This window comes from Nelusetta ayraudi, unplaced genomic scaffold (assembly GCF_046127955.1).
Source record: "Nelusetta ayraudi isolate G7.1 ecotype Tasmania unplaced genomic scaffold, CSIRO-AGI_Nayr_v1 ptg000005l, whole genome shotgun sequence".
Classification (NCBI taxonomy): domain Eukaryota; kingdom Metazoa; phylum Chordata; class Actinopteri; order Tetraodontiformes; family Monacanthidae; genus Nelusetta; species Nelusetta ayraudi.
Genome location: NW_027466055.1, coordinates 6,511,375 through 6,791,579, shown reverse-complemented (window position 1 = coordinate 6,791,579; position 280,205 = coordinate 6,511,375). Strand labels below are relative to the sequence as shown.

Sequence of the window (280,205 nt, the reverse complement as noted above, 5' to 3'; positions counted from 1 at the left end):
AAGGTTTAAAGTTGCCTTTATGTTTCGTTTTAATGTAATGTAATAGTCTGCCACAACTCAATAAAGTAAAATCATCTTCTGTTGAATTATTTAATCTGACCATTAGGCCTCTTCTGTTCATTATAATCTGTTGTTCTCTAGGAGTTGCTTAGGACCGGTTGCAGGAAAACCTCAACTAAACCGCACAAATCCACAGGCATATGTGGCTCTGACTCATCAGCGGAGCTCCTGTTGGCCCTGAGCCCTCAAGAGAGAGAGCTTCTGGGGGCTGTCACTGCAAGAGGTTACTCCCTTCATACTGCCATTACTGCGTTGCAGAAGACGGGGCAGCAAACACCAGATCAGGTTTGTCAGATACGCCAAACAAGGACAACATGGGGAGACTCTGGTGCTCCAGTGGCCTCCCACTCGTAAGGCTGGGAATTGGCACAAATTAAGTGCATTATGGAAGATTGTGAAATGTCTTTATAATTCATTTAAAACACAGAAAACTTGATATACAAAGTGAGGATTTGGACACAGTAAAGAGCATCCTAAGCCTAATGCTAATCTGCTAGATTGTACACTTTAGCAATGTAAACCAGTGAACAGTGATACTTTACACAACACAACTGCCTCCTATCCCTTGTACTCTTACATGTCTATCACAGCCCAAACACCACCACCATTTTTAACAAACCCAAATAGCCTTCATTTTATACTCCTTGTTAAGTTAACGTACCCACTGGGGAAATTGATTTTTTTTTTTTTTTTGATATTTGAACTTTTTTCCTGGACAACCATTTTATCTCTGTGTGGAAAATTTCTGCGTTTGCCCGCAGCTCCTACATTATCTGGTGGCCTGTGACCATCTCTGCCAGCTGGGGTATGAAACGGCCCTGGTGGAGGAAGCTCTGGAGATGTTTCAAAACTGTGAGGCAAAGGTAAAACACATCAAATCTATGACATTGGGTACCCATAAGCTATTACAGACTGATTCTGTGAGTTGGAATTAGTTGAATTAATGATTCTAAAATTGTGTTCTGATAGGCGGAGGAGTTTCTGCACCTACTTAACCAGTTTAATGAGATGGGCTTCCAACAAAATGCCATCAAAGAAGTGCTGCTCGTCCATGAAAATCATCGGGAACGGGCATTGGAGGAGCTGATGATGCGTGTAGCATGACATCAGACTCACAAACACATGCAGTTACACAAAACAATCTTGCATGCCATTGTTCCCTAACAGGACACCAGACAATGACAAGCATTTGGACTTACCAAAATGTCTGACCAAACTGTCATCTCAACTTTGTTCTTTATTCTCTCTCTCCCTTTTTTTTTTTTTTTTTTAAATTAGCTACAAGTCATGTGCCTGAAATAAGTTATATCTGGGAATTTACTTTGAAACAATGCCTGGGATTTAAATTAGAACAAAAACAGGATAAGAGAGAAGAGGAATCATTGTAATTCCCTTCATCACTGAATGTATTTGAATACAGTTTTATGACAGTATATGTCATGTTTATTTAAATTATCAGACCATTTTATTTGCTTAGGAAATAAACAAATAAATGAAAAGTATTGCTGATTAACTCAGAAACACTTTGACATATTTACTAAAGACCTAATAAATACATATTTTTTGTTTTTGTATCTCACATCCTCTACATTTTGAACTTGGTTTATTGTATGGTTCCATCCATCATCACTTCAAAATGCATTTTGAATAATAAGTTATTTTGATTATGCATTATCAAAATAACTTTATATCAGCAATCTTTATAAACACACACACACACACACACACACACACACACACACACACACACACACACACACACACACACACACGTACACACACATTTTTTTCTTTTAGATTATTTTCTGTTGTATAGAGTTTTTTGTGTTGTTTGTTTGTTTCTTCTCTTTTAAAACTCCTCAATTTAAAATAAAAGAAATGCAGAAACTCCCTTATGTGCATTTTCATGACGGCGAACACGCTAAAACAACTGCTCATACCATTTTTGCCCCTTGGACAAACGTAATCTTCACTACAGCCACCAAATGCATCAACTTCAGATCAGGAGTTTGCATTTTGCAATGATGATCTAGCTATCTATCAGCTTTCATTTGTAAAACACTAACTCACATTCAATAAGTTGTTTTGACTGAGTTAAGGTTAAGGTATGGTGCTGTGTTTTAAAGAAAAAGTTGAATTTTGTTTGGGAAACATCAAAGACAGGAGGACTCGGTAGATCATGAGGTGGAAGTCATAAGAGAGAAAGGTGCTGATACTGATTTAGAGTCATGCTACTCTTCAGGATATCATTAGCATCTATGGGAGGAAACGCGAGAACACGGGGAAACTAAAACATTGATAAGATTTATTCATATAGTTTCAAGTTCGGCAGGCCGGATTAAAAAGGTTAATGGTCCCCGGGCCGTAGTTTGCCCGTGCTTGTTATAGTCTGATCAACACTCCGCAGCGCATGGTGGCGGTAATGCGCCAAAGTTGGATTCCATCCGCCGGTAACCAGAAGAAGAAGAAGAAGGAGAGCGACGAAGAAGACGCTTGTGCTAACAGCTAAACAAGGTCGCCGAGTACTCGTAGCACACGCCCGGCAGCGCGATGATGTCCTTCGCCGCTCGGTCAGGGGCACTTTCCCCCTACATGCAAGCAACAGCCTTTGCAGTGGCCGGACCCCTTAAACCTCTCGTACCTGGCGTTGTTGTCAAGGGGGAGAAGATTTTGCTGAACCCAAAGAAAAAGTTTCTGTGCCGCGAAACGCTGAACGGTCAAAGTCCAAAGACGGGGCCCGCTGTGACAGTTAGCATCAATGGTAAGCTGCTACCGCAGGCTAGCTAAGGCATTTCTTCTTCGGTACCGGTGAAATGAAATCCATTCTTTTTTAATTAGTTTATAGATATTGAATATGTATGTATCATTTTCCTGAAAAGCTGAATTTACGTGTGAATCAATGGGTTGTTTCTATACATAATAACCTTACGTAGAAAGTAAAAGCATACCCTATGACATAACGTATAGCATATGATATTCTTTCATTAAAGGGTACAGTTTAGGTCAGGCAAATAACATTTTGGAGCATAACAAAATCTATTCTGTTATTTATTTATTTTTTTAAAACATGGAAATAAGTGGGATATTCTCTCACCTGTGAGAAAGGAAGCACAGATATCGATGATGATATTGAATATAAGAATAAAATAATTTGTTAGCTACTTTACCATGAATATGAACCGATGCGCTGTCTTAAGCAGCATAATGTCAAGGGCCTGTTCAGAAAATACAATTATTTTGGACAGCACAATAGTTTGTGCACTGTCTCTCAGTGGCATAACAAAATGAAATATACATTTCTTAATAGAAAATTTACCAAGGCAGAAGTGATAAAATGCACTGTTTTATCTTTCAAGTCAGCAATGTGACGGTAATGATTTTAGAAGATTTAGACGTTGTTTGATAAAAACTTCACCACAAGAGACCCCACAACTACAATCGGCGTAAAATTTATGCTTTGTTTGTCCAAAACATTTTAACTATACTACTTGCATATTTCCTGCTTAGATTATTGATCGATTATAACAGTTATCGATGCATCCTTTTTCCCTATGCAGGATTTATTTTTTAATATACTGTACTGCATTTTTTTTTAACTATTGTAAAAGAAAATTGTCAAGCTAGCCTTTAAAGGGTCAGTATGATTCTCGCCAATGTTTCACCAATTCTCTGGTTGCTGCTCAGAATTGTCTAAATTTGTCTAAACCATTGCTTCAAAACTTTTGTAGTTTCAGTTTGTAACAAGTGATTTGCCTTCCTTCTTTTAATTAATCCTCCGCTCTATTTGTCATCATAGCCTTTCAATCCATATAATTATTTTTTTCTTCTCCCCCTCCAATTTCCAGGCATTGCTGGAGTCCGCTTTGCCCACACAGACATTAGGATACCTGACTTCAGTGACTACAGGCGCCCAGAGGTGGTCGACCCCAGCAAGTCCTCTCAGGAAAGTGGGCATTCGCGTAAAACCTTCTCATACCTGGTGACGGGCGCGACAACTGTAGTGGGAGTCTATGCTGCCAAAACGGTGGTCAGTCAGTTTGTCTCCTCAATGAGTGCCTCTGCTGACGTCCTGGCACTCTCCAAAATTGAAATTAAGTTGAGTGATATCCCAGAAGGGAAAAACATGACCTTCAAATGGAGAGGCAAACCCTTGTTTGTCCGTCACCGCACGGAGAAGGAGATTGCGGCCGAGACCGCTGTGAACATTGCCGAGCTGCGAGACCCTCAGCACGACAAGGACAGAGTCATCAATCCCAGCTGGGTCATAGTCCTTGGAGTTTGCACACATTTAGGCTGTGTGCCCATTGCCAATGCTGGCGACTTTGGGGGTTACTACTGTCCCTGCCATGGCTCTCATTACGACGCGTCAGGGCGCATCAGGAAAGGCCCGGCCCCCCTGAACCTGGAGGTCCCCTACTACGAGTTTGCAGATGAGGATAATGTGATTGTTGGCTAAGTGTCACTTCCCAGGCTGAGCCTTTATTGTACGTGGTTATGAGAGAGTGTCAGAATATTTAACTATTATGATGCCATGTTAGTTCCGGGCATTCTGTGCAGAAAACCTATGTTGTCTAAATTTCTGTCACCTAATAAAACAAAAGCTATTTGAGTCCTTCTTGGTCCTTTGAAGCTCAGCTTTTCATTTATAATTTGGTATCTGAAGGCTGACAGGAAAAGTCCTGAATGATACCGTCATCTCTCACCAGCTCAACGTAACTATTTTGAATGTGGACCCAACATGCAAACTATATCAGATGTCTATGTGGAGTAGGCTTTGCCTTGTGAAATAATGTTTTGCTTTCGCAAGGCATCAAGTTCAATGCTGTTCCAATTGTGAGATGTTCTCCTGTACATCAAAGTTTTGACTTGCATACTACGGAACGCTGTATGTTTTGAAGAACCAGGATGAGGACAATGTGGCTGGTCCTTAACTTCTCCCCACAATTTTATAATGAGATTTCAGGGTGAAGGTTTATGTTGAGAGCTAAGGTATGACTTGAGGTTAGGTTAAAGTTTGACGTACTGTTCAGGTTGGAGGTAAAAGTGTGAGTTACGTTGTGCAAAACAATGAAAGAAGTCAATGTAAATCAATATACACCATACTTCTTTAATTAGCTTTCTTGTTTAAAATACATGCATGGTGTGAAATACTGTAATTCCTGTTTGTGTGATTACTAAATCACTGGCACAATCAAATCCAGAATGTATAAAAGTAATCTCAATAATAAATCCTTAAGATTCAGATCGCAGATTCTTACTTTCAAAGTCATATGGGCAATGCTAAAATTAAAAGAATATGAAATAAATAATTTTGCGTCGAGGTGGACCCCAATTTCACTCAAACAAAATTACGAAGTTACGTGTCTACTTCTGTGAATACTACGGTGGCCCATTCGTTCAAATTTAGTTGAAAGAAAAGTTTTTGACTTACGCATTTATGCGGCACATGGAGCATGCGCATTTCCCACCACCATACCTTGTAACTTCCGAGATACATCAGGACGTATTAGCCAATCAGGGCGAGCCGAGACACAATTCGACAGCGACTCCGTGACGTCGCGCTGGGAATAAACAAAGAATTTTGAAAATTGAATTAAGATATAAAATAACACAAGGAAACAAACAAACAAAAACATATACAAATATTTCGTATATACAACCAGGTCAATTAATCAGTATGTCAGTGGATTCGCTGAATTGTATTGCCTGCAATGAAGTTTACCATCCAGCAGGTGTCCGTATTGATTAACAATGATGACAGCGTTACCCTTAGGGTAATGTGCCACAGGTTCATAAGGTCTCATGTACGTACCACTAGGATGTCGTTTTTTCCTATATTCTGACATGTTTACAAATGACATGAAAATGTCATTTGTAAACATGTCAGAATATGTATCACAACAGTCAACAGATAGCTCAGTTGGTAAGTCAACAGTCTCTCAATCCCAAGGTTGGTAGGTCAAGTCTCACGATGGCCAGAGATCCATTTTGAATTTCAATGGCTCGAACATGAAGGATAAATGTGCCTGTCGATGTACTTCAAGAGTCAGCAGACAGCTCAAGGTGTAAGAGTGCTGACAAATAATTCCAGTGTTTGGAGGTTTGAGTCCAACACCACGTAGAGATCCATTTTAAAGTCCAGTGGCCCCTGAAATATACACGTTCCAGTAGAAGTGACGCATGAGTTTTCACGTAGCTCAGCATGAAAAAAAAAAAAAAGAGTCTCAGATTATGGTTCAATTCTTATGACAAACAGGTTCACACCTCTTGAATTACAAACACTTGTGTGCCTGCCCTGGGTCTTGAACCTCCAACCTGGAGATTCAAACATCTTTCTCTTATGCATTGAGCTATGTGGCCACTCTTGAAATCCTTCTGTTGGCACACTTGTCCTTTGGAAGCCTTGGATTCAAGGAGATCTTGCGTTGTCCCACTGGTGTCCCACACCAGAGTCAGCAGTCGAGCCCACTGAGCTAACCTGCCCAGGTTCCTAAAGGACTGTGGATGATGTAATGATTTATATGTCAGGATTGATGTTTGCTAGCTAAACCTCACTAGACTTCAATTTAAAAGTATTGAGAAAACTAAATTGGAAAAAGTTACTTGAACCATAATATATGAATTATATCATGGAGAAGTCTGTTGGCCAAACTAAAACGGCTTCTTGCAGTTTCCATAATCTTGTTTGCTCTGCTACAGAGTAAGTTGGTCCAATACCGCATTTCTTAAAATCACTGTATTGTAGTAAGATTGTGAGTGTAAAGCTTAGGTTTGAAATCTATAAAACTATCGTGATAATTATTAACACAATGACACTGTAATTTATTTACCTGTTTATACCCCTGTTGTTAAAGCAAATGGTTGAGAATCAAACTCAACTCCACCATGTCTGTTTAAGCAAGCAGGTTTGTGACCGATGAGTCACAAGCAGAAAAGACAAGGTTAGTGCAGTGCTGTCTAAACAGTAACCGAGCTTCAGGGTCAAAGACCTGGCATTTAACTGCCTGAACTTTGTTTTAAAGGCTCTCATTTTCTTTGTTAATGTGAATCTCCGTTCAGTACATGGAGACAATACAATTCTGAGTCTGTATCGCTCATGGAGGGCAATAAGACTGCAGGCTCCTCCTCATAAAACTTGGAAAAATACTTTGACTTGTCCTCGGCAAGACCGTCGTACCTAATCGTCGTCCAGCCGCCGCTGCAGGTAAGCACATGAACAAATGTCCTCCAATGTATCCGTGCATTATTGCAGTAGAATACCCATTTATGATCATTATGATTCACAGATAGACTAAAAACACTCTTCACCTTTTACCTCCTTTTCTACAGACATGTTTAGCACCTGTGTCTTACTTTCTGCCTTCATCTTGGGTAAGTCCTTTTTATTTTGTCAAGACTTTAGAACCCAGAGCTACGCATCGGCATGAACTCATTAGTATCTGCCACTCTTTACATCAACTTACAGGGGCAAAAGCGTTCACGATCTACAACACTCAGCACAGCCTGTGTCTTGAAGAAGCAGCTGTTACAGGACAAGTCGTGCTGAAGAGGTGTAATCTTGACTCCGAGTCACAGCAGTGGACATGGACAGATGAGGGAATGCTCATGTGTGTGGCGTCATCCAGATGTTTGTCAGCCTCACAGAACGAGCCTGTCAAGACTCTTTCTTGCGAGGGACTAGGGGCAGATTCAAGCGGGGTAATATGGGACTGCGACAGGAACGGACTGATCAGCAGGAGCACGTCCATGCTGCTTTCCGTGGACGGTCAACGTCTGACTTGGACACATGGTGGAAAAAACTCAAAGTGGAAATCTCTGGAAAAGGCGGACATTTGCCAGGAACAAGTTGAACGTAAGTTCTGGATGATCACAGGGACACGAGTGCTTTGCTTTCAAAATATCACCTTTCGTCGTTAAGAGTATGCGCACTGGCGAAGTGTGAGCGAAGAAAAGTGCAGCAGGTGTTCTTTTTTTCTCCTCCAGGATCGAGAAGGTCGTCTGATTATCCAGAGGAGGAGGACGAGCAGACGGGAAAACTGGCGGGCATGACTGAGGAAGAGAGGGAATACATGCGCTGGTACTACCGCACGGAGGATCGTGAGTCTATCTATCTATCTATCTATCTATCTATCTATCTATCTATATCGTAATTGCCAATGGAAAGACTATTACATAAATTAATTTCATTTTACCAATTAAACAATGGTGAAATGAATGAATAAATGAAGATATACTGTAAATAAATCAGATGAGACGAAACCAGAAGGTTATTGATTGAGCCTCATTTCAAAAACCTTTGCTCGCCAAAGCCACTTGGGGTTCAAGGCCAAAAGAAAAAAGCCTTCAGTGAATTTGTCTTGTAACCTGTAACCTTGCAATCAGCCCTCCTTCCCCTTTATTTGCATCTTGGGCCTTTCAGTGCAATCGCTGAAAACGTTCTACCTCTGTTTGATGCAATTTGTTGGTGGAATCCTCAGATTCACTGAAAATGCTTCACATTTTAGATTGGCAACGTGGATTTTGAAGACTATTGCGGTCCGAGGGTGTCCATTTTATGAAAACAAAGTCGAAAAGCTAAATTTTTTTGGCAAACAAAATGTGTGCACGTAACTAGCGTCGATCAATAACCCTTATTTGCTGTTTTTTTTTTTAACTGTTGGCAATTGTTTTTAATATTTCACATTCTATCGAATTACATTTAGTGATTTTTGTCTTCTTTTTGCGAAAGCTACCATTTGGAAATTTGCGCTGCTGGGCCTGGCATTCGTCTGTCTTCTCACTGGCTTCCTGCTGCTGGGAATGGGAGCCATGGCCAACAAGTATGACCTGTTTTACTTTCATTCAATCGCTGGTGTTGCTGTTTTGAAGAAGTCCTTGGTTTTATAGACGTCCTTGGGAAAGCCTTCATATTTCTACTGCCTCCACAATCAATGGTTAACTTTGGCCTTGTCCGAGTCCACATTGAGATTTTGATATTAGGAGTGATCCTTCGATTCATTTGACAATTTGCCATTTATCAATTGATATACCCTATTACATTAAATATATATTGTTTTAATTTGGCTGTTTTTTAAGACAGCAGCATTACATTACATGAACCATAAAAATGAAAGTAGTACAATTCTTTTGCCAGTTCCTCAATCTCTGTTTTCAGGGTCCCTGAACTAACTGATTTTCTGTATCTCTTTATTCAGGAACAGAAGTGAGATTGCCAAGTATAAAGCAGCTGCAGCGATGGCCCAGAAGAGTGAAGGTGAAGAACTGCTAGTTGTCTCGGCAGCACGAGACGACAGCAACGACAAACCATTGGCATCACTTGACAGCACGCTGCAGGAAGACAAGTCCTCCCCCTCAAACGGGGAGGTGAGTGAGCCCAAAGCAGGAGACATTGTGGTGACATGGAAAGACGGCAATACCTCCTGTTTATTTCAAGAAACGGTAGCTGATGACCACAAACAGGACGAGGCATCAGCAGCAGTGGACGCAGAAATGACCACTGAATAAAGAGTTTTCCTCCTCGTATATTCCCCATGATGGATGGTGTTAATTTATATGACGAACACCAACATTATGCAAGATTTAGAGCGTAAATCTGTTTCATCTGATTTTGCATATTCAAAAAACCCTTTTCGAATATGCAAAAAACAAAAACAGTTGTTTAAATTTAGCATTTGAAACAAAAAAAAAAATCTGTAGTATTTTTTCCTTTTTTTGATGTTTCTGTTTGTACATGAGCCAGCCATCAGAAAAGTTGTGACTTGCTCTCTCCCAATTTTTGCTCATTTTTGACGTGTTCACTGGTGTAGCATTTAGAATTAGATTTCAGATAAACGGAACCAGTGATAAATAAATTTACAGCATTTCATTGTGATTTGGTTCCCGCAGATTTTTTTGTGCTACCTACTGGTCAGCCTCAAAAATAACTATAATGCAAAAAATTTTAAATTAAAGTCTAATAAATAAACAAATTAATAATAAATTATGTTTTTGTGGTGGGTGCAGCACTGAGAAAGTATGAAAGGTGTAACTTTTATGTTGATTAAAATACATGACATAAATACAAGTTAATATTTCTCCAATATGAACTCATACGGCTATGTTTTTTTTTTTAAGGCTATGAAACAGTCCTTAGCATATTTAATACATGTTAATTTGTGGAAGAAGTGGTTGATTGAGAAGCACTGGAGTAACTGAAGATTACTGGAGTGGAGAACAACAGTCAAACCCTGTCAGATAGACTAAAATACTTGAGCGTGGATGTGGGCATGGTGCAGGTGACGCAGCCTCTGTCCTGGGTCACGTTACAGAGAAACACAAATGCGAGCGAACGGCCGCTGTTTGGTGAAACAGACACTAGGGGGCATCACCGATCAGCAGGGTCACAGGGGCTCCTGGCGAAGGGAAGCGGATGCTAGCTTGACTCATAATCCAAGCGCTTGGAAAACGAGCAACAGGTGTCGTCATAGCTGATCTCCACATAATATTTCCACTATTCTCAGGCTGGTTACTCACATTTTGCGAGACTCTAAATGTCTATAAGGTGATATGAATTAAAATTGAGTTAAGTGCAAAAAGGTGCAGCTGAGAGAATGGTGTCCGGCGCCGCGGCCCAGCATGGGCGCTTGAGAGTTAGTTCCATGTGTACGAAAAACATTTGCTCATTAATATTAGTGAGCGAAAGTTAAGATTAAGATTAAGAGTTAAGATTAAGATCAAATATTTTTCTTTATGTTCAGACAATCCACACACACACAACCACACAAACTTTCCTTGGGGAATTTATTTTGCATCGCTATTTCAGACACCAAGGCAAAGTGTCGTCGATTGTCATTATGTCCGTGATAGCAGAAAGTCAGAGAGATTTGGTACTTCCACTGTAATCGACTTTGTGGCGATACATGATATTGGGTTCATGACAATGAGACAAGACAACATCTTTCACAGTGTTGAATAATTTCAACCACCATAGTTGCAAAATCTGCCCAGAATCGCGCTACTGAGGTCAACAGATTTCAGTAGCAGAGAAAGAGAGTGAGATTGTGTTTTAGTTTTGTTTGTTCACACACAGTCACACCAAGTGTGCGTGTGTGTGTGTGTGTGTGTGTGTGTGTGTGTGTGTGTGTCCTCAATCTGTCCATCACTTGTTTCCACATGGAAGCATATGTTCAACTGATTATATTGTGTGTACGGTAATGCATGCACTGTTGGGAGAACTTAAGTCAAATATTCCATTTTACGTTTGACGTTTAAGGAACAGCGTTCGTGTGTCTTCTGTTAAAGTGCTTTCTTTTAAAAAAACAAAAAAAAACAGACATAGGCCTGACTTTGCATGTGCTTGCTGACAGACTTGATCTGAAATACACCGGTCATTACCATTACTCCCTCATGGTGATGGGCATGAACCAGCGCCGCCGCTTTTAACTGATCTGAATGCACACTGAGACGGATAACAAACAAAACCAACCTCAACTTCAAATGTCTATCGGGAACATGGCATTAAAACATGTGAAGGGGAGCGAGTGGGTGTCTGTGCATGTGTGCGTGAGTGTGTCTGCGTGCGCGCGTGTGTAGAGCGTCGAGTTGTTTAATGAGTTGAGAAGCAGGTCACCGCCGCAAGACGGTGATGGTCTCCTGCTGAGGAGTAGTCAGCACTTTGTGATGACCATGCTTCAGGACACACACATACACACACAAGGAAGTTGATGGGGGTCAGGGAGGGGTGTGGAAGGAGGAGGATGGCGTGAGAACAGAAGACAACAAGCGGAGAAGAAGGTCCTCTTACTTTTTTTTTTTTTTCAGCGGCACATTTACATTGCTCGAGTGGACACGGCACCGCCACCACCACCACCACCGCCGCCGCCACCGCCGCTGCTGGTGGGTTCATGCTCGCAGTTTTAGCAACAGGTGGTCAAGTAAACTTGGCTCTGGTCAAAAAGACACACTTGAGCTGAAGTGGAGCCACTGATTAAACTGTTGGGAACGTGATTTACATTATTAGGGTCATTTTTATTTTTTTTAATTATTATTTTTTTTTTAGGAGCGAATCAATCACGCTGAATATGATTTACAGCACATTCAACCTCCAGTTTCATCAACACAGAAATCGCCGGGCAGAAAACACGGTTTCACACGTATTTGTGAGTTTCTGCAACCAAATTAAGATAAGATATTATTATATTATAATGTATATAATATATTATATATATTAAGATATTACTTTGCAATAAGTCACGCGTGATCATCAAACAAACTGAAACTGACAACTTCTGTAAAAACCTTATGGAGAAACGTACACAATTGTGAGAATTTTAAACTTGTGTGGAACAAACGTGTGGAAGAAACTTAATCAGACACTGACAGTACACGTAGTCAAGCTTGTTTTGTCTTCTTGCCAAATAATTGCCACAAAACAGTCAATAAATCAGATCACATCTTTTTTTGATTACGCAAGAATCAGACAGTTAACAGCCTGCATTCATCCATTGCTGCATCATGTCTGTTGGGCTGTCTGCTTGGGGGTCTCGGAACCCCCTTCCACTGAGGCTTGGACAGTATGAAAGCGTGCCACAAGCCGTGGGGCTGCTCTGCCATCATTAGGGCAACTGTCCATTCACGACTATTGTCTGCATGCGTACTACTGTTCGCAGAACAAAAGAAGCACCTGCCTGATCATCCAAAAATACACATTGAGCCGCTGGTCTGCCATGTGTCTGGCACAGGGCCACACTGCGTCCATGACCTCACAACAGGGCAAGTGTGACGTGGTGTCGGACGCGTTGGCGATGATTGTGAGTTTAAAAGGACATTTCTCGCGACGGTGGCACTCAGCTTGAATTATTGCAATGTAAAACTTCATTGCGAAAAGGGTAGGTTCTAACTACTTAGGCCACAAGTACATTTACATCTCTAGACGTGAACATATTAGATCATTTAAAAGTGAAAAGTGAAAATGCTAATGCGGTCTGTTACATATATATTCTTGTCTATTTTTTTGGAACTCCAGAAAATAATAATAGCAAAAAGAAATCTAAAAATTCCTTATGTTTAGTAGTTGTTTTTTTTTGTTGTTGCAGAGAACAGTGTTGCTGGTCACCTATTTTTTGCCAGTGCATCAACGTCTGATTGAGACAGTATGAGGTGTTTAAAAGTTAACTTTGATCTGCTGTGCGCTTTGCAGATGTTCGTAAGGGAGAGCTAACATAAATAGAAGTAGATTTATAGGAAATACAGTGGACAATAGAGTCCAGTCAATCTAGCATCGTGTATGCCAATATCTCAATGTGGCTCAGAGGATCGATGAGCTCCAACTGCAACTCCTCGGCTGCTGTTTCAGAATCTTATGACAGGCAACATGACACCGGCTGAAGCAAATTGCCTTTTTTTTTGTCTTTTCTTTTTTCAAAATCGGGGAACTCGGCAGAATTGTCAGCTTCAATGCTACTGTGAAACTGACATCTGGTGGACAACTGAGGCCACAGCAACCACTCAAGACTCACCGCTGAAGCACTGACACAGGCAATCCCAAGCCAGTGACAAGTTCAGGAAAGACTGTGTGGTTGCTCGTGTTTTCTGTTCATTTGCACAAAATTATTACATCATTGTTACACAATAAATAGAAGTTGAAGTACAGCTAAGTTCTCGTTTGAATAATTAAGATATATATTGTTTAAATCCTAATATAAAAATACAACCATCCACTCTCGATTTAATCAAATAATAAATCTAAATGATAGAATACCAATCAATCAACTTGTATTTATAAAGTGCTAAATCACAGCCGCAGGCGTCTGGAAGCGCTACGCACAATCAAAGAGAAAATGAATTGACCAATTGACCCTGCCATCAAGCACGATGCGACAGCAGCCAGGAAAAAAATTACACATTTTCTGTGTCCACAACTGTGTGTTATCAGTGTGATCATTCAGAGGGTGGGACTTGACTAGGTGGCCTTCGCCTTTGAGACGGAGCTGAAGCCCCCACAGATAGTCCTCCATGAGTCCTTTTGTACAATTGAGTCCCTTTTGCGTGTGTGTGTGTGTGTGTGTGTGCGTGTATAAAAGATGGAGGGTAACCCTGAATATAAAGGTCAGCTGTGTGACAGCCAAGCGTTCCTAGCAACAGAGCTGAGGAATGTTCTCAGAGCCCAGGCCAGGGGAAGTTGGCTGCCCTGGAACAATCACCTAAGAGTTAATATTGGCCTGCCGGGTCAAAGGTTAAATGCCTGTGGGTCACAGAACATAAAGAGGCTGCAAGCAGACACAGAGGAAATGAGTCAAAGATTAGAGGTGTTTTGCTGTGTGTTTCTTGTTCAATAATCGTGTTCTCATCTGTGTTGAGGTGTTGCGTTCAGCCTCGTGGCAAGACCCAGTTTTTAATGAAGACACAACTCGTGGGCTATTTAACCAACAAAGGAATGGCTGACGTGCCACTGAACTGTAACAGTGTTTGTGTTTTACCTGCTCAGCAGTGATGCTTGAACCCTCCCCCAGACAGAGACAGAGTGACAGTCAGGCCATCCAGAGTCAACGTTGTAATGTATAACGCCAATCTGGGTGCTTTACTTTTTCAACGATATCTTGTTTATGATGATGGCTGGTTTTTAAGTCAGCGATATGCACCGTGGAACTCTAGGGGGAGCCCTATAGACCTGAACAGCAACCAACAGCAACAGAGTGACCCACTTGCAAAGTTTCCGCTTAAGTCGGAATACTATGAAGCCGATAACCTATTGGAGTGGAAAAATCCTAAGCTTTTCAGCGACAACTGGATTAGTTAATGACAGTGCGGCTTTACGTGATATTAGCTACTAACACGAGTAATTAGCTCCCACCGCCACTGGAAGACAGAGCAGCTACTTTGGGCTGTCTCATCAATGGCTACCACACCTTTTCTGCAACAGGGGAAATTGTTTGTTATCTGAGGTGGTTCTCCCTCATATTGTCTCTGTGGGCCTGGATAAGCATGTGTCGATAAAGAATTTCAACTTAACTGAGGTGGGACCACAAGAAAAACATGATAACAGTACAAGCATGATGAAGGCAATATTAAAAGCCTCTTCGTTTGAAACAAACACACGTCTGTGTATGTGCATGCACACACGTGTGTTAGAGAGAGAGAGATGGCGTGTATACTCATGAGCAAGTATTATTATCATTATTTATCAAGGGGTTCATTTCATTAGCATTAATAATTACCTAATTTTTTGTATTGTGTGCAAATACGTGTAAGGAAAAATTCAACCATTTGAGTGCATTTTCTATATGATAACAGTTAGAAGGGCAACAGAATATGCACACTTCCGCGCAGCCTTGCAACTACAAAACTATTTTCAAGCAGTGTCTGCATCCTGTTATACAAGATGCATTTCGTTATAGTGACACATCTCAGAATTTCTGTGGCACTGAAATGGACTCTTTGGTGACATATTCTTATAACAGATAAGCAACAGGTGCAACAATCGTAGGTAAAAAAAAAAAAAATACTATCAACATATGGCTACACCTCAGTTCATGGCTGCGACATATCTGCCTGTTCTAAATACTGTGCTGTGATTCAAATTAATATATTGGTTTATATGCATGCAATGAATAGCAATGTAATTAATAGGCTTTAGGCCAAAAAAAAAAAAAATGCATTATGGAAAGTTTTGCTACTAAATTGAATTAAAAGACAAGGCAACGCTGTGTGAACAATATATGCTGTGTATCTATTGTCACTGTACAGAGATAAAGGTGAGCAGGCAGCTGGTAGAGCCCGACAATGTCTGGACACTCCTAGATCTGCTTGGTCTGACCCTTTAGAGTCTTTGCCGCTTGGGGTCAAAGAAGATGGTTGTGTTCTGAAAAGATAAAGGGGTGCACCCCGCCCTTCTCCTAGCCCGCCATGCAATCTTCAAGCCTGGGTGACCTCCAAACTATCAGAATGTCCGAAACAGCCGAGGGGGGCTATTGTTCCTCAAAGTAGGTCAAAGCCCATAGCTCTCACAATCAATTTAGATTGATTGGAGAACAAGAGGAGAGAGAGGAGGAGACACAGGTTACAAGGGTGATCACACTTGTTGATTTAAACTGAAGGAACAGGAACTAATGATAGTATTCTTTCTATTTCACCAACCTCTTTCTCATCCTTACATTGAAGGCCAAGACTTCTCATCCTCTTTAACATTGTTCTGTATTCCTCTCATCCCCGTATTTTTCTTTAGCCTAACATCGCCTCCTCCCTCCTTCTTTTTGTGTCGCCCAATTAGTCATGTGAAACATATGCAGCATCATGTTACATAACCCAACAGCAGCTGCACTCTACAAACTTATTGTAGGGGGGCTAAATAGTTCACGTGGATCAAATCATCACCTTTAATATTATATTTTATGAATTTTTTTTTGGACAGGAGAACAGCAGTTGAGAACTTCTGAGAATAAAGAAAAAGTTTTTAAATATTTTTTCTCTTCCTGATGCTTTTCTCTTAGCGGCCTATTCATACATGAATAAAAATGTGACTTCTTTATCTTCTAATTGCTGCTAGTTGAGTCCCGTTCTTTATTATAACCTCCCATGTGTTGCATCACCGCAACCTTAAATAAGCCACCAAGTCTGGGATTTTAAAATCTACACAATTAAATATACTTTCATCTTAGTTCGATTCCAAGCAGCTCCATGAACCTCTTCCTTATGGTCTTGAAACGGATAAGAACAAAACAAAAAAACCTTTCCAATAGTATTTGCTGTTCATCTTGCTATGTCATATTGTCAACCACCCTCTGAATTTACTAAACATTCGGTCTGTCTGATTCCTCTTCTTGATGCATTTACAGTATGTGTATGTGTATGTGTGTATCTGTGTGTGTATGTGTCTGTGCTAAAGCATTCCAAAGTTCAGTTTACTGCACTTTAATGCGTATGACAGCTGTTGTTAAAGGATTAACCAACTGTTGGGGGTTTACTTAAATAATTACATCACCAGGATCCAGATCATCCACTCACACTTATATCATATTATATTATCATTATTATATTATGAAAAAAAGAATCTGAGGGTTGTCTATTGTGATTATGCATTAAAATAACAACTGTTTATCATTCTTTGACGAGCGAGAAGACAGGAATACGATGGACCGAAACCAGACCAAGGTCATAGAATCTGCAGAGATCTGTGCTTGTTTAGCCACAAAATCACAGACATGAGGCAGAAAGTTAAGAAGAGAAGTGCTGATGGATTGGGTCAAAAATGAATATGGAAAAAATTAAGTAAACGAGAGTGAAGACGCCTGCAAATGCTGGTGCAATTAAGTGTGGAGAAGAGACCATAGAGACAGTAGATTGTTACCTTTCGTTACCTTTGAAGCATAGTTTCAAATTTTGGAGGAACAGAGGAGGCCGTAATGGCCTAGGAGAGAAACGCACGATAAATGTTTTCAATCCTAAGCAGATTCTGGAGATCCAGCAACATTTCCTTGTGGACAAAACCAAAACTAAGGATTTTTAACTCCAGCGTCGAAACTGTTGAAACAGCGTCGAGTGTCCTGTCCAAACTGTAACCATCAAGAGGAAGCTAAGTGGCATCTGCTGGCCAAAGAAAGCCAGCAATGAGGAGCTGTGAAAAATGGCTGAGCAGGAAGAGCTGGAAACAACCATAAAAAGAAGAAAATGGAAGTGGATGGGACATACACCGAGGAACCCGGAAAGCTCATGGGGACGAACCACAAGTGCCGAACTACAGAAGATAAACGCCCGCTGGAGAGAAGCCAAGAGGAAAAGCCAGAATATTGTTGTTCAGATGCTATTTGCTCCATCCGAAGTGAAGAGGATTAAGGCAAGGCAAGGCGTCCAGATGTGCATCAATAGTCCATCAACCTGTGTGTGTCAGAATTTATGCACCTTGTCTTAGATCCTATCTTAATTCTAACCACCTCAGAGTTTCAGTGGTAGAACGCCTTTAAGCTGTTGTTGTGGGTTCCATCACCGCCAAGGTCATACCGCCATAAAAATGATACCCCATGAATGAATGAATTAAACACACTTAGTGGGTATGTATTAGGACTTTAATTGTCCACAGAAAATAATTTTACTCAAATTAGAAAAGGGAGCAGGACATCAACCCACAGTATTCTCTACATACATACATACTACTAGACATGTCCAAAATAAAAAATGGTGTAAAATTTTAAAATGTATCACTACTTAAAGATGAGTAGGTAAGGCAACCGAGTCTTTCAGGACTCGGTTGAAACAATACATGAAAATCAAAAAAAGTCATCTAAGTATTGAAGCAAACAATGAAAAACACAGGCGGGACAACCCACTGGTTAATTACACAAAATCCATACCCACCTCTTGAAAACATGAGCACAAACAGATACACCCACACATGTGGTGAGTCATGATTAGGAATATCCTAATCCTCAGGGATGAGTTTGGCAGCCCATCTGGGACAGATGGGTGATGGTGGCGCGTGTTCTGCATTAGTTTACGCCCTGCTGTATGCCTTGCCATGAAGGTCCTGCTTTTGATCCTATTAAGAGGTGACTAAAGAGATGGACATCAGAATGACAGTCAAGAGCAGCCTTTATTTAACCATCTGACCTGAATATTTATTTGCCCTGAGTGTTCATGTGTCATCAGTAGCATGCGTATGATGTATCTAAATGTAGCTTGCTGTAGTTTTTTTTATTTTTTATTGAGAATTAAAAAAAATAAAAATAAAATAAAATTTAAATATGTTTAAACAGTGCAGGTCGGAATCATTTATGGCTAAACTGCCAAAAAAAATAATGCTAATGTGTTTATGTTAAAGTTCATAAACTGGGGTTAGGAACAAGAAAAATCAATTAACAATTATTTTTTTTTTAAGCTGACAGTGGATGTCCTTGCGTAAACTGATAAATCTGTCAGTAATCAATAGTGCATATTAGCATTATTAAGTTGGGGATTTACGCATTAGAGCATATTAAGTCGATGTGAGAGCAGCTGCCAGGATAAATACAAAGGGTCACACTTACAAGGTTGTGCTGACCAGCTCGGATATTGATATTTGGTTAGACCCCACATAGCTCAATCATACACTGGTTTGCCATGAGGCTGCGGTAAAAAAAAAAGAAAAAGAAAAAGTTTTATTTGCAAGATAATTTCTCTTTATCAACAGAAGGGGTCAAGAATCAATATGTAAAAGGTTTAAAGTGAGCACTCAGTAAGTTTTTGCAGGTCTACTCAGGATAGAAAAGGATACTCAGAAACAGTCTGTATTAATAAAGTACCATGACAATTTAAACAACCCACTCACAACTCACTGCTTTTTCGCGAGCATTTCCCACAAAGGCATAAACTGCAGAGGTAGGAAATTAAATCCCCCGACCCACTATCATGGAAAAATGCTGATCCAAGCCTTGCTTGAGATCATCCTTCCGTCTATGCAAACGTTCTGGTGAGGGTGGGAATAAGCCTCGCAGGCTGTCACATCGTCTGGCTACAGAAGTTTGATTTTTAAGAGTCGGTCCTATAGCAAAGTTGTTCTTTTTGCAATTATTGTCTTGATTGAAAATTAAAAAACACTGAAAACTATATACAATATGATATGATTCACATTTAGCCAGTTTCAGCCTCGCTTCGGCAGCGCGACGACCTCCATTCCCAGATATTTTTCAATGCACCACCTTTCGACTCAAGCTGTGCGTGTCCGATATGGGATGCATGCATTCCTAGCCACCCTGCCCCCATTCCCAAATGCTACTAACTCCATTGTCCTGTTTTTTTTTTTCTCCCTCAACTTATCCTTGCCCTTGGCCCTACATGGCCCCTCAGCACCCACCCATCTAGCCAGCCCAAGAGGTGCTGTTAGGTCAGTTGAGGTGCAGGACACACACAAACACTGGCAGACTGACCCCCTGCCTTTCTGCATTTGCGGATCACTTCACAGGACAATCTTCCTATCCATCTTTGCAAGGTCATTGCAGACCTGCCCTTTGCTGAAAAGGAACTTTATTCACAGAAAAGAAACCTCTCTTCTCTTTTGGTCAGTCCTTCTGATTGTGTGTGTGTGTGTGTGTGTGTGTGTGTGTGTGTGTGTGTGTGTGTGCGTGTCTGTGCGTGCATACTTGCGTGCGTTATTGATCAAAGGTCATATTCAAAAAAACAAAGTTTAAAAGGTTTATAAAAGTGTTCATATATGTGTGGTCTGGGCATAAATCGTTGGTTTTTTTTGGAGGGTTGATCAAGATGGATAGGATCAAGAATGAATGCACCAGAGGCACAGCTCATTAGATGCTTTTGGGACAAGGCCAGAGAGGCCAGGCTGAGATGGTTTGGACATATACAGAGAAGAAGTAATGAACATATGGGTCGAGGGATGCTAGGGTTGGAAGACCAGAGGTTCCCAGAGGAAGACCAAATAGAATATTTACGGGAGGAGTGAATGAGGAAATGAAGTTAGTTGGTGTGAGAGTAGTGAGTGCAGAGGACAGAGGGTTAGATGGAGGCAGGTGATTTGCTGTGGAGATGTCGGCTGTGGACTTGGCCTTGCACATTTATGATATTTCATATTTGTTTACAAGACGGCACCATTTTTGGAATGTCATATCCAGCTTGTAACCATACAATTATTTTTTAACTGCATTGTATTCATCAATTTAATTTGGTTATCTAGGCTAAAATCCATATACCTACATTGCCTTAAAATGAGAAGTACCATAAGAATTTCATGAGACATTTTCAGTAGCTTTTAATATGAGCATTTCTAAAAGTAATACTATTACATGAGTCGCTGGTAATTTGGGATTTGGTCGCTGTCTGTTATAAATGTCACAACATTTCTTAACCTCTAATTCTGCATGTGGTTTGATCTATTAACATTGCCATGATTTTTGAATGTTGGCTTCCCTATTCTTCTTCAATCAATTGAAATCCACAGTAATTAGTTTTCAAATAGTCGTAGGTGGTCTGAGGTGGCCTGCGTCTAACTGGCTTCACTTCAGTTTTTCTGCTGGCCCTTTAAGGGCCTTCCTTTTCCATTACCATAAAGCTGCTAAAAGGACCCCACTGCAAAAGTCACATGTTCAAACTCCCTTTGTTTCCCACAGTCTTTCTGGGCACTTAATGACACCCAACAGATACAATATTGAAGTCATAATACATTTATGATTAGAAGAGGTTTTTTTTTTTCAATAACAAGATTTATTATTTTAAAGTGTATATTTTAAATATGCAATTTTTTAAGAGCTGTACAGTTTATAACAGTTTATTTATTTAGATGATGATGACATACAGAATTTAAATGGTAAAAGGAAAATCAGACTATGCATAATTGTTGGTGTTTAAATGTTAAATGTTATATGAAGTTTGTGTATACATATACACACTAAAAATGTTGAAATCAGATTGAGACCAATACTTCAGACTTTCACATAAGTTGAGTGTAAAAGTGAAAACAAAAGAAACAATAGATAGAATACCTGCCTTTAAAGTAGTATTTCTTTTTAAAATGCAGGGTGAAAACATAATATTTATAATGGAGATGCACACAGATTTTAATACAACAACTGGCTTTAACTTCAGTGATGCAACAGTATTCAAGCATTACGGTAGTACTACCAGTAGCTAGAGAGGAATTCAAAGAATGTAGAAAGTTGTGATTCATATTATAACAAAACCAGAAGTACACAAGTAAGTAAAGTTTTTTTTAAAATGTCCATAATCAGACTAAACGACTACTGGGCAACTGACACCCTGATCAGTATACAAGTTTTAAGCCATCGATGTTAAACTAAACAGCTCCTGCTGAATTTAGTGATATGTTCTGTACTTTATTTAACAGAGAAGTGTTCTGCTGGGTTCAGAAACAGGAAAGCCTTGCTGATTAGTTGAAAGACTATACTGTGTCAAAGGACTTTGATTGGGTTATCAATAACAATGTTAGCTTTTCAGTGCACTGAACTTTTCCCCAGACTAAAAAGACATCTGCCTAGTAACAGCAATTCCACCCATTGGTGCACCTTCAGTCTCCTCCCATGTGTGACTGTGCGTGTGTGTGTGCGTGCGTGCGTGTGTGTGGTTAGAGAAAGAAAGAAAACTTAAAACTTAACTTTCTATAGAGATCCAAATGGAAAAAATATGCTGACCTTATACCATAACACAAACGTTTAAAAGCCTGAATAGAAAGTGCTGGCTTTTCTATCAATAGATAGTAATAATGGTGTTTAATTTGTTTTTTTTATATATAAAAAAGTTATTTAACATGAAAAATGTCTCCTATCAATATACATATATGTTCAAAGAAGCTCAAGATTAGCCTTATATCTTTACTTGATTTTAGGCTATGAGCAGTTGTGCGTCATGTGTATAAAGTCAAGTATTTACAAACAAAAGAATGGGGTGAGTTACTTTAAAATAAAAAATAAATATATATATATATATGTTGATTATCACATTATCACAGAGGCTTATGAGCCTCGTGACTAACTCTATCCAACATTGTTCACTGTGGTTTTTCTTTTCAAGCCCATAATAAACTTGAGAAATTAAATAGACTTGTAGTTGTATTGTTCCAAAGCCATGTCCATGTGCTCACCTCATGTTGAGCAGCGTACAGCAGACAGAGACAAGCCCTGGTGGGCAGACAGAGTGGGGGGTATGTAGGTGGTGGTGGTTGGGGGGGGGCACTATCGCCCCCTATTGACTTGTAGCGTCTGGCCCCCTGGAGGAACAATATCAACGCTGGGCTGGGGGGGGGGGGGTAACCGAGGCCCTCTTTCTCCCACAAAAACGCTACTACACATAGCATTTTTAAAACAACACCTTCCTCCGACGGCTCACGTCACCACCGTGCGCGTCCACGCAGCCACCCCACCCCCCCTCCCCCTCCTCTGCTCCGCTCCGCGGTCCGTGTTCATGTGCAACAAGCCCTCAGACGTGTGCACGTGTGATCAACGCGAGGGAGGGCTCTTTTTTTTTTCTTTTCTTTTCTTCTTCTACTTCTTTTTTTTTTTTGTGTTCGGCAAGAGGAAGCGAACCGTGGCTCAGAGTTGCTCCGCGTTGCTCAGAGGAAGAACAGCCTGCCGCTGCTGCTGCTGCTGCTGCTGCTAACACAACCCCCACCAACACCAGTCCATTTGGAACAACACTGTTGAACAACGTGGTTATATACATTTTTTTTCTCCATTTTTTTTTTTTGAAGACTTTTGAAAGGCGACTCACCACCACCACCAGCAGCAGCAGCACCACACAGAGCCGCTGCCATGGAGGACCAGCTGCTGTGCTGCGAGATGGACTCCATCAGAAGAGCGTACCAGGACGTCAACCTGCTCAACGACCGAGTTCTGCACAATATGCTGAAGACCGAGGAGAACGCTCAGCCGTCTCCCAACTACTTTAAGTGTGTACAAAAAGAGATTGTGCCGAAAATGAGGAGAATAGTTGCCACCTGGATGCTCGAGGTTGGTCGCAACACAAGCAATTTCCATTGCGCTTTTGTAGTTTTCCGCTGGCTGATTAGAGTTTGAGTCGGTCGCCCGGATTGTTACAACTACAATTCGTTGGTCGTTCTTATTTCTTTTATTTCATTTTTATTATTATTTTTTTTAATTTAACATCTACCGTTTTTCTTTTCAAATAAACACGTCTTTGGTTTAAAAAAAAAAAAAAAAAAAAAAAAAAAAAACCTCATGGAAAGCACCTCCTCGAAAGTGCGAGGTGGCTGTCACAGGAAGCAGGATAATGGAGAGTGTTTCTATTTCAGCGCCCTGAAATTCTAGTTTTATAAGGTTCGTTAAACTTTATGGTGATAGGCGTATTAGTCGATAGGTTAACTAGGGCGAAAACATTGCAAAATAAGAGTAACGTACACGTATGCAGTCTGGACCGTGCCAGTATTGCGCGCCATCTTTGTTATAGAATATATAAGGTTTTTTAATATTTTAATAACGTCGTTTTCTTTTTTTCTTCTTCTAACATACTCTAACAGTTACTGACAATAACGTTTAAATACATCTGTTTTACATATAATTCGGGAGACTGTTAAATTGGTTGGGATGCAGTTTATCTGAATGGTATCAACAAGCTTGGTTGCTTTGAATATCACTTCTCTCTAAAGGTTGGAATTGAAAGTGAAAAATGGGGCAATAGGAAGTTCTGATGTGTCGGGTTTTGTGGTTCAGCTCTTTTGTGAAAAAAATGTGCATAAATATTGTTCAAAATTTTGAAGAGTGTGTACATATATGGGTTTGTGTGTGTGTGTATATATGCATACAAATTATCATTATTATTATTGGTAGTAGTCGTAGTATTATTAGTATAATTATAAATAGAATAGAAATAGATTACTCAATGTCGCAGACAAGAGCTTTTAAAAAAAAAACTCAAGTTAATCAATGTTTGTTTGCAAATTCGCAATTTGCAGAAGTCTCTAAATTCGATATTTCTCACCCTGATAGAAATTGACATTTGAGGAGGATTGGTTATATTTAAATTGTGCACTCTCTGGGATTTTTTCTTAAACATTTCTAAATAATTTTTTAAAAGAAATGAGTAAGTTGAAATCATAATGAAACTTGCATTGACGCCACCTTCTTCTAGAACAGTCCGCAAAAGACCACAAACGTGTATATATGTCTGTTACAGACATAAATGTATATATTAGCTGGCAAAGACTTAATTACAAACGTGAATGGTGGAATTTTCTTTCACGGGCCTGCATTCAAGTACTTTCTTTTCTCCCCACCTCCCCCTAGGTCTGCGAGGAACAGAAATGTGAGGAGGAGGTTTTTCCGCTGGCTATGAACTATTTGGACAGATTTTTATCAGTGGAGGCTACAAGAAAAACAAGACTACAGCTTCTGGGAGCTACATGCATGTTTCTCGCATCCAAAATGAAGGAAACTGTTCCCTTGACGGCAGAGAAACTTTGCATCTACACCGACAACTCTGTCCAGCCAGGAGAACTGCTGGTAATTGAGTTCTGCATAAATGCATATAAGGCCTGACCAACATGCTCTAAAGACAATCTTGTAAATGAAAACTACTGTGTTTGCTGTTTATCACAGTTTGTCTAACAGCATGGTTAAGATTCTACAGACATGTCTGAAGACAATCTTTACATTAGTCTTTTCCATGCTGTTTAGAAGACCTCTGATTTCATGAATTGAAAGCATTTTTTACATGGAAACGTTTTCAATGCTTTAGAAACAACACGTTCACCGCACAGACATGTAACACACAGTGAATTAGTTTTAGTGAATACCTCTGGTCTCATCCATTCACAGCAAATGGAGTTGCTGGTTCTCAACAAGCTAAAGTGGGATCTGGCTTCAGTCACACCTCATGATTTCATCGAACACTTCTTGTCCAAGCTGAAGATCCATCCGTCCACCAAGCAGATCCTCAGAAAACATGCTCAGACTTTTGTGGCTCTTTGTGCAACAGGTAGGACAGATGATCACTTCATTACTAACATGTTAAAACAAGTCAATAATTATCGCCTTTTTGCTACAGAGTTTCAACAAAACTTTCATTTTGCAAAGATTATGACCACAAGAGATTAGATGTGTTTGTTTGTTTTAATAATGCAACATAAGAAAGGTCCTCTTGACGCATTCAAGAGGACCTTTCTTTGCTGGGGATGTTCGAGGAAATGACGGCTGTACTCGTACACGTCATGATTTGGCATGCTTTCTTAAAGGCTGGTCTTTTTGATCAATTCAGTATATCAACTCCCCCAATGTAACAAATGGTGCTGTTAGAGATGGTAGTAAATTACACAAATGTCAAAAGATTATTACTTTGATTTGATTAGTTTTGATATCATGTTAATGCTCAATGAATGAGAGTCATAGGTGGGTGGAACTTCTTTTTTTGAACTCCAAATAGCAGAAGACATGGAAAAATTGACTTTTTTTTTCTTTTTTTTTTAATCTCACTGCACTTTGCAGGCTAGGCTAGTCTTAACCAATCCAAGATTGCATTCATTTGTGTGCTGCATTCAGGAACAGCTATCCCTTGCTAAGATGTTTTGGGCCATAGTAATTCATGGATTTTTGGTCTTTTGAACAAAAACCAACATTTCACTTCATTCTGTGTTCAAGTGCAGTGTTCTTTGGGAAGGCCATATTTCAATCTGAGTCATACCTGTTTTCTTTTATTTTTGGCAATTGTATTGGATGATCTCAAACAAAATCCACATAAGGCCATAGGTGTAGGATTGAATGTTTCATTCATTCATTTACAGGAGGTGGAAACAATGTCGTGTTACGATTGTCAAACTACTGTACTGTAGATGTTTCATTCCAGAAAACCATATTTGTCTCTTGCTCAGATGTCAACTTCATTGCGAGTCCCCCGTCTATGGTGGCAGCAGGGAGCGTGGTGGCCGCCGTTCAAGGGCTTTATCTCAAAACCCAAGATGCTTCCTTGTCCTCCCAGAACCTCACCAATTTCTTGTCGCAGGTCATTCGCAGTGACCCGGTATGCAAACACATGCTTTTACCAAACCCCTTTAATACTAGCCATTGAATGCTCCCATGAAGTGTTTGGCAGCAAGTACTGTGTTTACTCAAACCAATTGCATGCTTTCAGGACTGCTTGAGGGCGTGTCAGGAGCAGATTGAGTCTCTGCTAGAACTGAACCTGCGGCAGGCCCAGCAGCACAGCGGCACCACGGAACCCAAACGCGTCGACGGGGAGGTGGACCTGTCGTGCACTCCGACAGATGTGAGGGACGTTAACATCTGAAATGACTGACCGCCGTGCCGCACAATGACTTGATCGCCGAGGAGAAGTTGTGAACGTGGCGCTTGGTGGGAGGGCCGCTGCTGTCATTGAGACGCGTCACACACGGCAGCTGTCCTCTTCGACTGCCAAGCGAACGGACGCTTGCCCTGCAACAAAAACCCAGGTCACATTTCCTGCCAGTGTCCTCTCCCATCATGGGAAAAGAAATAAATGCCACAGAAATGTACAAGAGAGAGAGAGAGAGAGAGAGCGGAATGAGGAATGAATACGGATGACCTGCGTGGGCTTGAATGAAAGCTACAAGACAGACATTGTAGAACTTTTTCTTATTATATTAAATACTAAACTAGGAATCTTAAAATTACCACAAACAACTTGATTGCTCGACTTGATCCTGTCTGTTATAGGACTCCACAAGCAAGCTTAGTCTCTTTCTCTTTATTTTATATAACACCTGTTCAAGCTCCAGACTCCTGTGTTTGTCTTGTTACTATGGACATTTGTAGCTTGGTTGTGTGTAGTCACTTTATTAAGTACAATTTAAAAGTTCTTCATTAGTAAAGTTAAAAGTATTTACATTTATGAATCAAATCAATTGTATTTTCAGACTCTGTGTTACACTAGTGACAATAGAGTGTTGATGTCAATGCTGTTTTTTTTTTGTTTTTTTTTCCCAACGGCCTACTTTGTTCACGGCATCCAGTTTGCATGTGTTTGATCAGATCAAAACCATTTAAAGCTAAAGCAGAGCAGCATACAGTCGTCTTTTTCCCTTCTTACCATCGTTAAAACAAAACCATTCCTACTCTGCTCCTAAAAAGAAGCACTTTTGATCAGCACTGCGGGTTGTTGAAAAAACAGTGATAAAGTTTTTAAAACAACATTAAATGGGAAAGAGTGGATAGGGTTTGAACAGGAGAGGTGACAAAAATCAGTTAGTGCGTCACCTGAAGTTGCATCTCTATCTGCTCGACTAAAGATCCGACGCATAAGGAAGCATTTTGTTGTGATGCTGCTTGACAACTGTGGTGGTCTCTGTCAGCTGCTTGTTGTAACTGCCTTTCAAGTCAGAGTTGGGTTTTTGAACTGGCAAAACGTGTTGTGCATGAAGTGCAAGATCGTTATTAATATTACGTGTCAATTCAGTCTCAGTGTGCAGAGTCAACAAAAAAACAAAAACAACAGCTTATAAAGAAGTCTTAATTTGTGCTTCATGTTTTTGTTGTAGCAGATATTTATTTGTTCAGCCTGCGTCTGTAAGTTTGCTCCACTTAATAATGTAAAGCTGCACGCCTCCAGAACAGGCCCGCCTTTCAGAGTCAGAACCCCTCTCTGCTTTCAAATCAACCCGACAATTTCTCGTCTACTCATCCTCAATCCAATATTGATTGACTCTTTGCTGGAACGAAGGGGCTAATGACACGATTTTGCACAAAACCCCAAACACATGGACTATGTTGCTTATAGACTTGTGTGAAAAACAAACAAAAGACAAGAACTAACGAGTACTAAGGGATGTAAGGTGATTCAGACTAAGACAAGCTCAACAGGGAGGAGGTGATTTAGTTGTTTAGAGTTAAAGTAGGAGATTCAGCTTTTTTTTCTCTCTCCGTAAGAATAAATCTTGGAGTCATTGTCCATTAAGTGGAGTAACCCTAGATGATTATGTTTGCAATTTTACATTAAAGAGTATGAGAGAGAGAGAGAGAGAGAGAGAGACACTCCTTTTATTCAGCTGCTATTGAAAATAAATCCCAGCTACATGTTTAAAACAGTGTCAAAAAGTTTAATGGATTAAAAAGGAACGCTTTTCTATTATTTGCTGCTACATTTTTGCTGATATGTATATAAAGTCAATATAGTGCCATCAGAATTTTCTCATAGAAAATTGTTAATGACATCCTTATTTGTTGTTTTTATGTACATTGTTTGTTACAGTTTTGTTTGTAAAAGTGTATGATGTTCTTTTTTTTTTCCAATTACTCCAAAAATCAAGAAAAATGGAGACTGTGCAGAAGTGCTTTCATCTATAATACCTCATGTGATAGTCAAGTTCTGTCTCTCACTTTAAGTTTCAAGTCTTCTTTTTTGTTTAGTTTTTATTCTATTGTATTTTTTTGGTTCATTGCTATGTTCAATGTTAAACACAGATTGAGTCATCTGTTTTGAACTTGTGCAAGTTTAACGCAAACAGTAACAACAACAATGGTATATGTGTATGTCCTTGAGTGTGAAACTGTCCTGGCAGAAGGGACGTTTCTTTCCTGTCCCTTTAATGAGAAGGGAGGAGCTTTGTCAAGTTTTCAAACTCAGAAAGCCATATAGACTGCTTTGTTTTTCCAAATCATTCCACACAATGATCTAATTAATGCAAGGTTTTAATAAATTGGGCAAGCATTGAGTTCATATTTGTGTTGACTACACAATAAAAACATGCATTAGTCAAGAAAATGTTATTCACCCAAAGGTTGTATATTTTCTATGTCAAACTATAATTTGGAAGTTTGAGGTGGTATAACATTATCATACATTTTTGTTGGTATATTAACATGTTAACATGTTGTACTTATAGCAATAGATTTTACTGGGGCATTGAAAGGACTTTCTATCATACATTGAGTGCATCAGACGGTACATGTTATATGTATACATCTAACAAGCCGAGAGGAAGACCAAAGAAGAAATATATGGATAGAATCAAAGAGCACATGAAGTTAGTTGGCATGGGAAAAGCAGCTGCAGAAGATTGGTTTAGATGGAGGCAAATGTGGGGACCCCTGAAGGGAACATTTATTGCCAAAAATCATCATTACAAAAATAAATAATCTATCACTTGCAAATGTGCAATGTTTAGTCACTTAGCAATGTCACTTATGAAGAAAAAAAATACAATAATACATGGAAGCAAGTGCAATAGTAGCTTGGTGTTAATTTTATGAACAACAGAAATTAAATAAACACACTGCTTACAATATTTAGCCCTCGTAAAAAAAAAACATTTTCTGCCTGAAAACTAAAATTGTTTGGTAATGATTAACAGCAGTGTGTGTGTGTGTGTGTGTGTGTGTGTGTGTGTGTGTGTGTGTGTGTGTGTCTGCGCGAGAGAGAGGGAGAGAGACAGTACTCATTGATTTGTTATGCAAGGAATGTCTTTGATGGGCCTTCAGTGAGGAGGGAAAGGCGTGAAAATCTAATCCTTTCCCACAGGCCTGCCAGCACCAGCTCAACAAGTAGCAGACAAAGACCCTCAGCATACACACAACCACACACCAACATACACTTTGTAACACTTTCCATGTTTTCACTTTTTTCATCACAATATTCTTATATGTTATTACTCTTTATATTTAGAATATTTAGAAAATATTATTGTACTGTGGAGCAGTGAGAAACTTTCAGGGACTTCTATGCCTTCGGAGAAGGTCTAGAAGTGTTCTGGACCCAACAATAAGGCTATTAAATAAAATAGAATTATTAGAATTTGGAATTGGAATTTTTAAAATTCAATTTTATTTAATATAACACATTTAATACATTTTCTCTCATCCACATGAGTCCACTGTCAAGTTCACATCAGTAATGAAAGTGTCACTGTCCTGAAAACACGTCCAATTAGAATGGTCAGAATCTATCAACACCCAGTTAGCTGGCTCATTCATTAGTTTGGACTTTATGAGTCCAGGATAAGGCCAAGCTGTGTCACTTAGTTTTAGAGTGAGAGGTGAATTGACCAATCACGGCTTGATTTTAGGTGGGATGGGGAAAAAATATGTATACTTTTTGTATCCTCAGTAAGCATCAAACTCCCCTAAATGGCCAGAATATTTGGAAGGACTGCCCATTAGTAGATAGGTAGGCCGAAGCCTCCCTCTTTTTTTTTTTGTTTACAAAGATGATTGTTCATATGTACCACTTTGTTTTGCTAGAGAAACATTGAGTGCTATTTCCTGAAGTGTCTTGTGGAATGCGGGATGGCATTGGAGGGAATAACATTATACCACATAATCATGGCCTTTATTCTCCCTACCAGTGATAATAGGTGGGTATTCCAAAATTCAATATTCCGGTTCAGTTGTTTAATCTTTAAATTCCAACTTCCCTCAAGTAGCTGGCCAGGTTTACCGGCGATAAACACCCCTGGGTATGTGTGACAGTCTCTGGTGATTCTAAAGGGAGCTGAATCTAGTTTTGTGCCATCCATCCACACATCGTCTGCCACTTATGCAGAGGTCCCAGCAGAGACACCCTGACCTCCCTGGCCGAGGTCACTTCCTCTAAGTCATCCGATGGGACCTCGAGTCTTTCCCAAGCCAGCCGAGAGACATAGTCCCTGCAGCGTCCTGAGTCTTCCTTGAGGTCTCTTTCCGGTGGGACATGCCCGGAACACCTCTCGAGAGAGATGTCCAGGAGGCATCCGAAACATATGCCCGAGCCACCTCAAATGGCTCCTCTTGGTGTGGAGGAGCAGCAGCTCTACTTCAAGCTCCTCCCAGGTGACCGAGCTCTTCACTGTCCCTAAGGGTGCGTCCAGCGCCTCTACAGAGGAAACTCATTCCTACCGCTTGTCTCCGCAATCTCGTTCTTTTGGTCAGTACCCACAGCTGATGACCATAGGTGAGGGTAGGAACGGGTAAATCGAAAGTTTCGCCTTTCGGCTTAGCTCTTTCTTCACCACAGCAAATCAGTACAGCGACTGCATCACTGCAGACACCTCACCAATCCGCTTGTCGATCTTGCGCTCAATCTTTTCCTCACTCGTGATCAAGAACCTGATATACTTGAACTCCTCCACCTGAGGCAGGATCTCTCCACCCACCCAGAGGGCAAACCACCTTTTTCAGTTTTGCGCTGTTATGGTTTAAATGTACCGGTATGAATATTCACTGTTGTCCCCCAGTTAATTCGAAAGCCTGAAAGGGAGCTGAAATTATAAAATACCATAATTGCCGGAATTAATTATTTTAAGTTGGACACATATAATAGTATGTCATCTGCATACAGCAACAGACAACTGGTTGCTCTAGCCTTTTAGTAAAGACAGGTGATATTCTGGGGTGCTGGCGTATTTTTTGGAGCTAGCGTCTCGGCAAATCGAAAAGGTACGGCGAGCTAGGGTCTCTGTCTTGTTCCAAGAAATAGTGGGAATTCAGAGGAGACATCTTGGTTCATAAAAACAATTGCAGTAGGATAGGCATACAAAATTTGTTTCCAGTCTATAAGTAAGTACCTTCTCAAAGCCAAACGCCTTTATAAGGTCTCATACATGTCCAGCCACTCGACCTGATCCAAGGGCTTTTGAGCATCAACTGACATTAAAAATGTTTATTGTTTAATCCTAAGGAAAAAATACATACTTTTTGACCTATTCAAATAATCATTTAATCAAATCGAACAATATAAATGATTGCAACAACAGCCATGGCTTTACTAAGGACTTTATAGCTTCTTGAGTTATAGGACAATTAAATAGCAAAATGTTATTTTGCTTTCTGTATTCCCATTTCCTCAGTGCATTTGTCAATACTTTATCTAATACTGCCTTATCCTTTTGCTTCATATGTTGTGTTCCTCTACATGAAAAGTCCCTCTTTGTGAAGCTGTTGGTGTACTCAAGGGGAAATTTGATGCCACTATTTAATTTAGAAGGCTTTAGCTACAAGCCGGCTGCATTTGTCACCACCACTTTTCATGTCACCACTCACCACCTGCTCCCTACATTCCTCTACATTCTCTTAAAGACCTTAGCCCAGCCCCCTTCCTCCCTCCCTCCTCACCCCTCTCACTCTGCACCTTCTCTCTTGTTAGCTTTTATTTACATCACTCTCAACTTTTTCTAACTCTTTCATGGCCATTTGATTCATTCGCTTCTCCATTTTTCTTGTGACCTAACTTTGCTGCTCTCTCAAAACTCTTAAACTTTCTTCAAGAAGGCACAAGTTGTACTTTCACACTTGTCTGAATGTAGCCTTTCATTTGCTGATCGCCCGTGTCCCTTTACTCCCCTGGTCACCCTGTCTCTTTTGAGATTGCTTTCAGATGCTGATTGGAAGACAAGCCCTCGCTTGCTGTTGGTAACACTGCACACACCAGTCCCCAATATACCCTGACACACGCAAACCTTTGAAATGTTATGTGATTTTAAGAGAGTCAACCACTGCAGTAACATTTAATCAATCAAACTGTGAAAACTCACAAATGTGCCTAATGAAGAATGTCAGCCAGAGCACAACATTTCTGGGTGTGTAAAAAAAAATAAGGTTAGTTATTTTTTGCTTTTTAGCATGTTGTTTGTCCCAAACAAACTCAAAAGAACATATTAACATTTTAAGTTCATTGTGCGCATTGCTTATTATCAATGGTACTGTTGAGCCATTTTGTCTCTGGACAAAATTAACATGTCTTTTTTTTTCTTTTCCCCAAACTAAACAATATAAAATTTGTATAAGAACCAGTCGGATGGGCTTTCACTGAAGGACAATGTTGCTCTCTAGTGGCCAGACACTGTTTCAGGCCTATGAAGGCATGATAGTCTTTTCATCAGTCACACTCTGACACAGTGGTGCAGTGCTTACCGACGTCACCTCACAGCAAAAAGGTTGCAGGAGGTTCACTACACATAGATCCTAGATTATGTTCTAGGTTGCACATATATGGGTTTTAGGAGGTTTCACTTAACATCATAGTAGTAAAGCAACAATAAGACAACAGAACAAAAGAATGACGGTAAGAAATTTAACCAATTTTCATACTCAAGTTTTAATAATTTAAACACTTAAGTCAGCATCAAAAAAGTTTAATAAAGCTATCTATATACAGTACACCAATGTTTCTCAACCACTGCGCGTGTGTCGTGAAAAATTACCCAGTTTCACTGAATTAGTTTAAAAAAAAAATATATATATACTAATGTCATTGTCGATAGACTGTGCCTTAAAGGGAATGTGACTGTATTTCCCACAATTCCTCCTAGGATATCTGCTTTGTGTGCATCTAAACAGGCCCAGATGTCACACTGAGTGAGGAGAAATAAATTAAGAGACAATATTGTCATTATTAGGCTAAAAAGTGTCATTTTATACGATTTTTGGTTAGTGGTGTGCCATGGGAATTTTATCAGTGTAAAAAATATGCCGTGGCTTAGGAAAGGTTGAAAAACGTGGCACTACACACATGATATTAAAAAATGTAAGGATTCAATGCTTTTTGCCTGTCGACTTTCCGAGTGCAAGAGTGAAACAACAACACTATTATAGCTGATGGATGATACTGACTATTATGTTCAACTTGTTCTACATCTTGATCTACATGATGCACAACTTGAATTTCTGTCAGAAGTTCTTTATGAAAACCAAAATAGTTGATAGATATGTCCAAGAAGTATTTAAAAAAGATAAATAAATAAATACACATACTGTAGTGCCAAAACTTGAAATAACCACAGCAGACAGTGATTCAGCGCCTCCAGGACATCAGCTGTCGTCGAGCCTGTCCTCGAAGTCAATGAGATTTCAACTCCTCTTTGTCTCAAGCAGAGCTTCAGAAAGATGTTCCTTCAGAGATGTGGACGAAATCCTTGAAGTCACTTGGGATACTCAGCATGGAGCACACCTACATGATAAATTAGTTTAGCAAGTTAGTTCAACGGCCGTACATTTAGAGAAGTTGCAAGCAAAAATAGAACTTAATTAGACTTGTTTCCAGAATATCACCGGCATGAAACAACTAGAACACAAAGAAACTAAGGGTATTGTGTTGTGTATTTGCAATATTAAAGAATATCACAGGAAATAAAATATGTGCAGTTATGGTCAATAATTTCAAAAACCTGGAAAAAACAAACAACAAATAAAGAAATTAACGTGAAAAGTAAATTAGATATGATATGCACCGTCGCTAACATGAAACCTAACTACAAGTCATTGCTCTTAAAATTAACAGTCCAATGAGAAGTTGTGAAGTATAACCCAACAACCCAAATTATTGTCTGTTCTTAACGATAGTAGTAAAATACCTGTCTGAACTTGGCGCGGACTTTCTCCATGTCCTCCTGTAGCTTTTCCGATTGCGGGTCATCATGATGCAAGTTTTGGATCAAAACTAAGAGAGACTGTACTGCTTTCAGGCGCTTTCTGATGACACAAACACACAGGAAGAATTGTTTTCCAGGAATTCCCTAAAAACACTATACATATACATTTTATATGTGGCAACAGTAAATGCACAAAAAAAAGAAAAAGATGTCCATACTTTGATTTTACATCTGTATTGTTTTGGAGAAGACATTTCCATGTGAAAGCAAAGCCATCATAGAAAGAAATCTGGAAAAGGTCAATAAATCCGTTATACAGTAGTTGGCAAGTCTTGAGTGCGAAACGGCTTTGGTGACATGTTGACGTTGCGACGGACCTCTGACGACAACCTGGCCCCATGAGAGGCCCCGTGTCTGCGGCCGTCCTGGTGTCCTCGGCGTGTTCCTTTCTCAAACCCATCCCGGTAGCCCTCACCTCGGAACCTGCAGGATAATTACACAACCATCACCTCATCAATACGTAGAGTTAAAGTAACGACTGTATTTACATTCACAGTTAGTTAAAAACAAAACAAAAAAACAACAACAAAGTAATGCCCCTAACCCCCCCTCCCCTCGCCCCCCATCTCATTTTCGTTAGCGTCAGCAACGTCTACCGCGCACAAACGCTAGAATGAGGTCTAAAATGCTACAAAACCGAAACGCCATGTGAATGGCAAGCTGTTGTTCAATAAAGGCGTAAGAGACACACGGAGAGAGAGAAACGGAGATTAAAACAAATTGACTGAAAAAAGACTAACGCGATGTTTTCATCTTTTAATAACAAGCAGAACCTACTAGCAATTGAAGGCAAACAGACACATTTCTTCCAGAACACCCACCTTTCATCTGCCATAGTAATACTATGAAAAATGTCGTCATCACTCAAATTCCCGGCCATATTCACAATCTTTTTAGACTGTGTCCACTCGGTAACAATTCGTTTAAGTTTCTGTTTGGTTCGATAGTTTTTATCTACTACAACTGTACATAGCAAAGGTGCGTCGGTACATACTTCGAGGTTTGAGGCTAACTCCGCCCACTTCCTGGTTACGTCATTTCCCCCTACCTACGGATGCCTGCTGTTTGCAATAATGAAAATTGAAATTTGGAGACTTACTTATTTTTAAATCGCCAATTCATTGCTTGGCCACAAAGACAAATAAAAACAAACATTTGCTCTCACTCCCACCTATGGACAAGTTAGAATGTCCAACTCGCCTCACATGCATGTTTTTGGTCTGTAGGAAGAAGCCGGAGAACCCGGAGAAAACTCACGCACACACTGGGAGAACATGCAAACTCGACACAGAAAGGCCCCCAGGCCCAGAAACGAACACACGACTTGTTGTGAGGCGGCAGCGCTAACTACTGCGCCATCATGTCACCCGATATAAGAAATGATAATATTTAAAAAAACAAAAAAACACAGTACTAGTGGAGGGAGCCTCAATTATCAAAAACAGAAATAACAGGAACACAATAAACACCAAACCATCAATAATATAAAATACTGCAAGAAAAGGCAGTGAGAAGCAGTGCGGACAGCGATAACCAGCAGGTGGCAGCAGTGACTAAGCCCCCCCAACACCTCTGCCACCTCAGTAGCAGGCAGAGGCGCAGTCTCACTGGCAGCAGGGGCATGAGAGACACCGGCATAGCGACCACCCAGAGCTCCAAGCGGGGCAACGCCAAGGAGCAACTGGGTGAGTCAACAGTGGAGTGTGTTGCGGCTACCACGACCATCACCACCACCACGGAGCCCACCAGGAGGAGAGGCAAAATGAAGAGGTGTGGCCATTCACCTGACTAGGCGACAAGGTGAGAGACCCTGGCGCGGTGCCCTACAGGGGCACGGAGGAAGACTACACCTGTCTGCATCTCTCAGTAGATCACTCGCCGGACACTAACTAATTGCACCCACAATCTGTTGGTGTGCAGTATATGCAATCAGTTTTGCTCAGGCCCTTAGCAGATCTGGTGCTAAAATGTATACGATGAAAAACTACAATATCTTAAGTGCATACAACATTCTAATGCTATTCAATAATGTCTTATTTTTATACGTATATTTTTAGTCATGCCACTAGGTGTCAGTGCATCATCTGAATTTAAAGGATACAGACCCTTGGCAGCAATAAAGAGCATATTCTTTTGAAATATGCATCTACAGAGTAATTTATTCACTTTCAAACAGGTGTCTTTCCCACCCCAATATTCGCTCTCACCTGCTTTGCCTTCACTGATTTACTGCTACTTTTAATTCTTCTATATCGCCCTCATCACTCATAGTACTCAACTCTATTAATTGCAACAATCAAATGTTTTTATAGTCAGGTTATCTGTCAAGCATGCACGCGCGCACACTCATGCGCGTGCACACATACACACAATATTGTAGTTATGTGATTAAAAATTGTATTGCATTTTAAAATTGCCAAGACGTTAAAATGTTACTGGACCAGCATTTTTTTAATGTGGCTTGTTAATATGATTTGACATGATCATCTTGTCAGCATCCCTGTATTGCCTGGTATTGTAAATAAATGAGGTTGCATGGTCTCACCACCGAGGGCTACTGGGAGGTCTCTTCAGATTCCTTACTGACAGCGAGGGTCCTCCAGCCTTTCTTGAGAGCCCCTTCACCTCCAGCTACTAAGAGGGTAAGTCTGGGTCCTGGCTGCATCATTTCTACACACACAATCAGTGATTCCAGACAAATTATGGAGACTATGGGGATGCTTTAGCCTCCACATGGATTGGAGAGGGAATGTTTAACTCATTGTTGTCTGTTAATCCTAACCTCCAGTCCTTCCACTGACCTGCACTTCCAGTACCTCAACCCCCATCCTTTGGACGTTTTCAGTTCTTTGCCAATATCTGTGTTTCCATGTGTTTTTTTCACTCTGTTGTTTGAAATTAACATTTATTGCAAATCACTTGGCCTCACTTGGTCTCTGTTCTTTGGCCCTTTGCTTGATTGTGCATTTTGTGTTTTGGACAAGAAAGGAAAAGAGGAAAAAAAGAAAAAAAAAGAAATCTGATGTCGGGACTTAGAGGTCAGAGGTCAGACTGAGCTGAGCGAGGCCTTCCAGTAATGAGTGACTAGCCCTCATCAGATCTAACTCCTTAAGAGACGATAACGAGAGACGATTATAGTTGTAACAAGCAGCACAACAAGACTGGTTTTACTACTGAGACAAAAAAATCATCAACCATCATCAATCAATGCACAATTGAAAATACAATGAACCCATGTGTTATCTTGTGGACAAACATACTCTTGCATTAGCATTTTTAAACATTATTCTTGACACCTGCTGAAAAAAAGGTTATTATTCTTGATTTACGTTTTAATATAAAACAATTTCTCTAAATTCCGTCTTCACAAGGTGGCATCGTTTTTCTGTTTAGATGATCTTTCAATACTTGTCTTTCATTTTTTATTGTTTGTTTTTTTTTAGCAGATAAACGTTTGGTTGAATACAGATACACACACAAACACTCATACGTGTGTGGGTGTGTGAGTATGTGTGTGTGTACTTTTAATTTGGAAACTGCTTTAGTTTAGTTTTGTTTAAAATAGTTCATAATCCAAATAAAGATTTCCATGTTCAAAAAGATGCAGAAAGTAGTTTTAAAAAAAAAAACAACTTCTGTAGTCATACCCTCTTTTTCTATTATGTAATATTGTACCGTAAATTATATATAATATTATAACTTAAAATGATAATATACACCTGTGGCAGGCATAAAAATACATGCTTGAACACATGCATACATGTACAATCATCATGTCGATGGTTCCCATGTGAATCAAATCACACCACACAATAACCCATGTAACGTTCTTAAAAAAGGTCAAAACAAAAAAAATTCTCCTTCATTTCTTGTTATATTCATTAAATATACAAAATTTAAAGAGTCTTAATATTTTTTCCCCTCACATTCACTTCTTTAGTTGTGATTCCATGCTGTTTATTGTTCGTTTAAATATACACGTCCCTCTTAAATCATATTTATCATCTCTCAGTTGGAACAACCCCTGGATAATGTCAGGTAGCTGCTTATTGTTTACTTTGTACGTGATTTCAGCTATTTTAATGTTTATCAGATCTTGAAATTTAAGCGCTTTTGGTTTGACCAACAGTGGATTAGTTGGTGGTCTATTAGCGGCTTTGTTTACAATTCTTATGGCTCTCTTTTGCAGGATGAACATCGGATCAGTGTTCCTTTCGTATGTTTGCCCGCACTTCCACACCGTAAGCAATACATTGCAGTATAAGGGAACAGTACACACAGTGCATAAAGACATCAGTTCCTCTGAACCTGCCGCAAACAACTTACTTGTGACAGGCAGCATTTCATGCTTGGTCGATACAGATTTAAGGCGTGCTTGATTGATGAGTTCTTGCCCAAAAGCTCCGATGGCCTTGCTGCTTTCAAAGGATGGGACTCATTGGTAGGGATCAAGATGTGCGTGTCACTTCAGTCACTTTGTAACACAAACAGTTTGTGACCTCTGGCAACACGATCCAACATTGTGTGGAAAGTGCACATTGATAAACACTTTGTTATAAACCCTGTGGCTGCAAAAAAAAAAGGGTATTACTATAACACAAAGGCAAGGAAAGAAAGGAAAGCAGGAAATGAAAACTCCAGGTTGAACAGAGCGGTAATGGCAGAGGGAGTTCAAGGTACAAAAAAGTTTAGTTGATGCAGAAGCTGAGAGTTGGACTACACTGACTGTGGCATCTAAAGGTTTTTTCTCACACTGAAGTGATGCAGTTTTTTTTTTCCTTTTAAAAAGGGGCTTTCTAAGGTTTCGTTCCCTCTCACCATTTCCCTGTTTGGTGCAATGACCCAGCCAAAGCACAGAGATGCTTATATCACTGAGCCGTGACAACTACACACGTACACAAACATGCAAACACACAGGGTGCTGGCTCCATGGCTTTTGTTACCAGGTCTTGCTCCACTGATCTTCCTCATTGCTGAAGAACAATGAGAGGGCAGTCAGTCAAACAGGCCGTCAGACAGCTACTGTCTGCTTCCCAATAACATAGCAGGCAGTCGCACGGGCAGAACTAATCTGAGTATGTCTCTTCAGAAGTCTCCTGCAGGATAAAAAAAAAAAAAAATCATATATAACAGACTGTTTGAGGAAGCTGAAAATGAAAAACCATCGGGGAAGAAAATGTAGTGTAGTACATTATGTGCAGACTGTGAATGAGAAATATTACAAAGGATGCAGTTTATTTTGTAAATACACTTATATACAGTACATCTAAACAAAACAAAAGTATAAATACATTCAATTTAGTTTTTTGAATGATTTTTGCAAAGAAAACAAAAAAGGTTAGAAGCTAATGATTTCAGAATCTGTGATAAATAGACTTAATCCGTGTGTTAAATAATAGCCGTTTTTTGCTTGACTAGGTAGTAACTGGCCTGGTGAGTCGTTTTAAGAAGAAAGAGCTGGTCTGTCTTTTTTATGCCTCTCTTGATATTGATGTGGGAGCAATTAGCAGGAGGACTTTTGTCTGTTTGGACAGACAGGCAGTCCACTTCACTGATCCCCATCCATATGGGCTGAATTGAGAAAACAGAAGAGCGCATTGCACTGGGATCAAACAGACTTGCCTGTTATGCCTCGGTTATGGCTCTTCAGTTCTCTCTCTTTTCTTGATCTGAAAACAAGGACTAGCATGTGAGAGAGCAAAGAGTGGAAAAAGGTACGGTGTCACTTTTCACATGAGAATTCACACGCACACAAACACCCATCAAGGTCTAACCACGTCTGCAGCAGAATTTGGAAATAACCACATCCAGTATTGTATGCATGGAGTAGATAACATAGGAAATGTCAAGAATTTGCATAAAGGATTTTGTACATATCAGTAATACATTGGGGTCATAGGGTTACAGTACCTGCACTGTGGGGGTGGTCTCTCTGCTCTCTCCTTGTTCTCATCTTCCAGACAGCAGGGCCGTATAGCAGGGTGCCGCCAGCCATCAGTGGAGGTGAAATTATGTGACACCCGCCGCGCGTCTACCAGACCGAGACTCACACCTGTTTTTCCTTTCATTTTGCATTAATATGTAAATATGAAAGGGCCCAAATGTACATAAAGTCAAAGCAGATGGCCGCCCTCCAGAGTCGGGGTCTGCTTGAGGTGCCTTCCCACTGGGCAGTTTAGCCCGGCCGCTGTGGCTTCACGCTTGCTCTCTAGGACTCAGTTGGTCTCTCTTTGACTGTGTTTGGATGTGATTTAGCACTTTATGAATAACTTGATTCATTATTTGATTGATTACCCTAGCATAACAAACGTGACATTTTAAAGTCTAAAATTCTGGATTTTGAAAAAGCTGTATCTAATTATGTTCATTTGAAAAACGTTTTTTTTTTTTTAACTCACAGCTGGCTTATTGATAACGAGTTGAAAAGATGAAACAGTTCCAGGATCCAGGACTGCTCTGATGGGAAACTGTGATGTGCCAGCAGGAGACCTCTCCATCAAACCTCAAGACAGTGATTTGCCACCCATATTACTGGCATTCAGCCCACTTGGACTGAGAGCAAGTCAGGTGAAAATGGACAATTAAAAAGGAGAGGAGGATTTTTTGTAGCAAATAAAGTTTAGAAAAGTCATACCAAGTACTGTGTAGTTGTAGACTGAGTGGTGCTCTAAATTTTAAACTCATACATTCACTTCAGTTCTTTTCTTTCGCAAATAAAACCCTATTGTCTAAAAGGAAAACAAACGGTCTTTCCCCCGTGACTGCAAAACAACCCTCAACCAATTATGAGACATGAATGTTGACTATACATTAAATACATATATATATATATATTAATACAACACAATACATTATAAAACATTATTGCGTCAAAATACAAAAAGTTTATGTTTTATTTGTTCACTGAAGATATTTTATTAGGAGCTTTTTCTCATGTCACTGCAATCAATATCCAGACAACAGACATTAAAGTGGACACAGCTGTTTAATCTGATCATATCAATAAATTGATGCAATTTCATTACAGTGCGTTATGTCCAAGGTGATGTTAACCTTTTCACTCGGTGACCCCTTTTCATTTACTCAGGCTATCCCACAGTCTTATTGTGTATGTGTGTGGTGTGTGTGGTGTGTGTGTGACTGACATAGAAAGAGATGTGGGGGAGGGGGAGGAGGGGACAAAAGAGCGAGAGCCTTGCATCTAGTTACAGGTGGTGGCATCTCAATAGGCCCAAAGAGGAAAGAGCTGCCTTTGAATGCCACATGAAAGGACAGGGAGGGATGGGATATCTGGGGATACCTTCATTTCTCTGACAGCTGTAGTGCATACAAATGGAAAGCTATGTAAGGAATCTCCTCTTCCTCGTGCACTCTTGTGCCTTTGTGCACTATCTCTTTCTCAATGAAGCACGAAGGGCTGTTCTTCTGTGGTCCGATGTGCTCACTCTCCCATGCCACTGGGGTGTTATGAGTCTTGTTGAACAAGAGTGATGACACCAAGAGGAGTGCTTGTGTTTAGGTTCGTGTGTGTGTGTGTGTGTGCGTGTGTGTGTGTGTGTGTGTGTGTGTGTGTGTGTATGTGAGCGCGTGCATGTGTGTGCACATATAGTTCTACATGTGAAGTTCCCTGCAGTAACATTGTTATGATAAGGTGTTGTAAATATCGTGAAACTGAATTGAACTGAATATGAGGTACAGAGAGTAACTCACCTGTTTACATTCTAAGTATACCCCATAGTACTTTGACCTTATCTATACTTTATTATAGTCATCTGACTATTTCCTTAGCATGTTGGTACACTTGTTTTTATATTTGTATGCGTTTTCTGTGTCTTCAGTTTTTTGCTTTCTCCATATCGTGTATTTTTCTTTTTGCAGACACTTTAGCTTCTTTAGCTGTTGGAAGGATCATTTCACCATCATAATGATGCAAAGTTTCTGACAAGGGCTACATGAAGTGACACCCATATAGCATAGAACAAAATGCCAGATGCATCGCGGCATGAGCATGTTTGAAGACTCCATTACCAAAGCCCTTTTAACACTAAACACAACTAACAACTTTCATGTTCCACACCCACTTGTGGCATCATGACTGGCCCTACAATTTCTTTACTGTGGGAATCCACAGCAGGTGGAAAAGCTAAGAACTTTATGACAAACAGAAGATCTTTGAACTTTCAGTGTTGTTGTCCACACGCTTATTCAGAATAGAATGAGGTAAGGGTTAAATATAGGGTAAAATATCTTATGGCAACAATAAATACGTTAAAAAAAAGAAGAAAACTTTGAAAATGTTAACTGTAGATCAAAGCAAAATTAAGAAAACAATTGATTAAATACATAAACAGTATAAATGTACACCACATTGGAATAAAACCTCCATCCATTGACTCTCTGTCACTGCCTATCTTGCACTCAGGGTTGTGGAAGTTCTGGATTCTTAAGTTGAAGTAGCGTACAGCATGGACAGTGGTGAAAAAACAGAGCGCCATCGTCTGGCAGAGTTGAACCAACTGGCAGATCTTGAGGGAGGCGGTGACCAGCGAGGGGGGGGGGGGGGGGGGATGTGTCGGAGGAGCAAGCATTAGCTTTTTTGCGTTATATGGGCAAATGCATTGATGATGCCACAGTCACCAGGAAGATCACCATCCATCCAGAAACCTTGGTTGGAATCTTCTGAAGGAGCAGGATGCACCAGGAGGAATCTGGTGGCAAGAATTGAAAGAGTAGAGGTGGAATAATCGCTGAAGATTCAGGGACATGAAGGGCATTAAGACCATTCCCAGGAACACTGCCAGGGAATCAGATCTACCAGATACCCTAAAAACATTTTTTGCCCACTTTGAGGTCTCCAACAACTCCCGCTCCAGCTTCAGGCTTACTGTCCCACCAGCTGAACTGCCCCTCACTGTGTCCGCTGTGGGTGTAGGGAGGACTCTGCAGTGCATCAACCGACGGAAAGCAGCAGGCTCCGGCCAATCTGCTGGTGCCCGCATGTCACAGCCATATTGTGAAATTTGCTGACGATACAGTAGGGGACTTATATCGCACAATTTCGAGTTGTCATATCGGCAGGAGGTGTAAATGGGTCAGCTATAGGACTTGTAAACAATTTGAAATTTGAAGTTCCTGGGAGTCTACATTTCCAGGGACCTGAAGTGGTCGGTGAACACCTCCTGCAGTCTGAAGAAGACAGGCCAATGCCTATATTTTCTCAGGCAAACTGGCCTCAGTACCTCAGTGCTGGTGGATTTCTACAGGTGAGTGGTTGAGAGTCCATCACCTCCTGGGGCGGGAATTGCTCTGCTGCTGACAGGAACGTGCTGCAGAGATTGGTGAGAACCCCTGAAGTAAGGCAGTAGAATGACAGCTGACCAGAGAGAACCAATCAGAAGCGTCAATGTGTGGCATTGGAGGAAGGACATTGACATGATCAGTTAATATGTACACACACACACACACACGTATATATGGGTATATACGTAGATCAATGAATCTCCTCCAACAGTGACTCTCACTGGCCTGTCTGCCACTTTGTCTCAACCTCTCCATTGTTTTGTATTTCCTATTCACCCCAACCGGTCAAAGCAGTTAACCGCCCTCCAGAGTCAGGCTGGGCTCCAGGTTTCTTCCCACTGGGGAGTCTTTCCCTGCCACAGTTGCTTCGTGCTCGCTCTGGAGGGATCTGTCTGTTTCTCTTTTGATTGTACAAAGTGCTTTAAGATGTCTCTGATTTAGCGCCTTTTAATAAAAATCAATTGATTGAATTTGATTCATTGATTGATTGATTGAAAGAAAGAAAGAATGAAAAAAAAGAAGAAAGAAAGAAAAAAGAAAGAGCAGACACAAAAGCGTCTTCGCCTAGTTCTTTTTTTGGGGGGGGGTTGTTTGGTTTTGTTTTTTCTTGTGTGTTGGTCTGTGCATGTCTGTGCATGTGCATGTCTAATAAAGCGATTGATGACCTCTAGAGTTTCATCCTTTCACAGTCATTTGCATGTTGGAAGTTTCAGTTGCTTTGAATGCATCTGAAACCTGCAGCCAACAATCAAAGGGCTATAGAAGTATAGGATATAGCTATCTGGTTACAGAGGGAGCGTAGGTAAATAGAGACAAAGAGGGACAGAAGGAGAGAGAGAGCGAGAGTGTGCAAGAGGATGGGGGAAAAAATTGCTTTAATTAGTTTTACACGTTAAAATGTCCTTAAAACACGTGAAAGAAGTTTATGGTAACCTATTTATAATACAATGAATACATAAAAAACAAACAAATCTTCTATACAATAAACATAACTGACCTTTGATAGAAGAAGTGTGATAACACCATTCTGATAATGGTGGGAATTATAGATTTATAAATATATATTTTCCTTTTTGTCTTTCCATATATTCTATTTTATAATGTCGGCTTAAATCTTTTTTGTCATTGCTAATACTTACCAGTGACTAACTAGTATGCCAGAAGAGGTATTTGGTACATTGCATGAAAAGAGCCTAAAGAAGCAGCAGCTGAGTGACCAGGTCTTTAGCTGGAAAATTCTTATAAAAAATGACTTTATCGTTGACCATAAAAATCCGATTTCCTACTGGTCAAAGGGCACATATTTCGTGGAGCTCGAAAACTATTAAATGCATGAATAAATCCTCTGAGACATTATCAACCAGCGGTTGTACAACAGTGTATACTGTTGGAGTGACAACGCCAAACCTGTGATATATTTCGACGACTGGCTCAACACATGACCATAAATCATACACAGCATCATCAAGCCAGCTGGAAATGTTCTCTTTGGTGTTTTCACATGGTCAAAAGAAAATGCCACCCGGCAAAAAGGCGAGAACATTTCACCAACTTTCTCACCGAAAACACATTTTAAATGCCTGTAAATGACCTGCTTCTTTACAAAAAGTGGAAACTGGGTTTTGAAAAAAAGTGTGTGCAAGCACGCGCACACACACACACACACACACACACACACACACACACACACACACACACACACACACACACACACACAACTGTGTCTTCAATTTAAATCGCAAAGTAGTGCAGCAAGCAGGATGCCATTATTAAAGACTGAACACGGCTGAACAGAGATAAAAGAAAGGGCAGCAGAATAAAACAGTTGTTGCCAATTTGTTTGCCATGAGCTGGAACTGTACAAGACTTCTTTCTGAAGCGCTTGACAAGCAGGTGAGATCAAAGTCATGGGGACAAAAGAGGCTCAGCAGTGATTTGTCAGGAGACGAGAGGCAGGGGTTCAACCCTCTGATCACGGCCTCACCAAAGAAATCTGGCCATGAGAAAAAGTACAGCAGAAAGGGTTCAAAGGTCATTTTGATTTGCTCTGGATTATTGGTACCTCCTTTTCCTTTGCTAAATGCAGGGGCCAAGAAAAGGAACTGGTTAATAACCTTTGTATTATTGTAGAAAAGAGACCCCTTTGTGGCAGGAGGGGTTTAGGGTGGTAGTGCAAGGAGAATTTAAGGGGGGTTAATTAAACAAGGAGATCCAAAATTCTTGCTTTCAATCATGGCTTGAGCACAGAAAAATGCACAGTTGAAATGCATGTTTTGGATTTTAAGGAAAAACTGTTGGGATTTATGTGTCTGTCTTTTATATTTGTTATTCTGCTTCAACATTTAAAAAAAAACAACAAAAAAAAAAACCCACATGTTATAGGAAATACATATAGTTGTCAGATTTCTGGTATAAATGCATCCTTTGTTCATTACTCCAAACAGATTGTAAATAGTAAATATTGTAAATAGAGCATGCACTGTAACGTTTGGTGGTTGCACAGCCACACTGAAGTAACGACTCTGAAAGTCAACCCAGTATACAGTAAACTGTATTGCGGAAAACAGCCCACATACCCCACAATATTCTGTAACCTACAATCTAGACTGTTTTGATGGAATATGCTTAAACATGCGTGAAACATGAAAAAGATATGTGGAAAAAAACTGTTAAAGATGTAGTGTTCACAGTGCTTCACTTTTCCTACATTTTGTAATGTTACAGCCTTCTTCCAAAATGGTTGAAAATTCTCCCCTCAAAATTCTACACACAACACCTTATAATGACAACACAGAAAACTTTTTTTCTTTTTTTTTTGTTGATAAAAATAAAAACTGAGAAATCATATGTATTCACAGCCTTTGCTCAAGACTTTGTTGATGCACCCTTTGGAGCAATTACAGCTTCAAGTCTTCTTCAATATGAAGCAACAAGCTTGGCACACCTTTCTTCTTGGTTTCACCCATTTCTATTTGCTTCTATTTGCTGCACCACTAAAGCTCCTTCAGGTTGGATGGGAAACATTGGTGCACAGCCATTTTCAGATCTCTCCAGAGATGTTCAATTGGATTCTAGTCTGCCTGGGCCACTCAAAGACATTCACAGAGTTGTTGTGAAGCCACTCCTTTGGTATCTTGGCTGTGTGTGCTTAGGGTTGTTGTCCTACTGAAAGGTGAAATGTCACCCCAGTCTGAGGTCAAGAGCACTCTGGAGGAGGTTTTCATCCAGGATGTCTCTGTACATTGCTGTGTTCATCTGTCCCTCTATCTTGACTAGTCTCCCAGTTCCTGCCGCTGAAAAACATCCTCACAGCATGATGCTGCCAGCACCATACTTCACTGTAGGGATGGTATTGGTATGGTATTGATGAGTGGTGACACACTCCCCCACAAAGAGTTCAATCTTTGTCTCATCAGACCAGAGAGTTTTGTTTCTCGTTGTCTGAGAATCTTTGGGTGTCTTTTAGCAGATTCCAGGTGGGCTGGAACATTGATCGAGACGCTGATGACACGTTGTTGTTCACGTCTCAATGGCCCTTGCCAAAGTATCGTCAAGGAGCAATGTTCAAGTAAGCTTTTGTAGTAATACCACGTTACATTAAATACTACTGGAACTTGCTGGAACTAGCTCTTGTCTAGAAGGCAAGATTTTGGACTAAATCTCAAGGAGGCTGAGTAAAATAGTACATGACCATGTGCTACCTTCTAGTTGGGTAATTGGTGCAGAATCTTTCTGTAAGAAGACAAACGTGATACAAAATTTAAACAACATTAACACAAAGGATTTGAAATACAGTATTTTAAAGCTTTTTCACGTAGCAGGGCCAACTCTCATACCCATATCTCTAATCACGAATAGAAATGTCGCCATCTTTCTAAACTAGACAGGTAAAAGAAATGTCAGAATCATAACCATTTTGCAGTACATTATCCCAAAAATGACACACGTGATAAGGAAATATACCAATATTTTGAAGTATAATATTGCTTTTGACTATATGGGATTATTTAAATGTAACTCCTTTGGGTTATATGTTGTTTATTATTTATGGAGACAGGGCATTGCAAAAACATAAACATATTTTTAAAACTGTGACCCTCATCTTAACCATTGTAACAGGTGAACACCACAAATTACAGGGCTGCATAATTGGTGCTTTTTCTTGATTAAATAGCCAGTATGATACTGAGCATGAGCTCTTATAATATGGCAAAATCTGCACTTGATATAACTCATTGATGCCATCAAAAGTAGTATGTTTTGGACAACAGACTGTGGAAACCACAGCTGTCAACCTTCCAGATTGTTCCTATGTTAGGGAAGAAAGGTCCTGTGTATTTAACTACTGGACTCTGTCAAGGCCAACATTTTATCACAACACACATTGTAAGTGTAGTTTGTAAAAGGAATAATATGTGTTTCGTAAATGTGTACCTAACTTAAATTCTGCTGACTTTTATTTGAGTGTAAAAGATTAACAGCTAAACAATGTTAATAACACAACTTAATATGAGCATGTGTGTGGGTGTGTGTGTGTGTGTGTGTGTGCGTGTGTGCGTTAGTGCATCACAAACTCGGAGATTCAGAGCATTTGCCCTGCTTATTGCCAGGATGCTTTGTGGGCAGCATGTAGGGGAGCATAATTAAAATACTTTCTGAGAGAAACAGCACACCACATCTGAGGTTCCACCCTCTTCCAGCATTTAACCACATCAAAATGTCTCACTCAGAAATGGCCATCAGAACAACTTCTGATACACACCACCCGACTAATGTTCTGGTGTGCTGTCTGACTTGCGCACGGTCTTGAAGTAAAGTGTGCACACATTTGTAATTAACAGAGCTGCCTTTTTTTCTGATGATTGGGTTAAATAAAGTGACAGAGGCTGCTTACTGAGTGATGTATGGGTGGAGAAGACAAATTAAGTGTCGTCGTATGGGGAGAGACTCAGTACAGGCCTTCCTGGGAGCAGTGGAACAGTGCCAAAGGGCAGATTTGTAGATGATGGTGCTAATTACCAAAATGCAAGCCATAATGCGTCCAAGATGGAAGCAATTTACGCAGTAGTCATTTAGCCTGCTGCTCTTCCGCCCACCGGTTGCTGCCAGAGCGAGGGCATTAGGATGGGAAAAGTCTGGGACAGTTCATCGCTTGGGTGAAGGCTAAAGAATAAAGCAAAGTGGTTCTGTGGTTTGAGAAGCACATGCTGAAAACCATCTAACAGGCCATTCATTTGTACTTCTTTCTTGATCTAAATTTAGCTGAATAACACGATCTCCCGACAGTCAGTGTCAGGTGAAGGAAGGTGCGTACGCACACACAACACACTCTAAACTTTAACCTAAATAGATTTGGTTTCATTCTAAAGTCAGCGTGCGCAGTTGTTCTGACACCACATCTAAAAAAACACATCATCGAGGAAGAAGAAGAAAAAAAAAAACCCGGCAAAGTCTTGACCTGACCTCATGGGTTTGCTGTGTTGAAAGCTCCTAATAAACCGTTTCGTGTCACATAAACGTGGACCACCAAGAAGTGGAATGTGTACGTGTATTAGTCATTAAACAGCCAGCAAACCCATTAAAGTGTTGATGTAAAACAACGCAATGTGTCAGTACTGCCACACCAAACTTGTTCTTTTTAATGTTCATGTTTAGAGAAGCATTGTACTCCACTCCGCAAGAATGAATGAGGCGCACACGTGCTCGCGTCGCGCGTTGCGTCTGCAGTTTTCAAAGGGGCTGAATAAAATAATCTGCTCAAGTAAAGTGTCACTGTGGGTTACAGTTGATTTTCACTGTATACATTGCAGCCCAAGCATCCTCGCCTGTCGCAGACCCAGCTCACCACGCCGCTATAATTCAAGACGCATAATTGCTCTTTCAGGATATTATAGAAGAGGACTTCCGAGGGGACGCGACTGTTCCGTGCTCTGCTACCGTGTAATTTTAGCCATGCCGAAGTCTCTCACTTTACACAGGGGTTATACCTTTTGGGCCCAGCCCCTCCCCACTTCCTATCAATTGGTCGGAGTTTAGCCTATTGTTACCGCAAGCTTTTTTATGTCTGCGCTCAGCCGGCGCACAGGCTCCTAGTCAAATCAGCAGGAGGGGTTGGTTTTTTTGGTCCACTGCAGTGTCGGGGGGGGGAAGAGCAGATCCTCAAGTCGGGGCTGCTCGAGGCTTCAGCGGCTGTGTCTCCAAACACTGACGTGCGCCCCCCTCTTCTCTTTAATGGGACCCCAAGAGCCTGGAAGGGCTTCTCCATTTTCCGCGACATTTTTTTGAGGTCTCGACAATGCCACGATGCTCGTAACGCCTCTGCTGTTTTTAAGTCTGCTGAATGTCGCGAGTCCCCGGGCCGGCTGCACCACAACCACCCGCCAGACTTGCGACCCCAGGAAGCGGAGGGAAGCCGGGGGTCGCGGAGGAGTGTACGAACACCTGGGTGGAGCGCCGCGGCGCAGGAAGCTCTACTGCGCGACCAAATATCACTTGCAGATTCACTCCAATGGGAGAATAGATGGATCGCTGGAGGAAAACAACCCGTTCAGTGAGTACCGACACCGAGTGACAGAGTGGGAGAAAGAAAACTAAAACTGAAGATCATAACTGTTGGGGTTTTTTTTCTTAAAAAAAAAAAAAAAAAGAAAAAAAAAGTTATTGAAGTAGTGAAAAGTGTCGTTAAAATTAATTGTAATAATGTAAAACTGAACTTTTCCCATAAAATATCAAGGTATCATGGCGCGAAGTTTTTGGAAGTTCAGACCTCCATACCTGGCAGTGTCTTACACTTATTGCCTCAATGAAAATGGTCGCGTTATCGCGATAGAAATAATAGTCCGTTAGTAAAAAATCTGTTTTTGGTGCAGTACGCGAGTCTGTGTCGTGGTCTCGGCGTGGGTTGTTTTTTTTTTTTTTTTAAATATATATATCGCGTGCACGAATCTATCAAGCGGCAGTCAAAGTAGCCCGTTTGCGTTCTGCTGAGCGATGATTAGGTCTTTCTAACGATGAATAGACAACTGACTAGTAAAACAGTGATACGCACTAACAACAACAACAACAACAACAACAACAATTATGATAAGACAGAATCTAAGCTTCGGGGAATTGAGTATTTATTTTGTTAGTTTAGTTGTGTTTGAGTTTGACTAACTTCATCTATGGTTTCTCAATTGCAATTTGAGTGTTCTTAATTTTCTCATAATATTTTCAGCTGTTTGTTGAAAAAACAAACAACCCAATTTATTATTATTTTTTTTTTTAATGTTGCAGGCATCATGGAAATCACAGCAGTGGATGTAGGTGTCGTAGCGATAAAAGGGATTTTCTCTGGAAGATATCTGGCCATGAATGATAAAGGTCGGCTTTATGCGTCTGTAAGTATTTGTCATCTTGTCATGTTCTTTTCAAAGATATCACATCATAAACATATTCTGTTTTACACTGTTTGAATGTGTCGCATTGCCTTTCTGTAAACTCTCTCTAGAGAAGACAAATGGACAAATGTTGTGTTAGACTTTGACGCAGGACCAAACTGAGGTTTTATTTACTGCAAATATGACCTGCTGCTACTTCCTCGATGATTCAGTGTATGATTCGACAGGCGAGCCTGGTTTTTTGAGAGCTGAACTATGCTTCTGTACTTGCACCTACGCTCCTGCTGTCTCCTGAATGAAAGACTCCTGACGAGCTCTACAACACAAATGAGGCTCACTGTTGCTTTACCTCTCATTACCCAGGAAGTGTTCAGCAGAGAGTGCGAATTTGTGGAGCGCATCCATGAGCTCGGATACAACACCTACGCATCCCGCCACCATTCCACAGAGCAGCCACACTCGCCAAGGGGTGGCAGCAGCGGCGGCGGCGGCGGCGGCAGCAGCAGTGGCAAGCGACGTGCGAGCGCTACCCGGCAGTGGTACGTTTCAATCAACGGGAAAGGCCGGCCACGTCGAGGCTTCAAAACCCGAAGCACGGACAAAGCCTCGCTCTTTCTCCCTCGCGTGCTGGGGAACAAGGACCACGAGATGGTGAGGCAGTGGCGGGACGGTGCCGGTGCTGCGCCACAGCACCCCACACATCAGCACGGGAGCCACCGGGACCGTCGTAGACATCGGCGGCAGAGGGCCAAGAAGGCGCAGAGCCAGCAGCCAAACGGCTGAGCAGCAAACTGCGGCCCTCCAGGTTGTAAAGAGGCAGGTTCCTGATTCACTTGCTCCCAAAAGAATCCGCGATGAAGCCACTGGATTACCAGGAGTTGATGACATGAATGCTCAGAGGGGAAGATCCATGGATGGAAGGCCACGCCCTTGAGGTGGAGGCGGTGGATAGACTGTCGCTCACCCACACACGCCCTTTGGCTCACACATGTCGTCCTCGTAGTGCTGCCGCCTTTTGAACAACTCTGTCAGTTCAATTTGGTGGGCTGTTATAATGGTGCTTCACAATGGACAAGATTCCCCCTCCCATTTAACATCACTGAGATCACTGAGTTTTTTTTTTGTTTTTTTTTAGTAGTTAAACGATTGTAAATATAGTATGTACATGCAGTCACATATGTATTGAGTGTATAGCTTTTTTACAAAAAAAGAAAAAAGGAAGAAAAAAAAAGAAGAAAAAGCTGCCTGATTGGAAAACAGGATGCAATGTTGTGTTGCATTTTTTCATTGCTGACAGATAAAAATCCTGGAGCAAGCACTTTTGTCAGATCACATGAAGACGTTTTGGTGAATTCCAAATGAATCCTGTTTCTATGTTGTAATATTTAAAAAGAAAAACACTAAAGATGAAAGATGTAATTTTATATGGGCCTAAATCTATGAATATTTATTTGGTACCTGTGTTGTAAGTTATTAATAAAACTATTTCTTTAACGTTATTTACACTCACCAGTTGGATTCTACATAAAAACACGTTAGTTCAGACTTTTGGGGTGACATGTCCCTCGAAAATGTGACACATTTTTATGGCAAGGTAAAGAAATGAACAAGATGTGATATGTTATGTTATTATTATTACTATTATTTGTTTTGTTTTTTTTACAACTGCCTTTAAAATTGTGGTCAAGCATGACTTTTGGTTTCAGTCGCTTCTAATCATTTGCAAGTTGTAATTCTCCTCTTCTGTCAGCGATAGCTCTCTGAAGTTACCGCTCTCCCCACTGTGGCATAATCCCTCTGCTTTCCTGCTGCACCTGCTTCTCTAACCTGGGTGGGCACAGTAACAAAGACAACCATGTACGCTACGTTTATTACAAGCATTTATTTGAAATGTTCATGTTATGCCTTGCTTCACTTCAATCTATAGAAAAATGCATATAAAGCCTTGTCATTCTACACCTATTGGCTGCGAAAGCTTCCTGGCCTGGACAATGGCTCCTCCCCAGAGGGGCATGGGAAGCGATACCGCCTGAGACTTTTCAGCTCTCTGTCTCTCTCTCTTACTCTCGTCTTTTTAAGCACTGGCCAAAAGCCACGGTTGATAAACAAAGCGAGTCCATCTGAATAAGAAACCGTCTGTGTGTTCTACATTGCCGCGGCTTTTTATCGTCGCCGGACTCAAACGCAGTCATTCAGAGAAATCAGGCGTCTGTTTTTTCACATTTTTGCCCCGCTCACTACCACTACTACTAGCACTGCTACTAGCAGAATTTAAACTAGCTTCTCTTTTTAAGTGTCTTTAATATCAATTTTCATTCGTATGGCCGAGCCTGCAATGGCAGCTTGTCTCAGAGAACTTTTACAGTCTGTACAGATGCAATACACACTCTTGAACTGGCTGAAGGAAAACTGAAAGCCTCAACAGGTAAAAATAAGGGGGGAAAAAGAAGAAAGAGAACTAGAGAGGAGGGATCCTCTCTCTAAGAAGTCTCTCCTTCTGCTGCTGCAGCTGGATCCTCTTCTGGTACTGCCGCAGTTTATCTCGCTGCTGTTTCAGTTGCTTGTTAATTTCCCTGAGGGAGTCATCCCAAAGGGATCAATAAAGTCTCTATCTATCTATCTCTAAGTTGGGTAGACATGCTCAATGTGGTGTTCGAGGAGTTATTGACGATGGGGATGAATTGCAAACCGCGTGGCAAACTACAGAGGGGAAGGATAAATTCACTGCAAGGTGCAAAAAGTTCTTGAAAATGATGGTATGCGTTTTTAGTCTTCCTCACTTCACTCCAACTCTACATCATCAGTAGGTATTTGTACGGCAATAAAACTTCTATGCCCTATGCTCTACGTCTGTAGCCTCTATGGACTTTTAAAATACCAAGGCTATTATTTTACTTCAGTGTTTTGCAATTAGGTAGTCATTTTTTAAATTACCGGATTACCAACATTTTTTACAAATTACTTTCCAGAGAAACATGAATGTGGTGCTGTGGGTGGTCTGAAGGTTCAGTTAAGTTTAGTTTGATTAGGTTTAATAAATTGTGTTACATAAAATGATGGTTTTTATGAGCCAACAAAGTAGTTTTACTTCCAAATATGTATTTTTTTTTTTTAAATAAAAAAAACTTCAACATGAACTTTTTTTTGTTAAAACATAGTATTTTGTTCACGTGAAAAACCTTAAAAGTGGAGATTAATAACAAACAGTGAACGCAGTGAATTTTCACACTTTAACGAAGTTTAAACCAGAGAAAACCAGATAAAGCAGCTAAATTAACCGGTATGGAGGCGCTGCCGCTGATAACCCAGCAGTTGACTTGTGGCACAACAGTAACTGTGAGGAAGGTGACCCCTGGAGGTACAACTGTCTCTGTGTCTCTGTGAGTTGGTTTCAACATTGCTGTGTGCAACTCAGCGCCCCCTGCTGGCTGTACTCAGTCAAGAAAATACAATCAACATCAAAGGCTTTTAGGTAACTATAGTGAAAACAACAACAACTCATTATGCTTCATTATTTCGGATATCAGCAACATGTCATTGATCTTTGGATGTAGTAAGTATTTCCTGAACATAACTGTCACTGCTACTATTTTTCTAATATTGCTCTCTTGTTATCATCTTTCAAACTGTCTTTCAAACAGATAACCGTCCACTCATTGGATCTCCTCAAAAGTTCTGCTCTCTAAAAGGCATCTTCACATGTTTGTCAAGATGCCAAACATCTTGATAAAATAAATGAATCTAAAATCAGAGACGCAAGACCAAATTAATTCTTGTCAAACACTACACACGTCCACAAAAAACAAAACATAAAAACCCTCCGCACTTGATTTTAGCTGTAGCTGCGACTTGGACCGGAATTTAAATTTGTTAGTCAGTACTGGAGTAAAACTAACTTAAGGGTTACTTAGATCTACTATTTTTTTTTTTTTTAACAAAGCATCCAGAGCCCTTAGGTCATCTGGAACTTGTTTGTTGTGTGTCCCAAGAACAAGACCCAAACAAGAACCAAGCAAGGTGAGGCAGCATTCAGTTATTATGCTCTTCCTCTGTGGAACAAACTTCCTGAAGAGGTGATGAGAGTTTGTTACAGAAGATGAGGTATAATTTGACAGCGCTAAGGAAGTGGAGGAGACGGTGATGAAGATGGAGAGAATCCTTTCTAGAAAGAAACAAGGACCCAAAGGAGTCTCCTGGCTTGGATATACGCTGGCCTGACTGAAAAGTAAATCTTGGTTCACATAAGGGTCACTCGAGAGTAGTCTGAAGCGTAAAGAGGGAGGTGGCGGTGACATGTCAGTTCTGTTAACATGTGTAAGGGGTAAGTTGTCTGAGTTAACTGAATCTTGCTCCTTGTAGCTTTAAATGCATCTGTCTCTCCGGGAACGCCAGGGAAAACGGCACACAATAAAAACACCGCAAACTCCCATGTGCTATTTTGCAATTTAATATGTTCTGACTACAAAAGCACATTTTTCTTCCTCTCTTTTGTAATGGCAATTACCTAGTATACATTAACACAGTCGTGGCAGTAAGTGGTGGAGTATCATATAAACATATGTTATGATTATATATGTTAGGGTTAATATATGTTATAAACAGATAAACGTGTGAAATTCACACACACATGCTCTGTGGAATACAGCCTGTTTTAGGTGACAGAAGCGGTTGTGTGATGTTCATACTGTGATCTGTCTGTCTGCGGTGGTACTATATTTGTATCTTGATTTGTGAAGCAAATGAAAAGCATTGTTTCATTCATTATTTCCACAGTGAAAGTACCTCCATCTATCAGATTTATTTAAAGCAATTATTAACCCAACATTTAGGTCTGCAAATCTCACAGAATCCCAGCACCTGAATTTGTCTCAAGGAACTGGCAGCGCTCACGCGATCATTGTCAGGAGGGCAGTATATTGGTGAGCAGCCGACTGTAAACACAAGAAAACATCTCATGCATGGTCACCAGGAGAAACGACGGAGGCACCCAGGAGATCAAAGGCCCTGGAGAAAGGAACCCTCAGCTGTGCAACAGAGAGACGTGATGAACCACTGCAGCATAGATGGGAAATGTTAATGGTCAACAAAGACTGAACAGATAGTAGCCACAATAGAAAAATGAAGGGAGGCCAACCACATAAGGTTTGGGTGTCTTTTTCAATGGTTGCCCAAGTGATGCATCGGGGAATCTGAAGGACTGCTGAGGATCAATGATCAAAGAATCAATGTGGCCACACCAGCAGGTTCAATCAACAGTTCCTCATAAATATAAGTTATTTGGTGCCAGAGACGCTGTTTAGGGCTTTTATTAAATATACAATGAAACAGATAAACAACAGAATTAAAAAACTGTCGGAACAATTTGTAATATTGGCTGACATTCATTTTAACTGAATAAATGTATGAATGGTCACGACACGCACGATGAAATGAATAATAAGCCACATGTGAGTCTATTGCATACATTTGCTCCAAAAAGCTAAGTAATACTAACTATTTTAACGATTCCCTGACATCCACATTTAACAGTCTTGAGAAATTATTTTACTTTAAATCTGTCGTCAGAACTGTGTAAAAGCCTTTGCAGCGCAGCCCACTTATAGACCCTCCATTGTTTTGTTTTGTTTTTTCTGAGGGCTCCAGACATGATTTCCCTTCTGAAGTGAGCCCTTTTCATTTAGCTGAATTGGACGTGTGTTTTTTTCCTGTTATTGTCCATTTATAGAACTGTCTCCTGTCTCCACATCACGCTCTGTTAACTTTGCCATTTCCTATTTTACATCCTCCCAAACATCATGATATTTGTGGCTGATAGCGGCAGCCACACACAAAGACGGCTCTTTATTATAATAAGGCCTTTTGGTTTGAAAACTCCCACACTCCTCCTCCCAGATAAGAGCCATTATTTCGTGTCGCCCCGTGTTTAAACGTGGAAAAATGTTTCGCAAATTTCTCAGTGAGGCGTCGTGATGTAATGTGCCTGTAGGTATAAATATAGAGGCATGGCTACATTGCGTTCATGCTGATCAATGTTGCTCGGGCGTTAAACCGCGGTGCGCCTATCAGTACCAGGAATGAGCGCCACTTTGACGGGCACCTCTTTGCTGCGCCGCTGCTTCTCGTTACTCTCGTGCCACTGGAAAGCTCTACGGCGGGGGACCGGTGCTCGAGGAGTCGGAGCCGAGATGGGCTCACAACAAGCGGCCCTGCGGAACATCGTGATCCTGGTGCTGGTGACCGGGCTGGCGGGATGCGTCCCCGGGCTGAACGGAACGGAGGAGCGCTTCGAGGCCCTCCTCTCCCGGTCCCTGCTGCACATGTCGGTGGAGAAGCGGGAGGAGATCAGCCGAGACCGTGACTATCTCCTGGGCATCAAGAGGCTGCGTCGCCTCTATTGCAACGTGGGCATCGGCTTCCACATACAGGTGCTGCCGGACGGGAGGATAACGGGGGTGCACAACGAGAATCGGCAGAGTGAGTTGTGTCACACTTTTACGCATTACCGGCGTGCCTCTACGCTTGCGTTAACCCGCGCATGCGTGCATAGCTACGCGTACAGTCGTGTGTTTTAAGTGTTTATTCATTGAAATCAGCTGTTAAGAAATGGACCGCGTCCAGAAGGCGCCGCCAGACTCGCTGACGCAGCAGCTGGCCGCTGACACCTGACACACGCAGGCGCTCCGCGGTCAAACGTGCGCCCGTTGAACATCTGGAGTCCTTCCATAGTGCCGCTGGGCATGTGGGTTACGTGCTCTTGCTTACCGGCTAGTATGTAACGGGAGCCCATCGTGCTCCGGAGCCGGCCAGCGGGGAGCCAGCAGCGGGGAATCAGGGGTCTAAAGTTAGGACGAGACGAGCGCACACTCTTCTGTCGAGCCGCAGTCGGTCACACGTCTCCTCACGTTTCCAGAACTAAAAAAAAAAAACAACAAAAAAACAAAACAAGAAAACAAACTGTCAACCGGACAGCGGTAAATAAAGGTTGGCCCAGTAAAGAGTTGTGGATTTTGAAACAAAGGGCAGAACTTTTCTGACATTCATTATGAATGAATTGTTAGGGAAATTCACTAAAAGTACACTGCAGAAAATCTCTGAGTAGGAGATTTATCACAGGATTGAATTCTGAAATGATCTGTATGCTTAGCTATGGCTTAAACACTTGAAATAATTTATGTGATGGTGAGTGTCAGAACAAGAGGACACGTTAGAATCTCTTCATGAATGGATTTTCACATTGAAGGTCAGGACAAACACCCCTACATACATATATGTAGAACTTATTGGGTTAAAAAAGAAAGAAAGAAAGAAAGAAGCTTTTTGTCTTTAAGATTGTTCAATAATATTGTTCTGCCACCAACTTAAACAGAATTTCTTCATATGTATGTATATATGTATGGAGAGAGAGTGAGAGAGAGAGACAGAGAATTTCTAATTTATTTGAGGAATAACAAAAAAATTCTTACAAACTGAGGCACCATTGGTAACCCATTAAAGAAAAAAAAATCTTATTTTATCTGATGACTCGCGGCATGTTTTTTTTTTTTTTTAAAAATCAAGGTTAAGCACACATTTGAATTTGACAGTGAAAATCTTGAATAGAAAATTGACACCAACTTTTTTTCATCTGTTTGTGAACATATCTCGGTTGCTTGATTCAGTCTATATTCTGTTTTCCTTTTCCGAAGGTATTCTGCAAATCTCTCCGGTAGAGAGAGGCGTGGTGACTCTACTGGGCGTACGCAGTGGACTGTTTGTGGCCATGAGCCGACGAGGAAAGCTGTATGGATCCGTATGTGGCGCGCGCACACACACACACACACACACACACACACACACACACACACACACACACACACACACACACACACAAAAGAAATCTTAATGGACCTTGAGGATTTTTGTCTTGTAAATGTTAATTTCCCTGGAGGGGATCAGACATCTCTAAGCAGTAATTCTACTTGGGTAAAGGAAGACTAATATGTGGCTTATTTCACAACTAATTATGTATGACATATCATATGTCATCACAATGCCCCGTCCTGCTGCTGGTTTGCAGCATCCCTGCAGAGATGTGCTGCTGTTATGTAAATCCATTTCATTGAATGATGACGAGAGCTGGTTGCTATTCATTTTGTTTCAACTAGTAACTCAGGTATTGTTCTAATCAGTGGTAGTCTACATTGAAAATCACATTTGAAGATAAACCTGCCCCTTACGAGACATCTTTAATAGTCAAATGACTTCCATCTCGTCAGTTATTGTAGTGTTTTTCATGTCAATACGGATGCCAGGGGTGACGTGATCTCAAACTACACTTTGTTAAGACATCTCTCTGTGTGAAAACACCAGTGCAGCACTTAGTTTCCATCGTTGGATTAGGTGAGAATAACTGAAGGCGGCTGATGGGTGAATCAACTGGCACACACCATAGACAGCTCTCTGAGCTCTCTTCCCTGAGACTGGTTGCTTTGTGCTTGCTCTGGGGAGATCTGCTGGTTCCTCTGTTTGAGATGCCTCTGGTTGTGGTTATATAAAGTTGATTGATTCGTTGATTGGTAGGTAGGTTGGTTGATAGGTTGATAGGTTGGTTGATTGATAGGTTGGTTGGTTGATAGGTAGGTTGGTTGGTTGGTGAGTTGTTTGGCTGGTAGGTTGGTTGGTAGGTTGGCAGGTTGGTAGGTTGATTGATAGGTTGGTTGATAGATTGGTTGGTAGGTTGGTTGATAGGTTGGTTGAGAGGTGGGTAGGTTGGTTGATTGATAGGTTGGTTGGTTGATTGAGAGGTTTGTTGATTTGTTGGTTGGTTGATTGATTGGTTGGTTAGTAGGTTGGCAGGTTGGTAGGTTGATTGATAGGTTGGTTGATAGGTTGGCTGGTAGGTGGGTAGGTTGGTTGATTGATAGGTTGGTTGGTTGATTGATAGGTTTGTAGGTTGGTTGGTTGGTTGCTTGATTGGTTGGTTGGTTGTTTGGTAGGTTGATTGAAGGGTTGGTAGTTTGGTTGATAGGTTGGTCAGTTAATTGGTTGGTTGGTTTGTTAGTTGTGCATGTTAAAGACTAGCACAACTGTACCCATTGTTCCCCTTCTTCTGGCTTTACTGGTTAACATATTCTTAGGGGCCAAACAGGAAATCTCCTAACACTCCTTTTGGCAAGTGCACCATTGCTGGTACAGGTGTCAACCATTTGTGTACTGATGCATTAAGAGGTTTAGGAATGTTTTTGAATGGTAGGCACATGAAACTGCGTGAGAGTATGAAAAAAGCATGTGGAGATCAAGGGTAGTTTTACGGGTAGTTTTAAGTAAGAGCTACTTAAAACACACACACACACACACACACACACACACACACACACACACACACCATATAATTACTCTAACGCGGCATCTAATTCTTCTAACACTCCTCAGAAGTCCTGCACCAACAATCCCATCGAGATAAGAAAACTACATAGCCTTCAACATTCCCAGTTTCAAGCTATTATTACAACAATATACCGCATTGAGAGAAAATATCACAATGAAGGCTTGATCACTTCATCTTCATTTCTAATTGTTGATGTGTAGCTGAAAGAGCTGCGGCACAATACCCCCGGCAGTTCCACATAAGACAATTGTTTGATTGTAATCACAATGAACAATACTTGCCTGAATGACACAAAAAAAAGGTCAAGGGTTGCTTTGCCTCCTTCTTCAAACAGTCGGAACTCCAAAATAACTCTTATTCATCTGTGTTTCCTTTTCCAGTTACATTTTAACCACGAGTGCAAGTTTAGGGAGAAGCTCCTCGCCAATAACTACAACGCCTACGAGTCGGCGGCCTATCCAAGGATGTACATTGGCTTGAGTAAGAATGGCAAAACAAAAAGAGGAAACCGAGTGTCACCCGCCATGACAGTAACACATTTCTTGCCAAGAATCTAGTCGCCTAATGAAGTGACTTCACCTCCACATGGAGACAGGATGGCAGGGCGGGGCAGGGGCGGGCGTACACCCTAACATGATGCACTTGTCTTAAAGCTTGAAACAACAAATGTAAAAAAAAAATATTTTCTATTTTTTACAAATTTTGTATGTTTTGTATTTTATTTTTTTATAAATGTTTCTATTCGTTGTAAGTGTGTGAAATCTGAGATGATCAACAACATATCATGATGTCGTTTTAGGGTTATTTGGTATTTGCTGCTACTGATAGAATGACAAAAGCTGCTTTTACTTTGACACTATGGGGACACCACCACTTAAAAAAAAAAAAAAAAGAAGGTTCCATCCCAAAAAGTAACATTGCATTGCATGTCTTTCATGTCATACAAATGGTGCTGTGTGAACAGTGGTCAGCTTCTTTTATGTCGCACCGTGGCAACATACAGCGTGGTCTCGCTGCAGTAAACATAGTAAACAGAATGCGAGAGTGTCAGTGGGGGAGGGGCGAGGGAGGGAGAGCTGGAGTCAGAGAGAAGTTGGGAAGAGGAGTCAGGAAAGAAACCCTTGACCTCAGTCTACAGCGATCTGTTTATAACACTGCCCAGAGCGAGTGCAGGCTACACGAGTGTCCGTCACACAAACAGGACTTTTGTTCTTTGTTGTACTAAACACGAAGCTGCTGACTATGAAGTCACACTGGTGAGATATTGACTTGAGACCTAGGAAGTTAATTCAAATTTAAAATTCAAAAGAAACTTCAAGTGATCACATATATTATATACATATATTACGTATGATTTTATGTATAACAAAGGCCACTGTCTTTAAGAGTCGAGTTAATGAGTGATAAACTAACTGTTGCAGTAATCACCCCGAAGAAAAACATTGTACATTTTTCTGTTTCGTGGTGCTGTTTTTCTTATTTTGGTAGTTTTTTTTTTTTTTTGTAGTGTTTGTGTTTTTTAAAAAAAAAGGCATTGTAGTTTGTTATTTAGTTTCAAAAGGAACCTTTCAGGTGATTGATTGTTATTTATTCACAAACTGCTTCTCCTTTCATGTCTCATATCCTGGTGTAGAGATGACAAACAACATACACATAAGTTTGCCTTTAACCTCACAGTGTTTTCTGTACCTGCTTAATTTAGTATTCCCAAACATCTCTCATGGGTCTGAGTCCGTTTTTTTGTGTGTGAGTCTTCCGACCCGATGCCTGCAGTGCAGCTCCAGTGTCCATGTTGTCCTAGTTGTGCCTCGTCACATTCTGGCTATCTTTACCCAGCGATTTACTTTTAGAAAGTAGAATCACGGGTGAAATATTCACGGACAGCTGTGTGACTTTACTCCACGCGGGTGCATGTAACCCTATATATTTCTTTATATATTTGGTAAATATAACCTCTGTGTAACTGAAGGTGTGTAACTTAAACTGCTTTTCCTTCTGGCAGTCCGGCTGGCTGAAAGTTGATGCTCGAGTCCCCCAAGTGCAGGATTTGGTGCAATCCACCAAATCAGTTGTACTTGAACTTGCTATACTAACGTACTGTTTATTTAATTTATTCACGAAATGTATTGATTTCAATGTGTGTGTTACAATGTGTGAAATTTCTGGACATTCCCCTCATGCCATCCATATCTGTGCTAACTCTGCTAGACGAGTTTTATATTCTGTTGAGCAGGTGTCTATTTTGTAGAACTCATGTTACATCAGCTCACCGTTGGCACTCCAGACACTCATTTGAGTCAGTAATTATCAAATAGCTCATGTAAACTTGACAGTAAAGTCAGTAGACAGCAATCTGTCACTGTGAGGCTGGAGATTAGAATTTCATTTTAACCACCATCACCATCACCACTGATGTATCACTGATTGTCTGATCTACGTCTTAATGATAAAGCACAGCTCCATGTGCCAGTCCTATTATATTTCCTTTTTGCAGTTTAATTTAACTTCTCCTCTGCAGGATCTCCACTTGGCAGCTGAGACGTATAGCTGACAGCTGCTCTCCCTGTTTTCCACTATAACTGCTTTCCACGGTGTGCTCAGTGTTGAAGAAGAAATATTTCAGTGGCTCGGCTACTGACCGTCCAAACTTCACACGCACCGAGACGCATCACTGTTGTCATTGTAACCGATAGAATCCCAAACCCCCAATGTCCACTTGTGTCACCAGTGAAAGTTAAACTGACTTCGTACCAGGGAAATGTTGCTTTGTTAAACACTGCAAAAGACACAGGTGGCTTACTCGGTAAGGAGAAGAATCTCCACAAACAGAAGAAACTCCTCGGTTTAGTCAGTATCAGTGTACATTGAGAAAGAATTAAAAAGTAAAATGTAAACTATCACTTGTAAGACGTAAAGAGAAGTAATTGATAATGAATGTCAGAGTCTTACAAAGTGTATTTTTACACAAGTTACACGCTAGGAACACTTGCTTGTGCTGTTTTTGTTCTTGTCTGTGAAGGTTCTCAGTCGTCTAGCTCAAGATGAAGGCAACTGGACTGGTTTTGTTTGTGCCTGTGTTTTTTTTGTGTGTGTTTTTTTTTTTGCCTTTATCTGATGTAGTTCTTTTTAATTCTGCTGCCTGAACATCTGTTTGTTGCGGGTGATGGATTTTCATTCTTAAGTCCTGTGGTCTTGGCAATTGGCACCAATGCTTTTTTTTTTTCTTTTCTTTTATCAGTTGTCTGTAGTTTTATACAGGTCCTAAGAAAAATGACTTGGTATGTGCTGTGCACATAAGTGTATAACAACTAAAGGTTGATAATAAAACCACAATGGAATACATGTTAGGTGTGTTTATTACAGCCTGTAATTTGGATTTGTGTCAGACAAGGAATGCATGTGAAGTGTGGGAGGGGATAAATAGCTGTTTCAATTTATATTGCCATGCACAATGCGCTTGAACTTGTATTGCGTTACACAAACTGGACTGTAGGTACACACACCACTGGTGTTTAAAAATGTGACAACTACTTCCAATAATGTATTTAAAATACACAAACCCTAATTTATTGTTAGCAATAATTTGTATTAAATAACGTTGAATTTTAAAGATCTAATTGAACACCTTGACAGAGTTTTGTAGTTTGTTACTCCATAGACTGTGTCCAGTTTTAGGACACAGCTTTAAACGTAAAAAGTAAAGAAACCAGAAAAGTAAGGAAGCTGATTGGTGTTATAGAAGATGTTGTGCCATCGCATGCAATTGATTCCACAGTGTTTAAAAGGACTTACGAGACAAGACAGACTCACAAAGGCATGACAAAAAATATTTCACATGACCGTCTGGGGAGAAGCACATGTACCAGTCTAGAAAGCCTGTTTATCTCATTGAAGTCTAACCATTCGTTTTTGCAGGTTGCTCAAAGTGCAATGCCTCCACTCAGAGCCCAGTGGTCAGACGCAGTATTACACTCAACTCTTGCCAGCCTTGGCGCTAATGTTTTAGTTTTAAAAGTTGTTTTAAATGAATGAATGAGCAAAAACTATGGAGAAAAAAAATGTAAGTGCAGTCGTCCAAGCAACAACAACGACAACAACAAAACATGGTATACATTGAAACTCTGCTGCTTTCTTGAAAAACGTGATTGTAAAAGTTTTTTTTTTTTCTTCTGTGAGTTGATTGAAGTTGTTCCTCATTGTTGAAACCATTGGGGTCAAAATGTCCAGCTGCTTTCTAGTCGCACACACAAATCCCTCTTTTGTTCTACACCCTGCATTGTACCATACAAGAATGTCATTTTTGTATTTTTGAATGCTATTGTAAATTGCTGCAAGGGGTTTGGATTCAGATCTAAACAGCAGATAAAGGTTTAATTGACTTTTCCCAGTAAACAATTACTGTACCTTTAGTACCACAAAACACCGCAGAACAGTAAAAGAATATGAACAATAATATATTTTCAGTACATTATTTTTTGAGTAATGTTGGATGAACTGTAAATGTCATATTTTCTATGATAGCAAAACATAAAGATATGCTCTTAAATTTCAACTTGATTTTGGAAAGACGCCTTTCTCATTTCAGAATTGACTCAAGGCAGCTTACAAAAAAAAATAATTTAGTTGGTAAAAAAGAATAAAGGTGGAGGAAATGACCTGCTTGATGGAACACAATGCCTGCAACTCAACATGGGTTTTTATCGGCTCAGCTCGGCTGCCAGTGGGACATGCAAACACAGGTTGGCCTGCTGATCTACGCACTCAACTCCTCCTCATGCCAAGTCTTTTATTTCCGTAAGTCTTTCCCACCTTCACCAACATCTGTGACTGGACTCCTGAACACTTCATCTGCTGTATCAAGAAGTTCACCGACGACACCACCTGCACGCGTGCACACACCTGCACACAGGAAAGTGTCTTCGAGGGTCATCACGAGAGCACAGAAGCTCTGATGGTTGACCTCTCCCTTGTGTGTGGATGACCTATGCGGCTCACTCAGTGGCCAAAAAGAATCCTGTGTCATTCTGGAGACTCTCAACCGAAAGGCTTCTTCAGTTGGAACTGAAGAGGCGGAACGTCTTCAAGATCACAAGAAGAGAAAAGAGTTCAGTTGCCTCAACTTGACACTTATACATTTCAGAACCTGTACTTTGTTACTTTAATTTAAGTAAAAGAGCTAAATCAGTACCAGAGTACTCTTTTTTTTTTTTTTTTTTTTTTTTTTACACAAGTATCCATAATTTTACTTAACTACAGAACATGAATACTTTTGATACCTCTGCAAGCTGTAATATGTGTATTTCAAAGATGTTGTCTTAATAACAGATTTATTTATTTATTTATTTATTTATTTATTTATACAATTCCATGAGTGCACAGTTGCAGTCTGGCATCCTGGTGACTGACAGCATTATTCTAACACATTCTGGTGTAGAAATCCTACGATAACAGATTATGCTCGTGATAGAAGTAGCTTCGTTGAGAGACAAACACATCTAGTGAGCTAAACTTTTATCAGATCATTACTGGCTTGAATGAGAGTCTGGAGTGCCAGTGGTGAGGTAATGCAACATGAGTTCTACAAAATAGACTCCGGGTAAACAGAAAATACAACAAGAGTCTAGCTTTTCGTGGACCGGCTAATTGTTCTTTCAGAAAAAAAATAAAGATTTTGAAACAGTTCTTTTGATTGTACGCTGCCATCTAGTGATGAAAGCCGTGTGATTTACTCTTTCTGCAAGATTCTGAGGGCTACAGATTTGAAGTCTAAGCATGATAATCAATAGTCATATTTACTCTTGTGTTACTTTTTAACTGCCTTGTGTGTAAACACAATGCTGAGTAGCGGAAGTACAGAGCTGAACGTGATAAGAGCGGAAAGAAGCCTGTTATTTGAGTATGGTGTGACCCAGTCTCGTAGTTCTGGTTGGAATCAGACCAATGTGTAGACTTTAACCTATCCACAAATAAAAAATGCGGAGTTTCAAAGAGTACACATGGTGTCACTTTATGTAACATGAATGTTGCAATGTGGTCCTTATAAGACACATACGATTGTCGTGATTTGACATGGACTGCAACTGCTCCTTTTAACCCATCTGCTGTTGTAGACATGCACAGGAACTCTGGGTTTCTGCACTTATGACTGTGTGCAAATCTAATGGACCGCTGCAAATAAACAATCGAAAAATAGATCTAGAGTTTGAGATGAAGAGGCTACTAGTGGTCTTGCCCATGGACAGACTTATTCAGACCTGCCCTTGAAGGTCCAGTCTGTAAAATGTGGCTTGATTTAAGATTTTTCTTATTGGTAAAAGCTTAACACGCTGCCCATGAGGATAATAATAAAAGCATACACTCGCAGTACAATGAAAGTCATTTGGTTTTCCTACCCTTAGAACTGTTCTAGTATATATACTGTAAGGATATACATAGAACAATAAGGGTCTTGCTCCTAGTTCGCTGCCATCTTGCGCCGCCATTTCTGAAGGAAGCCAGTCTGGTTTGAGGGCGGCCTCAAAAGAAAACGTGCTTCTTCAAAATGTTTACACACAGGACCCTTAAAAACATGTCAGTGACTATTCGGAAATTGTCAAGTGATGCAAACTGCCTGAATTTGTGAAACATTCCACATGGTCCAAACCCTAACCCTAACCCTAAGGTTACATTTACTACAAACGTACGCACTAGTGGTGCAGCCTTGCATGCAATGCGGTGTTCGGTCTCTTGCGGAGGACGTACAACAGCTGGTGGACTGCAGCGGCCAGGGATCAATCTGGCGGCCTTCACGTCACTGGATGGACTATTCAAATAGGTTCGCCACAGCTGCTTAAATAGAAAATAGGTTTCACGACACAAAACAAGTTTGACAACGTGACGGCCGTTAGAGCCAAGTGCTGATGCTGCTTTTACTGGCTGAGAAGATCAAGGACGTACAACTAACAGCTGTATTTTCTTTTACGTTAGTCACATTTATGGTGAAATTTGATCCCTGCATCACTTGTACGCAAACGTGCTTCGCATTGGACACAGATCAATGGTCGGTTCCGTGTCATCTTCATCGGGTTTATTCCATTTCATTGGATTCTATTCTATTTTCCTCTTTGCAAGTCTAGTCTTCTAAGTTTGGCACGGTGCATTGGTTGTGAGGTGACGGTTCTGCACACCACTATACAAATAATAACCCCAGTATTATTGCCCTGACTTGATCTCATTATCTACCTATTAGTGCTTGTCCATTATCTCCATTTGTTCTTTATTTGTTTATTACTCAGTGAAACAGAGCAAACATTATGTCCGCCTGGACATAATTACTCAACTCACATTTTTACCGAACTAATTAAATAAGAAGCAAAGCTTCATTCATTGATTATGCATTCTAGTATCTATTTGCAGAGATTTGAATGCAGTCTCTAAGATCACAGAGGCCCAGTCTGCAGTGCGGTGCAGAGCAAGGATTCAGTTGGACGGCGTGCAGGGGTGTGTTGTTGTCTGGTTCTGGGAACTGGCTTTTGGAAAAAAGGTTATCTGCAGCTGATAAGGGAAACGTTTAAAAGGCTGAGTTAGGAAGTCGCTGCACACAAGCGAAGGGCAACTGTTGTAGAGTATTTGCAAAGATTTGCATTCTCTCTTTTTTTTTTTTTTACAAATCATGTCACTTTTCACCATGGTTACCGTTTCCCTCGCCCATTTATTTTTCGTGGCCGGAGTTGCTGCAGTGCCGCTACCGGACCAGGGGCCACAAATTGCCAATGGATGGGGGCAGGTGGTCCGACAAAGGCACCTGTACGCTGCCAGAGCAGGACTGCACCTCCTGATCGGTAGGGATGGGCAGATACGAGGCTCTGCAGACCAAACTCCATATAGTAAGTAAAACTGTAAGATGTACGACGGTCGTGGACGTTACCGTTTGGTACGATATTTAACTCCACTGAATCCACTGAACTGCAGGTCTGTTTGAGATCCATCCTGTGAATCCGGGTGGTGTTGTCATCAGAGGGGCAGCGACTGCGCGGTTCCTCTGCATAGAGAGCGATGGAAAACTCTACTCTACGGTGAGAAATGTTCACAATAAAATGGCATTGACTTGGAAATTTGTTTGTGAAATTGTATGGATTTAAAGTGACATGGAGTGATGAGTGATAGATGGAATATTACCATGTTCCTCTGCATGGAGAGTGATGGAAAACTCTGCTCATCAGGAAGAAATTTAAACATTAAAATGGCATTCTCACGACAATTTTTTCATAAATTTAAAGATTTAAATTGATGTATCGAGATAAGTGATAGATGTAATATTACCATATTCTTGAGGCGGACAAATGGCGTAATGTCGAAACTTCCTCATAAAACATCAATCAATTTTGGTCAGATTATGAGCTCTTACAGCTACAAATAAACAGAGAATATGATGCAGTGAAACCAGACTCTTAAAATTTCAAAATGAACACTCAGATAAGATGACATATCAAATAAAGCAGAGAAAGGTTTACTTATTGTGTGATGTAACCGATGGCGTGAGTAAACAATACCGTACGTCTAGTTGTCAATTATCACACTGCTGCAACGGGATTTTTGAGACAGTTTGAATATGTGTGTGATGTAATGAATAATAGTGAATACACCAAAAACTCACTAAACCCTCTACATCTGAATTAAAATGTTAAAATTGTAATGGACAAAACTTTGACTCAACATTGACTGATTCAGTGGACCCGGGATCTTAGATGCTAAAACTGGATCTTTTCTTATTTTTAATGTCATCCTTTAAAAACAATAACAGCTTTTAACATATATTTTTGAAATCTAATCAAGCCAGTACGCTGCCTACCTGTTAGTCACAGCTACAAGGAGTTCCACCCCCCCGGCACCAAAAAAAAGAAAGAAAAGAAAACCCCTGCCCTGCTTGAAGCATACATGTGGTCTGCAAATAAAAAAAAAAGGGAAATATAAATGTAAATATAAACATCAAGGACATATGTCGGAGATTTTTTTCAATGGGAAAAATGTGTTAAGCGTCACTCTAGCGGTAACTCATTCAACATTGTTCTTTACAACATTTAAAAATCTTTTTGGTTCACAGACTCAAATATATCTTCACATCATTCAAAGTCTAAGGACTGTTAATGATATTTCCAAACTAACTTTCCTGATGACTGCCCAATTATGGTGAACATTTGTAAGTCACACTGGAGTTGGTATTGCAGACTATGACATATTTTGAGAATAAATGCAACAAGTGCATTATTATCATTATTATTATTATCATTATTATTATTATTATTATTATTATTATTTGATCGTCAAAATGGGCTGTTTTCAGAAAACAGTGAATCTTATGGTGATATTCATTCAAACAGAAGTACTGGTTCATCAACCTTTGTCCGCTGTTGTTCAGGGTATTGAGTGTTTGCTAAGGTGAAAATCTGAATGAAAGCAGCTGCAACAATAACCTTGGCCTCTGACTGGATTGCAATTGCCAAAATAAACACTCCTTTTAAGAATGACAGGCACCATTGAAGTATATTTTTGCCAAAAAGGGTTGCAGCGAACAGTTTCTTCCTCCAGAGCGAAGTCAGAAGTTAATTTTAGCTTTGTGCAAGAAAGGCTAGAAAGTTTCGAATGGTCACTTTAGTTGCGAAACAAAATATAAGATAGTTTAGCAGAAAAACCCCTTTATGCACACACGTGTAGATTTGATGACCTACAAATACAAGTATACCTCGAACACTACATACAGAAAACAGTAAATCTTACTAAGTTCAGCATCACATTCAAACTACAGTTTAGCAGTATCGAGTAATATGGCCTGGATTGAATAAGAAATTCAATACATATCACAAATACAAACGTATGTGTTTGCATTTACATTTGAGTTTTTTTTTTGACAAAGATTAACCTTTCAACATGCAAACCTCTGTTGTTTCAGCCCGTCTACAGCAGGGACGACTGCACGTTCAGAGAGCAGATCCAGCCCGATGGCTATAACGTCTACAGATCCATCAAACACGGAGCCTTGCTCAGCCTGGGCAGCCATCGGCAGAGGCTGCTGGGCCGAGACCAGGACACGCCGTCGCTCGCACAGTTTCTCCCTCGGATAAGTACACTGGAGCAGGCGCTGCATCTCGGAAACCACGTCTCCTTCCAACCGGCACTGACTTTAGACCAAAAAGAGCAACCCGTGGATTCAGTGGAGTCGTTGGGAAAGCTCTCGCAGATGATCCACAGTCCTAGCTTCCACAAAAGATGAGACGGCTGCTCTCAAATGCAGTGGCTCGATGTGTCTTGGGACATTGAAAGTTGGCAGTCTAGAGTCGTGCACACCTTCTGCAATGTGTGAAGAGGTGAGGGCCGGCCAGCCTGCGCTCTGCAGTCTGCCACGTCCTCATGGAACTCTCACGTCATGTCATGAAGACATAGCAAAGTGTAGTGACCAGAAGAGAAAGGAACTCAACCCAACTACAGGAGAATTCAGCTATATTTTATGTTCCATCCTGTTATCCTTCACAACCAGTGCATTTATCAGACGCACGCCCTGTGTGCTCATTCAATTTTTCAAAGACAAAGGAAAAACATACAAATGAAGAAGGTCTCAGGCCTTCTGGCTCAGTCGGAAGGAGCTGCTAAGTCCGTGAAGGTTCTCAGCCTTCCGGGTCATCTTAAAGTCGAAGGGTTACGTTGTGGTTCTTCAGTTCTGAACTGTGAGGTGAAAGAACCAGTCCAGCTGCTCTAACTGAACCCTTCTACTTTAAGGAGCGGTTAACGGCAGCCATGAACACAAGATCAAGTGCCAGAATCTTGCACATTAGTCACACTGCCTATAGGGTATACATGGGTAAAATGCGACAAGCATGTGATGAAAATGGTGCCCTTTACCAGCTATTTGGAATCCTGATTCTTAAAACAAACAAAAAACACCTAAATGATAGGAAGCACATTTGTCATGTAGATCTCCTGAGCACAGCATGCACTTTAGATGCATTGCTTCAGTAAAATGAGATTTAAAAGGGAGAATCAGGAGTTGATTGAACGAAATGCTTAGTTTGACTTCAGGACGTGACTACATCCTTGTGCCTGACCCAAATGTTCTTGCACAGCTATTTTATTTATTTGCTTATTTAAATGTCCAGTGATTTGTGTCTTCTTGTGCTTTCATAACATGTACACCTGTAATGTTTTCCTGTCAAAACTGACATACTGCTCAATGTTTTTTTTTTTTTAAATAAAGTTTTGATCAAACAGACCAACTGTGGTTGTTGCATCAGATTTGAAAGACGAAAAAGCAGGGTTAGGGTGCACTGCCATCTTTTTCCAAAGGTGATATATGACGCTACAAGAGGGTGCTTGATTAGTGTGTCGGCAAAAAATTAAAACGGACACCCACATACAAATTAGAATCTCCTATCCACAATGTTGTTATGACTGTGCAGAGAAAAAAGGCACTAATTCTTATTCTCACTAGTACAAAACACAAACACTATTATTGTATTTATTTTATGATTTTTATTCTTTTTGAAAACAAAGTGCTGAACCGCCAATGTTTGATTCTTTGGCTTAGCTAAGTGCTAATGCCAATGGCTTTCTATTGCGTTCTATTTCTATTTGCTATTACGAAACGTGCAAAACCATACATTCCTACATTGGTCTAATATGAAGGCATCTCATACAGCATATGTGGAAATCACCTTGGTTTTGCTCCAACAGCCATGACGAGTATTGTGTTGAAAAAATCTTTAATTTCTTCTCATATTATTAATGATAAACAGTAAAACAATCATTAACACATTTTAGATGACTGACAGACAATTAACACAGTCCGGTTTACAGCTTGTTTTTTTTTTTTTCATTTATTAAAAATATCTCTCAATACCACGAAGGAGTTGTTTTTAAAAAAAATAAAATAAAAATAAAAATAGATTCAAACTCAACAGTGAGTTTTGGGTGAGACTAACTTTGGTTTTTGTCCATGGCCGATTTGAGTTAGCACCATTTAGTAAATTAACTCAAAGTGTGAAAGCAAATCTGAAAAAGCCGACAGTAAAAAGGTCCTCATATCACCGTTTGTCAAAAAAAAAAAAAGGTCCTCATACTTCAACCTGCTGGGGAAAAAAAACCCATCCCAATGCACTAACATGGCAAGTTTGAACATTTTCAACAAAAACAAAATGCAGAACAAAGAGCTGGCGGGAGCCAGATACCTGATTAAGGTGGGATCACATATTTAGACCCTCCTGCTAATCATGTGCAAAAACATCCACTGCAGCGGAGGCTTGGTCCAGGGTCATGGTTAGATATTAAGACGGTATAAACTTTAAATATCTTGAAAGACAGCTGAGGTGTAGTTGTCATATTATGATGGAAGTCCTTTGATGAACCGTGTCAACGAGTTCTCTTATAATACACAACTGCCGCCAACACTATCGACGCCAGTATGGTGACCGTCCTCCACCGGGAAAAGCCACTGATGACCCCCGCCTGGAAACATCGGGAGAGCAAAGGTCAGAGTTTTCAAGGCAAAAAAAAAAAAAAAATCCACTACGGCTCTGAAGGATCGCAGTGACCACTCACCCAGCCTCCCTGCTGTAAAAGCCAGGGGTAAAGCTGATCCTTAATGACCTGGAGAACCCAGCTAATGACTGTTCTAATGTTTTCCAAATGATTAGTGGTCACAGCCTGAAAGAACAAGAAAAAGGCGGTTTAATGTGAGCACCTCAAGAGGCACCTCATTGATCACCAGAGGTCATGTTGTGTATTCAAACACATCGCGGATGTGGCGATCGATTATTCTTCCAGCAGCGCATTGAACACTTTCACACATTCAAAGCAACCCAGCAGCACGCAGTGGAAACTTGGTCATTGTTGTTCGTTCCCTAAAAATAAAACATTATTTATGTTACACTTTATGGTGTGTAAAAAGAAAAAGCATTATATATTATTTCCCTGTTTTTGACTGTATATATTTTTACATTGTTTGGGATTTCTATTTTATAGAATGTACTGCTAACAGCGCATATTATTTTAAAATGACCTTAAAGCTGTTCTTATTTACACAAAAGATTATGTTTTGCATTTTCTTTCTCCCCTGTGAAGGACAGAACTGTGACCTGTCCTCCACCTGAGACTTGTGACCGTTACACCACTAGTGAAAAACGCCAACATGACCAGCAACAGTGATGTGTGATACCTTAAGTATAAGTCTGTAGGCGAGATGAAAAAGAGCAACCACTCGGCCCCATGTGATGCCATCAGCAAAGATTGTCCTGGTGACTCTCATGAAGAACTCCTGTGCACAGTTGGCCTGCACTTGGCTGATCAGCCTGAGAAAAATAAATTGACACAACTCAGGAATACGAACATACATAAGAACATATATCAGAAAAATCTATCTATATATAGGCAATAGGGCTGCAACTAACGATTAGTTTTTGATGAGTCACGATTATCTTCTTCATTTTCACCACCTCTGTTTAACCTAACCTGCTTGAATCTTCACACCTGTGTTGTACTGTTGTACTCTGCCAGCATACGTTTTTAAACCGATATAGCAAAAATAGTGACATATAAAGCATTTATCTAGTATTCTATATCTTTATATAGTTCATATCATATTCGTATCATATTAATTCACAATTTAAAGGTTATATGCAATGTGTATCACAGTTAAATACATAAGATATTTCTTACAACTTAAATATCAAATTCATATGCCCTAAACAACACAGTTAATATGTGTCAAGTGAAAGAGCGTTACAGTCCAGTATAAACGCTAAGTATTGACAGGGACAGTAGTTCCGTAAGCTACGTATTTACGTACGTTACGTTCGCTAAGAGAGCTTGCTCCATGATTTTCCGACGTGCGGAAAAACGTATTATGTACTTGCGTCATAGGCTGACGATTAATTAACAAATAGGCATGTCATGGAAAAAAATATATAAAACACAAAACACAGTGACTCCGGGGTGTCGGCGTTTCAGGTGTTCACGTGTCACCGTCGTGCTATCGCGGAATGCTAGGCGAGCTTCACAGAGTTTGCACCCAACGTGTTTTGCTGCTTCATTTTCTATGAGATATTCCTAAACTTTAGAACCTTCGGTTTGGAGTTTTCAAGCCTTTTCAGAGAAGAAGACGCCGTCCTTCTTCTCTGTTTTTTGCAGGATGTAAACCAGGCCCCCAGACTCTATGATGGCACCCCATTAATTTCAATGACGTTGCTCACCCAGCGTGTATGCTGAAAACGTTTTAGACCTCCGAATTAATGGGCCAATAGGGCATGCGCAGGGTTATGGTTAGGGTTAGGGTTAGGGTTCCAATTGGCCAATCAGAACGATTCTGGAGACACAGCACTTACAGACACGTCAGGACGCAGCCAATCAGAACGAGCTGAGACACAGCACTTCCTGCGTTGTGACGTCACGCTGAGAATAAGCTATTTTCTGGTGATTTTCTGGCCTTTATCATTTTTTTTTTTTTAAACGACTAAAAGGCCATGACTGAAAAATCTACAATAGACGGATTTGCTACGAATCGCATTTCCGGTCACAGCCGTCCTGTCAGCCGTTTATTTTTGTGTTGCGGTCTAAGTTAGTTATTTATTTATTTTAAGTTAAGTTTAGTTACGTCTATTAGCGCTACCAAAGCACACGAGAAGGCAAATAATAACAAATGGCTCGACATGTTTTACCGTTGAAGCTCAACATTGTTGTCAATCTCATCTGCAATCTTCAGCAACTGTCCCACCACTTCTTTTATTTTAGGATCCTTTTGTTCATTTGGTCTTCCTCCCAGATCCTCCGAAGAGACGTGTTGACTGGGTTCATCGGCATTCATGCGTTCGATCACATACCTGGAACATAAGACAAACGCAAAAAATAAAAAGAAATAATGACACACAGAGGCAAATGAAATATTTAGTGAACAATCTTAAATGAAAGAACGCAACAACAAAAAACGTGTAAATAATGAATGCAGTGCAGCGGGATGAAGTTATATTCACAACTGTAAAAATAACAGAGCAATGTTTATGAAACTCTCAAGAATTAATTGTGAATAGAGGCGTGTCTCAGTTTAATGGTACGTACAGTCTAACGGTGCGGCTGGCACAAGCATCACTCTTTGAACTCCAGTCATGTGAAAATAGATTAAATGAACCTGTGTGTTTCCTTAAAACACTGCAGTAGGGGAACTTGGTCAACATCCTCTGTCTTGACTATTCATGACTCTCCAGCATACGAGAGCACATTCAGACAAAATGCCAAACAAAGATTTTTGAAAGAAAATAAATATGATCTGACAGTTTACAAGGTTGAGATACTTTTCTGTAATGTTTGCTGACAATGTTCATATTATAATTACAGCTATTAAGGATGATGTTGTTTTTAATGAATAATTAAATATGCACTTACCCTCTAAAGACCACTGCACCCTGCTCCAGAATGGGATCATCAATAACATCTAATGAAAATAAAACACAACCATTTGCAATAAAACATTTTTTAGCAAACCTCTTAATGAAAAATGTATATGATATGTATTATTTAAGGCAGTTCGAATTGCGGGACACATTATTATTATTATTATTTATTTTATTTTGCCGAGTCCAGGAGTCCAGGAGCGACAGGAAATGCATTGTCATGATGGAGTCATTGGGCCCCATGCGAGAACATGGCGGTATTCATGTCACAAGTTCCTCCTACTATTTATTTATTTTTATTTTTTTAATTTACAGAAGATGGGTGCAAACTGTGTCAACATCAGACGTTCCCTTATAAACATGATGAATTCCACCTATGTGTAACTGAGTGCACATTAGAAGAGATTTAAAAATGTGAATAATCGGCGAACCATTATTTCTGTGCATTCCCAACGTCAGCAGCAGAATTAAAGGTGCCCCAAAAAGCCAAGCAGTGTAAAAAAAAAAAAAAAAAAAAAAGGAACGAAAAACACCAAGCACTGTAAATGCGTCGCCTGTCGGCCGCACTGCTGGACGACTGCTTGTAATCAGCATTTCAAAATCTGCTACTATTCAGTCTGCTACATGTACCAAATTAAAAGCAGTCACTGTGTTATTATCACTCCTTTATTTATCGGCATACAGCATCGGCACTAACTAGCTGTTTCTTATACGATCACTTTGAACCAACTACTGCTACATATTGTGACGGGCCTTTTGTTTCCTTCAGATTACCAGTCGTCCTCATTTAATCGCAGCTGTGTGACCTTTGACCTGACAAACAGGGAGCCAGGCGTCACCACAAGTTGTCCTGCGTGTGTAAGTTAGCTCCGTTACAACAGATACACGCCTCAAGGGCAACACTCACACATGTATTGATATGACACTTCAGTAAGTTTGTGTGAACAGCGGTTAGCTACAGAAGCGCATTGCTGCCACCCGCGAAAAAAAACCCAAAAAACAGGGCTCGGTATCACGTGATAATGTGAAACTATCAGGTTTTTCGCACGATTCTTTTCACATTGTAACGTGAAACTATCACTTTTTTTATGTCACAGTTTTCACATTGAAATGCGTAACTATCGCGTCATTTCGTAATAATTTTCACGTTATTTTGTGAAAGTTTCACGTTATAACGTGAAAATTGTCACGTAAAATCCTGAAACTATCACGCTATTTCTTGATATAACATGATACCGGGCCCTGTTTTTTTTTCTAGCGTAGCAGCAATGTGCTTCCGTAGTAGTTAGAGCAGATCACGGGGTAAGTGCTTTATTGTATTTGTACACAGATTATAGATCTAGATTCAACTAGATTTCTTGAATCCCAAGAGTCCTTTGAATCGCTGTCCTATTGTGGGCTCCTTTTCAATCAACTTGAGTTGATGCAAGCGCATTCAGATGAAAATTATCACAAAATAAGAAAAAATGACAAGGCGTTAACCATCTGGGTACATTTCACACTTTTAGGAGAAAGAAAAGAAAGGTTAAAGCACCACCATGGCGATATTTACAAAGAGTAGCAGGAAGCAAGCAGCAAGAAACCAAAAACTACGGCGACAGCAGGCGGCCCACCACGGCAAGCACTCAGAGCAAAGTAACACGCTAAAGACGGCACAAAGGTAAAGGACCATCAAAAATTAAATAGGTTAAATACGTCTTGCAGTGGCAGAGGAATTTAATGCGTTTCATAATTTCATATATTTAATAATCTATCAAAGCAAATTAATTTAATTAATTATCAAATGATTGGAACATTATTTAAACTCATTTATCTATAATGATGTGAAATAAATGCTGACAAATGTTTAAATAATGACAGTGGGTTTGGTTAAATGTGATTAAAATAAAAATGTGTGGTGGGAAGTGGAATAACTATTGGTTTTGGATTATGGTGACTGCTGATTTTGATAAGGAATGCTATTAAATAGATCCTGGAAGTTACCCTGGTCTGGCACAGGCTCACTCCACACAATAAACCTACATGGTAACTTGTACCATAACAAATCCCACTTCCTTCCAGCCCACTTTTGTGCAACTGGATCACAGATAAGTTGAGCCAGGATAGCCAAGTTATCCCGGCTCGATCCTTTATCCTAGTTTTGTGCGACAGGCCCCTGGTCAGGTAAGGTGGCAACAAGTCAAGTCAACCTTTATGTAACACATTTATGTACATCCAGAAATACGTGGGGGAAAAGAATTGGATAACTTTCATGTAATACCCGTGTTAGATTTATGAAATATAAATACTACATAATGCTAACAATGACCTTTTTTTTCTCTCGTTTCCCATTTAGCAAAAAAACTATTTTTGAACGGCAATATCATTTTTGGCTGTCTCGGGTATCCGTACTGTAAAGCCAGGAAGAGATGCGCAACAAAATCCGATCGGCGACCGACTTCGTGAAGATTTTTCAATCGTACCAATGTGACAAAAATGGTTTCATAGTTGTTTTGGATGATTAACATTCACATTATGGCTTTGGCGTACATCTAAACACACCTCACGAAAATATTTGCGGTGTCTGTTCAAATTAAATAGCTGGCATTGTCTTACTGTGCGTGTCTCGACTTACCTTCCCCACCTGTTGCGCCTTGAACCTCTCGGTCATCTTCGTCCTCTTCACGCCTTTTAGACATGACTTTTTTAAGCTTTTTGCGAGTTTCAAGCTAAATACAATGTGTTTAGAGGTTTTGTTGTTGGATTTAAGGCAAGCTATAACGTATAAGAGGCACTTCTTGGAACTTGGCTGCGCCGTGAAAACTTTCTGTCGTCCATTGAAAATCAAGGAAGTAAGAGCAACCGGCAGTAAACAAGCCACCGCCTGCTCCTGCAACCCTTGGCATGAACGGAACGCCTTCCGGAGTGTCCGACTAATTAAATAAATACATTTAAAGAAAGAAAAGAAAAGCAAACACTCACGCCATGCTGACCTGAATGTGATGTGAATGATAGTTTTAAGAGAAAAAAAACCCCACATCCATAGAAGTATTACATTTCATAGGACTGTAGAGATTTTCCAAGAGTTTTCAAACGTAACCAGGAAATGACGTAAAGCTACTGCGCTCGTTGTAATAATATTAATAATGTGTTTGTACATATATTTTTTAAAAGAAGTAACCAAATAAAACGTTTTAGTTTTTTGTTGTTGTTGTTTGTTTTGTTTTTTTTTCAATTGTGCCAAATACCTTTCAGTTTTCTCTCTCTGTTTTGTTTTGTTTTTACTGACAAGTCTTGATGTACACTACCAGTCAAAAGTTTGGACACACCTTCTCATCCAATTATTATTATGCTTTTAATCTTTACAACTTTCTACACTGCAGATAGATACTGAAGACATCAAATATATGAGCAAAATATATGTAATTATGCATCAAATAAACACATGTTAAATATCTCTAGATTGAAGATGTGGCTCTTTTGAAGAATTTAAATATAAAAACGTGTTTGAGTTATTCCGTACGTAGTTTTGGTGCCTTCAGTGAGAAACTGCAACGTCAATAGTCATGAGAATGAAAGAAAAAACAAAGTTTTGGCTGGTAGTGTAGATAATGTCACAAACAACAGTTTGGGATTACCATCCTTGCCAACAGTGCATTTGGGTTAATACTAACCTATTGCGCGTTTTAAGCATCTTTTTTTTCTGTAAAGAAAGCAAGAAAAAGACATTCAGTGTCTAATCTTCATCATATTTGACCAAGTGCGTATCATGATGAAAAATAAATTGAAAAATTATCAAAACATTTTCTGAGAAAATTATACTGCAGTGTGAAATATTAAAATTATATAGTCAATAATAAATATAGAAAGTGTCATTCTTTCAATTCATATCGCTACACGATACAATTGAGTTTAGGACAAAGGATGTGGAAGGCAGTGAAACGCTACTGTATAAATTATTTATTCAATTTACCTTTAGAGGGTGCTAGTTCCATTCATATGCCATGAAGGGTAACAGTCGTTTGCCTTTTGGTTTCATGCTGGATTATACCATTCGTGAATTCCTCATCAGTTAAAGTAGATCTTACATTTGAAACAAAAATACACATCAAATGTTATCATAAATCTGTTAGGAAGTGTCCCAAATATCAGTAAGTTTGGCTCCAAGCATATTTACAGTCTTAGAATTTGTTTATTGTTGGGACAAAATTTAATGTAATTTTGTTTTGTTTTAGCTTGTGAATGTGCTAAATAAATTATAGACTTAGAATTTTATTTGCAATCACTGAAGACAGCATGAGGGAAAAACAATAGCATTGTAATCTGATCTAATCTGGTGAGTTTGTGTCTTTCTGAAGACTTAATGAACATAAGCCAACTATGTAATCAGAGGATTTTTGTTCTGATGCACTTCCCCTTTCGTCACCCACCTTCAGTTTCCACACCAAACAACTAAAACTGGAATGACAGGTTTGTCTTTGGCCACATTTCAGTGGCTGAAGAGTAGAGATATGAGATCCTGTGTGCCCACTGTGGAGTTTGGACACACCCTATGAATTTGATGTCTTTTCTTTCATTCTCATGACTTGCTGCTGACGATAGAACTTTGCTGACATCCACTACACAATCATCAATGATGCAGGTGATGTACACAAAAGTGAACTTACCTCCATAGTTTTGAGGACATTTTGGACCCTGTGTTCGCTTGAAAATGAAAACCTAGCAGTCACATAATCCTTGTTTGTCCATGATCTTATAACAACTGAATTTATCATTCAAAATTACACAACAGTAGCTAACGTCACTTCTCAAGATCTCTACTAGTTGACACTCTGGCCAAATTGGTTGAACTGTTTCTGTAAGTTTCTGCTCCAGCTCATTAAAGGGTCATTTCGACCTTCAGTATTCCTGGAATTGATGAGTTTGTTAATAAAGTCTCAGAAACCCTGGGGTTTTGTGGCCGCGTGATGTAATCTGCAGATTCGAAAACTGAAACTGCTGACATGCAGACCAGAGCAGAAACAGTGGTCAACCAAAAGAGAGGAGTCTGTTGCACGGTGGAGGGTTGCTTTGAATTATACAAAAAGTCCTTTCCTGCTGCCTGAGCCACCCAAGTTCCTGTTCAGTACTGTAGCCATATTGACACAAAATCAGAGTTCTGTTGAACCTAATAAACGTCAGTGATGATTTCATCAACTTCCTAAGATAACTTCTTACTAATAAAATTACATTTCAAAGAGAAAAAAAAAAACAGACTTCTGACTCCAAAGCTGATTCTCTGCTCTTGCAGTTTGTTCTCCGGACTCTTTCGGGGGACTGGACTTTTAGTAACTACCTTTGCTGACTGCCTCATCTAGCTACAGTACTTGGCTTCTTGACCCTATTTACACGAGATTGCTCAAGGAAATCTGACCCCAAGTTAGCACTCTTCTGTTAGATATAATCAACCTTTGTGTACAGGTCATGTACTTCAGTTCTTGAAAAGATATGTTCATCAAGAACCTTCTTGTAAGGCTGATGCTTTTACACAGAGTTTATGGTCAATAATAGGCCAATTTCTAACATCCCCTTTCTTTCAGAAACCTTAATAATGAATCAATTCTGTGATTTTTTTTTTTAAAAGAACAGTTTATTATTTGAGACTTTCCAGTCAGACTTTGGCAAGCATCTCAGTACAATGTCACTGATCAAAGTGACAATACACTTATTAACAGGCAAGACTGATTGATTAGGATTAAAAGAACTGCTTTCCATTGGTTCTGTTTCGATGGTACCAAGGCAGGTTCAAGGGTAAGAGTTGATACTGAAATCAGCCAACTACACAAGTAGCATCAGAGGCATATAAGAGGCGAGTTGTCGTCCCTCACACCTCACTAGGCTGGAGGTGTGAAGATCTGATGACGTTCTATGTGAGCAACCTGCCACCCTGGGAGGATTTAAATGTCAAATGAAGCAGCAGGAAACCAGGAGCGACTTGGGGAAAATGGAGAGACGCTATGGAGTGAGGAAATCTTGAGCTGAGTGAGCTGATTAATACAATACAAGTTTTGTCAAACTGCAGACAGCTCTTCAACTTTGTTGTTTGGACTCGTCTACTAACAAGTTCCTTGAAAACCCATCCATCTGCCTCCTGCTGAATGGACTGAATGGAGAAAGACCTCAATTCAACGACTCAAGCTTTCCTTTCACCCTCCCACTTTTCTCACTTTTCATTATTACATTTTCTGTTATTTCTTCTACATAGGTAAATTCTAGGCAAACCTATTACTTACTTGACTATTTCACCTTGTTCCACACGTTTAGTTTGCATATTCAGAGCCAGCAGTAGTAATTGTAAAGCTTTGTTGCTGCTCTGCCTGCCATTGCCTATGCTAACCAAGTTGGCCTTTGGGCGAAGGCGAAGGTGTGCCTCCCTGTCCATGCTTTCCACACAGGCCAGTGGAAAAACGGAGAGGTTTGGCATCATAAGTTGCTTCAATTACCAGTTTTTTTATTGTGATATTTAGGTTTTGCGCAATTCTAGAGCTAATGTAAATGCACATACTGAAGTACTTTAATTATTGTACTTTTTCAAATTATATGTACTTTGTACAGGCAGGGGGAGGTGTAGTCTCTCGTCCCGTGCTTTCCACACAGTGTGCAGAGACGTCGGGAGATTTGACATAACTGTACTTTACATATATATTTCCAAAACATGTTTCCGCTCTGCCTGCTTAGCTTTCTACGAGGCATAAGCTTGGCCTGGGCTGGTGGTTTTGGGTTCTCTGCTGCTGCTGCTGCTGTAGCTGCTCTCTCTACTTCAGGCTTTCCAGGTTAGCACCGGAAGGGTGGGGAGACAGGATCGTTGTCATTGTAAACAAGAGAAACAAACTTTGGATAATAAGCTAATAATTACAACTTGAAACTGAACATGTCTCTCAAGCACACAAAGACACAACCCCACACACGCAAAACTTTCTAAAGTGACAACTTGCTTTAATTTTAGCCCCGTCAAAATAGGAAGTGTCTGCATATCTGTTCTGTCCAAAAGCAAGATAAAACAGAAGCTTTGAAACAAAGAGACGGGTGTATTGAAAAGAGGAAAATCTATTAATTTTGACTAGTAGGCTGGTGTGAAGTCAGCTTGAACTTGTTTAGGCTACAACAAAATACGGCAGAAATAATAACAATAATAATACTTATTATTATTATTATTATTATTATTATTATTATGTGGTTAGTTGTTAATAATGGTGCAGTGGTTAGTGCTGTTGCCTCACAGCAAGAAGGTTGTGGGTTCGATCCCATGAGTTGTGCAGAGTTTGCATGCTCACCCTGTGCCTCCGTTGGTTCACTACCTTAATAAGGCAAACCGGGTACTCAAAATCGTCCGTTGGTGTGTGTGTGTGTGTGTGTGTGAGGGTGCGTGTCAAAGGGCGTACATTTGTTTGGCTGCAAACAAACTGCAAAGAAGGCACTGCGACTCCTGCCTCACATGTGCAATGTGTTCCTCCACAATGAATAAATGTTGACTGAAAGACTGAACTGGCCCATGCATCATCATTCCACTGGTCCATCCTTTCTGATGTCAGCAGGACAGAGGAGAGAGTGATTTGAACGTCTGCAAGGTAAACTACCCTGAATTACCTTAACGGCAACTTAACGTGGGAGGAGCAGTTAATGTGAATTCCCTCTGTCATGTTCTTGGTGACGAAACAGCATCACGCTAAACTCAAAAGCAAGTGGTTTTGGGTGTGGCATGTAAATCGACACTGGAGGCTACGTCTGGGGTGGGGGCGAGGAACACAATGGGCAGTGGGCTGAATCAAACAGATGGTTTCAGCAGCTCTTACAGACACGACTGGTGTGCCGAGAATTTCCAGTGTCGGCCTGCCACCCATGTCTAAAGTGACACCCATCTGGGAAATAGTTCACAAGCAGCACATGCTGATTTTAAGTTGCCAATGCGGGTGAAGATGCAAGCAGACAGTAAACACAACATAATTCACCGTGTACTGTAGATAGATTCTTTAGAGTGTGCAGCATGTTGACAAAACTCATATCCTTTCAACATAAATTGAATGAAAGATATGAGCTCTGGGTAGCTTGATTTCTTTCCTCCCTGCAAACATTAAAATCAAATAGATTTTGAACCTTTTTTGGGGTTTTTTAAGTACTCTGTTCCATTGACAATATTGACACAACAGGCACACAGTCTGCAGCAAGTTAGACATTGCAGAAATGGAAGAAGAAGTATGAGCATTATAACGATTAGTTGTGTGGAAACAATGGTACTGCACAAATATTATAGATATAAAGAGATATTTATTGGAATTTTAAAAATGATGGCATTTATACTGTGTGATAGGGCGTCCAAATGATAAAATGGAGTGCACTCATATATTTGTTGTCTGCATGACACCGGTGCCCAAAACACTACAAAGGCCTCTCATTCACTAACTCACACACACACACACACACACACACACACATTTACATGCAGCTGCTGCCATTGAAGGCACTGGAAGTCCAGTTTTTTGCAAAATAAAAGCCACATTTCTAAAACTTCAACAAAGTTCAATTGCAGGTGTTTCCATTGAATGGTGTGAAGGTGTAGGTGTTTCCATGACCAGTTTTTTATTGTGACATTTGGGTTTTGCGCAATTCTAGGGGCAATGGAAACACAGCTAGAGTCTTGCCCAAGGACACTTTAACATTGGAACAGCCGCAGCAGGGACTCGAACCGGCAAACCGTCCAATAATTGGTCAGCCAAACAACTCCACCAACTGAACCAACAAATGCAGCAATATCAATACTGTTATTATCTTATATTACTACATTATATTACCATGTATTTTAGTTGATCATAATGAGTCAAGTGTATTTTAAGTTTGGCCAGATTCACGCCACCCCTGCTCTGGAATTCCTTTCTTGTTGATGCAACAGGGTCCTCATTCAGAGATGTGGGTTCATGTGGGAACTCCAACATGTCTGGGCGGTCAGCAACAAGTCATCACATGTATTTGAGAGAGGAATCACCAGAGCTCACCTGGAATTCAGTTGTCCTGATCACTGAAAAAAAAAAAAAAAAAAAAAAAAAACGCACAAAAAAAAAACACGCTCAGGTCATAATAAAAGTGCTACACTCCTACTGGAAATGAAGCCCGTGTGTAGGTCGTCAGCAGTGGCAGCCTGGCAATTCTGGGTTTGTTTCAAACACTTCATTCATTGGCTCCTACCGAGTGAGTGAGTGAGTTGCACAACCCCCATAGTGACTCATCTTCGCTGTTGTGTGGAAGGAGGGACGGTATACCTGAAGAAGACACGGCGAGCACTTCCTCCTCCACCCATTCAGGTGAGGGGGACGATTTACCTGCCTGCTCGATCTACCATTTGTTCATGCTTTGACGACTCATTTCAAACGTCCACTTGTCGCGAAAGAACAGGTAAATACACACATTTACGCCATAAACTGCGCTACCTTTGATAACGTATTTCATCTGTCAGTCCGATAATTAGTCCTGTGTGTGTGTGTGTGTGTGCGTGCGTGTGTGTGTGTGTGTGCGCGCGCGCGCGCGTGTTTGACGCGCGCGTTAAATAGAGCGTTTCAATTACATCGTTGACGGAACTATGTATAAAAAACGAAAAATACTAAATGAAAAAACATAATGGAATAAATATGCTCTTTTACACCTGTATGTCTGTATGACTTGTGTCGGCCAGTAAGATATAATTACACAGTTTATTCTTCAATTGGTTTCCGAATTAGACCCGATTTACCATGAGAATGTGTACATCAGATATCGATTGAGAACTGAAAAGGAGACGACGCACATTCCTACTGTTTTTCCAGTGTGTTTTTATGTAAACACTTAATTGTTATGGTCCCCGGCTGCTGTATTATCAGACGAGTCCGATGATTCTTTGACATTTCGTACCTGGTAAAGTTTAAAAAAACAAAAAAACAAACAAACGAATGAATAGCAGGTGTGATAAGCATTTTATGATTCGACAATAAACTGCGGTTTGTTTATCGGCATCCGCATCCATATACAGTGTAACAGCGCCTTGCTGTGCCGCGGTCTGCCCCACGGTCTAATTCCGTCGCACGAGAGGAGCCCACCACGAGTGGGCGGAACCTGCTCTGCCGTGTAACATTTAGGTTCTGTAGGAAATAAAACATCTGCGTGGACTGTGCCGCTCAATAACACATTTTAATGTGGTGGTAAATGTCATATATAGCCTCGTCGTAAAATCCATCAGCTCGTGTGTGGAAAAACAAAACTGGAAAATGAAAAGCAGGCATTGACGAGAAAGGTTAAACAAGACTAGCAGCTACAAGACAATAATAATAATAATAATAATAATAATAATAATAATAATAATAATAATAATAATAATAATAATAAGCTCTGTGCAGGCAAGAAGGTCTTTTCGGATGAAATAAGGTTTACACCCATTGAATTATAGGTGACGGACATCATATGCAAATGTTGTGTTATGTTTGTATTACACTCAAGAGTGTATTGCACAAACCACAATTGTGATTTGAACAAATGCGATGTTCTTTCAAGCGGTTTGAGTGACATTGCGCGTATGTCTGATGAAAAAACATCAGCGTGGAAACAGAATTGCTTTTTAGCCTGGACTTGAAGGCAACACAATGTGCACGATTTTCACGATGCGTCTGTACGTGTAATCGCGCAGCCGTGTGTGAGCGGATAATATCATTTAGGGAGAGCGCACTGGCATCGCACGACACGAATTTCAGGAATTAATAACCTGATCATTGATGTTTGACATATTAATGTTATGTCAAAACTGAACATTTTTCTGCCTTTATCTTATCAATATTGTCGCATTGGAAACGGAATCATAGAGTGTATTTTTTTTAAACATTTATTCTTCAAATAGCCATCATTTTGGGCAGCAACCTATGTTGCGTGATTTATTCATTTTTTTCTAAAAAAAAAAAAAAAAAAAAAAAAAACAAGAAAAATTACGCATAAGTGATTGGCGTGCGGCGTTTCACTAAGAGCAAAAGACAGGAGGTTGTTGCGTTCAAGCGCCAAACAGGAGCAGATGTTAAGAGCGCTGCCCGACTAGATCTGACCGGCTCGGCGGAGGAGTGCGTTCAATACGGCAGATGGAGCCACAAGTTGATGGAGATGAACCTGTCGGGGGCTTAAATTGTGCGGATGAAACCGGTAAGAACGCTTCGGATTGCGCTTTTTTTTTAAATATATATATTACACTACCTGACCGTCCAACGTTCTCAAGACACATTGGGATGTAATCACAGTGATGCGCGTGCGCGTTGGACGTGTTATAGCGAGGAAACATATTGCTGACGCCGTTTTTGCGCTCGTCAGGTGCCGCGGAGCGATGATCAACGCTCCTAATTGATTTTTGGTGAAGTGCCGCTGCCCCTAAAAGCCACCCAGATGTAGGGAGGAAGACTGACCTCAGATGAATGCGTCTAGATTTGGTGGCGACGGCAACAGTCGTCCGACATCATTTCTGGTTTGGTTCTACCTGAAACAAGTAAAAAAAAAAAAAAAAACAACGCAAAATCAAATTGACGTGAGATTTTATTGTTTTCTGAGATCACGACAATAGTCAGATTTTGTTTTCACCGCCACCATGTGGCCGCGTTGTTTTTCCTCCTCTTGTAAAAGAATGTTGGTAGAGATTTACGGTGAACACGTTGTAATTTGAATGTAATCCAAGAGCCGTGCTGATCGCCACCTGCCGAAGACCTTTGCCAAATATATTGACGCAGATTTTGCGAGCAAGTATGATTATCGAAACAGTGGAGGATTGCAAAGGCAGGCATCAGACATGGATCGGGGGGGGGGAAAAACAAAACATAATACATATCCTAGAATAAGAGAACCATTCCAGATGATGAAACTTCCATTTACATATCAATTAAACAGTAAATTACAAGAATAATATATGGATTATGTATTTGTTTAAATAATGTAGGTTTACATAACACACACATCTGAGAAGGTACACAAGGATAAAACTCTTGGCACTTCTTCTGGACAATCCAAAGAATCATTTTAGAAACTGATATAACATGTCATTCAATTTCATAATAGTTACAATAGAATAAGTGGTTGTAAAACATGAGCGACACGTTATTTGTATAATACCTGTACTATATATCTAAAAAAAGCAAAGACCCCAACAATGCTTTTTCTTTTTTTTTTCTTTTTCTTTTTCTTTTTTTTTTTTTTTTGGATAAACAACAAGTATGGTGCTAAATCTACTAATATAAATATGATTTTAGGGACTTGAGGAACATGTCCACAATTTCTTGTTTAGTGAAACAGCAGGAGCATTATCTCTCTTCCTCTGATGACTGTCGTTCCTTTCTTGTCTGCTCTGTGGATTGAAACAATGTAGGGAAATTTGAATAGGGCTGAGAACAGGAGGAACAACAAAAAGCATGCACTTCATGTCGGAGATGCTTGCTCTCAGTGTCACCTCCTACGCCTTGCTGGCCTACAGTGCAGTCCTCCATGCACTGCCTCAGATGTGAAGAGACCTCTGCTGCCTCTGATCTGTCTGCGAGGTTGAGCCACCAGTGGCACCAGTGCGCCCAAATGGCATGAAAATCTGTGTCACTCTTGTGTTCGAACACACTTCTCACTCCTTTGTAGAGTCCAGAGGTCTGTTTTTTTTTTTTTACATATTTACATACTTGAACTGATCTGGTTTGACACCCCCCCCCCCCCCCCCCTTTGCTGAGAGAGAAACTTACATACTGACTTTTGTTTCCCTAGTTTTTTAACTCAGGTATTATGTGACGGTTGCTTCCTCTAATAGGGCCAGCAGGATGTCTCTAGTTAATTTGCGTTGCACATAGGTTGAGATTATGGTCAGAGAGGCCTAATAGCAGGATACTTTATTTACTCTTATTCTAGCCGACGTCTTTGTGAATGTTAAGCCACGTTCACAGTAGAGGACTTGGGACAAAAGACCTGCGGAGATCTGGCGTAAAAGCTGAGACCAACTCTCACCCTCTGTGAAATTCTGAATTCACTGACACATGCTGGGGGGAAGTCCAAGCTTGAGGCGTTCACTAACTAGTTTGAAAGCAAAAGTGAAATCTATGAAGTGCAGTTTTACTTAGCACTCCTGGGGCCAAATCCACAAAGTGGTGCGGAATCCAGAAAACCTGCACAATTGGGACAATAAAAATTGCATCCTATCAACAGAATTCAGACAAAACTGCACTCAGGTGTTGGTACCAGTGTCACCTGCGTGACTGACATGCCTGGACTTCCTTTGGCTCGTGGCATCAGCCGCAGTAGAAAGACGGAGGCACCGTAACGTTGACGGCGCACAATCGCACACACATCAGAGCAGAGGTTCCCTTTTTGACATCAGATAAATGGAAATTATTCGAAGGTGCAGGTTGCCGGGATCGTTCTCGGCACACAGCCAACCACACGCCTACTCTTAGCCGCACATTGCAGCCAGGCTACCAGACCGCGATTCGCATAGCTGACGCAGTTGTCGGATTCGTGGCAGTTTTTGCGCAGACATACCAATACATAAAAATCTCTTTGTAGATTTGCTGCGAAACTTTTTGATTTTGGGTGGGACCTCTCTGTAAAAAACAAACCAAACAAAAACACTATTTTCCACTATGGTTAATTCTTCGAGGATCTGCCCTCCTGGTGTTCAAGGCAAGTGAGTGCTGTTTAGAGAGCTTTGATGATGGTGTCCTCAGTAGACAGAGACAGTTGGTAGTTATAACTCCTGTTAGCTGGTCGCCACATTCCCTCAGCACTCTGAGCGGCACTGTCAAGTCTGTTGGCTTTCCCAATATCCACTCCCCTCAGTATGGTCCTCACCTCATGTTCCTCCACAGTGAGGGTGCCAATGTTGTGGGCAGGGGGGTGGGGGGGGGGTGGGGGTGGAAAAGCAGTTCAATCCTTTTGCTAATGCAGTGTGAACATTAGCAGGTTGGTGGATTTATAATTAGTGGCTTCAGGTGCTGGATTTCTTGCTATACCTGTCTTGAATTGCTGTTCATGTAATGAATATGAATAATGAATGTGTCTCTCAGTAAGGGGCCTTTCTTTTTCATCCATGGCTTTTGATTGGGGTCGATTCGACTGTACTAATCCACGTACAGCGTAGTTCTCCAAGTCCTGATGTTTCAAGATGTCTCCGTCAGAGTACTCCTGTAGCTGGCCAAAAGAAACTTCAATCAATCAATTAATCAATCAACTTTTAGATCAGCGTGGTTGAAGTCATTATAATGTCAGCAGTCTCAGGACAGGCGACTTTCTGGTTTTCTCGTGTTTATTTTTTGCCGAATATAATAATACCCTTTTGTAGGACTCAAGACAGGCACAGAGAGTGTTGTGGGCCCCATCACACATCCTCTATACTGAGTTCGAGCTCCTACATTCTGGCTCCTACATCGGTGGGTGTGTGCTATAACTCTCAGTGCTTCACTTGTTTCTTAGCTGGTGTCTTTTCAGTGTTTGAAGATGGTGTTTATTCTAGTGGGTTTGCCCCTGGTGGGCTTTGTGTACGTTGTCGTGTGAGTGACAGGTGTGCTGTTTGTCATGGATTTCGGTGAGATCGTTGTTTTCATTTTTCAGGTGTGTACGTAGTCTGTTAAAGGATCTTTATGTTGCGATCCTAACCAACTGCATTCTTTTCTGTCTCAGGTTCTCCTCCTTCTGCTTATGCCAACTCAGGCAGCCAGCTGCAGGAGAAGCACACAACGATGACACGAAGAACTGACAGCTATCTTCCAGTCCCAGGGGAAGAAAAAAACCTGGATTTGGATTTCATCTCCAAAGCCAAGAGCGGAGAGTCCATGGTGAGAAATTGTGTCCTTGTTATTTTCCGAAAAATGCAATGATGCAAGCGAAGTATTGGATTTTTTTTTTTTTTTTTCTATTTCCAATTTATTTATGTTTGAGAAAGTCTCTACAGTGCTCTTTGAACCCTCCCCAGAGGATGTTTAGCATTTTGGACTTGGACGTATCAGTCAATATTCATTGCTGTGTTGTTCATTATTTTCCACTTTATCCCAATTTATTCAACTATGTGTTAGGCATTCAGTCAAACAGATGCACACATGTTTTGACATTTGGCAACCTAAATAAAATGACCCAACAGGCTTTTAGTTTGAAATGTATAATGTATAGGTATTGGTCAGTGTAGAGTCATCTTATCACAATTACAATATGAATCAATAAAACATGTATAGTGGCCCTATAGAGGGAGACATCACCATCTAAATCTCAACTGTCTGTAGAACATACATACATGCTGCATATCAGTAAAACATTCCCCCTTTTAGACCAGCCATGCCATTTCATATCATTGCCACATTAAATGTTTGATGCAAAGCAGCAGGGTTGGTTGAGAGAGCTTCGCTCTCGTTAGTGGGACTCAACGGTGGCTGAGCTTCAGGCATTTCTGTTGTACAGCATTCAGACTCATACTGGAACTCCACGACTCCACACAGGGGAGATGATCACTCATCACTCACTGCTCAGTACTCTGAGCTGCACTATATGGAAACATATGGCCCATCACTTTGTCGACTGTTGCACCTTTATGTTCCATTTTTTCCTTCAGTTATTCAGCGCACAATTAATTAAGATTGCATGGCTTTTTATTTCAGTGCATGCATCTCCTAATTGTATCTTAGCTCACTTTTAACTGTGGGTGCTGGTGGGAAATGTGAATTTCCCCTCCAGGTATTAAGTATCTATCTATCTGATCACATACCAGTGGAAAATTGCGACACTGAGAGATAATACAATTTAATAAAAGCAAAATTTCATGGAAGAATGTTAGCGGGCAAGCAGGCAGGCACACGCACAGACACACACATTGACACACAATGACACACAATTCTAGTCCGATCCTGGTATCAACTTCGTGGGTGCAAAACAGTTCTGGCGGAATTGTACTCTTCTGGACAAGCAAAGCAAAGTTTGCTGCTAAACATGGAACTGACTGGACCTGGGAAATCAATGAGTCTCCACATTGAAATGGGGCCGCTGAAGCCACAGTACAGATCACTCAGTGGGTGCTATAGAGTTTTGGGAAAGGAACAGACCTCAGCGTCAGAGAATTCCTGACAGTCCTCCAATTAGCAGCCAACCTCGCCAATGAACGCCCCATCATTGTTCAGAGTGTGGAGGACAAACTGGAGTAAATCACACCAAACTCTCTGGCCTGGTGGTGGAGCTTTGCAGAGCTGGGATTTGGGAGCGCAAGAACAAGAGTAAATACAATCCAAAGTCGCCACGCTTCTGGAAGTCATGGAGACAGCTTGCTAGTACGGACTTGTTAGTGCGAAACATGTGGCACACAACATAAAGAAAGGTCACTGTTGGAGACTTGTTCCAGCTGCGAGGGTCGTCAGTGTTCAAGTCTCTCCATGCGTGTTTCAGCTAACAATTCAAATCAAACTGTCAAACTCCAAAGGCTCCAAAGGCTCAGCATAAGAAGCAGTGAAGTGCAAAGTGACATCAGACGCCTCGTTGTCCTCCATCCAATAGAAGAGCAGGGCCAGAGGCACCACTAGGGAGATGGGGGTGTTTGGGGGACAGCTTAGGGAACCTTGGGGGATACTTAGATTCAAGGTCATACCCTAAGGCCATAGCATCCCTCTGAGGCTGTGCAATCTTCCCTGGGACCCACAGAAAGATGGAGTTGACGAAGATGGGTTCACTACGGCAATGCGCGAACACCTGAAACGCAGACACCCCGGAGCCGCTGCGTCATCACGCACCATACAGAGGAGTTCACAAATAACGTTGAGTATAGTGATAACGATAATCAATCATCAGCCTATGACACAAGTACATAACAGGTTTTGTTGCACGTCGGAAAATCATGGTAGAAGCTTGCTTAGCAAACGATGGTTCACCGAGATTAGTCGACAACAAAAATAATTGCTAGTTGCAGCTCTACACGCCTCCTCAGCCAGACGCTGATTGTGCCACTGCCGGCACAGGAAACCATGTACACAGGCACCAGCGACCGCTCAGCTCGCCCACGCGGGGCCTTTCCGCTGTTCTCGAGCTTCCACCCTTGAGGAGGATTAGTAACCACCTGAGCTGGGAGGGTCGGCATTGTGTGTGCACACCAGTGAGCCGACAGATGCTTTTCATGGGAGCATTGTGCAAGAAAAAAAAAGGACTTAGAAGACTTTAAAAGGACTGCTGGTAAGCATTCGGGTTGGTGCTTGTCTCTCAGGTTTCAGGATGTCAAGACCTGATGGTGTGAAAGTGAATTGAATTGTTTGTCACTGGATGTCTCAATCATCTGTTGACTTAAAATCTGATTGTATGATTTGTGGAAATTCACTGATAAAATATTTTAATTAAAAAGTTAAGTTGAAAAAAGACTTGATTGATTACAGATGTTTTTTGTCCCATTTATGGTATGTGGGCCTCTGAGAAAACAGTGCAAATACAAGTAAAACCATTAATCTGTGTTCTGTACAATCTGTAAACTCTAAAACATATAATTTAAACACCTAAGGAAGTTAAAAAAAATGAGTAATTGAGACTGAATTTAATATAATTTTATTTGATAAAATAAGTTTGCTTGTGTTAAAGTGGCAGGTGTATCAATTTTGTTGAGTTCTGTTATGTGATATTTATCTGTGTTGTGCAATTGTTGTTACACTACCATTCTAGTTTTGGATGCCGTTTTTTTTTTTCTGATTATCAAAGGTTTTTCACCTGGGCTCGTTGTGCAATAAAGGGTCAGTGGGAAAATTCACACTGACACGACACTTTTACGATAACCATTCAAAAATATTTAACACAATAGTAAAACACAGGGGCCATATGATTCTCTGAAAACACCATACTTTTGTGAGGTTTGGAATCCACGACTTTTACACCGTGAAATTTAATTTAATGTCAATCCATTTGACCTGAAGAAACTAATGTAAAGTGGCTGTGCTACTAAAAGCTGTTGCACAACAGTTATTAAGTGAACACTGTGGCCATGCCTGCATACCTGCATCATTTGAATATTTCTCCTCTTCTCCTCTTGTTTGCCTTATTTGCTCTATTCTTTACCATGTTTATTTATATTTATCAACTATGTCTCCCCAGTCCCCTGCTCCCACAGGCTCCGCATTTCTCCCACTCAGGCGCTGCCTGCGTGCAACACCTAGTCAGCGCGATCGCAGTGGCGCCTGCACAACACAGAGCACAGGGGTGCAAATTCCCCACACAGACACAATGATGTAACACCACTGATTGACACAGCATGCAAATAAACAAGTTTCACAGTGTTGTATAATATACTTATTTATTTATTTATCTGTCAATGCTAACGTGCGAGCTTGCCCATAATGCACAGGTCATAAACCGCCACCGGTGGTCACTATTTGCTAATTTCAGACTAAATTGCAATTGCTTGTCTCTTTTTTTCTGTCTTGTTTCATAGCCCATGAAAACTCTTTCGGGTGACAACTCATTGAAGCAACAGCAAGGCCCATACTTCTCGGACGGACAGCGGCGGGTGGACTATGTGCTGGCGTATCAAATCCGCAAATCCAACAGCGTACGTCCAGAGAAGGACCAGGATGGCAACTTTGTCAGACGTCTTCGGCGGAGTCTCAGCATGAGATCCAGTAGAGCTCCACTTACGCCAAAAGAGGACCCTGAAATTGCCGCTCAAGACCAGCAGGTTGACTACCATGAGGATGATAAGCGCTTCAGGCGTGAAGAGTTCGAGGAAAACCTCCTGGAGATGGGACTAGAGCTGGAAAAGGATGATGAGGTGAGACGGCCCAATCATGCCCTGACATATTGATGATGTGATATTTGGAAATGCCCTCTTAAAATGTTTCAGTTAAAAAGGTTTAGTCAAAAAGACTTATTGATTACTATTGATTTATTAGTTCTTTGTTGAATTGATTTGGGCTCGTTAGCTTGCAGTTGATGAAGGTCACACCGGTTCACAAGCCCATCCACCTCAGATCCGTGGCGGCTGCAATTGGCATTCGATTTTTGGCAGACTGAGTATTACTGTGTCACCTAACTATTGGTCTGCTGGTGCAGTCATGAGTGCAGGGTGTAAAAAGAAAGGTGAACTGACAGAAGCTGAGCCCTGAGGGAGCACTGCATTATTTAAATGTCTTAGCAAAGAGTTAAATAGTTTCATTTCACCAGCCGAGGTCTGTTTAACAAAAAGGAGTGGTGCCAATTGAGATGGAAAGAGTTCATATCCAACTCAGACAGTTACTCAGAGGAGTAAAAAAGTATATTGTATTAACACTATTCCCCAGCTTTCGTGTTCTTGGAAGTCATAGGCTCTTCCTCTGTCTCCTCACTCGGCCATTTCCCTTGCACTAAGAAATTTTCCAAAGTTGTTTGTTTTGACTCATTTTCCTAGCTCGGGGGTTTAATTTTACTGATTACATAACTCGTGACCAAAATGAGCACCTTGAAGATTTGAGCCATTAGACAAATGAAATGGAGAGAATCCAATATTTCTTTCAAAATAAAACATCATTCAGACTCAGATCATAGTTAATTATTCTTTCTGATGTGGCCCTAAAGTAGCCCCTACCTGATCATGCCAATGACAGCATAAGATTTTGCTAAATGGAAGTCAGCGTGAGGTTTCGCACCCTCCGTGCCAAAGTGGGAGAAAAAAACACCGCTGTTATTTCCCTGTGAAGAATGATTCATATTTAAGTGGCTTTTAAACCTAACATTTTCTTCACACAACAGCCGAAAGACATTTATTACAAAGGACAGAGCACCTTAACACACTGACACACCTATTGCAACACCCTCATGAAAGCCCAGAAAACCATAGTAACCACCAAGCAACGAACTAGTAACTATCTGCAACAAGTAGCAACTACCGAGCAATGCCTTAGAAATCACGACTAAAAACTGCTGCCAAGCAATGGACTAGTGACCACCTGCTCCATGTCTGGTGGGGGGGGGTCCTTATCTGTATTTATAAAGCTCTTCTTGGGTTAGTTCCCTCATTTTTCTGTCCTCATCTCCAAAGAACAACAAGTCACGATGTGTTGCACTCTGTTCCTCGTGTCTGCACCGAGCTGAGACACGAGGAACATTTAGTTTCGCTACCCCTTCACCTTGGGACACTTTACAGAGGAACTTGAGACTTTCAGAGCTGAACTTTGGCTCTATTTTAAGTGGCAGAAAAAAAACAAAAAAAAGAAGAGACATTGGATAGAGTCTTTGCTTTTAAATCATTACTTGTACTTACGCACCTTGCTCTATACCACGTTTTACTATTAGTGACCTGCCTGGATAGTTATTATTTTGTGACATGTGTTGCTGATTTCTTGGTCAGTTCACCCTTGTAAAAGAGTTTGCAATCTCAATGGAACATTTTCAGTTTTAATAAAGGTGAATTTTTTTTTATATAACTTTGCTTGAGGAAGTCCAGTAGTTTTCCATGACAGTATAGGCAACCAAGACAAGTCAAAAACTACAAGAAAACTGAAACTAATCTATTTGTGAGCAGTTGGGTGTATTACTCAATCCCCTTCCACCCTTTTTTTTCAGAGTCAGATTCTGGGAATTGGCTTTTTAAAGATCCATGCACCTTGGCAAGTTCTGTGCCGAGAGGCAGAGTTCATGAAGCTCAAGATGCCAACAAAGAAGGTAATGTTAGGGGACAAACGCAAAGCGAAGACCCTATTTTATTTTTTCAGTTTCTTCATCGTTATTATTATTATTATTATTGATGAGGATGATGAGGATGAGGATGATGATGATGTTGAGAATGATGATGATGATGATGATGATTAGAGTGATGATGATGATGATGATGATGAAGATGATGATGATGATGGTGATGATGATGATGATGATGATGATGATGATGAGGATGAGGATGATGATGATGTTGAGAATGATGATGATGATGATGATGATGATGATGATGATGATGATGATGAAGATGATGATGATGATGGTGATGATGATGATGATGATGATGAGGATGATGAGAGTGATGATGATGATGATGAGGAGGAGGAGGAGGATGGTCATGTTGAGTGTTATTGTTGTTTCTCCTCCTCCACCTTCAAAGCCACAGCTACTTTACTTCGCTTCAAAACTCATCAAATTTAGCTTCTATCTCAGGGTCGAAGCAAGATTTGATAGGTGTCTGGGAAATATCCTCTAGCGCAGGGGTCACCAACGTGGTGCCCGCGGGCACCAGGTAGACCCCAAGGACCTCATGAGTAACCTGCAGACCCGTCCAAAAAATTGCACAGCTCGTTGAGCTGCGTCTAAAATTCAATTTTATCCAACCTTGTTATGTCCTTTTTGATAATTATTGAGAACTCATGAGCTTGATAAGTGTCTTCACATAGATAAGTATCATTAATAATAATATATATAACTCAGAGAGTTTGTTATTTCAGGAGAATCTAGCAAACTGGTAGCCCTTCATACGGCTCAGGACCCATGAAGTAGGTCTCAGTGCCAAAAAGCTTGGTGACCCCTGCTCTAGCGCCACCTACTAATCCCACGCCATTTTAGTGGGACAAAAACCCAGAGTTTCTCTCTTGAAGACAGTAGACAATAAATCATGTTGATGATTAAATAAATCTTTTGCCCAAAGTAAATATTGTTATTGTACTACACCACCTGTCCCTTGAGTCATCACACTAGAGTTATTACAGTTGGGTTTATCTTTGTCTTATACAGGTTTACGAGGTTAAACAAGGCAGTAATCTTGTTGAGAAGATCCGACTGTACATCCACAAAATCACAGCTCCTCTCCACCCTAAAGTAGACGCTAACCAAACACAAAACATCAAGTCTCTCTCGCATCCATTTTCTAGAGAGAAAGAGAGTCTGTAAGTAATCTTTGCTCATTTCGTACATTTGACTGCCCATTCATACAATGCATTATTCTGATGTGTGTTACTATCCAACTTCTTTAAGAAAAGCTCAATGTAAATGTCATTTCTGAGATTTTCCTTACATTTTCCCCATCCTTTTAGCTGTGGTATTACCCTCCAAGCTTTGACTTTGGAGACTGATGTTTCGAAATGAAACATCAGTCAACAAGCCCTTCCAGAAGACACATTCACTACATGGCTTTAAAGCTTAAGAAAGGCTTTGTCTTACTTTATCCTATGTTGTAATTTTACCCAGATCACATAAGTATTTCACAGCTACTCATCTCAAAAGAGGAGAATGTTAATGGTTTTCAAGAAAGCTAAGTACAATCAGTGAAAGCTAAGCACTACTGCAAGCAGATGCTTGTCAGAAGCATTGTTTTCCAGTGCCTTCCAACAAGTTGAAATGATCCAGCTGGAATGTATAGAGGAGTGAGTGGGCAGCGGACTGCTATATATATAACTCTTACTGAGAGCTTGAAGATCCCCCTCCGCATTCTATTTCATCTAGCTTTCTGTGATTTGTATAAAACTGTCATTACCAAGAATCAGTATGTTTAGTGTCGCTCCTCCTGCCCATTAGATTAAATTTCCACTGCTTTGGTAAATTCTTTAAGTAAATCTGTATATATAATTATGCTTGAATTAAATGTTGATTAAGATGTTTAATTTTTATTTGTAGCTTATTTTTTTTGTTCCTCATGGATGATGGTCTTTCACCACTAGAAACTGGGGGAATTTAGCCCTGAAAGCCATGGTCATTCGGTTTCAGTGAGGAAGTTTAGCCAAAGAAACAAATTAAATTGCACAATTCTGATGGTGACAGAAGTTAGAAACAGCACATTTTTGGGGCTGTCACATTGTTGCTGCTAGTGGTGTTGAATTGAAGCTTATGATAAATAAACACATACTTTGTTCTCTGTTGTCAGATTCGATCTCTCTGACAGAGACAACTTCTTTGACAGCAAGACAAGGAACTCTATAGTAAGTAGTGAGTTAAAGCAGTGTTAGTTGTCTAGATGTTGTGACAAAATTTAATTTGTGCAATATTAGTTTCGGTATTTGAACTGTGGTTGATCTGTGGCTGTGTTGCCAGGTTTATGAGGTACTAAAGAGGATAAGATGCACCAAAGCCAAGTACTCCATGGGTAAGATCTACACCCTAATCCAAACTTCTTTTTAATGCACTGTACATAAAAACACCCTCCAACATAAAACACATTTGCTCCCCATCTATACATGTGCAAACAAGTACATAAACACCACCACACATTAAAAATGATAACCACCATAAATAAATAGTGCAAACATAAGGACTGGCTCTACACAAGTTATAAATGGAAGAATGCAAATGAAACAAAGATCTTTCTATCGCAAGCATGTCTCCACGCTTCATGTTCAGTGTCAGCATTTACTGTCTGGTAGTGAGGTACTGTACTGTGAGGTTGTCTGTGCAGTTTTTTTAAGTGACATGTGGTTGTAAACACAGAGACTGATCGAATTGTTAAAAAAAAAAAAATCTAATTACTAACGTTTAGAATGTGCTAATATAGTGTCTCAACAGCATATAGGCTATACTATGTTATAACTGGGCCTGAAAATAATAAATAATGCTAATTTTAGCGTTTAATTACGCTCATGAGATGTGTTCAGGAGGAGAATGAGTGAAATTTTAACCACAGAAAGAAAACAGCAGGGTGAATTGTGACACTATTATTGCCTCTGTATATATATATATATACTTGTCTTATTTTTTTGAAAACAAATTATTTTCTTCTTAAAGGGATCACCAGTCTGCTTGCTAACGGTGTCTATACAGCTGCATTTCCTCTTCATGATGTAGGTATCAGATCTCATTTTATAGCCATAAAAATGTATGTTGTTGTCTTGTTAATGATTGATAATGATCTCATCTAATAATGTATATGCATTTATGCAATTTAACTAGTATTCAAGTGAACTATGTGTATTGTCTGTCTGTCTGCAAATGTTACAGGGAGACATTGAAGGCTTGAATGCAACAAATAATGATAGGAAGGTGAGTAAAGTAATTCAACTATCAGCCTTTCCAAATGAGTAACTCATTTTCAGGTGATTATACATTACGGTTTGCAATTTCAGCTGCTGTATGAACAGTGGGCCAGCTACAGTGCGTTCTACAAATACCAACCTATTGGACTTATAAGGTATGAAAGTAAATGTGCTCTTGCCATAAATTATTTGAAACACACATACAACACACTTTTCCTTTTCTTTCTTTCTTTTTTTTACCACTAGAGGGTGGAGCTGAGCACGACATGCAAAACAAAAAGGCTTTGAGCTATTCTCTACGTCCCCAATTCCACCCACTTCCTCCCATCACAATTTTGTATGCAAAGCAACAAACACTCAACAAAGGAAAATGTGTACCCAGAACCCAGAACCCAGGAATAAAACCACTAGAATGTCACATACCATTTTTTTTACTACCTCAAGTCTTACAATCATGAAAATTGCATCTTGCCCCTTTAATAACAGCTGTGACTTATCAAACTTGCCATATGTTTAATACTATAAGCATGTATTCTCACCAACACACCATATATCAAAGGTTATATTGGGCATGATATGGTAAAAGTTGTCTGTGCAAGTAATGGAGACAGTATTTTACCATTTGCAGATATGTTTTACTTAATCACAATTGTATTGAAAATGATGCATGAAGAAAGATTTCACAATGAGACAATATGTTTGCTTCCACAGGAAATATTTTGGCGAGAAGGTGGGACTGTACTTTGCCTGGTTAGGTGTTTATACACAGATGCTTATCCCTGCAGCCATTGTTGGAGTTATAGTCTTCCTCTATGGTTGCGCCACTGTTGATGAAAACATACCAAGGTAAATGGCACCTACATATGTAAACACAACCTTAGACTACATTGTACCCATACAGAAATATAAAACTGAAACTGAAGCTTTAGTTGTATTATCTCCAGTAAGTTCAACCTCTTCTGGCTTGTGAGATGGGCCTCAGTACTTCGCTCTATGGTACTTTGGATTTTTTTTGTGTGTGTTTCCCTGGTTTTCTGCTGCCACTCTGGTGTGACTTTCATCAGAAAGGTACCGCTAGACACCGGACTGTCCATTCTTGCTACCCTTTCACTGATCAGAACAGTTTTGTTGAATTTCTGGTTGGAGACCCAGCAGCTCTCCACAGGGTTTGCCAGAGACATGGGCAAGGGATCAAGATGAGTCAGCTTGCGTTACGTATAATGATCCTGCATATACATCTAGTGAACGTCTGCTCCCTGGAAAATAAGATGAACTGCTCCTTCTTAACTCAAGAAACAAAGACTTTAGTTCATCCACTGCAAACAGCAGAGATGAGAACCTGAACCTGGCCACCCACCCAACAGCGCGTAGATTTCTGTCCACATCAAACTATGAACGGAACCGGTGAAAAAGGACCAACTTCTACTAAAAATAAGTCCTATTTACTGCTGGCCACGTGGACCGGACTCACTCTCACACTCGTACTTTTGGGGTATGCCTTATCCAGATTCACAAAACTCATGTGGATTGGTGAGCATAATCCGATGCACACTCCGACACCAAGAGCTGGTCTGCTGCTCTACAGATAGGACAAAAGTTGCATTTCCCCCCCTCAATCTAAGACTCAACGGTTGACAGAACCATCTTCCTCCGAATCCTGACACAAACTTTATCATGGAGACTGAGGAGTACAATCCATGAGTTGGAAGATACCCTCTGTTACCCCTTCTGAAAGAGGTGAACCACCACCCCCAGTCTGCCAATCCAGGGGTACCACCGCTGATGTCCATGTGTTGTTGCAGAGATGTATCAACGAGGACAGGCCTAAAACATCCAGAGCCTTGGGGTGCCCAGGATTTTCCACCACCCGATGAAGTCCTCAGTTGAGGTTTGCAGCCAAAGAATTCCCACTTTGTAGATTGGTTCTATGTATTTTGTCTTCCACTCACTTGGCAAAAGAAAAAAACAGCTTACAAAACAATTGTCCAGTTCTCTACCAAAAGCTATCCAAGCTGACTGACATCTTTCACATCCTGTCAATGGATCACCAGGTTCCTGACAGACTTGAGGTAGCAGGTGAGGCTGAGAAATCTTACCTCTAGTACTTAGATCATCAGCACTGCCCCCTCCAAACACCACCCCCACCCCCACCTCTCACCACCACCATCCCAGTATGTGGACCAAGTGGTCCAAGTTCAGCACCTAGAACTTTGCCTGCACAAGACTGTGGCACTTCAACCCCTCACTATCGGCAGCAACAAAGTGTCTATTGTGGACATCTTCGTGTTTCAAAACTCATGTGGATTGTGGATCCACAATTTCTAGTGACCTGAAGTGACCCACAACATAGACCCATGTCCAGACGAAGGCTCAGCAGAGATTGTACTTCCTGCGACAGGTAAGGATGTTTAACCGGCCGTAGTTGCTGCTGATCACCTTTACACCGCCATCATCTGTGTGTCCACTGCACTTCCATCACCCTCTGGTTTGGATGAACGACTAAAGAGGACCAACACAGACTACAGAGAACAATCGGGTCTGCAAAGAAGATAATTGGGACCGACTCACTTTCCACACAAGATTCGTACCCATCCAGGGTCAGGAAACGCAGAACCCCCGACACTGTGCTCACAATTTCTTTCCAACTCCTCCCGTCTGGCAGGACATACAAGGCACTGTATGCCAAAATTATGAACCACAGAGACAACTTCTTGTCCATGGCTGTTACCCCAATGAACTCTTGGTCGTCACAGAGCACCCACTCGTCCACCTCTTGCTAGTGTCTTGCACTTTCTGTAAAGCCATACTTGCACATTTAAAAGCAACTGCATGCTCGACTGCAACGTTTCTCAACTGGTGGGTCGCGACCTACTAGTGGGTTGTGGAGCTGTTTCGATTGTGTCATGGCCCTTTGATTTTAATACACATTTTTTTGCAGGACACTCAATTAAACTCAATAATTTCAATAATTTATTTTACCAGACATGATAGATAGTGAGGTAGCGTTTTTGTTTTTGTGGAATAAATTTGGGTGGTGACTTAGCGATAAGTAAAAAGTTAAAAAAAAAAAAAAATGTGGGTCTTGAGACTCCACCAGTTGAGAACCACTGCTCTACTGGACGTCATATTTGTCTCATAGTTGATAAATGTAGTGAGATTCTCAAAGACGAGCTGAGCCAGCAAACAAATTCAAACCGCAATGGCTGTAAAATGCACTTGTGTTTTGGTTGTAAAACAATCTTCCTAACTAGTAAGCATTCTAACTCATTGAATATAACCAAAAATTTGCAGAAAATTGTTACAACCAAATGATCATTATTAAAAAAGTAACAAATATGACCGTTTTGTCATATTATTGTTTGGGTTTGGCTCCTCTCCACGTCTGAATATTATCTTTTCTTGTTTTGCCAGCATGGAAATCTGTGATCCGAGGAACAACATCACCATGTGCCCGCTATGTGACCATGCCTGTAGCTACTGGAAGCTGGTGACAGCGTGTGGTACTGCTCGAGCCAGCCACTTGTTTGACAACCCAGCCACTGTCTTTTTCTCCATCTTTATGGCTCTATGGGGTGTGGATGCATTTGTATTCATCAGTCAAATACTGGCATATTGTCTTGCTGAGGCATTTTTAGTTTTGGTTTTGGTTTTCCTGGGTCATTATTTTCATGCCCCTCTACACTCCAAAATTCCGTTTGTTGTTTTACGTTTGACTCCACATTACATGATTTCGTGCTCGTTACATGATTTACCTCACTTTGTGACGCTGTACACAGCAAGTCTCTGGTAAGGGTTTCCATCAAACCTGCTTTTTGGAATGGTGCAGAGGTCCACTGTATTCATTAAATATGATCTCCTTTGAAATTTCAACTGACAACAAACAAACACATTTTGTGATTATTTCATGAACACTCAGTAATAAATGAAAACGAGATTTGTGCTTATATGGTAGAATTTTGAGCATGCATCATCGCTTTGACATCAGTGGCTAATTGTTGACTGCTGGGCCACAGGTTCAGTCACTAGCAACATATTTTATTATTAAATAATAATAAAAATACATCATAAGCCAGCGTCTAAGCCTGTGCCAATGCTGTTTGCCTCTGCAGCGGTTCTCTTCATGGAGCATTGGAAGAGACGGCAGATGCGTCTGAACTATGTCTGGGACCTGACAGGCTTTGGAGAAGAGGAAGAGGTGGGTTGAACCCATAAACATTTATGACTTTGTGTATAATATTAAAAACAGCCTTTTTTCAGCCTGCCTGCAAAGAGGATAATTCACTTTCAGGTCAAGAGTGAAAAGAACTAGAGCTTTTGAAGAGCTATTCACCTCTGTGTTTTATTTAAATTTGCTTCGGAGAAATGCCTTTTATCGGTTTCTGCACTGAAACACTGCAATGTTAGCGTTAAATTGTTTCTTTGTATATCAAAATTGTAAATCAAAAAGCTGTTGCTAGGAGTTACCTTGTTTATATTGTCTTCACAACAATGAAAAATAAATATCTATATATCTATATTTTTATTTTTTATTTTTCATTCATCCACTTTGGAATGATATTTATTTTTCCCTATGTGTTTGTTTTGTATTTTACAGGAGGAACATAAGGTTTGGAATCAACTCGGTTTCTCCAATCTGTCAAATAACATAAATGTGTTGTGTAGCACTAACTCCAAGCTTTTCTTTTCAAGGTGTTTCAATCTGGGCATTAACTCTTGGCTTTGCTAACCTTTTTCTACCTATCCTTCTATACCTTTCAGCTTGATTGTGACAGTGACCCTTTCTTTGCCAAAATGTTGGCTCATTTTGTCTTGCATCTTTCATTTCTTGAAGCATTTTTCTTTATAAAAAAAAACTTTATCACTGAATAATTATTTTATTGAATAATATAGACAATAGCCGCAGAGTTAAGTAATATACCACTTCAATGAGGTGAAAATGTGTTTGAATGGTCAGTTATGGCTTAGCCTGCTGTAACATGTAACGTTACATGTGTCCTTTAGGATCACCACCGAGCGGACTATGAATTCCTGGTCATGCAAAAGACAATGAAAAAAGAACATTCCACACCTAAGGTAAAGTTATTGTCTTGATTTTTGAACAAAAGTGATTGCAATATTACGACATAGATGATGTGACACATCAGACATGACATGTTGCTGGCTGACCTTGCCGACAGGATTTAGATTGGCTTTTATCTCTTCCTGAGGCCAAGTCTCCTCGTTAATGAAATACACAACATATTCAAGCAGCGCTCAGAGTTCTCTTGCCCAGTTTTCAAGGATGACTTGATAGCCTGTGGTAGCCCACAGCAGAATGAGCTGTTGTCCACAGCAGCAGAACTGTGTTTGAAATGTGTGCATTGGCTTGCCCTTAATAACTTAATATGCTGTGTGCGTGGGTGCGTGCGTATGTGTTTTTCCTCTATAGGGCGAAAAGATAAAGCTAACTTGTACAGACAGACTGCCAGCCTACCTTACCATTGTAGTCATGATGAGTTTCATGGTAAGTCTACCTTCCATTTTCCCGCCAATTTCTATAATTTATTGTGATTACAGTGATGAGTTAATAGAATTTTGTACATGTTTAAGATAAGTAACAAGTTGTCAGAGCTAATCTGGCGTTGGTTAAATATCAGCAAATGAATGTGCTCAGCTAGTTAACGGCAGCATGGTTGGCTTACTCCCCATCCTTGGTTCAACTTCAAGAGTCTTTTCAGATTGGTTGTGTTTTTCCTACTGATTGAATAGCTACAGCAAGAGGCCACGCCATCTCCATCTAACATCATCATAAATGTTGTCATAACTCTACGATTGCACACTTGACCTCATCACGATGTATTGTTCGATCTCAGACCTACAATGTATCCTCAAAGTTCTCAGAGGTTAATCTGTGCTCCAATGTCAAGTTAGACCTCTGTTTGTGTCTCTTAGTATAATTCACTATCTGTCTTACTTTTAGATTGCCGTGACATTTGCAATAGTCTTTGGAGTGATCCTGTACCGGATTAGCATTAAGGCAGCCCTGCACATGAGCTCATACCCTGCAGCACGTTCCAACATCCGAGCCACTGTCAAAACCACCGCCGCAATCATCAACCTCATAATTATCATCATCTTAGATGAAATCTATGGTGCCATTGCCCGATGGCTGACCACACTTGGTAAGGTGCTTTGATGTGTATTTTTTTTTTTTTAACGTAAAATGAGCTGAGCTGATTCTATTAACAGCAGCAGTTAATAGCATGTCTTTTTTTATTGTTGTCAGTTAAATTTTAATTAGTTTATGACACAATTAAGCCTGTTTTTATGATTTCTCTTTTTAGAGGTTCCAAAGACTGACAAGAGCTTTGAACAGAGGCTTATCTTCAAGACTTTCATCTTGAAATTCGTCAATGCTTTCACACCCATTGTGTATCTCGCCTTTTTCAGGGGCAGGTAAAGCAGTGATATGCAGTATTTTACTTCTTGATGTTATTTGCTTATGAGGCAATGTATGCTTAGTGTACAAATTGGAGTACGGACTCAAAAACACTGAACTCACAACAGTGGTTCAGGAGATTAAATAATTTTTCAGCAAACAAACCCAAGAGTCCTCAGAGGCAGGGTCATGAAGAGGCAGGATCCAACACTAACAAAACATTAGAACAGAGGAGACTCGAGGGCTGTCACAGGGAGCAACACAGCTTATATAAGGATGAGGGTGGGTAATACAATCACGCAAGTAAGGAGAAATTTGACAGGAACACGGATGAAACCCAAATTCAAAATAAAAGCGGGCTCTCGGTCAGAAACCTCACCACAACCCAACAAGCAGACCCTGAACTCTAATTGGCAATTACAGTACTCCCCCTCCTATGGTCGTGTCCTGATGGCCCAGGTTCCTCAGGGTGCAATCCACCGTAAGCTGCTGGCCTCCACCTCTTTTTCTGCACAGCCAAACAGTTTCTTCCCAGTGTAAACCAAACATCCGTCAATAAATCAAGGGGGTGGAGATGTAGCCAGAGCCATGGAGCTGGGCCATAGAGGCTTGAGACTACTCCCACGAAAGGTTTGATGGATCTGCATGACCTAATTTTGGTTTGGATTGCCACATAGCCTGCACACACAGAGGCAAAAGACCTGTATAAGGCTCGCATGAGAGGCCGCATATACTGAAGGTTTGTTCATCCTCAGGAAATGTCCCTAAAAGTCCACTTGTCACAGATGTCCAAAGCAATTCTTCCCCCCGACATGTGTCAGGAGAAAAGGATACATGAGGCCAGTAGATGACCAATGACCTGAGCTATGATTGGGATAAGCTGGTAGTTTTGTGGACACCCCACCGGAGCAGTGGTGTTACTGTTATTCTAAACCTGGACCAAACAACAGAACTCATCCTGGATATCATGGAGAAAGCCTCCTCAGGAGCACTCTCATCATCAAGGGGACTGCGTTGAGTGGACTGAGAGCCTCAGCTGGGCCGAACACACTGCTGCAACAGTGACAAATGCTCGGCACCATTCAAAATTGCTGCACTCACGATGTTGGTTTAGGAGATGTAATCATATCAGGCAAGCAAATGTAAAAGTTGCCTGCTAGAGTCAGTATTGGAAACGAGCAGGACCAAACAACAAACACATAAATATAACCATGAGAGGACATTGCTGGAACACTAACTGACACTGACAATGTGTGCTGCTTATTTTATTGTGTATAGTATACAAGGACTTTTGTTAGATTGCTTTGTCAGCCAAATTAAAACGACTTTCTGTTTATTTCTCAGGCTTGTTGGGCGACCTGGAAAGTACCTTTATGTTGTTGGATCATATAGAATGGAAGAGGTAATGCACACAAAGAAAAACCAGTTACAGAAAATTATTTGTATATAGTAATAAAGGTAATAAAAAAAAAGGTAATTCACACCATATTTCAGGAGGATTTTAAAATGATATTTTATCTTGAACTTAACTTAACCTTAATTCCCACGCACTGAATTGCTTTGTCATGTTACTAACTGAGATTTACCTTAGAACAGAGATGTGAAAAGCTAAGGGTTAAGGATAAAGGGTTTGAGGTCTTAAACTATTCAAAGAAAAGACAGTTCAGTCAGAAAGTTGATATTTTTAATATACATAACAAATGTTTAAATGACAAAAGATTTTGAATTCTGAGACTTGCCCTCTCTCCACTCCTGAAGTGTGCCCATGCAGGCTGCCTCATGGAGCTCTGTATCCAACTTTGCATTACAATGCTCGGCAAGCAGCTTATCCAGAACAACCTGTTTGAGATCGGCATACCGTAAGTGCATTACCACACATGCTGTACAAAATGTTTCAATAGTTAGAGAGTAGTAGAGTCAGAGCACGACTGGACCTTCTTGAGCATATATTTGTATAAAGCTGGTTAATATTGTAGAGGCAAGAATTCACACTCAAACTCAGAAATGAGTGGTTAAAAATACAACACATATTTTGGTTCCAACAGCTAGATGCAATTGCCAGACAGATAGATCTGATGGAACTCTTTCCCTCACTAAAGTATATTAGTGACGTGTATCCCTCAATTGTTCACTACTGAGACAATATCAAAGTGACCCTGTTGACATTTGTAGGAAGTTGAAAAAAATGCTACGACGGAGAAAGTCAGAGTTGGACTCAAAACAAGAGGAGGAGCTGAACAAAACCCTAAAGTCCTATGAGAAGGACCACATTTTGGGTCCTTTTGTGGGCCTTAATCCAGAATATATGGAAATGAGTGAGTTTGGTTTTTATGATTATTATGATTCCAATGATATGATTTTATGCTAATATTTACTTTTGTCTCTTTCAGTCATCCAGTTTGGGATGGTGACTCTCTTTGTGGCCTCTTTTCCTCTGGCGCCCCTTTTTGCTCTGCTGAACAACATCATCGAGATTCGCCTAGACGCTAAAAAGTATGTCACAGAGGTGCGAAGGCCAATTGCAGCTAAAGCCAAAGATATTGGTAGGTGTCCAATGCCCTGGTTGAAACATTTCATTCTAAACAATGTAAATATAAAGTATGAAATAGTTTTTACTTCAAACAATGCCATGCATTATGAATGTTAATATTTCAATCAAATCATTATTAGAAATGTATATTCAACTGTAGTCTCCATTTCAAGATGTGTTTCTTATTCAATGGTAAATTGTGTATGTATAGGACTATTTTTCTAGCTAAAACCAACCATTTTAAATACACTGAGAGGTTACAAAGTCATTTAAAAAATAGGAATAATAATTACATGTTCAACCAGCTCTTTTCACCCCAAAAAAACAGTTGTTCTATCATTCTGCAGGTATATGGTACAACCTCTTGAGAGGCCTCAGCAAGGTGGCAGTCATCCTTAATGTAAGTCTTGTTTTGTCTTGTTGTGTATTTCCTATTGGAAAATGGAAATGTGCATTCCTAAAACGCACCCTGTTAAAAAAAATGATGAATTCCAGCAAAACTGTCTCGTTAAGACAACATTAATCTAGGCAGAACATTTCATAAACACAGTGATCTACAAGTGCTGCTTTGTCTCTTAGGCGTTTGTCATCGCTTTTACCTCCGACTTCATCCCACGACTCGTCTACCAGTACACGTACAGCCCCGATGGAACAATGCATGGCTTTGTCAATCACACGCTCTCCTACTTTAATGTCAGTCACTTTGAGCCAGGCACAGATCCACGTGAGCCAAAACATTTGGGCTTCACAGTAAACGTGTGCAGGTATGGTTTCACTTCCCAGTTAAGCACTTCACTTTGGAGCTGTATGTGCTAGAGTCAATAATCTCTGTGTGTTATTGTGGAAAATGAAAGATCTGCTATCTCTTGGATACTTAAATTGACTTCACATCTTGTTACCTTTGTTTTTCTGATTCCAGATATAAGGACTACAGAGAGCCTCCATGGTCCCGAACTCCATATGACTTCTCAAAGCAGTTCTGGGTTGTCCTGGCAGCCCGTCTTGCCTTTGTCATCGTCTTTCAGGTTTGCAACAAGACTTAAACACGAAAATGTTTACGCTAATTGTCTTCTGCAACATGCTTCTTATATTATTGGCAAACTTAAAGCAGCTCTAGGTAACTTGAGCTTGCTACGAGTTTGCTACGACAATAACGTCGTAGCAAACGTTCAACACTTTTATTACTTCGTCTTTCACTGAGGTTACTTATTGGCTTCCATTCCGTCATTTTACAATCTTATGTATTTGTAATAGTAGTATGTAAGACTGCCTCTAAGTAAACGTGTGACGTTGAGGTAAAATGGTTCGTCCGGCGTGTCGGGTCGCGCTTGAAAGTTACGCAGTGCAGTTACAGCCGGCACAAACCCCCTCTCGCTGCCGATCCTTGATCCTATTAACGGTTTATCTACCGCTTTACTGAGTTTGGAATCATACTTTTATGGTCGAAAAGTTACCTAGAGCTGCTTTAAAGGTGAAGCGTGTCATATTTGGAGATTTGGAGAAGAAGCAACATCTAGTGGTTACATTTTAGATTGCAGCACTCACCCTCTCATCCTCCCTCTGCCGAGCTTGCCAGTCTACCACGGCGGCCTGCGCACACAAACCTGGATACCTGACTACCTTCTTCTTTGTTGCTTTATTAAAAATGCGAAACACGCTGTCAGACGGGCTTCATTGTCCACACCAGGCTTCCTTAGAAATATGGCAGCTAACTGGGCAATACCCTTGCTCTATGTATATTATTATATGTAAATGAGAACCGTTCTATGGGCAGGAAAACCACATTACTTTTGATTGTACTGCGAGTATACACTTTTAATGTATTCATGGGCAGTATATTAAGCTTTTACAGATATAAAAATCGTAAATCAGGCCAAATATTACACACTGGACATTTGAATCACATGTTTTCACTGAATCTAAATTTCAACAATAATTATTAATAGTCATAATCTTATCAAGTCTCATGAAGAAGTATATGACGGGTTTTATTTTTTTCACTTGTGTAGAATGTGGTGATGCTCATGAGTGACTTTGTGGACTGGCTCATCCCCGACATCCCCAAGGACATTAGCCTCCAGATGCACAAGGAAAAGATTCTGATGGTGGAGCTCTTCATGAAAGAAGAGCATGGCAAGAGGCTTGCAGCAAAGGAAAACCACAACAGGGACAGCTGCATCTCTCACTCATCTCCAAAGACACGCTCACGACCTGTCTCACATGCAAACTGCTGATGAAGCGCCGGCACAGTCGAGGGAAACGAGCACAAACATGCCAACGCAGATTATGTGAACAAACTGTAAATAAGCTCAACACGCTGAGGAAATAGCACGTAAAGGTTATGCGAGTTACTCCAAAAACAATATGTTTTATTTGTCAAATAGGACTTAAATGCATTTACATTGTTGCTGCAAAATTGTAGCCTGTATCCTGAGTAACCCTCCAATGGATTTGAATGACTATTATGTCTTATACTCTTGATGTCACTTTTTATTAGCTAGGTATTAAACTGTCATTAACAAAACTTCATGAAGTAGCTTTACAATATTCCATAATTTGCAACATAATATTTGTTGAATGTCTTTATGAAAAATAAGCCATTATCCTTGCCGGTGGCTTTGTGACAGGAAATGTGTCAATGACTGAAGTTCAAGGATCTTTAAGAGAGCAGTGGCAAACATTGAGCTGTATGCAACAGGAGTGCAATGCAAGTTGTGTTGTTTAGAATGTCTCTATTAATTCTTCCAAATAGCCTGTCAAGAGTCCCCTGGTAGATCATCGGCAGGAGACTCTCTGCCACATTATTATGTCAAACTCGCATGGGAATTGAATTTCTTTACATAGCACAACTATAGAAAAAAAAATTGTATTTGAATGATGCCTTGACTTTTTTCAGAATTTTTTTTTTTTTTACATTTTTTTATCAATATGCAGCAAAAGCTCGTCAGATTGTGAGGATGAATTGCATGCTTTTTGATAACCTCTTCTATTAAGTAAAACATATTTTTACGCAACTGGCCAGAGAAGCACAATTGGTCTATTTAAATTCAATGTAATTTCTAAACTTTAATTTGGCAAGAGAAGCACATCAATCCATATTACCTTACTGTTTTTGTATTCATTATTTTATTTCAGTAAGTCACTTTGTAAATTCATTCTCAAATCTTGTGGTGTCGTCACCAAACGTCAACTTCAATGTCACAATATCAAATCTGACATTTCTAATGAGGGGTCAAGCCGTAAAGAAGCTAATAACATGGTCCTCTGTTGAGGAGTTTATTTTGATTGGCTCTTGTTACCATCAGTTGAAGAAATACTCCCTGAGACTTGTCATTCAGTGAGGGATGAGCTCTGGTTGCCATTGGCCAACTCCCAATCCCAAAATAATATAATATGTACCAAAATTTCATGAAAATATCTGGATGTGATAAGCACATTTTGCAGAACACGTGATGATTGTGAACTGTTGGCCCCATCGTGATTTTTTTTAAGTGTAATTTACAAGAAAACAAAAAAAACAAAAGCTGTGGAAATACCACAGCCAAGGGCTTGATTACAAACTAATTACCTGCTCACCAAGTGCTGGTCAACATTACATTCATATTATATTTGCTGAGACTGCCGTTCGGCATGCAGAAAAAATGTTGTGGAATAAATGCAGTCCAAAAATATGACAGCACACACTTTTAACAGTGAGACATTTTTTGTGACTTGATTTGTAAGCACATGTATTATTATTATTATTATTATTATGATTATTCAATTCAAACCAAATCAGAAACACAAAAAAGAGAAATCAATCCTTAATTAATAAACCTTTGTTTATAAATTAATTACAAGTGTGCACTCATGTAGGAACACTCATTTGTTTAATAATCAAATATTTACTAAATCTTTTATTAATTTTAAAAGTGTCTACTTCTTACGTGTTACAATTTTTTTTTTTTCTGCGACACAGTACGTAGTAATTCCAGTAAACTGGAAAAATGAGCTTTTCCCTTCCACAAAGCATTCCAGATTCTAATTCTTTCATTGTACCTGAACTGCTCAAGCTAGTCTACTGTAGAGTACAATCCGTCCATCTCTTTCACTGCTTCTGCTGCAGTGCAGGGTTTTTGCTGGAGCCAATCCCAGCTGTCATCAGAAGGCAGGGTTACACGCTGGGCAAGTTGGGGACTGCAACCGTAGAAAACTCGTTACAATTTACAGATTGTGTATAATTTATATTCTTTTGTTTGTTTTGCATTATTTTTTTATTTCAAATTCCACCCATTTGCTGTATTTTAAAAGCAGCATTCTCGTGTGTTGTGCTCTTGGTCTTAAAATGAAAATGTTGAGTGATCATCTTGTTTAAACGTCAAATTGCCTTTTGAAATGCCAATTCATTTTCATAAAAAGAAACTTTATTGAGCGGTAAGGGGAATAGAAAATGTGATAATGACGAATGCAAGTATTGTAACGCTGTTATAGACTGCTTCAGTTATGTATTTGCATTATAGAAAATACTTCTTTTTTTCAATTAAATGGGTAAATGGGTGAAAATGACTTCTTCAAACTCACAAAGAACATTAATTGTATAACGGTTGAAAAGCGCTGCGTCGTAAATTGATCTATGTTGTCTTATTCATATATTGTGCATTCAAAAAGTATGTCTCAGTAAATGACTGCTGTATTGATTCAACAGTGACGTACATTTTAACATGGTACATCTGAATTTAATGTTCCTCAAATCATTTTAAAACATTATTCAATTTACATTAGGGAAGCAATAAGAACCTTTTTGCCATATTCTGCTTGGGAAAACTTTCATAGGCTACCAAAGCAGTCTCTGAAGGTCTTTTATGGCAAAAGATTGTTCTAGCCTTAAGACTAGCTGTTGAAAAAAAACAACCACATTTTCCGCTGTCGTAATCTATCTTAATATTGATAGATTTGTAAAAGTTTGCTGTGGAGCCTGTTTTATTTATTTATTTATTTTCAAATGAATGCAAATTGCCATTTAGTAAATTCACTTTTTTTATATTTTCACCGTGCGTTTCACATGTATTTACTCTTCAGCACTTGGTACACTAACATACAAACTCAAGTGTACAAACTGGTGATAGGGGCTATCATTATAATATACTCTAATTACAATCTGCTTGAAATAACTACTGATTGTGATGTAAAAGCATTTCCACAATAGCGTAAATGAAAAAAAAAAATGCTGCCAGTGACATTTTCTATTATAATGTTGGTGAACTTTCACATTTTTCAAGTGTATTTCATGTGTTCCTTTTTGCATTAAGTGTGAATAAAAAATATGTGAACTGTTTGGAGTGTAGATATTTTTCAAAACCTGAACTGATGGTATGTTTGTACCATACATGTCCTCAAAGGCACAGTCAAGCTCTTAATTCAACAGCGCACAATTAACAATAACAACATCGTTTAACAGCCAGAGTTTGCTGTAGATTATTTTCCACGGAAAAGTTTTGCATTACTATTGATGTATCTGATATTTCCTTGTTCTTTTTTAAATTGAAATTTCCTTGTGCCTGTTTAAATTGGGGTCATTTAGAATGTAGATAATCGCTTAAACTTTGTAGTGATAGCTGCTCTCCCACAGTAAATTGATAACATAACTTTATTTCACAACTCCTCAATCATTTCAATTGTACCTATTTTATCCATCATTTATCAGCTGCTTACAGCAATTTAAATTTGGAAATTTGCAACATGTTTAATCTTATGTCCCTGAACACCCAAATGTGTGTGCGTGAAGAAAGTGATTTATAATTCAATATTTTTGATTATAGGCCAGACCACCCATAGAGAGCACAAAAACCTCTCCGCTTTCTCCCCTGTGTGCACTGAAGAAAGTGTGCTGGTTCATGTAGGTTTCTCCTCTGGATAAAGCAGCAGAAACCCAGTCAAACAGGTTGAAGAGATGTTTCATACCTGCCTGGCAGTTTCAACTGCCACGCCATTCTGCTTGACGTGTCATTTATCGGCTGGCCGGCTTCTACTCGTCTTAAAAAAGATTCTTTATGTTCTCTGCGTCGCCATCCATCACATTAATTAGGAAGCTCACCTCCACAATCCAGAGGCACACATGAGGTTTGGCTCTACAGTAGATGGAGGTGCTGGGTGCATTTGGGGCCCAAACGGTGTCAATCATTGATCATGAAAAAATACAAAATTGAATTAATATTTGAAATAATGACACAATTACAAGTACAATTCAAAGAGAATGACCACATTCTATTTCATTTATTTGACACACAAAGACAAATAATTCTGAGAAGGAAATAGATATATAAATATATATCTATATAATGTTTTTTTTCTCCACAAATTTGGTGTTGCTGGTTTGTCAGTTCAGAAAAATGAATCTTAACAAACAAAATAGTAGTAATTTGTTGTATCTCTGTGATTGATAGCAACATCTGATTGAGAGTTACATGAGAGTACAATAAAACATATGTTCAACAGATGGAAGTGATAAATGATCCAAATGTGAAACACTTGTTAGTGTTGTGCCCAGCAGATAAAGAAAAAAGAAAAGATGGTAGGGCTTAAAAAAAAAAAAAAAAGTTGATGTATGGAAAAGTTTAAGATTTGATATTTGCCTTTATGAAGAATATCTAGCGATCCAAATATATGCAGCAAAACACTGAGATAAAGACATCATCAAAATCATGAAAAGGACTGATATTACTTGATGAAAAGTAGAACAATTTAATTGTCAAATGATCTCAAATACATGTTTTATTGAAGAAGTCAATTATTGGTCAGCATCATTGCATCTAAGTCCCTTTCTAAAAAATGTACTTAAATCATAACGTATTTGGACAGCAACTACTGATCTTTAAGTTTTTCTTCCACTTTGTCAGCCGTCAAATTTAAATCGCAGTCCCGCAATGCTTTAATAAGCTCGTTTTCCCCTTCCTCTGGTTTAATCTTCCTCCACATTTTTAGCACTTCTACCACAGTCTCCATCAGATCCGTGGGATGCTTCTTGGCAATGGACTCCAGATGGACTTCGGTTAAACCCAGCTTGCGGCCAAACTTGCGCCACGACTTTCCAACATTGTTGACAATCACATCGCTGGCAATGTTCAGTTTGGCTAAAGCAGGGGGAGAGAGTACAAATTAATTTTTTCTTTTATTTAGTCGGAAAACGTTGAGAAACATTCACACGTACACATATTGATTCAACAGTTGATACTGAGTGATAGACAGGCTGAGACAGGAAAGCATAATAATAATAATAATAATAATAATAATAATAATAATAATAATAATAACAATAATAATAATAATAATAATAATAAAGGATAATTCTTGCTTTGAGGTGCCTTCCAAACGTTACCATCTTGAAAAGTTAAGTTTAAGGCACCTGGATTGTTTGACGGTTTAAACAACTTTCAGCGCTTAACAGCCCCCACGACGGGGCAAGTTAGGAGAATAACATCAGAACATCAACCTAAATAGGTTTCACTCGCTGTATCGACAATATCAAATCTCCCCGCCTCCAGGCTAACAAAGTAACCTCCCCCTCCCTCTTCCTAAGGGAAGTTCTGCCCAAACCTGTGTAAACATGGCATGTACGGCTTCATGGTTTTGGATGAAGAGCTCGGCACTCCCTGCTGCAAAGTCTGTCTGAAGGCCGTGTGAACTAAAGACAGCTGCACGACAAACTTATTCCAACACCTGGGGAACGACCATACGCCAGAGTGAGAGCAGTACGCTGCTTTGTGGGCAGCTAAAGAGAGCGAGCTAAAACACCACTACCACCATGCTTGATTTATAAGGGATCATTTTGTTTCTGATTTATTTGATTACTAATGGCAATCTTCATAGTTATGGAAAAAATATATTAAAACGTAGTGGTTTCAAGTCAAAAGCAAAAGGCCATTCAAGTGTCACTGAACTTATGAAAAGACTGAGGTTGAAACAGATTCTGTTGCGATGAGAGGGATTGATATACTCCATAGAAAATGTACAAATAAACATGTTAGGAATACACTTCATAGACACAACAAGATCTCTCCGAAGGAAAGTTCTTCCAGAATTCACAATTAAGTGATAAAAATAGGCGTAAAACATGTCGTGCCCTTTCCAGTTCTGCATTTCAAATAAAATAAATTGAGTCAAAAAATACTACACAACATTTATCCTCTTATTAACACAATTTACATGTTCACTGACTTGGATGATGAATGCACCTTTTGTGGGACTTTTGAAAAATGTATTTATGGAGTGGGGGGGCAGAACATCAATATCACTCTGGCAGATATCATTTCAGGTTCTGTATGTCATAATAAATATGCATCTGTCTTTTGTAATTATCTCATGTTACTAATTGGCAACTAAATTAGAATCTCCTAATTGCTCCCAAATTTCCAAAAATATTTCTAGGTGAAATGAATTTGTGCAGAAGTACTTTGAAACTAACACATAAGAAGAGTGACTATATGCTACAATACCTTGATGACTTATGACACGACCTCTGATAAGAGTTTATTGTTCCTTAGCCACTATACTTCTCTTTTTTTTTTGTTTTGTTTTGTGTCAGCTGTCACTGAACATACTTGGTGTACCCTACATTATAAAAGATGTATGAGGTTGTATTTATGTGTCAAATGTCTGCATTTTACATTCTGTGTATGTCGAATTTCAGATAAAGATTTGAAACAAACACAACATAGGCCAGCCAACAGTTTCTGTCCTTGCCCTGGAGTTAGCAACTCTGTTCAAACGCAGTTCACACCAACGCAGAAAACTTCACAAATCTTTCAAATCCACGTTTTGGACGTGTCAAACTTTCAAACACGGTGTTTAGGCGTTGAGACAAATGTGACAAAACGAGGTGTACTGCTGTCGTACATCACGTGCGCGCTAAAAACTCCTAAAACCCCACTCTTTTGATTAGTTCCGTACTTAGAGCCCTACTGGTTCCCAAGCCGTTCGGAACTTACCGTTTTCACCGTGGCATTGTTCTGCGGAAGGATGAATCTTCGCAGCAAGATCTGGTCGATGAATTTGTTCGAGCTTCTCGCACAAAAAGTCCGTGTTGTCGACCCCCAGTTTCGCTCTTTCCATCAGTAACGTGAACAGTTTCAACCCTGTGTCGATCTTTTCCGAGTCTTTTTTGGTGATAATGCCTTTGCAAAGAAACACCATGCTTTGTAACTGCTCTTTAGACAGCTGTTCTGAAATACTCAGCAGGACGGCATTAAATTCAGAGGAGTCCATGGTTCGGCCGTCTTCAGGTGGAACGACTGTCACAAGAATTCTTTTTTTTTACTTTCATTTCCGTGTGCAGTTTTTCGACTTCCCTTCTACTTCGGAAAGACGTCCAGAGTTTCGAACTTCCGGGATTAATCATTTATGAGAGAAACGCTTTAAATATGCAACTAAGCGCCTCGCCCTAGCCGCAGTAAAGTAGACAGCAACGCTTTAAATTAACTTGTATGTAAAGAAATTGTCTTCAGAGCTTGTCAATCTATATCGGCGGTGACGAGCAGCCGAGTGTCCGCCGATCACCCAGGGACCGTGTGCAAAGTGCAAAACCGAAAAGAGATATTAACAAATAAATAAATTAAAAAACCATTGAATAACTGCGCCATAACAACCCAGACGCTAAATTTATTTAAACACCGCAAGCATCCTCTCCTGTTGACCACGTTTGGTGGACTTTTTCGACGTATGCGTTGGCTGAGCAACTCCATTGAAATGAATGGGCCGCCATGTTGTGTCGTGAACCTGGCTCCAACATCTCCTCTACCCCACACACACAAACCAACACCAACACACCTCACCCTTCATTCCTCATTCTGTCTAGAATAATCAGGCAGCAGTCCGTTTTCGATGCTTTCAGAGATATTCAGGTTTATTTTAAGAGAACAATCTTAACAAACACTGTCTTGATGCAAAGCCCTTCTCTCCATCAGCAGGCTTCTCCCAGTAGCTCGAGGGCCAGGGGTTACTCTATACTTCTGCAAATAAAATTAGTGCCATTAGTGTGTGTGTGTGTGGGGGGGGGGGGGGGGGGGGGGGGGGGAGAATTGTGGAATTGCAATATAAATGTTATTGGTAGAATAGGTTAGGTCTATACTTTAGTCGTTACAAGAGAGTTGTCATAGCAGTTGTGTCTAACGTTTAAATCAAAAAGAAAAGGAGGCTCTTCATCATGATGACAGGCTAAGCTGTCAGAAGTAGTCAAGTGTCAGGAATGGATTATTTATCCATGGGACTTTGCATTGAAAATTGACCCTTTTTTTGTATGTAATTCTTTTTGCTGTGAATACTTTACCATGACAATATTTTGAAAGAAATAATTACTAGTCAATTTTGACTTAAGAGGGCTGTTTAAGACTGGAACACTGCAGACCAGTGATTCATTCTTTCATTCATCTTCTATACCCGCTTATTCCTATTCAGGGTCACGGGGGTCTGCTGGAGCCTATCCCAGCTGTCTTAGGGTGAAGGCAGGGTACACCCTGGACAAGTCGCCAGTTCATCGCAGGGCCCAGACCAGTGATCTTACACTCAATTCATCAGTACTTACAACATTTGTACAGTCTGTTCAGTCTGTCAATGTCATTTTGGCTCATCTTGGTGGCCTGGCCAAAGGCAACGTTGCTGTTGGGATAGGGCAACATCGTAGGCTGGTTGTTCATGGAGAATGCATACCTGGAAAGTAAAACAGTGCTGCTTGTTCTTTGTGTCTGTAGAGCTTCATTATATAATTCACAATTGTCAATGTATTTTTCTAATCCTAATTATTCCACACAGCAAATACATTCTGAATATGTGTTTTGATTTCTCTGTGTAGCTTTTGCTTGTATATGATCCATGAAACAGAAGCATATTCTCTCGCTACTAACTGCTCAAATAGACCATGGACCACAGTGACGACAATACATCAAGCAATCAAAACCGACTGTGCATACTTGTGATATTGCATGACAGAGTTGTAGTCATAAGAAGTTCCCTGGTTCAGAGTGTTGATTTTGTCAAAATTGTACTTCATGTCTGAGGAGAAAACAGAAAAAAACAATTTCCAAAAAGCATTATATGATGTTGCATACTATACTCATCATTTTCCCGTTCACGTTTGTTATGAAAATGAAAAATAACATCAACTAACCCTGACTAATGTTCTCCCACAAGACTCTGATGTGGTTGTCCCTGTCAGAGCGTGTCTGCTCATGATTGAAGCCGAGGGCATGGAGCAGCTCGTGCTGGACAGTGTTGTGGTAGAGACAACCCGAACGACTCAGGGACACAACTTGACTACCACCCTGACGACCCACCCAGGAATAGCAACTGCAAATAAGAAGAAGAACAAAAAAATATCATGTTAAAAATAAATAATGATAATTAAATAAATCATACATTTGAAAAGATTGCTATTAAACACATTAAAAATCATTAAAGAAAATCTTTTCAAAGAAAAGAAAATATTTCAAGTCAGAGGTTGAAATATCAAGGTTGATGGGGCAAAGAAATAATGAACAGATGGGAATGTGGAGCAGCTAACACAGAATTTATGGGAAAGAGTGAACGTAAAATACACTTAGAGTTATAGGGAACTTTTCCAAGGAGTAGTATGGGAGTAGATAGAGCACTACAAATGCCTTGATAGAAAAGTACAGACAATGTCAGAGGTGCTGCATTGCCTCTTTTCAGATCTGGAGAAAGCATAAGTCTGTCGGCTTTCTCTTACCCTTCACGAGACTCAATGCTCAGCCATTCATAATCTCCATTCTGATAGGGTCTGAAACGGATGCAGGAAACCCCAGAGAAAGACTCCAGACCACGAACAATAATGGATCTCTCGCGGGATGCTGCAAAAACAGAATATATTATTCTTCATTCATGTCAACTATTAAGTTGCAAGGTAACTAGCAGGTCTTTTTTTTTTATTTTATTTTTTTTTTACAAATATTGGGCCCTGATGGGTATAGGTACATTTAAAATTGATTACTTCAATTAATTATTTGGCAATAAGAAGTGAATTAACCATATTTTACATGCACATTATCAATGTCCACAATTGTAAAAACATCTAAACAGAAGTTAATAAATACAAACGGCAGACAAATTAGTACATGAATAGATAAATGGCAATTGTCTAGAATTTTTTCTTAAACCAGCGTTTTAAAATCTAGACAAAAAAAAAAAAATGCTTACAAAAGTGGTTGGCAATGTAGTAAGGGATGTAAACTTTTCCATCAGACCACTTGCTCCACAGGCAGCCGCGGCTGGTGCATGGGTCAGCATTTTTGTTGCCATCTGCCCTGATAGCAATGTCTCCTTGAGCCAGCTGGGGCTCATCAAAGTCTGGGTCTGCAAGACCAACACATGATGCAATGAAAATGATTGCTGGCAAGTCTTTGTTTCATGGCAGTGAAGAATTGTGAATGAAGAATACCACAATATTGTCATTTGTTTATTTGCTCTGCTATAGTCATCAACTTTCTAACTTTCTAACTACTCAATAGTAACATTGCATCTGACGCACACATACATACAAAAAAAAAAGCCATTTTCACATGCAGCTGCTCACGATGAGTCGTACAAGTTGCCAAGTCATGACTACTAATGAGAGACATTCATATTGTTTAAAGTGAATGTCATTAATGATTAAGCTAGTGTCATATTACAGGGGCAAATATTGCTTAAATGGTTGGTTGATAAATACTACTGCAGTCTGCCTCCCCTTCTCCTACTTCTTTAATGTTCACCATTGTTTTTCCTCTTTTTTCAGAGCAAAATGAGAAGATGGTGTCGCAGGTTGTTAATCTTTAGACAAGCAAAGTGGAGTTGTTTCGTATGTCGAGTACTTTAAGTCTGCTTACTCCTCCAAACTCTTTAAAATCGTTGTCATAAAGTTCTACAATCTAGTGGAATCTAAGAAGAAAAAGTAGCCTCCAGTTTACATAAACATTGACTCCAAAAATACTGGAGAGTCGGTGTGCGTCACGCTGAAGAACACTGATGTGACGTGATGATTGAACATGTCAATGAATTAACCATTAGTCCAGGGATTAGAGTACTGAGTACTGTATCCTCACTGGCTTTAGCCATTCACAGTTCTACTCACGGCGGTCTCTGTTGGCCCTCTCCAACAGTTCTCCAACAGACAGACCCTTGGTTGCGTTCTCCTCAAGGGTGGAAACCTCTGCAGAAATTTGTCCACATAAGAGTTCTGAATTGTTTTTCTAAATGGTATTTTTATTGTTATTACTTTTGAAGTATTGTCTGTAGTTGCTCTTGATTTCATCGAAACATTTTTTTTTAAAAATTGCAGACAGAAAGATACATAGATAGATATTTTTCTTACCTTCCTGTTGATGTTAAGGAAAATGTGAAAGAAAAATAAATATCAAGAATGTTAATTACAAAGGTATATACATATATATATATATATATACATATATATATATATATACATATATATATATATATATATATATATATATATATATATATATATATATATATATATATATATATATATATATATATTTAAAGGCAGAATTACAGAATTTAATGAATGGAAACAGAATTGTATTTTGTTACTGCAAATATTGAATCAATAAGAAAATAACATTTGTGGGTTTATTAAACTGAACCTTATGTTGCCTGGAAGAATGTCTCTTAATTTTTAATCACATGCTCTAAACTGAGATGGTAGGTGTACTTGATTACCTCAGCCAAGGAAGAGGACACCAGCAACAGGGCGAACAGGGACCACGAGAAAACCAACATGGCTACAGCTCTCTGAAGGGCAGGAGAAAATCATCAATATTTGTGACCTACAGTCATTTTAAAAGTTGTCCAAATAAAAATGCAAAGTGTGTAATTTCAGAGGAGTGAGGAATTTACAGAGGGGCTCTTACCTGAAAGCAGAAAGTGTCTCACTCGATCACTCACAGGGTTTTTATACAGTTCACACTTACCATAGCTTAAAAAAAACACACACATTTTATCTCTTCAGATGTTCTGTGAAAGGTTTGAGCAAATGCAACATGTGTGAAACCTTGCATCTGCTTCAGTTTATCAGTAGTGATGTTAATGTTTTGAGCTACTGGCAAACCTTTCCCCTTAGTGAAGCTATATATTTTGTATTTATTTATTTATTTATTTACTTTTGTATCACAGATGCTACATAAAGACCCAAAAATATTGAATGGCAAACTAAATTGCTGCTGTTGATTAACAGCAGCTGTTGTTGATTAAGTTATGTATATACAGTATATATATATATATATATAAATATATATATATATATACATATATACTTATATATATATGTACATATATGCGCTCACACACAAATACTACTACAGATTTATTCCATCATACAGTATAAGCTTAAGTGATTCCAGTGATTCCCATATAGCACTTCCTCTTATATTGAGACGTTGTCGTGTTAGAACAGAGAAAATAATTTCCTCATTCAGATTCATGGGAGCAGTTAAACATTTTATGTGTTGTAAACTGTGTGTGTAAACTGACTGATATCTGCAATATTTGTGACTGGATGTTGGAGGAGAGAGTGTTTTTTTTTTTTTTTCTTCAATCAGTGTGGGACATTCAACAGATTTTTACATTCAACCCCTGTCTCTCCTTGTGGGCACTGCAACAGGCCTGGAGAGGGCTGACATTGGTCCATAAACAAGTGCAAAATGATCAAAGTGCTTTACACACTGCAACGTGGATGCATCGTGAACCCCCCTGCACAGGGCCCCCTTACTAGCTGCTGCTGGCTAGTGCGGCTGATATTGATCCATATGTTATGTTTGTCCCATTTTCACATTGTTTTCTTAGGTGGATGGTAGATTTTCTATCGATGCTGTTTTCAGGATTGTTTTTCAATGATGACAACAAAAAGTGAGGGGGGTGGGGGGTCTAATATTGTATGAATTACATCTTTGCAATTACCTTTTTACCACTGGCAAAGATGTTGTAAGACATTTCAACATTGTGTGTAAAATGAACACATATTGCAAAGGCACACACACTTGCACCCACAAAGCTGTAGAAACTTAGACAAGCACCTTGAGCAATTTTTCCTGTCTTGGTTTCCACAGTGCCGTGTGGTTGTGCAAGTGTAACAGCAGCTCTGAAAACAAAACAGAAATAGAAGGACGTAATTGTGATGTTATTCATTCTAATATTATCAATAATTAAATCATTAGTCCCATCAAATCAACAGTCTGCTGACATTTTTTAAGACCCAAGTAACTCCTGCACATCAACTTCTGTGAAACTGGATTACAGATTACACATAATTATTAGCCCAGTTATTTAATTTAAAAAAACATATATATATATATATATATATATATATATATATATATATATATATATATATATATATATATATATATATATATATATATATATATATATACATACATATGTGTGTGATTGTGATGTAGTTTTGGTGCTACTACTGCAATTGGAGTGTTTGACAAATTTATTAGGCCACCTTTCGTAATATTCAAACATTTTTTGCCAAATGACAAAATGAATCCACTTTTTACACCTGCATTTGAGCAGGTTCACTGAACTTTTCTGAGATGGAAAGTAACAACATTTTTCTGTTCAGGAAGGCAAGTAAGTAACTCTAAAGAAAGGATTATATACTTTACAGTTTTTTGTAGACTTTCTAAACACAGCTGTACCATTACAGAAACCAAAAAAAAAATATTTTGGTACCTCCCAATGCTGTTAATTTTCAGAAATGTGTATTTGAGACTTTGAGCCTCCATCACTAAAAACACAATTCAAAGTCCTAACACATTTCTAACACTGTTTAACACAGCTGAGGTCTAAACCTTGTATTAAGAAATGGTCTAAAGAATTTGTTACATACTGTGTACATATATATATATATAGCGACCATTGCTATTTCTACATAACAGAAAATGTCATCACAAATCACAGAGCCCCAGTTGAGTCACAACTGCCACTGCTGTTGTAATAGGACTTTGCCAACCAGCACACTATATAAGTAAATACAGCAAAATCATTGCCGACCATTTTTGCCTGCTGCCACCACTGTTTCAAACCCAGCCATGATCCTCCAGGCTGCGATACTCAGTCTTCTCTTCAGCTCCATCTGTTGCTTTACTATACAGGTGAGCATCCACTGTCTCTCTTTAGTAATAATAATAATAATAATAATAATAATAATAATAATAATAATAATAATAATAATAATATGCACATACACACGTTTATAATTGTGTGTGCATAATTCCATCACTAGGCTCCTCCTGAAAAGACTGAGGACCCTTCTGGTAGGACATTTCAACCTTTTAGACTAACAAATGTATTCAGCTATTAATATGTTTAATTGTAGATGAAGGTGTTCAAAAATGTAATTTTAGGCACGATATTTTTAATTTTGTTCTGCTGAATAAACTCTTGTCATGTACTGAATTGTGAAGTTTTCTTTTTCTTCACACACTTTAAAATGTTTCAATAGATTGATGATTGGTCATCTTGTGCTGGATTTTGCAGGAAACACCATTGAGGATGACAAGTTCAGTGTTTCTACACTGATAGAAAAAGCCAATAGGAATGTCGGTATGTATGTTCCTCATGGTTTGTTTGTTTTATCAGGGAGTAATGTTACCATTTCTATTCTTTTAAATCAAGTCAATGATGATTATGCATATGCCATTTTGCAGGAAAGAACGTTAACGAACCTTTGGTGTTGTTTGGAGACATCGCAATGCCAGACGGATTTCAAAACGCTGATCCCTGCACAAGGCGAGGATGCCTTTGGCCGAAAGCCACGGATGGCAATGTCTATGTTGCCTACAGCATTTCTAGGCAGTATTGTAAGCCTCTGCCATAAAGTCTTTTTATGAGACAACTTCTCTTCTCCCAGTATATTTGCTAAGGTGTCACATTTTATTGAAATGGTTCGCATTAACAAATTACAACATTTTTTTCGTTATGTAACTAGCGAGAATGAGATGGTAGCCTTTTAACCGTCACCTTTAGATAGAATGAAATTGTACTCTTTTTAAGCAGAGGTGGAAATGGCATAAGGTTTATTTGTATTTATGATGAATTATAATTAATGATAACGTAAGTAAATGATAATTCAATTGAATCATCATGATTGCAAAAAAAAAACAACAACTCACAAATGACAATTATCTTATCATCTTGTCGCCATTGTCTTATCATCAAGCACGTAGAGAGAGAGAGAGGATTCTCCAAGCATTACGTTCATTTTCACCTGTTACCTGCATCCGCTTCACTCCCTTAAATGGCCAAAGCGACTTTCTGAACATCCAGCCAATGTCAGGGTAATGTAGTCCCAAATTTACATGTTGGCAAAAAAGCATCAGAAATAAGTCTTTCATTGCTGGCTGATGATGTGGGGTTTTTTTTTATGTTTTTCCCTTTTAGGTGCTTCTCTTTTGTCGGTCGTCGTGGTCGAGGTCAAACAGTGTCTTTGAGTCGCCCGGGGTGTGTTTTCCGCCAGGTCATCCAGCATGAGCTTCTGCATGCGTTGGGATTCAACCATGAACAGACCCGGTCTGACAGGGACCAACATGTTCAAATCCTTTTGCAAAATGTCATGGAAGGTGAGTTAAGATGAATATAATTTTTATTCTCAGTTGAAATAATACATACATATGTACACTACAACTCAAAAGTCTGGACACACCTTCTCATGCGATTGTTATTTTATATATATATATATATATATATATATATATATATATATATATATATATATATATATATATATATCACAACTTTCTGCAATGCAGACCGAAAAGACATCAAATATATGAGAAAGATATACAGTATGTAATTATGCAGCAAAGAAAAACACGTTCAATAACTCTAAATATTATTTTTATGAAAGGTGGCTGTTTTAAAGAATTTAAATATAAAACGTGTTTTTTTGTTGTTTCCTACATAATTCCATGTGTGCTCTTACATAGTTTTAATGCCTTCACTGAGAAACTGCAATGTCAATAGTCATTAGAATGAAAGAAAAGACATTAAATTCTTAGGGTGTGTCCAATCTTTTGACTGGCAGTGTAGCATATAGATATAACTATATTAAAAACTATATAAAACTATATAACTATATTAAAAACTATATAAAACTATATATACAAAACAAAAAAACATACTAGAAATAACAAGCTGCCTATGACAGTGTATTGATAATTAATTGACTTGTACTGGTCCTCTAGGACTGGAGTATAATTTCAGGACGATTAACACAGTAAACCTTGGCACTCCCTATGACTATAATTCTGTGATGCACTATGGAAGGTAGGAAGCACTTCACCTTTCACTTTTCTTACTTATCTGATGTTTAGTGTAAACAGAAAAGTTGTTTTCATGACTATGTGTGTGAACCACAGGTATGCCTTCTCAAAGAACGGTCAGCCCACCATCCTTCCCATCCCTAATCCCAACGTGTCCATTGGTCGGGCAAACCAAATGAACCCTACGGACATCCGTCGTGTGAACATTCTCTACCGTTGCAGTATGCACAGTGTCTCTTAATAATACACATAATACAACTTATTTTAAACAGGCATTATTGCACACCTAAAAAGAAATAATAATATGAATAATTGCCGGCTCTATGGGCTTTTTGTTTTCAACGATTGAAAGACTTTTATGAAGTGTTGTGTATGTGTATGCAAATATATGACAATTTTCTAACAAATCCTTTTTTTTTTTTTTTTGTTTTGACAGGAAATGTCACGTCTCATCCAACCAATGTTTGACTGAGAAAAAGCAAAACTGGCTTCCGCTAGGCAATAAATGGATGTTTTCTGAAAAAGAGTCAGAGATTAAGCAAATTAGCTTTTGCTATATGTGAAATTGAATGGGATCATCCACGACTTGCACTTATATTTCCCTTAATAGGAATTGCTTGCAATCTTAATCAAATTCCAATGATTAATAAATATCGATGTTGGAGAGCTGCAGCTAGTGTTTATCAGTTTCTGGCTACACAAACCTGTTTCAATTTTAAAATGTGTACAAAAGCATCGTCTCAGTACTCATGGTGACAAAAGTCATGTTAGCTTATTTTAGCACAATCTTAAATTGTGTGTGTAACAACGCAGGCAATCAGAAATATTCACAGTAGAACAGGCCACACAAAAAAGCTGACTGAGAAAAGCACAGGTGAACAAACATGCAACTGATAAGTTTTTTTTTTTTTTTTTTCTTGGGGTGGGGGGGTTTCTGTCCTTGGACAAAATGACAAACCCAGTATATACCAAATGTCCTCTCTCACACAACCACATAGATAAGAGTCTTATTTCTATTTCCATAAGGATGGATACATTATTAAAAATTGGATATCACTCACTCTGCTGTGTGTATGACTTTACACATATCGCTGAGGTCAAATGAACACATTTCTGTATTTTTAGTTAGAAAAATCTTAAATTGAACTACAGTGCAGACTGAACAATTTGTGCAAACTGAATGGAATTCAGGGCCAAGATGGAAAACAATGACAGAATGTATAGTCAGTGGAGACAAGTCAATATGTGATCAAATGTAAACTACTGCAAAATAAACACAACAAAACCCCAGGTGCAACGCCCCGACCTGAAGCCAAACAGTGGCAAGACAATAAAATCTGTATCATCAGGGATCAGTGCCCCTTTCCCATTTTCCTCAGGAGCTTATCGTTCATGAGTTTTAATGTTGTTGTTGCTGCTGCTGCTGCTGCTGCTGCAGCAGCAGCTGCTTTGGTATATGGGAAAGCAGTTTTATTAACATGTCACCACATTTCAAGACCTGAGGCTCTGAATCCCTGCCAGTTACTGACAGTAGATGACAAATAATGGAGCAATAATCCAGTTTGAAAGCTTCAGACAATCTCAGCTTCATAAACTTTGCATTTATTTTATTTTGTACATTTATGCTAAACCATAAAGTTCTGTGTAGACTTCTGCTACTTTAAGAAACACCCTACTCATTGCAACATCACTTGTTTCCTATTCAGAATTTCCGCACACAGTTGTTACTGGTGGATACTCACTAAGTAAGGCAGAGAAAGATTCACGCTCTTGCGCGATTGCGCTCTGGAACAAAATCACGTGAAAGCGCCATACTGTCTTCCATGAGGTGCGCTGACCAACTATTCAAAAAAACAGGAAGTACCTGTCAAGTTCCTTCCCTTAAAGATCCAGGCAGAAATTTAAACGCTAATACACCCAAACAACAATATTCAATGCAAAATGCTATGTTGAATGTTAGCCAGCAGGTGTCGCCATATTACAAAGTATCAAAACGCTTCCGTACCACGAGTAAAATCAACACAGTTGCTTCGTAATGAGTGAGCGGTCCAGAGAGAAAGCGTTCGGTGACCTTCACGGACCTGCTCGATTGTGTCTCTGCCGGGTTGTTCTTTTTTATTTTTATTTTTATTTACTTTATTTTATTATTATTATTTATTATTATAATTATTTTTTTTTTAAAATCATCATCATCATCATCATCATCATCATCATCGTCATCATCATCATCATCATCATCATCACTATTTTTTCCAAAAAAAACTTTATTTATCATTTTAAAAATTTACAGAAATGCGAATATTCAATAATGTGCGAAGGTTGAAAAATTGTAGGTCTTCAACATAAAACAGAAGAATCACACATGACATAACTTGCCAGGGGAGGTAGGGGTTTACAAGAAAATGCCAAAATGTTTATAAATATTCACGGTTTTTGTCGTCTTTTGATAAAGACAAAAACTTAATTGAGTCGATGTGCTGCTTGACCTCACTGTGAAAAGCAATAAAATTAAGTTTTTCTATGTGTGAACTTAGATTTCTGAACGTGGAATTTTGCCAAAAGAATGCGATTAGTGTCTCTGCAGCGTTAGCTTGCTAGCAGATAGCGATAGATGACGTCACCACTAGTAGTTCGGCTGCCTTTTTGATATTTTGGAGCAGCCCTACAGCGAGGCAGGAAGTAATGAGAGCAATGGCCTAACCACACACACACACACACACACACACACACACACACACACACACACACACACACACACACTGCAAAAAAAAAGTTGTTCATTATTGTTATTTTTTGTCTTGTTTTGTATAGTTTGTTTTTGGGACGTGGATGCAGCCGCTGGTTGTCGCCTGTTTCTCAACCCCAACCAGTAGCAACTACTATATGGAAAATACGCTGAGTGTGAAGTGGATGGTACACCACACAGACACGCACCCTTTCTCTCTCTTTCTATTGTTGTTATTTGTTGACACCTTTTACGCGACTTTGACCGGAAACCAAACTTTTTGGGGGTTTTTTCTCCCTCCCGCTGTGGCAACAAGTTCATAGAAGAAAAAAAAAAAAAGAAAAAGAAAAAAAAAAAAAAGGTAACCGCGAGTGTGATGCACGCCCGGTTCCTATTTTCTCTCTGACATTTGCTGTCGGAAATGTGTCAGATGCAGACCAACAGGGGTGAAGCATCCAGTTTGAGGCGGAATTAAGAAGACGACATTTCTTGATCAACAGCGAGTTTGCCTCTCGTATAGCGGATTGTCATGGAAGATGTGAGTAGGAGCCTAAATCGCGTGCGCTTTCGCTTTGGTGCTGCGTGACACCGCTTAATTGTAAGATTTGGTGGGGATCTTGAGGAGATTCGGCTTTAGTCGAGAGTCACAGTGATGTTCACAACTTCGATAAGGACGCCCTGCAAAGCTCTTGCAGCTCACACATCACAGGCGATGTTCTCTGTCAGCTACTGGGGGGGTGGATAAGCGTCATCGAAGAACGAAGAAAGCCAACTATAGTCGTCGCTATAAGATCCAATCCGTGGCATAAAGCACCTGTTGTCACTATAAAACTCTAGTTTAATAGTCGGCCTACATTGGCACTAAGTTGTCGTGTAAAGTTCCTGGTTAAACGTATGCCAAGACTCCCATCTCACCAGAGGCTACTTGTGCTTGTTGTTGTGTTTTTAAGTCATTCTGTAGTTGTTTAATGAGCGTTAACTACATTAAACTGCCAAATGTTGTGTGTTTGATAAATAAGTTGAATACAAATATATTAATAATGGTGCCTTACATGCTACTATTGACTTAGTAATATTTGTTGTTAAATATATGACTGGTGTTCAAATGTTGTGCTACACTAATAAGAACTTAGGAAGAGAATTTGTTAGAAAAGGGAAGTCGAGACACTGTTAGTAAGTAAACGGGGAAGTAAGTCATCTTTTTTTGGTCATGCAAAACCCCACCCTAGAATGCAACTCTGATTTAAAAAAAAAAAAAGAAAGAAAAAATAATACGTATGTAGCTATATTCTCTTTCTAGTCACATATTCATTACATTGTCTTTGCTCACATTGGTCCAGGCTCACTGAAAGCTTGAACCTGCTTCGAAATGTCCTACATTGCCCTTTTGATTATTTGTTGCACCTTTTACTCTCCAATGGTTTTTGTGAATGATTGAGAATTACCAATTTGTCTGTGTCATAAGCATATGACTTAGCAGGAGAAACAGTCATGGGGGGTGTGAGTGTTGTTTCATTACAGCTGGTTTAGATTACACCTGTTCCGAACGAGATATCATTTTTATTTTATTACAAGGAATCGAAATTCACTGCAGGCCGAGTGGAAGCCAGATAGAATCATTTGACATGAAAGACCAATGATATGTGCTGTTTTACAAAGAAAAAAAAATCTCCCTATTTATATAAGAGTCACCTGATGAAAAGAGGACTCACCAAGTGCAATGTGTTGGAATTATGAGACAATTCTGTTCATCGCCGTCATCATCATCATTATTACTATTATTATTGTGTTGTTAGGGTTGTTGGCTTTTGAGTCCAACATTTACATCAATCTAATTGCATACAAGCTATCTACCTACATTCAGCACTGACTCCATGCGTTAACATCATAACATTTATTGTTAATATAATGGACAACTTCAACTGACTTATTTTGCACTGCAACATCATGCCGTTGCTTGACATTTAACAGCTTTGTCGCTTGAGTTGTGTTTTTGGATTTTGGTTCTGGTTGTGTTTTCATTTCCTCTGTCGTCTTGGACCACATGTGCTTTTTCTCATTGCATCTTCCCTTTCTGAACACCATCACACTGGGATGAGAAAGTCGTACCGAGAGCAAAAGTTGACAGACGGTCACAAACAAGAAAAGGTTACAAAGTTTTTTCTCAAGCTCAATGCAATACAACAACTTTATAAACTAGAACAAAACACTCATAGGTTCCTTCAAGCTTCCGAATGTGTGGTTACTTGGCAGCTCCACTGCCTCTACTAGGCCTTATAAGTTGTGAAACTTGGTTCATATAATTATACCAATTTGAACCCCCATGCAGAACAACACCCAAAAGCTTGGTATGTGGCACTAGAGAAATTTCTGTTCCATTATTCAATATTTTTGGCTGCTTCTGGGAGTTATATTTTATTGTGTTTTATGTTGAGAGTTATCTCATTAATATGAAACCAATTAAAAACAGTTGGTAATTCCCCATTCAACCATGTAATCAGAGACTAGAACTCGTCACGAACAACTGTAAGACTGGTATAGTCAGCAAATAACAAGGGTGCTGCTCTCTATTATACAGGTACCTGATCAACCACCTGAGGGCAACATCCTGGACTCCATATCTACTTAGCTTTGAAATGAGGATTTTATGGTTGATACAATCAAATGCTTTATTTACTTAAATAATCAAAACAATAAAAGTGTTTTAAAATTGTTGTTGTTGTTGTGCATCTTTGCTATTACAGGGTGTAAAAGAGGGGTGTAAAGAGCCAGCGCACTCGTACAAGGCTGGCTGGCTGAAGAAAGACACTGGCAGACTGTTGCCAAACTATAAAGACTGTTACGTCCATGTGGAGAAAACAGAGCTTGTGGTGTATGAAAATGAGGTACACTCGCTGTGTTTCACTGCTTATGCAGCACCTTTTGTCTCGTGATATAGTTATTTATTATCTGTCTTCCAGATCAAAAGTCATGAACTGCCCTCAAATAAATAATCATTAAAATGTTTTCATTTGTACTTTTTACTCTTTTTTTGTAGTTTTGGTGGTGCAAAATACATCTAAAATGACATCAATTGTACCCTTGTTTTATTGTAGGAGATACAGACCTGCTTGGAGAGATTTGATTTGGAAAACTATGACAAATGCCGTGAATTAAAAAGCCCTTTCACAAGGAAGCAGAGACTGATACTAATTAAATCACAGAAACCTGGGAATAAGGTAAGCACAGAGTGATTAGATGGTTGAAATGGACTGTGTTGGTAAAATGCAATAGAGTTAATTCTGGCATAGATTTCACTAGGCAGGATTTTGCATTGAAAAGGCAAATGTTAACGTTACACTTACAAAAAAGAGATGTCTCCTTAAATAAACACTATAGCAAGATAAATACATGGTTTTAAATTAGTATTGACTTTTCCTATTATTCAGCTTCTCAAAAAAGCTTATGTACCTAATTTGTAATCTACTTTACCTCACTGCCCTCACCAACAGGTCCATGATGTGAAATTCCAAGCTCAGAATGCAGAGGAGAAAGAAACTTGGATCAAAGCTCTGATTGATGCCATTAACCGTGCAAAGAACAAATACTTAGATGAGGTAAATACTTATTTAACATATATTGACATATAGAAATATATATGTCTCACTTTGCAAAGACCTTAATTAGCACCATGATTTACCATGTATGTTATCATTGCTTTTTTTATTTCTTCAAGTACAAATATTATATATAAAATACATACATAATATATAGTATAAATGTTGTATTACAAACAAATGTTTCTTTTTAAGTTGGCCTGGTTTTACTAGGCCAATTTAAGATTATATCTGGGTTCTACAATAATCACAGTTTTAAACCAGCACTTGCTGAAATGGCTCTCTCGGACAAGATCAAAATCTTCTCAAATTTATCTTCTTTGTCCAAGTCTTCTGAAATAATCTCATGCCTTGATGGAAGACTAGAACTAGTTTTTGACTGAATGATGACTTGTTGGTGACAGTCTGCCACTGTAGTGTAAGTGTATTTATATATATTTAACATATACCCAAAGGAAACACCATCTGTGTTGATGGGCAGCTTGGACTCATCATCTGTGATGAGCCCGGGGTCATCGGGTGTTCCGGGTCTTTGATCTTCAGACACCCGGGCTGTTGCTTTGGCTCTTTGGTTTGTGTGAAGTCAAACCTCTGTACCAATGCTAACAGTCAGGATGCTTACTAGTGGGAATAGCTGGCCCACTCCTTCAAGCGCTGAATCAACGTCCTCATCAAACTGTAGCTCACTGATGGCACACTGCCACCTAGGTATCTGACATACGAACTACACATCGTAACCGACTCATATAAAGGTTAACCAAAAAAAGACACTCACGTGACTTGAGGTGACTTGTGTAAAGGCAGCATTAATTCCAAATTCCAGTCATACATCCACACAAACGCTGTTGAAACATGATATGACTTGTCTTTGATAATGACCTCAGTCTGACAATGCAGTTTGGAACTAGTAATCTGAAGTACAGTAACAACATCTCAGAATGCCACTGGATTGGTGTAAGTTCATTTAAAGTAGAGTTGTGGTTTCATTTGAGTCTTGAACGTGAAATTGGCCCATTGAGTTGAACCTAAACCTGAACCTGAATGCATTGTTATAGCCCTTATTTGTCAGTACACTTCCAATTAAATGCAGTAAAATGATACTTCATAAGGTGATTCTTGGCCCACAGGTGAAGACTGACAAAAGCCGTAATTTGGAGCACATCACTAGAACAAGGCCAAAAGGGAATAATAATCGTCGGCCACCAACTAGGATACACATGAAAGAGGTTGGTGTGATGCAATGTCAGTGTAAGACTTTGTGAACATTTGGTTGTTATTATGTCTTTCCAATTGATGGTTACTCATTAAAATGAGTAAATGTGTCATGTGTTATATGTCATACACAAAACCACCATTTCTCTGTATTTCAGCGTTTTAATGATCACCACATTCAAATTGAAGACTGTAAATTTAAATCGAAAACTATTGGTGTCTGCTAGTAATATGTTTTTTTTTTTCTTTCTTTCTTCTTTTTTTTTTTAACAAAACTGTATTTTTTTGGCTTTCAAGGTTTATTCTCATTTCACTTTTATCTCTCCCTCATACTGTGGTTCAAGTACAAACACAAGCTTATGTGTTTAATGAAAACATTATGGATAGGATAGGATAAATTATTTTTCCCCTACATTTCTCTTTTAATACAAACAAGAAGCAATTTATATGTTATTAACAAATACAACTCATTGATTACAATAATGAGAAATCAAACTAATAAAGACGAGACTGAGCTTTAGATGGTCATGAAGTTTTCAAATAATTCCTATTCCTAATAATGCAGCAGCCAACAGTGTGAACAGTATTTGCACATTTTCTGAATGATGTTGTTTCTCTCCATACTTTAGGTGGCGATGGTGTCAGAAGATGGTACAATGTATTTGGATCTTGACCGTGTGGAGGCTGTGTCTTCAAATGGAACTCATCCTGACTATGCCAATATTGAGAGTTCAGTTGAAGCCATCAAGAGTCCAACGTCTTCTACTAATGTAAAGGATTCTCCAGAGAATCAAGTGGGACCATGTTCTGAAGAAGCAGAGACTGAGCAAGACATCAGTTTAGTGAAAAAGAAGTTCAAACCTCCGATGCCTCCCACTAAAGAAGCAAGACCCAGTGCAACACCTGTGAAAAATGATCAGGTAATAGATAAGGTCTGCAATATGTTCTTTCATCCATCGAAGCCATTTATTCAGTCACAGCTGGTCATCGTTGAAGTTGGTTGGCCAAATTTCAGTTCCTAAATTCTTCTCAAAGCTTGGACTGAGATTGATGTTGCTCTACACTGACTTAAGTGCTAGAGATAATTCAGTCACCACAAATAAACAGTCTTTTCTGCCCTGAAACCAGTGGCCATGAAAAAGTAATAGTTAAGCCTAGAGACAAAAAGCATTTTAATTGTCTTATTGAAGAAATTTGCAAGAAATAGAGGGCAAGAGTAAAAAAAAAAAAAAAAAAAATCTGAAACAGGGGGCCTCACAGCAAGTATGGGTTCAATCTCTGGCTTCCTCCATGTATGTGTGCATAACAGCCTCCAACAAAATTCAGCACAACAAACAAGCTGTAATGGTGAACAATACCTGTTGTATTATTAGGTAATAATCGTAATCATGTATTTGTCTATGTTTCTGTTTTAATAACAAGATATATGATTTGTGAATATATGTTTATAGGACCTGGAGACATCTATGTCTAAATCTCCAGAAATCCAGCCGCGTGTTTCCACTGATGAGGCGACAGAGAAGGATGAAACTCTCAAGATATCTGAAGCAAGTCTTGATCTCAAGTCAAAGACTGATCGGCCGACAACTCCTACCATTCCACCCAAAAACGAAACCTCAAGTCCCGAAGAGACATCACAAACTAGGCAGAGTGACAAACCACCTGCCGTTCCATGCAAAGGAAAGAAACCCATCCTTTGGATTGTGAAGCCAGATCAAGAGGTTCACAAAACAACGGATGAAATGAAAAATCTGACCAATTCCAAAACCGGATCAGAAAGTTCTGGTGCACAAGAACATGCTTCTGAAGAAGTGTCAGAGGAAACAGTCGGCATCACCATAGCCCCACTCATACCCCCACTCATACCCCCAAAGAAAACGCAAGACAAAGTTACTGAGCTCAGCGTGCAACCTATAGTAGATCGGACAAGTGCAATGCTCTCTAGCAAAGTTGATGACCCTTGTACAGTGCTGACAGGAGCACGAGATACCACAGATATTTTCGTATCAGAAAAAGAGGTAGTAACTAAAAATGAGGTGAGGTCAGAATGTGTCTTTTTGGATGATGCAATACCTGATAACTTCAACCGTAGTACTGTGTTAAGTAATTTCCCCGAGAACAGCAAGGAAGGAGAAGAAAAACCGGCAGATAGTGGGCAGCATTCAGACGATGGCACTGTAGGCTCTGGGAGTAAAGATACTTTGGCAGCAACAATGAAAAAAAGTCAGCTCGGTCTGGATGTTTCAGATGGAAATGAAGATGATATCCAGATCTCAGATCATATGGGGAGTACACAGGCTGAAATGAATCCTCGGGTGGGTATGGAAGAATTTCTTTGTCAGGTGTCAGTCCCAAATCCGCCAATCAAACCTCTGGTGATGGCCAGGTCAGCGTCTCATGGAGATTTGCTGCTTCCATCTTCAGTAAACGATACTAGTGCTGTGACTGGAGGCACCGGCACTCCAACAGATGATGTTGCAAAGCTCAAATTGGAAGTGTCAATGCAGGTGGAAAAGACAAATGAGCTCCTTTCCAGACTGTCCAAACTCCCAAACATGGGCGCTGAAGAGGACAGGTCTGTGAACCTGCTGGCAGAGACCATGGAGAAACTGAAGAGGGCTGACCTTGTTCTCACAGAGGGCAACGAGATCAGTCCCTCAAAGACTGAAATTAACAGAAAAAGCTGGTGAAAGTTAAATATGGACATTGTTTTGAGAAACAGTGTTTGTCTACTGTAGTAACAGCAATTTACAGTGGACATGCAAGTGCTAATAAATAGCTTCAACAACATGTTTTTTGCTTAGACAAACATAAGACATTGACATATGAAAGTATTATATACTTGGTGCCTGCAAACGCTTAGAAATAGGAAGCTGCTTGTCCTCATTTCTCCCTAAATTAAAGAATCATTGTCCACAATTAATTTGGCAAAACTGACCTCTCTATAAACCCTCCCGAGAACAGGCACAGTTGAATACAGCATTATCATCAGTAATTGGGCCTGGAGTCTGTTAAAACTGCAGACGGCAAATATGTTCATACAGATAGCTGTACAGCCAGTGTCTTGCAACTCTTAATCAGTGAGAACGACAATCAGACATATTCAATGCAGTGTGTATCAATGTCTTGTCCGAACAAGCAATGTTCTGAGGGGAGCGTTTACAGAGATGCACACATGTACTTTTTGAAAGAAAAATGCATTTATATGGTTAATTATTTAGGTTTTTTGTGGTAAATAAACTGACAGAAAAATGTGAATAGGACACTGTGCAAGACCTCAATCACAATTGATGGAAACAAAATAAAAAATCCTTCTAGGTTAAGCTTTGAAAAACAATAATTACAATATTTTATGTTTTTGCATTTTTGCCAGGCAAAGTTTTCTCTGAGTATACCAATGCCTATGGCTGCACAGGTGGAAAAGTGACCAGGGAGAATGTAGTTTAGCAAAGGAGTATGTCATGCTTTGCTTAAGTATAGAAATTCTAACTGTAGCAAAATCTTTTCATTTTATTTCTTTAATTTTTATTTTTGTCATTATGTATTATAAGCAAGAAGGCGGTGGGTCGGACGGCTGGGTCAGTATGAAGTTTGCATGTTCATTTTTGTGTCTGCTGGGTTTTCTCCAGGTACTGCGGCTTCCTCCTCCCACAGTCTAAAAATGTGCATGTGAGGTGAATTGCGAACTTCAAATTGTTAGATCAAGTGTGAATGTTTTCTTTTTATGTTGGACTGCCATAAAGACTGGGGAGCAGTGATTGAAGAGAAGCGGCAATAGAAAATGAATGGATGGATGTACTGTATTACATGCAGTTGTTTCTTTGAGGTAAATAAGTTCACTTTCTGCTTGATCCCTGCCTCTCAAAATCAAGATCAGCGTTAATATATGTATTGTTTTTGGTGTTTTCTGAATATATTAAACAAAGTATTTTCAAAAAGAATTATGGTTGTTGTTGTTGTTGTTGTTGTTTTGTTTTTTAACTCTCAGCTTAACTCATAAATTGATTGAATAAAATGTCTAAGTTTTGATTTCTCTATGTGTTTTGCAAATATATCATAGTGGCACTGGGTGTGTAGTTACCCTCACTCAAATAGCATCACCTTGGGAACAAATGCAGCAGCTCATGACAGTCTTTTCAATTCCTGATACCTTAACAAGGCATCATATCAAATAAACTCTCCATGCGATCGATTGAATTTTAAACCCATGGAACTGGAAGAGTTGACTTAACGTGTGTGTGTGTGTGTGTGTGTGTGTGTGTGTGTGTGTGCCTGCCTAACTATCACCCTGTTAAATTTTATGCCATAACATTTACATCCGGAACTCCCTCAGCTTCATAAGATTGTGATTAATGTACTTTTGCTCACATCAGGAAATGGGTGGTGTACCTGAGCCTCGTGCAAACAAAATACTGTAAATACTGTAAAAGCCAAAATGTTGACCTTGTGAAATGTTTTGATCCTACATAAAAAAAAATAAAGGAATTTGCCTCACTGTTCCAACAGTTTTGTGTTCTATTTGTTTGTTTGTTTGTTTGTTGTCTTGCACGTATCACTTGCATGGATTAATGTGGGGGTGTTATCCACGCTACACTTCATCATACTCCATACCATTGGTGGCAGTAATGAGCCAAATCGATGTTCAGTCATTGTCCAAAAAAGGACACATAGAAGAAGAAGAAGAAGAAGAAGAAGAAGAAGAAGAAGCAAGCAAGAAAGATAATAATAAGGAAAAGAACAATCTTCATCAGTAAGCGTTTTTTTTTTCCTGATTCCATGATGATCACAGACAGCACACTGTCGGAGCCATGCGCAAACGAAACCGAAGGTTTGAAAAGTGGTGAGTGCAAAAATACGCCAACTCAGCTTCGGCTTTTAATTTTGGTTTTCAGCTACCGCGATTAGCTTTGTCGATTATTGACTATAACGTGATAGCACATGGTACAGATTCGACATGTCACTGTACTGAGATAGACGGGCATTATTGAGTCCTTTTTTTTTTTTTTTTTTTTTTTTTTGCCTTCTTGTTACAGGAAATAACCGGACATCGTGTCCGGTTTACGGCTGTAAGCGAACCTACACAGCCATGGCAGCTTTAGACGACCACGTCAAGGACCATGAGAACCCGGCTCAGTCTCTTCCAGGTGAGAAGTGCAGTCACACGGTGGGCAGTTGCCCGGTTCGGTTCTTCTACCGAAGTGGTGTGAATTAGGGCAGGGGTGGGCAAACTACGGCCCGGGGGCCATATGCGGCCGGTTAAACTTTCTAATCCGGCCCCCCGAATTTAAAGAAATTGTGTAAATAGTCAGTAATAAAATAGCTGCATTTAATCAATTTTCTCAGTGTTTTAAGAGTCGTTTCAATAAAGAGCTGTGGGGCTTCAAAGATACAGATTTTATCGTAATACTTCAATTGACATTAAAACATGTTTTCTATATATTCCATTCTATACGCCCCCCCCGCCCCCCCTTTTGAGATGGGTCACCAAAACACTCCATCCATCCGCTCCTGCTCTGACCCCTCTGTCATATTTTACAAGCCATTGTGGCCCACCAGTCAGAAAGTTTGCCCACGATTTATTTACTATTAATGTAATCTCTTCAAGTTTGTTTGGGCCGGATTATAAAGGTTAACGGGCTACATATGGCCCCTGGGCCGTAGTTTGCCCATGCCTGATTTCGGATGTCGCTGACGGCCTTGGTGTGAAATGCACGGCCCACCACGGATTACTTTTGACACAGAGTTTGAATTCTCCTCAGGTAAAATCATGCTGTGTTCAAGTCCCGGCTGCAACTGCTCCTTCCCAAGCATGCAGAAACTCATGGACCATGTGAGGCGTCATTACAAACCAAACATATTTTTTCTGTGAGTTTTTCTGTATTTGTTTCCAAGTTCAGTAAACCCTTTACGTTCATCGGCAAAAAGTTAGCTCATTCATGTGAATGTTTCTTTTCTCACTCACAGGTGTGAGAGCTGTCGCACAAAGTTACGATCGTACCGAGGCCTCTTGACTCACTTGCACACGTGTTCCAAAGTGCAAAGCGGGAAAGCCAAGGCAACAGAACCCGCGCCCCCTCCGACGCCTGCTGGTCAGAACCCCAGTGTGAATCTGGTACCAGATCAGAGAGCCCCACAGTTGGACTCTGCCCCCGAGTCGCAGGAGACACCTTCACAGATCCAGAATCCAGACACTTTGTTCCCGCCTGCGCCTGCACAGACAGATTCTGCTTCCTCATCTGTCATGGCCTCCACGTTACCTTCTCAACAGGGGCCATCACCCGCCTGGGTAACAGCAGAACAACCCGCAGAAGTTGATCTCCGGCCTACCCCCGACTTGCTCCCGTCTCTTAGCGCGGCCGGCTCAGCAGTCAGTCTAGATCTTTCGTATACCCAGGATCAACGTAACACTGTAGGGTCTCCTGCAGCAGCTTCAAACTCCCAACTCGGTTCCGCAGTCGTCTGGAACAAAAATCAAGGTGAGCTCATTAGCACGTGCATTCTAAATCTCTCTCTTTCTCACAAGCTGCGTTTCTATTACCCCAAGAATTGCACAAAACCTAAATATCGCAAAAAAAACCCAAAAAAAAACACGTCACGGAAACACCTTAACTTTGAAAAACCTCTCAAATATTGCCAAAAGGTTTTGACACTCTCATGAGGTGGTTTTTCAGACGTATCGATCTAGAGGTGTATTACCAAAGTGTCATGGAAACAGGGGGGGTCACGTGACCAGTTCACTTCAAATAGGAATGGCGCTCTGTGTTTGGATGGAGGAGGAGACGGAATTTTTTTTTTTACAAGTAATCAAGGAGAAAAATACAACAACCATTCTTGACAGCAATCAACATTGAAATGCAGATTTGTACAAGAAAATTTGTACCTCCGTCCTCCTCAAAGTGGGGTCTCGCAGGGCGAGATTTCACCAGCAGTACTGAAGTCTTCCTCATTTTACCCATAAGATTGATTTGCCGGTTTGATTTGAAATTCAACCCTCGGCATCCGTTCTGCTCGAGAGAAATAATACAACATATAGACCCTTTTTTTTTTAAGTATGTTGAAGCGTATTCATGTGTGTTTTCTCAACAGGTGAAAACCACTTGGAATTTTGCTGCTCATTCTGTTTTGCTCTCAACCTTTGCAGGTGTGGCATGCAACAGAGGCATTATCTGGGAGCCGACAAAAGGACGTTACACGTGCGTGCAGTGCGGCTTCATGGACAGCAGTCGTGAGAAAATGACGAGGCACACCAGCGGTCAACAGAGCCGCGACGTAGCAGCTGAAGACACAGGGGTTGGACCTCAAATACGTAGCGTGGTTTAAGTTTGTCTTTTGAATAAGTTTGGATTTATACGACACTGTCATGCCCGCAGTGATGGCGTCCCAACAACTGCCACTGCATGTGTGACACAGTTTGTTAGTTTGTAGTTTTTAAAGCAAATTGCTTTAAATGACACACATTCCTTCAACATGGCTGGCAGTTAAATGGTCATTTAAAAAATTAATTAATTAATTAATTTAAAAAAAGTCACCTTCTGTTTAGGTCTGAAGCCTGAAGAACAGCCATAACGACATGCTTCACATAAACCAATGACTGTAATGACAATCTGTCACCTCAACATCACTTACTGCATTTTCTTCATATTGTTCTCTCTCTGTCAAAGCAGTAGAGTCGTTTCAGTGGCTACAGACTAATTGATATCAGTAGTTCTGTCTTTATCGAAATCCAACATAAAGTCAATCAATATGTGTAAGTCAAATCTAAGTTGTTCAGCAAACATTTATGACTGTTAAAGAGAGGAGTTGAACTCCAGATATGGAAAGCGATGAGACTGTAGTTTGTTTCTGTACTATTAAAACATACAGTGAAATATGAACACATTAACACTCGGTGGTGTCTTATTCATGTGCACAACTGACTTCCCTCCGACGTGTAGCTCGCTGCTGTTTCGGCTCAATCCACTCTCGGTAATTTGTTCTCTTCCTCTGCAAACGTGGAGCCAGTTGACGGTACAGTCCTTCAAATTGTCCGACGGACATTCTAAAGTATGCCAAAATGTCACTTGGTAAAAATTTGAGCTCCTGGTTCGTGGTGTTGAACTCACCCGTCTCCTCTCTCATGAACAATATTGGCTTTTTAGCTTAGCGAATTTTGTATGCATATTCGCCTCGCGCTCGGTGTGAACAGGAAAAATCAGCTTTTTTTTTGCGTTGTTCATTCGCGTTGCTTTGCCCAGTGTATAAGGACCTTTACACTTTTGAAACCATCATTTGTGTGTGTGGAGGATTCTTTCCTTGTCTCTTTTCACTACCAAATCAATGGCAAAGAAGGCAAAGGCAAATAAAGTTCCAAGGTTTTCTTCCACTCTTTTATTAATTCATAGTGTCTCAGAAAAAAGTTGATTCAAGCACTTGAGCGTCAGCGGTGCCAGAGATGATTCTCAGTACAAGCCACCATGCCTTGCTACATCCATGTAAACTCCTAAAACATCTCTAACTTGGACTCTTAATTTATTTTTCTTTTTTTTTTTTTACAATAATTATCTTTCTCAACAAAAAGCATACATCACAAGCTCAAGTTCCTGTTTCAAAATGATGATTTGACATTACCACATGCAGACTGAAGTGCAGTTACATTAACTTCTCTCATCAATGGAACTAAGAAGACATACAATATCTAACCATGGAGGGGTCGGGGGTCAAACGAAAAGATCTGGTCTTCACAACGTTCTAATGTTACACATATGTAAAGAAGACATACTGTATGCGACGTAAAATTATAATTTCTGTGAATTGAATTAACAGGAAACAAACCCTTTTTATTTTTATCTCAGTGGCAGATTAGAGGAATAAAGTAAATAAATGCATACAAAACAATTAAAAAAAAAAAAAAAAAGATTATGTGAAGAATGTCAAGCCCCCATCTGGCAATTTTTCTTTTCTTTTTTTCATATATTATTACAGTTTTCTGTTGAGACTTTAAAAAAATCTTTTCTGATCCAATGCATACATCTTCCCTGCTGGGAGCTTCCGGAAAAATAAACTATTACCTCTGCTCATGTTGCCCTGAAACAAGCAAAAGACAAAAGTAAACATTAAGACAAAGTGTAAACATGCTGGGGATCACACGGCAAGCGCAAAGAGAAGAGTGGTAATGCCTCTGCATTCTACCGTCGGAGTGAACAACTGAAAATGTTAAGCGACGCTTGCTTACCTCTCTGCTTAGATGCCTCCAGCAGTCCACCCAGGTGGGATATACTGATGCGTAGGGTGGGAGACCTCCCGCAAGCCTGCACGGAAAGGGTTGGCGTCGTAAGTGACATGATGAGCGACGGATTTTAACCACCGTGAACACCCGCGGAGACGCTGCGACGCAATCCCCCCCCAACTCACCCGCAGTTGTTGACGGCCATGATGTTTGACACCAAAACAAACGGGTACGTGAGCATACTGGCAAAAAACTGAGACAAAGAGCAGAGGACAAATATGAGGTAGGTAGGTAGGTAGGAAACAGGCCAATGGGTGTGTAGACGTTCAGTGCTTCACTCACCCCTGTCACAGCCTGGGAGCAGTTTTTGATCTCTCCTGTGTGACTCATCTGTACACAGGTAAGACAAAACTCTTATTGGTGGAGTGCAACCTAAGACACATAGGATCGGATTCCACAGCGACTCAGGGCGCTACCGTTTCGATTATTCACCTATTATTACATCACCACGGATATACGAAAGCGGATTACGGGCCACAAGGAGGAGATTTTTTAATTAAGTTTTCATTTTGAGTTTTAAGTTGAAATTTTGTGAGAGAGGTCTACGTAAAAAAAAAAAAATATAGAGAATAAAGTCGACGCAACTAAAGTGGAAATTGGCGAGTAGACTGGATGGATGGTGGTTTAACCCAGTTACCCACAGTTAAAAGTAAACTGCCGAAAACAGGTGTAGCCCACAAGGTTCACCCACAGTAATCAGGAAACTGGCGTGCAGAGCCTTTAGACTTTATTCTCAACATTTTGACTTACTTCACCTTAACGTTAATAGCGAAATTTAAATTTTATTCACAGAATTCTGTCTTTTTACGCCAATTTTATTCTCAAAATTTCAACTTCACTCTCAAAAATCTATCTTAATTTTTTTGTCTCTTCTTGTGGTACAGATATCATCAGTATGGTTGTCACGGTTATTGCTGCGTTAGCCCTGTTTTTTTTTTTTTCTTCCTCATTCTGGCTGCTTTATTCAAAGCATATCAAATAAAACTAAATTTCCCTAATTTTTTCAGACCACCAAATATTACCCACATATTTTGCACAACAAAAAGCTGCTCTTGTTCCACACAATTATATCACACCGAAAGTGCCTTTTGAGAAAAAAAAAGAACAACGCTTGCAATGCATGCGGGGTTAGAGAGCAGCCACAACACTGAAACCATGTGAAAATCTGTGCACTTAAACTTATTCCTGCCTATTTCATAGAGAAAACATGAACATGTACGACTATCGTAAGTATCTTAGGTTTCTGCCCAGTGTTGGAGGAGGCTTCACACCAACCGTCGTCCACCTTTTCGGTGCAACACAAGTCGAACCTCTTGTCATTTGTGACTAACGGCTGTGTTTGCCTCATTTCTATTGTTAGACACTCAGTGTGCCACAGAGTTAAGAGTTCTTCTGTCTTGTGTTGAAGACCGTTATATATGCAGGCAGCACCAGTACTGGCGGTCAGGGCTAATATAGGCGGTAGGTCGCTGATGCTTTTATAGCTGCTCGGTGCTTTTATAGCCGTCTGACAACGGTGCTTATATATATATGTCGCTTCGCTTTACCTTCCGCATGAGTGTTACTTCATTCTACAAGTGTACACGCAAAGAACTCTCTACACAAACACATCAAATATATATATATATATATATATATATATATATATATATATATATATATATTTTTTTTTTTAACAATTTCTTAAACATGATCAAAGCTTGTACACATAGACTAAACGATGCTAATTGAGCTATAGCAACCAAACGCTACCAGCGTTGGTAAAGCACTGAAAAGAAAAGACGTAATACTGGTCGTCTCCGGTAAAGTTTTGCTTACAAGGCAAACAAATAGCTGGAAGAGGCGTATTCATAGGAAACTCGTAGCTGGAGAACTTGGTGATTTGCAGGTGTCTCCATTGAATGGTGTGAAATGCATAATCCGTAATTCTGGTAAAATCTCGCCCCGCGAGAGCCCACTTTGAGGAGGGTGGAGGCAGTCAAAGGGATTGTCTGCCGGTTTCACTCAACTTTTTTGGTCTCCTGTGTCCCTGTTTTTATATACTATGACTCTGGTGTCCTTTTTGTGTGTTTTTCATGGTTTTTAACATCAGGTCGGAGGACTGCGGTTGAAAATTAGCTTCTGGCTAACACCGGCAAATTGACAGGAATGTGAATTAAGAGGTCAATCCTTTTCAAATAAAAAAATTAAATTAAAATAAATTAAGATGTGTATCCACTGACCCCAACAGGAATAACAAGACACATTTAAATAGGTTTAAAAAAAAAAAAAAGACATCTAAACTGACAGTGTAACTACACACTGCAGCCTGCAGTCAAGACCTCGATGACCTGCACAACTGCGAACCTGCACAGGCAAACACACTGCCACGACCCGCGCAACTTCACGCGTCATCAATGCAGTAGCTGAGGCCTCTCTGCTTGGACCCAATGAAACAGCGTTGTCACGGTAAAGTAAAGAGTTGACTCACCGAGTCATCGATGGCGTACTTGTTCACTAGATAAGCCAAGAGGTTACAGATCCATAGAGAGAAGATGTCGCCGAGCAGACGAGGGATCAAACCGCTGGAGGAAAAAGCAAAAAGCAAATATCTGATTAACAACCCAGCAGTGACGATGATCAACGACCTATGGCCTCTACAGGAACTCAAATGAACCAGGAGAGAAAAAAAAGAATACAAATAAAAAGCTATGGAGACGTTAAAACTTACGCAAAGAAGCCCAGGATGCCTTCCTCTTTGTAGACTGTGATGACTGAGTCAAACACTCCACTGAGAGGAAAAGACAGCCTTTTAGTATTTGAAGAGGGTCACAACCGCACTCGTTTTTGAGTCAAACGTCACATCTTTACCTGTATTTTGTTTCTCTTCCAATAAATTGGATCATGCATCGTAAAGTGATGACTGAAAAAGAAGTTTAAGAAAGTTGACATGTAGCCACACAGACCATAATGACCAAACCAAAACTAAAAATAGCTCAAAATTGAAACCGTTTGATGACTAACTTTGACTATCGCTGCTGTGTCACATGATGAACACTGGGTCGCACATAAAAGCCATTTAAAAATACAAAAATATATATAATTATGCATCACATACCGTGGAAGGGATGTGTGATGATGGTGGCACATGAACGAGCGATCATTTCTTTGGTTGTCTATGGAAATCGCACAAACACACACAAAATAAGTTAGCTGGCAGTGCACTTTCACAGACAGGAAGTACAAAAGGGGTTCTGAAAGCCAACAGCGGGCCTGCGGGATCAGATGACAGCCTCTGTCTTGAGACTTCAGGAATAGTTTAAGCTTGCAGTACAGTGCTGAACTCCATAACTTTACAATACAGAATTGAATTGATCAAATTGACAGCAATCAACCGTACTTTTCCATTGTCCATTTTAACAGAGGTGTCAGTTAAGTGTTACCCCCTTGCTTTAGACACAGAAAGCTGTTTTAAAAAAAAAGCTTTGGAAACAGTATGACTCACATCATTGACAACCCGCTCAAAGGATCCCTCGTCAGCCTTCTCGGGACATCCCAGAATCTAGACAACCAACACAGACACATGGTCATTATAGGCCTTTTAACATCAGACAACCATTACACACCTGCAGCACCACTGAAGGGGGGAGGGGGAGCTTGATAAAAACTGAAGCGGGTGCGCTTTTTGATTTAAATGTTTAATTTTCTACTCCGAACAGCCTTCAGTTCAGTAGCTTGAGTTAACCAATCAGCGGTGAACCTGGCATTCTGCTTCTACAAATCATTCACATTAACATTAACTATTGACTTACTGAAGTCAATGCAACGCCATTAGACAAACTACTGAGCATTTCATCATCTGTCACACAGAAACAAGAATTAAAAAGGTCTTACCTGAAGTGTACCGTGTTCCTGACATTTCTGTGAAAAAAAAATAAACTATGAATCAAGTTGACTGACTGGTAAAAACTTGACAGTGAATGAACTCTTCACCTTCCACCAAAACTTAAAAGGCTACACCGTTAATCAAACTTTTGACTTTTTCACGACTCGATTTCTTTTGCAAAACTGCCAACACAAAGATCTACAAAAAGAGAGAATAATGCTTGCACTTCCGATCATATTTCAGGCCACCTAAACCTATAGAACTACCGGGGGTTAAATCAATTATAGTGCCTGGATATCCTACTTGTACGTGAGGATATAACACTTAAAATGTTCATGCCCACCTGTGCAATTTTGCTGTGGACAACAGTGCCGATGGTGCCGGCACAAAGCCTTGGTCCAAGTCCCTTGAAGAGACCGACTTTTCCATCGATCTTGATTATGTGCTTTGCTGAAAATAATGGCATGTTGTACATTTTATAACAGTGCCACAGATTTTATCAAAAACGGTCAAAAGACAATTTAAAAGAAATCGCAATCCAATTAAGGGGCATTGAATACATAAGACAAAACAACACATCGAGCAGTGCCTTTGTTGGTTGTCATTTTTGAAAATTCATAATTATGAATAAATCACCATCCATCAATATTTCACTCAACACAACATTTTTTGTATATGCATCATACTGTTAACTATTTTTGTAACCTCAGGCATGTTCTTAATGAGAGCCATGGTGCTAGTAGCTTGTGTCTCTTAAACATCATTGGCAGAACATTATCAGAAATTCAGAAAAAAAAATGATATGGGTTTCACTATATAACTAAACTGGTGGAGTTGAAGACGGACATGCAATGGCTTCTATAGCTGAGGAAGTGGTTGACTATTATACTTATTATTCTGTACTCACCATAAGCAAAGAGTCCGGGGAGCTGGTTTACTTGTCTACCAAACAAGTTTCTGCCCAGAGTTGGAGGAAGTGGTTCATGTCCGACCTATGAACGCACACGCACACACATACAAAAATGAAAAATAATTACCAGAATGCATTCTGTAGTCGGCCTGTACGTTAGCAATATCAAATAACTACCTACGCGTGATTTGTCATTTATTTATGTACACTCCCAGTCAAACGTTTGGACACACACCCTTCTCATGCAATTTATTTATTTATTTATTTATTTATTTTTTTTAATCTTTACAACTTTCTACACTGCGGATTGATACTGAAGGCATCAAATATATGAGTAAGATATATGTAATTATTATGCAGCCAAGAAAAACACGTTTAATTACTCCAAATATTCTTTTAATGAAAGGTGGCTATTTTGAAGAATTTCAATATAAAACGTGTTTTACACTTTTGTTTCCTACATAATTCCATGTGTGTTCATACGTAGTTCTGATGCCTTCAGTGAGAAACTGCAACGTCAACAGTCCTGAGAATGAAAGAAAAGACATTACATTCATAGGGTGGGTCCAAACCTTGGCTGGTCGCGTACACACGAACGTGCAGACGTAGTTGTTGAGCAATGTGTGCTACGTTGCGGTTGGTAAACTCCCTACGCTCCCCATATTTCGTTTTCTAGGCTTTTGGTGGACACTGGTTTATCCCTCTTGAACATGTTTGCTCGTGAAGTCATTGCTCCTTTTCCATCTCCACGTCCTTTGCCTTTGTTTTTTTTTTTGATTTGCGAAGGTCTTAACGAACTGAAAGGCAACGGTTCCAGTCCAGGAACCACACTGACTTAAGCTAATTACTGAGCGCTAATGGCTGTTATTGTAGAAGACTGTGTTCCGTTAAGACCCGACATTACACCGCCACTACAACACCACATTCGGTCGCATCTGTGCGCCGTACGCGCTTAAACTCGATTATTCATCAGTTTGGGCGATTAGGAGAATGGAAACAAAAGACACGAAGGCACAGGAGACATTTTGTGCACACCAGTAGCAAGGTACAACTCTTATCGCCATCACAGCTCCTTGAACCTTCCCTTCCCCTCGCCAAGAAGGGACACTACATACATACACACATCGACCCACTTACAAAAAACATGCATACATTTTTCATTTAAAAAACAACAAATTAAACTACAGTTACCACCGCAGATATGACAGCGCACTGTAAACAATTACTTTAATGCACGTGAGGAAACGATCATGGATCCTCTATTCCGCCTACACAGCTGATAACAAACAGAAGGTCACACGTACGACACAAGGAGCAAACGACCCAGCGACAGCAAGTCGCAAGTGGCGAAATGTTTGCTCCTATGTTAACTTCGAGCAAAAATAATCCAGCACAGACGTCCACAAATACGGCCCGATCGGACGATATTCAGACGTCGTTTATTGTTGAAAGCGCTTTCTGTTTGTTTAAACAGCGTTCACCCTCGGACTGTTTGTTGTACTGTACTTTGAACCGAGTGACGCCGACGTTGTGTCGGAGCAGCGCAAACCAACCACGACTTCCGGGTGGCCGCGAGAATCCAGTGTGTTTTACCTGAATCAAGACTTTGATGTACATCAGAGGGTGGGACAGAACCGTCAGCCCCGAGCCCAGCAACACTTGACCACACGTGTCCGCCATCTTTGGAGAGACATAGAAGCCAAGAAGGAAGTTGTTCACCGTGATCTTCCGCCACAGGGCGTCTACGGTGTTCTGTTCCGTCTTTTCATTACCGCCATCTAGTGTCAGTAAATTGTAACACATTTGAAATTGCGCGTTCGTAGACTACGAGGCCGCCCTGTCCGCTTCTTGGATAGTGTTGCCAACTTTCATTCATAAAAATAAAGGAGGCCTCCCGCAGCCCCGAGGCAATGGCCGTCACAGACCAGTGGCTCGCTACTAGTGGTAAATCATAACATAAATTAGAGTTTCAAAAAAGTATATGGTTCACATAGTTTGCACTGCTTTGTTCCCAATAGAATAAGAAGTACGATGAATGTTTAAATTGTATTGAAATCTTTTCATTGAACCTGTTTTTGCATAACAATAAATAAAGTGCATGATGGGTGGCTTTTTCAAAGGAATTAAATAAATAAAGCTGAAAAGAGAAACGATGCTGATTCATAGCCTGCTCTACGCAAACTACGCAGCCTGCGCATCAAGTGAGTGGGTTGCACACTGTATTGACTGTAGCTACGTAGATTAACGTTTTGAACGCAAACTCTTTGGAAACGAACGTGAGTTTGCGTCGAAAATAAATTTACGTTCAAGACAACTCAGAAATACGGGACAAACCTTCAAAACGGGACATCAGATTCCAGTACATTGAAACTTGCTGATGAACTTCATGATCACAGCATAGTAAAACGTAATTATTTGACAGCAAAAAAAAAGGCCCTCACTTTTTCTTTAAAAACAATATATATATATATATATATATATATATATATATATATATATATATATATATATATATATATATATATATATATATATATATATACATATATGGAATACTAAACCAGGAGTCAAAGTGCTGAATGAATGATTTTAAAAACTCATTCATAGAAACATAATAAATTGTTTACTTAAGTTTTTTTTTTTTTTTTTTTTTTGCCTAAATATTCATCATTTCTCTTATTAAAACAATTCTCCTTGTTTTTGAGTATGTCCGACTCACATTTCTATGCACCTTTTGCTTTTCTAACCAATTGAATTGGGAGAGTGTATGAGCGCAGTTCTGAGGACGTTCACCTCTGACGTCATCGTCCTCAGGTGAGACGGCGGGCCAAGCCTTACCTTCACACACGCGATGACAGCACGTCGAGGTGCACAGCTATGCGGAAGTGAAGCGAGGGACCAAGATAATGACATTTCCCCCCCTCAAATCTGTCACGTTTAATCATATGATTTACAGGCAAAAGAAAAGCAGGAAAGTGACTTTCCTTCATGGATGTAACCGCTTCTGACGAGAAGAATCAACGTGACGTCAAGATGGCAGAGGTAAACACTTACAACTGACCGCGTGTTGACTCGTCTTTTTTCGTAACCGGGACTTTTCACCTTTGCCAATATTCTAGTTTCATTTAGTCGGGATTTGTGGTGAAGATACAACGCCACATCCGGTTTGTTTGAATTATGAAAGTTTTTTGTTGTTGTTGTTGTTTGTTAAATGTAAGCTGTAGTGTTATTGTCCTTCAGCACGGTGCAGGGCAACCGGACCTGCGAGTCTGTACTCTAAACCGGGTGTCTGCTGGCTCTTTTCTTGCGTTGCTTCCTTCAAAACAGAAAAATAAAATAAAAAAAATAAGCCACATCACAGCCACCTTATTGCGGGAGCGACAGCTGTGGTTATCACCACTTAAATAAGGTGCTCAAATTCACAGTCTTCTTGACGCTTGAAGGGTTTGTTTGACAACATTGTTATTCACCTTTAAGTTAGAAACTCCAAATTGTTATAACTAATGAACTTAAGATTCAAATTAATTAACCACAAACTTAATGTATTAATTTGAAGTGATGGTATTAACAACCAATAAAGGGTTTAGCACTTCAAAAGGGAAAAAAAAAAAAAAAAATAGAGCAGGAAAACAGGACGTTGAAGAAGAAGTAGGGATAATCAATAGCACTGCAAGCCTGAACGGGCGGGACCTGCCCTTCAGGACCTGCCCTTCAGGACCTCCGCCAACTACCTGCCACTTTAAATGACAAGTCATAATGTTATGACAATTAAAACCATATCAGCATGATAAAAAAATGTAATGTTCTAAACACACACACACACACACACACACACACACACACACACACACACACACACACACAGTTGTAATGATAACAGCAAATGCATGTTGGCTTGACATCAATGGTTCATGTGAATACTGTTTATGTCTCCGGACACTTGGGGGCGTTTGGTGTCTGTGTGTAGATTAACTGAGAGATCTGATATGTTGGAGTCACCCTGCCTGCACATGTGATATCGTGAAGTTCTTCATGAACCTACCTTCTCTTCAAGTAACGGCGTTGTCATTGAGAACCCACAACAACAAACATTACAACAGTCATAATATTCTGTTAAAAGCCACATGCTTTAGAATCACACAGATGCACATTGTGGTGGTGGTGCACCATTGTCCTTCTCTTAAACCTCAGATCACAAGAGTTGGAAATCACACCCCAGCTTTCACAGGTTGTAAAAGTGAAAGCGGGACCATTAATAACATAGTTCAACAATGCTTTTCATCAGTAATGTATCCCTTGTCATATACTTCAATGAAGCTGAAAAATAGATGTGTTTTGCACAATTGTGCAATTTTAAAATGTAAATTTTGTGTTGAGGTCAGGGGTATTGGTGTATGATTTGTAGCTCTCAAAGAGACCAATCCAAAAAACAAAATAAAGAGTTGTTTTTTTTTATTATTAGTTTCTCAATGACTTTCCAATGGGCCACAGTGGCCATTTTAGTGTTTCTAGGTGGCACTGAAGAGTAAATCCTTGCACCAACACTGACCTGAGATGCCTGCCATGAATCTGGTAGATGATGGGCGGGACCTTATCCTCTACTGACACTCATTAACTAATAGTTGAGTTTGTGAGTGAACGTAGTAGTTAATAACTATATAATAATAATAATAAAAAAAAGATTGTGTGTCTGTCTTTGTTTTTGTAATATTGTTTATAAAGCAGCCTTTTGAACTTTGATCAAATCTTATATTGGATATACTAGATTAAATTAAAGTTTTGACTTGAACACAGTAGAAAAATACTTTATTTTTGTCTGGGTTGCTTCTGCTTTGTGTGCAAAGGTGTTTATTAATGTTACCTTTTATGTGTTTGTGTGCTATGAAGGAAGACATCGAGATGTGGAACAACCATGGAAATTCTTATGAGCCCTTACTACCTTCACTGGTAAGAAACTACCTTTCCGTCTGTTGTTTTGAACGCCTTTATTGTCATTGTATCAGATAATAATGAAATTGAAGTGAGCAAAGGTTTTCAGTCACCATGTTACATTTCATGGCATTTTACTGTACAGTTTTTGAATGAGTTTAAGGTAAAGTCTCCCTTATGCATTCCTCATGCGTGCATGAAAAAGAGTAGGACAAAAGTCAACACTTTTTCAATCCTTTATTACTGTTTCTTATGGGTTGTATAAAATATATATTCTGCTTTAACATCTATGCAAATATATTATACTGTAGATGTAGATGTACACTATTAAAAATATAACCCATATAAATATGTTTATATACATATACGTTACAAAATATATAATAAATTAAAAAATACATATACGATAAGTCAGTATCAACATAGACATAATACACATGCACTATATTAATATCTTCATGAATATAATTTGTACCTATGCAACCATACACAAACATACTTACATGTATATACATATTATTTAAATATTTATGTACACATAATATCTACAGTATATCTAACACCTATACAACTGTACAGCAAATATTAATTAATTTCAGCATCGTAATTATTTATTTATTTCCCCATCACTCTTACAGTAATAAGACACTTCTTCTGTACATGTGTCTAAACAGTTGTTTGTTTGTTTGTTTGTTTTTACCTCTGTTTAAACACATTTATATTTTCACTTTGTTTAATCCCTATGATTATTTTGTCCCATAAAGTCACCCCACAGCCTGACACACAGAAGCTTTTCATTGTTTTCAATGTTGTACTTGAAACAGCCCACACCAAGGACCTTTGACTATGTCTTAGTGGCTCCAAAGGTGGAGGAAGACGTTGATCAGAAAGCTCAGAGACAGATTGCTTTCATCCAACAGCTGGAAAAGAAAAATATTTCTATCACTGTAAGTCCGAGCACTGTGACCAAACACACCATTCAAACAGTGGTGACGACTTCTTGTATCTAAAATGTTCCTCTCCTTCTGTTTTGGTCAGAGGCTTGAACATGATGACAAACTGTTTTTTGGTATTCGTGCTCCTGCTGAGATGTTTGAAAACTACAAGTACCTGCTGAAAGTCTCTGACTCCTGTAACAGCTGTGGGAATGAGAAAGGCATTGTCACTCAGGCCACCAGGTAACACAAACATGCATACAAGCACACAGATTAATTCTGTCATTCATTTAATTCATTCATTTGATTTCAAAGACTACTTGGATATCTCATTCACATATGGTGCATATTTTGACAACCTGAAGATGATGAAGATGATGAAGATGACCACTTTATGGTGTCTAATTGCAAACAGTTACTGCGGGAGCCCTTATACCTGTTTCAACTCTCAGTAATCATTTTACAATTTAACAGGATACGTATTGTCAACTTCATTCTTCTTGAGACTTTCATAAACACTGGCGGTAAGTGTACAGTTTTGATTTTTTTTTTTTTTTTTTAAATAGTTTTATACACTGTCAAATGCACAGCAAACAAACGGTTTGAATTGTTTGTGTAAAATTCTCTTATTTTGAATTTCAAGGCAGTTCTAAGCCCATAATGTAAAGTATTTCTTGCCAGAAATTGGCCAGGTGGGCGGACTACGGGTTAGTAAAAGGGACAAAAAGGCTTACATTTGAAATGCAATTAAAAAAAAATAAATTCTATTATTCTTATGCATTAGTCTATTTAACTAATTGCGATTAATGCGTTAACACTGACAGCCCTAATTGTAACATGGCAAATGACAGCCTTTGATGCAAGCGTGTTCCCTGTCATTCTACCAGAGAACCTGAAGGAATTGATGCAAAAGGATGTGTTTGAAACAATGTTCTGCCTGCATGAGGTAGGACAACTGTTGGATGTCTCTTAACTGTATAGGATGTGCAATGCATGTGTAACACAAAGAATGCATAGTTATATGCATATATATGTATATATATATATATATATATATATATATATATATATATATATATATATATAAATATATAATACAATACAATATCATATTCCTACTACTTGAAGGTCAATGTGTCTGTTTCTGTTGGTCTCTCTGTCTGTCTTTTTAGAAGAAGAAGCAGAAAGAGCTGAAGAAGAATTGGGCTCGATGGTCGGGTCTGTTTACAGGCCAGCCAGTCAATGACATCAAGTCAGTATGTGATTGTCTTCTTGGGTGTAACTTACTGAACTGTCTTTTTGTGCTTATATGTTTAGGTCTGTGTTTGGATTGTGTTCATGATTGTATACAAAATTATACAATTATACTATTACTTCTGTTCTACTAATGTAGCGCGCTAATTCTTTTTGTTCTAAAAGATAGAAATACACTTGGAAGGTTGGAAATAATTGGAAAACTTATAGTGTAGTCGATAAAGTTCATTCATTCATTCATTCATTAATTTTCCATAACTGCTTCGTCCTGAGCTCAGGGTCACGGGGGTCTGATTTCTTTAAATAAACAGTTTACTGTTACAGTGAACAGCTGACTTTAGATAAATTAACACATATAACTGTATGATTTCTTCTTGCTTTCTGCCAACAACATCTTTAAGAGAGCAGCTTGAGTATAGAATTAAGAAATAAGACACAATACAAAGACAGTTTTTTTTTTGTCTTTTTAATCACAAAATGTTTGTCTGTGCTTCTTCTTACCGCAGGTCATATTTTGGAGAGAAGGTGGCACTGTACTATCTGTGGCTGGGCTGGTATACTAAGCTGCTGGTTCCAGCCGCTGCTCTTGGTGTCGTGGTCTTTCTTTATGGACTGGCCTTTTTCAACACAAATCCCCTCATGTGAGTTACTCTTTACAAATCTTGTGAGTGGGGAAAAAAAATGTATCCTCAATTAAGGAACCACTGGCTCCTTCACATGCGCAACACAGTGGTGCAGTGGCTAGCACTGTCTTCCCACTGGAGGTCACGAGTTCAATTCCCAGACTTGGTGCCTGTCTGTGTGGAGTTTGCACTTTCTCCACCGTGTCTTTATAGTCACTACTTTTGCACCTCTGGTTAGATTTTGTTGTTTTGCCTTGTCGGCGTGACAATAAAGTTGAATCTAACCGTCTTTCTGCGCAATCCGGCATCCTCCCAGAGTGCAAGAAAGGCTAGCTGGCAACTATAAATATCCTAAAAGTGTGACTGGGGATAGTTGTTTGTCTCTATACGTGACTCTGCAATAAGCCATTGACATGTTCAGAGCCAAATCAGTTTTGAGAATGCTGATGGTTGACTTACGGCAACTGGATCAACCTGCTGCCAAACCACCACAACTTTTTCTCAAGAAAAACTATTCAAAAATGTTTCCTCATAGAATTGCCAAGACCTTGTAGTGAATGAGACACGTGCACATGACTAGTCAGTCAGTTTCAATGACCTTAAAATGTTCTTTTGTTCAGGCATAGAGAAGGCATTTTACCTTGATGTGGTTTCCACTGTCTTCATCAGACGTGTCACTGGTGACCTGTCCTCAGCAATGCCTCAAACAGCTTATCAGGACACATCACAGGAAACACCCAGTGACCTAGTCTGTGAAAAGGCAGCAGTCCCACTGAACCACGTCATTGTGAAAATCCGTCTTTATGTCTGAACAAAAAAAAAAAACATTTTTGAGAAGTGAAGACAGAACGAATCTCATTGAAGTATTACTTAAAATGTTGTTTTCATTGTTTCTTAAGTAAGGAGGTGTGCCAGTCCAAAGTCATCATGTGTCCTCAATGTGACACAGGGTGTAGAGTGTGGGAGCTGGCAGACACGTGCACCTATGCAAAAGTATGTTGTCTTTTGTTTTTTTCATGCATGATGCATTTCCAATGATTTATTATTATTATTATTATTATTATTATTATTATTATTATTATTATTATTATTACTATTATTATTATTATTATTATGTGTTCCGAAAGACTTATGGTTAGCCCTGTCGATTGACAGCAGGAAGGCTGTGGGTTCGATCCCAGGTCTGAGGCCTCTCTGTGTGTAGTTTGCGTGTTCTCTCTGAGTCTGCATGGCTTCTAGCTGGTTTCTTGGCTTCCTCCCACAGTCCAAATGCACGCATACATGTGAGGAGAATTGGCACGACTTGTCCATGGTGTAACCCTGTCTTCACTCAATGAAAACTGGGATTGGCTCCAGCAAACCCCCACGACCCTTAGGGCAGGGGAAAGTGGCTGTAGAAAATGAATGACTGAACATTCCTACAGAGCTGGTTGCAACACGCCTCAGGGTAGCTGTAATTTGGGCCTCTGCTCCAATATATACACTATAGGTGTTACATTATAAAATTGTGTACCACAGTGGTCAAGCACCAGCCAGATTCAACATGTTGCATCATTTAATACAGACTGTGATAGGTTGCAGTGCTTTTGCTTTTACTTTTACTAGACACCATTGGACCAGATTAGTCCTGATACGATGCATTTGTTCATTTTCAAATAGGTCAGCCATCTATTTGACAATGAGGGCACTGTGGCCTTTGCTATGTTCATGGCAATCTGGGGTATGTATCTCAACTTGTTTTCTTCACATCTGTTTAACATTGCTGCATTTTGATTTACACTCTTTGAACTGTCAACTGTGTGGCTTTGTTTTCTGTTTTTTTAGCCACTCTCTTCCTTGAACTGTGGAAGAGACACAAAGCCAAACGTGTTTGTCAGTGGAAGGTGTATGACTGGTGTGAAGAGGAGGTACAGCATTTTGTTTGACAACGTACACAAAAGCCAACACAAAAACTGTTGAACCTGAGTTAATTTTGTATTCACTAGACTTTTATTTTGTTTTTTTGTCTGCTCCATGCTGTGTATTTCTGTCAGAGCTAGGCTTCCATCTCTCTGATGTTAACCTTATGAAATTATAATAATGCTTACTGTTACTGTCCTTGATTTCCAAAGTCATGTTTTTATCATGTGTGTTTTATTTAAATGTTCATCTCTTTTTCCATCAGGAGGAACTGATTTTGGCAATAGTCAACGATCCAAACTGCAACGCAAAACATTTCAGGCACTCCTATCTGCGCAGTACAATAGTATTCATATTGATAATACTAATGGTAAGAGACATACAAAGACACTACTGAAGTACGATGTGACCAACGGACATTGCGTCTTTCACGGAGCAAACAAATAGAAAATAATGATTGGAATAGAAAATATGTACAGAATCTACCTTGAATCTACCAGATTTTTTCCAAAGGATTTAATTTTGAAAGACATCGATCTACTTTGTGTTTTGTCACTCACCAGTATTAATGTAAGATTGTCCATAGGCTACCAATCAAAAGTTTGGCTATATCTATGCAATGTCTTTTTCTTTATCTTTACAACTTTCTACACAGCAGATAGATACTGAAGACTTCAAAAATATGAGCGAGAAACTCTAAATATGATTTTTATGAAAGGCGGCTATTTTGAAGATTTTCAATATAAGACGTGTTTGAGTTATTTTACACTTTCATTGTTTCCTGCATAATTCCATGTGTGTTCATACGTAGTTTTGATGCCTTCAGTGAGAAATTGCAATGTCAATAGTCAGGAGTATGAAAGAAAAGACATTGAATTAATAGGGTGTGTGTCCAAACTTTTGACTGGTAGTGCACATACATGTAATGAAATGTTTCATAATCTAACTCTCAGCAATAGCTATCAGGTTAGCAGTCCCAGCACATAGCATGAAACCTGTCAAGTTGACCTTTTCCTTTGTGTTGCAGTTAAGTTTGATCATCGGTCTGGCCCACGCCCTGGTGGTATTCCGAGTGGTTGCTGCTCCACTGATGTATCAAGGCGAGTGGACTTTTATCAAGGATCATGCCAGGACTGCGGCAGTGACCCTTGGAGCCGTGCTGCACTACTTCACCATTCAGATTATGACCCGAGTATGTGCGTCTTTATCTTTAACATATCGCTTTTGCTTTTGTTAATTATCTTTATTTTCATTCTGTTTTGGACGTCATACTTTATTCTCCAGTAATGAATGTAACAACCGGGTACATACATAACCAGTCATGTGACGTATGTTTTTTTACACATATGTCTGATTTAATGTTTTTTTTTGTCATTTTCATGACTATTTACATGGTAGATTGTCACTCAAGGCATCAAAACTATGAATGAACACATATGGAATATGTAACTCAAACAAGTTTTGTATTTTAGATGATCTTAGCCACCCTTCATATCCATGTAAAAGTTGTTGCAGCTTGTCACACACTAGATGTCACATGTTTGTCTTGTCTAATGATGAATGTTGAGGTTTTTCAACGTTTTAGGCCTTGACTGTCTTATCAGTTGAGGCGATGGGTAAGAAGAACATTGTACTAAGGTTGTGAGAAGATGGTGGGAGTGGAACAGCGTGTAAAAGAATCTAATATAAAAATAATAACAATGAGATATGGGTGATGGTAGAATTATTCCCATATCTAAATGTCTGTGTGTGTTTTCTTCAACTGTAGGTAAACCGGTGGGTCTCCCTGAAGCTGTGTGAGTTAGGTGAGAATTCAATTTTGCATTCTGGATGACACCTGCATACCATCAACAATAAGTGCAATACAAGTGCATTCAGGTAATGTGTGTGTGTGTGTGTGTGTGTGTGTGTGTGTGTGTGTGTGTGTGTGTGTGTGTGTGTGTGTGTGTGTGTGTGTGTGTGTGTGTGTGTGTCTTTTAGAGAAGACAAACTCTTTTGCTGCCACAGAGAGAAGCTTCACTGTCAAGATGTTCACCTTCCAGTTCTTCACTCTCTTCTCCTCACTCTTCTACGTGGCCTTCTTCCTGGGCAGGTACACCGCTCTCACATCAACTACATACCAAGCTTCCATATTTCAGTGTGAGTGGCGCTGAAACAAATTGTGGCGGGCTATCTGGCTGCTGTCCAGAGATACAGAGTGAAGAGCTCTATCGCCAAAACTAAAAATAAAATGGCACACATAAACCGCCAAAACATGCAATAAAATCATGACGCGACTCAATTTACTTCATAAATGGTCGTCTTATCATCTTGTAAAAGTAAATAGCAAATGACATTGGACAGTGCGCAGTGATAGCCCGTGGTAAAACTGCTAACTACAGCGAGTAGCAGCATTAACGAGTGGAAATTCAGTGGAGGGGTGCAAAAGGTTATGGTTAGTTTAGCACTTAGATCACTAGGTTAGTTAGGTCACTCAACCACATGCATCAAATGGTTCAGATTTTTCCCATCAAATCACAGAAAAAGACAAATAAAATGAAAGGAAGTCTAAACGACTACACAGGTGTTGACCACAGAATGTGGCTGATTAAAATGCAAACTGTTTTTGATTACAGAATAAATGGACATCCAGGAAATTATGTGCGAGTCGCTGGATGGAGACTTGAGGAGGTGAGGACAATCAGTCAGCGTTTAGCAATTCCTAAAGAAATGTCTTCTGAACGGGACATATCCAGAAATGTTGAAGTACAGGAGATCTTTGATATGTCAGAGGAGACAGTTTGGGCAGAACAAGCAAACATACCTAAACCAAAAACACAAACAGCCAAAGAAAAACACTCAATACCAACAGCACAAACTACAGCAGAAAACAAGAACAGCAAACCCCCATGAAGTGACGTTAAATCACTTCTAAACCCCATGGCACCGGGGACAAATAAGTTTGTGTGTCTTTGTAGTGTCACCCCAGTGGTTGTTTGACGGACCTCTTCATCCAAATGGCTGTCATCATGCTTCTCAAACAGACGCTCAACAACATCTTTGAGTTCACAATACCGTAAGTGCGCTTCGTTTTTTTTTTATCGGCAATATGTCTTAAAAGTCTTAAACTTATGTTCTAGCCTGTACAAGAACAATTACTGTATATTCAGCATCGGCATACCGTGTGTAAGATATATGAGACTACTTAGGACTCTACTTTGAGCCAAAGCCACTTAAAGAATATTTGTTTCGCAGGTGGTTACGGAACTGTGTAAGCAGAAACACTGCAAAGAAGCTTCAGAGGAAGTGTGGCCACTGCTATAGGAGAGCCTGTCGCGAAGCACAGCAGGGTGTGGAACAGTGTGACATCTGCAAACTCCAGGACTGGCTGCGGAACTACCATCTGGACCACAGTGACGCTTTCAACATTTTCAACGAGTTCCTAGAGATGGGTGAGCAAACACTGCTGTGCCAACTTTTGCGCATGACAGAGAAACTCGTCACTAATTCATTAAGCCTGTCCACACCAAAGCACTGCAGAAACAGTGGAACAAAGTGAAAAAGAAAAATCAACAAGAAAACACACTTGTACATTTAGAATAGTTGTGATCAGTTCGGATCAGTTCGGATCGGCTATTACTGAGTTTGACACCCCTGGTTTATAATATGATTCTGAATCCTGTCCTCAATGTGAGGGGGATTTTTTTTTTTCCCAGTGTTTGATCCCACATGATTTTGTTCTCAACGAATTGAACTCTTTAATAAATAAAGATTAGCAGGAATAATTCATTCTCAAGATGTGAAAAAGGAATAATCTCTTTGTTACTGTCTGTCCTTTCTTCAGTGGTCCAGTTCAGCTTCACCACCATATTTGTGGCAGCGTTCCCCCTTGCGCCCCTATTGGCTCTCATCAACAATATATTTGAGATCCGTCTGGATGCCATCAAAATGGTCCGTCTACAACGTCGCTTGGTTCCCAGGAAGACAAATGATATTGGTGAGCGCAACAAACAAAAGCACAATGAGAGCACTGGCGTGAAGTGTGATTGATGCATCTGACTTTGTCTGGGTTATGTTTGTAGTATTGTTGTATTGTTGTGGCTACGAATCACCCTTGGCAGTACCTTGAGGGCAGTGATTAAAACTAACTTGACATTGTACACGTTACAAGTTGGATTCAGATGTCAAGGATGTGTTTTTTTTAAGCAGACGTTCACAGGAAACTTTCCAAAGACAAGCAACACAGTTTGCAACTATTTTTCATTCTTTTGTCTGCAGGTGTTTGGACGCAGGTGTTGGAGGCTATCGGTGTCTTGGCAGTAATTGCCAATGGTCTGGTCATCGGTGTCTCGTCAGACTTCATCCCACGCCTCGTCTACCGCTACCACTACGGCCCCTGTGCTAATGGCACAAGCACCCAGTCAGTCCCATCTTACAGAAAATAGAACGTCACATTATAATGTGATACTGAGCTCCGTTTTTTTTTTTTCCAAGGTGGCAGCAATGCACTTCCGTTATTATCAGAATGCTCTTTCATTGCCATACAGTTTAGTATATTGCTCATTTATGTTTATCTCTCATCAAACACTGAAGTACTGTGCCGTGTCTCACGTTATTATTATTTTCTTTCTGCTGCAGCTGCATGCAGGGATACATCAATAACACTCTGTCGAGGGCCATGATAATGCACCCAGCAGTCAGCTTGGACTTTTCTGCAGAGCAAATGGTCACAGACAGAGGTTTCAATGTCACACAGTGCAGGTAAAAATAACAAAAAAACCAACACCAACATTTATTCAGCCTAAACAAAACCAAGCTAAGTATGTGCAATACATCCTTTGTGTTTTCAGCTACAGAGACTACAGGAGTAACGAGGACTACACTCTAACTTCCCAGTTCTGGTTGGTCTTAGCCATGCGCTTCGTCTTTGTCATCCTATTTGAGGTTTGGGCTCCAGAGCTGCGTACAGCGCTTTTTTTTTTATCCAAACTATAAGTACACGAGACAATTCAATAATGGGAGTATTTGCCTGTTCCACAGCACGTCGTGGTCGTGTGTAAGTTTGTGGCAGCCTGGTTTGTTCCAAACAGCTCCATTCAAGTGAAGAATGATCGACTACATGACAAATTGGACCGGTTAAAGGATGAGCTGGGGTAAGTAAATAATATGAGAATGGGTTTAAGGTTTAAATTAAAATTGTATCTCCTTTGCACATCATACTATTCAACTATTCAAACCAAAGGTCCACGTTGTTGATGAGCAACAAGCAATACCTCATGCAAATCAATGCATTGAGATCTGCATTGCAAGATGGGAAATGTAGGATTATCGAAAGAGAATGTGACACACAAACACATTCTATTGTGTGCAAACTGCATGTAATTAATGAAAAACTACATTGGTTCTGGAAAGTTTATCAAGTGCTTTGGATGGTAGAACAGTGATCCCACTATAAGACCACATATCTGAAAAATGTGCAATTCATTAATAGATAGAATAGATAGAATAGAATAGAATTAATAGATGTTTCAACCTTTAACTGAGTTTTTGTTTGTTCTAAAATGACATTATTTCTGTAAAACAAAATTCTAAAGTGTACAACAATGTCAATATATCTGAATATACAGAACTGTAGCTGCAGTATGATGTTTACACTACATGTCATTTTTCTTTTGTTGAATATTTTTAACCTTCATTTCAGGGCTGTAAAGCGCAGAAAATCAACAGAGGTCTGACCTCCCCCAACATATCATATACTTCCTCTGATAAGTCTTCCATAAATATCAGTATCTCATCAAGAAAATATGTCTTCATTCAAAGCTTCTGGTGCTCAACCCTGTAAAGTCTGAACCATCAAAAATAGCACGAAAATTCTGTCTTTTTGGGGGGAATTGATACGTCTAACTGTTCTAATAAAATCATCTTTAAAATACATTTCATATCATATTTGGTGTTTATCCAAATATAAATCATTTAGTCCTGCAGTTTGATGGAAAAGGCCACAACAGACACATCAATGTCACTAATTCTTTGTTTTAACTCGTTTACATGTTGAGCTGAGGTGCAGAAATTAAGGAGTAAGTCTCAAACGGCTTAAAGTATGCACAAATTGATACAAGATTTTTTTTTTTTATAGCTTCTTAACTACCATAAAGTGTATTGTCTCACATTTGAAAGTATTACTGCCTGTTGTTGAATGTAGATGAGAATGTAAATTTATATCATTTCACAAGACACAAATAAAATCTAATCTGTGTCTGAATGTATTGCTCGAGACTGTAAATATATATCTTGTCAAAATACAATGAAATGAAAACAAAATAACATCCCTACACTCAGCATTACTCCGAATTTGAGTTCACCAAATTTTCCTACAATCTAACAGGAAGTGAGCCGTCGTCTTGAATGCGCTGGTTCCATTGGGACACTCTCAAGCTCCAAGTTTCATAGCTAGCACTGCTGCACTCATTGAACGTAGCTACAGTGAATATAAAGACCAAAATTGGAACCGGAAACCTGACATTCGTTTGTATTTCTCAATAGCAACTACAGCAGCCTGTTTCAAGTATTCAGAGCACACAATGATAAATTGGCCAATAATTGCCAAATTGTAAATACAATTGTAGTTGCATAAAATGTCTAAAATTGTCTAATCTCACGAAAAATAAGAAATTAAGAACCCCAAAAGCCAATTGATTTTGAAAGTTTTAACACCCAGCCTTTAATTCACAAGGTAAGAAAAAAATACAATAGATGCTGACTGATAACAGTAGAAATGCATCAATTTCACAAGAAGACTGTAAAAACTAAAAACCTCAAACAATTTAACATTCAGAAAAAGAAATGTGTCTCCTTGTGATTTTTTTAAAAACTTAATTTTAGAAAAGTAACAATCTGTTTGGGAAAAGCAAAAATAACCAAACTAAAGTACGCAATAGTTTACAACTATACAATTCTACTGTATGTATGCAATATACATATTGTATGTATATAATAATCCATCTGCCTGCAGATCTGCTACAGTTGGTGTCATTTCAGAATATTGACAGTCCGTACAGGGAAAAGTGACGTTGCCTTTGAAGCCCAGCTTGCTGGAGAATACGGTCACAGGTCAATGGTTCCTCTCACTTTAAACTTCTTGGCGGAGCGTTCACTGGCACGCTGCTCCAGTCTGCTTCCATAGAGGTAGATGGTGAAGCCGTTGATTTCTACTGCAAACACGCTGTTTCGTTTTGGAATGACTGTGCCAGTGCAACCATGAAAAGAGAGGGGGGGGGGGAGCAAAGAAACATAAGTGTAAGTGTCAAAATCATTAATAGTAGAAGAAAAAGCAGCAGCAATGAGCCAGTGGCGAAGCCTCGCCTCCTAACCCTGCCCTGTGTGGCTTCGCGTAAACGCCGATCATTAGTTTTGTTTATTTGGAAATAATGACTTTGTTGCCTACGGTTACCAGATATTCGGATTTTGTTGGCACAGTCCCGATTGTCAGTTGCAAGTCTTGACAGAAGCCTGTTGAGATGCTAAAATGTCCCAGTTTTCTCCATCTACATAACCAACGTAGTCTGCATACTCTGCGCCAGTGTCTGAATAGAAATTCAGCAAGGCACTTTCATTAGGACATTGGAAAGAAGTATGCATGATGCATGAGACCCAAAACACAAGATTGATTAAAAACAACACATCCACGTAAAGTTAAGCAATGGATCGAGCAAATATTCACTGGAAGTCAAACAGGTTTATCTGTCAAACCTTTCAGCCTGTTTTCTTTGGTGATGATTTTGAAGACGTGTTTAAATTCTTGGACCAGAATCCCTGTGGTGCCAACATAGGATGGGCATTTTGAGCGAAACACTGGCAACGACAAAAGAAAGTTGGTTTCAGTTAGTGTGTGTGTACACAATGGACAGGTTTAAACCCAACAAATGTTAAAAAAGAAAAATAATAATTCTGTGTTAAGACGGCAATTTCAAACTATCACTCAGATTTCAAAGAAGAGATGACATTCTCTACTTTGACTAGTATTTCCCACTAGTGCGTCTCTGAGCCACCTGCAAACTTCAGACTTCAGTTAAAAGCATGATACAGGTCCTAGACTAGGAATAAAAAATAATATATTAACTCCAGGTGGAGGGAACTTTGAAGAAAACAATGTATCCACCTGTGATTACAGCACCATGGAAATCTGCTTTCAGAAGCTTCTGCTGCACAAACTGTGGACTGCTGTAACAACAAAGAAAAAATAACAAAGCCGTTATCATTATTATTGTAATAATGCTAGTCATAATAAAATTCTGAATGCACACCAAAAATGCTATAGTTCAATGTAGCTCACATCAGCTTCATTTTGGTTGCATTGCATAGCACAAAACTAAGTGAGAAAAACTAAAATAAAGCAGTAAGTAATAAAATTCTAAAATACTCAAATAGTGCCGTGTCATCCTCAACATGTCGTTATCACGCAGGTCTGTCAGAGGTTTTGTTTGTTTTTTTTTTACAAATGGAAGTCATTTCTACATTGAAATGCATGACCACGCTTTCTACATGTTGGAGCAAAAAGTAGTTCCTCGTTTGGGATCTCGGCACAGCCGTGAGTTGGTTTCAGAAACGTGTGAGACATGACAGTGCGGTCTTTGGGGGATTCATTTGCGCTCGCAACAAATGAAATTAATTTGCCAGTCCAGACCTTCCTGGGACACATTGTCCATCTAAAATGTTTGCCATTGACATTAATTGAAATTTTTCTTCAGTCTGTACTGCACATTGTGGAACTTTCAAGAGTTATCATCTTAAGCTTTATTTAAAATTCTCTATATTCAAGCTCTATATTGAAAGACTAAACATTAAGGTTTAGCAACTCTTGATGCAATATACTTTAGAAGAGTGGCTATGATCGCCTACCAGTACTGCATTATGAAGATACTTGCAGAAATATTACAGCGCGCTTCAGATCACGCTGGTTTACCTTGATGACGTCATTCCGCAGCACAGGTCAGTGACATACTGTTTCCACAGTTCATGAAGGGGCAGGAAAGTCTCATATCTGAGAGGTAAAACAACAAAAAACGAAAACAAATCAGCTCAAGACGAAACATTGAAACAATTTTCAATTCTTTTTTTTTTTTTTTTTTTTAGCAATGATACATTAATCCCTGAAATCATTACCAACCTCTGGTGTTCAGGCTTGATCTGGTAAATATTATTTTTCCTCTTCTGTTGAGCGTTCAGTCCTTTAGCCTTCTTGTGTTTGCTCGCTGATGCGTCCCTCTTGTGCCTCGGATACTCAAGAATCAGAGCTCTGTGACTCAAATCCTTGAGGTCAAATTTTGATTGATGCTCAAGACTTCTTTTCAGGAATGTCTGTGTGAAAGCCTCTGCTTTGGAGTTGGAATAGCCCTGAAAATGACATTTTGAGAATAGAAGAAGTTTTCTTATCATGACAACATTGTAATAGAAAAAATATACAGGGAGAAAACTGCTCCAATGACTATTTCCCAGAAAACGAGCAGGATGGGATCCGTACCACTAGAGCACCAGATCCAAAAAAATAGAGCAGGAAAATACATTAGGACAGTTGATGCTGAGGCTGGAGGTGTCACCTTGCTGCACGGATGTTTAGGAAATAACGTTGGACTACAGATGGAAATCTGGTCAAACATCAACAACCAGCTTGAAAATGTAACTTGCACATTAACAAACAACCATTTTAGATTCAGATCGTTATGTGTTGTGACGTAAACACATCAGATGGTATGACCACAGTTGTCTGATCCCTGTAGTGTGCAGTTTTTGGTTTTCTTTTTGCATTGATATAAACTGGTTTACTACAACAGGAGTTGCTGGTCGGTTACATCTGACATCTGGCCGTGTCGATTTTTTTCATGCTTACTAATAGCGAATCATTGAATATTGAATGCTGTAATTGTCAACATTTTTTGTTCCTGTGACTATTTAAGAAACTTAGAAATGTATTTAACTTGGAAGTACTACATTGTCTTTTTGTCGCAATGCATCATACAAAAAATATTGCCAGATTTACAGTTGATGTGCTGTTGATAAATGGCTCATCGTGTATCACTTGCTTGTTTGTTTGTTTGTTTTGTAGGACTGTAGAAGATGACTTTTGTACAATAGTTGAAACTAAGGATGTGAATCTTTGGGTAATTCAATTTGATTTGGTTCAATTCCGTGGTCACGATTTGATTCAATATCAATTCTTGAGTCAAACGATGATCAAAAACAATGGACCAACAAGTTGTTGTTGTTGTTGTTGTTGTTTTTTGCTTACCTTAACGCCAAGAATCTTTGTGGCATTGCTGGGAATTTGTTCTTGAAGAACGGCCTCTGTTGAAAAGACAAAACTTTTGCTGTGAATACATTAATTTATTTTCATTTTATAAGATCAGGCAAAAAAAAAAAAAAAAAAAAGAATTCTATTTGAAAGTAGAGTTTATGATGTAAATGTAAAGAATGAGTTATCTTCGTTCAGACGTATTGAACGAAAGAAATTCCACATTTTAGAGAAAGGTCTGCAAACTTAACAGCTTCAGTCGTCATGAAGCCCATTCTAACTGACAATATGAAGCACGGGGGGTGCGGCGGTTTCACACTCACCTTCCATATTTCTGTTACTCGGTCCAGAGTCTCGCTCCTGAAAACAGTAAATAAAACTCGTTCGTGTCGAGCCTACGAAGCATGTGTTGGCTGCTCCATATCAGGACAGACTTCGAGGTTTGAGGCAAACTCCGCCCACTTCCTGGTTACATCACTTCCCCCTAACTACGGACGCCGATGTGGGACCTTCCTGCAATGGTATGTATTTATTTGCCATCGCCGTAAACATATCTTCCATATGAAACAAAATATTACAGTGTTATATAATATAAATAATATTTTAAAATAAATTCAAATAAGTTAGACGACACAAAAGCATAAAAAACGAACAAAACTGATGGCAGGGCACCGGTTGTAGGCAGAAATGACATCTATCCATCAATGTCAATTACCCACTTCTTCCTGAGCTCAGGGCCATGGTCTGTTGGAGCCCATCCCAGCTGTCACTGGGTGAAGGCCTGATGACACCTTGGACAAGTCATCAATTAATCGCATGGCCACATAGAGACATACAACCATTCACATTCACATTCACACCTACGGACAATTTAGAGTGTCTAATTTAATTTACATGCATGTTCTTGGACTGTGGGAGGAAGCCAGAGAACCTGGAGAGAACCCACGCAGACACAGGGAGAACATGCAAACTCCAGAAAGGAGTTGGCTTTGAGGCGGCAGAGCTAACCACTGCACCACCATGTCGGTACCATTTTCATCTTCTTTGGTATGACCTGGCCGGGTATCGGATCCCGGAAACCTACCAGTCTCAGGACAGACAGTCTACCACTTGAAACTTCACCCACATTTAAAAAAAAAAAAAAAAAAAAGTCTGCAGAGGTGTGACTATGATAATCAGGTCAGCTTGTGATGTAGAACGCCAAACAGCTTGTTTCAGGTGGAGTAATGCAGGGAAAAATAAAACAGCCCATCTAGAAACGCACAAGCTGTCATTTTACGTGCTTGATGTGTTTGCTGGCAGGCGAGTAATGTGTTGAAGCGCTGAAAGGGTCAGCTTTCGTAATAGGACTGCCTTAATAGAAACAATTCTCTTTACTTTTGCAAAATAATTCTTTAATTTTGGATTTGAATAATGACTTTACAACAGTAAACATTTCTTCAACATTTGCAGCAGACATGTATCAGGATCAAGTACGTCATTGAAATTGCATATTATTTGATCAATGATTGTTTCTTATGTACACATATATTTACTTTGTGATACTTTCATCGCCTGAAGGCAGCTGGTATAGGCTCCAACCCCCCAGATCCTGACAGCAATCGAGGCTGTACTAGAAAACAGATGGATGAAAGTTTGTTCCCAACAACATATATCCAAATATTAAAAAAAAAATAATAATAATAATGTTCACTCATTGATGTTCAGTTTCACCAGTGAAACGACTAATGTTCCAAAGATCATTTCTGACACCTTGCTCTGACACTCATGGAAAAAAAAAAGTAAAATACTAAGCATGTTGCCATTTTTGATTTCAGTAAAATAATTATAGTACCACACATTACAGCTTAAAAACCTCTCTATGTGCATATCACAAGTCCCTTTGTAACAGTCATAACTTAATCAAAGTTGAAAAGTGGCATCAACCATTTAGTTCTAAGTGGGGGTGTTTGCGGAGCTGGCAAAGTAATTCCTCTTCCGTTGGCTCCTGGATCTGTGATCTGCAATGAAGAAATGGCAAATTGCAGTTGTTGAGACTGGAAATACTTCTGGAATAAATCTGAAATTCTGCAGTTGTGTAAACAGACTTGAATATTAGTTGAACAGAAGTTTCATATCGGATCCTTTCCACATCTGTTACAGAGCAGCTGTGGCTGCGGTCCCACTTATAGACAAAGTTCTGTTGGGGGAAAAAAACAAAAACATAAACAACCGAGACTAACTTGTTGTAATTCTAAATCATTCTGTTTTGCTACAAACAGCAAAAGTGGCCCTTTTAAGAGATTTTTTTTTAAGTACTGTGGTATGACAGCACCACTTACCTCTAGAATCAGAGCAACAAACAAGTTCACCCACATAACAGAAGATGTAATCCACCAGCAGACAAAATAAATCACGGACCATCTGAAAGAGTAAAAAAAAACAAACATTGTCAACAATAAATATGAACATGAGTATGTGTGCATGTATAATGGATTTAGTCTCACGTTGTGGTGTATCGACTGTATACATCCAGGAAGACCTGCCAGTTGTTGACTATCATAACATCATATAGCAAAATGATGGATGCCTGGGAAAAGAGTCAAATACATTTAATATTAGCACAAAACAATAACGTTTCAGGTGCAAAAAATAAAAACTTTGAGATTCTGCCACTCCACCGATATTTGATGGAGCCTGAATACTTGCAAATGCCCTGAGTTATTCCCCACGCACAATAGCAGGTGGTGCTGCAGAGTCAAGAGCCTTCTTGTTTTGTCAGGGGATTTGTATGTATATCAAGACAATTAACTAACTTTTTATTCACTAAAGGGCCAACCATCATGCACCATGCCAGCTTGTGGACGGTTTCCCATGCATGAGTTAAATATGAAACAATACAAAAACCAACAAGTTTTTTTTAATTAATGAAAAAACAAAACAAAACAAGCAACAGCGGTTCAACAGGGTGGGGCAACTCACCACAAAGTCGTCAAAGTTATTTGGCCAATATTCTAGCTGTTCAAAGGTGCCGCACCCCATGCTAGAGTTGGTTGCATCAGAGAAAACGCTGGAAAACATTGAAACACAAACATCAGACATGCACCAGGCAAGAAAATTATGCTTTTTCACTAATTGAATTGCCAGCATTACAACCTACAGAGCATCCGGATATTACTAAATATATCCCTCCATCCCTCCATCCATCCCTCCATCCTCATCTTATCCTCAAGGCCTAAATTGCATTTAAATGAATCAGCCAGGGGTAACACGGTGGCACAGTGGTTAGCGCTGCCGCCTCACAGCAAGAAGATCATGGGTTCAATTCCGGGCCTGGGACCTTTCTGTGTGGAGTGTGCATGTTCTCCCTGTGTCTGCGTGGGTTCTCGGCTTCTTCCCACAGTCCAAAAACATGCATGTGAGGTCAGTTGAACACTCTAAATTGTCTGTAGGTGAGCATGTGGTTGTTGTTTGTCTCTGTGGCCCTGCGATGAACTGGCAACTTGTCCAGGGTGTAACCTGCCTTCGCCCTATCACAGCTGGGATAGGCTCCAGCAGACCCCCGTGACCCTGAGCTCGGGAAGAAGTGGGTATGGAAAATGAATGAATGAATGAATCAGTCAGGAACAGTGGGAGAGAGGGGGTCCCAAGTTGAACTTTGTTATCCCTTGGAAAACATCTTCATGTGTGGGCATTTGTAATTTATCCCTCATGTAAAAACAGTTGCATACGTAAAAAGGCGAGAAAAAATGCCTGTCCTGTCCTGCCATGTAGTATATATTTCTAATGATGACTAAATAACCGAACCAATTAATCAATCAGGGCCCTTTGCTCTTGCATATTTGGTTCGTCAGAGACCCATAATACACTTCTTTAACTACATTTTTCTTGCCTCAGTTGTATGACTTCTTACCTGGTCTGCGGGGTAGGTTTAATGACGCCTTCAAAGAGCCAGATACCAACCACAGCAAACATATAGTAAACCACCTGCAGGAAGGGTACAAAGATGATGACACGTTCTCTATTTGACTCTATTCGACTCACATTTTTTTTGTTCTAATTTACACGCAATCGCTTTGTGGATTTGCCCCCCCAAACACTGGTAAAACAAGGCGTCTTACAAATGCTTATTGCACTCACCACGAGTATCCCTGCAAAGGCACGCAGGTTCTTGACGAGGTCCAATAGTGTACTGGCCACCAAAGCCATGAGCTAGAAAAAGAGACATCACACAGATCATTGAGTAGATACTCGGTTGTGATGAAAAAACAAAACTAAATATTGATGCAAGGGTTACCACACTTTTGCAGATTGTTTCTTACTTTAATATCTGGGATGATTCGCAGGAAGCGGAAGACAATCAGCATGTTGATCAAGCGGATCATCTCCCACAGAGAAAAGACGTCATGAGAGGAGGGGTCCCTGTTGTGTTGGTGGGTCAGGGAATCAGTCAGGGAATCTTAACTCAAATACGATATAGCCATTCAAAAGTGATTTTAACATTACAGTTGTTGTTGGTTTAGAACTTAAACTTTTAATCAAAAGTGCTTCTTTTTGTGCTTGTTTTCTTTTTCTTTCTTTTTTTTTTTTTTACTTTATTAACAATTTTACTTTGCAAATACTAAGTTTGGAGGCAGCAGAGCACCCAGCGTGAACTGAGGGGAATAAAAAGGTCAGCCAACTCTTTGCTCTTCCCATTAGTTGGGCCAGATGTTGCAGGATTTACAGTTGCCTCTGAGACTGTTTCAAGGCCCCCTCCACCCCCCACCCCCCATGTGGGCATCAAGACGCACAGGAGGAACCAAGAAAGTTGACAAATCATGGGACAAAGTATCAGTTCCATGTGGATTACACATGGACCAATTGTTTGGGGTTTTTCCACACTGACCAATCAGGACACTCAACAAGCATTATGTGTGAATAATAGATAATAATAAAAGAGGGAAAAAGGCAAAACCCACCTATGAGATTGAGCCAGTTTGTAGGTTATACAAATCTGTAAAATCTGCAAGGTAAATGACATATGATATATGAAAACAAAACTGGGAAGTAAAACACGAAAAATACCTCGCAAGCTTTTCAAAACAAACTGTTCTTACCAGCAGCAGGACAGTGAGGAAGCCATCAAAGATGTTGTTCTTGTATGACAGGTAACCTTTCCAGCCAAAGGCAAAGATCTTCATGCACATTTCAAACAGGTAGAAGAGGATGAAGCACAGATTGATGACCTAGAGAGAGAAACACACACAAGTCAGTATATTCAGTTACACATATGTATATGTATGTATATATACATATATACATATATATATATATGTATATATATATATATATATATATATATATGTATATATATATATATATATATATATATATATATATATATATATATATGTGTGTAGTTGATTTATTTCAAAATATACACAGATATACAGTGTATATATATATATATATATATGTATGTATATGTACAGTATATATATACACTGTATATCTGTGTATATTTTGAAATAAATCAACTCTATATAGACAGGACATTTGAGAGAATTAAGACATTGTCAATCACTATAAATCAGATTTTAGTTTATGACATGATTTTAATGCAAGAGACAAGAGTTCATCTTTTTTTTGGGATATCCACCTCCATAATAAAATTATCTCTCTCCGCAGTAGTCTTCTCAGAGTTCAACACCAAAACGGTCTGGAAAACAAATGTAACAGAGAGGTGAAGGTTAAGATCTTGCTTAAATTGAGATAGAGAAAGAGGATCTGTCATGTCAGGTTACTGTACTTGAGGTACTACTTTTCAGGCTTACTTTATAGCTATTTGTGTAGACACACATACACACACAAACATAGAGTACACACTAAATGAAGAGCTACAAATGTTGATTTTTTTTTTTTAATGAATGAAAAACCGTATGTGTGGAAAATAGTCCAGAGAGATAAATCCATAAGCATTTTTGCTTCCATAATAATGTGCGTGCATCTGTGTGTGTGTGTGCGCGCCCAACCTACACAAATGCACATGACATTGGCTAGTGCCACAGCATTGCCAAGTATGGTGAAATAATAGTGACTGAAGATTTGCTGGACTCTTTGAAGGACCGGAGAGTTGTACTGTGGTGGGGGAGGGTGCTGGGCAGGGAAGACGGAGAGATACGGTCAGATCAATAAAACATATCAAGAGTAAAATGAATGAAAAAAAAAATGAATGACTTGTCGAAGTGGAAGTGCTACCTCCTTGATTCTATCTTTATCAAGTTCGTCAAATATTTTTCCAAATTGCTCAAGGTCCATGAAGCCGACATCTATGCAGTGCTGTGCCTCCTGCAGTTCAGACGGAGTTGGCAGACAGAGGAAAAGTGGAAGATTGATTCAGTTTTAACCTTATGAAATAATTTTAGTGCATTTCAAGTCATTTAATAAGACTGATACATCACATTGATTGTTAAGCTGTATGTCATCACATGGAACTACTGTAAATACTACACTTCCCAGAGTGCACCAGCAGCAGCAAAGAGGTGCTTGACACCAGATCAGTCATCACTGATTGGAGCACCTGGGAAGGACTGGGGGAAGCTCAGTCATTCAGACACACTTCAGCTTAATTAATCAAGGCAGAGTTTTAAGGTAGAGTTACACAACATTGGAAGTTACCAGTGAAAGCAGCTGAGATCAACGTTATAATATTTCTCAATTTCTGCTTCTCATGAATGTGTCAATGTTTGTACTGACCCTCACAGAGGAAAAACAAGAACAATTCCAAATGTTTTGCACAATAGACATGCACAAGATTTTAATAAAAATCCATGACTAGATGTTTTGAAACAATAGTTCTGGCCTGACCGCAGTAATGGCAGCTTTGTAGTAGCTCTTCATGTTGACCCTGTTCATCACTTCCAGCACCGATTCCACACGGACATGGTCCCTTTGAAGAAAAATAAATCAATGAATAAAATGAAGAGCTTCTTTTTCTGACAAAAATAATCTGTTTGTGAGTCTGTGTTGTGTTGGTGTTGTGCTTTACTCAGCCTGCTGCTCTCCGTGGCTGGCGAGGACTTGGAAAGCAGCTCTGATGCCCAGTCGTCTCCTGATGATGGAAGTCTGGACTGACATCTGCACCAAGTTGTTCGATAAATATGAAGTTTTGTGCGTAATGCAGACAAGCCAAATGCAGATAACAATGACAAAAAGATATAAATATTATGAGCGAATGACAAATTGATTGACAGTCTAGCCTCAGGAATCCCTGTTGCTTTCTCTGTGATGTTGGATTTATTCATTGACTCACATACATTTTGATGTTTCTGCAAACTGCTAATCAACACTGACTGCAAGTTCAATTTCAACATTGCACAGTGTTGTTTTTTAGTTGCAATTGAAAACAAACAAACAAAAAAGCTTACCAGCAAATACCCTCTAAACTGGTTGTAGATAATGGCTGTCAGTAAGTTCATCAAACAGTAGGTTCCTACAGAAAATCAACACAATTAACAAACTGTCAAAAATTAAAATACACACAACCTTGAAGGGGCTACTTTGAACTTACCAATTACACTGAAAGCGATGAAAAAAATGGAGTAGGCTCTGTTCAGGGTGTAGGCAGGAATCATAACTGGGGGGGAATAAGTTCAGCAAGTGAGCAGCACCAAGGATCAATATTTTATTCTATTATATTTTATTCGATTCTATTCTATTCAAACTAGAAATGTGAAGTGGACTGTGCACCATCGGGGTTGTTGGCTGTGGTGAGCAGCACCAGCAGAGACGACAGGGCCGTAGGCATGTCCCTGAAATACAACTCCCACTCGCCATTCTTTTTTGGATCCTTCACAAGAAAAAATAAATAAAACAGCAAATTACACACATTTACAATACGAATAATGGGTTTATGAAGTGCCCCCTAACCCCCTCACAAACATACACAACCACATACCTCAGTTTTAGCAAAAAGGAGCATGCCAATCATTGTGAAGAGACAAAGGTGCAGTGCCAGCAGCAGGATCACACTGTGGAGTGATTATTGACAATGGCATGATTGTACATTGGATCCAGCATCACACCGTTTGGCAAAAACAAGTTACATTTTGAAAGTGAATCATTAAAAACTAAAAAAAAAAAAAAATCTAACTATTGTCTTTTCTATTTTGACTTTTTAACACTGAAGTGACCATGGCTCAGAGATGGCTTTCCTTACATTCATTCTAAACGAATTAGTGGGGTAAAATTCAGAAATGTCTTTGTTAATTTACTTTGTTAAACTAAATAAATAAATAAATAAATCATCATTATTTTAGGAGGATGATGTGAGTGTAAATGGTGTTGGATACCTTGCAATTTCTGGCAGAGTCCTCCTGATGCACTTCAGGGTCTTTTTCATCAAAGAAGAGTTTTGTAGAAGGAAAAATGGCCTGAAGAGTCGCCGAACTCTGAGCCTCTGATCAACAAGGGAAAGTGAAATCAAATAGTGCGTTCCTAGCCAGTGTACATAATTTGTTTACTTAAATGCCAAAATAGGTCTGAGTCTGGCACGGGTACGTGCTTTATCAATGTCATGCCTCAGCAATTATACTATAGCTGTCCATCGTTACAAATTCAAAGCATTTTAATTTTAACCAAATGTCCCAAATACAAATAGAAACTGGGGCTGTCACTATTCCTCTGAAATCAAATTTGAATTTGATTTAAAATTTTCAAAGAAACTCAAATTAGATTAACATACATTGATTAAGGTACACACTGAAGTTTGAACTACACTCTGTAGTTTGGTCAATCCCCTGCAGGACGGCTAAGCAATAAGTTCTTACCTCATCACACACCATGCTGAGAGACAAAACCCAGTCGATGATGGATATAGAAATGACCACCGTGTAGGAAATCAGCCATTTGTTCTTTCGGAATTCATCCCAGCCAATCAAGTAGCCCTGAGGCAAACACAAGATCAAACAATTACACCGTGGATTGAAATAAAATGTGTGAATAAAATTCATCGGAAAGTAACGCAAGTAATGTGACAATATACATGACTCACAAAAAGTCAGTGATATTTGGCTTTTGCATAAGTTCGCCAATTTGACCTAAAATACACTACAGGTGAATTTAATTTGACGTTCACTAAAGATTCGAATAAACATTTCCAGCTGGTCAGTGTTTCGGTGCTTATGATTGCGTAACGTAATGTTCTCGAACAAGGTGATTTACTGTAAAAATGATGTCCAAGTAAAAGGGAATGATAATCAAATATTCTGGTTCCAAAACCATTTGTATGGAAATGTTTCTCTTCCTTGTACTGCTCACATCTGACATCATGAAGTTCACTTCAAATAGCTGCTCCAAAAGTGGAGTTTCGCCGGATTAGATTTTACCAGAACTACGGCTTATTATTTTCAGTGCTGGCTGTATTTACCTTTGCTGCAAGGTCAAAGGAGAAAACCAAAAGACAGATCAATTCTATAGTCTCAGTGAGGCCGCAGGGAGGCTCCCAGCGTGCAGAGTGTTGTCTGGGGTCCGAGGAGATGGACAGCGACGACGGCCGCTCCACAAAGGCCAGCAACAACACCAATGCAATTGTGACGCCCAGGACCCTGGTGGATGGACACGCGCATGTTCAGTCTAAAATCTCCACAAGTGAGTTGAGTAGTGGTCTTGTGAACATTGCTACACCATAACGATACATAAATACATAAATTCAGATTACAGATGATTATTTAAACCAGACAGGGACTTGGGCCTGTGGAGAAATTGTCAACTTACCATTGGCATGCGGTTGAGTAGTACCATCGATAGAAACGCAGGGATTTGGCATCAACCTTGTGGTTAATTGACCGGTACTGAAAGCAAAGCACAGCCAACCCCAGCATTTTTTTAAATAAAGAAAACAACACATTTAATCAGTTAAATTCAACACATTTTTTAGCATTTGGCATGCTTAACACGGACATGAAAATAGCCTTTACATGCTCAATCTTTAAAAAACACTCTTTAAATTCTTCATATGTTCACATTTAAATTTTTTTAAATTGTTTATATTTTCTATTTCCTTTTGTTATTTAACAGTTGACGTATACTTTCTATATGACTTGTTTATAGTGTTGATAATGTGTGTTGTTATCCACTTTGCTGCTGTAATGCTGAAAATTTCCCCACGGGTATAGGATTAAAATTAACCACTGAAATTTACCTCCACCATAACAGAACAGAAAACTTTAGCTCAAACATTTACAATATTTCACAACTATTTTCATACTGTGTCCCAAGCATTTGCGCTAGAACACCACAGAAACAACAATGCAGCAAGAGATAAGTACAAGTCCATACAGGAGTCTCACCTCCCTATGAATCATCAGGCAAACTATCCTAATGAACTGGAAAAACAAACTTAGGCTCATCTGAATGCAAAAAACCTGCAGTTGGAGCACATCCCTATGAAGGGAATGCTAATTAACACCAGGCATTTTCAAATGTAGATCGGGTTCACACCTAAAGGTCTGTTGTCCCCGGTCAACGCAAGGATAATACATGGCAACTTTGCACTAGAACTGGTTTGCGTTTGCAAGGGCTTAACTCAAACGGTCCAGAACTGTAAGGAAAAGTCACGTGGCTGCACAGTTCAAGTGTGTAGACAACAAATCCCCTGGCAGTCATGGAGCATAGTCTGCTTATTTTATGTCACGTTGATACAGATCTGGACCTGACCTTCAGCAGAATTTAATGGGCCACCACGGGTATGAACGGCTGGTGAGCCCGCGGGTGTTAAATAATGTTTTAATACGTTCATATCGGCTCCAGAATTGACTTCACAGCCGAGTGAGACCACCTCTCTGAGGAGGCGGATTAGGCTGAACCTGTTCAGTCCACATCAGAGGTCTTGGCCTGCATTTACACCAAGCCAAACAAACTCCACCCAGAGAGTAAACACTTCAGGGTTGGGTTTAATCAAATCATGATTTAGGTCACCATAGTGACCTAAATCATGATTTGATTAAACCCAAACCCACGTGCATCACTAACCCAAAATGCCAAAAAAAAAAACAACCACCATGAGCACTTAAAGAAATCACCATGGTACAAGCTTCCCTACTATAACAAGGTAGCAGCGCAGGTGGCAGGCAGCAAGGTGGCAACACAGCAATTCATCCAATCTCATTACGATAAAGGAGAAATTGCTGATAAAAAGTATAGAACAATTTTGTAATAGGGAGAGCAGCTTTAAACATCAAGTCGTAAAGGTTGTTTCATTCACAAAACCAACGAAGTCCATAAAGTTCCTATACTTTTACATTTGACCACTGTGACCACATAGTTTGAACTACAACAGTCAAATTTAGATGGGCGTGTTCAGCAAAATTTGGTGTAGCTGTGAGACTCATAGTAAGAGCCGGGAGTTGGACAGAGATGTTTTCTGAGTTCCCAGCAGGGAACATGGAAGTCAAATTATATGTAGGCAGCAGAGAAAATAGAATAAGATTCTGGTCTCAGTTTTTCTGGGATGAAATATTGCCCTGCTCAGTCCCATTTATCCATGTCCTTGTCTGTACAAGGTAACAACTGACATTCTGGGTGTCTGTGAGTCTTTATCCTGGTTTGAATTTCAGAAATCCAAAAAAGTATTTATTTGACAAGGAAACATGTCTTGATATTTCTGTGAGAAAAAAGATATGCAAGGTAAAAATAAATAATTTAATGGTGGTTAACTTTAAGGCTCACATGGTATTAAAACTATGGAACTATTAAACTGCAATAGACACAATAAAACAGAAAAGTGCCCCAGATTTGTTCAGGACAAACTAAGTGAAATATTTATATTTTGAAATTTAAATTTTAAATTCTACACTTTGTACTGTCTTCAGACAAACTACTTCAATAACCGCATCTGTTTGTGTCTGGCATTAAGAGGACGCTCTCAGCAAATTATTTACAGTAGACAGAAAATGAAAAATGACAGACATTGAAGTTATATTGTAGTCAGCCTGAAGACAATGATGAATAGAAAATTCTCTTTACCTGTACGGCATCCTCGATAAACACAACAGCTTGTTGAATACACAGATCCTCATCGTCACCTGGAAAGGGTGAGACACAAGAGAGTGCAAGTCCCATTTAAAAAGGACTTGGCAAAAATCCTCACATATCATATCTGCTCAGGATACTCTTCTTTACTCTCCTGAGTCATCTTGCTCTGGTCGGAAAAACACACGCTCAACTTTTTAAGATAAATTAAACACACATTTACACAGAACTGAATCCACAAAAAAAGTCAACCAATGACAGACATTTTCGTGAGACACGGGTCGGTAAAACTGGTTGGATGAGGCACTTGCGTGGTTTGTTTTCCCAGAGGCGGAATTGGGAGTCAAATGAAGATCTGCGCTCAGGCAGAACCATGGCTAATTCTAAGTGCGATTTGCGCAACATTATTAAGCAATAGTGCTTCCTATAAAGTACTGGGAATTGTCTGTCTTTAGCAGACATCCTACTTAGGATTCAACTTGAACTATTATACCCTTTAGGAAAGACATATTTTACGATATTTTGCAAAATAACATCACAATAGGTCCAAAGACTAATTGGAAAAAGTAGTTTTCCTTCATATTAATATCATGTTTTTTGATTTATCTATCTATACAGCTATAGTCCCTAGACAGTTCAAGTCCCTCTTTGCTGGCCTAAAAATACTCAGAAAATAAAATGTTTCAATTTGGGGGGGAATATGTAAATAGAACAATTCTCCATAATGTGTTCTTTTCATGTCATATTACATTGTTGTGCTGCTTCCAGTGTTGTATATTATGCTACAGTTTTTATCCACTGATATTTCAGCGAGCTTGTCTTGTCAGGGTCTGTGTGCTACTGCCTAAACTGAATCACTTGTCTTTCCAGATTGAATGTCTGCTCTTGGTCTTGGACTTTGTAAAAAAGATTTCTTAATTAACCCAATTTATGGTCCAGTGCATCTTACATGTTTTTTCCTCATTGATTGATTATAACTTTAATGTTGAAACTGACAGTGGAAAAGGAGTGTGTCATGCATTGGCTCCTGACCATGTAAAATATTTAATGCTGCCAATGAGAGACAAGATGAAGATATAAACAGTGTGTCACTGTATAAAATAAATATTAAAGAGAGAAATCTGAGCAGGTCACCGTGGATGAATGTTGTTATTCCTCTGGAAAACCTCTCCAAATTTTATACAATGCTCCCCTCTGTTGGTGCACGAAGGAGCAGCAAGAACCAGACCAAGTGGTCTTTGTTCAGAGAGAACGTATTTGCATTGTTATTAAAGTATTGTTAATATGGTCTGGTACACACAGACCTCTAAATACAATAGTGTGGCCTTGTTGCTATTCTGGAAAAAAGAGATGCTAAATGTCAGGCTATTGAAAGTTATTTAAACATGAAAGTACCTACTAGCCCATATAATACTGAAATAAAAAAGGTGTTAATAAACTACATGGACACATTTTATCACTGATAACTGCAGATTCATATTTTGTTTTTGACACAACATCAAGTGGTTCTGTCAAGCAGAACCATCCACCCATTATCCCCAGGCCATTGTAACTCTCTTCGCACCGTGCTTTTAGTTTGAGTGATGATATTTGATGTCCGACTCATCGCAGATGCAGAAACAGCGACAGGAGTTTGGGGTCGTGCAGAGAAACGCAGACGCGCAAGTTAGCAGGATGTGTCAGAGCTTGTGGTGACAGGCGTCTCTGAAAAGGCAACTCTCATAACGGCTACAACACTGCTGACTCACATCACAGTGGAAACCAAGTGTCAACTGCTCTTTTACACCATTTAGTACAGCAGAAGTGACACATTTAGGAGCTAGCTATAATGCAGTATAGCATAATCTATGTACTATAGTATGGTATAATATAGAGACTATAACACATGCCATCCTTTAATCCCCCCCCAACCCCCTTGTAATCATTATCTCAAAAAGTTTGAATTAATAACTCAATCAACTAATTTACCTAATAAAAAATATTTTTGAAATTGTCATGTCTCGAACAACACGATCCAATGATGATTTTGGTCCACACAGGGTTTTGGCACAGTGCAAAACCCTGCAATTATATGAAGATAATACAATAAATATAAATCACTGTTGATTAAAATACATTCACACTTGAGATCGTTTCCATTTCCAGCCCCTTCATCGATCTCAGGACAGCACAAGGTTGGTCTGGTCCAGCATCTTAGAGCTACACTGAAGATGCGACAGCATCGCACCACATCAGCATCCATCTGTCTTCTATTGCCGCTTCCTTCTGCACTCAGGGTCACGGGGGTCTGCTGGAGTCTCTCCCAGCTGTAATGGCGCGAATTAAGGGTGACACTCTGCTGGACGAGTTACCAGTTCATCACAGGGTCGCATAGACAGACAAACAAACATACGCTCACGCACACCTACGTTCAATTTGGAATTCCCAGTTCGCCTCACATGCATGTTTTAGGACTGCGTGAGGAAGCTCGGAAGTCACAGGGAGAACTTGGAAAAACTCAAACACAGAAAGGTCCCAGGTCTGGGAATCGAGTCCGCGACCTTCTTGCTGGAAGGCAATATGCCAATGCGCCACCATGTCGCCCCTCGTACCCCATCGATAGGTATCATTCCAAATCAATCCTGTCAACATAGATCAGGGGTGGGCAAACCTTTTAAATGGTGGGGCCACAATGGGTTCTAAAATTTGACAGAGGAGCTGGAGCAGGAGGATGTTTTTTGGTCACCCACCTCATAGGAGAAAAACAGATCTTGTGGGATATGTAGAAAATATGGTCTTGCTATTAATATCATTTCTTCAAGAGCGGCGGGCCGGATAAAAAAGCTTAACAGGCCATCTATGGCCCCCTGGGCCATAGTTTGCCCACGCCTGACATAGATAGGCTACAAGTTGGTGAACACTAATAACGATAGTAAGCGTTAATAACGGGGTTGTACAAAACTTTCACACACTGGCAGAAACGGGAAAAAGCAACAACAAAAAACAGTCACTGTTCCCCTCAGTGGTTGCCAAAACAATTCATACACATATTCACGTTTATTGTGGCGTAGTCACCACACACACACACACACACATCTAAAACTGAAAAATCCAGGTGACGTCTGTTTCAGTGCCAGTGGATGTTTAAACCGTCACAGCTACACCAGCATCTATGTATGTATGTATGTATGTATGTGTATGTATGTGTATGTATGTGTATGTATATATATGTATACATATATATATATGTATATATGTATACATATATATATGTATATATGTATATATATATATATATATATATATATGTATACATATATATATATATGTATACATATATATATGTATATATATGTATATACATATATATATGTATATACGTATATATATGTATATACATATATACATATATATATGTATATACATATATATATGTATATACATATATATATATGTATATACATATATATATATATATATATATATATATATATATATACATATATATATATATATATATATATATATACATATATATATATATATATATATATATACATATATATATATATATATATATATTTATCACGAAGTACACAACAGATCTCAGTGAATACGAGACATTAACACAAGTCCTGCTGCCACCTGTTGTCGCGCACCTTCCTGCTAAGACGTGTGTGTGAGTGTGAGTGTGAGTGTGTGTGTGTGTGGGGGGGGGGGGGGGGGGGGGGGGGGAAGCGACCACATCTATGGAACTGCGACCCCCCCCAACGTCGACACTCACCTCTGTATCCGCCGACAGAGCTCGACCCGCCGGCCACGGAGTAGGACACTCGCCTGCTGCCCGGAGCGCCCTCAGACCCGGAGCCCGACTCGCAGCCGTAGGCTCGGTTAAAACTTCCTGACAGCAAGCTGTCGGTTTCCATTCAGCCCGAACTTTGGACGCTAAACGCGGATAGCGAAGTTCGGGATGAGTTGAGTGTCTACGCGCTGGGTTCGGTCCACGCGACGGCGTGACTGACCATCAGGTTTCTAGTTTGAGCAGTGCCAAGGCTGAAGAATGTGTTGTTTTAGGAAGTGGAGGCAGTGTCTCCGCGCTCCTCCCTCACCTCCTGCCCTTCAAGTGTCGCTTTACACTGATTTTGAGAGTAAACTCCGCCTACGTTCACTGCGACGCTCGACTACTAAAAACACTACTGCAGCTGCTGCCCCCACTCGGTTCCCGCCGCTGCCACATGTGCGCGAACTAGAGGTTGAAATCGTTCGAGAGCAAGCAATTTGTGTCATCCACAGGTAGTTTTCGTGACACTACCAAAATGTAGTATGTCTATCGCTTGAACATTGGTCTTGTGACGATGCTAAAGTCAAGTTTAAAGCTAAGTCGCTGCACTTGTTGGTCTTGTGTTGACAGTTGAAAGAAATGAGCTACAGTAACTATGGCTGCTGCTGCTGCTTAATTAATAATATATTATAGTCATTAATAATTAATTATGAGTTAAATGCTCTGGAAACTACATTTTGCTCAGCTAGGTCCCCTATATGAAGGTAATGTAATGTGCAATTGTCTATGGACGCACTTTGGCGTCCGAGGGGAAACTTTCAATTTGGGTTTAACCCTTTTGCTAATTTGTTTTGGGGTACTTCTGGTAAATGAAGTTCAAATTGTTTTGGCATACAGTTTCCCCCTCTCCTCATTATTCCCAGGTACAACGTGAAAATGAATGTTTCAGGTTTTGCAGTTGTTGTTTTTTTTGTATTCTATTAGTAAAGACAAATCTCACATACAGAATATCTTGAACAGAATTACATTTTCATACTGAACAAAGGAGGTTTACGGTTGAAACAACGCAAATGAAAATACATTAGATTAAAGAAAAGGGAAGAGAATATAAGGAGAAAAATAAATAAATTCAGAGTAAAATTCAATTACAACTTTCTGGGGTTTGATTAAAAGACATAATCAACTAAATGCATATACATACAGGCATGTTTAGTCCAGAGACCACAAAGAGAATCACAAAAAATACAGAGCTCTTTTAAAAATACCATCAAACGTGAGGAAGCGCTCATGAATTTACATTTACCTGTGAAAGATTTTGCCAGTATAATGAGATTGTTTCAGAAAGAGTGCAAACTTTGCATGATTGTATGTATGTCAGTAAAACACACATGGCTATAAGAAAAAAAGGCTGCAGTGTGCAGGGGAATTATTTGAGGTAAAACAATTCTTCTTCTGATGCTCAAATTCTCCAAACTTTAGCATAAAATAAGAGCAACCTACTGATCAGAAGGGTTCCCCCCCCCACAGAAACACTTTGAATATGTTTTTTTTTTTTTTTAGACGTTTATGGCTTTAACTGCAATTAAGCAAGTATGACACGAATATTTAGCAAATCATTTAATTGAAATAATGTGAATTCCCCAGAAGATGAAAATGAAACTCCCCATGTGTGTTTTCCAATAGGAATTCAAATTTGTTAATCATCTAGAATGTAATCTAGGATTATTTAATAGCTGGGTCATTTCATTAAAAGTAAGTAAAACACGACATATAAAGTCAGAAAGAGTGATTGGTTCATTGACTGCGTTTTAAACACATTTAGGGATTGATGGCATCATTTCACTCAAACAATTAGAATAACGGGGGAAGAGTAAAAAGTAAACTATACTGTTCAAGGGGATACATTTGATTTCCCTGCTAGTGAGCAGAATATTTGGTTTTTGCTAAAAATAGAAATAAAAATGTAAAAGCCCATTGAACCTGAGTAGTTTGGACACATGTAGAATCATTTTAAACACATTTTCAAGAACTGCAGTTCCTATTGCGAGGCGACGCCCGCTTCCATCTTTGATACCTGGGAGGGAAACATTTCTGAATTACGCACGGTCATATTGCAAAAACCCATGATGCGAATACAGCGTGCATCAAAGCATTCTTACCTTGTCTTCGATACACTTAAACTGCCATGGCCAGCGTGTGTTATAGAGGAAAGGTCTGTGGTCAAAGCGTTGGTCGGCGGGACTGTAGGTCTCCGCGTGGTAGGATGGAGTCATAGTGGTCATCTTGTGGCGGTTTATTGAATACATACGGAAGAAGTGCTTCACTTTCTGGGCCACCTGAATGAAGATTACAATAGAATTGTTTTAACAACAACTCTAAGGTCATTACATCACAATTAAAGGAATCTCCTGACATTTTAGTGAATTGAACAGCTTTGGTGGATAGAAAGAACACTGTCATATTAAAATACTGGCAATACATGTATTAACTAAGCTGGATACTGTTAATAAAACTTAAAAAAAAAAAAAAAAAAAAAAAGACAAGCTTTTTTTGCTGCAGCAGTTGGACTGCAGCCGACACACGGAGCGACAAAACTTAAGATTGGCTTGATTTTTCTTTTAATCTTTCACTTTTATTTTGAAATTTCACCCAACCAAGAGTGGATCCTTCTAACCTCCGTCGGTGAGAGCACATCCCTCCACATGTGCACGAGTTTGCAGAACATGCTCAAGGGGCCACACTTGGAGATCTTTCTCAAGCGTCCGATCACTGACAACTCAGAGTACGTCATGCCCATGTCCGCCTGAGGGGAGAGGAGCAGCCGTGTTAGAAGTATGCAGGCAAAAGAACACTGAGGACGGTGAAAACTTTTTGTGTTCAGATGTGGAGGGGAACAGCTGTTAATGGGACCTGTGCCACTATTCACTTTAGTCAGTCAGTCAGCATGTTGTCATGAATGAATCACGCGCTACTTAATTGGTTTACTTAGTTTCGCCCTGTGCCCCTTCCACCACACAGTCACACCGACACCCGCCCACACTAGTGCTACTGCAGCAGCAAGGCAGTTTGCATCAACCACCTGCAGTTCACATCATGGAACCGATGCCGATGACAAGAAAATCAACGAAAAATGACCAACACCAGCCGATACCGACGTGGCTGCCGATATATCGTGGCCCCCAAATCACATGCAAATAATTTTTCGTGAAAAACTGCAGTAATAATCCTGATTTTTTTTTTCTTTTTTCTTTTTTTTCACGAGAGCAGAGAATCTGCATTTCAACTTTTTCTTTCTGTCCAGTACATTTTGAGAAGTTGACAATAAAATGAACCTTGAACCTTGATTGAACTGCCATAAGTTTGGTCATAAAGATCAGGCAGATCTATAGATTGTACAACAGAACTGCGAGACGAGACTGGAAGGTTAGTTCCGACATTCTGCATTCGCAATTTTGTTGCACGAGTCACTGTTTAATGGCAATATCCCTGCTTTTACCTTTACAACTCAATAAAGCGAAGACATTTACTTACCTCATCAGTCTGGGATACCTGTCCGTCACTCAGTGGCTCGAGTTCAGCTGTTGGCTGGGCGCTCAAAATGCTAGAAGAGCAAATTCAAACATCCATTCACTGTCACTGATCACACAGATTGCACTGAGGTATTTAGATTGCCGTTACAATTATTATGGCTAAGATAGCTTGCGATGTTTGCATGTCAGTGTGAACGAGGGTCACCTTTTTATGAGTTACCTTTTCAGTGCAGTAACCTGGAAGTGTTCAGCATAATAAGACAGGAATTTCTTCAGGTCCGTCTTGCTGATGCCACCTATTGGGTTGATGTCAGCGCTGGAGCAGTCGTACTTTGTGAAATACCCTGTCAGACTAACAGCAACAACAGTTCAGATTTTACACAAATACACACATATAAATATGTACGCACACACGTACTACATACACAGCCTGTCTGAAGAGTTTTCCAGCGGTTTCCAATTTATTTGACATTTCCATGTATTATTATCATTATATTATTATTGTTATTAATATAACTATTATTGTAGTTTGAGGACTTTTTTTAACAGTTCACTAAATCTTATTTTCCTCCCGTAAGTGTGCGATCATATTCACCTCTTTAAAAGTTTGTGTTAAAAACAAAATCTCCACTGCAGACCAGTTCTGCTTGTCACTGTTACTAACTCAGCTCTCCAGATATTATTAGACCGTCAGTTTGTTTTCCGTCTTCTGCCCTCCTACTCTTTCTGTTCACACTCACAAGCTGGTCCATTCATTTTTAGTTAGTTCCAGTAAAACAATTAATTTGAGATTAATTGAGGAAGGTGACTTTTAAATCAGGATCTGCTTGAGACTTCTGGTTTAAGGTTTTAAATGTAGGTTCATTCATTTTTACACTTGTCTCTATCAAATTGAAAAGCCTGAGTAGCAAAATTGTCCCAAGGCCAGTTAATTTTTTTGGTTTGCATAATCATAAGACTGTTCACACCTTGTGTTGAAAATAAACATGCCAGGTCCAGACACTAGTTATACCTCTCGTCTACATTCGCTGAACCCAAGACGAGCAGTCCACCCGGCTTTCCCCGTGACCACAGACTCAGCTGTGCAAACAGATAGGCCAGGACCATCCTGACACGAGCCTGGGAAGACAAGATAGCTCAATGGCAAATCCACTGTGATGAGGGAAAAAGGAGACAGGAAGAGAGGAAGTCGCTGCGCTGCGCTGCTCTGACCTGGATATTCTGCAACGCGAGGTTCTCTCTTTGGCTTCCTCCGTTGGCACGAAAGCGCGGCAACATTCCATGGACCGCCGAAAAGACGCCGATAATTCCTTTCACTGCCATGTCTATATTTATATTGATGTGTGTGCTGCAACGCAAGAGATAAATGACAATCACAGTTTCTAAATTGTTGTGAGGTGAAATTATACGGTGAAACATAATATGGGATTCTCGCTTCTTGTAGAATCACAATGTACATGTATATAATGTACAATGTACGGAATGTCCTTTTTTGATTGTTTCATATTTTGTACCATAGTTTTACTGTGTTTGAAGGTGTTAAAACTCATCAGTAAAAACCGGTTCATGAAACCCAAGTCTCGTGTGAGCGTTGCGAAACAAATTAAACTGCGGCGCCACGCATCACATCGAATCCAAGTCAAACATGCGAGATGCATCCTGTTTACCTGCCAATTTCATTTGCCAGCTCTTTCGCTCTGTTGTGCGTCTCATCAGAGGAATTTTCACTGGCCATGTAGCAGGTGGTAAAGAGGTGGCCAACAAGTTCCTTTGGATCTTGAGGGCAATAGGAGTCGTCCCCTACTATCCTACGAACATCCTCCAGTACTTGGCAATCTACATCATGAAGGAAGAGAGACAAGCACTTCTTCAACCTGCACAGCAGCAGCACTGCTAAAGGTTACCAGGATTTCACAATATTTTATGGTATTATTTCACAGTAAAATACTATATTGAGAATTTATTGGGAAATTACTATTTTATTGTATTATTTCACAGTGAAAGTATACAGGCAATTACTGTATATTTTAGTAAAGTACTGTAAATAACAGCTACATACTGCTATCACAGTATATCAATGGCAGCACAGTAGATTTTGATGAACTCAAGAGTTGGAGCCCTCTCTCTGCCTGCGTGTGTGCTCGGAGAATAGCCTTCAGACTATAACGTTTGGAATGTCAAGTAATAGAAAGTGAATCACACTCACCACCATCCTTTATAGCCTTGCAAATCTGCACACACATGGAGTGGACAATACAGGCAGTGGAAGCGCTGTCCACTCCTCCACTCAGTGGCAACAGAAAACCAGCCTGAGACAGAACAACAAAATCAAACGAGCACTTCACTCTGAACTAAATGACGTACCCAATGAAATGCATTTTCTTCTTTACCTGTCCACTCCTCCTCAAGTAGTCCCACAGCCAGCAGGCTGGCCCTAAACTGAATAACACAGAGGGGTTTCTTTCACTCGCCTGTCTCAAAAGTTACAAAACAGATCAAATTGAATATTTCATAAAATGTATACGGTACCTGATCTCTTCCTCAACCGAATGAAAGTGCCAGTCTATTGGTTGGTAGGTGGGGAGAGACATTTCATCACCACAAGATAAAGAAAAGTTCACCATGACCCTGTGGTAAGGTGTGAGTTCATTTTCCTTCAAAAGACAACAGAGAACATAAAGAGAAAGCGATTAATACTCCATAACCTACATAAAACAGTTTTGTGTATGGTTTGTATGGTTTTATTTCTCTAGTCTTAACATGAGACCCCTCTCTCATGACCAAAATTGTCTTTCAACTATTAGAGTGTAATCAGAATAAAATCAAGGGGGCACTTAGGATGGTTTTCTCAATTATTTCTGAGGTTGCCTGTGGGTGAGAAACATCATTTCTTATATATTATTTGAAGAAATAATATCTATCAATCTATCTCTCTATATCTCTGACAGGGTTCTGGTGAGGGATTGACTGCCGCACATTGCTAAGCTGTGTTGTTAGAGAGGGGACAGCAGGAAGTGCTTTGAGGGGAGCACAAATCAAGTGAACACAGTTGCAATCGAACATTTCATTTCAATCTTTTTGCAAATTGCTTTCAAATTATGAATGCGGTAGAGGACGCCGTCAGTGTCAGTCTGAGCAATGAAGACAGACAGACAGACAGACAGACAGACAGGCAGACCGACCGACCGTTACGTTGATGATTCAGGATCATCAGCATAACTAACAAGTTCAAACTGTTGAACACTTACCAAGTACGGCTGGCAAATTTCTCCACGGTAGCTACGGACATCCTCAAGGTCAAGCGTGGCTGTAATCACCTCCTACAAAACACACACCTCAGATTCTGTGTGCCATTCTCAGTAATAAAAGCCACATACAAATGTGGAAAATACACAGGTGCAGTTTTCCCCAGGGAGACTTTCAGAAATAATGGATATTCCTTCATAAAAACAAACTAATTGTTATCATTTGAAATTCCATTTCAATTTGATTTTTTTATTTGCAAGCATGTTGTGGTACATACTTACCACATCCTGAAGGGAGAACTGTGCCCCCTGTGCTACAATATCTCCATTGATAGCAACCATGGGACAACCATCATAGTAGACATGATCTCCGTCACAACCCTTCTGGTTTGCATAGAGATAAATGCCTCCGCTCTGTAACATAATCATTAGGTAAACTGAACAGTGTTCTTGAAGGTCAAACTAGTGCACATTTAAAGACGTCTAACACACCGTTTAATATTGACCACATCCTCACAACACTAAAGACATCAATTCATCAAAAAATAAAATGGATACATACATGGTCTAATGGCACTTCCTCTAATCTATTTGTTTTGAATAGGAACAACTTTTTTCTGTGGAAGATATGTGGAAAACATTTGTTGGTCTGATAAATAAGAAAACAATGGATGTAAAGTGCAATAAAACCATTGTAGCTTAAATCCTTATCAAATCACGAGGTGCCTCAGATGACACACCCCTAATAAATACTGTACACACTGTACATACCCTCAGAATGGCCCTCAGAAACTTTTTAGCTGACGATTCTTCACACGATAAGTAATGAAAAAGGCAATTAAGCGTGATGTAAAACGCACAAAAAAAAAATATATATATATATATATGTATATATATATATATATATATATATATATTTAATCACAATAATTAGGATTGAGTAAATCTTCAGGGTGTCGAAAACTTTTCCCACCACTGTACATACGCAACAGCCCTGCACTGGTTCGGGCGATGGGGTATTAACTACAAACCTTTTTATGTTTCATGTATAAATCAAACTAGAGAGCAGCATTTGAATTGCTCATAGTTTTTTGCATGAATCTTTGAAAAGCCGATTGATCGTTTACCTTGATGGTTGCTGCTTTCACTAGTGTGACTCTTGAGTTGGCTTTGCATAGCTCGTGGTAGCTGGCAGAAGAGTTGGTGAAGATTTCAACACCATCCAACCCCATTTGAATGTGGGTGCTAATAAAAAATAAAATGTTCAAAATATTAGAAATACAAAGCATTGCAAAATAATACTAATTTTCATACCGGTGTGATGTGGTCTGTTTTCGTTACCTCTGGGGATGCCAGAGTTCTGCACAAATCTCAGAGCCAATGCAAGTGTCATTCGTAGACAGAACACAGTCGCCAAAGGGAACCGTTTCCTGATCAACACAGAAGCAAAGGGAGAAAAAAAGTACATATATATATATATATATATATATATATATATATATATATATATATATATATATATACATACACACATATATATATATATATATATTAAAATTATGTTTTAAAAACAACAACAACAACAGCCAAACATCCAAGGTCTGCTTCTGGCTGACCAAAATATCATCAAATACTTAATTGTGTTATTGTTGTTGTGTTATCTTACCTGTCCTGTGAGGTCCCGGATCATTTTTGGTAGGAAAAACTGCTCCACTTGCCTAATGAAAAAAAACCCCACAAAACTATCATTTTGCTTTTGTTCTTTGTTCATCTTAAGAATTAGCAGTGTTCACAAATGTCACAACTTTTATTCTACCGTTTTTTCTGCAGTATTAAATATGTCCAAGGTCTAGTTAACTAATCAGAAATCAGATTTTTCTTTTTTTTTGGTGTGTACCTGAGGTCTGCGCCTGAGCAGTGAGGGTCGCTTTGATGACACACAAACATCATTGTTACTAATGGACATCTGAGTGATAACCAACCTTTTGTGGAGCCATGGTGAAAACCAGCGCAGTTCTCTGTAGTTGCCATTGTCTGCCATCAGCATTTTAGGTCTGATTAACAGTATTTTTCTGTCGATTGTAATTTGTGAAAAAACAACAACAACAACAACAAAAAATAGATTCATATTAGACATGCACCATCTTTGAGTTCTATTTCTCAGCTGGATTTCTAAACTGAAATTAATGTGTACAACATGAGTTAAGTTCTTTAAATCATGTGGAATATGTCGACATACCTGTTGAGGAACAGGACCCGACAGTTGTAGCGCACATTGTGATGCATAATGGGCCTGAATAAGAAGAAAATCTTACATTAAAATGGTGAAAAAAAATCGTGAAACTATCGGCTATACTTCTATACTGCTATACTTTTTCTTTCTAAATTATTATTAGAGATTGGTGAAGTCCTCTAGTATTTCTCCTTGCTTGCCCGACCACCCTATCCTTGATTGCCTTTAAAAAAAGAAAAGAAAATTCTTCTCTTGCAGCGTCCATGGAAACAAAAGTCTGAAAGACTCTGACAACCACCAGAGGTGTTAAGTGTTCCCAGTTTAACACTGAGAATGCAAACACAGCTCTCACCATGTTCACAATGGGACCAAAAAGCTGAACAACTCCAAATTCTCCACACAGTCCCCCATTGTTGTGACTAAACATAAGGTTTGACACTCAACCCAAGTCTTCTTCCGGAACTTCAGAGTAAACCCTCTCAGGATGTCTGAGTAGTGCGATACTCAAAAACACTGAGAAATACAAACTAAAAAAACACCTAAATGTATGTGATGGATGTAGGTCTTGGATGGCTGTGATACATACATTCCAACATCACAGATGATATCTTGAGTGACAGGAGACTCTAGAAGCTTTTTCAAGACCTCAAAACTATGAAGCAAGGTGTCCGACTCATGGAAGTGGTCTGCGCAGCCATACCCACTGCAAGAGGGAAGAGAATGGTCAGCCTGGAGAAGGAAACATTTGGCACGCATTTCGTTTTCTTATTCATACCTTATCTCCAGCTCAGGGCCCAGTCTATATCTGGCTCCACGGGCCTTGGCAATTGAAATACCTGAACATAGGAAAGGTAAGGTGCAAACTGGATTAATGTGCAAAAAATATCTGCAGCATTCTCTTGCAGAAGCTAAAGTGTGAATGTAGATGGACGGCCCCTGAGTTTATTATTCTGCAATAATGTGTTGCTTTATATGAAAATATATCACATTGCATATTATTGATTGATGCAGCTATGTTTCCGAACATGCAATAATTGTAAAATTCACAACATAGCCAAAGACTTGCAATGTGTCGATTGCAACTCTTTGGCCACTTCACGTGCGTTCACATGCTCACTTCTTTTTTCGTCAATCTGATTGACATATGTCAAACTAAGGGATAAGATTGTTCCATTTACATGAACACTATGCGATCAGGTTGATTAATTCCTGTGGTGTAAGTCCATTTGTGACATGGTCACATGATCCCAATGATGAAGGTCACAGGATTGATCACCAGGAGCTTTCTGTATGGCCTGCGTGTTCTCCCTGGGAGAAGTCTGGCGTCCTTACACAACTATGTATGTGTGTGCGAGAATGGATAATTGTCAAGAATGGAAAACAACAGGCTGTCAACCTTTGTACTTTGTAGGCATACAAAAGAATCAAGTGGCTGCACTGCCATTGCAGATCTGGTTTCAAGTTTTCAGCATTCATACAAGATTCAGACCATACAAAACATAGCCTGTATTTGAATTATGTTTCCCATTTTTAACACAACAGCAGTACATCTATTAATTGGCTCTTTTTTTTTCTTTTTTTTTTCTACCAAGGTCAGAGATTAAAAACATTATCCACACGCAGACGAACAGTCCAACTTACTTTTAAGAATTCTCTCCATGTTGCCTTCAAAATCCAAGGCCCACTGATTCAGCGTGCAAGTTGCAAGAGTAACTTTCCTTTCCATTTTCTCCAGAAAGTTGTGCAAGTTTATTAACCGTGTGAGACAAACCAGGAAACAACGTAATTAACTTAAGTTAACGCCGACTTTGTTCAGCTATGGCTAAAAAGGTAAAAGTAAACGTTCGTTACGTGTCCAATAGTTCTTGAATGAACTCAGAAGACAACGGTCGACTCTATTTGAGTCGACGAAATTGTACAACTCCAGGGAGGGGCGGGGCATGATGGATGTCACATGACCTTGCACAGTTTATTCTCGACCAATCCGCGTAGCACTTCCTTTGAGGGGCGTAAACATGACATAAAACATAGGCGACGTCAAAAATAAACTAGAGGCATGTGTCGGCGACTATCTCAGGCAATTCGTTCGAATAAAGTTGCTCACCCAGTGCATACGCCCAAACAAATATTTGACTTCCGCATTAGAGAGCGCATAGAGCCTGCGCACTTCACACCATGCCGCTGTCACTCTGTAAGGACGCAGCCAGTCAGAACGCCTACCGAGACACAGCGACTACAACGCCGTGACGTCACGCAAGAAATAAACTATTTTCTGGCGTTTTTTCGAAAGAGTAAAAGTCCATAGCTGAAAAATATACGATAGAAAGATTTGCTATGAACCGCGTTTCAGGTCACAATCGTCCTGTCAGCCGTTTTAGATACGTTTATTGCACTTTATGGGGAAATGCGTTTTGGGCCCATGGGATTTATTTTTTTGAGTTGCTGTACCTCGAGTGGCCATTGGGGGAAAAATACATCCATGAACTGAGGCATTGCACCTGCAGTTCTGGGGCCCGACGAAGTGAAAATGTGTTCAACCCAATCCAAAACCAGAGCGTCCAGTTTTTAAACGCTCGCACAAAGGAACAAGTCAGGACGAGCATGCATAGATTCACCGAGCTAGCTAAACACCGATCCTGGATCAGTGCGCTTCCTTAACTAGACCTCACTATCGAGCTCAGAGTCACCGATTCACCATGGCAACGGTAGCGGCGTACTCTGTCCGATACGGAAATGCTCATGGGGACGAGGAAGAAAAGAATCAAATTAAAAAAGAAAGGCAACTCCTCTACAGTCATGAAAAACAAAGAGGAAAGCGTGGCAAAGTAGTGCAGTGCAGAGGGTCTAAATACCTAAGTTGTGCACACATGCACACTCGCTGCACCGCTTAAACACCGTGTATGTATGTTCATATGGGATGTGTATTTTATATGCAGTCTATAGTAGTAGAAATGGCTCCCGCACACTGTCTCGCTCACAGTTTTCTCTTTTTATTAAGTGAAGTATTAAAGCGACGTTTCATCAGGCTTACGTATTCACAAGGTATTCCTGAAGGTCGGTCTTTTTTAAAAATATTTTATGGAAACATTTACTTTTAACATTAACTTGGTATTTGAAGGATTTGCCCCTTTATACTAATACATTTTGTTATGCACAAAAAACATGAAACAAAAGATACAAAAAATACTTGCATTTGTAAAAACAAGACGCATGACTTTGCTGATGTTTTTGTACTTGTAAACCACATTGTGTGTATTTTTGAGTAGTAGGACATCTGCAAAATGTTTTATTCATTTACAAGGTGGTAGAAAACACCTACCACAATAATGAACACGTTTTTTTTTTCTTCCTCTTTGGGGTAACAAATAATATAGACATAGTTATGAGTTAGTACAACAAAAGTTTCAAAGCAACATCAACACATAGACCTAAGAATAATACTTTTCATTCTTGGTAATTTTAAATGTGTATTGTATGTATCTTTTTTTTTTTTTTTTTTTTTTACTGCATATATTGTCAGATATGTTCTTGACTTAATTTTGCACTCTGTCTGAACACTTCAATGCTTATGTTCTTGTTTCCTAGACCACTTATGTAATACAGTGTCACCTGCCATCCAGCAGAGATGGAGCCTCATCACGAGTATCTGGTTTCTCCACCTTGTCTCTAAATAAACTGAGGACAGTGGTTCTCTAGGATCCTGCTCTTCATCTCTTCGATTCATTAGCACCTTGAAATATGGACTCAATCATGATTATGAACATACAAACTCTTCCAGCATTAGCAATATTCTCCACTATATAATATAAGTGAAGCTGGTTAATGCCCAGGACAAAAAAGGCACAAATGAATTGCTCTGTAGATCAGAAGAAGAAAAGGAGGTAAATAAGAAAAGAAAGTAAGAAAACATAAACAAAGCTGGACAGACCTCAGTCTTATTTTAGAGTAAAAAGTGTGCCCTGTTTTGGGCAGATTGCACTGGGAAAGAGGATACAACAAAAAAAAAAGGTATAACTGGTTAGTGTGTTAAAAAATAATATAAAGCTGTGTCAGTTTTTTTTTCATAAATCGCAGGTAATAACGCAATAGCTTTTGGCACTAAAATGTGAGGCAGGCCAACAACATATACAGTAGGCAGATAGTGATTGTCAATTGTGCTGGAGGCAAGTCAGACAAGCCAAAAGTAATGTGGATGTTTCAGCAAAATACTTGAAATGAAAAGGACCGAATGACTGATGTTGTCTAACCTACTAACGGGTCTGCTTGCTTCTTAAAAAAGGAAATCTACTCCTCAAGTTAACTTAACTTGTGGTTAAAACAGCTGGTTCACGCTTAGGCGAGCTTCCCGCATCGTTATTCACAAAAATGAACTCCGTTAAGTAAGCGAAAATACTTGTTTGGAGCTGCACAGAGACACATTATTTGCTGGCTTTACGAAACCTTTCCTTTCATTCATCCTTCTGAATTCCTTTGACGGTTTTCTCTGAAGAGCAACAGGATTATCTGGCTTGCTGTTACTTATAGTTTGTCCAGTATCACTCTGCCTTCTGCGCGTCATGGGATCTGAAGCTGAAGTTCATTTTCTTCTTCGTCCAGGTGGCTGGTGGTGCTCTCCGGGTTTTCAGGGCTGTATCGAGCAGTTCGCATTTTGCCAAACAACACAGGATTCTGTTGCTGTCGTCGCAATCTAAGACGAATAGAGACAAAGGCCGAAAATGGCACATTAGGTGGTGTCAAAATGGTACACATGGAATTTTCAAAGAGTCATTAAATTGGCCAAAGACTTTGAGTGAGTTGGACTTGATTTATTTAAAATACAACAAATGGATGTGTTAGGTATACGTAATGACATCAGGGGCTGTCAGCCCAACAACAGCAACTATCGTTTTGTTAATCAATGACAGTAATTTTTTTCAGGGTCTCAAGGCTTTTTCAAAAGGTCATGTTTTTAAAGAAATAATAGAAATAGAAAAAATATATATATATTTTTTAATTATTTAAATTCAGAGTGTGATATTTATTCTGTTATGCTCAATAGAATAACCACAGATATACAGCAAGTCTTCCTTCCTCTGTGAAGAAGGTGGTTAAAATTGACAGATAGATGCCGCAGTTCATATACAGTGAGTGACTGGCCATTCGACCGTGATTGTTGTTGTGATGTCAGACGGAGGTATCAAAATACGGTAATATAGAGCTGTAATATAATGGTAATATAAATGTAGTACTGTGGTAGTTGATGATAGCTGCATATAATTTGTTATATAATATTGTTTTAACACATTTTGATGAACACTGCAATGAGATGCAGGTGAAATGTGAAGTGAATAGGGGTAGGGTTAAATCAGTTTTGTACTTCTTCCTACTGCTTTTCAGCATATTTAAGTTTCTGGATATTTGTTTTCTTGAGTATTAGGCTTGGATTTTTTTTCTTTTTTATTATTTTATTTACAGTATTTGTGTTTTTTATGCTCAAATGAAGAATTAAATTCAAAAGGTGGGTTAGGTGGCAGGTCTTATGGTAGGCACATCTCAAGAAAGTCATATATTTGATGTCTTCAGCATGTATCTACAATGCAGACTGTAGTAAAGATAAAGAAGAAACAGGAGTGTCCAAACTTTTGACTGGTAGTGTGTGTGTGTGTGTGTGTGTGTGTGTGTGTGTGTGTGTGTGTGTGTGTGTGTGTGTGTGCATTACCGGGACTGCAAGTGTTCCAACTGTACTTGTTGGTTCTCTGTCTGTTCAACCTGCTCATCCAAAGATCTCTGTAGTTTTCGGGTCTGGTTGTGAGACTCATCCAACTGTGAAAAAAACACATTATTTTAAAAAAAAAGAAAAGAAATAAAAACATCTGATGAATATGACAATTTTCCCAAAAGACTGCAAATGATATCAGAGGCTGACAAGCCTAAACTGTCAGTCGACCCAACGGTAGAGGCCACTTTCATTTATAAAGTAACGTCTACCTGGATCGTTTACCTCTGCATTACACAAAATATTCAAGCTTAAAAATCCTCTACTTCTTCATGCTATTTGTTTAATTCATTTAGTTGACTGTATGTTGAATGGAACATGCATGCACAACTACAACACAATTCCTACTTCATCCTCCGCCTGTCCCAACTCTTTCTTCAGTTCCTCCACCCTCAGTCGTAATTTCTTGACTTCGGCCTCGTGTGTCTCCACCCTGCGGTTAGTGTGGGCCAACTCCGCTGTTTTCTCGTACAGCTGCTTCTTCACTTTTGAGTGAACATGACGGAGGTCAGCCAACTCCTGTGGGAAAAGCAGACGGGGACAAAACAGAGTCTGAGGCGCTGGTGTTTCTGCTGCAGTTGCCACGTTTATGTGCAGACTTTTGTCCATTTTGATTCAAGTTGTTCCGAATTAAGATTCCATGTCAACTGTTTACATGATACGATCTATTCCAATCTGTTGTTTACAGGCGTCATTACACTTATTGAGAAAGGGCTTTCACAACCGTGTGTGATGTGCACAGTCTCATCAAAACATCATGTGACTGTTCAAAGATTACTGTTCTAAGCTGTGTAATATTGTTAAACCCTCTTTGAGCTTTTCAATTTAAGAAGAAGAAGAAGAAGAAAAAAAAACAACTCTTGATCATTACTCCATTATAGGAGGCATTATAAAGGCTTCTTCTCCTTCATCTTGTATTAAGATTTTATGCGTTTACGAACCAATCTTGAAAAACCTTGTCCTCTTTACCTTGTTCTTTTCAAACAGTTCACTCTGAATGGCTTTCAGGTCTGTGTCGAGCACGGATGCCGCCTGCCTTCGTTTCTTGGAAAGTTGTTCCTCCAGATCTTCAACCTGAGTCTTCAGCTTCTTGTTGTCCCTCTCAAGACCCAGTTTCTCTGTCTCCAGGCGCTCCCGACGGCCCCACTCCACAGAGTTCTCCACCTGCAGACTCTCCATCTAACCAAACCAAAATAGACATGAAATAAAGAAAAGGATTGTTGTCACCTTTTCAACATACACATTTTGCTGCCAACAGACAAAGCTATTTGTCTGTATTTGTATGTAGATACATGCATGTATGTATATACAGTATATATGCACATATATGTGTCTGAATGTATTGTATGTACACTACCAGTCAAGAGTTTGGACACACCTGTTTCTTCTTTATCTTTGCTACTTTCTACACTATAGATACAAACTGAAGACATCAAATATATGACCCAGATATGTGGATTAATGTGTCAAAAGAAAAACATGTTAAACACCTAAATATGATATGTTATATACATTTCATATGAAGGGTGGCTATTCTAAACCATCTAAAATATAAAACTTGGTTGAGTTATTTCACACTTTTTTGTTTAATCCATATTCCATATGGGTTCATTCATAGTTTTGACGCCTTGAGTGACAATCTACAACGTAAATAGTCATGAAAACGAAAGGAAAACCATTAAATCAGATGTATGTGCCCAAACTTTTGACTGGTAGTGTATGTATGCATGTATATGTACATTCCATACTCTCACCTCAGCTCGTAGTTCAGCTAGTTTCTTGTCCATATTTGTCCGGGCTCCAAGTTCGTCCTCTAAATCTTCAGAAATGCGACCAAGCTCATCCTGGTGCATTTCTTTCAGTAGATTCAGCTACGTAAAGGGGTAAAAAAAAAAAAAAAGAAAGCCTGAGTGGTTATTGTTGCTGATACATTAATTAATTACCTGAGCCAACTTTCAGTTAGATTGCTGTAGTGTAGGCCAAGCCTGGCAACCTTTAATAAGGCAGTTGTTCTATTGCCACACTCGCCTCAGTGTTTAATGTCCAAGGGAACAGTCGTCTAGAAGAGCGAGTTTAAGACGCACTAAACATGTAAAGTGTTCTTTGAGTGAACTATTACGTGTCACTTTACAAATAAAGCTGAATTAAATTGAACTGATAGAAAAGACTCTTACCTGTTTGAGGACCTCGTGTTTGCTCTTGCTGAGATCTTCATATTTTAATTTCCACTGACTGAGCTCAGCCTCCAGTCTCTCAATGCTCTTAGTCAATGCAAGTTTGTCTCTGAGGAGCATAGAAAAAACACAACACTTAGTTCTGTAGGCTTGAAAGTCAGACCATATGAACAAAAGAACTATATTCTTTTATGAACCAGATTATATTTCTGAAGAACATAAAACTTTACGTGCTTCAAAATCATTGACTTTATAAAAAGAAGTATGGAGCAATCGCTTTCAATTAAGGGCGCCAGTGTCAAGATGACAGTGGCCTGAACGTGAAACCAATCTGTCCACTTCCCTGCGAGTATTGGTCAACTAGCGGGCTACTTGTGGAGGACCTACTCTCTCTCCTTCAGCAGGACTTTCTGCGACTCATCCAGCCGAAGCTGCAGGGCGTTGAGTTTGCACGTGTCCTCTTCAACCGTACTGATGTTTTCCCACAGTTGTCTGCTGCGTTCCTGGCGGTTCACAGCACACGGCAAGCGCGCACCGGCAAAATTAGGTGAGCCATTCCCGTTGAGACTTTCACAGTCTTCTGGATTCCCTTCGAGGGTTTTGGAGGGAAGGACCGACTCCGACACTTCCTGTCAGAAAAGAAAACGAGATGCACACAAATTCCAGTGTGCCATGCAGTAGAACAGTGTCTTACCAGTATAACAAATTTGGCACTAAATATTGTCAATAAAGACAAAAAAAACAATTGTTAAATAATTGTTAACGGTCTTGACTATTTTACTGCTGTTTCTGCGATTACGTCACATCAGACGTTGAATTTATCAGCTTCAACAGGAAAGGTTTACTTCCGGTGTCGACAGGCTTTGCTGTGGAACTTTTATGTGTGCTGCACCTTTGGATCAAGCACAAAATAGCCTACAACTGACGCTGCGTTCTTACCTTTGGTTGATCCGTGTTTTTTTCCAAATCCATATCCCTGACTGGTTCCTTTTCAGGAAACCCTAGTGGTCCTTCCCAGTTCATTTCTAGCTTTTCCTCAGCGTGGTCGTGCAGGGGCAAGAGGGACGCAGCAAATTGTGTGGGATCAGCGCTGTCAGTCGGGAGCATCTCCCGGCGAAGTGTTTCGTTCTCTGAGGCCAGTTCCTGCCGCTCCCGTCGAACGCTGGTCAGTTCCTTTGTGAGGGTGTCCAGCCGCTGCCTCAGCAGGCGCACCTCATCACGAGAGCGGTTACGCTCTGCACGCACCTGTTTGAATGTACATTTGGCTTCAGTGGAGACACAAATTCGACGAACAAAACATGCATGTATACAATATTTTCCATTGCGAAACGCAACGATATCAAATTCATTTTGAACAGCGTTCTAATGGTTTGTTTGTTTGTTTTTTTGCTTCAGTCTTTGTTACCACATTGGCAAAGTTGTGTAAAACTACACAACAAACATGAGGAGCCACATTTCCATCTTTAGGAGGAGTTGAAACCGTCAGCAATTTCTGTTACCAACCTGGGAAAAATATGGACCACCAAAATAGAACTGGGGCGATGCGACATTGTAATTGCCTACGTCGGCACACTGCAGCATAAACACGGCCGTAGGACGATATATGCATGAAATATGCACGTGCAGCATTTTGCAGCAGAAGAAGTTTCAACCAATTATTGAAGAGCAGCGGAGGACAAAGACTCTGCTGAACCTATAGTGTCACATCTCCGCCACTCCCGCCCTCCGCCTCTGTCTCTGGAGCCTGAACCTAAATATCGCAATGAAAAATTGGTCATGGAAACGCCTAAACTTGGAAAAACCTCTCAAATATGGCTAAAAAGTATATATAGATATAGAGGAATATCGCAAAAGTGTCATGGAAACACTTTTTCTGCACTTACACGTCAGTGGACGTGACTTACGGGGTCACATGACCAGTTCACACAATTACGGCTTATGCGCTTCACACCATTCAATGGAAACACCTGCAAATCGCATTTGTACTTTGTCGAAATTTTAGAAACATCGCTTTTATTTTGCGAAAAACTATCATGGAAACGCAGCTTGTGACTCATTGACCATGTGTCTGTTATAAAAGAAAAACACGAATGATAATGTATTCCTGATGAAGACACAATGAACTTGATTCAGTTTGTATTCAGTGTGCATTTCATTTTTACCTTGCTCCACTTTTCTCTCCAGTTGGCTGTGCAGTCAGACCACCACCTCATCGTCTTTTCCATTTGGGCTGCTCTGGCTCGAGCCTCCTCTAACTCTCTGAGTCTCAGCTCCTCCCTGCTCTCCCAGTCGGCTCCTGCTCCCTCAGACATGACACCAAGGGATCCCAGACCAAGGCCTCCCAACCCGGGGCAGAGCAGCAGCGGGGGGCTCGAGCAAGGCGTTTCTCCAGTAGGGCTTGACGATTTGATGAGACTGTCGGGAGACCCGAGCGCCCTGTCGGTACCAAGACCCAGGCCGCACAACAGCCCACTACCAGAGGATTTACCGCCCTCAGACGGGTGGGGGCTCGGGGTGGGGTTCATGGTGAAGCGGATGAAGTTGTTCAGGACAGACGGTTATATCAGGACAGCTGTGTGGTCTTAACAGGAGATTCTAACAGCTCATCATCCTCCACAATTGGTGACCATCCTTCAGGGACAGACAGTGAGTGAGAGAGAGAGCGAGAGAGAGAAAGAGAGAGAGAGAGGGAGGGAGAAATGGAAACAAAATGAAGACAAGAACATACACAAATGATTCAGACACAAACTATAAGCAGGCAAAACACTGTGCAGTCTGAGACCATTTCTAGATAATCATGGCAAGAGAGGAGTCAAATGTAAAAATTTGTGGTCGGTCTTAGGTCCAGACATGTCTCTATCTACATGTACATGCTTCTAGCATTGGATTTGATTTGCCATCTACATCCGGGAGATGGCAAGACAGGCAGCGGAGCATGCGAGTGGCTGCTTGTGGATTTTCAGTCTACCTGTCCGAATGTGCTGTGGCCTCGCGGCGAAGGCGAGGGGGTAATATGAACGTTTGGGGTTACAATTAAAAGATTAAAAAAAAAAAATCCAGATTAAAAAAATAAAATGCACCTGGTCAATGGCTTTAACTGACAGTGCAGCAGAAAACCACAACCCTGAGTGCGGCAGGAACGCATGTATAGAAGATGGATGGATGAATGGATGGATGGACATAGAGTAAACTGTATAGACAAAAATGCCCAAAAATAGAGATGTGAGTTCAGTTACATTTTTTTTTTTTTTTTTTTTTTTTTTTTTTTACAAAAAAATTGTGTTATCTCAAATCTTGATATCATCACACCAATTCAGGTGCTTTGTAATAGGTATACAAAAGTGTTTATAATCTGTTGTCAGACAGAATTTGTGAAAGGACATTAATTCTGGCTGTGTCATCAGCCAGTTGGATCATGGCCAGAAGTTTTTCCCCATCTGTCAGTTTGTCATCCTCATAGTCATTTGCAAGGATTAAGAACATTTCTGTTATGCTAATACTATTAACTTAAAAAAAAAAAAAAAAAAAAAGTTGTATCCTTTGGTTATATAACAGTGCAGTTGGTATTGTAACTATAAATTGTTTTGACGAGGTTGATGAATATGTCTCCAAATCCACATAATAAATGGAATAAAGGGAAGAATACAAGCAAGACACTCAAAGTCGGAAGATAACATAGACGCGAGTTGACAGGAAGTCCTTTGCTATTATTATTATTATTATTATTATTATTATTATTATTATTATTATTATTATTATTACACAGCAAGCAGGTAGTCGCACATCTATCGAAAGAGGTCGACAAAGCCCATCCGATTTCACCAAGTGGCGACGAGTGAAAGTGAGAAGCCCTTTTTTCACTGTCACACTGATCATGAACTATTACGGGTACTGTGCATTTTGTACAACAGCAGCAAAAGACTAGTGCGACGTGTAAGGATAACGGGGGAAAACAGAGGCTATCACTGAACACTAGCATCACTAGTACAAGTGTTACTATCAAACAATAAGCCAATGTGACAATAGCTGAGGTGAACCTACTTTAAGAGGAAAAGCGGCGAAGACAGATCCCTCCAGCGTCTGAAAAATGTCTTTCAATTTCTTGAAGGTTATACGAGCTTCCAAAGAGCAAAAGCTTTTGTTTTGTTTTGTTTTTTCTTTTTTTGTTTTCCTTGTTACAGTGGTTCTAAATTTTACACATACAGGTCTGAATCGGAAATGTCGTTGGCACTGAGAAGAAAAAATGGGCGGGTCGTGAGCTTCCGTTCGACGAATCGGCAATCAAGAAGAGAACCTTCCCGCCCACCGGAAGTCATGGATTGACTCCGAGCCAGTCAGATTTTCGCTACTTACACTGAACTGTGTTCTTATTGGTCAATTTCGTGCAACCATATGGTGAAAATAGCCATCGCTCAAATTACGGAATTTCCGGGAGAGCGACAACTCGACAATAGATAATTTATAGATCTAGGGTAAAGAAGAAAACCAAAGAATTTTGCACAAAAGAAAAATAAGTGACAAACATTGAAATGACTTAGGTGGAAGGGAGTGGTGGGGGCCCCAGTGTAACTGTACTGCTCTCCCTGATAGGTGAAAGCAAACAGACACTGTGATGTAAAGGCCCACAGGAAAACACTGAGCACATTGACCACCGTGTTTTGTGGGATGTTGGGTGTAGAGTTTGCTTTTATCAGAAAAAAAAAATTGGTGCATTGCAAACACCACAAGTTTTTACAAGTACTCCTGCCCTAATGGTCCTTGTAGTGTCCAAATATTGAGTGCCAAGCAGGGAAAGACCATTTTTCTAGTCTTTGGGATGACCCGGGCGGGGATTGAACCCACACACCCTCCAAGTCCCACGACAGACACGTCACAGGAATTCATCCCAGTTCTTTACAGATGATGTCCTGTTGGCCATTTCAAGCCAAGACCTGCAGTGTGTACTGGGTATGTTTGCAGCCTTGTGTGAAGCCGCTGGCATGAGGATCAGCATCTCCAAATCTGAGGGCACGGTTCTCGATGGGGAAAAAGGTGGCTTGTTTGTCTAGGCTGGAGGAATTTCAGTATCTTGGGACCTTTTTCATGAGTGGTGGAACTATATTGAAAATGTAATGCTTGCTTTTGGGACCACAACCATGACTTCTCTCGATCTCTCGGCTATAGTTAGAAGGAAATCAAACTTGTAGAAAAAAAATAACTTATGTACACCCTGTAAAAAAGAGAATATGAAAAATGACTTTAATGTTTTATTAAAATACTCTTGCTGAAAAATGAAATGAAACACATTCTGCAATTCACTTTACATTGCCTCATGAAGCCGTCACAATCGAGCAACATTGCTGCCAGTAAAATATCATATCTCTTCACTCTTAAGTTCCAAATAGTAAAATTATGCCAAAACCAGATTTATATATAAATAAAGCATTAACATGGAAAAGATCAGACGTAAATGCATTATTGAGAAAGGCAATCAACATGTATCAATATGTTTTTGTGTTGTTAACTGACTGCTGTTCTCTTTTACTAACTTAACCAATACACAAATTACGCAAAATGGGCCCTTAAAACCAGCGCTGTGATTACTTATCTCTTTCTCAAGAGGAGGTGTTTGGTTATAAAGAATAGGAAAAGAAGTGGATCAAACTTTAAACCAGACTACTATATTTGTCAGCTATTATGAGTAATATTCATCAGAGGTTCCAGGATAAAATTATTTTTGTTTGAACATTATTACTGGTTGTATGAAGAAAACTTAAACTTATCATTCCTGAAGTACAAAAACTACTGCCACATGGAGAAAAAAAAAAAAAAAAATCCTGATCAAATGTGACAATCTTAGAGCCAGCTTGTGGCACATCTCTTTATTCCTACATCCCAAATGTATGGTATGGATACGACAATCAAGATCGTTCCCAAATTCAAAATGGGAACAAAAATCATTTGGACTACTGCTGACGACCAAATGTTTTGGCCTATTTAGTCCTGCAGTTCGCATACAGTCTTTGCATGCTAATTGATTTCTAACACAGCAGTAGCCGTCGTTTCGATACCTGACGAAGCGTCCATTTCAAGCAGCTTGGGTGTCTGGTAAATGTCCTGATTCTCGAGCGCACCATGTTGTAGCAAGCACGGATCTTCCGGTTCTCCCTTATCTTTCTCTTTGTCCTCTTCGTCGTCGTCCTCCTCCTCCTCTTCCTCCCTGGCTAAAAGCTTGGGTTTGTGTGCCTCTGGAGGGGTGAGCGCATCTTTGTCTCCTTGTTTCTTGAGGACGCCCAGTCGATTGTTGAGGTCATTTCTCTCTTTCTGGAGGGCCCGACAAAGCTGCTCCAGCAGTTCCAGCTTCTTCTGCAGGGCCTTTAAATGTCCATCACGCAGGGTTTTCTACAACAGAAACATTATTTAGTACAGAAGCGCATTGCTGCCAACCTAGAAAAAAAAAAAAAAAGAACAGAGCGAAATAACGTGATAGTTTCACGTTTTCAAACTGCTGTTTGGTTCAATCACCATTGACAGCATCAGCTATTATTTTTAACTTCATTTAACATCTAGTCATATAAAATTTTGTCTGCGGACTTCAAAGGTCACGCATCTTAGATGATGCAGGTTACCCTTCAGACAAAAAGCTGACAATCAATTTTTTATTAATGGTGTGAATAATGCGAGTTACCTCCTCTGCCATTTGGAGCAGGGCCTGATTGTTACTTTCCCATTTTCCTCTCCACTGGGTGGTTTCCTTCTCCAACGTCTTGATCTTCTTTGTCATCTGTGGGTTCATTTAGACCATTAACAGAAAAAGAGAAAACTTTAAGAGACACAAACCACTGTGTAATGGGTGACTTACTGCACCATTTTCCGGGTCTCACCTTTTCCATCTCTTGTCTGAAAGTTGTGAAGACCTCATTGCTTTTAGCCAGAGTGCTCTGAAACTCCTCAAATTTGTCCATGTACAGGGAAAGCTGAAATGTACAAGAATCATTAGAACCATAAAACACAATTCCATGCTTGTAAACATGTCTGTGCTGCTCCATTTTAGTGAATTTTTCAGGAAGGTATATTGAATACCAGCACCACCAAAAATATTAAAGTAACCTCAAGTTTTTATCTCACCTGCTGTTTTAGCTGCGTTTCTTGCTCCTTCATCAGGTCACACTTGCGCCTGGACTCCGTGGCCTCGTTAAGGAGCTGTAATGTAATAGCAGAAAATACTGATATTGCAGGTTGTACAAGTGATATTTTCTGTATTCATATAATTTAACTGACATCTGACATTTTTTTCTAGACATTATATTATAGAAACACTTACAAAGTCTCTTTCTCTTTGCTGCTTCTCCTCCACCTCTTTCATCATGTCAGTAATTCTCTGCAACTTGGTGTCCATAAGCTGCTGCTGAAGCTCCTTGTGCTTGAATACTTTGTCGATATTCTGCCAAATACGTTCGATTATATTAGTGAAATGTGGTGTTTTGAGATACTTTACATTAGACAGTGAAATTTCTTCCGAGCATTTAACTTTTAACAGCCTCCGTGTGATACCTGGGACCAGACCAAGGTGCTTTGGTAGGTTTGACACTGATTGTTATTTTGAACTTCTGGCCCTCCTAGTGAGCACTGCAATCATAGGTAATACCAGGCTTTTGTGTTTCACATACGTCTGATGCTTCCATTTGTTAAGTTTGTACACGTTTCCATTGCAAACGTTGCTTCATCAGACTTCAATCATTAAACAGCGTCAAAGATTAGTTAATGGCAGAATGAGCTGTTTGGTATGAGGAAAGAAAACTTGACAAAGGTTAAATAAATACATTTCCAAAGGTATAAGATTAACTGCCTGGAAGAACTGTTTCAACAAAGACATCATTTAACAAACACAAATTTATTTTTCACAAACAATATAAATATTTGAAATTGATTGACAGAATCTTCCAGTGAGATCTTACCTCCCCTCGGAGCTCATACTGCCCATTGAGCTTTTTGAACTTGTCTGCAAGATCCATGTTCTCCTGCTGCAACTTTGCGTTGTGCGAGCTGTGCTGTTCTATCTGCACCTCGATATCATTCAAGGTCACTTGAAAGTGAAGCATGGCCTCCTTACGCTGTTCTTCGTACTCCCGACACCGCTGGGCATTTTCTTCCTGTCAGGCAGCAGGAGTAGTTTGAGATGGGCTCCATCAGTGTGTTTTTCAAATTCCACAAATAGATAGTTAGACACTGCCATGTTTTGAGCTACTAAATAGACCATATTGATGGTTGCAGTAGCAGTGCTGTGGTGTACCTTTAATGTCTTGTTGAGTCTCTGCAGCTCTCGACACAAACTCTCCAGCTTGCTCCGGGCAAGGATTGCCTTGCTGTGCTCCCCCTGCAGATGGACTTTGTCCTTCACAATCTGAGACTGCTTCTTCTGAAGGGTCTTCAGCCGTTTCTGCATGCTGCGACTCTCCTCCAACTTCAATAAATAACAGACAACAAAGACAAGAATTAAATTAAAACATTTTGGTTTTCCTCCCGAAAATTTATGTGAAGTCATGCAGAGAAGGATTTTGCATTGATTAGCATCACAAAATCGTATAACACCCTATCACGCAACATTGCTTTCACGTCACGTAAACTTATAAACTATGGTAATTTAGTTCAACATTACCTCCTGACATACCTCATAACATTTTCAATGGTATTTAATGGTAGTGAATCTTGATCTCATAGAAAAAATGTATGATGCTATTTGATCTGGAAGTCTCTGAAATATGAGTATCTGAAATATCCCCTTTTTTAAATGCATTTGACACAATTACTTTTGACATTCTGCTTGATCAGTTGTGTCATTATGGTATTAGAGGTCTGGCACTCAACTGGTTATGTGATAATCTTCATAACAGTCAATTTGTAAAAATTAACAATGACTGTAACTCACAATAGAGGGACATAAAATAAGGAGCATGATCATGAATAAAGACATATAGCTTACCAGATCTGCATATTTCTTGCACAAGGCAGCCAACTTTTCCTCCGGAGTGGCCAAGGAGTTGAGGGCCTGCATCAATAGGACAACTTCCTTTCCTGCAGAAAACCACATTCAAATGAAAAACTGGTTTGTTTTGTTGTGCAGTGCTGGCAGGCATGTGAAAAGATGAACATTTCTGTATTTTTATGTTGTGGGTCCCTACTATCAACGTTAGACAGTTTGGAGTTGTTTGAGAACGAATGGCTAGTAACTATTTTATCTTTCTGGTTTCTGTCAATACTGCCAAAAAGGTTCACTGGCATTGCTGTGTCAGACTGGCTAGCAAAATGGGTGAATTTTAGTGTCAAAACCAAAACAGAGCTTACGATTAATAATAATTTCATGTGAGAAAATGTGTCACCTGACAGTAGAGGGAGGTATATCGTCTAGTTCAAAGACTAAAATCACTCTTGTTATATTTTGTCTGCTGAGTGCCAGTTGCCGGAGGTACCTGCCACACTGACATGTAGCTGAACAGCAGCAGAGAGACCCAAGTGGAGCACACCACTATTGTAGCGCTTCTTACATCCTTCTAGAATTCAAGGTCTCTAATACCTTTAACCTCAGACTCCATATATCTTTTCGAAGAATGGCAGATGAGTGAAAATACATATTTCAAAAAGCTCCAACTTTGGAAGGATTACACAACATCAGGATGTAAGGAGGATGTTGGTGTGCATACCAAAAGCTTTGTCCTCTTGAGCCTTGAGGCCTTCTCCGGGGAAAAGCTCCGTCTCCATCAGATCACTGGGACTGTCTTCTCGAGCTGGAGTTAGCACCCTCTCGTCCTCTGCACAGGACAGGCCGACAGCAAACACTGCAACCTCCTCCTTTAAAAACAAGAACATTAACATCTTACAGTGCAAAATTTACTTTGGAGCACGGGGTGGATGACACAGCTTTGATCCGTCTTTCGTTGCCCTGCCACATTGCCTGTAATTGCAGCTACCCAGACATGGCTCTAGGTGGACTGTAGGAGGATACTGCAACAGTTGCAACTTATTGTGGTCCATTTTTGAAACAGAACCTCAGTTACTGGAGTCAGTGAAAAATTATAAGCATGAAAGCTGCTGTTGTTGCTGCTGTTTTTACCTGACACGGACTATCCAGCTCCGGGGGAGAGTCAGTGCATCCCACTATTCTTCCAGTTGGGTCGACATCAATCTTAGAAACTTCAGTAGCCTCCATTTGTCCTGAAGAAAGTCACAGTACATTTTAACAAAAGAAGAAGAAGAAGAAGAAGAAGAAGAAGAAGAAGAAGAAGAAGAAGAAAAAAACGAGGCTTTCGAGATTTCGAAGGGAAGCCAACACGACGGCTACGAGTGCGCCTTCGCTCAGGCTGACTCTTTAACAAATAAACACACATGCACCAACACCTCTGTAACTACAGAGCCTTAAAACCGGTCAACATGTAAAGGAAACATTTTCTAAATAATGTTCGTCAACAACTGAGATGAAAGACGCTTTTTCAACGGAAGAGAGCGTCAATGTTTTTGTTAGCAGGGCTGTTTCGTGCTATAAGCTTTACAATAGCTTATATGCGGCTGACCTGAGAGGGAAAGCTACATTCTGTAAAGAGTGAATATGAGTTCGACGGAAAGTAAACTCGATGGGGTTTGTTTAAAGATCAAATGTACAGCAGTAAACCAAAACATCGTGACAGCAACATGAGATCGGACGATCACTTTGGCTGTAAACGCAACATGAGATCGGACGATCACTTTGGCTGTAAACGTTTTGTTTAGATGTGTAGATAATTTAACAACTACCTGTCGTTCACCAGATGGCTAAGTATGAGGATATGATCGGCAGCAGTTACGAGTTTAATTTAATTGGTGATAATACAGTATAACAACTAAGTCTTCTTCTGCTTCTTCTTCTTCTTCTTCTTCTTCTGCTGCTGCTTTCGTCTTCTTCTTCGACTACTTCCCGGCTAGGTGAAGCACGTACAGAGGCGTATTACTGCCCTCTTCTGATCATCAATAAAATTTCATTGAGTTACCCTAGTAAAAAAAAAATCAATCTTATAAAATATATATAATTATTACATTATTTAAGCTAAATGGGTTAATTTCTTTTTCACCCAGGTTTTACCAGAGAAATGCTCTTGCTATCCAACTATTAAAGGGGCTTTGAATTAGATTGCTCGTCCCGTGCGGTGCCAGCGTTTTGTGAGAAATTAATACCTGTAGTTTAAACGCAAAATTAACAGCGGTAATCAGTTCAAGCTTTAGTAAATAACAGCGTGACCGCTGAATAATCCCTATTTACATCCTCTCCGCTAAATCGTTTGTGCGTTTTGCGTATTTTGACCGTGTTGTTGTGACCCTCATTGCGCCCCCATTAATTAGCGTGTGTAATGACCTTTCCGTCCGCCAAGAGTCTGTTACAGGGCTGCGACCTCCAGTGGAGGATGGTGCCATCGCTTAAAATGGTTTATTCCTGTTCCTAATTCAGTGGTAGTTCTTTCCTGACCGTGTAGTCTTTTAATTAAACATTTTGCATGTTTATTTATGGTGCAGGGTAAAAAGGAAAAAAAAAAAAAAAAACACCAAAAGAAGTGGCAGCACCTAAATTGTAAATTTTCAAATAGAGAGCATTGCAAATCAAAAGGCAGCCTCGGTGTAGCACTGTAATGTCAGGTGCAGACTGAGGCTGGAATTTTAATTTTTGAAAAATGGTTAATGGCCTGGACAATTTCTTAGACATTTAGTGTCACAAATTATTTCTGGAGACAAGATACATTTTGCCCATTTTCTTTAGATATGACTGTCCTACAGATTCATTTATTTATGCAACCATATTTACTGTTTGATCGATTTGTTGATTTATGTAGTAATTTGTTTATTTATTTTGATAGGTTAGTCTGCATTAATTTTAAGCGCTTTACAATATGCTTGGGGTTGATAGAGACAGACATTTTTTTTTTTAGGACGTGTGTTGTGTGACGAAAGCACATTTTGTACATTTTCTTTGAATCTTGCTGAGTCTATCTATTTCATTTTTCATTTATGCATTTGTTTTATTAATTGAGTGGTTGATTTGCTTTTATGTGGTGATTTGTTTATTTGAAATTATGTGAATTTCTTTCTACACATATATGCACATGTGGAGGAATACATAGACCATTTTTTACTCTTTTTTTTTAACATATCAATCAAATCAATCAAAACCTTTATAAAGCACTTTACAACTGAAATGCAACACAAAGTGCTTTACAACTGTTAATAAAAATGCAAAGGAAAAAAAAATAAAACAAAGAAAATGCTTCATACGCTCCAACCCTTCATACAAACCCACATTTACGCAAACACACGCTCTCTCATCCTCTCACCACTGACAGTAGGGAGACATGGCATGGCACCGAAGACCATGGGAAATGTCACCTTTCGTTCCGTCCACATTGGGAGGAGACACAGGGCATAGAAAATAAGAGGGTGCAGGCCATCGATTAGTAAAAAGAACCTGAAGAGGACGGGGATGTTGGCCCTCCCACTGGTCCTTGTTGTAGCTTTGCAGCAGCAAATTTCAAATACTGTTTTTTGGGAAGAGCAGAGAGCCGGGGCGTTGCAGAGATGAAAGCATGCAGTAGCACCTCCGCACTGGCCTGAGAGAGAAACGGATGGACTCTGGTTATAATTTTTAGGATACTGCAGTGGTCAGCTGTTGCCTACTTCACGCCAAGGAGGTTGTATTTCTGACTGTGACCTAGAGGGGCCCTCCTGTGTGGGGTTTGCATGTCCTCCTTGTGTCTGGGTGGGTTCTCTCTGGGTATTCTGCCTTCCTCCTAAAGTCTCAAGACATGTATGTTGTATGGCAAATGGCCAACTCTATATTGACTGTAGGTGTGAGTGGATCTCCGTGCCCCATCCCAAGTTAGCTCGTGGAGGGTGCACCGATCCCGTGAGCCTGACTGCATGGTAATGTGATAGAAATGAATAGATGGACCGTTTGTTTCGAAAATGAAAATCAGGATAAACTTGCCCTGCAGGGCTGCCACGAGCACACAGCCAAATCTCACGACTCGCCCAAAATCCTTCAGCCTGTGACCAGTTCCAGCCATTGACAGTTACAGTGACCAGTTGGAGCCACAGAGCACCCCTGGCATACACAATTTATTCAACATTTTGCACTTTCGCATGATTCACACAAAGATCTTCATGTGAGATTAGCGTTAGTGAGTCCATAAACCTTCTGACACCTGACTTGATGCAGCTTCACAACCTACACGCCCAACCTAAAGTGATAGAAACCCAGCGCACAGATGTAGACAATTTAATTTGAAGCTGATATTGAAGTGTTTCAAATAAATATCTGAATAATAATAATAATAATAATAATAATAATAATAATAACAACAACAACAACAACAACAATAATGATAATAATAATGCTTGTCAGAAATGATCTTGCCTTTGCCACCCTGTAGCGAGGACATGGGGTTGTGGGTTATAATATGATCCCTGTGGCCAAGTGAAAGTCCACTAGGATAAGTATGAGAAAATGAGGCAGACACCCAGTGAATAATTGTTGCCACTGTACCCTGAGGCGTGCATTGGTGGTTGACTAGTTGGAGGGTGGGGGACAGCGCATAATATGGTATGGCTCAACACGCATTCGGACCTCGAGCTGTCCACCCTACGGTAACATCACCCCCGCCTTGGCAATTTGCACACTTAACACTTCATTTGGCACGTGACAGGCTTATATTCCTATACTGGTGTTTATCCTCTGCTTCTGTCTGTGAATGTATGGAAGTACAGTCGTGACCGTATTCAAATCTGCTCACATGCCTTTGCAGCGCACACAGCTTGCTTGTCTGCTACTGTGTTTGTTCATGGACATGAGAGAGAATGCACGTGAAAAGTCATGCAGGCAGAAGGTTTAAGAATTGATATATTTTTTAATGACCTTACATTAAAGGCATTGAAACTGTAGTTTCAGTTTAGCACAGGAGTTGAGTTTGCAGGACCTCACACGGTAACACATTTGTTAAACAGATTTCAGATCAGAATTAATTCATTGCAACGTCAAGTGTGACTAAGTCTTCTCAATAGTGTCATTTTAACCTTCCGAAATCTGCAAAATACCAGATGATCCAATCTGTGGTATACCATATGTATTTATATTATAAGGTTTCTTCCTCCTGGGGAGTTTTTCCTGGTTGTCGCACCTCGCTTGCTCTGGAGGGAGACCACATCATCAGTACATGTTGACATGCCACACTCCATGTCACAGACACACATAACATCCATCTCCGAGTCGATAACCGCATTGAGCAGCATGGGCATGATCTGGGTCAAGTTGTTTGTCAATGTCATTTCCAATTCAGTTATTTTTAAAGAAGGCCTATCATCTCTTCTCAAAGCGTAGTGAGTAGTTGAGCCTTAAAGACCGCATAAGACTCGATGCTCGAGGCAGCGGTCGCAACTCTCTGAGGCGCAGATGTAGCCGGGCGGCAGGCCTCCTCAGCAAATCTGCCAGCTTGCTTGTACGTTTTGGTTTTGAAGGCATATTAACGTATAATGCGGTCGCACCAATTTTACAGAGACAAAATGTGATGATAGAGGGCTCATGGAGATGCCCTAATGTTTTGCTGAAACTCCCTCATGCATGTTTTTCTCCATTAGTTGCTAAGTTAGAAGTCAAAAACAGAGGACATGTTACAAGGTCTTTGCTTTGAACAACAAGTAAGTATCTTCAAAGTTTACACACCCATATGCAGTATGTCCACAAGCACAAGTTCCACTGTGACCAGTCAGCTGGTTCAGGTGAAATCTTGCGTATGTTTGCTTAATCGTGCTTCTTAAAGATTTTATGCGGCCAAGTGCAGTTCAGCTCTTGATCAATCAGAGTACAACACTGGCCAAGGCCCACCTGATTAACATTTATCAAGGCAAGTTAAATTAAGCTAAATTAGTTGTTGCATGCCTTTTAAAGACAGAAGACTCCCCAATACACATGTGAAGAATATAATACAATTAAATTATAATTGTTTTTGATGATGGCAACTCATTTGATGTAGGCAGGTAATTGTTTCAAAAAAAGGAGCAGGAATTATACATTTTCTTCACCCTGCTTCTTTCTAATCACTTGAATGGAATGAATAAATAAATAATAAAAAAAATCCTCACAGTATCATCAACCCCGCACAAACCATCCTCTAATTTGCTAAATTGGAATCAATACACAGTCCCAATATCACAAGCCCATTACTTATTGACTCTTAAAAACATTGTGGCTTTTAAACCAGCTTCATGAAGATGTTGTCAAGATAAACATAACCTTCATGACTCCTATTATTGCTGTTGTCTGGACTGTTCAACTCTTGTTGAATAAATGACGAATCTCAGTGGTGTCTCCTTGTCACACCTTATTTTGAAGGACGGAAAAACATCTTTTTTCTTCCTTTCTATAGAAAATCCTTTTATCTCCATGTTTCTACCAGTCTCTACCCCGTGCACTCACTTTTTTCACTTAACCTGCATGACTCAATCTTTTCTTACCTCTGCGCTAAATTGATAGAAGCGCAAGAGTTAATTGTTCAAGCATGTGTTTGGCTTCCTGATGGAAGACCAAGGCAAGTTCAAGGATCACAATGAAATGATTTCTCTGAGGCACTGGAAAGTGGAAAGAGGCCATAGGAGAGTACTGAGCATAAAGGTGAAATGGAGTTTCACTACAGCACTTAAACCTGGCTATATACAGCATTCAACAAAAGAGAAGAATTATCTTACATATTACAGATGATGGCGTTTCAAATGTGTTGATAGTTCACTGAGAGTTTGAAAGAGGAGACATTTTTTAAAAACATCAACAACACTGGCTACACTGGGAGCTTGGATTGACCTGCTTTAGCGGCTGATTGAGTGGGGGAAAAAAACTTGTTGAAGCAATGACTTTCAAAAAAAGTCTGAGAACTTCATTTTGTGTGAGTGCGACAGTAGAAATAACTACTGCCAAACTATATTCAGAACAAACAAAAAGATCTCTCTTTTTTTTTTTTGCATTGTCCACAGCTTCAAATGCAACATTTATCAGCTTCTCACTAAAATATTTGCTCCAACGCCTTTTATGAGCTTAGCAAGTTTACATCAAATTTTTTTAGCTGCACAAATTTACTATTAGCTCTAATATATACGTCTCAAATTAACGCTACTGCAGCATTAACCCACATGTCAGATTTTAGTGTGAGAAATATTTAATTCAAAGCTCAGTTCTTCTACTTTATATATCGTTGTTTAGTCAATAAACTATCATAGCCTCTTTGTAGTCAGCTACTGCCTCCCTTCAAGTGGGGTGTCTGTGAATGCACAGTGGACCTTTCAAGCCAGAACCACCACTCCTAAGATTACAGGTGCAGTGTGTAAAATTTGTGAAGATTTATTTGCGAAAGCTCAAAATGCTCTGCATGCAGACCCCCGTTTTCATGGTAAAATTCCCCACCTCCACCCAAGGCTCCATCTGTTTAGTATGAGTTAAAACGGGCTTGAAAATAATCTAAACAGTTGTCATTTTTATTTTTTGACAATCATGACACCTTTACCCATTTAGGCTTCAACCCAACCCCTACATGACCATCTTAACCTAACTAAAAATTATTTATAAGTAACTCTGTCAAGCAAAATAAAGGAAACTAACAAAAATCATGTCTGCTAATCATTGCAGGGCCAAACTAAAATAACAAACTTGACTAAAAAAAACAACAAACCAGTAGCAGCAGCAGCAAGCTTACAGCCTGTGTAAGGACAGCCGGTTGTAAGCTGTCTAGTCTGTGTCTCATCTGGAGAATGACACCAGCAGGCTTTTATACCCCAGTGAGGTGAACCTGCAGCAATCAAAACACGGGGTTCAGGTGCGCCACTATGAGAGAAGAGAGAACGATTAGTGCCACAGACATGAATGGAAATGGGTGATGTCACGGCCTCGCGCACAAATGCGTGTCAGAGAGGGGTTTCTGTTATGTTTGAACAAATAGGTCCAGATCCACAGAGCGATTGCTTGTGCAGTCGAAAAAAAACCTGCGTAAATGGGACAAAAAAAAACAACAACCCCAAAACAAAACAGCATCTTACGCACAGAATGCAAAGGTAAAAAGCTGTGCAAGATGCGATGAGACACAGGTAGCTGCATCAGACTGATTTAAACTTTATATTTTAATTGATAATTTGCATAAATTTCACTCAAAATGACAACGTCTTGTCTTGTCAGAGTTGACTCTCTCCCCTATGCAAAGATTTTGAGGTAGGAATGATCTAGAAAATTATTGGATGATATGAAACTGCCCCCCAAAAAAATGTTTTGTTTCATAAATAAGAATGTTGGACTTGTGTTTTTTCAGTGAGGGATGAGAGAGAAGGATGCATTATTCGTTTCACCACGTAAACCTGAAATCTGTGTGTATTGTAAAAGATGTGTAAAATGCACTTACTCAATCAGACACAAACAAGTTTGTAAGTTTGTATGACAATTTCACGCAGATTACCTCTAATACGTAATGACTGACGCGCCAGGACTTCCTTTTCTTTCACCACCAAAATATATCATCAATCAAATGTATCAAATCTAAAAATGGCCATAAGCTGGCCCCTTGACCAAAAAAAAACAAAAAAAACCCAACATGAAATAGATTTGTTCGCAGTGGCCTTTGGCCAATTTACAGAGTAGAAATAATGTGCATCAATGCATACCCTCCGCTGGGCTCAGTGAAGGGTTCTGCAGTCCTGCTGTTTGCTGGCAGGATCTGCCATAATCAATCACCCGAGTCCTTCTGAATGCCAATGAACAGGATAAGTTTTACTCTCCTAATGTACATAATGCCAGCTCAGAATATCAGGCTGGTCAGGGTGAAGTAAAATACATGGGATGATAATGAGTAGTTTCCCATCAGCATTATGCATTTATCTCTACCTATTGCTTCACTACTGGCTGCATAGTTTGTTGTAGACTTACTAATCACATAATCTTACTCACATAAATAACTTTAGTATAACCACATTTCCACCCTTTGGTTGACTATACAGTCAACAGGAAAAATAAAATGATTAAATTATTTCAGCCATTTTTGTGGCAGAAGAAATTGTCAGCAGACGATACACATGGATTTGCACTATCACACTAAACTATCGCTCTCTGTTTCTCTCTCACACACAATCAAACAGGTTATCTACATTTCTTTTACTTCTGGAAAGCGATTTGCCACCGTTCCCTCTGAGCAATATCTTTGGGTAACCAATAGGACAGAAGTTAGCATAAACAAAAAACAACAATATTACTAAAATGTTAATAAATAAAATAAGAGTGACGGCATAGTTGTTTGTAGGCGGTTTTGACTGAGCTAATTCTGTTCTGAATATGAAGTAACGTTGGGTAACATTAGAGTGAGATTTTTCACTTCTGGAGTTGCTGAATTAACTGTAAAGGTTCCGGAAAAAAAAGCACACAATAATAGCTATACTACTGTCTCCGGAATATAGTGATGTATGTTTGTGTACATGGAGAAGTGACTACTCGGTACTTCGTATACACACATCGTTTATTAACAGACCATAGCGGCCACGCTGTTGGTACGTGCAACCTGGAGCTGAGCTAAGAGCTAACACACGCGACACTCGAACAAATGCATCACCGGAACTACGGTGTCTGACGAGGTCCATAGGGAACAGCAGGCTCGTCTACAAGTACAATACCATAAAATTAAAAAGGTGAGTGGATACGTTTGATATGGTATTTAATTGGGCCAGCCAAACAATTGGTACATCCATGCAGCACAGGAATGTGGCATTTCCTCCCCTTGGACGCTTGCCACATCCAATATGTCAGCGACGTTGACGAGCAGCTCAGTGCTCGATGAAGCATTGACATACATATGTCAACGGACAGTAAGACCACGTTACAACTCAGTGGTCACTGGTTTTGCGGTCGCTATCTACTCGTTCGTTAACAAGTTTCATTCACTTGGACTTTCCGTTATTGTCGGTGACAGTGTCATCTGTGATAGTGGTGGGTGGGAACCAGTTGAATGGACAATGTTATCTGATGTGTTTTGTCACCTCTTCCAGTTGCCCGAGCAGGCATTTGTGTTGGTACATTTGCTCCGGGGTCCGGGAGTGTCAGGCTGCATCTGTTTTGGCTGCTTTCTGCCTACCAGCTTCTCTTCATGACATCTGAAGCTGGACACAGCAGAAGCGGTTTAACGCGTAAAATACGCCAGCCATTTAACCCTGTGAGGACAAACTGTCAGTCAGCCAGAGTCGAACCTCCAAGCACTGACCTGCATGCTTGCTCGACTCATCTGAGCTGCACTTTTACCTGCACTCGGATTGAGACCCAAAGTTATATGTTGAATAGATGAATATCTTCTTTTATTTGTTCAACTGATAAAACATTGTCATATGTTAAACAAAAGGTTCTATGTTAAATATTTTCTTCATGAAATCTTCGTTAATATGTTCCTAACCGTGCTTTTTCTCCAAGTCACAACATGTTCCAGAACAAAAGCAACACAGTTTGTTAAAAATGAAATCAAAATTCTGCCTGTCTACAATGTGAGGAAAATAAGGAACTCTAAAATGGCTGCAGGTGTGAGTACGACTGTGAATGGTCAGTTTTTCGGTTTGGGGCTTTTTTATTTGGCCTTGAGATAATGGGGATTAGCAGTCTGGGGAAAAATATGCTGTTGTAGAAAATCAAATGAGATTTTGTCTGAATCCCAATTCCACCCCCCCCCGAAACCCTCAGTCTCAAAAAAAACATGATTTCACCAAGTGCTAATGCTGTCCTGATTCTCAAAGTGGCTGTTTGAAGGACAAGAATGAGGGACAGCCCTCAGTTTTAGGTTTGAAGTGCTTTTCTTTGTTGATACAGATCCAAATATTACAAAATTCACTGTGTGTGTTACAAAAACAACTGTTTTTACCACATTGTTGTTGCATGACATGTATTTTCATTTTCTTACAATGTTGAGTCAGTAGCCATGCCGGTGCTGTCAAGCCATATTGTTTATCGCGAATGATGAGTTTAGAAATGTTATTTTTTTATTTATTTCCTTATTTCGTTTATTCTTCCAACCTTCCTCCGTCCCTCATTCCCCTGCTGCGGCTGTTGCCTGGGTTCCTGCGGCGCCCTTCACCTTGCTGTGTGTGTGTGTGTGTGTGTGTGTGTGTGTGTGTGTGTGTGTATGTGTGTATGTGTGTGTGTGTGTGTGTGCGCATGTCTTTGGACTGTGGGGCAAAGACAGAGAACCCAGAGAGAACCCACCCAGGGAGAACAAGCAAACTGAAACACACACAAAGGTCTAATGTCCAAAGATCAAACACACAACCTTTGAGGTGACCATGAAAATTGATCCATCTTTTGTGTGTTTGTGTGTGTGTGTGGTTCTTAAGAGTTTTAATTTCCCTAAAGCTCTCTGGATCCGAAAGATTTCCAGATCAGGCTGTAGATGGTGTTACAGGGGTTGTGACCCATTACTAAGACAGGTACATTATATCAACTGAATTTCCTGGATTAGTAAAGCTTTCTAATTATGATATTTCCCCGCTCTTTTAAACATTTTTACATTGAATGTGGAAAAAAAGACCAACATTCGTCATTGGTGATCCAGTAGAGGAGCTGACCTGGTTAATCTCTTCAGCGACATACCTATAGGGGCCGTGCCGCTGAGGCTAAGATGTGCTTAAGTTTGAAAATAAATAAATAACTGAAAACATAAAGTGGGTGCAGAATGATGCATACCTAGCAGCACTTAGTAGTCCTTTCTTGTCTAAAGCTTAGAAAATTGTTGTGAAGTCACGGTTCGGCTTTTATAGATTATTCCCAAATGTGCTAATGTACTTCAAAAGTGGCATCAAAATGTTGTGATTTAACACATATATCTTTCAAAGTTATGAATATTGGATGAGAAGGCCCTGGGCATTCATGTAAACAACACAGATGTGACCAATGAGGCATGATGCTGGGCTTTGATCTTGGCATTACAGCTTTGATCCAAGCCATGGCTAAAACATGTATTTTCCTATAGGGAAACAGGCAGACACAGAATGGATGAGGCCAAACATTTGGTTTGTAGGGCTGGAAAAACAAACTGTCAGGACACGGCACACAAGAACTTCACTAAATACTCATGGGGTAATACATGTTTCAAGCAGCATTTGTTATCAGAATTTAACATTTTTGAGCTCGTTGTCTGCAAAATTTTCTTCATTATGCGTCACAATTTTGACATTGGTTGCGTTGATGACACGTTCTGCATGGTTCCGAAGGTCTTGTGGTTTGCTGACACACACGGACACACACGGACACACAGATTGGCTTTTGCATCGCCGTCTGCAGCGAGTTAGGGCGACCCGGGAGGAAGAAAGGAGCAGGACCGGAGATGTCACACTCTAGGTCCTGCTGATTCTCCACCACTCTGCAATGATTGGTTGAAACTGTGTCACTGCAGACATGAGTACCGCATGTGCACATTTCCCACAGAGCTCACGTGTCCACAGCGCTTTGCGTAGTTTGGAGAGGCGAGTCACACCAGCGTATTTAGAGGTCAAAATGCAAAACTCCTGCAACCCGTATCATCACAAGAACCTCCTACATAACACCTGTCCTGCAGCAACTCCACTGGCTCCCCATAGAAAACCGCATAATCAACAGGAAAGCTCCTCCTTATATTCAAGGCCATCAGTCATCTTGCTCCTATGTATCTCACCGAGCTCCGCCATATCAACGCACCCACCCGTTCTCTCAGAACCTTTTCGTCCATCCAGCTCATCCTCCCACCTGCACACCTGGTTACCATGGGGTCAAGAGCCTGCAGTCGCTCAGCCCCCCCACCATTGGAATTCTCTGCCTCGTGACATCCAACACTCCACTTCCATTACCACTTTCAAATCTCACTTGAAAATACATCTATTCAGGCAAGCCTACTACTACTTAAATGTTGCATCCCTGGTTCTGGAATGAACCCGCTCTTTTTTCTTTTTTTTTTTTTGTGCGGCAGCACAGAACCTTGAAATCGGGTCTCTTTAATTTCATCTATGCCTGGCGACGCCAGCTAGGGAGTCTCACCTAACGGAAGAGTCAGCTTGTGTATTAACACCCAGATTCAGCAACCGACGGCAGGAGACACGGTCCCATGATGAGTATTTAAGTTTTTTAAAGAAATGACTCAATGTAAAAAAAAAAAATACACCATGTAATCACAATCTTACTGGGAATGTTTTGGGAAACCTAATTGGGGCTGAGGCTCACTGGTTGGAGGATGTGGCGAGGGGAGAGAGGGGATCCTAGGAACACGAGGCACCCCAGCCACACACTACACAATAGTGAAAGGAAAATAAAAGAAAACCCAAAGGAAGGGCTCAGCACACACACACACACACACACACACACACACACACACACACACACACACACACACACACACACACAGACAATTACCAGTCATCCGTAATAGCAGTAAATCAGTTCAAAACATTTCACATTTCAACCTTGTCCTTTGACTCTATTTGGTGGACTAAGTGAGCCCCGCATTCCCCACTGCGAACCAGGGTCTCCACCACCAACTGGACCTTTGATTGCAATGACCCTGGTGAGGCGGCTCGGCTGCACCCTGGCCTCTGCTGGTGACATATGGGCCCTGTTTGGGGGAGGGCTTCGATCAGGTTAGAAGTGTGTGTTTAGGTTGGATGGCCTTTGTTGTACAATTTTTTTGTAAAATGTCATTGTGTTATTTGTTCCATTATTTTTTTTCTGTGCTCAGGCCATTTGTTGATTACTGTCCTGCTATTTTGCTTCAATAGTATTTCAATGGTAATACAAAAATACTAAATTGTTTTCATTTTTGTTTTACTTTGATGGTGTATTTGTTTATTTCCTCTGGATAGAATTTTCTTATGATTTGAGTGGCACAGTCCCTCTTTAGGTCAGGTTGCCATACGGCAGATCAAATATGAACAGATGCAAGGGACTAAAAAAATAGCACTATTTCTTTGGGCATGAGTTCGAAGTCCAGTGGTTGGCAATTTCTGTTTGGTCTAAGGTTAAAAGGGTGGCAACAGGAGCACAGCACTCACCCCTGAACAGCCGATTGGTATACAGGTAACAAAGAAATGCTGTTCAGTCTAATCACAAATAAACACAGTGAAGACACGCGCAGAGCCTCTGTTGTCTCCCTGTTTTTCCTCTATGAGATTTCACTTTGCTGAAAACTCCGGGGAGATCACAGGGTGTTGCAGAAGCAAAGGCTTTCACATAAAAAAAAATATGATTCTCCCTTCTTCAACTATTGAGTCTATTTTTTAACCTTATGATAAATCTGTTCCGCGAGTCCATCCTTGCAAGTGTGCATTTGGCTTTGTGTGTTTTTATAAGCCGTGAAAGAGGTTTGTGAAAGAAATCTGACTGGCTTGTAAAATAAACTGACAAAACGTTCCAACATTCCAATGTGCTTGTCAAATCTGTTGCAGACATAATGTTGCTGTCAGTCTGTGAATCACAGAAATCTTAACTCATTTACTACGGAAGCCACAGATACTGAAGCAATTTTCACTGTTATCTTTTCTGAAAAGACATCCCATAGTAATCATAATTTCAGATTATCATACATTTCAATTCACAAGTCCATTCCAAAAATAAATAAATATTTGACATAAATATAGATGGGAAGAGGAGCAGAGGTGGAAGGGGAACTTGGATGGCGAGTTTAACTGAATAGACTCAAGAAAATGGTGAGACGATCAAGGAAGTGGAGCCACTTTAAACAGCAATCGACATGGAACGGTAGCACAGCGTGATTGCCAAAGTCTTATGATGTGGCACCAAGACAAAGGGGATCTATAAATCTTTATCGATCCGTCCGCACACACGCACACACACACACACACACACTAGTTGTACTGGTGTTGAAGCACGAATGCACCTCATTTCTACTCCTCCACTTGCCTGCACTCACATTACATCATCATGTTTGAACAGAGCACAAGCATGGTTTATGGTTTGACATCGTCTTTCGTGGATATGCACAAAAGCCGACAAAATGTGGCAAAATGGGCAACGTCACAGCAAGTATGACTGACAAATGGCTGATTTTTCTGTGTTGAGCCGTTATCTTGGCCCATAGACCAGCCACTCGCTGAGGTTTTTTTTTTTTTTTTTTTTTTTTTTTTTAGATGATCCTTGGTGTTTGTGCATGGAAGTCCAATAGATCCAAGAAATCTCAGATTAGATCTAGTCTTGACAATGGTTGCATGCTGAAATGCATTGGGTTGCTGCTGCCGTGTGGTTCGCTGTCAATATTTTTGCATTATTATATTAATTAATGTGTAATTAAGTGCGTGTGTGAGAGAGAGAGAGAGAGTGAGAAAGATAGAGATTTAGACTGTGGGAAAAAAATTTCAATTTATATTTGGTGGTAAATACATGGGGGAATTAGAACTAAATTGTTTGAAGTGGGAATATGCAACCTTCATCAGGTAGCATCCTTGACGGAAATAATGTGACTAACAACACTGTGTGGAGGTCAAGTAATAAAGTACATAATATTTCTACCAAATTTTTTTGCCAACCTCAGTTTTTTGACACAATTTCTTCTTGTTGAGATTTGATACAATCTTAGTTTGCACGCACATTCATTTTCGGTAGACTAAAGTGGTTCGCGTTGTGTTGTTTATTATTTCAAAGAGAGACATAATGGGCAGGTAACATTCATTTGCGTGGTAGAATGCATCGAAGAGTATATCCTCTGAATGAATAAATGAAATGAGAATAAAAGGAAATGAGATGGTAACAGTCATCTTTACTTACCTTTTCAAAGGCTCAAGCCCCCATTTCACTTTCCGCTCCGAGGCGGCTAATGACAGGCATGTCGGTAAGCAACGTGGCCTGTTCAAGTGAACATGGACTTGATTCGCTGTGAGTTCACTTTGCAGCTTCAACGCCTAGCCCCAGGCTAGCAAATGCATCTGCATTGCTCTAGCCCAAGGTACAGCAATCTGACAAGCACTACAGCCCTAATCCAGGCCAGGTCCGAGGCTGTGTTTAGTATGCATCAAAGTATGCAATAAATACAAGGCTTGTAAGCAGATCTGCTTGCCAGAATAGCCACAGGGAATAGTAGAGCTTTCCAACCTAGCATTACATGCCTTGATAGGATATTTCTTACCCGTATATGTAACTTTATAACATTTTCGGGCTTTTCACAAATAAGAACAGCTTTGATCTCCCATGGGGAGTCATGCAGTTCAAATGTCCCACTTCAAGACACATTCACTGCGTTTATCTCTTAGTAAGGCTGTGGGGCAAATGTATGTATTTCAGGTTAAGGGATGTAGCTACCCTAGAGGTGAGGGGAGCCGGCTTATGATTGGATGGTTTTCGGATTGAGTTCATTGTTGGGGGAACGGTTGGCAGTAGATGTAGAAGTGGAACTGTAAATGCACTGTCGATGTTGAAGTAGATAAGGCTTATATTTCTCTACAGCGCCAATGATGTATCACTGAACAAGGCACTGAGCACCCAATGCTTCAGAGCACTGGATGAATAACCCCCTTGACAGCAACAAATAGAGCTCAAACTAAATTTCATAATTTTATTATTAAGTGATTGGCCAGTGCCTTGACATCTTAACAAGTTAAAGAGGAATATCTGGAAAGAAAAGATACAGAGGTATTGATTGAATAAGGCTGGATTAATAGAAATCTCATTATGGTTGTTGCTTATACGGCGGACTTTCTTGACTGTGCGCAATGGGGAATGAGTAGAGTTTAATAGAAAGACGTGTTTAAACAACAGCACCTTGCAAAGGAAAGAAGTCTGTTAAAAGTCCATCAGTGCATCTCTCTCTCTCTCTCTCTCTCTCTCTAAAAAAAAAAAAAAAATAGCACTTTTAGAATTTGTTCGACCATATTTTTCTTTCTGAGTAACATATAAAACAATTTTGGATTGATTCCTGACAGCATAGGGCACGACATCTTATAATGGCTGCTTGGAGGGGAATGAAAAAGGTAACTCTAGACACACACAGAAGAAAAACACACACACACACACACACACACACTGAGCTATGTGCACTGAAAGTGGCAGCATTGATTTCAGACATTACTCAGATAGGGAGGGGGGACAAAAACTATCCCTTGACTTCATCAAGAGAACCTTCCACCTTTGTAATTCCTTTTGATCAAATCTCAGTGAGGGATGAGTGTCATGCCCCCTTCCAGCCAGCTGTGAGGGGACTACCCAGTGACTCTGTGGGGTGTGTGTGTGTGCGTGTGTGTTATTGTGTGTGAAAAGTTGTGTGCGCTGCACACAAATGCAGTTGGTGGCGTCTGAGGTGAGAAAGAGAGTGGGAGGATCCCATTTCCAACCTCCTGTGCCCAGTTTCAACTCACATCCACACGCACACAGGCAGATAGGCATAGTTTACAACCAGTCCACAGCAGCATGAGAGTAGGGAAAGTGAGAAGGGGGTTTGTGTTTGCGTCTGTGCGTCTGTCTGAGTGAGAGTGATAGCACAGTGGCTGATTCTTCTTTTGTGTAGAGTGGCACACTTGTTTTTTTTTTTTAAATCTACCTGTGTGTATCTATAAAGGATACAAAGAAACAGAGTGCAATTGTGTCTATTTTGGAGCAGATGATACTGGTGGTGATGGCTCTTTTACGTTAACGCTTGATCAGACAGGGGATTTGACTCTAGTTCATTTGAGGGGCTCCTGGGAAATGGCGAAGTTCACAGCATTCCTGGAAACGTCTGACTAAATGGAAATGACAGAGGTAAGAGATGCAGCTTCCAGTTTTATTCCACGTCTGGTGCACTTTAAATACATAAGAAATGCACAGGTCAAGTTAGAACAAGCTTGCCTTTTTCTTCTTAATTGTAGTACCATTGAATATGCAGACTTAATTTGAATGTGCAACATTAAAGAAAGCCTTTTTTTTTGTTGTTTTTTTTACTTTCATGATTATAACTTTAGATGGCAACTGTAAGCATGCTCTTGTTCAATTTCGACAGTGAAAATTGAAGTAAACTGAGATTTAAAACCCGTGATTTAACTACGTCTTGAGCGACACACACACACACACATGCATGGATGCACACACACGCGCGCGCGCACACACACACCCAGTAGAAATAGACAAATAAATAAAATGATACGAGTGCCCCAGGCTTTTCTTAGCAGAAATCCTTTGTGCTGAGTGATTTTGCGTGAATGTTAGCTGGAGACTCCAGCAACTCTACCTTTTTAGCTTAATTGATCTCGATGTCAGTGTGACAACTTGAATTTGTATCTACAACAGCCACTTAAGGAGGTACTTATGATTCTCCATGATGTGGAGTCTTACCCTCCAACCCCCCACCCCACCCTTACAAGCAGCAGTAGCCCTTTGCCACTTGTTCTTAGCAAAGGATTCACCTAGATTTCTTTTTTTTTTTTAATTTTTATTTATATATATATATATAATCTTCATTTCACTGCCAATGGATTGTGAAAAAAATGTGTATATTCTTCTCTGGTTCAGTAATTTATTTCCCAGATTCAATACAATAAGTTCAATGTTTGTAGCCGCAGCTCTGTATTATACAAAAGTGTAAATAGTAATTGTTAAACACTGGTTTTTCAAGTACGAGATTTTCACATCATTTTTTAGAAGTTGTTGTGACTTGGCATCTCATTTTGCATAAACTTTAATTCACCTTTCATAAGCCAAAGTTATCTGCTGAGCGCCTATTTTCTACCAATGTCAGTTATTTTAAAAACCTGTTATATCATGTTTGAATAACACTTCAATATTTTACATTTTCTTTTCAGCTAACCCAGCACATATTTAAAATGTTATTAATTTGTGAGATGATTCAATGCAGCCAATCTTTGACACTCATTGGCACAACACTTTATAGATGCATTTGTTTTTCTCCTTGTGACTTTACAACATTTTGCTGAATTGCTGATTCGTTCTGAAATTTAAAAAGTCTGTTAACAATTCAAACAATCACCTAAAATATATCTAAACATACCTATTATAAATAGATGATTGTTTCTAATAAAAAACAATACAATGATCGAGTACAGTTGTAAATTATATTTTGTATGACTACAATCTTGTCTTTAGTTTTTATTTTTTTTTAGGAATAACTTTATTATTATTATTATTATTATTATTATTATTATTATTATTGTTCCTCCTCCTCATGTGTGAAACATGAAAATGCCCACTGTGGCCCGTAGGACTGTCGTAGTTAGATCAATTAAAAACTCAGTTGTTTGTCTCTTCAATACTTAATTGAGATCCCTGACCTAAATCCAACTGAAGAACTGTAATTTACCTTTCAAAGTGCACAATTTGTTATTCAAAATGAAACTTTCAAATTTTTGCCAACTGTTTTTCTCGGCTGAGTAGAGGAGACATTACTATGGAAAAGTATAGAAATAGCAGGTCTGGTTTTAATTTTCCAAGCTTTCAAAGTTGGTGTGTGACTTTTTTTCTTTTATTTGTCTTTTATTTAGACAATTAAAAAAATTCTGATGAATTTTTGGCCCAAATTATGATTATTATTCTCCTTAGACTGATCACCAGTCATATGCTACTGATCAATTCCTTGTGGACTTGCAATTGTCGAAGCGGGCAATGATTTAAACAAAATTGTTTGTTTTTTTGCAATGTGTTTATGCAACTGATGGCACTAAATCATTAGCAGAGGTTTCTCTCAGCACTTGTATGTGCAAATAATGCATCACGAATCAGTGATAAAGAAGACCTGTTCAAAATGAGCTCTGAAACACTATTTTGTCATATGATACAGTGTGAGTTTATCAAAATGAATTGCTCATTTGTAATTCAGTGATTATGATGATTATGATTGTTCTTTTACTTTCCACATTATGTCTATTATATCCCCATCTGAGTAATGTTTAATTTGCACTTGCATGTCCCTCTCTATATATATGTATTTATACATTTTCACCAATTAAACTGAGACATGATAAGACATCATAACTCAAGGTCTAAACACACACATACACACCTTCATTTTCTTTTACTTAGTGATTTATATACCTTATATACCTACCTACATATATTATTTTGTAGCTTTTCTTAGCATTTCCTTGCTCTTCAACTCCACCTATCTACTCTTTTCTGAATGATAATTCTATCAAGCGTCTGATGCAACAAAGCCCGTTTTTCTAGAGACATTGTCGTAATTCACAACCAAGTCATCCGTAAAAAGGCTTTTTTCCAGATCACACAAACGCATTTTGTTTCTTAAATAATTTCTTTTTCAATACCTTCCAGGGCTTTTAGGTGTGTGTGTGTGTGTGTGTGTGTGTGTGTTCTCCCCGTTTGGTTTTCTTAAAGCAGTGTCATGATATAATTCACCCTTCACAATATCATGTATATGACTCAAAAATTTTGAACACGGAAATAGTTTTTAATTGAAAAAAATAAATAAATCAATGTAATTATTAAATACCACTATTTCTGAAAAAGGTTTAGGCTTCAAAGTTATAAAAAAAAAAACATTTTGAGACAACCCATTTATTTTGGGACACAACCGGGATGGTGTCCTTTTAGCGCAATCCCTGCAAACTGGAACTGATCTGTTTTTCTCTCTGCGTCGACTCAGAACCAGAGCCTGAACTAATGCAGTTCTGGCCCACCTTTGGGCCAAATGACTTTATCCCATTCTGGAACTGGCCCCCAGCTCTCCCAGTGCTGGTGCAGAGCTAAAAAAACAAAAACAAAAACACTGGGCCAGTACCAACACTGGCCTAAACGGCACCAGTCTGGATCTGTTTAATAGAGACTCTGTCCCAGATCTGGGTTTTTGCCTGGGTACGGTTCACTTGACTAGTTTCAGCCCTTCGTACCGTATCAGCATGGTACACTTCCTTGGCCCTGGCACGGTTGAAGGAGATGTGCTCCGGTACCGCACGATTCATGCTTGAGCACAGGCACGCTTGTGTATGCAATGCGCAAAGCGTGTACTGCACTTTTCACTACCTTGTGCAGTAAATAAATCCTCACATGTGCAAGGGCTGGCTATTTTGAAAATAAATTCAAAAACCCCCACAAAGTCATTATGGTATTTGTGTTTTCTGTGCCGTTTTCCATTGCGCTCCTTCAACTGTTGCAGCTGCATGCTGGTTTCTTTTTAGACTGTGACAGCGCTTTGAAACGCTTGCAGATGTGATTTAATGCTTTACAGATAAAAGTGTATTGATTGATTTATAAACAACAGTCAATTGTTTAATTTTTGTCAAACCGTGCGTGTGCGACATTCAAATGCGAGTGCAGGCAACAATGATTAAGCACGTATGGACTGTGGCGGCTTCTGTACTCACCACCAGCTGTAAATGCATGTGTTTTGTGTGGTTGCCACTTCCTCCCCATGCCTAAATCACATTAGTTTGTATAATCAAAGTCTACTGATCAGACATAAATCCACAAAGAAATAGATACAGCTGCAACCTTACCAAACCTTTTAACGATATGACACTCAGACTCGGGTGACCACGTAGTCTTTTACCTGCTTTACATGAGCTATGTCATGCAAAATACTCTGCACTGATCAGGTTTGGAGAACCTTATTTTCAAGTTCAATAACTGTGTTTTTTTTGTATCACAAGGCTATTGGCTGCACATGGGGGAACTGTCAGTGTGACAGTTTCAGGTCTGGGAAGCTGAAGAAAAGACAATGTGACAACTGCAATCATGGCTGGGTTGCACACGGTAAGTGTTCCATGCAAACGTCTATGATTTTATTCCCTTTTTGATTTATTCTGACAATATAAAACAGTGAAAGCTATGGAAGCTATACATGCTCCAATGAATTTTGGAGTCACTACTCCATTTGCTCCATTGGACGCATCTGCAAGCTCTCTGAAAATATGCTGAATTATGCATGTAATGATCACTTGAGTATTTGGAAAAAAATGATTACCGTACTATTATTGTGACACCAAAAACCTTAACTACAATAAATATACCTGCAGGGGTTTTTAATGACATTTTACACTTTGTGTAATCTAACTAAGCTCCATGTACGCATCATTTTCAAGTTTGGCAAACGGATGCCAGACCATTTTTGGTTGGTGTTGATACGACTCTTAGTGCTAAGAGCTTCTTAACTGATCAGAGAAACCCAGCCTTTGTTGCGGCCATTTATAACGATGAAGTTGTATATCAGGATCCGGATTCCAAAAATGTTGTAATTCGATAGCACAAATTACCTACTTTTGGAAATGCAACTGATTTTGGATACACTAATATTAGAACACAAGAACCTTACCATAGTTATATTTGCAATTAATATTCTGTTTCGTAGCTGCCCTCTTAAAAGTCAACTTTTGTGTTCAGTAAAACAATGATTACTTTGATTCTATACTGATCTACATTGAGATATTGAGAGTGTTGTTGAGTCTAAATATTTAAAATACAATGTTTATGTCCTAGCTCTGGGTAAACTGAAGGTGCATCACATGTACCAGAGCAGCCAAGTGGAGATCGTACACTGCAACGTGGTGTTTGATATCTGCAGTCTGATGTTGTTTGGGACCCAAGCCATCCCAATCCGCCTCAAGATCCTGCTGGACCGCCTGTTCACCGTCCTTAAACAGGAGGAGGTCATTCAGATCCTCAACGCCCTTGACTGGACACTGCAGGACTACATTCGAGGATATGTGCTCCAAGTAGGTAGTAAGGGGATGAAATTAATTTAGTTGTCTGTGCATGGGGTTGTATGGGAAATGAAATGTGTGAAAGGTAATGGTAATCCAGGGATGAATTCATTTTTAATGGACAGTACAGCCATTACTTTCAACCTCTGCTGCCCCATTGTGTTTCCTACCAATGACCAGTGTCCTCCCTATGGTTCCCTTTTCTTTTTGTTTTATTTGTAGGATGTGGCGGGAAAGGTGCTGGATCGTTGGGTCATGATGACATTTGAGGAGGAGATTGCCACTCTGCAACAGTTCCTCCGTTTTGGTGAAACAAAACCCATTGTAGAGCTTATGGCTCTTCAAGACAAGGAGGGTCAGGCAGTCCTGGTCCCCAGTACTTGCACCAATTCAGATATCCGAACTTTCATTGAACGCAACACTCCACGCATCACGGCAAACATTTTGCCAACTAATGCTGATAAAGTGACTGCCAACAGCAGGCACCATTTTGAGAACTTAATCAACAACATGGCTTTTATGTTGCCATTTCAGCTTTTAGGCTCTTTCTCTGCACCACTGCAGCTTTTGGGATCTGTTCCTGCGCCACTGCAACAACAGCAACATCAACAGCTGCCAAAACGCTGCAGTTCATCTAAGCAGCTGAGTGAAAAACGAGACGATCCAGAGCAGAGGGATCTAGTAAAGAGCAACACCATTTCACTTGTACATCCTTCAGAGACCAGCCTGGATTCATTTCTGTCTTCTAATCCCGTTTTACTGTCACCTAACCATGACCAAATTGGCAATAAACCTACTGATAGTCCTTCTACGACTCCAAAAAAAGAAGCTGAAGACTTTTCCCCGAGGGACAGCCATTCAGAGAGACCCCCGACTCCATGCACACTGTCCATTAGTCCGGAATTAACACGACTGTCGCCTGAGGGCAAACAGTCTTACCTGGACAGAAACAGCAGCAGTATTGGAAGAGTTTCTGCAAGTACTGTAGGTAGCGTCTCTCTGAAGAAAGGGCGCGTATTTTGCACTGCCTGTGAGAAGACGTTCTATGACAAAGGGACACTTAAAATACATTATAATGCTGTTCACCTGAAGATTAAGTACATGTGCACAATTGATGGCTGCAATATGATGTTCAGTTCGCTACGCAGTCGCAATCGCCATAGTGCTAACCCAAATCCACGATTACACATGCCCATGAATCGTAACAACAGAGACAAAGACCAGCGTGTCAGCTTGTCTGCCGTTGATGGCTCTCAATTAGAGAAAATGCCTGACAATGGGTCTTGCCTTCCCTTTTCCACGACAGATGACCATAAATCAGTCCCGGGCCAAGGCAGCGTCCTCTTCCCCAATTTAAAAACGGTCCAGCCAGTCCTGCCTTTCTTCCGTAGCCTGGTCACCCCAGCAGAGATCGCAAATACTGGAACCGTGCCATCACTTCCACTACTGTCGTCTGTACCGATCAAACCCATCATAAGCCCGAAACCCTTCCTGACAGACCCTTTACCAAAGAAGAAGTCGCGAAAGTCAAGTATGCCAATAAAAATAGAGACCAAAGGAGATGAGCAAACTGAGCAGATGGAGAAAAACAGAAGCTTCGAGAATGAACCCACTTTACATGGCAGTCACAAAAATAAATGTGATGCCTGCCAAACAGATAGATACACATGCCCAATCCAATCAAGACAGGTAAATGAAGTAAGAGGATATGTCATTGGTGAGAAAAAAAAGAAGAGCAAGCATGAACATCATATTTTTGATCCCACTACCGGTCAAGAACTTGTAAAGACTGAGGAAAAAGATGTGCCATGTCAAGCTGAAACAGTAATTATCTCTTCCCGACTACCTTCTGTAGAACATAGACATCTGGAAAGTCACTGTAAAAGCAAGTTGTCTTACCAGGCATCCGAAGACATTGAAAAAACAAGCAATATAGTGAATGTAAACCCACATCACTCAGCGACCAGAATTTCAGAACTCAAACTTAATAAGGGTAAACATGCTTCAATAATTGGAGAAACTCGGCAGCATTCTGATGATGGGAATTATGACTGTACTGCTGATGAAGACGACTACAAGGATTTACCTATGTCTCATCTTGAACCTAATGCTGAGTTGCCGTATCACTGTGATATCTGCAAAAAGACTTTTAAAAACCTTTATTGTGTTAAGATCCATTACCAAAATGTCCATTTAAGGGACATGCACGTGTGCCGAGTTGATGGGTGCAACGCTTGCTTCCCCTCACAAAGAGGCCTGGACAGGTAAAATTTTCTTGATTTATTGCTTTATGAAACAACACAATTTGGAATTCTTGGAAATTAATGTTTTCAAATTAGACAAATATTGAGAACGTACTGCATGAAACATTTGTTGTAATTTTCATAATTATTTCTCATATTTATTTTAATTTCATGGTGCCAATTTCAGGTTGCACCAGAAGCTGCTGGCCAAAGACCAATGCCCTGCCAACACCCTCTACTCACCCTTAATAAACTGCAGAGACAGAGAATTTGATTGCTTGGAATACGAGCAAGACAAGCAGAACACAGACTCGTCAGATCAACATACAACCACAAAGACCACTGTGGTCTTTCCTGGGCACAATCACATGGCCATCCCCGTAAACAAAATGTTTGTTGCGTCATACAGTCCAGGGAAAGGGGAATCAACACAGGATGAAGGTGAAGAAGATGGGGCCATCTTGGATTTGAGCACCTCCTCCTCTAATTCTCTGCAAGGCAACAACAGTGCCCAGTTGATCTGGGATTCAGATGGAGCCTACAGTGAGGAAGAAGATGAACTGAAGGTAATTGAAGATGGGCTCCCCATGGATTACCATGACAAATGCTGTAATCGGATCGGTGTGGGTGTCCATGGGGAGGAACTGGCTCTTATGGAAGGAAGGACCCCAGGATGCAGTGAAGAAGGACAAAACAAGTTTTGTGGAGGTGGGAGTGGCTCTCCAACCACCTGCCATGTCTGCCAAAAGGTTTACAGCAACAAGGGCACATTCAGGGCTCATTACAAGACTGTTCATCTGCGTTTGCTTCACAAATGTAAAGTTCCCGGCTGCAATACATCCTTCTCTTCTGTGCGAAGTAGAAATAGACACAGCCAGAACCCAAACCTTCACAAGAATTTAGCTGTTTGTTCAGGCACCACAGACAACCAGGACTAAGACATTTATTTACATTACATAATTTACTTTTCTGACATCTTTTTCATTTTGCTTTGGTAGTTTTTTTTGTGGTTATTGTTTTATCATTTTGAGCACCTACAGCCCACTCACAAATCAGCACTTTATAAATTACCAGTTGTTAACGTTTTTTTTTTTTTTTTTTTTAAAGTTGATCTTTGTAATCTTAAATATGTTTTACTATAACACCATATTCATACATGACATGCATTTACACACCAGCATGTAAAGAAACTATACAATTTGAACATGAAACTGTGTCTGTGATGCAGAATTATTTTGATCATTGTTTACGTTTCAGCCTAGTTTAGATCTTGGAAATAGCCTTGATATGACCCAAGTAATTTGTTGTCCAAGTGGCAGTTGAGCCATGAAATTCTGTCTTGAAAGTGCTTTTTCTTCTTCTTCAAATGTGTTATTGTCAGATGGAACCATTTCATTTGTGTGATATGTCTTCATCCGAAAATATTGTGAAGTACCGGTTGGATGATAATCCAAAATTTTTTGTTTGAAAGCTTTAGTGTTGTAAACTGCATCAAAGGCAAGTGTATTGTGTTTTATATGTGTTTTAGTTGTTGTACTCAGTTTACATTGACTTTTTCCTATGGAAAGTATTTTTAATGTGTTAGAGGTCTGCAGTGTTATTAGTACTGCACACCTTTCTCTTATTTATTTAATGTATTTATTTTACAGTGATCAGTGGGCTATTTTAAAGAATAAAATGTTCCTGATGAAGAATAAAATGTAAGCTCCTGGAAAAAAAAAACTTTTGTTGGCTGATTATTATTATATATTATATATCATTATTATTATTATTATTATTATTATTATTACTATTATTATTGTTATTATTATCACTATCATTTTTTTTTTAGTGAAGGTTTACTATTAACGTTTTGCTCATTGGTCTGAGGCCCTGTTTACATGTAGCAAAAATGGTGATACTTCACTGCATGTTGGCCGTACATTTACACGAATACGCAGTTACAAGTCAATGAAAATTCCAGCAAAAAATGTATTAATGTGGTTTTGTGTAAATAAATATTGTTTTCCATAATGATCTGATGTGAACAATGCTATTTTTGAAAAATAGCGGGGAATATCAGTTTTTGTCAGTATTTGGCTATGTGTAAACATGGCCCTTATCAATTCTCTATTCACTAATTAATTGTAATCAATTCTCTACAAATTTGTTCTTACTCAATTATCTTTGTTGTTTAAACAGTTGTGTATTGTATTTTGAATGGCTGGACAACCATGAAAACACTTCTTGCTTGATTTTACCAGCTTGACCGGGCACCTGAGGTGCCTCCACCTAGGTACAACGTGTCCCCACACAAGCCCTTGTCTTCTCTGCAGCTGAGTACTGTGCCTGTACTCCAACCTGGAGCAGAAGCCCACATGCCAAGAAGGTTGATGTGGCCATTAGCAATGCCCTCCGGACCATAACTGGCTGCCTGAAACCCACCCGAGTGTTCCAGTATTCAGTTACTTTGATGATCATTACGGAATACAGAGTATCTTATTTAATTTTAAGAGTGTTTTCAGTGGCGTTAAGCTTTCACCCTTTCCCATATCAGCTCGTATAATAGGCAATGCCTATTATACAATACAGTAGTCTTCAGTCAGGAATACAGGAGTTTAATTTGGTTGGGTTGATGCACAATTTAGATCCACGTGTACTAAAAGCTGATTGAAGTAGTAAGGAAGGTATTAAGGAAGGAATTAGTAATGAGGCAAATTAGAAAGGAGGCTACAATTAAAGATATATTGACATCATAATACAGCTACTGATACAAAGTGAGACTAAATTGATAGCAAGTGTCCTATTGCCATTTATAGACTCTATTTTTGGTTGTTTTCTGGAATTAACATTGTCTTCTGAAACTGACCCGTTTCTGTGCCACGTCCATTTCTCTTTTGCCTGCTCTCTGTTTGCTTGGCTCTGACTGACTACCTGTGTATTTCAGATTAAAGAGACTACTAGACCCTCCTGCCTTGATTCTCTCCCTTCTACTCTCGGGTCCAAGCTGGACTCCAGTTAAGCTGCAGAAACATTTTATGGATGATCATTGGAAATAGGGTGTCCCTGAGCTCAGTTTGGAGCTTCGTGGCAAACGTTTTGAATAGTTAAGCACACATGATGTCTTAGTTTTATATTTTTAATAAATTTGCAAAAATCTGAAAAAAAAACCTAAACACTTTTTCACATTGTCATTGTGGGTGTTGTGACTTTTAAGGGAAAAAAAACTAATATTTTTTGAATAAGGCTGTAACATAATGTGAAAAATGAACCGTTGTGAATATATTCAGGATGCAATGTAACCAGGAGGGGAAAAAACAAAGGGGACAATAAAAGCCAGACTTGAACAGAAGACATTTAAAAAGCACATGCTCCTATTCAAGACAATGTGCACGCTCTCCATAGCAAAATACAGATGCTGCAAGCCAGTACCAGTAACTACATGCATGAATGAAGGATAGCATCTATTCTTGCACTCACTGAAATGTGGTTAATTAAGAATGACACTGATGACAAGCTGCATATTGATGGCTTGGGCCCCCCACTTTGTTGACCAGGACAGTCACTGCGCCGGTAAACAACATTGCAGGGGCATGTGCCTCCATATCAACACAGGCTGGTGCTCCAAAGTTGTCGTAAGGGAGAACTGTGCTCAACAAACAATGACCTTTTTGCCGATTCCCTTTGCAATTTTCACATTTTCATGCTGTCATGTCAGGTACTAAAATTTATAAATTCAGTAAACACTGAAGTTAAGTCAATGATTTATCAATTGAAGAAATGATATGTAACTAGTAATCCTTTAAGTATCACCCATATTTCCACTTACCTTAGGTTTAGGCATGGCGGTGCAAGCTCTGCAAGACACTGGCTGCCACTCAGGGGAATCTGCTGAAGCTTTACGGACTGCAACATGTAACCTTTGACCATGGCCAATCTCATCTGTGGGTATTGTGTGGGCTGTTGAGGATATTGCAGTGGTGGGACCTGACTGTTTATTCTTGATGTTTTTCAGCTTGATTATATAGGGAGAAAATGTGTTTGGTGGCAGTGAGAGCTGTTTGAGCCCAAACTCTCATGTTGTATAAAATGTGTGGGGGGAAAAAAATCATAGAATGTATGGATAGCAGGTATGCTGTACTAGTTAAAGAAAATTAAACTGTTGTCTTTGGGAAATAGAAGCAACTAAAAGTAATTTAATATCTGCTATTCTGCTAGGCAAAGGTATAGGGCATTGATGGAATGTACTGTGGGCCTGTCCCTCGCCCTCTTCAAAGGCAACAAGAACACATTGTTATGCAACAAAGGCAAAGTATCAGACTATAAAAGAGTCTAAAAAGGCTTGCATAACTCAACAATTCAATCCACCCTCACCACTTTGGAGATAAAACATCCATTTCTGACAAGTGCCCCCCCATTCATTTGCACAGGCATGTTTAAGTAATCTAGTACCACTCAGAGGGGGCACATTGGGTTATTTTAGACTGTGTGATGCATGTAGGCGCCAAAATTGTGCAGAGAATCTAATCCATAGTGGTGTACTTGCTCAGCTCCTGCCACAGGACTCTATTTGTATATTGCATTTAACAGTTTTAATCTAACTTTTAATTAACTGCTACTTTAATTGTTTAGCAATGTATGCTATTAGTATTGCTATTTGCTGGAATGCTGTGATTCAGGCATAAATTTAAAGGCTTCTGTCCACTCGTAGTTCATTTAGTAACAGTGCTTAAGAGTTTTGTTCACTGAACAAAACAGTTGTGACCAATTCACTGTAAGAGCAGTGCATTCACTAAAACTGTTTGGGCCAAGTACACAATGCAAATGCTGGGCTATTGAGGTGGGAAAATTCATTCATATAGGCCTAAAAAAAAACGTGTCCTATCCGCAGATCTAAAGGTAAAAAGCGGCAGAAAATATGAACACTTATTTGAATATGTTTCAATTAATAATTTTGCACCAAATCATACCCTCCTCAGTACAAATACACTCCATTTGAAATAGTACCTTATAAACAAATAATTTGTGCTGATTTCCACAAGTAGTTTGACAGACGTAAGGTTGAACGCAAAAACCACGCCATGCTAGTGGTCTCCTCTCTGCAGAGCTTCTGAGGTGTGAGTGATATTGAACTATATTATATGATGAGATAAGCCAATGTATATGTAAACAAATTATAACGTATTATAATTACAACTTGTTATGCTAACTAATGCAACGAGATTAGTTTTTCCTTTTTGAAATAAAGTTTATTTGGAAGAAAAAAAAAAAGCGGGGGAAAAAAAAAAAAACGTTCGTGTGGTGTCATTCCGGTCCAAACCCCTTACCAGTTCGTGGCGGTATTGCACCAATGAGCTGTTTCGCAACCGCAGCAGCAGTCGCAGAAGAAGAAGAGGCAGTAGCAGAAGAAGAAGGAAAAGCAGCATCAGAAGTAGTAGTAGTCAAGTGGATTGATGAAACAACTTTAGTAGGTAATATTGTCTTCAGTGACCAAGTTTGTTCTTCCGTGTGAAGGAAATGTGTAGTGTTATAGTCAAACTAGAGATCAGCTTGCTTATTTTATGTCAATTGTTTTCGTGGGCACAACATTAAAGAAGGTCAATGTTATATGTAGCTGTCCTCGTGCCTGCCTCGTCGAAATATATCAGTTATCTCTTGCCAATGTAAGTTAAGTGAAATACTATTATTTCACTGTGTGTTTGATGTGTTGACACGGCACGGGCGTGGGGAGGCGAGTGTCACGACTGTACTCGGGGTGACAGTTTGGGAAAGTGACCACTCCGCTGTTGGACAGCGGTGTAAAGTTAGTGTGTGTATGTTATAAACACACTTTATTTCATAGTCGGAAATATACGCGACAACAACATTGAAATTATATTGAGAAAGATCCGCGAATGCTTTCACAAAATGAGGTGTAATATTAGGTACACAAAGAGCAGCTTGTAAGATAAGTGGAGATAAAAGAGAAGAAATCACGAATAGTACACAAACGGACAACATGAAAGTCATCTAAACAAAGTGATTGTTTTGACTCATTTTGTGATTGTCAAATATAGACGGATAAGGAATTACTTTAAAAAAAAAAAATCTGTTTCACAACGGATTTCACCGCACATTGCATGGTGTGGCAATCAGATTTACAGGTGTTTTCTTTTTCTTCTTTGAAAGGTGTTTTAGGTGGTGAGCATGGGTCTTCGCAGCCTAGATAAGATTACTGCACTCCAGAGACACCCTGCCAACACCAGAAACTTGTGTATTCTGGCACATGTTGATCATGGTAAGTACAGTACAGACGTTTACTTTTTTGCCAAATGAAAAAATGCAATGTGACTGAAAAGTGAAGTCATAGTCATGCAATATCGAGTTTATTGTCATAGTTTGGGTAGTAATGGTAATATTACATTTTTACAGCAGTTTTTTTTGAAAACATGACTGTTCATCAAATGAGAGATCATTATCAAAAATGTGATATGAGCTCTCAGGAGAGAGAGCTTTAGAAATTCAATATTTTTTTTATAACAGCATATAGATTGCAGAGCCCTTGCTCTCAGAGTCAGATAAATTAAATACTTTGCATCCCATTTATTTTTGCAGGCAAAACTACTCTCGCCGACTGTTTGGTGGCAAGCAATGGTATTATCTCAACCCGACTTGCTGGGAAGGTATGTATGCTTCACAACAACAACAACGACAACATCACATCTATCAATATCAACAACATCAAAATTGAAGCTTAAATTGCCCTGTCATTGGTGATCCGCCAGCTCAGATATCTGGACAGCAGAAAGGATGAGCAGATCCGAGGAATCACAATGAAGTCGAGTGCCATCTCTCTCCATCACAAACATGGTAAATTTTCTTGAATGTTGTTCTTCTGCTGTGCCGCGTATTTTTCTCTGGTTTTCATACGACAGAAAAAAACTTGATTGTAGACATGTTTGTGTTTTTTGTCATCTAGGAGATCAGGATTACTTAGTCAATCTAATTGACTCCCCTGGCCACGTTGACTTCTCTTCAGAAGTTTCCACTGCTATCAGGCTGTGTGATGGGGCCATTGTGGTTGTTGATGCCGTTGAAGGAGTATGTCCTCAGGTACAGTCACGGCAGAATGTCTCCAACAAATGTCTCCCTATGGATAAAAATGCATTTTGATTCTTTGCTTTGTGAATTGTAAAGTGAAAATGAAGATGAAGTGAAATGTTTTTATTTCATTCATTCATTCTCCGCTGGCATGTCTGTGTTTTCTGTAGACCCAAGTTGTGCTTCGCCAAGCGTGGCTTGAAAACATCACGCCCGTTTTGGTCATTAATAAGGTGGACCGACTTATTATGGAGCTGAAACTCACCACCCAAGAAGCTTATGGCCACCTGCAGAAGATTCTGGAACAGGTAAGGCAAGCGATCTTTCAGGGAATGTATCATTTTTTAACAGTATATAGGAAAGATGGAAGAACCATGTGCAAGTCTACATTTATCCTCATCCCCCTATTCCCACTGTAGGTAAATGCAATAACAGGGGCCTTGTTTACGTCCAAAGTTTTGGAAGAGCGAGCAGAGAAAGACAAGACGGAGGACAAGCCCAAGTGTAGAGATCAGTTGTATGACTGGAGTGCTGGACTTGAGGAGGCCGATGATTCCCACCTCTACTTTTCTCCTGAACAAGGAAATGTGGTATTTGCCAGTGCGATTGATGGATGGGGATTCAGGTGGGTGGGTTTCATAAATTGTAATGAAATGGAACAGAGCTCATGTAAATACTAAATCCCATACTTCAACAGTAAATGAAATTAATTGAACATGGCTGTTTTGTTATCATAAGTGAAATGGAAAAAAAAAAAATAATGAAGAATTTTGTGTTTGGTAGCATTCAGCAGTTTGCCAGCATCTACAGTGAGAAAATGGGCATTGATTCGGAGCTGCTACTAAAGAGTCTTTGGGGAGATTTCTACCTGAATGCAAAAGCCAAGAAGATTGTTGAAGGAGCTCAGGTAATTTATTATGACATTCATTTACACATATTGTTTTGGCTAATGTAATTGTTTACTTAACCACATTATTCTTTTTAAAATTCTTTTTATTTTCGCTTTCTGCCCAGGCCAAAGGAAAGAAGCCATTATTTGTGCAGCTGGTGCTGGATAACATTTGGAGTTTATATGACGCAGTTGTCACTAACAGGTCGGTTCAAGACAATATGCTGTTGTTATTCCTTTTTAAAAATAGAAAGACGGTGTTCTCCAGTGGTTATATCAGTGGAATCATTTGAAACGGTAAAACGTATCGTACACTTCAACAAATGTACTACTTACACTTTGCTGATTTCTGATTTTTACATGACCAGAGACAAGGAGAAGGTAGAAAAGATTGTGTCATCACTTGGGCTAAAGGTGATGGCCAGAGACTTCAGCCACTCTGACCCCAAGGTCCTTCTTTCCGCCATCTGCCGCCAGTGGTTGCCTGTGTCTTCGGCTGTTCTCTGTATCCTTTGTCCAAGGTCTTCTTATCTTTCATTGATTTCTGTGTCAAGAAAAAAAGGGTCTGAAACATTGCAAACACCCCTTTTGTCTGTTAATCGTGATGTATAAAAGACAACAGGCTATATGCATTCATTCTGTCATTTTCCTAAACACAGCTTTAGCAATGGTGTGCGAGAAACTTCCGAGTCCTTTAGACATGACGTCTGAGAGGGCGGAGAAACTGTTGAGTCTGGGAACACGGCAGTTTAACTCTTTGCCTGAGAGGACTCAGGAACTTAAAGAAGGTACGTACACACACACACACACACACACACACACACACACGCACACACAAAGTAGTCAGTTTGCCTGTGAAATTTCTCCATCTTTTGAATGATATATTGAAAGCAATTAACAGATCTCATGTTTGACATTCATGTGTTCCAGCATTCATCCAGTGTTCCAGTGAAGAGAATTCCCCCACCATCATTTTTGTGTCCAAGATGTTTGCTGTGGACGCCTCAACCTTACCTCAGTTTAGACAGAGGTGACTTTCGCTTTTGTGTCGATTGTGCTGGTGGTGTCAGCAGAATACTTAAAAAAATGGACATGATTGTATACAGGCAAAAGGAACCAATAGTTTTGTTGACAGGAACGTTGCACTAAAATTGTGTCACTGTTAAGAAGCAATTATTTGTTGACAGAAATATTAAACTATAGTAGCATCATTGCTAGACACTAGTCTAAGAGAACACTGAGAATGAGTCTAAACAGTGTCCGCGTGTGTATCTTGGTGGGTGATGTAGGTCTTTGACTCTAGAGGAGATTTCCCAGCGCAGAGAGTTGGCCAGAAGCAGACATGCAGAGATGATGGCAGCGGGTCGCTTAGCAGGAGGCGACGGCACTAAAGATCCTAATTTGCCAGTCACGCAACAGGAGGTCCAAGCTGCAGGTAACACTGAAGGTAAACACGAGTTTCCTTAACAATTCTTACAAAGATTTACAAATGAGTTTTAGTTGTGTTCAGATTTGATCTATTTAAATACTTAAGGTGACCGTTGATGACTTAATCTACTATCCTAATGGACTCAATGTAGCAGAAAACATGCTTGTTAGTGTTTTATATGCTTTTCAAAGCAATAGTAATCAAAAACAACAAAATATATGTTTGATTTTTGCTCATGCTGTGTGTCACAACTCTGTTGTTATGTCTTTTTTTCTTGTTTCCAGCTAAGATGGAGAGTTTGACTGTAAGAAATTCAACGGCGACAGAGGAGAACGAGCCGAAGGAGACCTTCATAGCATTTGCCAGGGTCTACAGTGGCGTGGTCAAAAAAGGGCAGAGGTTGTTTGTGCTCGGTCCAAAGTATGACCCTGCCCAATTCCTATGCATGGTAAACAGCTCCACTAACACTACTGTCTCTCCATTATGCAAAAAAAAAAAAAAAAAATAAGATTATGTTTTATTTAAACTTCAGTTTTCTGATTTTTAGTGACAGTAACATTTTCTACAGTGCTCTTAGATTAGAAGAATTAGTCGATCAAAGACTGGAGGCAGTCACTACATCAATGTTCTACCTCCAGCAGCATCCTTTATTGATCATTAAAGGGCAGTAAATTGCATGCACACACTTATTGATTGTGTGTTGTTGGTTTGCATGTTGCAGTTGATCTACTAAGATTGCATGTGTAATTACCAACACGCGCAACAGTGGTCGAGCGAGACCGCCCGATTTACATGAGGACTTTGCTCCAGCTCCTTTTCTTTTCAGAATATGTGAGAATATGTGACAGCAAACACACACACACACACACACACACACACACAGCTCTGTCTCCTAATTCCTGTCCTCTGCTGACACACTGTGGTCGTTGTCACAAACACTAAAGTAAGCGAAATATTTGAAAAAACAATTTTGCTCTTTCATGTGTTTCTTTAATCATGTATGTAACAATATTAATTGTTCATATCGCAAAGTTGAAACTGATCCCTTTTGATGTATACCATGTTTTGGTTTCTGGTCTGTGCAATGCATCTTTTCGTGGTGGGTTAATTGGAGTTTGACCTGACACCAGGAGAAGTCATGTGATTAAGCGGACATGTTGAATCACTTCTAGTAAATTTATATGCAGATGACAAAAGTAATTGACTGAAATGGCCAGAGGTGAACTTGCAGGCCTGCGAGATCGCATGTCCACCAAAATTTGCAAGGTCAGAAGTAGACTTAGTGTTGAATCCTGAGCACTTTTATAATGGCCTCGCTGTCTGTGATTTTGTAAATATTTAAAAACGTAACATTGCACTGATGCAGCTACTTTGCTCCATTTCTTTGTTCCATCTCTTTTCTTTGCCAGCTCCCAGATGGTTGCCATGCTTCAGATTCTCTACCTGATGTTCCTCATCTGTCCTGTTGTACCATTGAAGGCCTCTACTTGCTGATGGGGAGAGAATTGGAGGAGCTGGAGGAGGTTCCTGCAGGAAATGTCTTGGGTAAGGCCTGTGTTTTATCCCATTTCCTGATCATGGAAACTCCTCGTGTGTCAGAATTCAGAATCAGTTAAGCAAAAATTTGTAAAAATGTGACACGTTATTACGAAAATTCAGAATTGCTGCTCTCGGGCCTCCTGCCTACTCCCTCCAGTGTAGTGGTATTTTCTAATGAAATGAAAACAAGACTGGCGTCATAGTGTTTGGATGTGATTTAGCACATTTCCCTGTCGATTTGCTGGGCCCCCCTCACTCCAAATGTCCAGCCTTCTGTCAGGAGTCTTAGTTTGCTCCTAGGCAGTAAATCAAATCTCCAGACAAGATATATACACCTGTATATATTTTTAGTTCCAAAAGTAAAAGGAAAGATGGTAGGGGAGAAAACTTAGCTAAACTGATACTACAACTATTGTCATCTTCTTTTGTCCCCAGGTATCGGTGGTCTGGATGAGAAGGTCTTGAAGTCAGCCACCCTCTCAACCTCACCTGCTTGCTGCCCTTTTACACCTCTCAACTTTGAGGCCACGCCTATAGTTCGGGTAGCCATTGAACCCAAGCACCCAAGTAAGTATTTGAACATAAACTTATTTTCAGAGATACATGGTATAAAAAAAGAGACTATAACAAAACAAAGCGTGTGTGTGGAAAAAAACCTACATTGTGTTATGCTATGATGTTATAATGTTGTGATCCCAATGTTGTGGGGGACCACTATCAGCACAGTGTAGTAAGGCAGGGGTTTTTCTACCATATTCTCTGCAACAACTATTCAGGTTCCTCTGTTGTGTTTTTCGTGATTACAAACGCAGTGTTTTGGTGTTGGCCCTTCAGGTGACATGCCAAAGCTGGTCCACGGGATGCGACTGTTGAACCAGGCCGATCCCTGCGCCGAGGTTCTCATTCAGGAAACGGGGGAACACGTTTTGGTCACTGCCGGTGAAGTTCACCTTCAGCGCTGCCTGGATGACCTCCGAGAGCGGTCAGTCAGTCTGTCTGTTTCACATTGTTGCATTGTTACAAATTGACTTTAGCCCTTCGAATTTTCAGTTTAAGCTTTACAAGTTTAACTATGATTGACCTCCATCCGGTAACAGTGGAACCTGCATTGTTTACATTTCCATTTTATTGAATTTCTTTGTCTTTTTGAAGGTTTGCCAAAATTGAGGTCTGCGCATCAAAGCCCATCATTCCATTCAGAGAAACTGTGGTGCTGCCTCCAAAAGTGGACATGGTCAACGAAGACTTCGGCAAGCAGCAAAAAATGGCCATCATTCACCTGGTGGGTGGAGGCTACAGTTTTTAAACTGTGATACGTGGCAGAGAAACTTAACCAATAGCTGCGTTTCCATTACGCTTATGCGCTTCACACTATTCAATAGAAACACCTGCAAATTGCAATTGTACTTGGTCGAAATCTAAGAAATATCGCTTGTATTTTGCGAAACAAAAAACTGTAATGGAAACGCAGCTACTGATGCAAAGGGAACTACAAAGGTTTTAATGTAACTTCCAAAAGGATTCACGTCGCTGAATGAATGGCCCTGTGCATGTTTTGTGTCTCTGCAACAAGGTGAAAGAAGAGGCGAGTCCGTCCCTATCTGACACTGTGCATGTGGACTCCGGTGGTCTGGTCACCCTGACCACTCCCAGCAGACAACACACACTGAGTGTCAGAGCCTTCCCTCTGCCGCTGGGTGAGGACTCAGCACACCACAAATACATTTCCGCATGGTCTTTGGTTTGGTCATTCATATTTAAAGAATAATAACTGCCCTGTCTAGACCCAGTACAAGGCCGTGACATCAACAGCAAACATTGCAAAAAGTAAATGTGAATCTCTGCCTCCACCCCTCCCGTTGGGACCGCTGACCCTTCCACTGTTACACATAGCAAGAAGCAACTGCCCTTATGGTGGACAAACATGCTGCAGCTTGAGAAAACACATGCAGATAGCAACAAACATGCTCCAATAGAATGCCAACATCCGCTACAATTATGCAGCATATAACCCTAAATTGAGGGAGTCACCTCTTGACACCAGAACTGTTACAATGTTGCGGTTCCGAGGGCACAACTGTCAGTGACGGACCAGACATCTTTTGGTTTACATGTGGTCTGTAGTGGTTTCAGGTGTGAGGTGACCTTTAGAACAGTTGTGCAAAATGTAATTTAAAAACTGTCTTCAAACAACCCCAATCTTCTTCTTCTTCCTTGTCTTTGTCTTCGTCTTCTTCTTCTTCTTCTTCTCAGAGGTGACTCACCTGCTGGAGAGAAGCGCAGAACTGATTCAGACTCTCGAGCAGTTAAACATCTCTGTAAGGGAGGGGAAGAATGTCGACATGAGTCCCAGAATACTGGAGGACATCAGTGGACTTAGAGCCCAGCTGGAGAAGCTGCTGCAGGGGAAGAAGTGGAGGAACGCCGTGGATCGAATCTGGTCCTTTGGACCACGAAGGTCTCATTTGCATGAAATGATTTGATGTTCTATTCATAAACAGTAAATGGGGATTGACTAGAGCATTAAACATTGAAAAATAATTAAATATTAATTTCATTTAATTATTTTAAGCTGAATTTCCCCAACTAAAGTTCAGTACGTACGTTCAGTACGTATTCATACGTAGTTTTGATGCCTTCAGTGAGAAACTGCAATGTCAATAGTCCTGAGAATGAAAGTATAGTGTGTTTGCAAACTTTTGACTGGTAGTGAATGTATTTTAATATTTGATAATAATTATTAAAGGTATTTTATTTCTGTTTGTTCATCAGGTACGGTCCCAATATTCTGCTGAACAGCGTGGATTCTTACCATCGGACCTCCGTCTGGCAGTGTCTCGCCCAGCCTGATGCGACTGTCGAGGCTGAAACTCAAAGCAGAGTTTTACGAGACTTTGACAACAGCATCATCAGCGGCTTTCAGCTGGCCACTCTGTCAGGGCCCATGTGTGAGGAGCCAATGATGGGAGTTTGCTTTGCTGTGGAGAGGTGGGAGATCCAGTCGCCGGCCGTCCCAAAACATCTGGACAGCTCCAAACAGGACCCAGCGTCCGTCAAAGCTGCCTCTGAGAAAAGCATGGAGAAAAAAGCCAAGAAAGCTGAGGAGGATGGAGAGGATGAAGAGGACAGGGAGGAGGTGCAGGCACCAGATGCTACGGCTGCAGGCTGCTACGGACCAGTTTCCGGCCAGTTGATTGCAGCCATGAAGGATGCATGCCGTCATGCGTTTCAAGCTCAGCCACAAAGACTCATGGCGGCCATGTACACCTGCGAGATCATGGCCACTTCCGAAGTTCTGGGTAAGAACGTTAAAAATTACTGCCATGCAAAATGTATTTTTATTTTATGGGAATCACGTTAAAAAAAAAAAAAAAGACTTTAAAAATTATAATTCTAATCCAGGATTAAATTTCAGCGAGCTGCATCAGATATAAATATTATCAATTTAGCAAATCAATTTTAGTGCTTGTTTTGTAAAGCGTTACATGTTTTCTAGTGCTAAAGGGTGTTTTGTTGTCATAATGTTCTTCAGATCAGCCTTTATGTTCAGCACGCTGACTCTGTATGTGTGTGTGTGTGTGTGTGTGTACCAGGCCGAGTGTATGGCGTCCTGGGGAAGCGAGAGGGTCGTGTTCTTCATGAGGAGATGAAGGAGGGGACGGACATTTTCACCGTCAAGGCTCTCCTCCCTGTCGCCGAGAGCTTTGGATTTGGAGACGAGATCCGCAAGAGGACCAGCGGCTTGGCAAGCCCACAGCTGGTCTTCAGCCACTGGGAGGTATTCGTTGCTCTTTGCTAATGTAGTGTGCGTGCGTGCGCGCGCATGTTTGATAGGAATATTGGTTGGTAAAGGCCACGTTTAGAGAAAATGTATTCTTCATGAAAGAGTGCTCCAACTGTCAATAATATATCAATTATTCATTTTAAAAGTAGTTTCTCCATGCAGAATTAATGATAAGGGAGTAAGTTTTGCCATCACCGTGAGTCCTTTTCTAACTTTTAACTCTGAACAGCTTTGTTTTAGTATACAAACTGAAAATAGTTAATGGTCCTAACCAACAATGTCTGAACAATATATAATGTATTGGTACATTTCCCACGTACTAATACGTGGCTATTTTGTCTGTCTGCTCTGTATTGTAGACAATCAGTAGTGATCCGTACTGGGTTCCCACCACGGAGGAAGAATATTTGCACTTTGGTGAGAAAGCGGACTCTGAAAACCAGGCCCTCAAGTACATGAATGCTGTGCGCCGTCGCAAAGGACTCTACGTGGAAGAGAAGATAGTGGAGCATGCCGAGAAGCAGAGAACTCTCAGCAAGAATAAGTAAAACCAAATCAAATAAAGTATTTCCATTTGAAATGACATGACGCACACAAGTTTTCCTAAAAAAATGTTTGAAATAAATTATGAGAAAATAAAGATTATTGAGCGACGGTGATGAGGTTTATGAAGCTATGACCATCACGTTATTCTGCCTTGAGTTGCGTGCAGAAAAGAAACGTACAAAAAACAGCCAACGTCATTTGCTCACCCTTTTATTGGGAACGAAGTCAACAGCAGCAGTTAAATACGCAAAATGGCCCTGAATAAACCAACATTTTTCAGTATTTAAGATTTATACCTGAATTGAGAGCCAAAACCGTCAAGACAATCTTTAGGAAACACTGATGCCTGCTGGTTTATGACACTTTAATGACGGTCTTGCCCTTAAAAACATACAGTAGATGGTTGCAAAACTTTCATTGTTTTACGAGCTGTCCTGGCTGTAAACGACCCCGATTTGCCTGCGAACTTCGTCCTCCAGCTCGGCCAGCAGAACAGAGTCGGCGTGGGACATGATCGAACTCTCCTTCAGGCCTGTGAGGAGAACATCTTGAGTGTATGAAAATCAACCGTGACCGCTTGCATTTTAGCGTTTTTAATGCCACTTTGTGTTGAGAATATGTGTGACAGGCCAAAACGGCGCTGGGCAAACTATTTGACTGGTGGGCCACAATGGGTTGTAAAATGTGACAGAGGGGCAGGAACAGATGAATGGGCTGTTTTGGTGACCTGCCTCACAGGAGAATAAAATGTGCTTTAATGTCTATTGAAAGTGAACAAAAGCTTTACAAGAAAATATGTGTCTTTAAAGCACTACCGTATTTGGCTCTTGATCGAAATGACTCTTAAAACACTGGAAACACATTTTATTACTTACTTACTATTAATACGAGTTTGGCGGGCCGGATTAAAAAGCTTAACGGGTCGCAGTTTGTCCACCCTAAACGTTCCTAAATAACTGATGGTTACTGTGCACATTTTTATCAATCTGGTCGAGTCCACCTTGAAGCAACATTAGCTGTAGTTCAATAACCTGTGCCGAGTACCTTTGAGCAAACACTGTCGAACCTCCTCTGCTTGGTAACGCATCCCTGTGCTGCGAATGAAGTTGATGGGCAAATAGGGTTCCGGCACCGGGTACTCAGTCACCTTGCCATTGACATCCAGTGTTGTTGGGCACCACATGTGATCGGGAATCTGGAGGCAGAAGGGAGGTGGAGACATGGATTTTCACAATACTAGCAACAACAATAATAATTAATAATGATAATGATAATAATAATATATGTATATATAATAATTATATATATGTATAGATGTGGAATTGTGATAAATTGTGATTTTCAATTGTGATTAATTGAATCGTAGCCCTTTCAATCTGAATTGAATTGAATCGTCAGGTACCTCGCGATGCCCAGGATGACACCCAGACTAACCACGCAGGGCTTTTGTTCTGAAACCTACCTTGATGGTGCCTTTGGTACCTACGACCACGGCTTCGTTGGGCAGCAGGAAGCTGGAAGAGCCGGTGAACACGGCCAACCGGTTCCCGGAGAACTTGAGGGTGACGATGACAGTTTCATCCACTCCTGCAACAGCAGACATCGAACATTGGTTGACGCTCTGGTCACGGCCTGGTTTTAACCCAATACGACGATGTGTTGTATATCATGCATTTATGTGAAATTGTACTTTTTTTTTAGTATGGTTAGTCGAGCAGAGAAGGCCTCGCTGGCCCTGACAGCCCGCCAAAGCAGTGGCGTGCAGCTGGTCGGCAGACTCACCCGTCTCCAGGCAGGTAGCCGTGGCTTGAACGCTCTCTGGCTTCTCCCCGTTGAACACCATCAGGCTGAACTGCAGGCAGTAGATGCCGAGGTCCAGCATCGCCCCAGCGCCCAGCTCCTTCTTCACGGACCTCTCCACGTGCAGAACGGGCACGCAGAATTCGGACCTCACGTACTTGGCTTGGCCCACTTCGCCCTGGGCCAGCAGCCGCCTCACCTCAACCGAGGCCGGGAAGAATCGGGTCCACACGGCCTGAATCACGTCACAGTTTGTAGGTGAATTTGAGGTGGATTAGGCTCCCTGGCAGGTCATAACGAGGGAAACCGTCTCTACCTCCATCAGGAAGACGTTGTTCTTCTTGGCGGAGGCCAGGATCTCCTGCACTTCTCTGCTGTTCATGGCCAGTGGCTTCTCGCACAGCACGTTCTTCTTGGCATTGGTGAAGATCTGACACGTTTTCAGGTGGTAGGGGTGGATGACTCCGATGTAAACCACGTCTGCAGGCACGAGGGAGCGAAAACCATAGAGCTTGTCGTTGCAAGTGTGACAAAAAGGTTTTTGGACACCCTGGAAATTCGATTAATCTCAGAAATTACTATTACAACAATGTAAAAGTATTTGCTGAAAATCTTTTTTTTTGCGTTTGGTCTTTGTGTCTGGCTACATTCATCAGACACAAAGACCAAAGCTAAAATTTCCCAAACACATTGTGTTGGTAGAACAATGTGTTCCCAGAACACATTGTGGCTTTGTAGTGATTAAAAAGTGATTAAAACTGCTAGAGAAAGAAGAGGGGAAGCTCTTGTTCCGACTGACCGATGTTGGGGTCGTTGGCCAGATCCTCATAGCTCCCGTACGTCTGGGGGATGTTGTGCTTCTTGCCAAACTCCTGTGCATCACTCAGATTGCGCGCAGCGACGGCCACGACCTGATGGAACAACAACAATCAAACAAAACGCATCAAAGTGCCGCACATCAACCTTTGTGCAAGGCTATAAAACAAACAGGACGTATCCTAGTGGTTCCTCCCGACTGACGGTTGCTTTGTCTGTTCCTTCTCACAGGCTGTGCAAGTATCAATTTCACCAGCAATCAACAAGAGAAACCATCTATGATTCAGATATTATGATATAAATGATATTTGGATTGTATTACAATAATCAGCAAAGTGGGTAAATGCAAATAATAGTCACAACAGTTAGCCAGTTCAGAACATTGCACATTTTCCTGCAATGAGACCTGCTTCAGCGCTTCCTGTATTATTATCTCTGTGAATGAGTTTCTTTGTACAGTCTCAACTGGTCCGTTGATGGTGTGTGTGTGTGTATGTGCACATATCCACGCATAGAGAGAGTGCCCCGCCGCCACTCCCCTCCAGCAGGTTCCAGCCAAACCTGCTGGTTCAGTAGATTCACAAATGCTGCCAAATCCATTCGAATTTTAAAGCGTCGACTCATCTATGAAACCAACTGCTTTCTAGCTGGTTAAAGCTGCACGGTGCACATTACTCACACCCGTCAAACTTGACGAGACGTGATTTTTTTTTTTTTTTTTAATTTTATTTCTTTATTTCTGACCATTTGAAAGTTCGGAGAGCATTGAACGCACGCACTGTGCCCCTCGACCCAGCTCCCTCCGTGTCCGCGGATATCGTCTCGCGATCTGAACCGGTGTTTGCTGCGGTGATTTGCGGGTCACGGCCCCGCGTTTACCTGGTGGTCTTCGGACGGAAGAGACTTGAGGCCCACGGTGAAGTCATGGCTGATCTTCCCGGCGGCGCAGATCCCCCACCTGGTTGCCATGTTGGAGACCGGAGTGACATGCGAGCGACGGCACAGGCCGCCTTTATAAGGTCTGCCACAAGGGGGCGCCACAGCATCAGGGTGGTTTTTTTTTTTTTTTTTAAATATATAATATATACAGTGTGACGTCAGGTGGAGTTGTGACGACAAAGGTTGAACAAAGGTAGAAGTGACTTGTATTCAACCCACAAACTTGACTTCCCTCTGTTGTGTGTGTGTGTACATATATATTTATATATATATATATATGTATATATATATATATATATATATATATATATATATATATATATATATATATGTATATATATATATATCTGTATATATATATGTATATATATATATATGTATATATATATATATATATATATATATATATATATATATATATATATATTTATATATATATATATATATTTTTTTTTAACAAGGCTGATGATTTTGAAATTGTCTTTATAAAATAGCTCACAGCTTCAGAGTGCCTGCAATTTCCATTTGAAAACGAGTCAATCAGAGAATTAACATTTACCTGAATTTCTACAAACCAATATGTGTTTGAGTTGACTTGAAGGTCCCATATTGTACCTCATTACAATAGAAGTGTTTCGTAATATCAAGCCTGCCAATGATTTTTTCCTATATTTATATGTATATGTATATGTATACACATATATGTGTATATATAGATGACAATGATAATATTTTTGAAAGCTGAAAAATACAATGGAAAAAAGTCTTTGTGCTCCTGCTTTAAAATGCATCATTACGCATTCACGAAAGAGATTCCTCATCTCTCTCTTCTTCTTCTTCTTCTTCTTTTTCTTCTTTTTTTTCAGAAGTCCTTCTGAGAGCTCTAAAGGTTGACTGAGTGCAGGTATCAAATGAGCCGTGCTCCTTGCTGACTCATAAAGGCCCCCTTTGCATCACAACCCTGAAAAGCAGACAACCTGTTTCCACGCTCGCAGGCAGCGTACGTGCATGCGTGTGTGTGTGTGTGTGTGTGTGTGTGTGTGTGTGCGTGCGTGCCTGCGGGCCTCCAACATGACAGAACATTTTCCATTCAAATGCGCCACCCTGCCACCCCTCCAACACCCCCCTGCGGATGATAGTCGAAATGAAACCAGGCTTTCACAACCAGTCCTTTATTGGATTCATCAATCACACCTGCCTTTGCAGCGACAGCCGTGTTTGCCTTCGCGACCCCCGGACGAGACGGTTACACGCGGTGGCTGTTTGTTTACACTCTGACTTATCTGGTTTTCTAACACAGTTTTCCTCCTCTATTAACTGACAGCTATCTGTCGGGGTAATAATAGTGAAGCGTGATGGATGTATAGCCGTGGGGGTAGCTGGTGCGCTCAAATCATTTCCCGATTGTATCTTTAATTCGGTGGCGGCTCCGCCGTCGACTCTCCTCCGGAGCTCTTCATCTCCTTACAGATCCAAAGACTGCCGCCCGACCCCCCGCCCCCACAGCGGTCTCCTCCGGGCGGCTTTAGCTGAAGTGAGACGACGTCACTGGCTGTCCTGGCTGAAGACGACGCCCACCTGCTTCCTGATTTCATCCATGATTTCTGTCAGCAAGAGGGAGTCGGCCAGAGGCATCCGTGGGCTCTCCTTAAGCCCTGCAGACGAGGTAGGACGTTAATGAGTGGCACCTCAGCCTGAGTGACAAGATTGAGTACATACCTGAAAAAGTCTTCATGTGTTTATTATTAGAGGACAGGAAATCTTCACAAATGTTTAACAATGATGATAATACTACTATTACTGCTACTACTGCTGCTATTACTACTACTACCACCACTAATACCCGCTCCATCCTACACATCTATGTGTACTGTGGGAGGAAGCCGGAGAACCCGGAGAGAGCCCACGCAGACACAGGGAGAACATGCAAACTCCACACAGAAAGGCCCCAGGCACAGAGTCGAACCCCTGACCTTGTCGCTGTGAGACGGCAGCGCTAACCACTGCGCCACTGTGTCGCCCCAGACCAACCGCCAAAAGAAAGGAAAAAATTATACTGTACATCAATCAACAAAAATGTGACTTGAGACGCTGTAGTGTGAAAGTGTAAGGCCTTTTGTCAAATTACGCCCCCTGCTGTGGGTGCTCACGGCCACCACTGTCCACCACATAGCTCCGTCCCTGCAAAGCCGGAGTGTACAGACTACGCAAATGAGAAAAAGAGGTAACAGTAGTCGGCAGCCAGGACTCCGACTAAATCTGACGACTGCGTCCCTGAAACGGTCGCGGGAACCTTCAGCAAAGCAACCGTTGCATGGAATTGCAGCGCCCCTCCCCTGCCCCTCCACCCGTCTTTCTCATGCCACCTTTGAAAACGGTGGCCGTTTTTTCCCCTCCCCTTTGAAGGGGGCGCGTGTGCACGCACGTGCAAGCGCACACGCACAGCCACGCATACAGACACGGCGCAGGCTGGCTTTTATCACGGCCTACCTTTCAGCAGACACCGTCTCACTTCGTCTGCCTCGTAGCGCAGCCCCGTGCTGTTGGTGAAATTCAGGGGCAGGCTGGGTTCAGGGAGAGGGTGCTCCGTCTCCTTGTCATTCAGCACCAGCCTGGTGGGGCAGTGCATGGGGCCCACGATCTGCAAGGAGAAGGACAAGGAGAAGGAGAAGGAGAAGGAGAAGGAGGGAAAAAAAATACTGCTGCTGCGCCCCAGCGCCGATGCCACAGTGCGGGCCATAAATCATCAGACAGCAGCGTCTTTGTCCGAGTGATTTGAGGTTAATTCAACGTGAAAGGGAATTAGCGGTCAACTCGGCTCTCGGAAACTTCTTAAAACACTCAATCGAGTTTGGGATGTTTTCGCGCGAGGCTCGATACGGCTTATCTTGATCTAGCGTTGCAGTCAAGACCGCGCCAACCGAGACCAAGACGTTATCAAGACGAGAGAGTATTGAGATCGAGACAAGACCGAGACATTTGGGATTCGAGGCCAAGACAAGACCGAGACATTATATGTCAAAGAAAAATAACAACAAAACAGAAGAAAATGATGGTGTGTCACTCTGGGTGTCACAAACCGAGCGAAAAAAAAGGCAGCAGCTGGTTTATTTTCCGTTATTATCTGTTATTGGAGTGTTGGCTGAGTCTCGACATGTCTTGATCAAAAACCCTGAGTCCTCCCAGTCCGAGACTGAGACAAGACCGAGTAAAAATGCCTCCGAGTCCAATACGAGACAGAGACCCTTAAAAAGTCTGGTCTGGAGACCAAGACCAACCTGGAGTACTCAACACTACCTTGAGGGAGCCCTCGGTGCCGCTGATGACGGCATCGTTGGGGAACCGGGCGCCGATGGAGAACGAGCAGACGGCCATCCTGTTCCTGGAGAACCTCATCACCACCACCACCGTCTCATCCACTCCTGACACAGATATTATTTTTTAAGAAAAGTTAAGAAAAAAGAGAGTCACTCATTAGCAGTGGTGAGCAGCAAATGAATAATTGAGCCCTAACGCTGCTTTGATTCCAGTTTAATTTCCTTTAAAGGCTCAGTTCAGTTCAGTTCAGGCTGTTTTGACTTCCTCTCCCCGCACCCACCCCCTTCTCTCTATCAGTGCACTTTAATTAGCCAACATAAGTCCATTCCTATTCAGCATAACTGGCAAAGAAAGATGTGGGCAAATTACACCCACGGAGACCATCTCATACTGGGCTTTTGAATCGTGAATAGGAGACGAGACAATGCTGACGACAGGTCACCACGTGGCGTGATGCTCCTAATTGGACGGATATCTTGCCGTGAGACATACAGTAACATATTCCCCGGTCACGTTTTGCTGTATTAATGTATTCTCCGGGGGATTTGGATTAGCCTGACACTTTAAAGATGAGTCTGGGATTTTTCTGGGTGAATAATTTCTCCCTGAGGTTACTTTAGAATTTGGACTGTTGATATAAAAGTAGGGGGACTTTTCACCGTTTTCTCTCTTCTATTAATGCGGCAACAGTTTCATCATCCGGTCCTGCACTTTGAATAACCCCAGTCGGCGTTTTTTCACCTTTGGCTCCTGAGTATCCTACCTGAGTCGAGCAGCGTCCCCGTGGCCTGGATGGACTTCGGCCTCTCTCCGTTGAACACCATCAGCACAAACTGCAGGCAGTACACGCCGATGTCCAGCAGGGCGCCGCCACCGAGCGCCTTCTCCACCGAGCGGGCAATGTGGAGCTGAGGGGAACCGAAGTAGGCCTTGACCAGCTTCAGCTCCCCCAGGGCGTCCTCCGCCAGCAGCCTGCGCACCTCGCCGTACACGGGGAAGCAGCGAGACCAGATGGCCTGGGGGGGGGGGCAGAGCGGAGACGCCGTCAGCGGAGAGGCTCTCACCTAAGCAGGGCCGCTGCTCAAACGTGACGCGGCGAGATGCTCTCTTTGCACCGCGAGTCATAAACACTCCTCAGGAGTTTTTGCAACTGACAAAAACCCCTCGGTGCTCAGCGGGTGTGAAATGCTCCCATGCATGAACGAAGGAAGTTTTTAATTGTATTTCTTGTATTTTCAACAGCAGGGTGTCGATGACGGCAGCTGCTAGAAAGAATAGTATGGAAGCTGCCATTGTGACAGTTTTACCAAAGTGGCCGCTTCCTGCAGCTTCGGTGCCCCCCCCACACACCAAACCTTACACGCCAGCGAGGAGCTGCTCTTATATTGACAGAGAAAGACTCTGTCCACTGAGCTCTACCTCCATCAGGAAGACGTTGTTCTTCTTGGCCGCGGCCACCAGCTCTTTCACTTGTCGGGAGTTCATGGCGAAAGGCTTCTCGCACAGCACGTTCTTGCCGGCCTCGAGGAGCATCAGGCCGACCCGCCAGTGCTCGGTGTGCAGCACCCCCACGTACACGATGTCTGTCAAGGGCACAGATGTTCCGCAGTCAGACTCGAAAAGCAACGTGAATTGCTTCGATTCCTCCCACTGACCCCTCAAAACTTAACTGCCTGCACAATCACAGCCTCACCGATGTTTGGGTCTTTGGCCAGAACCTCGTAGCCGCCGCCGTAAGCCCTCGGAATGCCGTGCCTCTTGGCAAAGTCCTCTGCGCGCTCCAAGCTCCTCGACGCAATGGCAACGATCTGTGTGAGGTAAGAAACATTTTTACACTTGTTGGAGGCAGGAGGATGTTTCAACTCATGGGGTGGAGGGGTTTTTTTTCGGCAGTTTTTTTTTTACAACTGCCGACGTAAAAAAAACAAAAAAACCCTACAAGCAAAGAAACTAACTCCCACACCATCCCGAAACTTCAGTGTGATTCTGGTTAAGTGGGAGATTATTATAGAGAAAAATAATTTGGGGCAACTGGTCTTGTTCTTGTGATGTTGAAGTTTAGTTTAGTTTAGTTTGGTTTAATTTAATTTAGTTTAGTTTTGTTTATTTGGTCATAATTGTACGTATATACATACAAATAAAGAGATAACAAAGGATACAGCAACAACAAAATGAATGTAACTAATCCCCCAACCCAAGTTCATATTGACTCTCTCTTATTTCACACAGCCTCTGAAAACAGATATGAAACCGGTTATTGTGTCCTTTATAGATTATCTGTACGGATTTATAATCCAATAAATTAAAAAAAATTCAAATTTTCCAATTTCAATTTCAATCCAAAAGGCTTCTTCAGTTCCAGTTCAGAACTTTCGGATGAGAGGCGAAACGTCTTCAAGATCACAAGAACAAGTGCAGTTGTTCCAACTTAACCCCTCTACTTTAAGATGACCTGGATGACTGAGAACCTTCACAGACATCAGAATAGAATATCAGAATATCACTTTCAGATGGTTTCTTTGCAGTGGAAGAGTATCACAATCTAACTGAGGGGTGACATCTAGGACACACACACACACACACACACACACACACACACACACACACACACACACACACACACACACACACACACACACAGTTGCTTTCCAGTTGCAGCGGTGACACTACCCCGTGCCAGTGGAGGTACAAGTGCAGAGGATGTACCTGATGATCTCGGGGAGGCAGAGTCTTCATGGCCACGCTGAAGTCGTGGCTGATCTTCCCGGCGCCGCAGAGTCCCCAACGTGTCGACATGTTCAATTGGATGGCAAAGCGACAAATGAGCTGCCCGGTGCTTCAGAAAGCAGTCCAACAACTGCTGCTGCCGCTGCTGCTGCTGGTGGCGGCGGCCGCTGTGACCTTGGGTAAGGTTGCACGTACAGACGGACGGACGGATGAGTGGGTGGGTGGATGGGAGATTTTTGCGAAGAGCAGGATTGTGTTAAAGTGTCGAGGCTGAGTCTAAGCGAATTGGAAGACTCTTGCATTTATATTCTGGGAGGGCAGGATGTGTAACCTTCCGTCCTACCTTCACCCCCAACCCCCGACTCCCAAATAAAATAAAGCTGTTACAACACACACATACACACACACTTAAAAAAACAACAACAAAAAAACACGAGGATGCTGACATAGACTGTTTGCCGCCCCCCCCCCCCCCGGCACGAAGCGCTTTGCACCAGTTTGTCTCCAGGCAATCTTTAACGGGCAGGTTTTGTCGAGCTGTCATCATTAACACAATGATGTGGAAAAAGGCAACAGTTTAATGTGTAAAGACTGGCAGTCGCGTAAAAACAGCACTGGGAGGGTAACGTACATCAAGCTGGGGTCAAGTATCGGCACCGGGTGTTTACTACGCAGACAGCCACTGATTAGCCTGCTGATGGTTTAACAACCGGCCAGAGAGGCCAATGATTAAACCGGGAGGCCTCGCGGGAATTGCTGAGGATGAGCAGATACGGCTTTGGAGGGTTTTTTTTTTTTTTTTTTTCGCACGGCTGCGAGGAGTCCAATATAACCGGCTGATAAGCTGAGCCACGATGACGATGGGAAAAGCCTCCAACCACCTCCAGTCAAATATTATTTCCACCCCCTTTTTCCTTTTGCACGTGGTCGTGCAAAAACCTCCGTGGCCGCACGCTGCCAGCAGAGGACACTGTGTTCAAGTTCAACCTGGCTGAGAGGAATTCACGACGAGTTTGTTGAAACAAAAAGAAAAAAGGAATCGGCTGAAAAACGAGGAGAAGAGACTCCGCCGTCATTTCAGGGTTTCTGGCATTCAAAGAAATAAAATAATGATTAAAAAAAAACAAACACCCTGTCTGCGGACTGCAAAAGATTTTCAGTTCATGCAGATGCTCGGGGGTCAGCTTTACAACCTCAGACACACAACGCCTCTCCTGCTGGCAGCGCAGTTGGAGCTTCGGCGTCTCCTCGCTTTTGAAAGAAAAAAAAAAAATAATTTTTCTTATTTTTCTTATTTTCTCTCCTTTCAATTCCAAGCAAATTCTTGGAGCTGTGTGCCGTTGTCATAACAACAAGGTGCCAGCTGGACATATTTGCATGCAAATTGCATTGGTTCTCGGCCCGATACTCCTGCCTTTAACCACAGTGCCACCCCCACCACACTGCCACCCCTCCCTCCACCACGCGCCGTGGGAATTCCCCGACTCGCGTTGCAGACGTTTCTCACTTTGTTCTCGGAAAGCGGGCCAGGCCTGTGTGTCGTCACTCACAAGCACGACAGAGACACAAGTGTGAACGCAGGTGGAAGGTGTACGAGCGGAGTCGGAGGCAGGTCCGACTGCGGCTCTAGAAACGGGTGCGAAGCCAAAAAGCAAAGTGGTCGCACGGATTCTGGGGCTGAATGTTTCAGGATCAGCTGCTGGGACGGGACGGGACACGCGAGTCCATTTATTTATTTTTCAAGAGGACAGTGTACAGTGTTGTACACTGTCCTCTTCAGCCAATTTCAGCCAGGGGCTGGTTTACACATTACACTAGCTACACATTGCTGCTACACTAGAAAAAAAGAAAAATGATGTGATAGTTTCACATTGTAAAGTGATACTGAGCCCTGTTTTTTGTTTCTAGGGTGGCACCAAATGGGCTTCCGTAAAAACAAAGAAGAAGAGAGAAAAAAAAAAAGGAAAATAAAAATCACCACTAGGGCTCAGTTGCAGTCACAAGGAATATTGCACATACTAGTATGGCCTCTATAATTAAAAACATGAAGTAGACAAGAAGATTGGGGGCTGTGCGTGGTGTGTAGATCTCCTCAGTTCAGCGCAGGTTCGCTGCTTTTGCGCAGCTGAGATCCACTCGCTGCCGTCGAGGCAAAGATGGCGTCGGCGACTGGAGCCGAGTCATTGGAGAGACGGGGATGAATGCAGCGTGACCGGAATGATTGCCGTCCACTCCGATCACTTCCCCTCTTTATTTGATTAAAAAATTCATGCGTCATCATCACTCTCTTGTCCGCCGCTGATCCCACCAGAGGCGGACCTGCTGGTGGGATCAGACCATGTCACATGGCTGGTCATTTGTTCCACAGAGGGTGTTTTTTTTTTTTTTTTTTTTCCTACCTCCTCCCCCGTGAAGGTGGCTGATCATAGTGGACAGTTTTGTTTCACACATTGTCACGTCACTTCATCCGCGCGTCTCACTATCAGGAGGACTGTTCACCACTCAGGCCTCGCGCGCCACACGGAGCAGAAAGGAAATTCCACACGAAGACAACCACGTCTACGTTTTATTTTTTTTAAAAAAACGCAAATGGAAAACTTGTAAACTTGTGCAGTTTGGATGGAATCTGCCCTCCTCCGGGGGCACGAATGTGTCTTCTCGGGATGAATTGCAATGAACGAAGTTCGTAAAAGCTTTGCGGTGGCCGCGGCAACCTCGAGTTGCCGTTTAGCCGGTTCCGATTTCATCAGCAACCTCAAGCAAATGGGAAATAAAAAGGACCAGAGAGAGGCAAGCTAATCCTATTTTGATTGATTCAGATATGCGCGCGCGCACACACACACGCGCACGCACAACTAACTGCACATACATGCATACGCGTGCACGCGCACCCTACAAGCTGCGGAGGTGAGCGCTGCCATGCCTCTCTCTATTTTGTGGGAGTGTGTCGGGCTGCTGGGCTGCACGGGAAACTGTACTACGGCGGCGGCGGCACAATCGTTCCTTCATCTCTGTCTCAAGGTCACTGCAGAGGAAGGGTGACTGGCGCCACAAGGTGCCAGCCATTTTGAGGTTGGGGGGGCTGCTCAGGAGCGTGATGGATCTCGGGGAAGAGGGAGGGTGCGCAGGGGTAATACGTCACTTTGTCAAAAGCCTGCAGCGTGAAGCGATGTGGGAAGGTCGGGTTATTATTTCTCCTTCTTCTTCTTCTTCTTCTTCTTCTTTCCATTTAGGAAAAGTGCAATTGAGGGAGACTGCGAGGAGCGAGCAGAAATGGGAGCCTCTGAGCAGCACAGCTCTGTCCCGGCCCTTTGAGAGTCCTATCTATGTCTGCACGGGCACACACACACACACACACACTCGCGCGCGCGTGCACACAGACACTGGGACTGGACCGGAGCTGACTTAGTGGCCGTCCATCTGGATGATAGTGATGCTGCTGCTCACTGAGGTGGACAGTGGAACTGTAATACAGCCACACATCAGAGTTTAAAGGTCCTATATTGTAGCTATCTTCCCCTTATTATTTTTCCAGCCCAGACTACAGTGGAGCAAAACTGCACCTCTACATATTAAAAAAACAAAACAAAATACTAAACCCCATTTACCCCTCTGTTTGCAGCACTATGCAAAAAAGGCTGCTTTTTAATTATTATTTCACTTATCACTATATTATCACTATAGACTTCCTGTCTATAGTATAGTACGCTGTGTTGGACCTTTACATCTGGAAGGGGTTAAAAAATAAGGTGCATTAATGTTGGAGCGGAGGGGCGTGGTTAATTAATATGGGAGAGCTGTCCGAGCCTGTTGTGACATCACTGTTTCAGACACTGTGTGTCACACAATACACACAAACACCTCTCTGTCTCCGTGCAAATCAACCCCCTTGTACCTTCTGGTATCAGCTGCCTCGCTCCATCACCACCTTCAGTTCCCCTGCTGAGGTAAGAGAGAACGCTTGTTGTTCCAGGAGCCGAGACGTGAGCTGATACTCCCCGCTCCCCCCCCCCCCCACCCACTCCGCTGGCTGATAATGTCAGCTAAGGAATGTCCTACAATGGCCTGTGGATCCTTCACGTTCAGAGAGACACCACTGGCCGGACGAAAAGGTGCCAGTCTGAGAACTTGGAAGGTACGTTTAGATGTGTTTGAGACTGAAGCACGCTAGGACATTCAGCCTGGCTTTGGGGTGACTTCAGTGTGATCCTGGTTGAGTTGGAGATTATGGAGGGAAACACATGAATAGAATATCAGATTAACACTTTCAGGTCTGTTTCTTCATGGTAGTACAGTACCATGACCTAACTGAGGGATGACATCCAAGACAAGCGCGCACGCGCACACACACACACACACACACACACACACACACACACACACACACACACACACACACACACCTTACAAACAAACAAACAAACAAACAACAGTACTGTTCCCCCAGATGGATGTTGCTACTTGACCCACCTTTTGATTTCCCACGCCACCGCTGGTTGTGTGGCCCCTCCTCCTCCACCTGCTCTTCCTCCGTCTCTTCCTCCTGACCTGACCCCTATTGGCCACTCAAGGGGCTCCTCCTGAGGGGTTCCGCCAAGGCCATTAGGCAGCGACACATTCTGCTCCTGCGTCCCCCTGTTTAATTGCCTGATAGGGCTTGTTTATTTTTATCAGCCGCCCTGTGGCGGATGGCTGCCAGGAAGGGGGGCGATGTGCACGTGTGTTTGTGTGTGTGTGTGTGTGTGTGTGTGTGTGTGTGTGTGTGTGCATGTGTGCATATTCGTGTGACACGCCTGGATGCACCCCTGACAAGAGGGCTGCCTGCCTGCAGCAGGAAACCCTCCCCTTGTGCGCACCTCCATATCAAACTGTGACCCAGCCGCTCAGCCATGACACGGCACAGAGCGTCCATACTTAAACTCAGCTGCGGCTCTAAAGGTTGGTCGTCACCGCGCGGGCCGATTACCGAGAGATGGGATGTGACTTAGCCCCACGCACAGAGTTGCGAAAAGGTCGTTGGCGCAGCCAGAGAGGCACGTTGTTTTCAGAATTTCCGTGGACAATAAACGTGTGGTTTTATAATCCAAAACTGCCACAGACGCTGACAGCTGAGGTGTGAAGTAACGGAGTTTTTTGCTGTAGTTAAGTCCATTTTCAGGTATCATCAGTACTTTCCTGATGACTGTTCACTTTTACTCCCTATATTTGAACACAAATACTCTCTACTCTTCTACACACACACACACACACACACACACACACACACACACACACACACACACACACACATCGCATGTGCAACACGCTGCATTTTACTATTGGCTGGACCTTCATCCGCGATCAAAGGGTTTCAGGGCTTTTGCGGGCCGCAAGAAAAGTCGGCAGTGATGCTACGGCGAGAAAAGGAACCGTTTAGGATCCGGACTAGAGCTGGATAGCGCGCCAGCTGCCGACCAACACGGAAAAAACAATTTTTTCCCTCCTCCAAGACCCTCCTGCCTCCTCCTGCTGAGTTTTTGGCAGGGGGATTAGGAAGTGGATTGCACCTCAGCGAGATCGCTCTGAGTGCAAGCTCTGTTTTACGTGGGGAATTATTGAATTCGTTCAGCAACTCCCTCCATGTGGTTTAAGACGTTTTCGCTGCAGTCACTCCGTGTGCTGATTGGACACAGCCACTTAGTCACACTCTCGCACAAAACAGCCGCCGTTTCCTCCAAAAATAGAGCGAGTGCATGACTCTGGGCCCCGGAATAAATACGCGAAAGAGCAGAACGATGCGCCCGCCGTCTTTCGTTTTTTTTTATCTTGACTCCGCAATTATAGCAGCAGCCGTCTCTCAGTAATGCAAATCAAACCACAACCTAACCAAATGTTTGTCTGCTGTCCAACAGTCTGAAAATTTTGACTCTGAATCTTTCAACTTCTGTGCTATTGTTAAAAGTGTAAAGATGATCCTTTAATCATAATCCTGTCTTAAGCATCAACTGTTTCCAGTTCTGAGATGTTTTAAAATGTAACATCTTTTGCATAGAATTTTTCATACATACATCATTGTTCTGGTCTTCCACTTTTTCTTGTTGGTTTAGGTTTTTTCCAGAGGAAATCTATCTATCTATCTATCTATCTATCTATCTATCTATCTATCTATCTATCACGGTTTAATATTTGTTTTTATTTAATTTCACCACAATAATTGTTTATTTTTTTAATTTTCATTTTAATGCAGTCACTGTTCAGACACTTCTCATCTGCCTGTCTCTCTGTGTCTGCCTCTGTGTGTGTATGTGTTGAGGGGGAGGGGCTGACTTGATTGCCGCACCTGCTGCGTGTTCCGGTCAGAACTGACCGAATGGGTCTGCCGGTAAGATATGGGAAAGTTTGGCTTGTGTTAAAAGTTGGCAGAATGTCCGCCAACGAGGTTGTTGCTTAACGGGACCAACTCTGTTTGTGTTGGGATGTTGCTGGGAGTGTTGTCCATGTTTTAATTCCACTGTGAGTTCCAAATGCGACTCGTCGGCGATCTTCGCAGGAATCGCTAATTAGCATTAGCTTGCGCGAGCGTTTCTATCGGCCGAGAGCAGACTCGTGCTCTGTGCTCTGTTTGACTTTTTTTTTTTTTTTTTTTTTTTTTAAATTCCTCAATAGGAGTGTCGACAGCCTTCTCCTGTACACATCACTTGAAGTGCTGCTGTTCACGACAGGTATGGAAATGAGGAATAGTGTATGTGTTATGCTCACAGTTTAATATGTGGAGTTATGGTTTCCATGTGGAACAGTTAAATTAGGGTTTCTGAATTTCATTTAATTTATATATTTTGAAGTGGTATTTTTTTTGTATATATTCTCTTACTGCTTTAAAAACAAACAAACAAAAAACTACTATATTAATTTGAGTAAAGGGGAGAACTGACTGAACGTGTCTGCCGGAGTGTCGGGTCCTCAGCCAGAGTACCTGATTTATTTCCATACAACACAACGCAGAGACCGATTGGGAGGGAATCTACATGGGTTCCATATCTCTCTGTCTGTCTATGAGTGAGTTAGGAGTTAGTGTAGAGATAATGAAGAAGTGTGAGAAGTCTTTTAAGATGTGAAAATTCATGAACATCATTTTCAAATCAAATAGAAATTTGTTTGTATAGCACCTTTCATTATTGTTGTTGCGGGTAGCTCTCCACTCAAAATAATGAACAAGGTTGGGGTTGAGGTTAGGTTTGGGGTTGGGGTTCTTGTTAGACTTAGGGTTCGGGCGTGGGTTATGAATGAATACAATTTAAACATGAAAAGGCATGAAAGGAATCAAGCTTCTGTTTGAACTTCAGTTGTTGGGGCTGCGCAGATGGGGGAGCAGGAACAGGAATCTGGAGTCATCACAGCAGAAAGTTTCTGATCTAAATTCTTTACATGGGTGACATGCAAAAATCATGAAATATTCAGAAATTAACTGCCTCCTTTAATCCCAGTGGCGGCGCCAGGATTAGAAAGGGAGCAGAAGTGGATGTTCAAAAACACCGCCTCCTCTTCGCACTTTTCAGTGAGACACACACACACACACACACACACACACACACACACACACACGCACGGCAAACTTAGCCAGGCCACGGAGACACACTCAGCTGCTCCTCCATCACCTCACACACAGCCCTCTCACACCCTCCTCTTCCTCCACCTCTTCTTCCTCCTCCATCGTCTCCTCTGTCGGTTCTCTCCTCCAGCCCCTCCCCCATACATTTTCTCTCACACAAAACACACATATTTGCACGGCTAAAGTGGAACAGACAGAGAGAGAGACGCATGCTTGCACAATACAATTTTTGCCACTCCCTCCCTCTTGTTTTTTTTTTTCTTTTTCCTTCTTCGAGGGGGATGTTGGAACCTTACAGTGATGTCTATTGTGTCTGAGCAACACACACACACACACACACACACACAATTACATGCAATGTAAATCCGGCACACTTTGCAAATAAAATGATTCCCTGTGAAACACCTACGGAGGAAACATCAAAGGTACAAAAGCTGCGAAGGACCCACTTCTGCTAATGAAAGTGAGTCGTCCCTCACACATATTATAATCTGCTTCCTCCGCGCTGTGTAAAGACCCTGTAGCCTCACAGAAATTTGCTCCGTAGGTGGCTCTTACAACGCAGACAGGTGGCCGGCATTTTGTCGGAGACGCCCTCACTTTTGTTTTCTTTTCTTTTTTTTGCATTGAAATGACTGAAAATTAGAAACAAAACTTCAGCTGCTTAAAGGAAGAGAAGAAGCTTCCGAAATGGTTGTTCACAAAATGAGTGGCTATTACATGCATGGCGTGTTCCGTAAAACAAAGCCAAGATGAAAACAACCGGCCAATGCTCCATTATATGCTGCTGAAAAATTTGAGTGATTTTTAATTTTTACTCCCTTGACTGTCTGACAAATAATCCAGCAGCATTTGCCTTTTAAATGCAAAAATAATAACAGCATCAATATGCCCATTTCTTAAGGAACCACTAAAAAAATCCATTAAAGTTGTATTTTCACGTTATATCTGAAAAAAGATGAGGCTCGCTCGATAAATACTTTTATACAAGGAGCAATGCTTGTAGTTGACAAAATAGTCTTGAAATACATAACGTGTCAGAGCTTCGCTGTGTTTTCCACAATGCACCACTGATTACAGAGTCAGTGGTGCAAGGAAAGAAAATGCCCTGTAGATTATACAGACCCACAGAGACTTAATTATTCTTAATGATGATCAATTCTTTGGATGTATAATCGTGAACTGGCACAAAGACCATTAGTCACCAGATATGACATTAGAAGATTTTGAAAATCCAGCCTGAGCCAGAAGTCTGAAGCTTAATCAAGTCGCTCCGCCACTGCTGCACTCTTACATAAGAGGTGAGGAAGAGGAAGATAAATAAAAATGATTTGGATTTCAAGGTGGAGTCTTGCTTCTGAAGTCAGACCCTGACTACCTTGTACTTATTAACTCTAGTTAAAGTTTTTGCCACTTTATATCAGCTGATGCACATTTCATTGGGTGCAAACAATCTTGCCGCACTTTGTTGTTGTTTCTGAACGACTGTTTAAACTGCAGCTATAACAAGCAAACTGCAATAGCTTACAGTAGCTGCGTTTCCGTTACCCCTAGAATTTCGCAACACCTAAATAACGCAATAAAAAAAAACAACTGGTAATGGAAACACCTAAACTTTGATAAACCTCTCAAATATCACTAAAAGATTTTTATGCTCTCCTGAGGTGGTATTTCAGACGTATCGAGATAGAAGTGTTTTGCAAAAGTCTCATTGAAACACTTTATTCGCATTTGCACGTCACCGGACGTCACATGACCAGTTCACTTCAAGTAAAAATGGCGCGTTATGTTTGTATGGAGGAGGACAGAATAGTTTTCACAAGTAATCAAAGAGAAACAGACAACAACCATTCTTGACGGTAAACAAACACAAACGTAATTCTTCATTCTAAGAATTACGGTTTATGGACTTCACACCATTCAACGGAAACACCTGCGAATTGTACTTTGTCGAAATTTTAGAAATATCGTTTTTATTTTGAGAAAAACTGTGATGGAAACGCAGCCAGTGATTAATTGATCAATTATTTAGGAAGAAGAAGGAGAGCGTCCTTTTTCTCTGCTTGCGAGAAAGCAGTTTACTTGCTTGTCGCACAGCCTCTGATGTGCCGATTGCGTCACGCTGCCCTGGTTTATTGGCTCCCGTCCAGATTCACGTTTTCCCTTTTAATCAACGTGCCCACAATCTGCTTTAAATTTGCTTTTAACTTAATGGGAACATGTCTAATGTCATGCTGCTCCTGCTCTTTGCCCAGAATCTGCAGGTAATTCACGTGAAATTGGACGTTGCGTTAAAGTGACTGATGGCTTCTTAATGCACAGATAATAAAGTATTCAAATAGGTTTCCAAGATTGACTGGCTGCTTTTATGCAAATTGTCCAAATCCCCGCCGACAGAAGTTGCCACAGATTTTAACATTCAGCGGGGTTCTAATTGGTTACATTAGTGTAGCATTCTATTTCATCATTTACATGCTGAAGCCCTTGCCCGCATTTTCCCATTACTTCCTCTCACATCTCACATCCCCGCGTCTTTGCTCTCCACCCCCGCCCCTCCTCCCCCCGCCCACTGCTCCTCCATCCGCAGCACCCTCATTGTGAATGTGCTGCTGATTGTTCGGCAGTCCTTTAAGCCTCGAGAACTGTTCTCAGCCCTTAAGCACACCAGAGGTGGGCAGCAGGGGCTTTTTTTTTCTCCCCCTCTTCCCTGATCCATAAGACGGAGGAAAAAAGAAATGAGTTAATAAAGGTCTTTTCAGGCTTCTATTGTGAAAAGGTCGGCCAATCACGGCAGACTTTGACTCCACTCGCTGCTGGTATATGTGACAGCTCTCCTGGGCTGTATGACATAACATTACAGGCCACTTGACATAAGGAGGATGATTGCAGTATTGGCTCTCACTTTTGCCATGTGCGTTCCATCTGTTGATGCCTCTGCCTAATTCACAAACAGAGGAGGAACATTCTTTTTTTTTTTTTTTGCATTCAGGGAAAAACATGAGGGAGAAAGACGTCTGTTTGCTCGTTTGTTGCTGTTCTCTGCTCTCTTTTTTTGGGCGCCATACGTGCTGTTTAGTTGACACATCCAAACGAAACCCATTTAAATGGCATAACATGGATCTCCTGCTCAGGAATTTATCTTAAAGTCAGTGTTGACGTCTGCATTTTCTTTTTTTTTTGTTGCAAAATTGCAAATATGTGTCCATTACAAATAATTATATATTTGTAAACTTTTTAAGTAAATAGATAATGAAACAAATATTTAGTCTGACAAATTAAAGAATATGCATTGTTTGTCATCCGTTTCTGCTTCAGACAATGATAATAATAAAACAGTAATTCAATTGTCATTGCAAAAAAACAACAATGCCTAATGGCTGTGCCCTGACCTTATACGTATACCGTATATGAGGAGCAGCTATAACGGGCAGCTATAAGGAGCCACACAGCCAATCAACACACTGCCTCCTGGAACCTGGCAGGGCCGTTTACTGTCAAAATTTCACCCCACTTGATTTATGGTATGGCCACCCTGCTCTGCTGTCTCCCTCTTTGGTTCAAAGGGATGAGAGCCCGGCTGCAGAATACTTGAGGGCACAGGCTAATGTGATAAACAGGGAGCAGAGGCTGCTGGTGATCGGTTGTGTTTACGGCGGTTTACCCGTGTGGTTTTGAAAGGCAGGAGATGCCGGTGTGTTCGGAGCCCCGCACACTCGGGTTTCTCTTCCACTCCCGTGTGTCAAGTGGGGAACAGGAGGAGGAGGAGTAGGAGGAGGCGATGGTGTTTCAGGGATCACCCGTCACGGAGGATTATGATTGCTAAAAATAAGAGAATGGTATTCTCTCCCTCTTTCAGATGGGCTTTTCTAGTATAACTGTATAGTAGTGGTTGAATGAAATATTCAGAGCTCATCCACTGGACAGTGAACCAAACTGCAATGCAGTTAGCAGTATGCTGTCAAGACGACTTGCCTGGGGGTTCTCAAAAACTCCAACTGCAATATTTTTGTGTCAGTGAAAGATTACTGCATTCATCAGTATGGAGCTAACCGTTTTCAAATACCAACAGAATATGTTGTCAGTCACATATAATAAAAAGGAAAAAAAAACAGTATTTTATTTTAACTTTTTTTTTTTTTATCATCACTGCGAGCCTTATGTGAAGCTGCCTGGTCAGAAACAGGGTGAAGAGGGTTTTCTTGCGGCAAGACTGCAAGTCTGCACTGGGAAACGGACATTTAGGACAGACTGCTAGCAGATGGCAGGGTGACAAGTCGAGCTGCCAGTTCTTGTGTTGATATATATCGCAGCGGGGTCACAGCTCAAGGCAGCACATCATCGCATCAAAAGTCTGTCTCTGCGCACGCAGATTAACGCCCACCCCGTGTCACAGAGATGGCCGCAAGAGGTTAAAAGATCGGTGGCATTCATCAGATGTAAAGTACAGTCGGGCTGAAAATATGGCAGGGAAGGCAACATGTCTTCTTGTGTCTAATTACTCAATGTTCAGTCCAAATAGTCTATAACGAATCCTAAATTGCTTTCGAAGTTTTAATTCTTCTCAATTAATTTGGTTGCTAATAGATTTTTTTTGCTTATAGCTTAAAAAAGACATCTAAAATGTCATATGCCAATTAAAGGCCGGCTGTGTGAGATTTAGCGCCATCCCATGGACATTCTTAGCTGTTGGAAAATATGGATTACCTCCTCACAGGTGGATAATGTGTCAATGTAAATTAAGATTTCTTTTGTGAATCTAAATTAAAACAAGATTTTAATTTTCTAACTGAATAGATAAATTATAATTCACTGCATGCAGGTTGATCCCTACGAATGTTACTCAATGGGAATTTAATTTTCTTAACAAAAAAAAAAATCTGAATTTCCTGTAATCTATGCCTGCCATAAATCTTTATTTCAAGAAGTAAAATTTGGCCTTCATGCAGGATTTCATGTGCCCCAAACTCCCCACCCTCAAGATAATGTAATACACAAACCTCTTAAACCAAATGTAAACGTTTCTATTGTGACAGATTGAGGGCAAATGAGGACTTTATAACGTGTCCAAAGTATCATGTTGTGAAAAGCTCACTCGGTTTTCTCAACATTCTGACTCTAAGTAGGGCACACACGACCCGTTCCTGACCATCGTGACTTTCCAGCAGGGGGATCGTGCTCGGGGCCACCGGGGCTTTATATTTTTATTTACTTATTCTATTTTTTTGGGGGGATGGATGAGGGCACTGTGGCGGGAGGTAGTGCGGGGACATCAGGTTGGCAACCTGTGGCAATCTTCCTGATGTTATCCATGCGTATGCTTTCATGAACCTAATCCCAGGAGGCACACGCACAGCAACTCAGAGCCAAGCCATGTGCATTCACACACACACACGCACACACGCACACACACACACACACACACACACACACACACACAGTGACACACAAAGAAAACTTTCAGCCCCGCACGTCAAATGCTGGAGCATTGCAAACTTGGCATTTGGACAAAATTTTGCGAGCAAACTGGCAGATGTCAAAAGGCTTTGACGGCAGGATTTTCGAGAGAGAGAGAGAGAGAGGCAGGGAGGGGAAAAATGCACTAATACGGATGTGCTGTAGTTACTGTGTGGGTTTTTGAGTGCTCTGGGGGTAAAGCTGCCAAAAAATATAGTGCCTGGCCTGCATGCTACGAGCGTGAGAAGATTTGGTTGGGGGCTGGGCTCAAATGTCTTTTCCAGACAAATGTAGATGCAAACCCTTTTATGTAAACGCGGAGGAGAAAAACTCCAAAAGGTGAGGAGTTTCCAAACCTACATTTATGGCTTACGTTTATGTTGCACTGATCCACGTTATGTAGTAATCTTGGACATTTTACATCTCCGAGGCTCAATAAAATCCACCCAAATCCCGATGTCCCTCTCAATTGAATTACAGTTTGGATATTTTATTCACTGTAAATGTCGCTTTTACACCATTCTGGCACGAGCAGATGCTTAAATAGGAGAAGGGCCATGCATAAAAGACCATTAAAAAAAACCAACCAAAAACACACACCACACACACACTCACACGCACGCATAACTTGAGACCTACACATTTACAGTTGCACCCACCCCAAGGCCTGCAGGGTAATGGTAGGATTAATTACTGTTGAGTTTGACCCAAGGAGAACTAGAGCAGATTATCCCAGATGCTGCAGAGGAGAAGGCATTAGTGCCGGTCGTCCCTCCATGGCAGCGGCAGCAGTGGCAGCAGCAGCAGCAGCCACCTCAATCGCAAGGATGTCACCATGACCTCACTGAAAAAAATTCAGAAAAAAAAGAACCCCCCCACCGCACACAAACTTATGTTACCAAATACAAAAAAATATATATGGACATTCATTTGGTCGTCTTCAGTCACATAATTACACTGATTTGGCTGAGTGCAAAAAAGAACCACACGCACATAGGCAGCAGACAAGGGACTCACCAAGCAGCAGCAGCAGCGGTGGACAGTTGGCTCTTGCATCAATAATTTTGTGTTCTCTCATTTCGTCGTCTTCTGTCGCCTCCTGACACAGAGCATCACGGCCGCCATCTCTTCCCGGCAGGCAGGCAGGCAGGCAGGCAGGCAGGCATCGAGGGGGCGGAACAGTGAGTAATTACAATGGACAATCTAAAACAAAGCCCTTCACTTTCAATGAGTTCTTCTCAGAGAAGGCAAGGTTACCTCAAGGGGAAATTCTAATGAAGCAGATGGCTGAGTGCTACCAGGGGCAGACGTGGACTGTCCTCCTTTTCTTTTTCTTTTTTTCCTCGCCAACATTTCCAGTTTTTTTTTCTGAGGTGCTTTCACCTGTCACCTGACCGCTCTCTCTCTCTGTGTGTGTGTGTGTGTGTGTGTGTGTGTGCGCGCGCGCGGACCTGGGACCACATGCACATGCAAGTCGACATGTCTCACATCATTTGGGGGAGCGCAGGGGGGACAATCTCACACAGTTGCATTCTTGTTTTTCACGGCCTCGTGCACAATTTTGTGACTTTTCCAAGTGCATGCAACACGTGCACGGAAAGAAAAACCCAAACACTCCAGGCAGGTGTTCTGTATGTTTTTATTCTATACCGTTTTTATTTCTTCCAGTATGTGTGCTTATCAACATTACAGTTGTCTGCCTGCCTCCTCCCACCACCGCCGCGTGGATGCGTTATTTATTTTTTATTTCTTTTCACGAGCCGCAGCTCACGTCCGCGCGGCCGTCGTACAGGTCAGTGCAATGTCCTGCAGGTACACACCCAGCCACACAACACCTGTGCAGTTCCCTTATTGCTTTTTATTTCTTTTTTTTTATTCTCCACATAGTCCCCCCTGTTTAATGCAGAAAAAATAGATATCCATTCATCAATAGCAAAGCAGTCCTCCTCAAAGGGTTCACATGTCCTCAGAAGAAATGTTGAACAAGTCACTGCCTTTGTGTGAAAAGAAAAATAAAATCAAAGAAAAACCCAAGAGATAAACGACAACAAAAAGCCTCCAGGTAGAAAGTCTTGGCCGGTAGCGTCGTGTTACAAAAGTGTGCCACTCCTGCGCTGCTGCTTCAAAGCGGAGAGATCAGCACAATGCAGATGACCTGTCTCCTTTTTAAAAATCAGGAACATGTTATGAAGTCTGTACATGCGCACAAATCCGTGAGCAATTGCTTATCATTGTTCTGATATGGTAACGACATCACTTATAAGAGAGAGAGCCTAAAATAAATACAGAAATATAAATAGGTCCTATGGAAATATATAAATCTGTATAGGTAACTACCTTATGCACATTATGATCCAGATAACAGATCATGTGGAATTATATTACACAGTTCGGCAAATCATTAAAAAAAAAAGACAGTGTTGGAAAGATTTTTTTTTTTCTTTTTCCCAACGCACAACTTTTCACGCACACGCTTGAACACACACATTTTTTTTTTTTTTTTTGGATCAGCTGCAACCAGTACAGAGAGCAAACGATTGGCTCTCAAATCCGGATCAAATCATGCCATGTGTTTCACTGTTGTTTGTCTTTTCAAACATTAACAAACACTTGCAAAATCAAGAGTAAAGAGTGACTTTACGAATGGACAACTGAAGTCAGAAAGTAAAGTAACTGGCAGCTAGCTGCTGCGTGCCGATAACCTGAAGGGTCTTAAGGTGATCTGGGCTTAGAGTCAATTTACAAGCGCTCCCCTCCAAACTGGGTCACATCCAGGTTACGTTGCCCCACAGCTCACTTTGTGGTCAAAATAACATTACTGTCGTGTTATTCCATCTCGCTGGATCTGCGGCGAAAGAGGTCAGTCGTATATGATGCCGCGATAAACAGAACTTGTTGCAGCGCAAAAGCGATCGTCGAGCCGAGAGGTGCAACAACACCTGATTCCGGTGTTTGCATGCCAGATAAATTGAGTGTTTATGGCTGGTTAGAAGGAATTTGCAGTTATGAATGAATATTGAGGGTATTGCAGGGAGAGGTGGATGAGGAGAGGGGGGTGGGGGGGGGGGCACCCAGATGCCTTTCTCCTCCCCCAGAGAAATTGCAGGTTTCAATGCCACTCCCGCTATAATCCTCAATCTCAGCAAATGATTTCATTAGTGCGCGCGCCGCTGATTCTCCAACCCATATTCACGGGCGAGCAGGGCAGCACAAAGGGAGAGGAAGGCTTGGATTAGGGAAGCGAAATTGGAAGCGCACCAAACAGAATCGGAGAACGGCGTCTTGAAGAAACAAGCGTGAATCAGAGACGGCGGGCGCCATGTGGAGCGCCACCAAAGGCTTACAAACCTGCACGCTGGTTCCACAACGCAACGCATCGGGCCAACTGCACGGGATAGAACCCGAGCGTGGCTTGAGGTTTTATCCTCAGGACTGAAGATGCCCTGACCTAATTTAAATTCAGTCAAAAGGAGAAACCAGTTCATGCCAATATTTTGTGTGCGTGTGTTTGGGTGGGGGGGGGGGAGGGTGGCTCACAGAAAGACAAAAATAGGAACATGTCTGAAGCCTCTCCACTGTTTTCCTCTGAAGTGATGGCTAAAGATGCTATAGTGACTCGTAGTGTTTGAACACGGTCCTGTTCTGATCAGCTTTCAGCTAGTTACTTTCAGTCCTCTATTATACTGAAAATTGCATAATTTTAAATTGATACACTTAATTGATACAGATCGATGTCAGGGGAACAAAACTCGCAAAGGTATCTTGACCATGAGGTGGTATTTCGGACACTTTCCCAAAACTGCGATGGAAACTTTTTTTTTTTTAGCATTTACAAGTTACAGGACGTACAACAAACTGTCACATTACAGTTATATAAAAGAAACACTGGGCAATATGTGGATATGTGGGGGTGGAGAAAACGGGGATGATTTTATGTAAAGCAGTAATATTTTATTTTTGTTGTCACGTAACGTGGAAACTCAGTGAAAGTGCAATAATTTTGCAATGGCGTTTTTAGTCAACATTTTTGGAATATCACTAAAGTTATTCCGGCCATCTGTTCTGGAAACCCTAGTGCGGAGGACAAATTACGCAGTCCACCCTCACTCAGATGACTGACACAGGAAGACATACTGAAATTAGTTCCATTTGTGAGTAAAATCCTTACTACAAGCAGCACCCGAAAGACATACAGTTCCAAAGGCCCCTTTTAATTCCTAGTTATTTTTCTGCACACAAAAAGAAAACGCTGTGTATACTCCATATTATGCTACAAATGAGGCTGCTGCAACTAATCTGCTAGGATAGAAAAACAAATCCCCTTGAACAACAAACAACGCTGTCAGGTGAGAACCACATTATTCAAATTACGGGCTTCTGTAAGTCAACAAAAATGATGAATAACGTTACAAAAGGGACGTCCACCGAAAGCAAAACGCAGGGATATACTTTCCAGAGAATAAAGGATCCGATTTATGGGGACCAATCTTGTTCATCATCTATCATTTCGTGAGGGACTGGAGAAAAATCAGGCTAAAATAATCCCTCTAATCGCACACACCGGTAAAAGCCAGCAACTACAACACATTGGTAGCTACGCTGAAAGTTTGCTTCTCACATGCGCTTGATCCAGATGTGCAAGGTTCAGCGGGCTGTCTGCTTTTGTTCCGTGCAAGGCTAGCCAGCACGGGAACACCACGGTTTAATCGCCTACACTGTGTACAGACAGAGAGACGAAGCTGTCATTACTTTCCTTCACAGGGCTCTGTTCCTCCCACCACCTCGTCTCTCTGAATGCCAAGCCTGAGGCAAACGTAAATGTTTCAGAGCCTTTCTGAAAGCCGTTAGCTGCACTGGTTGACGCGGTGTTAAATAATGGCGAGGCAAACGCCACCGTTTCCATTTGTAACCGCAAGTGCTCAACGTGTAAAGAATAAATCAAAGCCACTCACGGAAAAGATGGATAAAAGCTTGAATTCATTATTGATTTCTGTAATTACTGATTGAATCCAAAAGTGATTATGCGATGATACACATCTTGTTGCGTTCTCTTTCCTTGTCTGTCGCCCACCTGTTGACCTTACGCATTTCGAATTATTAATTATTTTGGGAAGTGGGATGGGTTGGGGGAGGGGGGCGGGGTCACACGGAGTTCACAATCAACTACCTCTGAATGTAACTGGTTGCAAAATGTTACACCTTTTGTTATTTGTAGTTCGTAATTTCAGTATTTCAGGAGTGTATGTAATGTTGCGGGAAGATGTTGACTTTATATATAACTACCAGTACATGCGAACATGAATAAATGAAGACATAAATAGAAGAATAAATAAATAGATAAGGATACACTGCTGCCTGACTAATCTTCAACTCCAGGTCCTAAATTCAAAGGCTTGGCTTCCTGGCCTTGCACACGCATGCACGCACGCGCGCACACACACACACACATGCACGCACACACACACACACACACACACACACACACACACACACACACACACACACACACACACACACACAAAACTCAAATTCTTCACTGAATGCAATACCTTTTTTTTTTACCATTACTAATCATTTCAGGAGGCAAATAAATGTCATAGATGAACATTGCTTATGTTCCTGCCTGTGCAATTTCCATGTTCATGTCAGACATCTGCGCAGACTGGTGTCATGTCACATGTAACTGCTCTAGCTGGGGCTCTCTGAGAACTGTAATGAGGGGAAGAGCACGGTCGCTGTGCACCTCTGTGTGTGAGTCCATGATAACCTGTGAGGGTCAAGGGATTACAGACATGTCTTGTTAAATTAGGCTGCTGTGGCTGAGTGCTGTGACTGAGTAAGGGACTCAGCTGTCTTGGTGGAATCCAGGTCTGTCTTAGTGATGAGCTATGGACAGTCATGCAGAAGCATATCACGGCTCCTATCCTTTGGGAGTTCAGTGATACCTTTCTCGACAGTTAGTACTGTAGTTTCTGGGCTACCAATTGGCTCTGCGGTGAACTCATATACTTAATCGAGTCTACACTTATTTCATGTGTATGCTGCTTATCGCCTGGAACCATACTGATTGTACAAGACTGTAAAACAATGTGTGGCATGAAAGCAAGCGGCACTTCAGAAGAAACTAATTCTGAAAAGAGTTTTGTTATCTAACTGAGCTTAATTCCCAGTTTACACCACAGTAAATCAGACAAAAAAAAAATTCTGTCTTTACAAATAAACTTTAGCAGAAATACTTTGCTCAGAGAAATCACATTTCAAAGTGGAATCACTGACCTCTTCATTCATGGAACAGTCGATTAAACCCCTAGGGCAATGCACTTTTGGTGCATCTACCTCATCTACAGCACATATTGAGCTACAACCAATATTCACATATTCAACATCTGAAAAACACCAGCTTTTGGTCGAGACAAAATAAATACTAACATCACATCAGATATAGCAAGTTTGTAGAAATTTGAGATTCTGTCACAAGCATTTTTTCATAAACAGCATTTGCTGAGCGTTTGTTTTAGACTACATTTGGGGCAAATATTTCATTATTATTATGATTATTATTGTTTGACTGAACATGTTTGATTTTCAGCAGTTTCCTTTGCTACATGGTGAAACAGGGAAACTGTGGTTACTGGAAGTCCTAGTTTTGTTTGAAAAAAGGCATAGATCCGTTCAAGGTCAAGTCTTGCCTGTTGGAATGAGACACACTAATTCTCAACGTCACTCATGCATTAACAGTTGTGCACAGTCAGGAAGGAAAAA

At 40.4% G+C, this 280,205-nt stretch overlaps 26 protein-coding genes and 1 long non-coding RNA gene across 37 annotated transcripts in view; 14 read left to right on the top strand and 13 right to left on the bottom strand.

The window, feature by feature from the left end:
* ubap1lb (ubiquitin associated protein 1-like b) overlaps positions 1–1,527 on the top strand; it is a 3,675-nt gene extending 2,148 nt beyond the window's left edge. The window contains exons 3-5 of the mRNA XM_076046843.1: positions 142–345; positions 822–923; positions 1,030–1,527. Coding sequence (XP_075902958.1) covers positions 142–345; positions 822–923; positions 1,030–1,164 — 441 coding nt within the window. The 3' untranslated portion in view covers positions 1,165–1,527. The remainder of the gene's footprint in view (positions 1–141; positions 346–821; positions 924–1,029) is intronic.
* On the bottom strand, positions 469–1,288 carry LOC142902054 (uncharacterized). The gene is made up of 3 exons (XR_012929037.1): positions 1,260–1,288; positions 1,052–1,143; positions 469–910 (listed from the first exon to the last, which is right to left on the bottom strand). It is a non-coding gene; the product is annotated as an uncharacterized LOC142902054 (long non-coding RNA).
* Positions 1,528–2,548: 1,021 nt separating the features above from the next.
* Positions 2,549–4,669, top strand: uqcrfs1 (ubiquinol-cytochrome c reductase, Rieske iron-sulfur polypeptide 1). Its single transcript, XM_076011290.1, has 2 exons — positions 2,549–2,821; positions 3,906–4,669. Exons 1-2 carry the CDS (start codon positions 2,611–2,613, stop codon positions 4,514–4,516), a joined length of 822 nt encoding a protein of 273 aa, XP_075867405.1. The 5' UTR covers positions 2,549–2,610; the 3' UTR covers positions 4,517–4,669.
* A 2,317-nt stretch (positions 4,670–6,986) lies between these two features.
* LOC142876981 (uncharacterized) lies at positions 6,987–10,145 on the top strand. Its single transcript, XM_076011277.1, has 6 exons — positions 6,987–7,264; positions 7,390–7,431; positions 7,526–7,912; positions 8,044–8,157; positions 8,789–8,879; positions 9,255–10,145. The coding sequence occupies exons 2-6, from the start codon at positions 7,392–7,394 to the stop codon at positions 9,562–9,564; spliced, it is 942 nt and encodes a 313-aa protein (XP_075867392.1). The 5' UTR covers positions 6,987–7,264; positions 7,390–7,391; the 3' UTR covers positions 9,565–10,145.
* Positions 10,146–23,189: 13,044 nt separating this feature from the next.
* On the top strand, positions 23,190–29,225 carry ccnd1 (cyclin D1). The gene is made up of 5 exons (XM_076011267.1): positions 23,190–23,480; positions 24,774–24,989; positions 25,305–25,464; positions 26,354–26,502; positions 26,614–29,225. Exons 1-5 carry the CDS (start codon positions 23,283–23,285, stop codon positions 26,767–26,769), a joined length of 879 nt encoding a protein of 292 aa, XP_075867382.1. The 5' UTR covers positions 23,190–23,282; the 3' UTR covers positions 26,770–29,225.
* Positions 29,226–33,506: 4,281 nt separating this feature from the next.
* On the bottom strand, positions 33,507–35,886 carry lto1 (LTO1 maturation factor of ABCE1). The gene is made up of 5 exons (XM_076011256.1): positions 35,680–35,886; positions 35,176–35,281; positions 35,017–35,087; positions 34,781–34,898; positions 33,507–34,377 (listed from the first exon to the last, which is right to left on the bottom strand). The coding sequence occupies exons 1-5, from the start codon at positions 35,736–35,738 to the stop codon at positions 34,306–34,308; spliced, it is 426 nt and encodes a 141-aa protein (XP_075867371.1). The 5' UTR covers positions 35,739–35,886; the 3' UTR covers positions 33,507–34,305.
* Positions 35,887–50,257: 14,371 nt separating this feature from the next.
* On the top strand, positions 50,258–53,950 carry fgf3 (fibroblast growth factor 3). Its single transcript, XM_076046834.1, has 3 exons — positions 50,258–50,708; positions 51,434–51,537; positions 51,901–53,950. The coding sequence occupies exons 1-3, from the start codon at positions 50,462–50,464 to the stop codon at positions 52,318–52,320; spliced, it is 771 nt and encodes a 256-aa protein (XP_075902949.1). The 5' UTR covers positions 50,258–50,461; the 3' UTR covers positions 52,321–53,950.
* A 3,396-nt stretch (positions 53,951–57,346) lies between these two features.
* Positions 57,347–65,022, top strand: fgf4 (fibroblast growth factor 4). Its single transcript, XM_076011233.1, has 3 exons — positions 57,347–58,011; positions 59,223–59,326; positions 61,285–65,022. The coding sequence occupies exons 1-3, from the start codon at positions 57,612–57,614 to the stop codon at positions 61,459–61,461; spliced, it is 681 nt and encodes a 226-aa protein (XP_075867348.1). The 5' UTR covers positions 57,347–57,611; the 3' UTR covers positions 61,462–65,022.
* Positions 65,023–67,437: 2,415 nt separating this feature from the next.
* On the top strand, positions 67,438–71,369 carry fgf19 (fibroblast growth factor 19). Its single transcript, XM_076011245.1, has 3 exons — positions 67,438–68,769; positions 68,855–68,958; positions 70,833–71,369. The coding sequence occupies exons 1-3, from the start codon at positions 68,556–68,558 to the stop codon at positions 71,151–71,153; spliced, it is 639 nt and encodes a 212-aa protein (XP_075867360.1). The 5' UTR covers positions 67,438–68,555; the 3' UTR covers positions 71,154–71,369.
* A 1,080-nt stretch (positions 71,370–72,449) lies between these two features.
* LOC142876938 (apoptosis regulator BAX) lies at positions 72,450–79,200 on the bottom strand. Its single transcript, XM_076011222.1, has 6 exons — positions 78,929–79,200; positions 76,307–76,355; positions 75,586–75,747; positions 74,088–74,220; positions 73,472–73,576; positions 72,450–73,378 (listed from the first exon to the last, which is right to left on the bottom strand). Exons 1-6 carry the CDS (start codon positions 78,990–78,992, stop codon positions 73,283–73,285), a joined length of 609 nt encoding a protein of 202 aa, XP_075867337.1. The 5' UTR covers positions 78,993–79,200; the 3' UTR covers positions 72,450–73,282.
* Positions 79,201–85,403: 6,203 nt separating this feature from the next.
* Positions 85,404–114,482, top strand: ano1a (anoctamin 1, calcium activated chloride channel a). Of its 3 annotated transcripts, none has more exons than XM_076051807.1 (26): positions 85,404–85,719; positions 90,973–91,127; positions 94,736–95,071; positions 96,841–96,939; positions 97,993–98,144; positions 99,119–99,173; positions 99,286–99,337; positions 99,973–100,028; positions 100,186–100,227; positions 100,311–100,375; positions 100,932–101,066; positions 103,632–103,792; positions 104,330–104,415; positions 104,815–104,826; positions 105,222–105,293; positions 105,649–105,723; positions 106,180–106,381; positions 106,544–106,655; positions 107,983–108,040; positions 108,397–108,497; positions 108,811–108,953; positions 109,029–109,181; positions 109,516–109,568; positions 109,748–109,932; positions 110,088–110,193; positions 111,178–114,482. In XM_076051807.1, exons 2-26 carry the CDS (start codon positions 91,032–91,034, stop codon positions 111,400–111,402), a joined length of 2,832 nt encoding a protein of 943 aa, XP_075907922.1. In that variant the 5' UTR covers positions 85,404–85,719; positions 90,973–91,031; the 3' UTR covers positions 111,403–114,482. The 3 variants fall into 3 exon arrangements, with proteins under 3 accessions (XP_075907922.1, XP_075907904.1, XP_075907912.1); XM_076051789.1 differs by lacking the exon at positions 85,404–85,719 and adding an exon at positions 87,287–87,480; XM_076051797.1 differs by lacking the exons at positions 85,404–85,719; positions 104,815–104,826 and adding an exon at positions 87,287–87,480.
* A 1,262-nt stretch (positions 114,483–115,744) lies between these two features.
* fadd (Fas (tnfrsf6)-associated via death domain) lies at positions 115,745–118,669 on the bottom strand. Its single transcript, XM_076011207.1, has 2 exons — positions 118,132–118,669; positions 115,745–116,277 (listed from the first exon to the last, which is right to left on the bottom strand). Exons 1-2 carry the CDS (start codon positions 118,406–118,408, stop codon positions 116,009–116,011), a joined length of 546 nt encoding a protein of 181 aa, XP_075867322.1. The 5' UTR covers positions 118,409–118,669; the 3' UTR covers positions 115,745–116,008.
* Positions 118,670–119,017: 348 nt separating this feature from the next.
* Positions 119,018–122,944, bottom strand: LOC142905234 (hatching enzyme 1.2-like). 2 transcript variants are annotated; one of them, XM_076011175.1, is made up of 8 exons: positions 122,859–122,944; positions 122,265–122,332; positions 121,352–121,507; positions 120,885–121,005; positions 120,306–120,484; positions 120,109–120,190; positions 119,724–119,848; positions 119,018–119,151 (listed from the first exon to the last, which is right to left on the bottom strand). In XM_076011175.1, coding segments are annotated over exons 1-8 (807 nt in total). In that variant the 5' UTR covers positions 122,933–122,944; the 3' UTR covers positions 119,018–119,149. The 2 variants fall into 2 exon arrangements, with proteins under 2 accessions (XP_075867290.1, XP_075907934.1); XM_076051819.1 differs by lacking the exon at positions 119,018–119,151 and having other exon boundaries at positions 119,703–119,848.
* A 2,207-nt stretch (positions 122,945–125,151) lies between these two features.
* Positions 125,152–128,151, top strand: LOC142876920 (low choriolytic enzyme-like). 2 transcript variants are annotated; one of them, XM_076011186.1, is made up of 9 exons: positions 125,153–125,310; positions 125,442–125,472; positions 125,696–125,761; positions 125,866–126,018; positions 126,378–126,495; positions 126,599–126,777; positions 127,402–127,483; positions 127,576–127,700; positions 127,916–128,151. In XM_076011186.1, the coding sequence occupies exons 1-9, from the start codon at positions 125,248–125,250 to the stop codon at positions 127,945–127,947; spliced, it is 849 nt and encodes a 282-aa protein (XP_075867301.1). In that variant the 5' UTR covers positions 125,153–125,247; the 3' UTR covers positions 127,948–128,151. The 2 variants fall into 2 exon arrangements, with proteins under 2 accessions (XP_075867310.1, XP_075867301.1); XM_076011195.1 differs by lacking the exon at positions 125,866–126,018 and having other exon boundaries at positions 125,152–125,310.
* A 2,431-nt stretch (positions 128,152–130,582) lies between these two features.
* Positions 130,583–139,517, top strand: plekho2 (pleckstrin homology domain containing, family O member 2). 2 transcript variants are annotated; one of them, XM_076051778.1, is made up of 7 exons: positions 130,583–130,742; positions 132,949–133,089; positions 133,300–133,422; positions 133,696–133,800; positions 134,928–135,026; positions 135,642–135,944; positions 136,464–139,517. In XM_076051778.1, the coding sequence occupies exons 1-7, from the start codon at positions 130,734–130,736 to the stop codon at positions 137,700–137,702; spliced, it is 2,019 nt and encodes a 672-aa protein (XP_075907893.1). In that variant the 5' UTR covers positions 130,583–130,733; the 3' UTR covers positions 137,703–139,517. The 2 variants fall into 2 exon arrangements, with proteins under 2 accessions (XP_075907893.1, XP_075907885.1); XM_076051770.1 differs by lacking the exon at positions 130,583–130,742 and adding an exon at positions 132,080–132,352.
* A 170-nt stretch (positions 139,518–139,687) lies between these two features.
* znf414 (zinc finger protein 414) lies at positions 139,688–142,894 on the top strand. Its single transcript, XM_076051743.1, has 5 exons — positions 139,688–139,840; positions 140,046–140,156; positions 140,772–140,877; positions 140,977–141,488; positions 142,154–142,894. The coding sequence occupies exons 1-5, from the start codon at positions 139,789–139,791 to the stop codon at positions 142,330–142,332; spliced, it is 960 nt and encodes a 319-aa protein (XP_075907858.1). The 5' UTR covers positions 139,688–139,788; the 3' UTR covers positions 142,333–142,894.
* A 462-nt stretch (positions 142,895–143,356) lies between these two features.
* Positions 143,357–150,801, bottom strand: mtch2 (mitochondrial carrier homolog 2). Its single transcript, XM_076051758.1, has 13 exons — positions 150,646–150,801; positions 149,050–149,134; positions 148,486–148,592; positions 148,151–148,177; positions 147,762–147,818; positions 147,375–147,432; positions 147,128–147,179; positions 146,988–147,047; positions 146,748–146,841; positions 144,560–144,607; positions 144,403–144,470; positions 144,224–144,299; positions 143,357–144,075 (listed from the first exon to the last, which is right to left on the bottom strand). Exons 1-13 carry the CDS (start codon positions 150,730–150,732, stop codon positions 143,989–143,991), a joined length of 906 nt encoding a protein of 301 aa, XP_075907873.1. The 5' UTR covers positions 150,733–150,801; the 3' UTR covers positions 143,357–143,988.
* Positions 150,802–151,876: 1,075 nt separating this feature from the next.
* Positions 151,877–164,927, top strand: LOC142905186 (anoctamin-9-like). Its single transcript, XM_076051715.1, has 24 exons — positions 151,877–152,094; positions 153,940–153,999; positions 154,806–154,928; positions 155,020–155,159; positions 155,391–155,440; positions 155,804–155,862; positions 156,089–156,168; positions 156,677–156,811; positions 157,693–157,786; positions 158,453–158,513; positions 158,618–158,700; positions 158,958–159,062; positions 159,720–159,884; positions 160,461–160,497; positions 160,673–160,784; positions 161,308–161,362; positions 161,650–161,747; positions 161,927–162,123; positions 162,516–162,668; positions 162,950–163,091; positions 163,310–163,432; positions 163,522–163,615; positions 163,712–163,824; positions 164,373–164,927. Exons 1-24 carry the CDS (start codon positions 152,041–152,043, stop codon positions 164,404–164,406), a joined length of 2,367 nt encoding a protein of 788 aa, XP_075907830.1. The 5' UTR covers positions 151,877–152,040; the 3' UTR covers positions 164,407–164,927.
* A 436-nt stretch (positions 164,928–165,363) lies between these two features.
* Positions 165,364–169,440, bottom strand: pop4 (POP4 homolog, ribonuclease P/MRP subunit). Its single transcript, XM_076051728.1, has 7 exons — positions 169,283–169,440; positions 168,957–169,012; positions 167,838–168,064; positions 167,634–167,711; positions 166,830–166,891; positions 166,421–166,522; positions 165,364–165,912 (listed from the first exon to the last, which is right to left on the bottom strand). Exons 1-7 carry the CDS (start codon positions 169,287–169,289, stop codon positions 165,776–165,778), a joined length of 669 nt encoding a protein of 222 aa, XP_075907843.1. The 5' UTR covers positions 169,290–169,440; the 3' UTR covers positions 165,364–165,775.
* Positions 169,441–170,326: 886 nt separating this feature from the next.
* tpcn2 (two pore segment channel 2) lies at positions 170,327–185,051 on the bottom strand. Its single transcript, XM_076051703.1, has 25 exons — positions 184,714–185,051; positions 180,945–181,003; positions 178,695–178,771; positions 178,348–178,525; positions 177,749–177,865; positions 177,272–177,378; positions 176,878–176,950; positions 176,670–176,769; positions 176,491–176,556; positions 176,348–176,412; positions 175,969–176,057; positions 175,788–175,869; positions 175,179–175,268; positions 174,957–175,076; positions 174,580–174,639; positions 174,038–174,166; positions 173,900–173,943; positions 173,261–173,360; positions 173,079–173,150; positions 172,852–172,925; positions 171,921–172,008; positions 171,446–171,528; positions 171,281–171,362; positions 171,047–171,138; positions 170,327–170,959 (listed from the first exon to the last, which is right to left on the bottom strand). The coding sequence occupies exons 1-25, from the start codon at positions 184,853–184,855 to the stop codon at positions 170,881–170,883; spliced, it is 2,268 nt and encodes a 755-aa protein (XP_075907818.1). The 5' UTR covers positions 184,856–185,051; the 3' UTR covers positions 170,327–170,880.
* Positions 185,052–186,229: 1,178 nt separating this feature from the next.
* nadsyn1 (NAD synthetase 1) lies at positions 186,230–195,887 on the bottom strand. Its single transcript, XM_076051691.1, has 21 exons — positions 195,360–195,887; positions 194,494–194,554; positions 194,305–194,421; positions 193,725–193,778; positions 193,468–193,557; positions 193,152–193,203; positions 192,827–192,915; positions 192,613–192,730; positions 191,768–191,899; positions 191,489–191,560; positions 190,770–190,894; positions 190,631–190,679; positions 190,447–190,549; positions 189,908–190,076; positions 189,453–189,588; positions 189,253–189,359; positions 188,461–188,592; positions 188,242–188,311; positions 187,385–187,513; positions 186,870–187,046; positions 186,230–186,784 (listed from the first exon to the last, which is right to left on the bottom strand). The coding sequence occupies exons 1-21, from the start codon at positions 195,442–195,444 to the stop codon at positions 186,749–186,751; spliced, it is 2,103 nt and encodes a 700-aa protein (XP_075907806.1). The 5' UTR covers positions 195,445–195,887; the 3' UTR covers positions 186,230–186,748.
* An 801-nt stretch (positions 195,888–196,688) lies between these two features.
* ccdc102a (coiled-coil domain containing 102A) lies at positions 196,689–206,173 on the bottom strand. The gene is made up of 10 exons (XM_076051678.1): positions 205,689–206,173; positions 203,810–204,278; positions 202,587–202,892; positions 202,035–202,276; positions 201,648–201,756; positions 201,228–201,344; positions 200,443–200,652; positions 199,822–199,992; positions 199,417–199,520; positions 196,689–198,405 (listed from the first exon to the last, which is right to left on the bottom strand). The coding sequence occupies exons 2-10, from the start codon at positions 204,170–204,172 to the stop codon at positions 198,273–198,275; spliced, it is 1,755 nt and encodes a 584-aa protein (XP_075907793.1). The 5' UTR covers positions 204,173–204,278; positions 205,689–206,173; the 3' UTR covers positions 196,689–198,272.
* A 707-nt stretch (positions 206,174–206,880) lies between these two features.
* On the bottom strand, positions 206,881–212,573 carry txlng (taxilin gamma). Of its 2 annotated transcripts, none has more exons than XM_076051660.1 (11): positions 212,415–212,573; positions 211,738–211,838; positions 211,328–211,472; positions 210,610–210,701; positions 209,920–210,090; positions 209,585–209,779; positions 208,951–209,070; positions 208,755–208,829; positions 208,511–208,603; positions 208,315–208,410; positions 206,881–208,028 (listed from the first exon to the last, which is right to left on the bottom strand). In XM_076051660.1, exons 2-11 carry the CDS (start codon positions 211,831–211,833, stop codon positions 207,657–207,659), a joined length of 1,455 nt encoding a protein of 484 aa, XP_075907775.1. In that variant the 5' UTR covers positions 211,834–211,838; positions 212,415–212,573; the 3' UTR covers positions 206,881–207,656. The 2 variants fall into 2 exon arrangements, with proteins under 2 accessions (XP_075907775.1, XP_075907783.1); XM_076051668.1 differs by having other exon boundaries at positions 211,328–211,469.
* Positions 212,574–227,655: 15,082 nt separating this feature from the next.
* Positions 227,656–236,566, top strand: bnc1 (basonuclin zinc finger protein 1). Of its 2 annotated transcripts, XM_076046821.1 has the most exons (5): positions 227,656–228,408; positions 232,263–232,365; positions 233,089–233,324; positions 233,535–235,576; positions 235,743–236,566. In XM_076046821.1, exons 1-5 carry the CDS (start codon positions 228,394–228,396, stop codon positions 236,491–236,493), a joined length of 3,147 nt encoding a protein of 1,048 aa, XP_075902936.1. In that variant the 5' UTR covers positions 227,656–228,393; the 3' UTR covers positions 236,494–236,566. The 2 variants fall into 2 exon arrangements, with proteins under 2 accessions (XP_075902936.1, XP_075902925.1); XM_076046810.1 differs by lacking the exon at positions 227,656–228,408 and having other exon boundaries at positions 231,932–232,365.
* Positions 236,567–240,900: 4,334 nt separating this feature from the next.
* On the top strand, positions 240,901–250,844 carry efl1 (elongation factor like GTPase 1). Of its 4 annotated transcripts, none has more exons than XM_076051633.1 (23): positions 240,901–241,005; positions 241,703–241,811; positions 242,129–242,196; positions 242,299–242,383; positions 242,496–242,626; positions 242,785–242,922; positions 243,034–243,239; positions 243,398–243,521; positions 243,629–243,708; positions 243,872–244,008; positions 244,169–244,291; positions 244,434–244,533; positions 244,793–244,950; positions 245,217–245,380; positions 246,342–246,477; positions 246,907–247,038; positions 247,306–247,453; positions 247,624–247,753; positions 248,045–248,168; positions 248,725–248,929; positions 249,244–249,770; positions 250,065–250,249; positions 250,615–250,844. In XM_076051633.1, exons 2-23 carry the CDS (start codon positions 241,721–241,723, stop codon positions 250,801–250,803), a joined length of 3,381 nt encoding a protein of 1,126 aa, XP_075907748.1. In that variant the 5' UTR covers positions 240,901–241,005; positions 241,703–241,720; the 3' UTR covers positions 250,804–250,844. The 4 variants fall into 4 exon arrangements, with proteins under 4 accessions (XP_075907748.1, XP_075907756.1, XP_075907732.1 ...); XM_076051641.1 differs by having other exon boundaries at positions 242,493–242,626; positions 244,793–244,938; XM_076051617.1 differs by having other exon boundaries at positions 242,493–242,626.
* A 300-nt stretch (positions 250,845–251,144) lies between these two features.
* On the bottom strand, positions 251,145–254,455 carry LOC142905136 (trans-1,2-dihydrobenzene-1,2-diol dehydrogenase-like). Its single transcript, XM_076051649.1, has 7 exons — positions 254,297–254,455; positions 253,401–253,512; positions 252,918–253,081; positions 252,584–252,836; positions 252,264–252,388; positions 251,846–251,996; positions 251,145–251,333 (listed from the first exon to the last, which is right to left on the bottom strand). The coding sequence occupies exons 1-7, from the start codon at positions 254,384–254,386 to the stop codon at positions 251,224–251,226; spliced, it is 1,005 nt and encodes a 334-aa protein (XP_075907764.1). The 5' UTR covers positions 254,387–254,455; the 3' UTR covers positions 251,145–251,223.
* A 1,057-nt stretch (positions 254,456–255,512) lies between these two features.
* On the bottom strand, positions 255,513–260,687 carry LOC142905082 (trans-1,2-dihydrobenzene-1,2-diol dehydrogenase-like). Its single transcript, XM_076051582.1, has 7 exons — positions 260,381–260,687; positions 259,368–259,482; positions 259,094–259,257; positions 258,438–258,690; positions 257,654–257,778; positions 256,847–256,997; positions 255,513–256,011 (listed from the first exon to the last, which is right to left on the bottom strand). The coding sequence occupies exons 1-7, from the start codon at positions 260,468–260,470 to the stop codon at positions 255,902–255,904; spliced, it is 1,008 nt and encodes a 335-aa protein (XP_075907697.1). The 5' UTR covers positions 260,471–260,687; the 3' UTR covers positions 255,513–255,901.
* Positions 260,688–280,205: the final 19,518 nt, after the last annotated feature.

Coding starts and splice junctions, on each gene's coding strand:
- efl1 (XM_076051617.1), top strand. CDS start 241,721: ATGGGTCTTCGCAGCCTAGATAAGATTACTGCACTCCAGAGACACCCT. Junction 247,754..248,044: donor AAATGGCCATCATTCACCTG/GTGGGTGGAGGC, acceptor CTCTGCAACAAG/GTGAAAGAAGAGGCGAGTCC. Junction 249,771..250,064: donor GGCCACTTCCGAAGTTCTGG/GTAAGAACGTTA, acceptor TGTGTGTACCAG/GCCGAGTGTATGGCGTCCTG.
- LOC142876981 (XM_076011277.1), top strand. CDS start 7,392: ATGTTTAGCACCTGTGTCTTACTTTCTGCCTTCATCTTGG. Junction 7,432..7,525: donor ACTTTCTGCCTTCATCTTGG/GTAAGTCCTTTT, acceptor ATCAACTTACAG/GGGCAAAAGCGTTCACGATC. Junction 7,913..8,043: donor TTGCCAGGAACAAGTTGAAC/GTAAGTTCTGGA, acceptor TTTCTCCTCCAG/GATCGAGAAGGTCGTCTGAT.
- tpcn2 (XM_076051703.1), bottom strand. CDS start 184,855: ATGGAAACCGACAGCTTGCTGTCAGGAAGTTTTAACCGAGCCTACGGC. Junction 175,269..175,787: donor ACAAAGCTGCCATTACTGCG/GTCAGGCCAGAA, acceptor TCTGAACTGCAG/GAGGCACAGCACTGCATAGA. Junction 171,139..171,280: donor TTGTTGCTCTGATTCTAGAG/GTAAGTGGTGCT, acceptor TTCCCCCAACAG/AACTTTGTCTATAAGTGGGA.
- fgf19 (XM_076011245.1), top strand. CDS start 68,556: ATGTCACTTTTCACCATGGTTACCGTTTCCCTCGCCCATTTATTTTTC. Junction 68,770..68,854: donor TGCAGACCAAACTCCATATA/GTAAGTAAAACT, acceptor ACTGAACTGCAG/GTCTGTTTGAGATCCATCCT. Junction 68,959..70,832: donor ATGGAAAACTCTACTCTACG/GTGAGAAATGTT, acceptor CTGTTGTTTCAG/CCCGTCTACAGCAGGGACGA.
- LOC142876920 (XM_076011186.1), top strand. CDS start 125,248: ATGATCCTCCAGGCTGCGATACTCAGTCTTCTCTTCAGCTCCATCTGT. Junction 125,473..125,695: donor AAAGACTGAGGACCCTTCTG/GTAGGACATTTC, acceptor TGGATTTTGCAG/GAAACACCATTGAGGATGAC. Junction 125,762..125,865: donor AAAAGCCAATAGGAATGTCG/GTATGTATGTTC, acceptor GCCATTTTGCAG/GAAAGAACGTTAACGAACCT.
- uqcrfs1 (XM_076011290.1), top strand. CDS start 2,611: ATGATGTCCTTCGCCGCTCGGTCAGGGGCACTTTCCCCCTACATGCAA. Junction 2,822..3,905: donor TGTGACAGTTAGCATCAATG/GTAAGCTGCTAC, acceptor TCCAATTTCCAG/GCATTGCTGGAGTCCGCTTT.
- ano1a (XM_076051789.1), top strand. CDS start 87,420: ATGGAGCCACAAGTTGATGGAGATGAACCTGTCGGGGGCTTAAATTGT. Junction 98,145..99,118: donor TCTAGAGAGAAAGAGAGTCT/GTAAGTAATCTT, acceptor CTCTGTTGTCAG/ATTCGATCTCTCTGACAGAG. Junction 99,338..99,972: donor CAAAGCCAAGTACTCCATGG/GTAAGATCTACA, acceptor TTCTTCTTAAAG/GGATCACCAGTCTGCTTGCT.
- plekho2 (XM_076051770.1), top strand. CDS start 132,299: ATGAGAAAGTCGTACCGAGAGCAAAAGTTGACAGACGGTCACAAACAA. Junction 133,423..133,695: donor CACAGAAACCTGGGAATAAG/GTAAGCACAGAG, acceptor CCTCACCAACAG/GTCCATGATGTGAAATTCCA. Junction 135,027..135,641: donor CTAGGATACACATGAAAGAG/GTTGGTGTGATG, acceptor TCCATACTTTAG/GTGGCGATGGTGTCAGAAGA.
- txlng (XM_076051660.1), bottom strand. CDS start 211,833: ATGGAGGCTACTGAAGTTTCTAAGATTGATGTCGACCCAACTGGAAGA. Junction 210,091..210,609: donor GCAAGAAATATGCAGATCTG/GTAAGCTATATG, acceptor TATTTATTGAAG/TTGGAGGAGAGTCGCAGCAT. Junction 208,029..208,314: donor TGCTCCAAATGGCAGAGGAG/GTAACTCGCATT, acceptor TTTCTGTTGTAG/AAAACCCTGCGTGATGGACA.
- LOC142905136 (XM_076051649.1), bottom strand. CDS start 254,386: ATGGCAACCAGGTGGGGGATCTGCGCCGCCGGGAAGATCAGCCATGAC. Junction 251,997..252,263: donor GTACCAAAGGCACCATCAAG/GTAGGTTTCAGA, acceptor TTCTGCCTCCAG/ATTCCCGATCACATGTGGTG. Junction 251,334..251,845: donor TCGACAGTGTTTGCTCAAAG/GTACTCGGCACA, acceptor TTCTCCTCACAG/GCCTGAAGGAGAGTTCGATC.
- LOC142905186 (XM_076051715.1), top strand. CDS start 152,041: ATGGATGTAACCGCTTCTGACGAGAAGAATCAACGTGACGTCAAGATG. Junction 155,863..156,088: donor CAATGTTCTGCCTGCATGAG/GTAGGACAACTG, acceptor CTGTCTTTTTAG/AAGAAGAAGCAGAAAGAGCT. Junction 157,787..158,452: donor ACACGTGCACCTATGCAAAA/GTATGTTGTCTT, acceptor ATTTTCAAATAG/GTCAGCCATCTATTTGACAA.
- fgf4 (XM_076011233.1), top strand. CDS start 57,612: ATGAGCGCCACTTTGACGGGCACCTCTTTGCTGCGCCGCTGCTTCTCG. Junction 58,012..59,222: donor GCACAACGAGAATCGGCAGA/GTGAGTTGTGTC, acceptor CCTTTTCCGAAG/GTATTCTGCAAATCTCTCCG. Junction 59,327..61,284: donor GAGGAAAGCTGTATGGATCC/GTATGTGGCGCG, acceptor TTCCTTTTCCAG/TTACATTTTAACCACGAGTG.
- znf414 (XM_076051743.1), top strand. CDS start 139,789: ATGATGATCACAGACAGCACACTGTCGGAGCCATGCGCAAACGAAACC. Junction 140,157..140,771: donor CCCGGCTCAGTCTCTTCCAG/GTGAGAAGTGCA, acceptor AATTCTCCTCAG/GTAAAATCATGCTGTGTTCA. Junction 141,489..142,153: donor CGTCTGGAACAAAAATCAAG/GTGAGCTCATTA, acceptor CAACCTTTGCAG/GTGTGGCATGCAACAGAGGC.
- ccnd1 (XM_076011267.1), top strand. CDS start 23,283: ATGGAGGACCAGCTGCTGTGCTGCGAGATGGACTCCATCAGAAGAGCG. Junction 24,990..25,304: donor TCCAGCCAGGAGAACTGCTG/GTAATTGAGTTC, acceptor ATCCATTCACAG/CAAATGGAGTTGCTGGTTCT. Junction 25,465..26,353: donor TGTGGCTCTTTGTGCAACAG/GTAGGACAGATG, acceptor TCTCTTGCTCAG/ATGTCAACTTCATTGCGAGT.
- mtch2 (XM_076051758.1), bottom strand. CDS start 150,732: ATGGCGGACACGTGTGGTCAAGTGTTGCTGGGCTCGGGGCTGACGGTT. Junction 147,819..148,150: donor AGGAACACGGTACACTTCAG/GTAAGACCTTTT, acceptor TTGGTTGTCTAG/ATTCTGGGATGTCCCGAGAA. Junction 144,471..144,559: donor GCTCCCAGGCTGTGACAGGG/GTGAGTGAAGCA, acceptor TCTTTGTCTCAG/TTTTTTGCCAGTATGCTCAC.
- LOC142905082 (XM_076051582.1), bottom strand. CDS start 260,470: ATGTCGACACGTTGGGGACTCTGCGGCGCCGGGAAGATCAGCCACGAC. Junction 259,258..259,367: donor GGCCAAAGACCCAAACATCG/GTGAGGCTGTGA, acceptor TGCCCTTGACAG/ACATCGTGTACGTGGGGGTG. Junction 256,998..257,653: donor GCACCGAGGGCTCCCTCAAG/GTAGTGTTGAGT, acceptor TTCTCCTTGCAG/ATCGTGGGCCCCATGCACTG.
- LOC142876938 (XM_076011222.1), bottom strand. CDS start 78,992: ATGTCTAAAAGGCGTGAAGAGGACGAAGATGACCGAGAGGTTCAAGGC. Junction 76,356..78,928: donor AGGCGCAACAGGTGGGGAAG/GTAAGTCGAGAC, acceptor TATTTTCATTAG/ATGTTATTGATGATCCCATT. Junction 73,577..74,087: donor CCTACAGACTTATACTTAAG/GTATCACACATC, acceptor TTGTTCTTTCAG/GCTGTGACCACTAATCATTT.
- LOC142905234 (XM_076051819.1), bottom strand. CDS start 122,932: ATGTTGGTTTTCTCGTGGTCCCTGTTCGCCCTGTTGCTGGTGTCCTCT. Junction 121,006..121,351: donor CTACATTGCCAACCACTTTT/GTAAGCATTTTT, acceptor CTGTTTTTGCAG/CATCCCGCGAGAGATCCATT. Junction 120,485..120,884: donor AGCATTGAGTCTCGTGAAGG/GTAAGAGAAAGC, acceptor TCTTATTTGCAG/TTGCTATTCCTGGGTGGGTC.
- fadd (XM_076011207.1), bottom strand. CDS start 118,408: ATGGACTCCTCTGAATTTAATGCCGTCCTGCTGAGTATTTCAGAACAG. Junction 116,278..118,131: donor ACAATGCCACGGTGAAAACG/GTAAGTTCCGAA, acceptor CCCCTGCTTTAG/CCAAACTGAACATTGCCAGC.
- nadsyn1 (XM_076051691.1), bottom strand. CDS start 195,444: ATGGAAAGGAAAGTTACTCTTGCAACTTGCACGCTGAATCAGTGGGCC. Junction 193,204..193,467: donor TCACCATGGCTCCACAAAAG/GTTGGTTATCAC, acceptor TTTTTTCATTAG/GCAAGTGGAGCAGTTTTTCC. Junction 187,047..187,384: donor ATGTGCTCTCACCGACGGAG/GTTAGAAGGATC, acceptor ATCTTCATTCAG/GTGGCCCAGAAAGTGAAGCA.
- lto1 (XM_076011256.1), bottom strand. CDS start 35,738: ATGGCCGGGAATTTGAGTGATGACGACATTTTTCATAGTATTACTATG. Junction 35,088..35,175: donor GGGCCAGGTTGTCGTCAGAG/GTCCGTCGCAAC, acceptor GACCTTTTCCAG/ATTTCTTTCTATGATGGCTT. Junction 34,899..35,016: donor AATACAGATGTAAAATCAAA/GTATGGACATCT, acceptor TTGTGTCATCAG/AAAGCGCCTGAAAGCAGTAC.
- pop4 (XM_076051728.1), bottom strand. Junction 168,065..168,956: donor CAAAGATTCTTGGCGTTAAG/GTAAGCAAAAAA, acceptor TGTCATTTTCAG/GGCTATTCCAACTCCAAAGC. Junction 167,712..167,837: donor ATCAAGCCTGAACACCAGAG/GTTGGTAATGAT, acceptor TTTACCTCTCAG/ATATGAGACTTTCCTGCCCC.
- ccdc102a (XM_076051678.1), bottom strand. CDS start 204,172: ATGAACCCCACCCCGAGCCCCCACCCGTCTGAGGGCGGTAAATCCTCT. Junction 201,345..201,647: donor AACACGAGGTCCTCAAACAG/GTAAGAGTCTTT, acceptor CCCTTTACGTAG/CTGAATCTACTGAAAGAAAT. Junction 198,406..199,416: donor TTGGAACACTTGCAGTCCCG/GTAATGCACACA, acceptor TATTCGTCTTAG/ATTGCGACGACAGCAACAGA.
- fgf3 (XM_076046834.1), top strand. CDS start 50,462: ATGCTCGTAACGCCTCTGCTGTTTTTAAGTCTGCTGAATGTCGCGAGT. Junction 50,709..51,433: donor GGAGGAAAACAACCCGTTCA/GTGAGTACCGAC, acceptor TTAATGTTGCAG/GCATCATGGAAATCACAGCA. Junction 51,538..51,900: donor AAGGTCGGCTTTATGCGTCT/GTAAGTATTTGT, acceptor CTCATTACCCAG/GAAGTGTTCAGCAGAGAGTG.
- bnc1 (XM_076046810.1), top strand. CDS start 232,179: ATGTCATGCAAAATACTCTGCACTGATCAGGTTTGGAGAACCTTATTT. Junction 233,325..233,534: donor TTCGAGGATATGTGCTCCAA/GTAGGTAGTAAG, acceptor TTTTATTTGTAG/GATGTGGCGGGAAAGGTGCT. Junction 235,577..235,742: donor TCACAAAGAGGCCTGGACAG/GTAAAATTTTCT, acceptor TGCCAATTTCAG/GTTGCACCAGAAGCTGCTGG.